The sequence below is a fragment of the Rhipicephalus microplus genome, chromosome 8, assembly GCF_043290135.1.
Source record: "Rhipicephalus microplus isolate Deutch F79 chromosome 8, USDA_Rmic, whole genome shotgun sequence".
NCBI classification, from domain to species: Eukaryota; Metazoa; Arthropoda; class Arachnida; order Ixodida; family Ixodidae; genus Rhipicephalus; species Rhipicephalus microplus.
The window spans coordinates 85,682,794-85,965,318 of NC_134707.1; the positions used below are offsets into that span (position 1 = coordinate 85,682,794).

The 282,525-nt window shown below is 45.8% G+C and overlaps 7 protein-coding genes and 1 non-coding gene across 10 annotated transcripts in view; 2 read left to right on the forward strand and 6 right to left on the reverse strand.

The window, feature by feature from the left end:
- Positions 1 to 4,046: 4,046 nt before the first annotated feature.
- On the reverse strand, positions 4,047 to 4,213 carry LOC119165933 (U1 spliceosomal RNA). Its single transcript, XR_005109078.2, has one exon. It is a non-coding gene; the product is annotated as a U1 spliceosomal RNA (small nuclear RNA).
- Positions 4,214 to 15,308: 11,095 nt separating this feature from the next.
- Positions 15,309 to 50,052, reverse strand: LOC119163888 (L-sorbose 1-dehydrogenase). 2 transcript variants are annotated; one of them, XM_037415962.2, is made up of 12 exons: positions 49,924 to 50,052; positions 42,002 to 42,183; positions 41,095 to 41,297; positions 39,990 to 40,182; positions 33,355 to 33,486; positions 26,237 to 26,361; positions 23,756 to 23,923; positions 23,367 to 23,511; positions 21,280 to 21,443; positions 19,059 to 19,236; positions 18,682 to 18,901; positions 15,309 to 15,542 (listed from the first exon to the last, which is right to left on the reverse strand). In XM_037415962.2, the coding sequence occupies exons 2-12, from the start codon at positions 42,150 to 42,152 to the stop codon at positions 15,341 to 15,343; spliced, it is 1,881 nt and encodes a 626-aa protein (XP_037271859.2). In that variant the 5' UTR covers positions 42,153 to 42,183; positions 49,924 to 50,052; the 3' UTR covers positions 15,309 to 15,340. The 2 variants fall into 2 exon arrangements, with proteins under 2 accessions (XP_037271859.2, XP_075728368.1); XM_075872253.1 differs by lacking the exon at positions 49,924 to 50,052 and adding an exon at positions 49,792 to 49,910.
- Positions 50,053 to 74,328: 24,276 nt separating this feature from the next.
- On the reverse strand, positions 74,329 to 75,174 carry LOC142768306 (glycerophosphodiester phosphodiesterase 1-like). Its single transcript, XM_075870269.1, has one exon. It carries the CDS (start codon positions 75,172 to 75,174, stop codon positions 74,329 to 74,331), a length of 846 nt encoding a protein of 281 aa, XP_075726384.1.
- Positions 75,175 to 107,541: 32,367 nt separating this feature from the next.
- On the reverse strand, positions 107,542 to 190,923 carry LOC119165096 (uncharacterized protein CG43867). Of its 2 annotated transcripts, none has more exons than XM_075872255.1 (28): positions 190,778 to 190,923; positions 177,800 to 178,027; positions 177,444 to 177,584; positions 175,745 to 175,851; positions 175,033 to 175,201; positions 172,415 to 172,478; positions 171,855 to 171,946; positions 170,599 to 170,728; positions 169,400 to 169,527; positions 162,155 to 162,289; positions 159,671 to 159,757; positions 158,855 to 158,924; positions 155,779 to 155,951; positions 154,944 to 155,162; positions 154,709 to 154,814; positions 152,614 to 152,726; positions 148,647 to 148,826; positions 145,997 to 146,265; positions 143,320 to 143,500; positions 141,762 to 141,917; positions 130,699 to 130,749; positions 128,971 to 129,068; positions 128,076 to 128,217; positions 115,905 to 116,011; positions 114,760 to 114,889; positions 112,544 to 112,621; positions 110,680 to 110,814; positions 107,542 to 108,108 (listed from the first exon to the last, which is right to left on the reverse strand). In XM_075872255.1, the coding sequence occupies exons 2-28, from the start codon at positions 177,974 to 177,976 to the stop codon at positions 107,905 to 107,907; spliced, it is 3,642 nt and encodes a 1,213-aa protein (XP_075728370.1). In that variant the 5' UTR covers positions 177,977 to 178,027; positions 190,778 to 190,923; the 3' UTR covers positions 107,542 to 107,904. The 2 variants fall into 2 exon arrangements, with proteins under 2 accessions (XP_075728370.1, XP_075728369.1); XM_075872254.1 differs by having other exon boundaries at positions 145,997 to 146,268.
- A 5,294-nt stretch (positions 190,924 to 196,217) lies between these two features.
- On the forward strand, positions 196,218 to 234,640 carry LOC119165095 (uncharacterized). Its single transcript, XM_075872256.1, has 12 exons — positions 196,218 to 196,356; positions 204,646 to 204,871; positions 206,903 to 207,838; positions 216,098 to 216,223; positions 220,080 to 220,176; positions 221,998 to 222,093; positions 222,796 to 222,873; positions 225,051 to 225,290; positions 227,654 to 227,865; positions 230,158 to 230,260; positions 233,148 to 233,214; positions 234,424 to 234,640. Exons 2-12 carry the CDS (start codon positions 204,744 to 204,746, stop codon positions 234,498 to 234,500), a joined length of 2,160 nt encoding a protein of 719 aa, XP_075728371.1. The 5' UTR covers positions 196,218 to 196,356; positions 204,646 to 204,743; the 3' UTR covers positions 234,501 to 234,640.
- Positions 234,641 to 248,436: 13,796 nt separating this feature from the next.
- Positions 248,437 to 250,713, reverse strand: LOC142768307 (cullin-3-like). The gene has a single exon (XM_075870270.1). It carries the CDS (start codon positions 250,711 to 250,713, stop codon positions 248,437 to 248,439), a length of 2,277 nt encoding a protein of 758 aa, XP_075726385.1.
- A 3,585-nt stretch (positions 250,714 to 254,298) lies between these two features.
- Positions 254,299 to 273,679, forward strand: LOC119165094 (transmembrane protein 45B). The gene is made up of 4 exons (XM_037417283.2): positions 254,299 to 254,384; positions 254,776 to 254,974; positions 268,143 to 268,487; positions 272,631 to 273,679. Exons 2-4 carry the CDS (start codon positions 254,783 to 254,785, stop codon positions 272,904 to 272,906), a joined length of 813 nt encoding a protein of 270 aa, XP_037273180.2. The 5' UTR covers positions 254,299 to 254,384; positions 254,776 to 254,782; the 3' UTR covers positions 272,907 to 273,679.
- Positions 273,680 to 274,307: 628 nt separating this feature from the next.
- The window catches only part of LOC142768308 (uncharacterized), a 25,936-nt gene continuing 17,718 nt past the window's right edge, over positions 274,308 to 282,525 (reverse strand). The window contains exons 6-8 of the mRNA XM_075870272.1: positions 282,185 to 282,525; positions 278,528 to 278,789; positions 274,308 to 275,170 (exon numbers count right to left, since the gene is read on the reverse strand). The exon at positions 282,185 to 282,525 is cut by the window's right edge and continues 190 nt beyond it. Of these exons, the coding sequence (XP_075726387.1) occupies positions 274,473 to 275,170; positions 278,528 to 278,789; positions 282,185 to 282,525 (1,301 nt within the window). The 3' untranslated portion in view covers positions 274,308 to 274,472. The remainder of the gene's footprint in view (positions 275,171 to 278,527; positions 278,790 to 282,184) is intronic.

Here is a 282,525-nt window from a genome sequence, read left to right on the forward strand (position 1 = left end):
GTATATTGAGCTTTAGTGACTAGTCATAACATGAAAAGATCTATACTAAAATTGGTATGGCATAACATGACCGTATATTGAGCTTTAGTGACTAGTCATAACATGAAAATCATGACGTATGTCATCATTTGCATATGCTCGTGCTGCTCCTGCGGTGGTTTTCTTCGTATGACATATTGCATAACTGGTATGGTATGACATGACTGCATGGCGAACATAAGTGATGGGCCCTCACGTGGAAATAACATGTGTGTCATGTGTAAGCACATCAGTACATGCCACGCTCATGATGCGCTCGTGGTCGTTTCGCTAGCTTCACATATGCCAAACTTGGTATTCAGTGACGTGAATGGATGACGAAGGTAAATGACGTGCCCAAACCTGATAACTATGACATGCGTGTCATCCAAAACATTACTTTATGGTACGGTCATAGTGGGCTCGCAGCCATTTTGTTAGTTTTACATTTACCAGTTGGATACGTATTATATGACGCGAACGGACGCGATGGTATACGACTGGTGCCAACATGATAATCTTGGCTTGCGTGTCTTGTAAGAACATGTCTGCATACCATGCTCATGATGCACTCGCGGCCGTTTCGGTAGCTTCACACATATCAATTTGGTATTATGGGAGGTGAATAGACGAAGGTAAATACGACACGTCCAAACATGATACTCGTGACATTCGTGGCATATAAAACATGACTGCATGCTATGCTCATACCGCGATCACGGCCTTTTTTGTTAGCTTCACATATACCGAATTCGGTATTACGCGACTTGAATGGACGACGAACACAAATGCCAGGTCTAAGCATAATAACGATGACACTGAAGTCGTGTACGGCTTAATTTCCGTCCGCCTTGTAACGTTGTGCTGATTTTAATGTGCCGATATTCTCGTCCGTGCTTCGCATATAATAGATTCCCACTGTACGTAGGATCGGTAGGATCTGGCACTTTTATTCCTTCGAGATGCTATTTTGATGATGATGATGATGATGATGATCCTTGTTCTTTTGGCGCACACCTTCAAAGGGGGATCGGCCAAGAACCGGACGGCAGGATCTTTAAGTTATGGTTTTACAAACACAAAGTAACTTGACTTTTGACTGAAATCTGATATATATATATATATATATATATATATATATATATATATATATATATATATATATATATATATATATATATCATGTTGCTTACCGTTGCCTGGAGTTAGTAGACTATTTTTTGTGCTCTCAAATATTGTTTCATTAGATGTGTTTAATTAAACGACACGCATCCCTCGCGCCGGTTCATGACAGCGATAAGCAGTCACAGCAGTTATCGTTCTTGTGGCCGATAGCAACACGTGTTCATCGTAAAGCCACCACCAGCGTTGCGGCCCTGCCGAGACAGCACAATGGGGCAAATGCTATCTATGGTTGTTCGTACGCGTTCGTACGAGCGGGTTTGTCACGTGGTATTTTTTGTATTTCACGGGCATTTGTAATTAGCAGAAAAACACTAATATCTTGCAGATATAAAGTTAAATACTGTCTAATCGAACGTTTTGCAAATCAATCTACAACTTTCTCATTTAAAATTTTTATCTATCTTCGTTCCTTGCAAAGTTAGTTAATTAAGCATACCTAATAAACAATACTTGAGAGTACAAAAAAAATAGTCTGACTAACGCCAGGCGACGGTGAGCAATATGCATTTGGTCGCGTCATAATCGCGTGTGCCGGCATATTTTCAAACTCTGGCTAAAATGACCTGAGACACACTATATAAAGAAAGAAAAGCTAATAAAAGAGTATATCTGAGCAAAGATGCAGGCTATCATATGTGATTTGAGACAGAGGTAGTGGTGGGTCCAAAACAAATGATATAAAAAAGGCACACTAACATGGCAATCGCTTTGTTTCAAATATGTAGTCAAATACCGCAGAGCAGACGTCGCTGTGGTTATAACATAACTTAATGCTGCCAAACGATGAAATTACTGCCACATTTAATTCTAATCCTAATTTTTCAAGGGGAGCTACCAGGTATCTTTCCGCTGGTAAAAATATCGGCGACAGAATTAAAAGAAATGATGTATCGTTCTCACTTCTTCGCAAACCTGACATAAAGGTGACGCCTTTATGTCACGTTTGCGCCAAACTAAATAATAATTTAGTTTGTGAATTCTACTAAGTAATCTGATATAAGTAACTTCCAGTTGCCATGTTGCGCACCACAGTCTATTCCTGTAGCATCTTAGATGTGCGAACTCTCGAAATTTATCCAATGAGTAGGAGTTGATTTCATTATGCAAACAAAAGTTTCTAAACCTTATTGCTGTCGCATTAGCCGTATCAGGCAAAATCGGGATAAGGAGACCGCTAAGATATACTGTGACTAGTGCATCCGCCATCTCATTGAGATATATGCCATGATGGCCTGGTACCGATGGCCTGGCAAGTTTGTCGGTATGAGTTGTCGAAACATATGCATAAGTGTTGACTCCCGAAGACAGATTGGCACATACTGAGAAATAATCTGTATTTAAGACTGCTTATGATTCGCCCAAAAGAAGTTTCCGCAGTGCCAGCACAATAGCAAATAATTCTGCTGTGAATATTGGTGTGTAATCCAGTAGTTACCAGGACACATGGCCATAAATGGCAACAGTATGTTAAGATTAAAGATAAGACACGCTGTGCAACCGCAGTATTTCTTGTTTCTTTTTTCTTTTTTTGTGTGGTATTCGTATGAACCTGTGGTTATGGTGCACAACTGCTGATATGAAACGTGCAGGTTCGATAGCGACCGCGGCGATCGCATTTCAATGGGGGCAAAGTGCCTAACTCCCGTATTCTAGAACGTCCCTTCACTCAACGCTTCACATTCACTTGAGAAAGCCGATGGAAGCGCCCTCTCTTGTCTCCGCAAGTCACTGCATATTGGCGATAACGTGGTGCAATTCTCGAACAGCGGAGCGTCATTTTCAGCCGAGCAGCGGCGCAGTGCTCAACTTTGTCAAGTGAAGGGCGAAAGTGGAGTCGAGGAGCGTTTGTGAATACGGCGGTAAGCACTGCGTAATGTCAGGGCACGCTAAATCCTACAAAATGCTCCGATGGGTTGTGTGAATTTGGGCAGAAGTTTGAGCGGCACTGAATAAATTGCTGTGGTACCATGGCGTCCACAACAAACGCCACTATATTTTTTTTTAGTACTTCCACCTTTCTTATCATTCGCGTAATTGTTGAGTGCTTGCAATGAGCGTGCGTATCTGCAACAGCAACAAAGTACACAATGGCTCTATTTACTTGCCCATTCGGTCAAACCGCCACGGATAAAACCCGACACTACAGCACGCGGAATGCTAAGACTCTCAAAGATAGGACAAAAGTGTTATCAGTGTACATCGTACAGTTTGGCGGCGCGGTAACATAATTAAAGCATGCATTCTCAAAGTTGTGGTTGTCAAGGGGAAAGTACGGCTGTTAACTACGTAAGTCAAGTATAGCAATGCAATTAAAATACTCGCTAATGAAACATTCAATGCGTTTGGCATCATATGGAGGCGAACAATAATTCCGGGTTCCTCTCTAACAGCTTATATTTAATGGCCAGCGCAGGTGTGCACTGGTTTTTTCATTGGGGAAAGGAGCAGCTCACCATTAAGGGATCCTGGGTAGCCATTATTGTCAAAAAGCATTCGTTGCTGTAATCCTGCGCACTAAAAAAATGACAAGATGTCCGCCAGGGTTAATGTATTCCGCAACCTTCTTTTGATGATCAGAAGCCCCCCCCCCCCTTTTTTTTTTTGTCACTCTCGCGCGCAGTGGTATAGCGGTCCCGGATGTCTAGTTACTGAGCAGGGGCGTAGCCAAAAACTTTTTTTATGTTTGGGGAGAGGGGGGGGGGGCACGGGTCTGGTGTGCCATTCTCTGGCTACGCCCCTGTTGGTGAGTTGTTGAATCGGTAGTCCTCGAGTGGTGACTGGTACCAATAAGTGTCAAGTCCTCAAGACAACTTCGCTTCACACCTTTCCTTTGATTTCAATATTAGGAGCTGGCGCGTACACCTATAGCCCCATTACCGGAAATTGCATGCTTTAGCTACCCCGACTTGGGGAAGTGGCGTGCTTATCAGCCAACCGCAGTGCAATAGAACAGCCTCGGCACGGGGCCGTGGCTTCCGTGATCACCACTGACCCAGCACCAGGTAAGTATGCAGATCTCGGGGTCGCAAAAGCAGGCCTTGCGCAGAAATTCGGCACTTGATCCAGGTGAGCGATTCAATGTCAAGTGAATCTGGAAAGACCGCGAAGTCACGAAATACATATTATGCCTATTCTCTGCCTTCAGGTCATTGCGCTAATTAAACGTCTCAGTTAAATTACATTTTAAAAAACCGCTTGGTCACCAAGTCAATTAGAGGCAGTTAAATATAGGGTAGCATGACCAATTAACTATGGTTTTCTTTGACTTCTTTTTCTTCTACCAGTGTACAGTGAGCAGTGTATGCTTGCGAACTTCGTTTTGTTGGTTTTCTGCATGAATCACTCCCCCTTTGCGAAATCAGACATGAATCAGGAAAGATAATTATAGTGAGCTGTTCATTGTAGCACTTTAACACAAAATGTTATCGTTCGACCGGAACAACCATGTAATTTGGAATTTTTTTTCAAGAAAATCCTCCTTATTCAACTAAAGAAGCTGTTGTTGGAACGATGCCAAGTAGGTCAAGTCGCAGCTGCGCTTTGACGTCACTCCCTCCCTCACCTGCAGCAGCTGCCGGCTCCTCCCAACGCACTTAGGTGGTGTTCCTCCACCGCTCGCAGCACACTTTTTTTTTCGCTTCACCCTCTCCACCGCAACGCTCGACCGCGCATCATTCGGAAACACTTTCGGCTCGTTTATATGCGCTAAAACTTACACAAACCCATCCCGCCTTCCGTGTCTTTGCACTTCAAACAAATGTTTACTCGAGGATGACAGTGACGCTGGTGAGTGATGACGATGAAGATGGTGACTATGATGACCACAGACGACTGGCTTGTGCAGTATATGATGTCTCAATATGCTACATGATGCATTTCGTATGACTGGAAACAACCAAAAACCACCAGGGGAACGTGCACAGATCTCGTCTTTGCCATCTTTAGAATAGATCCGATACCACAATGCAGTAATAATGAAGGCAAAACAAAATTCACAACCTAACACAACATGCCACTTAAGACAGATATACATTGCATATAACTGCACACCGCTTTTGCTCATTTACATGCGTGAGTGGTCAATTTCACGGGTGATTTACGATAACACCGAACGGTCCTAGTGTGTGACCAATCATCATCATTCACTTCGTGAATATGCCATGATATTTTTTTTTGGGGGGGGGGAGAGGGGGCACCACTTTGATCTGAAGTTGGGGCCGTGCAGACGAATATGGTAGAGTCATTTTGTGCTCTGTATGCAATGGTAAAAAAATGTGGGTGTTTGGGGGGGGGGGGGGGTGCACCGAGGCTCCTAGTGCTATTCTCTGGCTACCCCAATGCCATATCCGCATGCTCATTCAACGTAAAATTGTAACGAGCGAGAAAATGTGGAGAAGGGAAGAGCCTTATTTTACAGAATGCCTTCCATTCGTACTTCGAGCATATTGTCACGGGGGTGAGAGAATGAATGAAATAATATATTTACAAAATATACAAGAAGAGTCAGAGGCAGCTGCAGCCAAGATGGAGGTACAACAGCAACAACAACACGAGCATGGTCGCATTCGTCGTCTTCATCGTCTACCTGATGCTCTCTCGTTGCCGATGTCATGTAACAATATCATGCAACGACCTTGGTTGCCGCAGCGCTTTGACGCGAGACTCATAGCGAGCCGGAAACGACAGATTCTCCCGGGGACGTCAGGGAACTGCTCAAGCGTGCGTGGAGATATGCCGCGGAAACGACATGCGCATAAAGTCGACGTTCTCGCCAAGCTCCATTGACTACAACGAGTAGTGTCGAACGTTCGGGTTTCTGCGGAGGCCCTCGTGCGGGCCAGTGAGGCGTACAATTTTACGCTGGCAGCGCCTATACAGAGGAGCGCAAGTTGTGGCCATGCAGTAGCACTGTCAGTGATTTCGCGGAGCCACGAAGAAGTTTCCGGTGGATACAGTATAAATGGTTTGCGGTGGCGTTATCGCAAGCAGCGTGATTGCAAGAAAGCGAAAATATTAATTGTGTTGTGCACCTAATGTACTGAAACAGATTGATTGATTGATTGATATGTGGGGTTTAACGTCCCAAAACCACCATATGATTATGAGAGACGCCGTAGTGGAGGGCTTCGGAAATTTGGACCACCTGGGATTCTTTAACGTGCACCCAAATCTCGGCACACGGGCCTACAACATTTCCGCCTCCATCGGAAATGCAGCCACCGCAGCCGGCATTCCATCCAGCGATCTGCGGGTCAGCAACCGAGTACCTTAGCCACTAGACCATCGCGATGGGGCGTAGTGAAACTGAGGCCTTTAGGAAAGCACATATTAGCGCGATAGCTTTGTACATACCGTGTAACAAAATTTCTGCATAGGTGAAGTTTGCGAAAATTGCAATGGCGGCAAATAATAAAAATCAGGAGCTCGAGCCGGAATTCTTAGAGGCAGTCGCGTATTCAACAGATACACGCCAATGCTGCAGCCTGCTCAGGAAAGATAATTGATATGCTATGCGGGGTTTAACGTCTTAAAGCTACCGTATGATTATGAGAGACGCCGTAGTGGAGGACTCCGGAAATTTCGACCATCCGGGGTTTTTTCGACGTGCACCCAAATCTGAGCACAAGGGCGTACAGCATTTTCGCCTCCATCGAAAATGAACTCGCCGCAGCAGGGATTCTATCCCGTGACCTGCAGCTCAGCAGCCGAGTACCTTAGCTATTAGACCACCGCGGCGGGATTGCTTAGGAAGGATACCCTATATACAAGTGTCATGTCGGGTATACGCCAATTGGAATTGCAGTGCTGGCTATTCACACTACTAAAATTCAACAAACATTACATATGTACTCCGATGACTAGGCAATCAGAGTCAAGCATTGCTCAAGATCGGAAGAATGTACCTTTAAATTAAATTCATATGGCTTTGTGACGTACTGCTTCTTCCTATAGTCCAATAGTCTTGAGCCGCGATGGCACACCAAACCTATGCCCCCCTCGCCTCCCCCTAAATTTTTTACGCCATGGCACACGAGCCTCCCCCCCCCCCCCCCTCGCACAGGTGCCCCCTTCACGAAAAACATTCTGCTTGAGTATAAGGTCTTGGTTTGAACGACGGAACAAGAACAGTTTGAACGATATGCATTTGGCCCGAGAACCCGGCAGCCAACAGCTATTCGCAAGTTTCGTCGCCTATAGGTGGTTCACAGGGTGATTCGATATAGAGTTACTGTATATGCTCCCTACGGGAGCATATGCTACCTAGAGGTAGCATATACAGTATCTCTAGTTCAATATGACGCACACAGAGAGCAAATGTAGATGTAGATGTAGATCCTAAACTTGTGGCTCACACCCACCCTGGGAGATCGGCCAAGAATCGGGTAGCTTAACAAAAAAAAAGCGAATGTATATATTTATATACTGGCGAAAGTAAAATTACCAGAAATTTTGCTTTTGTAAATAATTCTTCAGAAAAATTTAGATGAATTTGTTTCTACTGAATGAGCAATGAATGATTGATGTTAAAGAAAAAAAATATTTTTTGTAGCCTACATGGGTTAACTCAGAACCTTTTGGTAATGAGGTTATTCCTACAAATTGAGGTATCACCTACCAAGTAAATCTCTTAGACTGTTCAATGAAATTTTGCGCGACCACACACACTTTCCCGTTGCTGTGCCCAAGGGTATGTGCACCTAGAGATAGTAAATTTGACGTTGTCAAAGCTAAGCCAAGGATTCATAATGGTATTTCTAGTGATACCTTTCTTTATGTTGAAAACTTTCTAGAAGAGATAGAAAAATGCTCCACAGTTTTCTCTCCTTCATAAAAAGAACAAAGTGGGGAGAGATTCAAGTCTGCTCTAAACAAATAAAATTTTAATGGAGGAATACGACAGCGTAATCGAGTGATTAAAACTTCCAGGCATTGCTTATGACATGAGGAAGATTTCCAGGGCGTCATTAGATGGTTGAAATCCAGAGAATTTTTAAAGATGGTGTAGAAAATTCTCGCATCATCATTTGCCTCCGAAATCTAGAAGCTACTACAAAGGCTGTTGTAGGGGTAATATTGATAGCTGGTCCGTCTAACGCTGCTTTCGCTAGTGCATGAGCTGTTTCATTAGGAGTTATGCCTCTGTGTGCCGACACCCATACTAATCGCACCTGGGTTAAATGATTCGGTACTAGGGAGTTGAATTCGCCCAATGCTTTTGAATCACCGGATGCCGTGAGCGCACTGCAGACCGACAAGGAGTCTGTTATTATTACGGCGGAATTCAATGATGTTGGCAGTTTTCGAAGGGCCAATACTACGGCTAAAAATTCTGCAATGAAGATAGGTGTGAAATCTGGAATTCGGAGGGAAGAGGACCAGTCTAGAACAGGGCAGAATAGACCGATGCCTCTCTTTTCATCTCGCTGTGAAGCGTCCGTTCGCAATGATTACATGTGCTTGCATTCCTAGCAGGTATGCTCCAGTAAAGTAGCTCTTAACAAATTGCTCGGCAGTTGTTTAGCACTATTAGAGAAAATATCATCAAAGTATATTTGGAGAGAACTTGTCGAGCTACAAATTGGCAGAACCTCTCTAATTTGCGCGGACAGTGGGTCGAGAACAGACAGTACAAATATACTCTAAGTGTGTGAAATCTAGGCCAATGACAATAAAAAAAATAAACCAGGTTGCGCTATGAAAACCATTTCTTTACGCCTCAAAGGAGATTCAAATGCCCTCAAGTTTGTTTGTACAGTCAATATTCTGAATCTTGTGAAGAGTGAGGGAATTCTAGCTTCTATATACAAAACGTTATTCGCTACAAAATTAGGTAGCCCTAAGCACATGCGCAGTGCCTGCTTCTCCAGAAGAACAAGTGGACGTAGCTAATAGGCAGGTGCCCCGGAGTATGAGACACATCAAATTTCTAGAACCGGCCTCACATACATGCGGTATATTGATAATAACGGGGCTCTGCGCATTCATAATCTCCTGTTACTTATCCTCCGTAATGAGCCAACTGCCCGAACACCCTTTGCAGCGATATATTCGATGTGGTTTCGTCATACTAGAGAGCTGTCGTATATCACTTCTAGATTTTTGATGATTTGCACTTGTGGAATGGTATCAGGGTTGTATGATAGAGATATGTGTACTGGGTCTTTTAACAGAAATACTAATAATGCACACATGTGCACGTTTAGAGATAGATGACTAACGTTGAGCCAGTGCTCTATTTCAGATAAGTACATTTGGAGGTTTTGATAGAGAGCGTGAATGTCATGAGCTGACGAAAAGAACGCGATATCGTCTGCATATACATACGTCTGAACATTCTCATTGCATGGGATCGAGCTTATTGAAATATTGAATAGTACCGGAGACAGAACACCGCCCTGCGGTACTCCTTTTTTCTGTTTATAAGTACTTGACAAAACACCCTCTTGCGAACAGTAAAATGTTATATTTCCTAAAAATTTCGTTATCCGCGCTTCTAAATAATCAGGCAAATTGATTTCTTTCAGATGACTGACTAGTACACTATGCTTGACGCTATCGTACGCTTTTGTTATGTCCAGGGTAACTAGAGCTGCATACTGCCCTTGACGCCGCGCCAGATGTATGCGACTTTCGTGGTCGATACATGCATGCCATATAAAACATCCCTGCCTCAATCCAATTTGACATGGGCGAAGAACCCTTTCTCTATCGACCAATTTCATTATGCGAACATGCACTACTCTGTCTATGACTGACAAAATTGGGCGTTAATGCGATTGGCTTGGTATTGTCTAAAACGTTACCTTCACCTGGTTTTCTTTAGAACAGGTATGATTTTCGCGATTTTCTATTCAGATGGAATCCAAGCTTCTCTTATCAAATAATTTATTACATTAAGTACATCCTCCCGTGACTCATCGAATAAAATTTTCAGCATTGCTTACGCAACTTCATCCGGGCCTGGAGCCACCATCGGAAGTTTTCTCATAACCTCTGACACTTCCTCTATCCATATTTTGGTGAAAATGTCACTTGATCGCGAGATTACCGAAGGGGGATAAACATTAGTCGAAAATCGCTTTTTCAAACTTTGAGCTATGCTTTCCAATGATTGCTTCAATTCCTGGGACGATAAAACTATAAATTCAGGATTTACTGCTTGAGGAATTAGTTATGTCTCATATATCCAAATAGAGTTCTTTTTTATTTGATTTTCAAAGAAATTCAAAATGCTTTTCACCAATTTCTACCTTTGCTTTAGCCACGGTACGTTTAAAAGTACCTGCAACGAATTTGTAATCTGACCAGTTTTTTGGACACTGATTGGGTAATAGCTTCTTCCAGGCAGCGTTTCTACGCCTGAAATCCCGAGTACAGTTACCATTCCACCATCTCAACACAGGTGCTTGTTCAACTGATTGAACCGTATATTCCGCTTTGCTACGCGACTCCTGTATAATTGAACAAATGCTCAATGCTTTTTGCTTCACCGTCGCTTCAGACGGAGACTCCTTGAAGCCTCGCAACATCCTTTTAAAAATACCATAATTTATGCACGTAAGTCTTCTAGCAGGAACAGATATTAGTGGGCATACAATGACAAATGTAACTGTAATGTGATCGCTATTAGCCGCAGTGTCAACAGTCGACCAAGATGAGATGCCAAGGCCTGATCCCGAAAAAGTTAAGCCTAAAGATGAGGATGACATTCCTCTGATAAAAGTGGGGATACCTGAGTTATGACAAGTGAGACTATTACTCTGAGACCAGTCTCATAATTGAGTACCGCAAGAGTCTGTCCTTGAGCATCAAGTGAAGTGATGGAAGTTGAAGTCTCCCGCTAATAGGACATTTTTACCGCTAATATAAATTACACTATCCAAAGGGTTTGTGTCATGAACCCCTGACGGGTGTTATATATTTGCTATGTGAAATGTTCTAAATGAAGGAAGACTCAAAGAAATTACTAAAATTTTGTACTCCGGCGACAGAAGCTGAAGTGTTATTTTTGCCTTGTGACAAAATCTGATAGAGACTCAAGTAAGTAACCCGCCCCCTCTTGACAATCGATGTACAAGGAATGATGTATAACTTTTAATGAAAATTTTGAACTGGAACTAACCAAGTTTTAGTAACAATATAATATCCGTTTTTTTCCCAACATTGAGACAAGATAAATCTGTGGAAGCTGTAAAAGTAGAAAGACAGTTCCACTGTAAGACTTTTAACGGCTCAATGACGGGATATACCAACAGTCGAAACAACCTTCTCTCGTATGCCAGCCTTTACGACCTTGCTAGGCGGAGCCTTATTTGCTTTTGTCTGTGACAATACAGAAGAAGGGTTGAAGGGAGATCGGCTACGTTTCTGGGCACGCGAATCGATTTCAACATCAGGTGTGACACTCAGATCGATAGTAGGAAGGTGACCTTCTCTCTCTGTACGCTTATCAACCAATTGAGTGCCTTTTGGGAGCACCCTATCATCTCTCGTGCTGCGTCCTGCCTCCTGCTGAAATGTCAGTGTAGAACCTGTCTGAGGAGAAGCTATTGAGTTATTCATCAGCTGAGTTAATTGAGCGCTCATTATCTCATACAGACATTCTGAGAGGCTGGTAAATAACCTACCCATTGCTTTTGATGCTGCCTTTTTTAGTGCGGCCTCAATCGTTTGGGCAAAGATGGCATCTGTCATTGCATTTCGTCGATTGGCAATCCCAGCATACCCTTGTGTCCTTTCCTTGATGATTGTCATTGCTTCTCTCCTTGAGCATCATCACCTGTCCATTACTTCCAGAAGTTGCGTCCCTCCAAAGAGAGCGGGACAACTGGAATAATCTGCTTTGTGAGCACCCTCACAGAGGCAGCACTTCTCAGCTTGAACCTTGCAATCAGCGTGCGAGTGAGCCTCACCACAAACGCAATATATCACACCCACCAGCACTATGGCCAAACGCAATTTTTACATTTCAGGGGAAGCTATGCTAATGGTTCCACCCTAAAGATTAGTGGCCAATCTTTTATTTCAGATGGGCACGTTGTTCCGGCGAAAGTTGCGATGACCGACTCGGTGGCTACCTTCACCTTGACTACTACTAGATTGCACCGGTAGATAGCTATTACCCCGGCCTAGGAGAGTTTCTCAAGCGTCTCAGATGGGCTTAGTTGTGAGTCAACTCCACGCACAACGCCTTTGGTGCATGCAAGATGGGGTGGGACATATGCACTCATCTGGATAGAGGCAATTCATGAGCATTTCAGAAGATCTGCTACACAATCTTTCTCTGGTGATCGGCACACGATACCTCCGTGGCCAAATTATCGTACCTCGGTGATACTTTCGTACTCAGAGGTTATCGTCCAAAGCTGCTCCTGAATCGCCTTTGGGTTGTTCAACCGGATTGATTCATTGCCCAAGGGCACCAGTGCAACGGGAATGCTGCTAACGAAGTTGCGCAGAAAGAGATCGAGGGCAATCGCATCTGAGGGAAGAGAGGCTGTCCATGGCGAACTGCCTTGCCCAGGAGAATTCCTGGACATTGCTGCGATCCCTTGATAATCCCTGAAAGTAAACTAACACAAGATAACAGATACAAATTGACTCAAAATATATCAAGCTACCCGATCCTTAACAACCCAAACCACCAGAACAGAGTACCACGCCAGCGATTCTGAGGTGGTGCAAGAGCAGGCAGAACCCTGTCTGCGTCCGTGTCGTTCGCTCTTCATTTTCGACGACCAGGGCAAAAACAGGTTTGAAATATCAGAGTCGTCGTCTTCGTTCTAGCTGCAATCAGAGTCGCTGAGCACACGTGTGGCCTGCCCTTGCTGCAGTGTTTTTTTTTTTCTTTCTTGCTTCGCGATGGCTCTACCCTTTTTGAAGTCACATATTCCACCTAAACGCTTAATGAAACTCGGTTGATTGATATGTGGGGTTTAACGTCCCAAAACCACTATATGATTATGAGAGACGCCTTAATGAAACTCGGATACGATGCTTCGATGAAGGGGAAGAGGTCCTGAATGCCAAACACATAACTTGTTGTGGCGTGCGATGTCGTCCATGCACGTTGTCCTCCACTAAAGGCGTGCCTCACGATCACTAAGGCGTTTGTCACGCGAAACCCCAAATAGTGTCATAACATTCTGTATTTCCTTTCGCGTCCTCGATTTCGAGCGGACACTTACAGATGTAACTTATCGCAATGCCAATATTTTTGACGCATTTTCGAAAAAAAAAAGCCACAGCTTTGCCGCAAAGGCGAAGCGATGAACGTGATAGCAACAAATCGGAAGGTCACGCGCCGAACGGCAAGCAGATCAAAACGTGCCCCGCGTTTTTCATGCGTACCCACAGGTACAGATAAACGCGAATAAGGGTCCCAGTTGTGACTTCGCTGTGTCTGAAGAGTGCCCCCTTTTCGCAAATGGAGACTGTGCAACGATTGCAGTGACCTTTTTGCGTCCGGTAACTACAAAAGAAATGTTCTAGTGAAGGACCAACGCCAGCCAAAACGTACATGCACATGCTATGAGCGCTGCTGCCGCGCTACTCCGATACTCTGAAAAAAATTACGCTGGCGGCCACGGGGCGGCGTGACAGTCTACAATGATAATGATACATGATGACGTTGTCAATTATATTTAACTATAATGAAGATCCATAACCGAACGCATGATGATGACAATAATGTGCGATGAAGAGGGCGTGAATGCCCATACTCAGAGCATGCCACGGCCATTCAATTCTTTGAAACGGCGTGTCAGAAACACTTTGATGTCTCGGTCATGTCAACTGGTATGACGCGGTGACTTTCTGTATGAGTCGGAGATAAAATACTTAGAACGTGACACATAACAGCAGAGTGCTCTTACACGAACGTGCTTTGCCCATTTTAATGCAGAAGTGTATATAGTATTCCCGAAGACGAAAGCGAACAAGCAACTGGATAAAGCATTTTTTAATATCTTAATGAACCGTTTGTTTTACGTTCTCGATGTCCCGTATACAGGACATTCAAAGCCAGGCCGCAGAAAGTGCTCGAGGCATCTGACAGAAACTTTTTTAATGTGTTGGGGACATGGTTATCAGTTTAGCCCACAATCAACTATGGAAATGTTAGTGCGCGCCGCATTATGCTATATAGAATTATTGGTGCTCATCGCATTTCACTACAGCATTATTGATGCACATCACATCACCATGTAGAATCATTGGTGTAGATCGCAATAGACTATATATTTATTGGTACATCCAGCATTACACTACCGAATTATTTAGTGGTACACACCACATTACACTGTAGAACATTGTGGTGCGCATCGCAGTTAGTCCTCTGCTACATCCTCGTATGGAGACGCCACATACTTTTACTAATTCTACGCACTGCTGGCAAGGAAGAGACTTCGAACGCTGATATAAACTAAAGATTATTTTTAACTAAAGTTATTTTACATCAATTACACTTGAACTATTTCGTTACACACGTTCGCTTTTGGTGAAGGTAGTAGCGTGTTTACCAATACGTTGTACGAGGCACATTTCGGCAGTAACCTGAATATATTTTTCAGCCCTTTTATGTATGATCACGGCTAGCAAATAGCCGCATAGCGTGCAGTTTGAGTAGGTCGTTCCATTCGGTTTATGAATAAATATATATCATATGACTGAATATACAGTTATTAGATAGTCATCAACGCTGTAATCACAATTACTGTCTGTAATTCATAATGGAATAATTGGAAGCGCAAACCAACGGGACACAAGAGAAGAGACAAACAAGCGCAGTTTCTTCTCTTGTGTCTTCTCTCTTCTCTTGTCTCTTTTCTTGGGTCCCGTTGGTTAGCGCTTCCAATTATTCCATTATGAATTTGTACCAACTAGCCCGTCTGTCAACCCTACTACTGTCTGTAAAATGCACTACAATTTATTCGGACGCCTCCACTCAGCTTAAACTTGATCTCTTGAACCTTGGCATACGACTATACAAATTTCGCACACTTATATACATTAAATCAGAATGCTTGTCGCAAAGGGCCGTACAACGAACGCTTTTGCGCTAATGCGAGAACAGGTGCATTGCAAGAAAGCCGTGAGTAACAAACTGTTAGTTTAAGGCTTTAATGAAGTGTTCTCGTTACGTTCTCGAGTTCCAGGACAGGATTCTCGAGATAGGACCACGGGAAGGAGACGAATGAGGAGGGGTCCCGTAATCCTCGAGTATGAGATGCGCCGCCCTGTCGGCGATCATGTGCACCGGGACGTTGAGGTTGGCCGTCACGATGGTGGGCATCACGGAAGCGTCGACCACGCGGAGGGACTCCACACCGCCTCGCACCCTGGACGCAAGGAAAAGCGAGCAACCGCGAGACAGTCGGGACGTGAAAGGAGTATTGAGGGAAAAAAAAGTGGCCGCGTATCAACGTGCTTCACTGCGAATGTCGTCGAAATACGATAGTCTTCCTGCCGGCATTCTTTCGTGCATAGCGTCACGTTTTCAGCGCAGCATAAAAAAAACTCTAGGGTTTTTAGAATTACGTATCAATGTATCTTCTAGTAAAGGAACACACCACCTAGTAACTACGTATCGATGTTGCGTTTTGATCGACTTTGTTCACAAGTATCAACGCAGCCACTCAGCCACCGATTCGAGATGGCTGGGTGTTCAGCAAGCGCTTAAAGTTTGGCCGGCTGGTTGGATCGCTTCGTGTGAAGAACAGACCAAAAGTTCCACGTTTGATTATTCCAAGAAAAAAACTATGGTCTTTAAAACACGTACCGTGCTCAATTAAACGTCGAATCAATCGTTAGGTGCGCGCAAATGCTATGTACTGAGGGTATATTGCATAAAACAAAAAAATATGGCGAGCAAGCACAATGAAATTAAAGTATTTTCTCTGCGTTTACTCTCTATTGGCAGCAAGATGTGCTTGTACACTTTATTCGATTTTCACTCATTTATTTAGTTATTTAATTACTTTATGTGTTTACCTTTACATACAGCAGCTCCGTTGCGGCTGTCGCAAAAGTTGGGATTATACATCACACGTCAAGTGCCGATAAAAAGCCACGATACGGCAATTCGCGAACATTTCCTGGTAAACCTTTCTAATGTACAATTATAAGTAAAAATTAATTATTAATTGCGCTGCAAACAATTCAATAAAAATAAATCCTGGGTTCAACGTCCCGAACCACGTTATCATTATGAAAGACGCCGTAGTGGACGGCTCCGGAAATTTTGACCAGCTGGGGTATTTTTGTGCTCCTAAATCCAAGCACATGGGCCTGGTACATTAAATATACGATTGTAGAGGGAGAAAAAGTATATCTCAAAATCTGTCTTGGTTTGCAATGTTCTAATATTTAGTTTGTGATAGTTATAAGTAAAGAAAGTTTGAGCGAACTTAACATATAATGCTAAACTATTGAGGCGTGGCGAATCAAAGAATGCGGGTGCTTTTAAAATGTCTCACAATCACTACAGTATTTATTTATTTATTTTCTTATCATAGTATTGAAAGCACCTAAGGGTATTAAACTAGAAGGCAGAGGGGGAGAATACAAAATTGCGATGCAGAATACAGATTCCAGCACTTTGACATTACAATAAAAAAGTCATAACTTTGCCGCAAAGGCGAAGCACTGAACGCGATAGCAACATATTGGAAGGTCACGCGCAGATTGGCAAGCAGATCAAAACGTGCCCTGCGTTTCTTGCGCGCAAATGACTCCCGAAGCACACTCACCTGGAGGTACAGATGAACACGAACCGGCATCTTAGTTGTTACTTCGCTGTGTCTGAAAAGCGCGTCCTTTTTTTTTTCGCAAACGGAGATTGTGCAACGATTGCAGTGACCTTTGACCGCCCGGTAACTGCAACAAAATCATTCCCGGAAAGCGCAAGGCCAGTCAAGATTTACGATCCCCCCCCCCCTGCGTGATAAGGGCGCACGACTGAGCGGCCACTCCCCTCCTCTCCGCGAGACAAAGTACGCGTCGGGGATGAGAGTGCGCGCCGTCGCGTCACGACGATGTGGCGGCACACGCTCATTGCGCCATGTCGCTGGTAATGCTGAAAATACAACAGTTCCCCCCGAGGTGCCCGTCACCAGCGTTAAGTGGTAGATATAAATAGCGTGCCGTTGGAACGTTCGAGGAGGTGCTTCTTCGTAGCTCAGTGGTTAACGCCTCGCGCTTCAGAGGTACCAAGTTCGAATCCGCATGCCGGAGTCTTTTTCGGGATTATTTTTCTTTCTTGCGTTTATTTTCTTCCGTACACACACACACACACACACACACACACACACACATATATATATATATATATATATATATATATATATATATATATATATATATATATATATATATATATATATATATATATATATATATATATATATATATATACACTCTGAGTGACGCCGACGCCGGCAGGAAAATTCAGTTGAGAGTCTATATAATTGCTATAGGAATGAAACGCAATTCCCTGTCCATTAACGTAGTAGTGCTTGTGACACTTCCATTCAATCAGTGGCGTAGCGAGAGTGGAGGTTAGAACGTAAAACGCATCCCCTTCCACCGAATTTTTTAATATTACTTTAACGCGTTATGCTTTCCTTTGCTTCATTATCTGTCAGCTTCCAAGTTGGGTTGTGTCTAACAAAAATAAACAAACTCGATCTGTTCTGCACCGTTTCGTCTGAAGTCATACTCCGACATATGGGACCCCCGGATTTCTTGAATCTTCAGCCGATGGCTACTCAAACGTCTAAGGTGCAAAAGACGGCTATGCATTCCCGCAACTTATGTCTGAGCACGTATTTTTAACGGGATAGCGATGAACATCTCGTTTAGCAGAAATTGCGGCGTCTGAGTCGGTGTTGGCATGGACGTCGTTGGTTGTGAGCGAAAAATCATCATCTTGCCCGTTACCGAAAAATCGAGCAACGTGCAAAGAAAAAAGATTTAAAAAATTCCATGCCCGAGTAAGGATCAAACCTGGCCCGTTGCTGTGGCAAGCAGGTGTCTGACCACATAGCGGCGATTTTGCTCGGAAAATTAGGAAAATAACATTCTCTGCTTGGAAATTCGGTGAAAAAAGCTTTCATGCTTTACAAACCTACGCATCCTGTGTAAAATCTTCACAATTAAACAGAGAGTATCACACTAATATTACGTGTTAAAAGCGAATATTACCATTGGGCCTCGGAATATGCGACTATCACGGCGGCTCCATGGTTCAAAGCCAGCCACCCATTACAAAAGGCACGTGCGTTACTACGCGTATTCCTTTAAGACCACGTATAAGGTTCATAGGAAGTATATACGAAAACATTGCACGTGCACGATTGCTCGTACTTTAAATCATGCTTCCCATTACATGGAATGGAGCCACATGTGAAAGCCTCACCCCGATTTCGGCTCTCGCGTTGAACTCCGAAAGGCAAAGCTTAAGAGTCCCCCAATCTTTACCTGAGCCTGCTGTCGACGACGGCCCGTTCGTCCTCGCCCATGGGGCACGTGCAGCACGGGTGCCACACGGTCGAGGTGTGGTGCCGCGCCAGGCACTCCAGGTACGGCTTGCTCCACATCTCACCGGCCTCCTCGCATCCCGGGAAAGGCACGTTCCACAGCTTGGTGCCCAGCTTGGCGAACGCCTCGGTCCGCAGGATCTCTACGGCCTTGTGGGCGCCTGTATGGCAGTTACGTCACTGTCATGTTGTGACCAAGTCATGGTGAGTGAGTGAGTGAGTGAGTGAGTGAGTGAGTGAGTGAGTGAGTGAGTGAGTGAGTGAGTGAGTGAGTGAGTGTGCGTGCAACGGGAGAGCAATATGGCGAAATCGACGTGCCTTCCGCGGCCACCTTGATGTCCTCCGGGTGGCTGAAGTACCGGGGGTCAATGATGGGCGGGTCATCCGGGTCGGTGGTGCGAAGCCGGACGTATCCCCGCGACTTCAGTCGGTTCAGGATGGGCGCCAACTGGAAGCCGTGCTGGTGACGCTTGGAGCGGTAGTACTTGTCGTACGCCTGCGAGAGGTGTTGCACGGCCTCCGTCAGTGGTTGCAAGGACTGCGCACGGACCGTCCACAACTGCACATGGCAAAGCTTGAACGTAATACCACGTGTCACAGTTCGTCCAAAGTGATTAAGCAGCGTAACGCGGCACGGTAGTGCTCCGCTGTTTGCGCTTGTTTTCGTCGTATTCGTACCTTCATGGCATTCTTCCTGGTAGGCACAAAACGACCTTATTACCAGTCAGGCTACACCCACCCGAAAAGAATTCCACATGCCACACTGTTCGCGATGCTTTTTATCTTGATACTGTGACAATGGGTCAAGAATAGTGGATAGGTCAATTAGAAGCCACAGTTGTTGCCATTTCGGACATAGAAAAAAAAACGCCAGGCCCGCGTGGAAGGCGCAGCACAGTCACAGCAAAAGCTAGAAGAGCGGCATTTCAGAGCCTTCTCTTAGCACTCATTGGGTAACTGCTGCAAGGACACTTGCTGGGTACCCACTACAGCATTATTAATAATAATTTGTGGGTAGTAGGCCGGCATAAGCCATGCTATTCTTCATCATTTTTTTTTCTGAAAAGCGGGATATCCGCTAAACACTTCCAAGGAATTTCATGCCAAAAGTTCATGCAGTGGCTGACGACGGTGTTGAATTACGCCTGAAGTGGGTATGCGCCAAGTAATTATCTGTTGTGTAACCTATCCCTAGCATATACGAGTAGTATTGCGAGGAAACAAAAAAATCGCCTTACACTCGGCCAATCCCCTGCATTGGGTAAGAACCATGAGGAGAAGAAGAAGAAGAAGAAGAAGAAGAAGAAGAAGAAGAAGAAGAAGAAGAAGAAGAAGAAGAAGAAGAAGAAGAAGAAGAAGAAGAAGAAGAAGAAGAAGAAGAAGAAGAAGAAGAAGAAGAAGAAGAAGAAGAAGAAGAAGAAGAAGAAGAAGAAGAAGAAGAAGAAGAAGAAGAAGAAGAAGAAGAAGAAGAAGAAGAAGAAGAAGAAGAAGAAGAAGAAGAAGAAGAAGAAGAAGAAGAAGAAGAAGAAGAAGAAGAAGAAGAAGAAGAAGAAGAAGAAGAAGAAGAAGAAGAAGAAGAAGAGAAGAAGAAGAAGAAGAAGAAGAAGAAGAAGAAGAAGAAGAAGAAGAAGAAGAAGAAGAAGAAGAAGAAGAAGAAGAAGAAGAAGAAGAAGAAGAAGAAGAAGAAGAAGAAGAAGAAGAAGAAGAAGAAGAAGAAGAAGAAGAAGAAGAAGAAGAAGAAGAAGAAGAAGAAGAAGAAGAAGAAGAAGAAGAAGAAGAAGATATAGGCGACCAAAACAAGATTTTGTAATGGGTTGGAGCATTGGACGACCCACTCGTTATGCTATTCGCATTGTGCGACGCCTGGTTGTTATTTTACTGTTCTAAAACGCTTTATTCCTCATATTAACGCGATTCCTTTCTCGACATCAAGACTGTCTAAGGCAAGTTTGCGAGCAAGACCCAAGCACCAGCGTGGCTCACTGGTAGAATACTGTGCTGGCGCCCAGCGAACCCGGGTTCGAGCCCCACTGAGTCCTTGTTAACTAGGTTTCTTCTTCTTGTGATAGTGGTAACGGGCACCGGCGGCGGACAACTACGGCGCCGCGCGTGACAACAGTTGTGATCTAATAACAGCTTTCACTCTAAAAAAGGACCAGGTCAATTGGGCTCTTTTCAAACCTTCCCTCGTTATTTCTTCGCACGAAATAACCGTAGCTGAGGTTTCTAGTGTAACATGAGCCGACTAGCCCAATAACGTGTACTTCTATAGGTCAAAGGTTACGAAACGAAGGAAAGAGTGGTGGGAGGAAGTGGACAGACCAAGTGTCACAGGGATGCGGAAGGTTTTGTCTTTAGTTCAAATCACGAGAAGAAACTTTAGGGGGCAAATAAAGCTACCTTCCACAACATACGACACACCCTCAAGACAAGAACATCAGATTACTGATGTCTTTTGATGGCCTCGCGGAGGTGGCAGTATGCAAATACTCTAGGGGCTAGAGCAGACGCTAGGTATTTGTAATGCGACATTGAACACCTCTTTTGTAAGACCGGTGTCGATGAGGTAGCGCTCGCCTTCTTCGCTGGCCGGTGACACCGAGAGCAGCACTATTTCAACGTCCGGGAAGTCCAGGCTGGCGTTTACGTAGGAAGTGCTGACGAAGGCCACCGTCTCGATGCCGGCAGGCACGGAGAGTGGACCTGCGGTCATCAGTGTGTACAGTGTAGGCACTTTCAGTAACGTTTGGAAGAGTGCGATGGACAACATTCGTACAACAGACAAAGTAATGATCTGACTGAGTAGTTTTCTAGTGTCCTAACCGAATCTATAGACTGTTCCTGAGCGCTGTTCTGTATTCACTGTATTAGACACAACAGGAATGTTAAGAACTATGTGAAGCCACAAAGACATGCTTCATGTAACGCACTCAGAAAACCTTTCCGCTCGGACTTCGTGCACGTTTTGTTAGATTTTTGTCACAGTGCCAGAAATAAGCGATTGAACCACGACAGTTGCAGTTGTGCAATGTGGCGGCTGCATTTCCGATAGAGGCGGAAATGTTGTAGGCCCATGTGCTCAGATTTTGGTGCACGTTAAAGAATCCCAGGTGGTCGAAATTTCCGGAGCCCTCCACTACGCGTCTCTCATAATCATATGAGATTGGGACGTTAAACCCCACATATCGATCACTCAGCAGTTGTGCAACGTGTTTGTGGAATCTTAAGTGATAATAAAAAAGAGAAAGCCAGTTTGTGTGCTTGTAAAAATTACGACGTAATTGAAGATGATAACCACCCGGGATCCTAGCATTGTATGCTTTAAAGGCTTGTCCGTTGCAAAACTCAAAACAGTCTCGTGAGGATGAGTGGTTAAGATGACTCAGCCAGGGCTGCTTAATATTAGCATGACATCGTTCAGGATTTCTGCGCTTTACTTCTAACACAAAAGAACGACGTTTACGTTGTTACAGTTAAAACACGTAATATATAAACGAGGCTCAAATAGTAACAATGACCCATCTCTTCTTTTCTATGAACACTTCCACTCATCAGTCAAATCCCTACAAGAATGCATCCAGACAATCAAACTTGGAGAGAAGAAGGATTAAGATATTGCTCACAAAGACCACCTTTAAGAACGTCGTCCATCTTTACAAATATCAAACATAACAAGTCCTCGACCCGACTTCTTTTTTGTTACCTATGGGCCTGCACGTGTTGACAAGAAAAGCTTATAAATAACAAACCATTTAAAATTAGCGATACTGAATACGTAAAATCATTCAAAGGTGATGTTACGTGAAATGAAGTGATTATCTCTAGAAGGTGCGCTGCAGCAAAGAAATTTAAATGTGTAACACCTTAGTAGGGATTGTGCCAGCATCGCTCTTGTCCAGTATTCCTATTTGACCTTATTGAAGGCTAAAAGAGTCGCGGCCACACAAATAGATGAAGGTTGTGTGGCCAAAATTGGTGCGACGAGTCATGCGTATAGCAGCTTACATATAAGATTCTCAGGACCACAGTATTCTGGAAAGCGGGCAGCAGCCTTTTGCCGCCGTTCATCACAGACTTGGCGTGACGAAAACACTGCAGGAACGCATGTGACGCTTCGAATCCAACTGATGGATACGTTGCGAGGCTTAAGAGATTTTTTTTAAGATGCGAAGCAGCTATGGTGGAGCTCAATCCGGCCTGTGCGGTGTGACCACCCTCACTGCACATGCGCAAACTATCCCCTTTCTTCGCGTCAGCGTGAAGAGGTGAGAGGAAATGGGGTGGAGGAGGGGGCAGAGCGCTGCTTCCACTTCGTTTCTCATCACCCGTTTTTCTCTCCGCCACAACTGAGCGCTCGTATATAATGCTGTGCGCGCTCGCACAGCAGCACTGGGTGTTCACTTTGCGGCACACGCACGGTAATACACACACAAGGGAGGGGATAACTTAAGCGGTACACAACTCCACTCACAAACTAAACATACACGGAAACATGCAAATTGAAGCAGCATGTGAAAACACGTGAGCACTAGCGCCGCTTCGCATCCCCACGTGGTTCCCTTTAGTGTCAGATGGTGTAATTTTTTTTTCTTGTTGCCAGCACGCTTGCACAGAGCGATCACGTACCTTGCTTGCGGAATGCGTAGTTGATTATAATGGAGGCGCTGTTGAGCCTCAGCTCGGAGGCCTTCTTGGTGGTGGCTGCGATGCCGCCGACGAATATGTGGTCCTGCAGATTCTCCCCAACGGGAAGGTCAGCCACCACGGGGATCTGGGGTGGGACGAAAAGCAAGTGGGTGTGAACTTCGAAAAAAAAAATGAATGTGGCTTAGCTCATCTAGGCCCGGTTATGCGAGCGAAAACTTATTGCACTTTATTATGCTTGTTTACACTCGGAGCTGAAGCACAGTTCGCCAGACGAACGAAATGGCTACTCAAGCGTGCCGTCGAGCACTCAGTACCGCTGTCGGGTTGCAGTAGAGTATTATTCAGTGCGAGACAGTGACGAACAATACCCCCAATTCCTCGAGCTGCTTGCGAGGCCCGATGCCGGAGAGCAGCAGCAACTGTGCAGAGCCGATGGTTCCTGAAGACACGATCACCTCCCGCCTCGCTCGCACGTGCATCTTCTCCGCACTGCGTTCAAACTTCACTCCAACAGCACGGTGGCCTTCGAACAGTATCTGCACAGGAATGTTTTGTACAGTGAACACACACTCGGACACTCGTATTCAGTTTGAAATTACGCGCTGCAGGTGCCCAGCCCGATACGCTGCGTACACAACACCTATCTCTTTACTGCATAAGCGCTTCCCCTTCAGGTGGGGAGAGGGGAGACGAAGGTACTGGCAACCCGCCCTCCTTGTTGCAAATTGTGCAGAAGACGAAGAGCGACGTTATCATCATTGGGGAATTAGATAACTGTTAGCAATAAAGAAGAGTTAGAAGGGTGTGCTTCGCCATGAGGACGGCGGCTTGTCCTTATCTCCACAACACTCTCTATTAAATGTCAGCTCCATACTGTATGAGGCTTCGATGGTGATCGTGGTCAAAGTTCATTTTTGCGCAGTAAAAACCACAGGCCGCTTGTCAGAAATCTCGAAGTGACAGTGGGCTCAAATCGAAGTACGAAGGCCGCCATATTCCCAGTCTGACACGACCGCCCATTTTTACTGGATAAGGAAAATAAATAAATTTCCGAATAACTGACATGCTTGCTCTTTCGGCTCATTTGAAAGGCTTTCGCGATCGAAAGAAAGAAGAAAAAAAACTTGCCACAATATGACCAAAGAAATAGTTGTCCCTCATTTTGTAGAGCTTTTTATATATAATAATACGGTAACTATATTCAATGATATAACGTAGCTTTATTTTTCTAATTTTCTAAATAACGTTGCTTTATTTTTCTAATTTTGTAAACGAGATACCACGTGCATGGTATAAGAGGTAACAGGGCAATAAAAGGCGAGGCACAGGATGAAAAGCCGTATTAAAATCTATTGAAAAAGTGTGGAGTAGTGGCACCATACCACATAGAAAAACGCAACTATACGCATTGCTGGGCGACTTGGTGCATCATCTAAAATTGAAATTAGAACGCAAAAAAAAATACGAGGCACAGAAGATAAGTAGAAACAATCATCCTTTCCTTTCTACTTGTCTCCTTTATTTTTATACAAGTATATTCGTCAGCGGTTCCGCGCGCGACTGCTTTTTGTTACTGGCGGGTATAGTCTTTATTGGTCATTTCGTTAGAAAAATCTCACGACAGCTTCTCGTCAATGGTCAAAAAATGGTTAAAATATTTGCCACCACTACCAAAATACACCATATACTGCTAGAAGGTACCATGAGGCGATGTGAAGCAGTACGGAGGGGTGAGCAGCGCGTTTGTATCGGTGTCTCCGCGCAACGCCGACTAAATTTCAAGGCCGAAAGGCTGCCGCAGTGATGTCAGAGGGTGGGGGCCCAGTTACGCCGCGAACGCGGCGGAAAGCCTGTGTTTCGTTCACGTTTTAGGAGAACCAACGCTCCCGCTCTCGCAGCTGCTGCGGCTTGATTGGGCCGAATAAAAGATGTGGAAAAAAAAGTCTTACTGAGCATGCTCAGTTGGGCAACTGGGCCCCGAACCTCTGACGTCACTGCAGCAGCCTTTCGGCCTTGACATTTAGTCGGCGTTGCTCCGCGCATCTAATGCTGACAAAGTGTAAGGGAGAGAAGCCGCAGCCTAATTAAAGAAAAAAATCACAGCATATTCACGTGGTGAATGATAACGAGTGGGGTGAAGCGGACGCACGGACGAACGCGCGGATGAACGCATGGACATACGCGCGGCAGCATGGACGGACTGATAGACGCTTCGCCCCACTCATCATCATTCACGGTTTTTATTGGCATGTAATGCAATGCAACTGGCCACTACACCGACTACGATGACTACCACGACACGTGTGACATACGACCCACGGTATATAAGAAGCTTCGCCCCTAAAAAAAAGAAATAGAGAGAAAGAGAGAGAGGTCACAGCCTCTTACGCAGCCACGGCATTTACGCATGTCCGAACGCGTTCGCGCCAGCGCGTTCTGACTAGGATACTACGCATTGGTTCGTCGCACGTATGCAGATTCTCGTTCCCCGACTACGTCACGTGATTGCTGAGCGAGAAAAAGGGGGAGATGCCACAGCATCTTGTCCAGCCCTTTACAGCGGCCGGAACGAGCTAGTGCGTTCTAGCAGTGCTTGAGCCAGCTGTTGCGCATGCGCAATAAAGGTGGTCACGCCGCACACCGGGCGCCATAAAATTCTTTGCATCTAAAAAGAAGTGATTATAAAGAAACAAAGAAAATGTTCCACTTCCCTAACTTCTGACGATAACCGGACACATGTTTTGAGACACTCTGTATAGCCTACATCCCTATTACATTTTTTTGCTCACCTTGCGAATTTGAACGCGACGCAACTGATGTACAAGTGGGACATAACGTTGCTTTCTTACCTTGGTGGCATGAGACAAAAGTGATATGTGCAGATTGCGCCGCGCCTGTACCACCGGTTTGATGAAGGACTTGCAAGCACTGTAGCGGGACCCACCCAGGGTGTTCGTCTGCAGTCGCGAGAACCCTGCACAGAAGAAATACCTGCCAAGTCACTCGACTGCTTATATACCACTGTACAATACAACACACTCAGCCAAAATATGAAAAATGAACAGGACAACACACTAAGACAAAGTACTAAAAATGAACAGGACCACACCATAATACAAAGTACGAAAAATGAACAGTACAACACACTAACTCAAAATACGAAAAATGAACAGTACAACACAATAATACAAAGTATGAATATTGAACACTAGCACACACTAAGACAAAATACAAGAAATGAACAGTGCAACACACCAAGACAAAATATGAAAAATGAACGGCACCATACCATAATAAAACTGCGAAAAATTAACACTAGAACACGCTATGCCAAAATACGAAAAATTAACGGTACAACACACTAAGGCTGAAGAAAGTAACGTAGGTCGCTGATTTGAGGAAGCAGTGCCAAGGTAGATTGGGAGGGTTAAACCACCGAAACATTAAAATTTTCCTTCCGCATATTTACACGGCCACATACAAACGCATGCCCAAACACACATGAGGTATAGTTAAACCCCTTCCCCCCACACCCCTGAAAAAATTTCTGGCTATGCCCTTGAAAGGGAGCAACTGCGCTGCCACAACCATTGCTCCCTTTGGTATACAACAGCAAGGTATTACCTCTTAGTCCCTTAACAGTTACTTTTTGAAAGATGAAATGTTGGTAGCACCCCGTTGTTCCCCAAGGATTAAATACTCCCACCAACGCTCCTGAAAAACTGACATAGTCTTTGCAGTTGCTGTCTGGGAAGCAACTGCCTATGCTTCCAGTCCGTGCCACAGGGAGGAGCTGTTTAGCCCTCCATATCTGTAGTACAGCCTCACGGGGTTGAACATTCATCATCTTCGACATCATTTTCAGAAGGTGGCAACAAATCACAGCATATCATATCCACGGAGTGAATGATGATGAGTGGGGTGAAGCGCTGGAGAGTTTCATCGCTAAACCGTGAACCATCCGCGAATATCACCCACTACATCATCACAGTCGAGATAAACACTATATATATATATATATATATATATATATATATATATATATATATATATATATATATATATATATATATATATATATATATATATATATATATATATATATATATATATATATATATATATATATATATACAAACACGTACAAACAAGGAATGGACACGGTGGGACAATCTAAGGTTCTTCAACGCGCACCTGGATACAAATACACGACCATCTTGCATTTAGCATTGGCTACTTCTCAACAATATTTGCTTTATGTTCGGTGAAGGGGTGGGTCGGTGATGGGGCGTTCTGGGATGTTTGCAAGAACGAAGTAGTGGACAGTTGGCAAAGGTGCAGCTATTGGCAGTCACGTACATGTCATAGGGATGGACAGACCCACGCCTTTAGGAGATTCACCCCTAAAAACGCTTTATCCTTCTTACATTGCAGCAGGGGTGTAAACGAAACTAGTAGCAGTTCTGATTTATTCGATAAACACCGCTTTTAACAAGGAATTTCAAACGTTCAAAAGGCATTTTCAAAGCTGAGAATCATTGTTCGAAGGGAGCGCGCCTCTCTCAGCGGCAGCAACATCGTAATGTATGCTTGCGTTTATTACAACATGCTTTAAGGCTGCAATATTAACAAGCGTAGATGTTTTGTATACAAGTACCAATGCTTGTATATTTATGTGTTTGTGTGTTCAAAAGTTTGATACAGCAAAAAACACTTAGTGTTCTCACATACTTTCGTGTTCTAATATCATTATCTTCCCCACCTCGAAAAAAACACTTTGGCGAGTTTACAGCATTGCTAATTAACAGCTTAATTGACAAGATAAATGTATAGGAAATGAGAAGAAATATAAAGAATGGGCAAAAAAAGATCAGCAGCAACAATGAGCGGCACCTTAATTGGAAACAAACGTAATAAGAACACATTGCAAAACATATACTGCAATATTGAAGGCCAAATTTTGGAGACTTGGAGATTTATGAGAAGCAAGCTTCGATAAACGACGAATTTCCTCCAGAAAAATGGACTCCGAAACACACCCACTGAAAATATGGCGCCATCTATAACCATCTATCATTTTACTTTTTTAGTGAGAGGTGGCTTTATTTTATTATGTATGCCGGTGTTAGTACAGTTCATCTGCTTTATTATGTTTGTATCTAATATAAATTTTTGCACCTTCAATGTTTGTCATTTTTGCATGTTTTTGTGGAACGTTGTGTTACTTCTGTGTAATTTTTGTGGAACGTAGCATCCTTGTCTTTTTTTTTCCTCAACTCTTGTAGCGACCTAGTGAGTGTTGACAGTATCAATAAATAAATAAATATAAATAATTGGCAAGCTTCGTCGTTATGGCCACCCGCAGGACTCGCGGGGAAGTGCATCCGAGTAGGCGGCATCCAACACATGCAGCATTTGTTTCTCTGCCGTGACATGATAGGCAAGATTAGTCACCAGTATGCGACGTGCAGACAATGTTGTACTGAGAGTGATAAATAAGCTGCGTAGCTGATTTGCCCTACCCCACTCTCTCTCCCCGAGTGCAGTTATCTGTCCCATAACCGGCGCTTCGGAAGCATCGATTGCCGCTCAGTTTCGCAAAAACGACTGCCCCTGTTACCTTGTCAACGTCCATCGCCGGTTCCGCGCTAATTTTAGAACGGCGGGGCCTTGGTGAAAACACTCGGTGAAGGCCGAAGCAAGCTCTCCCTTATACGCGCGCTTGCGCACAAGCACATAGTCTGACACTTTACCCAAGGGAATTAGGAAGCGAGTACATTGAAGCTCCTGCGCGTTTCAGTGGGCTCTTGAAAACGGTGGTTTTTAGCAGCCAATGCAAAAACAATGTTTGGGACGTGTAACCGAGGAACAAATAAGTGGCTGTTACGCATCTTCTACGATGTCTGTACGAGAGAGAGAATAAAATGAGGGAAAGGCAGAGAGGTTAACCAAAAAATGGAGCATCCGGTTTGCTACCCTGCACTAGAGGAAGGGGGAATAGGGAAGAAAGATGGGAAAGAAAACGAAGAGGGAAATAGACGTGCACAAGAAAGAGGGGGGGGGGGCTGTTGTGCTATAGTCTATACAATATTCCACTGCCACGCAAAAAGTTCAGTAAGGCCTTCAGTGATTTTGATGTCTATACGACCTCCAAGTGTTGTCAACAGGAAATTCGCGCTATAACACTGGTTAAAACTATGCAATATTTTGCTTTATTAGGGTAACAGTACGCGTATGCATCTCTTGAACTTTTTTTAATGGCTAGTCCTCAGGGCAAGCGTATGCAGCTTTCTTTCTTTATTTATTGATTTGATTTATAAGGAAATCAAGGAAGGCTCCGGCTACTTTTTAGCCCTTGAGTGAATATTGAACACAATATGAAAGAAGGACAAACAACAGCAGTGCCTGAAAAGTATGACATGCAAGAACACACACACACACACACACACACAAACAAACGCGCGCGCGCGCATGTCAAACAGCACTATCACAATGTATAAGAAAAAATGTTCCTACTTTACATTCCTGAGTTCGTGACGCCAATAGCGCCAAGATTTCAAGCACCATGCCATGATTAATTTAGCAATGAAAGGTACCTGTAGAGCGGTCCTCTGGATTTATTTTGCCCACGCGGCTCCTCAACGTGCACCCGAAATCCAAGCATAGACATGGGCGTTTTCGGATTTCACATTGTTGTGTCCCAAGCGCACCTCTGTTCCCAATCTAGCCCCCGAATGTCGCGAGTGAAGTGGTTTCCCGTACCTGCTGACGTCCGGCTGTCGACTGCTCCCCTCTTTTTTAGCTCACTTATCATTTCCCCCGGCAGCTCAGTTGCCACCTCCAAGTTGAAACAAACACTTTTGTAACCGTTCCAGACTGTCTATGTGTATTAGATTACCGCGCCCCATGCGTACGCCTGTCGGCCAACCTCAACACCGGACCAAACAGACATCCACCAAACTACAGCCATTGTTATTGAGAGTCGCAGCATGGTAACCAACGCCATGGATACCACTATGGGTCACCCTGTCTTTCACTCACTATGCATTTTTTTTATGGAACGCACCGTTAGTGCCAGTCTGCATTTTTTTTAGATGTGATGCGTCTTAAGGTCGAGTTCAATCCAGTGTGCGGCGGGGCCACCGTTACTGCGCATTCGAGCACCCTTTCCCTCTCCTTTCCTACGCTACCACCCTATCTCACATCGCAACCCCGACGTTCACTCCCCTCTTTCTCTCCTCTAGGCACTCTCCTAGCGGCGTTTACACCTCCAATGTGCATGCGTGTCCCCTACCCCTCTCTCTTCTCTCCTACGCTCCCCCTTTCTCGCCTCGAAACGTAGACGCAGGCAGCGTGTGCAAGCGACTTTCTTGATTGAAAAAAAATTGGCAGCATATACACGGAGTTAATGATGGAGAGTGGGGCGAAGCATTCGTCCGTCCATTCGTTCTTGCTTCCGTCCGTCCATGCGTCTGTCTGTGTGACCGTCCATGCGTCCATCCGCCCGTCCGTGCGTGCGTCTGTTCGTGCGTCCGTTCCTGCGTTCGTCCATGCATCTGCCCCTGCGTCCGTTCATGCGTCCATCCATGCATCTGTTTGTGTGTCCGTTCGTCCATCTATTCAACACTCCAAGTACCACCATCTCGCATCTTTTCATCACATATTCCCCATATAAAAGCACCGCCATCCAGTGGACATTCCAAGGACTAAACGAGAAGTGGCACACGCACACTTTCTTACGGCTTGCGCTTCGGGTCTACTTCCCACATTTAACCACGTCGAATTCATGGTATATACTAGTTCATTGTATTCATGGCACTGTGGCTCAACGCTCGCGAAACCTATCTGAAACTAAGGAGGTTACACCCAGCGAGTATAACGTAGCAACCCTTTCTTGTCAGATAGTGGTCAATGTACATGCCAATGGCTGCTAATAGGGTTCGTAACGTGTGCGTTAATTAAAAGCCGAATGACCCTGTCTCTCATTCCCCATTAGCAGCCATTGGCATGTACATTGAGCACCATTTTTTATTGTACAACAACGCACAGAAGAAATCTCTCACCGGCACCACCTTGGAGGTCAAAATGTTGTACTGGTTACACACTACAATGGCTACGACGGACGAACGGGCGCAGCTATAAAGAGCTTCGCCCCTAAAAACCAACTACTCGCGCCACGCTGCACAACCGTTCTCTGGCCACCCCGCATATATAGGCACCAGATCTTGATCTCCAAGGTAGTGTCGGTGGGAATTGATTTCTGTGCGTTGTTGAGCAATAAGTATTTGCAGTGTTAAACGAAAGCGGACTTCGGGTCTCTGTGCCCAATCGGAGTCATTTATCTCCCATTGCCCATTAGCAGAGATTCGCATGTTCCAGTAGGAAACACCTGTTCATCACTGCGCGCTTTGCGTCTCCCCAGGTTTCTCTCCAGCGCAACGCTGCGATGAGTGTCAGCGTGAACGCCGCCGCCAGGGTAAGCGATAGCACCCGCTGCTCCGCATCTACACACGCTTCCCTTCAGCGGAAGGTGGTTCTATTATGTTTCTACGTACATTATTACGTCATACACACATGCAATGTGATATGTCCTATTGCGCCGATATCTTCCATTTAATGCAGCTGCAATTGAATGGCGAGATCCACCCCTGCCACGAACTAATCTTTCTGGATACGAGAGAACCTAAGGGCTTACATCAGCCGTACTTTGGGTGCGCTATTGTATAGAAGACGTGACGTACACGACACGCCGCAAATTCATATTGGAATTCAGACGCCTCGATTTTCTTGTATTACAGCAAGAAATGGCAGCCAAGAAGTCAGCCGCGTCGATTCGTGTCGATGCGACCGCAAGCTAACCGTGCAGCATGACAATATTCACAGCCTCTACTGGGGCGTAGCACCCAGGAGCCTGATAGGGTTGAAGATTGGCGAGAAAACATTATCAGAAGGAATTCAGCGGCAGGCTGTCGGATCTGGATGCGCCTCATGCGGTACATCACGGCGCCGACAATTTTCTCCCCCGAGTGCGCTAGTGGTATATTGTAACAAACAAACAGACAGACCCATGCCCATTACACTTTGGTTGCCGGCTGTATTCGTATTCAGTCCTCCGCGCTGGAGCAGAAGTTATGGTGCTAGGCAGCTTACCAGAAGGTCGCGGGTTCAATACCGGCCATGACAGTCGCATTCCGATGGAGGGGAAATGCTTGAGGCCTGTGTACTGTGCGATGTCAATGCCCCTTAAAATATACTAGATGGTAGAAATTTCCGACTCCTCCCCTACGGCGTGCCGTATATTGATATATAGATATCATTGTTTTGGGGCATAAAACCCAGATTATTATTACTATTATCATTAGTAGTAGTAGTTGTAGTATAGTAGTAGTAGCAGTAGTAGTAGTAGCAGTAGTAGTAGTATTGTTGTTGTACCGAGGCACATGGCATACTGAGGAAGGGCGGATGGGGAGCGCAAGAGGCTTCCTAGAAATCGAAGTGCTCTGTCATTATGAACTGGGATGGCAGCGTACCGGATGGGGAGCTCCAGGACGCGAAAGGGTTTTTCCCAGCGACTCCACCCAATGCAGCAAGCGTGTTCTCCTACGAACACTTGTCGCTACGCTTGAGAAAGCGTGAGTCGATTCTGGCAGAAACTCGGCAAGCATGGACCACGCGAACGTCAACGTCTGTCACGCTGGCCACCGATGTGCTCCGGTAGATATGTACTATTATTATTATTATTATTATTATTATTATTAGTAGTAGTAGTAGTAGTAGTAGTAGTAGTAGTAGTATTACTGCGGTTGCTAATATACTACATCTACTATTGCTAATACAAGTACTACTACTGCTAGTACAGCAACTATTACCACTAATACTACTACTAGGGCTAATACAACAACTACTACTACCACTTTTAATTAGAAAATCAGCGGCTTAGTAATTGAGACAATGAGATGGCATATACCTGTCTGGCTGGCACCATTGTAGTCTCCAAGGGGGTAGCCTAGTTCTTCGCCAGCCTCCAGGAACACCTCGCTCACAGGTGATTTTGTTTCGGGATAGGCACACGGCAGCTCACCACTTGTACTGTGATAGCCTGCGCAAAAAAGAAGGAAAATAATCAAGAGAGAGAGAGAGAGAGAGATATGCTCTAACTTATTGCAGCCATTGAGGAGTCTGTTTCGTCGATCCAAGATCCGCAACTAGATTAAAGTGCGGAACCAAATTTTGTAATACGCACAGGCGTGATTCGAGGCCCGAACATTTTCTTTGCAGTGTCTTAAAAGAGCTTCACACAATGGTTCGTGGCATCTGAAAAACTCTGAACTTAAATCGACAGTCACACTAATTCGTTTTCGTTTTCATCTCAAGCATGCATCTGCTTTGCCTGGAGCACTCACTTGAAGAAAACGAAAGACTGATAGTGCCGGCAATTTTACGTGTTGATTTGAGGGATATGTGGGGTTTAACGTGATTTTCGCCTCCATCGAAAATGTAGCCGCCGAAGCCTGGATTCAATCCCGCGGCCCACGAATCAACAGCCGAGTAACTTAGCCACTAGACCACCGCGGCGGGGCAATTTTGCGTGTGATACACTGTAATGAGTGCTTAGTTGCAGGTACTAATTTCTTAAGACTTTCTATCAGTGAAGATCCTAGGTGATCGTCCAGGCTTTGTGGAGGCAAGGTTTTTTTTTCTGGTGGGAGTCTGTCACACCATCCGGGACGATTTCATAGATCAGTGGCTCTACGCGACGAACAATTTTGTAGGGGCCAAAATAACGCCGCAGAAGCTTTTCACTGAGGCCTCGTCAGCGAACTGGTGCCCATAGCCAAACTTGTACGCCGGGTGTGTATTCCTGATGGCAGTGTCGCAGGTTGTAGTGTCGGGCATCCGTCGCTTGCTTGGTTGCCGTTCGCAGTCGAGCCAGCTGCCTGGCCTCTTCAGCGCGTTGTTGAAATATCGCTACGTCCGGGTTCGGGTCACCTTCGTTTACATGCGGCAACATTGCGTCCAGAGTCGTTGTCGCTTCCCGTCCGTAAACAAGAGCGAATGGTGTCAGCCCGGTTGTCTCCTGGGCGGCCGTATTATATGCGAAGGTGACATATGGGAGCACTTCATCCCGTGTTTTATGTTCAACATCGACGTACATCGACATCATGTCCGCCAGGGTCTTGTTGAGCCGTTCTGTGAGACCGTTAGTTTGCGGGTGGTATGCGGTAGTTCAGCGATGGGTGGTGTGACTGTACCGCAAAATGGCTTGCATCTATTCGCAACAGAAGGTTATTCCTCTGTCAGTGATAACGACCTGAGGTGCACCATGGCACAGGACAATTTGGTGAACGAAGAATCTCGCGGCTTCCTCAGCAGTGACTCGAGCAAGGGCGCAGGTTTCTGCGTAGCGAGTCAGGTAATCTGTCGCAATAATGATCCACTTATTTCCTGTGGTAGACGTCGGAAAGGGTCCCAAAAAGTCCATTCCGATTTGTTCTAAGGGCCTTGTTGAGGGTTGAAGTGGCTGGAGTAGTCCAGCGGGTTTCGTTGGCGGTCTCTTTCTGCGTTGACAATCTCGGCACGTCCGTACGTAATGCTTGACGTCCTCTAGAATGCGCGGCCAGTAGTAACGCTCACGGATCCGCGAAAGCGTTCGTGTACACCCAAGATACCCGGAGGTTGGTTCGTCATGTGACGCCTGCAAAATTTCCTGACACAATGACGGCAACACGACGAGAAGGTAGGTGCTCTTCCTAGGGTCGAAGTTCTTTTTCACAAGGACACCGTCTTTTAAGCAGAATGAGTGAAGAGCACACCTGAAAGTTTTGGGTATCTCCGTACGTTTTCCTTCAAGATGTTCAATGAGACAGTTCAGTTCAGGGTCGGCCCGTTGTTGGGCGGCTAAGTCGGAAGCGGTGATCATGCCCAGAAAACTGGCGTCGTCGTCTGCACACGGTGGTGGTTGCTCAACCGGGGCTCAAGACAGACAATCTGCGTCGGAATGCTTTCTTCCGTTCTTGTGCACTACCGATATGTAGAACTCCTGGAGCCGCAAGCTCCACCTTGCGAGACGTCCGGATGGATCCTTTAGGTTCGCAAGCCAGCATAAAGCATGGTGGTCGGTAATGACGGTGAAAGGCCTGCCGTACAAATATGGGCGGAATTTGGAAGTTGCCCACACAATTTCCAAGCATTCCTTTTCGGTCGTGGAATAATTATACTCTGTCTTAGACAAAGATCGACTGGCGTAGGCGATGACGTGTTCTCGTCCGTCCCGCCTTTGAACAAGAACGGCACCGAGGCCGACACTGCTGGCGTCGGTGTGGATTTCTGTTGCCGCGTTCTCGTCAAAGTGGGCCAAAATAGGGAGCGCTTGAAGACGTCTTTTGAGCTCCCGAAACGCGTCTTCTTGGGGTGCTTCCCACAAAAACGCGCTGTCTTCTTTCGTTAGACGTGTCAGGGGCTCAGAGACCTGCGAGAAGTCCTTGACAAAGCGCCTATAGTACGTGCAAAGTCCGAGGAAGCTTCGGAGGCTCTTCTTTTCGCGGGGCTGCGGAAAGTCTCGAACTGCAGCTGTCTTCTCTGGGTCTGGTAGAACGCCGACAGAACTGACGACGTGACCAAGGAACTTCAGCTGCTCGTAGGCAAAACGGCATTTTTCGGGCTTTAACGTAAGTCCTGAAGCCTTAAGTGCATCAAGTACCACTTTTAACCTGCTGATGTGTTCCTCGAAAAATGGAGCGAAGACTATGACGTCGTTCAAATACACCAAACAAGTTTGCCATTACCGGCCAGCCAATACGGTGTCCCTTTGGAAAGTTGCAGGGGCAGTGCAAAGTCCCAATGACATGACTTTAAACTGGTATAGTCCATCTGGTGTAATAAACGCCATCTTTTCGCGATCCCTTTCGTCAACTTCCACCTGCCAGTAGCCAGTCCTTAGATCTATAGATGAAAAGTATCTGGCATTGCAGAGACGATCGAGGGCGCCATCAATTCGAGGGAGCGGATAAACGTCCTTTCTCGTTACCTTATTGAGTCGGCGATAGTCGACGCAGAATCTTGGAGTGCCGTCCAGTTTTTTCACGACCACTACAGGGGAAGCCCACGGGCTGTGGGAGGGCTCAATGATGTTGTCATGAAGCATTTCTTGTACCTGTTTCCGGATTGCCTCGCGCTCTTTCATGGACACACGGTGTGGCGATTGGTGACTTGGTTGCACAATTTCATCAGTTATGATGCGATGTTTCACAAGCGTTGTCTGGCGGATCTTGGGTGACGTGGCGAAACAATCCTGGTAGCTATAGAGCAGTTTCCGCAACCTTTCGTGTCTTTCCAGGGGCAACGCCGGATTCACGTTAAAGAACACGTCATGTGTACGAGGATGGAGTGCGTCGTCGATCGTGAGTACATCGCTTATGACCGGGATGGTCTCGATTAGTGCTACAGTGGTGCCCTTTGCAAGGTGACGATATTCCGAGCAGAAAATAGTGATTAGTATACTGACGGTTCCTTCAACGATGGGAATGATTCCTCTGGCGATAGCCAAACCTTTTTCAAAGAGCAAACTCTGGTTGACCTGGAACAAACCTTCCGCGCAGATGCAGCTGTCAGCGCCCACGGGGATGACAGCACTCGAGCGTGGTGGCATCTGATGTGTTCGTCGAGAATCATTAGCGCCGCTGATAATGCAGGACTTGGATTTCGCGTGACGCCCGTATCTGGTGAAAGGGTAATTGTTTGCGCTCGAAGATCTATGATTGCTTTGTTTGCCGAAAGGAAGTCCGCACCGAGAATGACGTTCCGAGAGCACTGGTCCAGGAAGACGAAAACAGTAGGGTACGTATGCCCTTCCACATCCACATGAGCTGTGCATCTTCCTTTTGGTGTTATGACGTGACCACCTGCTGTTCGTACCTGCGGGCCTTCCCACGAAGTCAGCACCTTCTTCAACTGATCGGCGAACACCCCACTCATGACGGAGAAGTCAGCACCGGTATCAACCAACGCAATTACGTCCCGGTTGTCGATTTTCACTGCCAGATCAGTCGATTTTACCTCGGCGTTGCAGGTCTGTCGTGGTGTACTGTTGCGGCTTGGACGGAACTTGGTGCTGATATGTCGCTCGTGTCTCTCACACGCTGCAGGTAGTGTTGCTTCACTGGGACATTCGGGCGGGGGAGGGTCTTCAGGGGTGCGCCGGGCAGCAACCACACCTCCATTGGTTGCCGTCTTTAGTTTCCCACATGAGGGCTAGGGGACCTTCCCCGTGATGCTCCTGTGTTGGCAGGGCGTGGCAATGGGTAACGGTGAAACGAAGGCGATGGTGACCTGCAGCAGCCCGCTGGCAAACTTTGTCGCTGCAAATAGTCTTCAATCTCAGCTGGTCTTTGACCAGGTTGCGGGCGTGAAGCGCCGACGTGAAATCCATGTATTCCGAGGTTCCTATAGAAACAGTTACGGTACAAGTGGCCAGGTTCACCGCAGTGGAAACACAGCGGGCGATGGTCGTCAGTCCTCCACACGTCGGACTTTCTAGGGACGGCTCTTTCGGCAGGAGGTCGGTAGACATTTGGTTGTGGGCGTGGCGGGGGAGAGTACGCCGGTTGGGCGGGGCGCACCGGGTTGCGCCCGGCCGCGGCGTACGACATGATTTGCGGTCCTCGTGGAACCCACTCAGGCTCCTGGCTTGGTGGAACTAATGGCCCGGTCCCCAGCGCCTGCAGAACTTCTTGTCTGACGACATCGCTCAACGTCGCGGCTTGAGGACAAGAACTCGGGAACATCTTCCGTAGTTCCTCTTGCACAACAGCCTTTATGGTGTCGCGAAGGTTGCTGACGGTTACAGCATTAAGCTCGGCCGGCGACGTACCGCCTACAAGAGCAGGGCATCCATACTGTCTCCGCCGCACATAGATAATCTTTTCCATGGCGGCTGCTTCCGTTACTAATTGGGAGACAGTTTGCGGTGGATTGCGCATTAATCCAGCAAAAAGTTCTTCCTTCACTCCTCTGATAAGGAATCCGAGTTTTTTTTTTCCTCTGGCATTTCCGGATCTGCTCGACCAAATAGATGCTTCATTTCTTCGACGAAGACAGCGACGCTCTCGTTAGGGAGCTGGAAGCAGGAATGCAGCTGCCTCTCCACCCGTTCCTTGCGAGCGACGCTTGAAAACGTCCGAAGAAGGCTGCCTTTGAAATCCTCCCACGTCCTAAGCACGGATTCGTGGTTGATAAACCAGGTACGTGCAGACTCTTCCAGTGTAACGTAGACCCACTGTAATTTCGCTTCGTCATTCCACTTGTTGATGGCCGCCACGCGCTCGAACTGTTTCAGCCAGTCCTCGGGGTCGTCACACGGCGTTCCGCGGAGTTTAGGGGGTTCACGGGGTTGCTGCAATGCGATGGCTGTTGGCAACTGGGCTTCACTCATCTTGACAGGCCTGGCTTCTTTCGTGGCGGGTGGTTTTTCTGGAAGGAGGCTGTGCTCCGGGGGAAGTCCTAGCTGTCGGCGGCTTCTTCTCTGGTCGTCTTCCTTTGCTTGGTGAGGACTGGCGTCACGGCTGCACGAGGGGTTACTGAACATACCCAGTACCTCCACCAGATGTGACGTGCGTCGTCGTCACTGGAATCCACAGAAGACGAGGGTGCAGCAGACAAGGTTTGTTAGTAAGGAGGCATACTTGTGCCTCTCGCTTAGGACACAAAAGGAACACTAACAGGATCGGAGTGGCGTGCCCATGCACAGCTGCCGTTCCACCAAAGAACAACCCACAGCTTACGCGCTGCCAGTTATTTAAGCATTCAGAGGACAACACAGAACATGCACACACCTATTATCAGATACTGCACTGTCTGATACAATAAGCCCATCGGAAGTTAATCGCAGTCCGCTCTAGCCTATCTAAATGACGCGACGGCTGTCGCTCTATAGTGGCAGCTGCGCAGAACGGCATGGCACGTGGCATTATCATGATGCACAACACCACAAACATCGTCGTTAGTGCCTCCTTAATCTTTTTTTAAAAATTATACTCCTACTCAACACAACAAAATATAAGAAAAACTACACAGACGTTTTGCCACCCTCATATGTGGCGAAACGTCTGTGTAGTCTTTTTTTATATTTTGTTGTCTTAAGTCGGAGTATAATTTTTGCTCATGAACTCACCCAGATTCGGGAACATTTTTGAACCCATAATACTGTGTCACCCTAAAGTTAATATTACTTCAACACTTGCGTAACCATAAGCCTGCGCAAGGTTACTCACTAGGCAACAAAACAAAGGCTTCTCAGTGAAATCTAAAATGAAAATAAAACACTGACATGCTTCTCACAGCGGCCTGCTTTTCGTCCCAGGATTTCCGGTGGTAAAAATAGGAACAGCCCTTTGGATGCAAATTCAGGTGCCTGCGGTGGTCATTATTGTTAAAAACCGGCATGGTCATAGCCTTGCCTTTACAACATTGACAGGACAAGTGCGATTGAGGAACCTTATTGAGGATTGGGGAGGCGGCGTACTCTCCCCTCTTCCCTCCTCACACGCCTTCCTATTACGCGTAACCCTTATCGTTTGTCCGTTCCACAGTTGTGCGCTTACTTACCGTTGTCCGAGTAGGCCTTGATGTGGCAGTTTTCGATGTTCTTGAAGTGGGGCAGCACCTCGTCGTAGCTCCAGCCCTTGGCGCCGTAGTCTTTCGCCCAGTTGTCGTAGTCGCGCCGGTTGCCCCGCACGTACAGCATGAAGTTGATGACGCTCGAGCCTCCCAGAGCCTTGCCACGGGGCCACGGGCTGCGCTGCGTTACCGTACGCAATGAAGACTCGCCAAAAGATTCGGGACAGCCCCAAGCACGTCCGGCTAGGTGCAACTAGGCTTCCAAGTTGCAGTGAATTTTATGCGTAGTGAACGCCATGCAAATGGCCAGTGTGTAAGTGAACTTTCTTGTAGTGAGTGAGCCCTTGTCAGTCAGAAGTGGCGTAGTCGTGGAACTGGTTTAGGAGATTCAACATCCGCCCGCCCTTTCCCAGAATGTTTGCATTTCGTGAGCACACGTACGCGCTCACACCAATATATTTGAATGGGGCTCAACACCACCGAGAAACGCACTTGTGACATTTTTTTTAAATTCTGTTTTGACATTTGCGCGGGATAAAACAAGGGCTATAGTCATGAACGGCACGAGCTGATTTTAAACTGGTGAGTATAAAATTTTAAACGTAGTGAAGTGGCACGTGCCACTGAACTTTTCCCATAATTACCTGCTTCAAAAGTCGGAAAGCTACAAAGGCCCGAAAGAACGGAGGTTAGGCAGATGTATGTAATGTATTACCCATCGTTCCTACTCTCCATGGCTAAAGCGTCATACATTGTAACTCCCATATATACCATACTCAGATTCCTCTGTTTTGCATATTTATAAAACTAAAAATGGGTGACTAGACCTGTTGAGGTATGCGATACGCAAAGTATAGGCCACAACAAGGGTACCTGGAACGTTTCTGTCTGTCTGTCTGTCTGTTTGTCTGTCTGTCTGTCTGTCTGTCTGTCTGTCTGTCTGTCTGTCTGTCTGTCTGTCTGTCTGTCTGTCTGTGTGCGTGCGTGCGTGCGTGCGTGTGTGTGTGTGTGTGAGAGAGAGAGAGAGAGAGAGAGAGAGAAAGTCCCTTTTGTGCGGGCTATCTGGCTACTGGAACAGCCTGCTCGAGCGTACGTGTTCTTTGAGAGACAGACAAGAGTGCTCCTGCGGCTCGGTGACGTAGTTCCAGTCGTACGGCCCGTGGTAGTGGAGGAGCGCATAGAGCGGTACGTCCGTCGTGGCATCTTCCGGTCCGCCGGCCTCGATCAGGAGGACGCTGACGGACGGATTGGCCGACAGTCGGTTGGCCAGCACACATCCCGCCGAACCACCGCCAACTGCAGAGGGTGCGCGGCAACATTGTACGCTGTGTAGTTCTACCATCTATATTCTCGCACATGTGAATGTGTGCATACGCAGTAAAAAGGATAGCCAAATCAAACACCACGAAATTTACTTCTCATGCTCATAGTTGTTTGAAAAAGCGGAGATATGAAGTAAGTACAAATAACAGGCGAAAGCATAGCCACACGTGAGGGAAGAGTGCACCTTTGTATGACTTTATTTAACCTCTCTGTCATTTCGTTATCTTAATAACCAAGAAAGTTTCTCACTGATGCTTTCGTTGTCTATCATTGTCTGTCGGCTTCATGATGAATGTGAGCAGCATAATTCCCCTTTCTAGGAAGGTGTTTGTGTTCTGCTGTATTATCTTGTATATCCGGGTCTCTCCGCAAACCTCCTGTATCATGAATTCATAGCCATCTTTGAGTCACTCGTCCAACAGACTCCATTTGCAAATCCGCCTTATTCTGGGGGTTCACAGAATTACACAAATAGATTATATGCTAAAATGTCTCTGATAATTGCGGAATTATAAAGTGCACATGTTTGGTCACCAGTGACGCAACATACAGCCTGCTTGCTGATAATTGCGGAATTATAAAGTGCACATGTTTGGTCACCAGTGACGCAACATACAGCCTGCTTGCTGTGCGCAAGTCAATCGATATACAGATGATGAGCGGCGTCACTGCCTGACCGATGACGTAGTCGTACTCCTCGTGCAGCTTCTCGGTGTGGTAGTAGTTGATGCCAGGCGGCTGACTCATCTGCAACAGCGACAGCATCTGCGCCAGCAGGAAGGCGGCCCACTTGGGAATCACGAACGGGATCGTCCCAGAGCTGATCATGGCGGCGTTACACCGCTGGCGAAGTCAGCTCCTGTGGGCAGTGTGTCGGAAGGACATGTTTTACGATTCGGTTTTCTTTCGTTCCACCGCCAAATGTTCTGTTTCTGTTCCACAACGAAAAGCAAAATGTCCCGTAACGGTTCGTAATGGTTTTTATGTCTGTGCAAACATTTGATGTTAAGGTAACGATAAAAATAGCATTTCTGACATAGTCACTTGCGCGCCTCTTAACGGGGCCATGCAAAACTTTTTCAAGTAGCCTCACTAAAGCACTTTATTGTCGCACGAATACACTGCCGCAAAAATACTTAAAATCCACCCAGCACGAGTGGAGTTACAAAGATCTGTCGCACGCTGCTATTGCATTTTATCTCCTCTCGTGCCGACAAAAGCGCTGAAAGATAAGAAGGGTGGCATGGCACGGGCGGCATGGCACGGACGGCATGGCATGGCATGGCATGGCATGGCATGGCAATGGCACGAGTGGCATAGAAATGATGATGATATATGATGTCTCACGAGTAAGGACCACGATGTAACTTTGAGGCACGTCATAGTGTTGGGCCCCGAAAATTCAGACGACCTGGTGTTCTTTAACGCGCGCCGACATCGCAGCATGCACGCGACTTCAGTGTTTCGCCTTCCGAAATGCCACTTTTCGATATGTAATGGAAACGGAGACTTTGGGGGGGGGGGGGTCAACAGCTTTCAACCATCACATGGCTTTAACGATCAGCGGCTTGTGATCCTCAGTTCCTCAGCGGCTTCTGGCCGCCTCGCTCCATGGAGCCTACGGCTTCAAGGTCAAACCTCATAAGCGCGAAAATGCACGCGACAGCGACAAGCGACGCGACGTAGATCGGCTTCGCGCGATCAGTCGCTAGCGCAGGCAAACCTCATTCACGCGACGGCTTCGGCGAGCGAATTCCACTGTTGCTGGCATGAGGCCGTCTACTCGCACCAAGTAAACCGCGTAGCGAGCGGTATGCAATTTAAAAATAAGATATATTGTTGTGTAATGAAACGGAAAGTGTTTATTATTGCCTTGCAGCACTTTTTTATATGCACATGCGTAATAAACATTGCGTTATTTCTTGTTGCGCATACGTGACTCGGGCAGGGTCACGTGCACCTATGTAGTCTATCTTTTCCGGTATTTCGCTATTGGCTGCTTGAGCCCAGCACTTCCGGGCGATGAGCGACGGTTTCCAAATCTGAAGAACCGAGCGATCGCGCGAAAACGAGCACGCGACACGTCGCGCGAACGCCCTGTTTCGTCGCTCATAGCGTCGCTCGTCACTGTCGCGTGCATTTTCGCGCTTATGAGGTTTGGCCCTCATCGAGCGAGGCGGCCAGAAGGGTCTGAAGGACGGCCATCAGGGACGTAACGCGAAGCGTATTGCGGGTAGTGTTGCGCATGCCGATACCGCCGGCACGTGGCCTTATTGTGGTCCAGGATGCACCGCGATTTATGTGCGAAGATTGTGGCCCGCACGTCGACCATTTGTTGATAACGAGATAGCGCCAGATGCTACGGCGACTGTATCTCGGATGGTGAACGCGCCTTGCAATCCAGTAGGACATTATGTACCCCGACGGCTGTCGAACACGCTGTTCGCCACCCACTAAGCCAATGTGTCTATTTTCTTTTAATGGGCGCAAGTCCACCAAATAAACGGATGTCCTTCTATTTCTACGAGCCTCTCGGTCTCCGGTCTTCGGGCTACCCTCGCTCTTACGTGACATCTGGTGGAGGTGCTGGGTATGCACAAGAATGACCTTAAAACAGCCACTGCAGAAAACGAGGACGCTGAAGACACAGATACTCGAAGCAGCCGCCACCTACGAAACCTGCCACCTGAGCTGGGACCGCTACCGGACTCCACGCGACCACGAAAGGACGCTTCCACAGCCATTATGAGCACACCGCAATCACCTACCCCTGTCATGCTGCAGCAGCCGCGGGTGCCCCCAACTTTCCATGGTTATACCGCTGAAGACCCAGAAGAATGGCTCGACCAATTCGAGCGCGTGGCTACCGTAAACAGGTGGGATGAAGAAATGAAGCTGCAATACGTTTACTTTTCCCTGGACGGCCCCGCCAAAACGTGGTATGAAAACCATGAGACCACACTGACCACCTGGGAATTTCTGAAGAATGAGTTGCTCAGGACCTTCACCAGTATCATGCGAAAAGAAAGGGCCCAGCTACTGCAAGAATCGAGGACCCAACAGCCCAATGGGACCCTAAACGTGTACGTCGAAGAAATCAAACGTCTTTTTAGACGTGCGGACCAAGACATGACCGAAGACAAAAAGGTCGGATACCTAATGCGAGGGGTGCCGTCCTCATAAGGAACCCTCCTAAAACAGTCACCGAATTTACTGAAGAAGTGCACACCATAGAAAGGACCCTGGACGCCCGGACTCGGCAATACAACCGCCCGTTTCAGCTCAGCTCGCTCTACTCGGAACCAATTCGAGGTGGGCTAACCACCAACGATCTGCGGGAAGCTATTCGAGAAGTGGTTAAAGAAGAACTACGTCTATTGCTACCTCCTACCCCCCAGCCCCCCAAGCAGCATCTGTCTTGGACAGCAGGCGCTTGGCTCTTCATCAGCGACGACAGTAACAGAGGCCGAAGCAATGACTTACGCCGCTGCAGTGAACACTAGGCCACCCCGACGAAACGAGCACAGTCCTCGACGGTACGCTGCAGCCCCAAGTAGCCATCCACCCTTCCCCGCCCACCCTACATACGAGAGACGCCCGAGCCAAAGAAAGTGTGACACCTGGAGAACTCCCGATGACCGTCCCCTATGCTTTCACTGCGGTGAGGCCAGCCAGATTCTTCGACACTGCCCCTACAGGCGGATGGGACTGCATATGGCTTCTCATCTCGGGCACCACGGCCATGCCCTGGACAACGACCTCCGGCAATTGAAGACTACTTGCGCCATACAGAGTACTTGTCCAGCCGTTCTCTATCACCGCCATCCCAACGCTTCACGTCACCGAACCGCATCAACAATGAACGAAGGAAGGTCCCCAAACCCCCATAGGGGAAACTAAAACCAGCAACCTTTGGAGGTGAGGTTGTTTCAAGAGGAAAAGCTGAAGACCCTCCACCGACGACCATATATGACGACAGCACATCATCTACGACGACGACAACGCACAACAACCCAAGCCGCGAGACGAAGCAAAACGAAGCAAAACGTAGCAACAACCCGAACCCAAAACCAACGCGCAACTCCAGCCCACGTGTCACCGATTTTGAAGTATCTATCGACGGCCACCCGCTAACTGCCTTGATTGACACAGGGGCTGACTACTCGGTCATCAGCGGGCCATTGACAGCACAACTGAAGAAGGTTAAGACGGCTTGGGACGGCCCGCAGATCCGCACAGCGGGAGGCCACCTCCTCACCCCATCGGGGCGATGTACTGCAAGGGTGACATTCGATGGTCACACATACCTTGCGACTTTCTTGGTGCTCCCACAGTGCTCCCGTGACGTCATTCTCGGCATGGACTTCTTGACTCAACATCTCGCGGTTATTGAGCTGGCGTCCAGATCCATCAAACTTTCCTCGAATGAAGCCATAAATTCATACTCGGCACCACATAATCGCGCAGCCCTCCGTGTGCTCGAGAATGACGTGAGCGTCCTACTCCGATCAATGACCCTAATCCCCGTAACCACTGGTACTGCCGAAAATGCTCATGGCGTCGTCGAAGGTAACATACAGCTTTTGCTTGGCCGTGATATCGCAATCGCAAGAGGCATTGCGGACTTCCGGAATGGACAGGGCCCAGTGCTGCTAACAAATTTCAGCCAAGAACACCGTCACCTGGCCAAAGGCACGACCATTGCCTTTCTCGATGAAATCGCGGAAGTCAGCGACACCCTCGCCCTTTCGAATCCAGCGACCATCACCCCACAGACCCACAACTCGCAACTGTCATTCGACATTAACCCTTCCTTGCCTCAATGCAAGCAGCAACTGCTCCAGAACCTTCTTTGACGTTATGACGACTGTTTCGCCACTTCTTCACAGGTCCGACCAACTTCTCTGGCAAAGCATCGAATCATAACACAAGAAGACATCCGCCCTCTCCATCAAAGCCCCCTTATCGTGTGTCGGCACGTGAACGTCAGGCCATCCGAGAGCAAGTTGAGGAAATGTTACACGACGATGTCATTCAGCCATCGAAAAGCCCATGGGCAGCACCAGTCGTCCTTGTCAAAAAGAAAGACGGAAGTCTTCGGTTTTGCGTCGATTACCGACGGTTGAATAGTGTAACCAAGAAGGGCGTGTACCCTTTACCAAGGATCGGCGATACCCTAGATCATCTTAGTGATGCAAGGTACTTCTCGTCCATTGATCTGAAGACAGGGTATTGGCGAATTCGGGTTGATGAAAGAGACCGAGAAAAGACCGCCTTCATCACGCCGGATGGATTGTATGAGTTCAAAGTGATGCCATTTGGACTTTGTTCCGCTCCAGCAACCTTCCAGCGTCTAATGGACACAGTACTGGCAGGCCTCAAGTGGCAAATATGTCTCGTATACCTGGACGATGTGTTCGTCTTCGCCTCCAACTTTAGCGACCACCTGAAAAGGCTCCGGACGGTACTGGACACAATTAAGTCATCAGGGCTGACACTGAAGCAAGAAAAATGCCATTTTACCTATGAAGAACTACAGTTCCTTGGCCATGTTATAAGCAAAGATGGCGTAAGACCAGATCCCGAGAAGACAGCCGCTATCGCACAGTTTCCTCAGCCGCAAGATAAGAGAGCAGTGCGCCGATTCTTAGGACTGTGCGCCTATTACCGGCGGTTCGTCAAGAACTTCTCACACATTGCTGACCCTTTGACGCGGCTCAGCAAGTCGGACGCCCCTTTCAAATGGAAAGCTGCGCAACGTGAGGCATTCAAAGAACTTCAACAACGTTTACAGTAGCCGCTGGTGCTGGGTCACTTTGATGAAAATGCCGAAACTGAGATACATACAGACGCCAGAAGCATCGGCTTAGGTGCCATTCTCGTTCAAAAAGCACAAGGGCTGCGAGCGCGTCATCGCGTATGCAAGCCGCTCACTGTCGAAAGCGAAAGTGAACTATTCCACGTCTGAGAAGGAGTGTCTTGCGATAGTATGGGTCCCCTCGAAATTCCGCCCATACTGGTATCGCAGACCCTTCAAGGTCGTAACAGACCATATGCGTTGTGCTGGTTGGCCAGTTTGAAGGACTTTTCTGGCCGCTTCGCTCGATGGAGCCTACGGCTTCAGGAGTTTGACGTGAAAGTGGTCTACACGTCTGGTCGTAAGCACTCCGGCGCAGAGTGCCTCTCAAGAGCCCCTGTCGGCACACCACCAAGCCATGAAGACGACGATGCCTTTCTTGGGCCTATCAGCAGCAGCACCTTTGCATTACAGCAGCGCTCAGACCCGATTCTACAACAGTTGATCAACTACATCGAAGGAAAGGCCTCCATACCACCTGCACTGTTCAAGCGTGGGATATTCTCCTTCTGTGTGCAAAACGGGGTGGTCGTTAAAAAGAACTTCACACCGAATAAGGCAGCTTACCTTCTTGTCGTCCCAAGCAGCCTCAGAGAAGAAATTTTACAAGCGTTACATGACGAACCCACTGCAGGCCACCTCGGTTTTACACGCACACTCCACAGAATTCAAGAGCGATACTACTGGCCCCGCCTCTCCTCAGATGTTGCCCGGTACGTCAAGAGTTGCCGTGAATGTCAGCGCCGGAAGAGACCTCCAACAAAACCAGCTGGATTTCTCAAGCCAATTGAACCCCCGTCGAGACCATTCCAACAGATTGGTATGGACCTGCTTGGACCTTTCCCCACGTCAACATCCGGTAACAAGTCGATCATAGTGGCCACTGATTACCTTACCCGATACGCTGAAGCTAAGGCCCTTCCGAACGGCACAGCCGTAGAAGTTGCCAAATTTTTTGTCGAATCAATTCTCCTCCGTCATGGCGCACCTGAGGTACTAATAACAGACAGGGGAACGACGTTTACGGCTGATCTTACTCGGGCAATCTTACATTACAGTCATACCGAAGAACAACTGCGTACTCTCCGCAGACAAACGGTCTCACGGAACGCTTCAACAAGACCATTGCCGTGGACACAGAACACAAGACCTGGGACTTAATCCTGCCTTACGTGATCTTCGCCTACAACACCGCGGTGCAGGAGACCACTAAAATGACACCATTTAATCTCGTCCACGGGAGGGATGCTGTTACTACCCTGGACGCCATGCTGCCTAATGTCACTGATGAAAACAACCTAGACGTGGCCGCCTACCTTCAGCGCGCAGAAGAAGCCCGGCAGCTTGCTCGTCTGCGCATAAAAGACCAACAGCGAAACGACGCAAGACGCTACAACCTGCGGAGACGCAATTTAACATACAGGCCAGGTGACAGAGTCTGGGTTTGGACGCCCGTTTGCCGCCGCGGATTAAGCGAAAAACTCGTGCGCCGTTATTTCGACCCATACAAAGTCATCCGTCAAGTGGGTGAAGTGGACTATGAAGTGGTCCCTGATGGGGCTAGCTCATCCCAACGACGCCACGCACGACAAGAAGTGGTACACGTCACCCGTTTGAAGCCCTATCATGCGCGCTAAAGGACGCTCCCTGTTTGCATCTCTTGTTTTGTTTATGTGTGCCTGATTCGTGCTCATTTGACATTTACCTTCGCATAGGCTGTCCCTTTGTTTTGGTTTTATTTTAAACAAAGCATCGGGTCGATGCTTACGTTGAGGAGGGGAGCAATGCCGCGAAGCGTATTGCGGATAGTGTTGCGCATGCCGATACCGCCGGCACGCGGCCTTATCGTGGTCCAGGATGCACCACGATTCATCTGCAAAGATCGTGGCCCGCACGTCGACAATTCGTAGATTACGAGATAGCCCCAGATGCTACGACGACTGTATCTCGGATGGTGAACGCGCCCTGCAATCCAGTGGGACATTCTGTTCCCCGACGGCCGTCGAACACGCTGTTCGCCACCCGCTAAGCCGATGTGTCTGCTTTCCTTTAGTGGGTGCAAGTCCGCCAAGTAAACGGATGTCCTTCTATTTCTACAAGCCTCCCGGTCTCCTGTCTTCGGGCTAGCCCCACTCTTACGTGACAACATGGCTTTAACGATCAGCCGTGCCTGAGACTTCACAAGTATTTCAGCACAAATTTCGAACAGCTCTTCGCTACTGTGACAATATCTATCTACACGACTGTTTCCGATTGCCCTGAACATGAATAATCAAGATTAATTTTACCCGCCGCAAAGTTTTTCAGCAACTGTTTTCCGGACATTTCAGTAAACTCCGTGGCATGGGTTGTTTCCAAAATAGTGGAGTGTTAATGCTGTTTATGTGCTGAGTGTTGCCACTGCTGGTTATGTGGCCAGTCTTTCGATATAACTCATAGATAAATAATTAGGAACTTCTGAAACCTACCCGGTTCTTGGTCAATCCTCCAGAGTAAATGTGTGCTACTGTCTAAGGTTACACTCTTCTCTACTCTAAAGTTAGCCATGCTACTATTACGTGGGATGTGATTTGCTTCCATAGTGCCGTAACAGAGGTGCACTTAACTCACTGTTGTAGGTCGATTTCTTCCTGCCATTGGTAAAATTTGCACGGATTCTCAATAGCAGGTACGACGGCAACGATAGAGACACTGCAGTTCCGCTGTGACTAAGTACAATACCCGCTTGCCCAATACACTTACCGCGTCGAATGTCCAGTCGACTCCCCTGCGTAATCCCGACTCTGTACGGAACCACGGGCCCACGGTCTCGGTGCGTAGACGAGACGTGGCCGGCGAATGCATTGTTGTCTCCACGTCGGCGATGTCCCGTAGCTCCTGCACGAGTCTCGCTCGCCACGGCGTCCATCTTTGTGGCGGGACCAATAACTCGCTTTGTGCAGAGCACAATGGCCGCCTCGCACTGTCCAAGGCTGTAAGGGCATTGTTTTTGACGGTGAGGCCGCAAAAACAGATTTGCAGATGTTACACGTGTCGCAAAAGGCAGTGGTCACCGCTGAATTTCTACCCAGTGATAATTCGGAAAGTCTTGTTCAAGAATTCAGAAAAAGGCACCGCATCGTCTAAGCTGTGTTAGATGTATAATAATAATAATAATGATAATAATAATAATAATAATAATAATAACTAACAGTTTACACACCATTCTAATCTAACCTTGAGGAAGACAAGCTTATACCACGCCTATAAAGTCAAACCATTTTTTTCTCACCTTGAAAAACACCGCGATTGACCTCTTGCGCTAGCAATAGATCAATAGAATTCACTGCCATCTAATGTTTCCGCTGTAAACGATCATCAGTCTTTTCAGTCAGCTATCCACTTGTTTCTCGAGCGTAATAAAACTTTTAAATAAATCACTTGATTGCATTTTTTTAATGCGCATGTCATCTTGGATTATGTTCATTTCAGAAACTGAACAAACCTATAAAAATATCTTGATGTTATTGATATTATGAACTGTTGTTGTTATTGCATTGTATAGTACTTTACTTTTCAGTTGCTGTGTGCCTGAAGTGATTGATTGATTTGATTGATTTGTGGGGTGAGAGACGCATTGATTATGAGAGACGCCGTAGTGGAGGGCTCCGGAAATTTCGACCACCTGGGGTTCTTTAACGTGCACCTAAATCTGAGCACACGGGCCCACAACATTTCCGCCTCCATCGGGAATGCAGCCGCCACAGCCGGGATTCGATCCCACAACCAGCGGGTTAGCAGCTGAGTACCTTAGCCACCAGACCACCGTGGCGGGGCATGTGCCTGAAGTGTGACTGTATATAACTCCTTAGTGATTCCCCCTGTGTAATATTCCCTCCGGGCCCCGTAGGGTATCTATATGAATAAAAAAGTAAATGACAAAATGCATACGATTACTATGAGACATGGCATAATAGATGAAAAAAAAATCCACAAACGGGGGTTCTGTGCTCCAGCCGACAATTTCACTAGCGGACTTGCCGTTCTAATCTAATCTTCAGGAAGACACGTATAGGCTTGTTGAAATGTCTTTACAAGCACACCACTCCTTTTTTTACGAATTTCCTCACCGTAAGCTTGCATCTTTTCTTTCTTGCCGTGTTTACAGCGTGGTGGAGAGAGAGAGAGAACACAAGAAGAAAGGCAGGGAGGTAAACCAGGGCTGAGCCCCGGTAGACTACCCTGGACTAGGGAAAGGGAGAGGGGAACGAAGGTTATAGGAAGGGAGAGAAACGACCACTGACTGGGCCGACGCGTAACAGTTTCACCATCACAAACGGTGAAACAGGCCGTTGTCTTTGAGAAAATGCAACTGTGCTTTCGCTGCGTGGTGGAGTATTTCCGAAAATGTTTGCCATCTGATGTTCTTACACGCGCAGCCAACATTGAACAGCAAAGACTTATAATATCTTGGGTTTCACGTTCCAAAACCACAATATGATTATGAGAGACAACGTGTTGCAGGGCTCCGGACGTTTGGACCACGTGGGGTTGTTTGAGGTGCAACCAAATCTATGCACACGTGGCTTAAAACGTTTTACTCTGCATCGAAAACGCAGCCGCCGCGGCCGGGACTAGATCCCGCGACCTACTGGCCCGCAGTCGAGCGCCATAGACCACAGGGGCGTATTGCGCGCAGCACACGAGATTCTAGCGTACCGCCGTGGCTGGAATCGAACCTGAAACCTTCGGGGATAGAATTACGACCACCGTTGCAACGGTCCTGCGTTACAGGCGATGCGAGTTTAGTTGTGATGACCTCTGTCTGCTACAGCAACTGATTAACACTCTGAGCAAGCCGGTACTGTTTTGAATTGAATTGAATTGAAAGTTTATTTGCCCTGAAAAGAACGTACAGGAGCAGGAGCAGAGACTAAAGGCTATACAGCCTGACAAAGGGCCTCTGCTCCTAAACACAGTTTGGCACGCAGGCCACGGAGCACCTACATATCAAACAAATATTTCGGATCATTGCACAAAAACACAACAAACATTACCACAGTCTTACTAGGCAGTGTGAAATAAACACAAAAGAAATTCATCACGAAGCAACATTTCAGCAGACCTGAAAATACAACAGCACAACAAGAAACAACTGCATAGCATCGAAATACAAGATGAGAGCCTCGTAGCATACTCCAAAATATTATAAATCAAAGATAAAGAAAGACAAGATATTAAAAATCAAACAAATTTTAAATACCGTACTCAACACCATGACGCATCAGTATGGTTTTGATAATGGTGTTAGAAGGACGGTTTTGTACTTCATGGCACTTTACGCATGGCGCCTAAGCAACGCCAACCACTCTAACACAAAAGCCATTTTCGAAGTATACGCTCGCTGCTGACGTTGAAGTAGAACATACTTCGGTATCGAGTATATGGGAATCAAGCTATACCAGCGTGCTGGCCGAGGGTAGCAGCAGTATCAGGCTTTAGGAACTCGCTAACAGTGTGGCAGCGGGGATATGGATTCTGCGTACGCAGTCGCAAACATGTGGCTATGCCCGGAACCGGACCACGACTGCCAAAAACTTCTAGGTCCCAAACTTTTGTGGACGCAAATTGGACTTGCGTTGTAGCTTCGACGTGGGCCTGCAGGTGGTAATGGAAGCAAAAAGACAGAAACCGCCGAAAAAGGATGAATAGTTCAAAAAGGAACTAATTATGCACTCTGCTGAACAGTATATAACATCTATAATCGAAATTCTGGTGAGGCCTGATTGACAACACCACCACAAAAATTAGCAGATCCCACGCACAGTGAAAATCAATGATATGCGAAGCGCGAATGAGAAAGTTTGATATGTTACTTCAAAATCAGCCAACGTTACGAGGTAGAGGCAAATTATGCCCTACATGACTTCCGTGTCATGATTATCATGTTTGGATGTGTCGTTTACCTTCGTCATTTATTCACGTCACGTGATACCATATTTAGTATATGTGGAGCTAGCAAAACACCCGCGAGCACGCTATGAGCGTGGTATGCAGTCATGTTCTTACATGACACGCGTGTCAGGGTTATCTTGTTTGCACCAGTAATATATTTTGTCATCCATTGACGTCACGTAATACCAAATTTGGTATATGTGGAGCTAGCACAACGGCCACGAGCGCATCGTGAAGGGCCCAATATACTCCTATGCAGAGTTGACGCGCGCCTACGATGGGCACAGTGACGCTACGTTAGCAAAACGCGAGCACTCCGTTGATATAGTCTGACGCCAGGCACGACCGGCGCGACCAGCGTCCGTAGAGGCGGCCCGACGGCAACCGGCGAGAAATGTGACATGCTGCATTTCGTGCCGATGCGTTACCCGGACAACACTTAATCTCCTTATTTTCGAGAAGGAGGGACTCCGGACGCGCTGAAACGCACATGCGTCAAAGCAACGCAGCGCGGCGCACGCCTGCGAGTATATGGCTGGACCGGCGCCTGGCGTGGCAACGCCAGCGTGACGCAACGAAAGGAACGCCGGCAAGCACGCGCACCGCGTCACGTCGAAACGTATTGGCGCCTTAACTGTGACATGTAGTCATGTTCTCGCATGACACGCATCTCATGATTATCATGTTTGCACCAGTCACATGCCTTCGTCATCCATTAACGTCACGTAATACCAAATTTAGCATGAGTGAAGCTAGCGAAATGACCGCGAGCGCATCATGAGCGTGGCAAGTAGTCATGCTGTTACATGACACGCATCTCATGATTACTATATTTGCACTAGTCACATACCTTCGTCATCCATTCACGTACCGTAATAACAAATTTGGCATATGTGACGCTTGCGAAACGGCCGGGAGCGCATCATGAACGTGGCATGTAGTCATGTTGTTACATGACACGCATGTCATGATTTTCTTGTTAGGGTCTGTTGCTTGTGTTCGCCATGCAATCATTTCATACCATACAAGTTTTGCAACATGTCGTGCGGACAACCCCACCGCAAGAGCTGCAGGACCATGAAGTGTAAACCATGACATTCATGATGTACATTTCATGATTTTAATTTTATGACTAGTCGAATATGTTTTTCATACAGTCATGTGATGCCATACCAAGTGTCGTATCGATACCATTATCGAAACGGCCAGGAGAGCTAAAAGTCGTAGGCGGCTAGATAGATAGATAGATAGATAGATAGATAGATAGATAGATAGATAGATAGATAGATAGATAGATAGATAGATAGATAGATAGATAGATAGATAGATAGATAGATAGATAGATAGATAGATAGATAGATAGATAGATAGATAGATAGATAGATAGATAGATAGATAGATAGATAGATAGATAGATTAGATAGATAGATAGATAGATAGATAGATAGATAGATAGATAGATAGATAGATAGATAGATAGATAGATAGATAGATAGATAGATAGATAGATAGATAGATAGATAGATAGATAGATAGATAGATAGATAGATAGATAGATAGATAGATAGATAGATAGATAGATAGATAGATAGATAGATAGATAGATAGATAGATACGCTCAATGTCACCGAAGTTCGCTAAGAAATGCTTCGCATTTAAAAGCACGCTGCTTGCACCATTGGCCCAACGCTGGAACTTACAGCGGTGAATGTGTTCGTCATATATCCTTCCAAGTTTTTGCGAGGAGGTGTGAGCATTTTTACAAGACCTGTGTCATACGTATAGTAATGAAAAGGTAACAAATCCCAAGTTTTCGGTGGAGGCGAAAATGCTGTAGACCCATGTGCTGAGATTTGGCTGCACGTTAAATAACATCATGTGGTCGAAATTTCGGAGGCCGTCCACTATACGGCGTCTCTCATAATCATATGGTGGTTTTGGGACGCTAAGCCCCCCAATATCATTCGGAAAGTTTGCTACAATAGTACGAAGTATAGCTTGGCTTGGCTGCTCTTCTCCGGTTTTGTTTAGAGAAATTTATTCTCACAGACAGTGAACATCAATTACAATCCAACAGAACATTGCGACAGAACACAACATCCACAGACACACCAAAAGTTGTTACAAAAAGATATGTGTACATATGTAAACGGAACACAACATACACAACTTACCCAACTAAACGGGAATTGTTACAAAAACAATGTCTACATATGCACAATACATGGTAAACGAAGAACACACAAATTAACTGTAGAGATCAATATGTCAGATATTTACATAGTATTTACAAGGTATTTGTATGAGTACTAAACAAAGATTAACCTACCAATACCAGACAGGCCTGAAAACAAGCCTTACACGTCTCTCACAGATGAACACAAAACGGCAGGACCAGTGTCGAAGGAATTCCGCCTCACCCAAAAAGAAGAGTTCCTCCGACAACACAGATATCATTTCTTTGTACAGTCGCTCCAAAATCGGGAAGAGAACACGGCGGCGACGACCTGCTGCAACAGCTTCACAACGGTTACGCCAAAGACAGTAGGCACCAGCAACAATAAGAAGGCAGGCAAAAACAACGTCCAGAAGAAACAAAGCAGTTTACTCCGAGGCCACGAAATCCTGCATTCACAGCCCTCCAGAAAACACGAGCAACGACACATTGCCTTAACACATGCTGATTTGTTTCCCGTAGGGAGCAGTTCGGACATGTTGATGGCTGGACCATTCTCCACCTTTCCAGGCGGTGAAGGGTAGGAAGACGCCCCACCCAAGCCGCCACATGAAGTCCCGGAGGTGGCCAGGTAAAAATGATGCCGTCAGCGTGCTCCAAGACACACGACTAGAGCGGGTGCGGCGTGCTGGAGGAACTAACGGGAGCAACAACGCGGCTGTTGTGTCAACCATATAATTGTCTAACACATCTAAATCAGGGCAAGTCGACTGAATATGACGAAAAAACGCGACAGCTGTTGCATAAAATGAAGGAAGTACTAATGATTGTGGGCCCTGATTAAGGCGCACATTAGGCAATAAATACCGAAGGTGAGTGCCTAGAAAATAATATGCCAGAGTTCGCGCGGGGGATTCCTCTCCTTGTACGAGGCGCAACAGGAAGCGCAGGGCCAATAGCCGGCAGCGTATTGATACCGAAGGGAAAGCAAAACCTCCCTGGGAACGCTGCTGTCCTAACGCCGCACGAGAAAGCGACTCAGTGCCGCCAGACCAAAAGAAGGAACACAAGGCCGACTGCAATGACCTCACGATGCGTAAAGGCGGCTGTTCCACGTGAGAAAGGTACCAAATGCGACCGCAGAACACAGTCTGCGCAAGATACCTCCGCTCAAGAAGCAAGAAGTTGAATTCCCGGGCGTTCTCAATTTCTTGTTTTACTTCATCGAGGGCGTTTGACCAAACGGAGTTACAAATGCCATAGTGGTTGAATAGAATTCCTAAAATGCGAAGAGACGCAGCCGGCTGAAGAAGAGATGTGGACCTTAGTGAGGAGTAGGGATAGTCAATGAACAAATACCAGGATTTAGAGAGGTTTAGCGCGGCACCTGAAATGTCCCCATACTGGGAGAATAAACGCAGGCTATGAGAAAGACTATCTTCATTTGAAAGGTACAGAGTTATGTCGTCAGCAAAAGCTGTGACTTTTACGGTACTGCTGCCGGGAAGCACAAGACCCGGACATGCGAGTCTGCTTCTAGAGCGCACAAAAATGGCTCAAGGCTGAGGACAAATAGAACAGGAGACAAGGGGCATTTTTGACGGACCCCACGTGTAATAGAAAAGGCAGCACTCTCCCAACCATCTAGAACTAGTGTGCTTTTTATACCAGAGTAGGTATGTCTAATTATTTCAACAAAACTACCGGGAAAACCAAGGGCTGTGAGCACTTTAAAGATATACGTGTGCTCTAGTCGGTCAAATGCTTTCTCTTGGTCTAAAGACACAAGGAGACCACGCGCAGATCGCGACAGAGTATAGGCTATGATATTCCTGGTGGTAAAGGACAAACTGTGTATTTCCCGTCCAGGCATACATGAAGCCTGGTGATGACCCACCAGGGTGTTCAACAGAGCCTTCAAACGTTGAACGATCACCGTCGCGAATATCTTATAGTCAACGTTAAGAAGCGTGATAGGTCTCCAATCTTGAGGATTAACAGAAGAAGCATCACCTTTTGGAATAAGCACAATGCGTCCATCTTGAAAACTTGATGGAAAGACACCATCCTCGAAACATCGCCGGATAACCGCGGTCAATGTAGTACCAAGCTCATTCCAAAATGATAAGTAAAATTCAACTGGAAAACCGTCTGGCCCAGGGGCTGTCCCCCGTTTCATAGATTGTAGTGCTGCCTTTACCTCTTCAACTGATGGAGGGACGTGCAGAGAATAAGCAGCTTGTCGAGGAACGCGAAGCAAACCTCTAAGCATAGGCGGTATTATATCACAGTTTGTCCGCATGGCCGAACATGACATCTCTTCAAAGTGCGCCAGAAAGAGAGATCGATCACGCTTAGGAAGCGGCTGTGTAGGTGGTGTCTGCATGGTCGTAAAAACAGGTGATTGTGACTGCCCAAAACACGATTGCCTCGCATAGCGTAACACCTCGGGGTGGGCACAAGGGTTGTGCCTACAACGCCATGCAGCCGCCGCCAGAGACGAGGTGGCAATCAAACGCTGGAAGCGTTCACGTAATTCATGTTGCCAAGCTCGCATCAAGGGAGACGGCGTTTCGCTTCGCTGCAGTATCGGCCAGCTCCTCAGAAACGCGACGACGAAGGGAACGCCCTTCAACTGAGCAGTGTAGGCGCCACTGCGTTTTAAGCGCATCCCAATCAAATAAATCAGACGCAGCGAGTGACACGCGTATTGCACGGGACAAATTTGAGCGAGAGCGCGCATCCTGGAGGACGCGAACATCAAGACGCCATGGTTTCTCTAAAAAGAAAATGGAATTTTCAGTTCTGATAGAATCGGACGATGGTCAGAGATGTGCACAGGCGAAGGTGGGATGGGCGGAACACGTAGGTCGGAGACAAACGTCTCTAAAGCATGTGAAATATAAGCCTAGTCGAGTCTGCTGGAGGAGTGTCCGCGGCGCCATGTCCAAACATAAGTATTCCCGTGCATGACATTATGCGCATCCAGCAATGAAAAATGCTGGACAAGGCGTCACAGCTCACGTGAATTCCAAGCAGACCGACCCCAGCCAGGACCTTGTACATCGCATCGCGTATTTAGCACACAGTTAAAGTCTCCAATTAGAATTACATGACGACCATCTAGAAAAAAAACGTCCCAATTTCGAAAAAAATCATGAGACTGTCCGGTTTGTGCAGGCGCATACACACATAGTATCCTCATTCGAAAATAAAAGTAGGTACAATCTAGAGCAATAATTCTACCGACGCCGTTGTAAACAACGTGGTGACCTCTCAATAAAGCCCGAATAAATATAATGATGCCTACTCCCGTAAAACGAGTTGTAGCGAAAGAAAAATAGCAATCTAAGTTAAACTTTTGTTTAAAAGCCCTAACGTCGGATAGTGAACAGAAATTAGTTTCCTGCAGACATAAAACATCACAATTTGCAGCACGGGCTACACTAATCACCTCGGCCTGCTTTACCGGACTGCGAAAACCTTTTACGTTGAAGGAAATAATAATCAATGCGGTAGCCATCGTAAACAATAAAGAGAAATTTGGATACTAGACTCACAGTTGTGACAGACGCGGGAGCGGGTGCCCCGCAAGCAGCTCAATCACTTCTTACGACCAGGCAACCCACCGGAAGCGCGGGGCTTCCGGGGCCGCATCGAAGTCCGCAGGGGACTTCTGTCTCTGCTGGGGGCCTCCGAGTCGCTGCTGGATATTCGGTGGCGCTTGGTGCCGAGGCTCTTGAGTGAAGATGGCACAAATTCGTCAAAACTGCCCCGACTGATCTCGCTTGGAGTGCTGTCGGTGTCTATCTGCAGGGCCGTGTCGCTCCTAGTACTGCTCGTGTTCTCGTTGATGGAAACCTCGTCGCCTTGGGACAAAGTCTCTTCAATGATAGGAGGGCTAACAGACGACTGGGCAGCCATGGGGTCAGCATCTGCGACGCGCTCGCCGAGTGGCGCCTCCTCTGGTGGGGGCTCGACCTGTGGTTCTGCGGGAACCACCACTGATCGCGGGCCGCTAGATGGATCATCCGCACCTTTAGGGGCTGCCTGGTCTGGGCTGGCTGGAGACACTGTGGGCGTTTGGTGTGGCGTCTGGTGTGGCATTGTGATGCACCCAACTTCGTCCTGGCAAACATCCGGGCCTAGCGTCAATGATACGACGTTCTTATTCTTGCCTGATTGAAGTGGCGGGTGATTCTTGGAGGCCACCTCGGAATACGACGGCCTGATGGTGCAGGCGACGGTGGCATGCGGGTCACCACAACGGCGACACGGCAGCGAGCAGCCCTTCCCGTCGTGGCCGTAAACGCCGCACCTTCCACAAAACGGAGCTGTGCAATTCATGCGGAAGTGCCCGCTGTCTCCACATCGACGGCACACTCGCTGGATGCCTTTATAGTCACAGGTTACTCGATGGCCCGCGACCTTGAGGTAGTTGGGCACCGGCGACGATGTCTTCATTTCCATCCGGACGAATCGCTTTCCAGTGGTCACGGTTGGGCGCGATCCCATGAATTGCGGCTCTTAAAAACGAGTTTTTTAACGCTGTCGTGTTCATGTAATGTGTTCCTTTGACCACCGGTTCCCCAAACGCGTGTCAGCATTTTTTATTCCTCTGTGAGAAAAAAGTAATGCTGAAGTGAGCGCGGCAACACGGCTGATCATGCGCACGAGACCACCATGCATCGACCTCATTGGTACCTTTCACTTCCTTCATTCGGACCTCTCATGCTTTGCATTTGTTTAAGTGAAGTTTGCTTTTTTTTTCCACTGAAGCCGAAGGGCTGGTGAATAGCGGTCAATGCTGTGGTGAAATACGCGCATCCCCCTCCCCGTGACAACATCCTATTTCTTTACACAAACTTTACAATAAGATACAAATGTATAGGCGGTTATAAACAAGAAATTTACTATCTCATATGCTAATGCCGACCAATTATTTGTTGCGGTCGCAAACATCAAGGAAACGAGGAAGGCAGCTGCTCGGAAAAGTCAACACCATTTGCAGTCTGGCAAACTAGAGTAGGGGGCAACAATGGGGACGCGGGGAACTCGACGAAGATAATCTTGCTCGCCCCGGGTCGCCCGACGCCACCGCCAGGACACGCACGCCCCGCTCGCTCCAAGAGCGGACGAAGTGGCAGCTCACCATGCTCGAGTCGACCACCACGGCCGAAGCCATGGAGACTCGAGTCAGCAGGCCCCACTCGAAGCAGCACGCGTACATCCAGGCGGCGACGATCGCCAACAGGTGCCCGAGGAGCTTTTCGTTGCGTCGTCTCGTGCACTTCGCGTCTTCGTAGGCCACGGAGCATGGTCGCCAGGCCAGCGCCTTCCCGATTCTCTTGTCGATACCCCCTAAAACGAACAGGAACGTGGGGCTGGAAGACACCACCAGGACTCGTCCGAGACTATCGGGCAACCTGCGGAACAGATAGGCGAGGTCCTTAGCGTCGTCGAGGTCGTCGTGCTTCTCGACCACCAACATAACCCTGACGCCATATTGGCTGCTCCCGTATATGTTTTCTTCCAGAGGCCACTCTTCGTCGGGGAGCCTGACCCAGGCAGCGCCTCGGGCGAAGCTCAGATTCAGATAAAGTCGGATACCATGGGCGCCAATCCTTTTCGCTTCCAAAAGGGCAGGCGGTGCATGTAGGGGCGGCTCCCATTTCCCGGCGAAGTCAATGAAGATAGGCGGCAGCCAGCCCTCGTCCTCTCGCCGGTCTCCCAGGATCATTTCGGTGGCCATTGCATCATCAGCGGGCCGCATAAAAAACAGCGCGACGAGCGACAGCGCGGAAAGCTGTTTGTTGTCATAGATTGCCTAGATTCAGAGATGATGTCATAGATTGCCTGTTTGTTGTCATAGATCATGTTGTCATAGATTGCCTGCTCCACGACCGTGGAGCAGGCAATCTATGACAACATGATGGCCTTGAACGGGGCAGGGCGTGATGTGTCCGAGGCTACCTAACCGTACGTCGTCCTTTGTTGGTACTTATTCGGGAGAGGTGCGCCCTGGGAGACTCAGCGGGAGACGAGGGAGGCACTCGTTTGCTTGCTTGCTTGCTTGCTTGCTTGTGGCTATGTTTGGCTCGTACCCCAGTATGGCAGCGAAGTTTGTTCCCCTGGACTGATGACTTACATCCACCCAGGGGGATTGGCCAAGAAAGCGTAGTGCATTTTTTCTGTGAGCATTATAACTATGTGTAAAAATGAATGTGTATTATATTTTATTTTATTTAACAATACTGTCAATCCTGTCAGGGATTTTTATAGTAGTGGGTTGGAAAGAGTCAACAATCGTTCTATATTCGCATACTTATACAATTGTATGGGTACAAAGAAATCATGGTATAAAATGATAACAATTATGGACCTACATTATTAACGAGACACATGTCTTAGTCACATGTGCACACACTGAAAAAAACACGAAAAAGAAAGAAAAGGGTAAGCACGCAACATACAAAGTTGGTACCGACTTCCACCTTTTTAAACCACAAATGTACTGGCAGGGAGGACAATGATCAGTACAATCCTGATAGCGTCGCTATCATGTAGCTGATATTACGAATAATGCAAGGAAAACCACATAAAAAGAGTGTAAACCAAAAAAACAATTAAAAAGTCAACCTGAGAAATTTTGAGATTTCAGGCGTTGTGATTACCACACAGCTGCCTTTACTCCACCTCACCATTTAGATTTTTCAAGATACCAAATAATAACTATTTGAATGAAGATCACAATGGGATACGTTTCGATGCCTGAATATAATCGCAAACGGCATTGAAAGCATCCCTGTGGCAATGTCCCAAAACTGAGGCACCGAAGTTTAGTGCAGTTTTCTCCGTCAATGTAACGCCTACTTTCCGAAATGGGTCACCTAGAAGTCTTTTTTTTTAGGTATAGCATATCAGCGACAATTTAAAAATAATGTTCAACTGATTCCATTTCTTTGTAGAATGCACAGAGGGGTGATATCGTCTGACAAGCTCTGTCTAGGTTTAAGAGGGCAGACACGACATCTAAATTTAGTAATTAAAACTTCGAGCTTTCTGGACTGACACCACTGAGGTCACCCTGGAAACTTGAGGTAGCTATATTCTGTTCATGTAGTTATTTTTTCTATCATATCAGCGCAGACTGCTGATTTTTGATATCTCATTGCTGTAATATATTCAACTTCTGGCAGTACGGATAACATTGGGCCTTCAAGCGCGGCTCGTGCTAAGGAATCGGCCAGTTCATTTATTCTTAATCCACGGTGTCCTGAAACCCACAGTAACCTCAGGAGTGTCAACTGCGGTGGTACCAATGTTCTGAATGTCCTTAGAGTTCGAGAGTTCTCAGAAGCTGTCAGGGCTGCACAAACTGAAAAGAAATCCATCATTGTGACTGAGTTGTTTTGATTTGACGGAAGTTTTCGAAGAGGCAAAATAACCACCACGAGCTCAGCTTCAAAAACTGGAGTAAAATCAGGCAGTCTCACTGAGAAGGACTAGTCAAGTGAATCAGAGGCAATGCCTACACCTGCCTTTTGATTATTTACTGAAGCATCTGAGGCTACTGTGTTTTTTGTTTCTGCATGCTCCAAGTAATCTAATAATATGTTATTTAAAAATTTGAGAGAATGTAGCTTGGCGTTTTGGGGGAAATTATCGTCATATTCAATTATAACATTACAATTCGAGTCATTAGTCTCAATTACATTTCTAATGCTCACATTTATACTTTGTAGTTTCTTTTGTACAAACATTACCTGGGGCGTGTGAAACCATGGCCAATGAGCAAGAAAGAAGGCGTCTGGATTTGAAAGCATATTGAGGTCTTCTTGCCGGTAAGCCATAAAACTTTAAAACTGCTTGTGCTGTCAAAATGCGAAATCGACAAAGTAGTGTAGCCAGACGCGCTACCTAGTACAGTAGATCGATAACCACAAACATGGGGAGTCCCAGACACATTCGCAGTGCTTCTCGCTCCAAGACAACTAGAGGTTTCGTTTTTTAAGCAGGGCCACCCGAGAATAGTACGCATTCGAATTCCATGATGGGGCGCATGTACATCTTGTACAACATCATCAAGGTGTGCCTCCGTGACCCATATTTACGGTTACACAGCTTGTGCAGTGAGCCTGAGGCCCGTTGTGCCTTGGTAGTGTTATATTCGATGTGTGGACTCCAGTTAAGCTTTTCATTATAAATTATTCCCAAATAGTCTGCTTGCTGAATGGGTTCCTGTTTATATAAAATTGAAATTGAAATTGAGTCTGCAAACGGAAACACCAATAGCACACTTTTGTTGACATTTAACGATGATGAAATCGACTGTAATCAAATTTCTAACATATTATTAAATCTTTGTAATTTAAGTTGTAGTTAGTAAATATCATAATCAGAAGCAAATAATGCGAATCATCAGCATAAATGTAGACAGTAACTTCTTTTTATGTCGAAATTGTGCTCATTAAAGCAATAAATAACACTGGAGATAAGACTGCTCCCTGGGGAACTCCACGAGTTTGTTTAAATTTAAATGAGGAACATCCATCCTTGACGCAATAGAATTCTGTTGATTTTAAAAATTATGCCACCCACTGAATAAAATATTGTGGGAAATTCAATCTCTTTAGCTGATTTAGCACAATGAAGTGCTCTACACTGTCATACGCCTTGGCTGTGTCAAGGGTTACTAAAGCAGCGTATTGCCTTTTTTTTTTTCGAGCGAGCTCTACTCGGCTTTCTAAATTAGCATGCACACCAAATAGAGAAATCACTAGGAAAACCGATTTGTTTCGGTTTTAGTACTAAATTGTCTGCCATCCAAATACTTATTCGGCCATGTAGGATACTCTCTACTAGTTTGACCATGCTAGATGTTAGATTATGGGTCTGATATTATCGACTGTAAATCCTACTCCTGGCTTTTTTAGTAAAGGAATGACCATTGCTATCCTCGTATCCTGCGGCACCCGTGAGTTTTTTAAGGAGTACTTTATAACATTAGAGACGTCACAGGGCGATAAATTGAACAGAATTTTAATCATGGGAACTGTGATTCCATCTGGGCCAGGAGCCACAGAGGGTAAATCCTAAATCACGTTGGATACTTCCGTCTGTGTGACTTCGTCACAGTCAGTCTTTGTCGTAGACTTGTGCCAGTTGTTTGGCACGGCTGAGGTAAATCTGCTTTCCAGACCTTTACCGATTGCCTCAAAAGTTGTGGTCATTTCTTGCACCGACAGATTATCATCAGCTGCATTTACTAGTGATGGCAAGATTTTCCGAGCTCTCATATATCGGAACAGTGCTTTCATACGTTTAGGCTTCGACAGGTATTCATAATGTCTTCTATCATACTCTTGTTTAGCTTGAGCTACAGTTCTCTTAAAGGCCGCTGCAATGAATTTATAATCTGCCCCATTTTGGGGGGACTGACTATGTAAGAGCAGCTTCCAAGCTGCCTGAAGTCGTCGGTGCTCTCTTGTACATTCATCATTCCACCAACAGCTAAATGCCCTTTTTGTAGATTCAACTGTTAATTCCGCTCTTTTGTAGGCTATTTTCATGACTGCATTCATCTTAATTGATTTTGTATTATCGCTCTTTTCCTAGAAGCCAACGCTAACTTCAGATCATTCTTAAAATTAGTGTAATTTATAAATACGTACTCGTACATTTGAACATGGCGGAATTGTCGGACAAGAAATGTCAAAACTTACCGGTAAGTGGTCACTGTTGGTGCCACAGTCGAGCGCTTGCCAAGAAGAAGTAGTAATAGCCCAACTGACGAAACTTAAATCTAAGACCAGCCTGGAGTGATTACGAATAAATGTAGGGGTTCTGACGTTGAGGAACGTCAGGTCATTAGCCATTGTGCACTCCCACAAGCTTTTTTCACTCTGATCAGTTCTAAAACCCAAACTCGTGTCATTGGAATTAAAGCCTCCAACTAAAACTTTGTCCGTGCACCACGACCTTGTAGCTATATCCAAACTTTGTGTGTCTTGAACTCCACCCGGAAAATATATATTAACTAGGGTGAAAGGACTGCAGTTTGGGAATGTAATGTCTACTGCCGAAATTTCCCATTCTGGCGACATATATTTGTATGAACGTTTGCCGTTCATACTAATTCTGTTATTAATAAAGAAAGCTAGACCCCCCTCTCTCTCGAGGGACGGTCTAGTCGAAAAGACCGGAAGGTATTTAACTGAAACAAATTATGTACAGATAGCCATGTCTCTTGTAATGCTGTAATATTAGGAGCGAATCTAGAAGTCGAGTATACCAAATCCGCAGATGCAGAATAAATTGATCGGAAATTCCAATGGAGAATCTTAAGTGACCCTATGGTTTTGAAAAAGCTGTTTCCGCTACAGCTTTATCTAGAATAATTTCTTTCAAAACATCTCTCTTTGAAAGGTTTTCTTTTTTCTTCAGATACTTTTTGTTCTTTGTCTGTTTTGATGAGTTTGTTTTCATTGACAGATGGTATCTAGATCGTTTCAATGACCTAGGGTCCAAATCTATGTCATCTGAATCTATTGTATCTGCATCTTTATCCTCACTTTGGCTCTGGGTACCTACTGCAGAAGATCCCGAAGATGGAGAATGCGATGGTGTGGTTTCAGATTCTTTATTTTGCTTCTGGATGCCTACTGCAGAGGGTCCTGCAGACGAATATTACGATGGCGCAGTTTCAGATTCAACGTCATTTATTGGTCGTAAAATCTCAACATCTTGAGATACCAGGCCTGACTCTCCCGGTGTACCAAATATGCGAATCATCTGATTAGCCAGAATTTGAAATATGGAATCACAAAGGTTAGAAGCCAGTCCTTCTATCATCTTTTCTGGAGCCTTTTTTACGACCTCCGCGATATTCAGGGTAATCGACCCAATGACGTGCTGCAACACTGGCATGTCCCTGAATTCTGGCCTGTAATTCCTCTACGGCTTCTCGTCTGGAAGAGCGCCTTCGCCCTATTATTTCAAGGACTTGTACTTCTCAAGCCTTAGCAGAGCAATTAGGACTATCTGCACAGTGTTGTTCGTTGCAAAGACAACATTTGTCTTCTTTACCTTTGCAGTCATTCGCTTTGTGGTTGTCACCACACACCCGGCATCAGATTGCTGGCCTGCATCCTTCAATAGTGTGACCATATCGCCAGCCCTTCGTACACTGGAGTGGTCTCGGTGATAGCGGTTCTACTCTGTATATTAGTGGCCACGCCTTGATTTCACTAGGGAGATTCGCTCCTGCAAAGGTTACAATCACAGACTCAGTCGGGATCTTCTGCTTCTCTACAATTCGTGCACACCTATAAACAGAGATTGCATCAGTCACGGCAAACATCTCTAATACCTCAGATGGGTCAAGTTAACATCGACGCCGCGAACAATACCTTTCACACATGCCAGATGCGGGGAAATAAAGGTGCTCACCGGATTGGTCGCGAACATCGAGCACTTTAGTAGGTCTTGGACACAGAGTTGATCAGATGAAAAGCAAAGAATACCGCCTGTGCCGAACTGGCGGACTTCTGTGATGCTTTAGAAGTGAGACGTAGCAGCTCTAAGCTCCGGACCACTTTCGGATTCTTCATCCGAACGAAGCCATCATTGCTTGGGACAAAAACCACAAGAACTGCAGGGATGCCGTTGCGCAGAAACTGATCCACTGGTATATCCTATGGCGGAAGAGAAACAGACCAGAGGAAAGCCCCTGGTCCAGGTGAAGAAAATGGCATCTGAGTGCTCTTTCTAGGGCTAAATGCGCTTACCTAACAGTAAAAGCACTATAGGAGCACCTAACAAAGACAACGAAACCTAAGCAACTACACAAACTTAGGCCGAAACCCTCGAGCAAGCACGGTCAGCTGAATGAACGGCGCGCTGTCTTCCCAAGCCTTCGTCGCACGTGGACGTTGATACGAGTGGTAGTGAAACATGGAAGTTCAAACTATACGTACTTAAAAAAAACTATAGCGAACAGTGACACCCTGCGACTTTATGCCTTCGACGTTAATTGTTGCTTTCTCTGTTCAGCTACCTCCTAAGTTGCTCCTTGTATAGTTTGGAGTAATCATCAACAATACTCCAAATAAGCACAGTCTGGAAGGTTTTGATATGAGGCTACGACCACACGAGGACGTGAATGGTATATCAGAAAATTTTTCCTGAACTATTTCATTATTATTCTCCGAATTGATCTTGAAACGGTTAAGACGTTTTGTAGAAACGCATTCAGCCGGTTAATAAGTCTTCAGCATCATTTGCAGACCAATTTAAGCTCTCTGCGTCAAGTGTGTAATTTGTTACAAAAGTAATACGTCTCCCTACAGCTCACCACGGCGCAACAGATCATGCTTTGAGTTTATCGCTTCCATTATAGCCAACACTGTTCCCAGTAGCACCGGTGGCCCATCGTATTGGATGTGCCCAGTCCGCGACAATCTGCCTCTGACGCTTACTTATGACACATACATTTGAATGAGTGAAACTTTATCCTAATCCTCGCTTTGACCCGTATTCTCGTATTGACTGATGTGACGTAATGCGAGACCGTCGCAATGCCTGATTGATATGTGGGGTTTAACGTCCCAAAACCACCATATGATTATGAGAGACGCCGCAGTAGAGGGCCCCGGAAATTTCGACCACCTGGGGTTCTTTAGCGTGCACCAAATCTGAGCACACGGGCCTACAACATTTACGCCTCGATCGAAAATGCAGCTGCCGCAGCCGGGATCCGAACCCGCGACCTGTGGGTCAGCAGCCGAGTACCTTAGCCACTAGACCACCGCGGCAGGGCCCGTCGCAATGCCTGCATGCATAACTTGTTCGAATAAACTACAATTACCGCACCTTGTTTTCAGTGATTCTGCCATTCCCTGGCATCAGCCAATCCCTGGCATCAACCAATTCGCTTACCTGCAGCTCAGCCCATCACGGCTGCTAACAGAAGGAGAGACGTCCAAATTTGCAACGCAAAATAACAGCATCAGGACAAAAACATTCTCACTGCCCTCGAAGTGCAGACAACTGGAAAAAGCCTACCTGTCCGGCGTCAATAAACGTCTCAAATTTCTTGATGCACAGTCTCGGAAAGTAATACGTCATACTAAGCAGATTTTAGCCCCAACACAGCTCCCAAAATCTTTTTCACGAAAGTGCTTGCCGCACACGCGATAATGAAGGCTGGGTTGCTTCAGGCTTTATCGAACATGCATCTCGCTGCTTCTTTGTTTTAGGGTTTCCATGAAAACTCACACGAGGGCGAGAAGTAGAGACTACTCATGCGTCCCTTTAACCATACAAGGGCTAAATAGAACGGTTGCTATGATCACAAGCTTCGAGAATCGTTCTTTCCAGCCTGTTGCAACTAAAGGTAATAAATTCCTATGCGTACAGATCTTCCAAGTACACTGTCATACACACCGAACATCTTGACTCAAAGTATGGGCGAAATCCATTCGAGAATGCAGGATCACACACACACAAAAAACGTGGCCGCTGAGTGAGCAGCACGCCTGAGGATGAACGCTGAGTTGTTTGGCCGATTTCACTTTCATCAGTCTAGTATATCGGTGCCTCAACGATTTGGAAGGGCTCATTCACATTTGGCTCGCTCAGTTGTGTCTAGTACTGAGGTATCGAGTGGCAAACAAACCTGTAAGCTAGAAAATGAACTGCCTCGAGGTTGAAAGCAAGCGCGCTGCATGGGCATTGGCATAGGGGAGCCACGTGATGTAGCTTGTTACGTCACAGCGACAACAGCGCCAGCCCCTCCCAGTGGTCGCCTTCGCTGCCACTAACAGTAGAAGAGGAGAATCGCTGAAAGGAGAAAACCTAGCCGCAGTTGTCTCCATCGTGAGGTCGAACGTACACACGACGTGCTCTGAAGCAGCCAACCGGAGTCGCGGTCGGCGAACAGAGTTCTGCACGACCATGCAGACCAGACTATCGTATATACAAGTTGTACATCCTACGTTCACATTTTGATTATCGGCAGCACTGTGATTCTTTGTTAAGCTCGGATATACCTCGGTAATTGCAAACAGAAATTCTTCTGATAAACTAGCACGCGATCTCGTAATCATCTTAGTCACCTTCCCATTCCTTCCCAGAACACCTCCGCCGATTTTTCCGGTGTGGGATGCAATAGATAATGGGTGAGAAAGCTAAAGGAGGATGACAAAGAAAAATAGTGTCCTAGAATAAAGGAAGAGAGAGAGATTGTTCACGAGCGGAGATTCAAACTCACGTAACCACGATTCGAAGGGTGGCGTCGTGACCAGTCGGCTAACCAGGTGTGCTGGCACAAAGAAAATTTACGGGAACCATATCATTGCATCGCAGTGAGCGAGAACGCGAGGCTGGTTCTGTAAAAATTGATCGATTGATTGATTGATTGATTGATTGATTGATTGATTGATTGATTGATTGATTGATTGATATGTGGGGTTTAAAGTCCCAAAACCATCGTGTGATTATGAGAGACACCGTACTTGAGGGCTTCGAAATTTCGACCACCTGGGGTTGTTTAACGTGCACCCAAGCCTGAGCACATGGGCCTACATCACTTTCGTCTGCATCGAAAATGCAGCCGCCGCAGCCGGGATTCGATCCAGTGACCTGCGGGTCAAGCTTCTGTAATAAGAGGTTTTACGCTGGTGTTATGACGATTTATATGAAGGAGGAATCAACCATGTTTCGTTCACTAGATCCCCTATTTTTGCGCCGTGGTAGTGGTCGTGCGCGAACTTAAGCAGCCAAAATAGCAGTTCAACAAACTACTCAGGCATAAACGTGGTTTTTTTTTGTTCGCTATACGAAAATAGATATTTTGTATACAATTGCGCGACTTAGCGGACACGGTTCTGAACTACGTAAAAAAGATAGTCTTTCCTAAGAAGTAACAAACCGGTTGTGATGAAACGCTAGATAGATTGTACGAATTCACTGTGATGCCATTCGGTCTCTGTAACGCGCCCGCCACCTTTCAACGTGTGATGGATGGCATCTTACGCGGCCTGAAGTGGCACACTTGATATTTAGATGATATTGTCAACTTTTCGCCAGATTTCCCGACCAATCTACAACGGTTGCATCAAACTTTTACCTGTAACCAAAATGCCGGTCTCCAGCTTAACTTGAAAAAGTGCCTATTCTCCACTCGAAAATTAACTATACTATGCCACGTCGTCTCCATAGAAGGCGTTCTTCCCGATCCCGCTCAACTTCGCGCCGTATCCGAGTTCCCGAAGCCTACTAACCTGAAAGCACTGCGCACCTTCATGGGCCTATGATCCTATTTTTGGCACTTCGTTCGAAATTTTGCTACTGTCATCGCAATTCTCGATGCACTCCTCCAAGGCGACAACGAACTATCTACCTGGTCAGAAGCTTGTGACGATGCGTTTACGACACTTCGACGCCTGCTTACGTCTGCACCGATTCTGCGTCACTCCGCTCCGAGCGCACGTACAGAAATTCACACTAACGGCAGTGGTCTGGCAATCAGTGTGAAAAACGCCTTCATGCTTGATGGGGCCGTTTATTTCTCTCAGACGTGTTGCAATCACTCCTATTCAAATGCAGAATTATTGACCGCACCGCTACCACGTATCACACACAGCCAAACGGATTAACAGAACGATTAAACAGAACTCTGGGTGACATGTTGTTGATGTACTTTGCGTCAGACCACTGCGATTGGGACCTTGTTCTTCCATTTGTCACATTTGCCTACAACACCGCCTTCCAAGCCACCACCGTATAGTCACCATTCTTCATGCTTTACGGCCGTGAACCCTCCAGCACCATTGATACGACTCTACCATACCATGCACACGTTGACAACTACCATCCCGTGTCTGCGGTGGCTCACCACACCGAGAAATGCCGGCAACTGGCCCGTTCTTTCACCTACGACCAACAGTGTCGCCAAAAACAGCGTCACAACTCCGACATCCCTCCTGACCCTTTCACCATCGACTCTCTCGTGTGGTAAAGAGTGCTTACCAGCGCGAATGACAGTGCAGGAGGGGACATGAGAAGAGACGAGACAGAGCGCTGAACGGCCAACAATTTATTTCTTGTGAAAGTCTTCGCTTTTATACAGTCCAGTCGCAATAGTCATGCGCGAAACACAATGGCAATGCATAAGTGCATCACACCGACAAGCAAAGGAACAACTTTTCCTTATCCGTGAGCTCGACAGAAGGGGTGCTAACACAAGCATCTTTCAATGAGCAAATTTAATCTTTTCTGCCTCTATAATCTCGCGTGTGGTGCGATCTTGCAACAATATGATGATGATGATATGTGGGGTTTAATGTCCCAAAACCACTATATGATTATGAGAGACGCCATAGTGGAGGGCTCCGGAAATTTCGACCACCTGGGATTCTTAAACGTGCACTCAAGTCTGAGCACACGGGCCTACAACATTTCCGCCTCCATCGGAAATGCATACGCCGCAGCCGAGATTCGATCCCGCGACGTGCGGATCTTGCAACAATAGTACACTCTGAAAATATTGGCCGGCAGCCACACGTGCTGCAGTGAACGAACAGCCATCCTTGTTTATAGTTACCCACATTGTACATATGTTCCCTCAGCCTCTCATTTATACGATGACCTGTTTGACCGACGTAATACCTTCCACACGATAACAGTAGCTGATACACCACATCACAGATGCAATCTCTAAATTTATTCGCATGTTTTGTAGTGCAACCGAGGGTGGGTTTAGACGGAGGAACAGACAGCTTGCATAGGTGACTCAATTTTTGAGAGGCCGTGAAGACCACCTTCACATTAACTCGCTGTGCCACTTTCTTAAGATTGTGCGCTATCTTGTGCATGTACGGAACCACAGCGAAAGCCTGTCTAGCTGTGACAGGTGAGACTACACGTTATCGTTCCCTTTGGCCTGAAGTTCACGCTGCAGGCCTTCGGCAATGGAAACTGGCACGTGGTCGGGGTAACCAGCCGACGTCAGCCTTGAAGATTGCTCAACAAAGCTTTCTGTAATCTTGAGCACACAGGATTTTCTCAATGCATTCATGAAGCAAGATTTTGCGATACCTCGCTTATTATAGATTATAGAGGCAGAAAAGATTTGCTCATTGAAAGATGCTTGTGTTAGCACCCCTTCTGTCGCGCTCACCTATAAGGAAAAGTTGTGCCTTTGCTTGTCGGTGTGATGTACTTATGCATTTTCATTGTGTTTCGCGCATGACTATCGCGACTGGTAACTGTATAAAAGCGAAGAACTTCGCAAGAAATAAATTGTTGGCAGTCCAGCGCTCTGTCTCGTCTCTTCTCCTGTCCCCTCCTGCCTTGTCGTTTGCGCTTGTAAGCACTCTTTATCATGTTGCACCAACACGCCCAATCCTACTGTCGCTCTCGTGCGGCTTTGGGTCCCACCAGTTGGTGCTCCCGGCCTTTCGTCTAAGCTTCTTCCGAAGTATCACGGACCCTACCGCGCGGTTGCGCAGACCTCTCCTGTTTATTATGTGGTTGAACCGGTTACGCCATCTTCCAACCTTCATCGTCGGGGGCGAGAAACAGTCCACATTAACCGTCTCAAGCCGTATTATGACCCTCTGACCTCTCTCGAGGTCACCAGGATGACTACCTCTCGATACCACGGGTTATTGTGAGAAAGAAAATAGACACATGCGGAAGCGGATTGCCATCGCCTGGCTCGCTCAGCTGTTTGCTCCCTGGGTATACGCCTGGCTTGCTGTTGCGGGCTGCTATCCTTCCTGTCGCTGTGTGCCTTATTAAACCCCCGTAACAAAATAGATAGATAGATAGATAGATAGATAGATAGATAGATAGATAGATAGATAGATAGATAGATAGATAGATAGATAGATAGATAGATAGATAGATAGATAGATAGATAGATAGATAGATAGATAGATAGATAGATAGATAGATAGATAGATAGATAGATAGATAGATAGATAGATAGATAGATAGATAGATAGACGGACGGACGGACGGACGGACGGACGGACGGACGGACGGACGGACGGACGGACGGACGGACGGACGGACAGACAGACAGACAGACAGACAGACAGACAGACAGACAGACAGACAGACAGACAGACAGACAGACAGACAGACAGACAGACAGACAGACAGACAGACAGACAGATAGATAGATAGATAGATAGATAGATAGATAGATAGATAGATAGATAGATAGATAGATAGATAGATAGATAGATAGATAGATAGATAGATAGATAAACGCACAAGTAAGCAATCGAATGCTTCCCATTAATAAATCAGTGTGCATAGCCGCCCCTGCCATTGTCCTGACGCAGATATCCGCGTCCGTCGCATGCAGGATTATGAGTAAATCATCACCCAAGACATTGTGCATGCAAGAGAACGCAAACGAGCTCCTGTCGGACTCTGATAAGCCCACAGAAGTATGCGTTTACATCCGGTTCTTGACGTTTATTACACTACGAGGCCGATTTGATGGCGCGCTATGGCGCACTATGGTGATAGATTACGTTTTCACTAGATTGTTCAGTCAGCCATTTGGTAGCGAATACATTGCAGACACGAATGCATACATACGTGCCTACTCACTCATAGGCGTGGGCACCAACAACGTTACTCCAATGTAATAGTAACGTTGAACGCAAATGGAGGGAGGGTAAAAACGCGTAGGCGGGGCGCCTCCCTAATCATGGACAGAGTGCACGAAATCTCACGTGGACCTCTCAAGCCCTCTTACGTTTAAGTGTCGGTTAATAGTCAATGTTATTCGATTTTAAACACAAATCAATGTCACTTGGAGGGGGTGGCGGTGCGGTGAAGATGGCGCCCCCTATGCTGAACTTCGCATGTGCCTACATCCGTATACTTTTTCCACATGTTAAAGAGAGATAGAATTGTACGCGTTTATAAGATGCAAATAAATTGCGTCACTAAATGTTTACGAGTGCATAACAAATACCAGAATGTAAGAAACAATCAAAGACGGCCCCGAAAAACTATTGATCATCCACAGCCTGGCTAACTTCTGTATCTGGTAACAATGGGCACTTGGAGGACTCGACGCGATATTCTTGCTCGGTCGGGTCGTCCGACGCAAACACCACGGCACGCATACCCCGGCCTCTCCAATGGCGTACGAAACGGCTGCGAACGTGACTGGCATCGACCACCACGGCCGAAGCCATGGAAACGCGAGTCAGCAGACCGCAGTGGAAGCACCATTGGTAGATCCACTCAGCGGCCAACGCCACCAGGTGCCAGCCGATTTTCTTATGGCGTGGCATGGTGCACTTCAAGTCCACATAGGCTAACGAGCAAGGCCACCATACCAGTGCTTTCACGATGCTCTTGTTGTTTCCTCCCAGCGTGAAAAGAAACAGCGGGCTGGAAGATACTACCATGACTCGTCGGGACATGTCTGGCAACCAACGAAACAGGTAGCTGATGAACTTACCCGCATGGACGTCGTGATCTTTGACCTGCAGCATGAGCTTGACGTCGTGGTGCAGAAGGTTTCGGAAAATTTCTTCTACCACTGCCGGCTTCCTGTCGCGAAGGGTGTCCCAGCCGACGGTAGCCTGGATGCTGAGATTAAGATAAACCCTGACTCCATGGACGCCCATCCGCTTCGTTTTCAAGATGAATTCCAGCATGTCGTGTGGTTGGTCGTGCGTTCCGTCAAAGTCCACGAATACAGGCGGCAGGCTTCCCTCGTCCTCGCGCCAGTCTCCGAGGAGCACCTCAGCGGCCAACGCATCGTCGGCGGGTTGCACGAAATACAGCATGACGAGCGACAGCTCCAAAAGCGCGACAGCGGCAGAGATAACCATCTCGGACACCATGATCGCTTTTGACAGTACGGAGCGTGTGCTGTGTCCGAGGTTAACTCGTCACCAGCGGCCTTACCATCTTGGGTTGTGGAGGAGGAATCAACTCAACACAGGATACATTTGCTGCCGCATTTCTCGTGATCTTGGGTTGTTCTTTCGGAATCGGCCGGGAGATGAGTGAGGAACCAGCTTATTTGTTTGTTTGTTTGTTTGTTTGTTTGTTTGTTTGTTTGTTTGTTTGTCCCTTTTTTTCCTGGCGCAACCCACTATGGGGGATCGGCCATGAAACGAACGGTGTCTTGCTAATTAAAAGAAAATGTTTATAATTTCGAGATGTTAAGTTGTTAATGAATATGCTCGATTTTGATATTTTTTTAACGATGCACTTAGTATTCTATTCTTCTTGTCTCCCGAAGGAAATCGCAAACCGCATCGCAAACGCTCCTGTGGCTAAAACCCAGCACGGTAGCCACACAGGAAAAAAGAACCGGAAGGTATAAATTTAATCCCAACCTTCGAAGCGGTTCATCTAGAAGTATTTTCCTCTGATTGGTGAATAATCTGCACGTTAGAAAGAAATGATCCAGAGATTCACACTCATTGCAACGGAAGCATAAAGGTGACTGTACCAGACCAGACCTGTGTAGGTAAAAATTCAGTGGGGGGACTCGACATCGTATTTTGGTAACTGCGATCTCGGTCATTCTGGAGGAACACCATCGATTCTTCCAACGATTATTGAGGTGAGTGAATTCAGAAACTGAAAACGCAGACCAGCTGTTCACAATGGCGGCGACGCCTTAAGAGATTTCTTCCTCTTCAAGCTTCGGTTGAACGTCCGCAAATATTACGAGTGGCATTGAAACGTTCAAGTTACAGGCAGACACAATAAAAGAAATTACGAACATTTTCGGCCCTTAAATACCCTCTGAGCTTCATACTCTCATGCTTCCTCATTTTTAGGAGCTCCACGTTATTTTGTTTCCTTTTGCCCGACTATTGACCAGACCCGTAAGTCGCCACTTCTCACATAGTTCAGCACCATCGTCAACATCGCATTACAAAGATAAAAAGTTTTAGCGCGGGGCTTCCATAGTATACGCATTTAGGCAACCTAATGCAATTGTCCGCTGCGACCGCTGCATTATAATCCTTCAATGCATTTGGAAGTTCATTACGATTCGTGGCATATGCATATAAAAAAAGTGGGCCCGGGTATTGTGTCACCATAGCCACAGAACAATGTATTTCTAATTACTAACGGTCATCTTTCAGGCTAAAATGTGAGCGAAGTTTTTTACAGCTCATGATCAGTGAAATTTCATGTAAATTTGTGATTTTTACTACATGGCATTTCATTTATTTGGTGGTGGCGGTAATGCATTAACAGTAATGACGTTAGCGGTAACGCATTTTTTTCAGTAACTATGAACGTACTGCGTGCTAGTTTCACGCCCCAGCGGACCTAAGTAAAGCTTTAGGGGCGAAGCTCCTAAAGGCATGGGCTGTGCGTCCCCTGTATGTAGCTACCTCTCGTTTAGTTCTTGCAATGTTCACTAGATGGCGGTACTTGTAGCTCATGATTAGAGAGACTACCTTTAGGTAGCAGAGTTGCGCCAAGGTACGCCATCTTGGGTTCAAATATCTTGCGGGAAAGCCACTCACCACCCGCGTAGGAGCAGCGCTCGCGCTTATGGCGTTGCTTTATTTATTTTTGCTTTCTTATTCTTTCTATTTTTTATCAAGGTACGAGACAAACTCAGTTGCTCTGGTCACGCCTTGAAGCCTTGATTTTATGTTTACGTTTTTCGTAAGTAATAATGAAAAAAACGTGCGTCAGCTCATTGAACCGGTGGTGCATATGTACATTTATAATAGGCCACACATTGACTTCGGATTCTTTAGCAGTTTTACCATTTTTAATTTCCTATTTATTTTTCACTCTTAATCGCCATCGAGCCAGGGATGAAATATTTTTATCGCGTTGGGCTCATTCAGTAACTGTGTGAGTTAACTAGCTAAAGCTTTGTAGTCTTCAACTGAATCGAGCTGGATAGCGATCGAGAGTGGCCGTGCGACGCCCGCGTTAAGCACACATTTCTTATTACGCTGGTATTACAATCGCGGCTCACGACAACTGATGAGAATCCCAACCCTGTCGTGTTCGACAGGGTGTTCAACAACCCTGCCGTGTCCAATATTCTTTTCGCTTATGATTTCAAAGCTGTATTCAATTCGCGCACTAGCAGCAACACCTTGCCCATTCAATAGTTCTAGATTTAAATTCTCCCTTTATCTTTAGCGTTTTAACCACCAGGCGAATTTGGACGTATGCAGCCGACACATGGTGCCCAACTCTGCATGTATAACATATTCACTACTGCATCCGTGGTTAATACAAATAGAGCAAGTTTTGCAGTGCCGTGGACAGATTTTAAAAAAAAAAGCCAAGCGCATGGACGTCAGCAGAAAAATGGAAAAGGGGATTTTGCCCCCCTCAAGCCACAGCAGCACTTGCCCTCACCCAAGCTAGACCAGTGCTCTCGCTCTCCCAAAGCCGCAATGCAGCAATGGTTTGCACCTCCAAGAGAAAATCCTGCCGACGACAACATGGCCAAGCGTTTATTCCTTCCGACTGAACACTTATCTTTCTATAGCAACACCCGCTGTACCCGCGTCTAATCACATGGGTTTGACGTAGTACAATTCTACACAGAATGCATTTGCTGCCGCATTTCCCGTGACCAACAGACATCATGGCTACACTACCGAAGAAACGCGGCGAGAATTACAACTGCGGTTGTCAACCCCGCTTGATCTTCCCGGAATCTGCGTAGCGTTGGCTTTTCCACAGTGCAAATGAACCACCTATGACCACGTGATGGCGCTCGGCGAATAGGGGCGCTGAACTCCTGTAGGCGGAGCGAGCGGCCCCAGAAAAACAGTTGCGCAACTCTGCTACCTAAAGGTAGCATATACAGTAACTCTATCACACGTGAGACATGAGTGCCATCTGGTAGTTATCCTGGAAAATGAAGCGCGCGGCGTGCGCACCCGTCTCTGAGGTGATAAGGTGTAGAACGCAAGGCGACGGGTAGGTGCCACAATTGTGTCACCTTAGCGAAGCGTTGTAAACACTTGCCGTTTCGTGCAAACGTTGCATAGTGAGCGCAGCGTGATAAACGCTACGGTCGTTAGAATTAGTTATGCATGCCTTTTCTAGTAAAAAATATACATACATAATATTGACTTGTTGTTATGGTGCGTCACATATGCGCAATAATTGCTTTTTAATTGACGATCGCACAAATATGCATGAACGCTGAACCTTGAGCAATATTGGTGGGCGCTGCGGATAGGGTCGGCCGTTTGGAGCACCGTTTGGTCACTTTAGTGCCGCCTAGGGTACTGTTAAGGGTGGACAAACAGACCAAAATTTTTGCTTCGAAGGACTTCAAGAAATACTATCGCTTTTAAAAATATCCATTGGCTTAAATGCTTTTCCTTGAGCGAGGGTCTGGTTCTGGCAGGCTTGATGTCTTCAGTAGTATACGAAGGATTATTGGCCAGCTGCCAGCTGGTAATACGTTCACGTGATACGTGACGCCAAACCGGCTTATAAAGAGTGTTCCGCACTCGCAGCCATGGCTACTGGTGGTGCTGACTGACACTTTCACGTTTAATGCACATATATTTTCATAAAGTGAACGGGGGGGGGATAGCCGCCGTGGTAGCTCAGTTTGTAGAACGTCGGACGCGATATTCGGAGGTCGAAGGTTCGGTCGCTGCCCACGGCAAGTTATATTTTGAACCACTTTTCTTTCTTGACATCTACATTCACTTAAAATAGCATCTCTTATACTTTCCTCTCATAAATGTCTGTTATATTTCATTAGTATCGTTTCTAACAAGGAAAACAAACCCTTAATATATACAACTGTTTCGTTCATTTCCAGATGTATGCAATTTAAGAATTCCTTAATGCGACGATGTTTTGACACTTATTGGCTGTAGAATAACGCCGTCACAATTACTGGAAGTTTGTTCAATAATGTTCTCATTTCGGAGAGCGAATCAAGGGGTGTGGGGTAAGGTGGGGTTCAGCAGGCTATGTATGCTGCAAGGCCATGCTTCTCGATGGTGTCCTCAGTTCTTGCCAGGACCCGTGACTGCACGTCTTGGTCTGTGCTGAATAGAAGGACCTGCCACTGCTCCTCAGTGTGGAGCGGCGACACGAGGTCGGTGGGCATCCTGCGGGCAAGCCCAGAGGTTGTGGTTGAGCAACGCAACGCCTCCACACCGATAGCAGCGTGAATGAACAACGTTTAGGGGGGTGTAGGATTGCACAAAGGGGCACGGAGAGGTGCAGGTCTGCAGTAGGAACTCGGCGTTCTGGAACCTTTCAGGAAGGCTATCGTGAGGGGGTGGGTAGGCGTGCCGTTCAAGGCGATAGTGTTGGGCGATGTCATGGTATGTGACCAAGGACTCCGGCGTTAGAGCATCCGACTCGGAGGAGTGCACCGCTCGGTTGCCGAATGTTGGTGAGCCGACTTGTTGCAGGGTTGAGCCGCGTATACGTGGGGATCCAGGCCAGTTCGATGTGGTGTGGTACGTCCCGCAGCAAAAGCGAGCGAAGGAGCCGCAGGGTGGTAGGCGAAACAAGGCCTCCGGTGAAGTTCGAGATGGCGGATTTCGCAAATGACGTCTAAATCAATGGCCACCTTTTCCGACTTGATGGCGTATATAGGTTGTGCGCACGGTACTGGCTATGACTGTCGACTTCCCATGCAGCGGCGGGGAGGGCGAGATGGAGACGATGGCAAAGGCGCCACCGGGCGAGGCGTAACGAGCCGCGTCCACGCGAATGATAGCTGAGTGGTTGGCGTATTTGTTACGAAGCATGGCCACGCGGACTTGGCGGCGGGCGTCATGATGGCCAGCGAGCATATTCTTGGGTAATGGCTTGACGTAGAGCACGCCCTTGGGGTCATCTCCTGCGTACGAGACTGCCCGAAGGGCGTGCTGTAGTGAGACCAGGTCTGGTGGATGAGAAAAGGCATCGTGACCTATGAAAGAGAGGATCCAACGACCAGCTGGCGAAAAAAAAGCGTTGCTCTTGAGCGGTACGGTGGCCTTCAACCAGCCCGTCGATGGTTTTTAACAGCTGATGCACAAAAAGGCAACAACGGACTAAGGGAACAACGAGGACAAGCGTCGATGGTGTTGTGTGCCCTTGGGCAGACAAGGCGCTCTGTTGACGCGTTTGGCGGCAGAAAGAACGGAGGAAACGCCAAAGCAGTGAAGAGTAAACCTAACAAACCAGATGTATGCACTAAGGGACAAGGAAGGCAAGGTAACTACCGATATGAATAGACCAGTTGAAGTAGCGGAGGAGCTTTACCGACATCTGTACAGTAGCCGGGACAACCACGACCATAATGTCAGAACGAGCAGTACCCCAGAAGACACCCCACCAGTAATGACAGAAGAAGTCATGAAAGCCTTGGAGAGAATGCAAAGAGGCAAAGCTGCTGTCATCAAGATCAGGTAACATCAGATCTGCTGAAAGACGAATCGTGTTAGAAAAACTGACCACGCTGTTTTCGACGTGTCTCCTGATGAGGAGGGTATCAGAATTTTTGAAGAATGCTAATATCATCTTAGTCCATAAGAAAGGGGACGACGAGGACTTGAAAAATTACAGGCCGATCAGCTTGCTCTTCGTCGTATACAAGCTATTTATAAATATAATGGCTAATATAATTAAGACATTACGGCGCAATCAAGCAGAATTTCGTGCCGGCTACTCAACAATCGACCACATTTATGCTATCAATCAGGTGACAAAGAAATGCTCAGCCAACCACTATATCTAGCCTTCACAGATTACGAGAAGGCATTTAATTTAATTCAGTAGAGATGTCAGTAGTCATGCACACACTGCAGAATCAGGGCGTCGACGAAGCATATGTAAACATCCTAGAAGCGATCTACCACGGATGAACTGCCACGAAAGCCTCATAATACCAATACAGAAGGATGTAAGACAGGGGAATACAATCTTCCTAATTCTATTTGCCACGTGCTTACAGGGGGTTTTCAGTGGCCTAGAATGCGAAGAGTTAGGCATGCGAGCTAATAGAGAGTGTCTCAGTAACCTGCGCTCCGCCGATGACATTGCATTGCTGAGTAACTCATGGGATAAATCGCTATTCATGATCACTAAATTAGACAAAGAGAGCAGAAAGGTATGTCTTAAAATTAATCGGCAGAAAACAAAAGTAATGTACAAGGTCCTCGGAAAAGAACAGTGCTTCGATATAGGCTGCAGTGAGACTGGAAGCTGGAAAAGAGTACGTCTCCTTAAGACAGGTAGTAAACGCGGAAACCGAACTACGAGGTGGAAGTATACCTATAGTATAAAAATAATGGGATAGCACATTCGGCCAGCATTGTCAAATCATGAATTGCAGATTGCCACTATCCCTCAAGAGAAAGGTAAATAATAACTGCAGCTTACCGGTACTTACGTACGGAGCAGAAACCTGGAGGATTACAAAGAGGGTTCAACTCAAGTTGAGGACGACGCAACGAGCAATGGAAAAAAGATGATAGGCATAGCCTTAAGAGACAAGAAGAGATTGGAATGGGTCAGAGAACAAATCGGGTTTGAAGATATCATACTTGAAATCAAGAAGAAGAAACGGACATGGGCCAGGCACGTAGCGCATATGCAGAATGGCCGCAGGCCATTACGGGTAACTGACTGGATTCTAAGGGACGGCTAGCGCGTGTGAAGGGAAAGCAGAAAGTTAGGTGGGCAGATGAGATCAGGACGTTTGCGGTTAAAGTGGCAGCAAGCACAGGACCGAGTTGACTGGCGGAACACAGAAGAGGCCTTTGTCCTGCTGTGGGCGTAAGTCAGTCTCATGATGCCATGGCGAAAAAGTATTTCAAGGGGGCACGGGCCGGGTGTGCCAGCTCCTGGCTACGCTTCTGTACCAAGGTGTAAAGGCGCAATCTTGTTTGCGTGCGATAGTAGAACGTTCGCTCTTGTCATGTGCAATAAGTTGAGGATTGCTTAAACGTCCCGCACGCAGTGCGTACGCTGCCCCCTCAACCAATCGCTCGGACAAATTTATTATAGAGTTTTAGTGCTGCGTACTTCCAAGTTGCCTGCGTGCGCATGCTCTCGCATTCCTTTGTACTCACCACAACGCCTTTGGAGAATATCATCATCAGCAGCCTCACTACCCCCGCAGGGGCACCTGCGCAAGTAGGCGTTTGGTGTGTAGCGACACCACGGACCCGAGCTAACGGGGAAGTTTCTACTCCCTCCCACGCCTAGCCGTGCGTGGCTTTGCCGTGTCCGGGGAAAAGGGGATCCTGGGGGTTGAGCCGACGCTGGGTGATTGGACCATTAAGGCCCCCCGGCAGAAGCAACACACCCCTTTGGCCCCGGCTTCACGTAGACGGCACCCCTGGGCTGACCCACCCAGGGGATACCGGCAGTCGCCTTTTCCTGTCTCTCCCTCTCTTCATCTTCGTCTTTTCCTCTTACTTTCAATCTTTCCCGTTCTCTCCTCTCTTCAATTTACTTCTGTTTTTCCTGGCGGCAAGGGTTAACCTTGTGTGGCTATCCAAACTAGGGTAAACCATATTGGGTTATAGTAACTGCGTACTGCTGGCGTTGCGCAGACATGCCTACATGATCTGCCACCTCCCCTTGTTGGACTCCGTGGTGGGTGGCAGGCGCCGTTACCGAAAAATACACATTTTCTCATGGGATCCTCGACCCCCTCTTTAACTGATCGTGCTTCAAAAAGGGTACGCACCGACACAACTTTACTACTTTGGCCCTAAAACAGAGAAACTTTCCCAAAATACCATGTCCTCCACTGCGAACAATCATCTACAAAAGCTAGTGCAATCTCACCCTTCCTTGTGGTTAAGTGCTTGAGAGAGACCATTGGAACCGGTTATAAGGCCACGAAGATGGCAAGTGGAGATCTGCTTTTCGAATTAAAAGACAAGGAACAGTACAATATACTCTCGCACCTCGTAGCCTTTGGTAACATCCCCGTCTCTGTGAGCGCACACCGTACCATGAATACAGTGAAGGGTGTGGTATCGGACGAAGATTTATTTACACCGAGTGAAGAAGAGCTCTTTGATGTATGGAAGGACCAAGGTGTAATACATGTCCAGCGCATCAAAATCAGACGTAACAACAATGAAATAGCAACAAAGCACTTGATACTCACCTTCAACTCAACCACTTCACCTGAGACTCTCGAAACTGGCTATGTAAAACTACATGTCCGACCCTTCATTCCAAACCCGAGGCGTTGTTTCAAATGCCAGCGATTTGGTCATGCATCCCAGAGCTGCCGAGGACAGCTAATGTGTGCTAAGTGTGGCACAACCGGCCACAGTGCTGATGAATGTAGTCATGACGAGGTCCTCCGTGCTAACTGCGAAGGTAGTCACCCCGCATACTCCAGAGCGTGCCCAGCCTGGAAAAGAGAAAAAGAAATAATAATTAACTATAAAAGTTGAGGAAAATATCACATTCAGGGAAGCAAGACAACGGGTCTCGTTATCATTAGCACTAAAAACACCTTTTGCCGAAGTGGTGCAACGAGGGGCGGCACCACAAAGGCCCTTGGCAGTTGCCCGGACCGCGCCTAGCGTGCCGAGGCCAATGCCACAAGCCCCTATGGCGGGAGCAACCAGCGCTGCCCTGTCCACATTCAGCCTGTCCACACCAGTGACCTCTACAAGCTCTGGCAGCAGCCAGGGCAAACACGAGGCCAAGGGGGCTTCATCAACCCCCAGCTCGGTGGGGACAAAGACTTCGTCGATCGAGGCAAAGTCTAAGCGACGCACAGATCGCTCTTTAGAGCGGGCGTCCAGTGCCTCGCAAGAGGCTATGGACACCAGTTCAAGCCAAACGGCGCAGGAAGCGCCGAAGGAGCGGCGAGCTTCTCTCGACCGCCCCAAAAAGGACAGAACGCCGATTACAGGGCCTGACAAAGGCCCTGTAAAAAGAGCTAATCTCTGTATTTTCTGCACACAGCACTTTTTCCTTTTTTTTTCTACTATGGACAAAATCATGGAGTGGAACGTAAAGGGAATACTTAGATATTTAGATGACGTCCAAGAGCTTCTGAGTAAGTTTAACGCGAAAGTGCTATGTGTGCAAGAAACGCATTTAACTCCTAAGCACAAGGACTTCCTACGACAATATAATATTTTCCGAAAAGACCGGGAGGATGCTGTCGTACCATCTGGCGGTGTAGCCATTATAGCTGATCGTAGTATAGCATGCCAGCATTTGAAGCTCCAAACTGCCCTTGAGGCAGTGGCCATTCGAGCTGTACTTTTTAACAAACTTGTTACCATATGTTTTGTGTACATACCACCGCATCAACAGCTACACAGACGTGATCTAGAATCATTAATAGATGAACTCCCAGAGCCATTTCTGGTTCCAGGTGATTTTAATGCACACAATGTCCTGTGGGGCGATGCTTACTGTGATGCGCGAGGATGACTCATTGAGCAACTCCTTTTCACTTCTAGTTTATGTCGTTTAAATATAAAGGAGCCTACGTATTTTAGCCTTGCAAACAACACGTACTCCTCCATAGATCTTAGCATTTCATCACCGTCCCTTTTACCTGTTTTTAAGTGGAACGTTCTTAAAAACTCTTATGGTAGTGACCACTTCCCAATAATCCTGAGTGTGCCGAACAAAGATCAACTACCCCCGCAGGTTCCTCGATGGAAGATTGACTCAGCTGATTGGGAAGGGTATAGAACTCTTACACACATGACATAAACTGAGCTGTCTGCCCTGACCATAGATGACGCTGTCACGTATTTTACAGTTTTTATACTTGATGCCGCATCTAAATGTATTGCCAAAACGAGCGGCGTGTCTTCTAAACGGCGAGTCCCATGGTGGAATGACGCATGCAGGAAAGCACGGACCACTTGGAACAAAGCATGGGCGTTGCTTTGCGATTCCCCTACAGCTGAAAACCTGTAAAATTTCAAGCGGGTCGAACCGCAGGCAAGGAGAACGCGTCGACAAGCTAGACGAGAGAGCTGGACAAAGTTTATATCATATGTATCAACTCATACACAAATGAGGGAAAAGTGTGGAATAAGGTAAAGAAAATTAAGGGCCAACGAACGTATTGCCTTCCACTAGTAAATAGCCTCGGGGAAAGCTTGGAGGATCAAGCCAACTTTCTTGGCACACATTTCGAACACATATCGATCTCCTCACACTACTCCGAATCCTTTCAGAATTACAAGGCACGAATAGAAAAACAAAAGTTAGAAAGAAAATCCGCAAGAAATGAGGCATATAATGCACCATTCTGCTTAGCAGAACTGCGAACAGCACTCAGCTGCTGTAATACATCTACCCCAGGTTCTGACAACGTAATGTACGCGATGCTGAAGGAACTACCCTCCGAAACTAAAGAAACCCTCCTCTCTCTTTATAATCGCATATGGTTTTCAGGTGTGATCCCCTCCTCCTGGAAGGAGGCTGTTATAATTCCAATTTTGAAGCAGGGAAAGGATCCCTCTACTGTATCAAGTTACAGACCTATAGCGTTAACAAGCTGCCTCTGCAAACTATTTGAAAAAATGATTAATTGCCGCTTACTCCACTACTTAGAAACAAACAAATTGCTCGACCCATACCAGTGCGGGTTTAGAGAGGGCCGTTCTACCACCGACCATCTTATACGTATCGCGGCACACATACGTGAGGCTTTTGTTCATAATCAGTTTTTCTTATCTGTGTTTCTTGACATGGAGAAGGCCTATGGTACCACGTGGAGGTTTGGAATATTGAGAGACCTCTCACACATAGGTATACATGGTAATATGTTCAGTGTCATTGAAAGCTATCTGTCTGATCGTACCTTCCGCGTTAGAGTGGGCAATGTTCTGTCCCGAACATTTGTACAGGAAACCAGAGTGCCACAGGGTGTGGTGCTCAGCTGTACGCTCTTTATTATAAAAATGAATTCTCCCCGTCTGTATATTCCACGTAATATCTTTTATTCAACATATGTCGACGATGTGCAGATAGGTTTTCAATCGTGTTCTCTTGGGATCTGTGAGCGACAGGCTCAGCTCGCCCTTAACAAGGTATCCAAATGGGCTGATGAAAACGGGTTCAAACTGAACCCACAGAAAAGCACCTGTGTCCTTTTTTCACGAAAAAGAGGCTTGCACCCTGATCCTAAACTGGCCGTTAAGGGTGAGCGTCTACCCGTAAACACAGAACACAAGTTCCTAGGTTTAATTTTAGATGCGAAGCTAACCTTTGTACCGCACATAAAACATCTTAAAAATAAATGCTTGAAAACAATGAATATGCTGAAGGTGCTGTCACCAACAACGTCGGGCAGCGACAAAAAGTGCCTCATGAATCTGTATAGAAGCCTTATACGCTCACGTCTTGAGTATGGGGCAATAGCCTATCACTCTGCCACGCCAAGCGCTCTGAAAATGTTGGACCCTGTTCATCATCAAGGCATCCGCCTGTCCACAGGCGCCTTTAGAACAAGCGCAGTTGAAAGCCTTTATGTAGAATCAGACGAGCGGTCACTCCATCTGCAGAGAACATATTCTTCCTTCATAATTTCCTTAAAGTAAATGCGAACAGTGAGCAACCCGCATATTCCACTATCAACGACCTGTCCAGCTCTCAACTTTTTTACAATCGACCCGCAATGGCACGCCCTTTCTCGCTGTGTGTCAGAGACCTCGCTGAAGAAACAGATGTCCCGCTGCTTGAATACCACCTCAGCCCCCCCGCTCTGCGGCTCCCGCCATGGCAGTAGCAGGTCATAGACTGTGACACATCTTTCGTAGCTGTCACAAAGCATGCCTCCCCCATACACATTCGGATGTATTTCTTAGAGCTACAACATAAATATAACTGTCCAGAATATTATACTGATGCATCCAAGTCCCATACTGGCGTGTCCTACGCGGCGGTCGGCCCATCCTTCTCGGATGCCGGCGTTCTGTCCACCAGCACAAGCATTTTTACAGCCGAGGCTTACGCGTTATTCGTAGCCGTTAAACACATCAAAGAATTGAATACGCCAAGGGTAGTTATATACACAGACTCCCTGAGTGTCGTAAAAGCGTTGAAAAGTCTTTAAAAACACAAAACCCTATAATTATATCCCTCTATTCAATACTCTGCGCGGCCTATACTTCCAAGCAACATATCGTCGTGTGCTGGGTGCCAGGACATCGTGAGATCGAAGGAAATGTGTTGGCCGACCAGCTCGCCAGGTCAATTAACGGAAGCTCTGCCAACTCTTCAGTTGCCGTCCCTATAATGGACCTAAAACCAAACATACGGGAAAAGCTCACGGCTTACTGGCAGAAGTTATGGGATCAACAAACTCATAACAAGTTACACTTGATTAAACCATACCTCGGTAACTGGCCACCCACGTCGAAAACACGCCGTACAGAGGTCAGTCTAAGTCGGCTTAGAATAGGACACACACACAGCACGCACACCTTTTGTCCGGTGGTGTCACAGATGTGGCCGTCCACTTACCGTACTTCACATACTCCTTGAATGCTCTGAGCTAGAGGCTTACAGGAAAAAACATTTTCCACTAGCCTACAAGGAACACATACCCCTTCACCCAGCTATGTTTATTGGTCGCGAACCACTTTTTAAATATAATGCATTGAATGCATTCTTAAAGGAAGTAAATACTTTCCATGTTATCTACTCAAGTGATCGGTAGCACGGCCTCTGAAAGGAGGCTGCTGCTGCGGATGCTACATCCAAAAGAGCACCTGTCTCCCGGCCCTTGGGACCAAGGGCGCTGGCGAGAAATCGGTGCTAATATAACGCTCCTATTTTATAATGTCATGATAACTAAAGACTCATTCTCACCAGGCATGCTTCATTTCACTTTCATTATTTTAATAAATATATGCCTTACGCATCTTTAGAGCGCAGAATTTTAGGCCATTTTACAGCCATTTACCATAACCATTGCTCTCATCTGATATCATTTCCTGGCGCTGTTTGGCCATCAATGGCCCTTGCGCCATTAAACAACATATATCATCATCAGCAGCCTCACTACGCCCACTGCATGATTAAGGCTTCCCCCATGCTCCGCCATTCAACGCGGTCCTGTGCTTGTTGCTGCCTCTTTACACCCACAAATTTCCGAATTCTGTATGCCCACCTAAGTTTCTGCCTCCCTCTCACCCACCCACCTTCTCTTGGAATCCAGTCTGAGATAAATGCCAGTGGTTATCTTGCCTTCGCACTACGTGCCCTGCCCATGACCATTTCTTATTGATTTCCACTACGATGTCCTTAACACCCACTTGTTTTCTGAATTAGATAATTTAAAATAGCACAGCGGCTCACGTTCGCAAGCAGCTTGGGGCCCCATCACTAAAACACCCAATTGTCAAGCCTCATAAGGCAATGCATGTTCGATGAATGTCCATCAATTTCAAAGATATTCCCATGTACTATGAACAGCAAAGTTTTGCGGGACGCGAAATGTTCGACAAAGCTGAATTACCGCTTTGTCTGAGAGTGTAATATTGAAATAACTGTTCCATACTGCACTTGGCATTCCGATTTACACAGTCACCAGCTAGATTACAAGCATTGTGCACTGATGTAGCTGCACTTCGCATTTGTTGTGGATCCCACGTGTTGCTAACTTTTGCTCTTGATAGTACATCAAGTGCACGTACTGAAAGTAACCACTGTATGTTCATCATGTGTCCGAAGGTACGATTCTTCCACCCATCCGACGTTCGACGGATCGCCAATTTTCTTACACATAAGGGTCCGCCAGACCGTAGTATAGCTGGTGCATATCTGTGGATCGTCATCGGACATGCGTATCTTCAAAACTGCCATACCCATGGATGTCTATCGGACTTTCAGTGGAAGTCTATCGGACTTTCAGTGGGATGTCTATCGGACTTTCAGTGCCCATTAGGTCCAAGCCCAGAAGCATGCTCGAACAGATGCTCGCGGCCGTCCTCGACAGTTTATTAGGGGCGAAGCTCCTTATAACGGCACCCGTTCGTCCCTCGTAGCCATTGTAGTGTGTAACAAGTATAACATTTTGACCTTCAATGTTGTGCCGGTGATAGATTTCTTCTGTGTGTTGTCGAACAATAAAAAATAGTGCTCAATGTGCATGCCAATGGCTACTAACCGGGAATGAGAGACAAGAGCATTCGGCTTTTAGTTAACACGCACGCTGTGATCCCCTTCAGCAGCCATTGGCATGTACATTGACCACTATCTGACAAGAAAGGGTTGCTACGTTATACTCGCTGGGTGTAACCTCCTTAGTTTCAGAAAGGTTTGCGAGCGTTGAGCCACAGTGCCATGAATACAATGAACTAGTATATACCATGAATGAACTCGAGGTGGTTAAAGGTGGGAAGTAGATACGAAGCACAAGCTGTAAGAAAGTAAACGCGGAATTCTCCTGTCTCTCATTTCCCATTAGCAGCCATTGGCATGTACATTGAGCACTATCTGACAGAAAAAGGTTGCTACGTCATACTCGCTGGGCGCAACCTCCTTGGTTTTAGAAAAGGTCAGCGAGCGTTGAGCCAGCGAGCGTTGAGCCATGAATACAGTGAACTAGTATATACCATGAACTCGAGGTGGTTAAAGGTGGGAAGTAGACCCGAAGCGCAAGCCGTAAGAAAGTGTGCGTGTGCCATTTCTCATTTAGTCCTTGGAATGTCCACTGGATGGCGGTGCTTCTATATTTATTATTTATTTTATTTACAAATACTGCAGGCCCTGTTCGGTCCCAAGCAGGAGTGGGTAATAAATGTCAGTGACAAAACAGAATATAAAATTATAAGAAAATACAATACTAGGAACGAAAATAAGAAAATTGTTAACATGGAGAATATATGATGAAAAGATGCGGGATGGTGGTACTTGGAGTGTTGAATAGATGGACGAACGGACACACAGACAGATGCATGGATGGACACATGAACGGACGCAGGGGCAGATGCATGGACGAACGCAGGGACAGATGCACGAACAGACGCAGGCACGGATGGACGAATGGACGCATGGATGGTCACACAGACGGACGCATGGACGGACGGAAGCAAAAACGAATGGACGGACGAATGCTTCGCCCCACTCTCCATCATTCACTCCGTGGATAGGCTGCCAATTTTTTCGCTCTTCTCTCATCTACCATCTCCACATCGGACATATGTACACTCTCTTCCCTCATCCGCCACCTCCGCAACGGACATGGACACTGCACCTGCCTATGGATGCATCGGCCAGTGAAAAAGACACACTATGCTTCTTAAGTATCTACACCTTTCTGACGAGATTCAAGCTGCCATCAAAATGGCCAAAGCTGCAGATTTCGAGAAGTGGCTATCTGTCCCCTAGCTACTATCGACGTAGCACGAGGCTTTCAACTCCTTGCTCACAGACTTCGCTGCCTTCCCCTCAACGTCCTTTTGATCGCTTGAGGAGACAGTCGATACTATGCACGCTTTCATGCTTGAAAGCGCCCGCGCAAAGCCACACCCTCACACCCGCGCTCTTAACACCGCCTCCGCTACCCGACACTCGCAATCGCTAGGCCGAGGAGACTTCTGCTAATGCTAATCATGGCTGACTACTCTATTGTAACTATTAAAGGCGTCAGTCTTTTTTGGGGACGTTCGACGCAAAAATTTTGGTCTGCCCGTCTGTCTGTCTTTACATTTCTCTGTTTGTCCACTTTCAACGGCACCGGGTACTTGAAACGGCCGACCCCATCCGCAGCTCCCACCAATGTTGCTCGACATTTAGCGTTCATACTTGTGCAATTGTCAATTAAACAGCAATCATTGCGCATGTTTGGGGCACCATAACAACACGTATATATTCTGCATGTGCGTTTTTTACTAGAAAAGGCATACATAAGTAATTTTAAGGACCTTAGCGCTTATCACGCTGCGCTGACCATGCAACGCTTGCACGAAAAGGCGAGTGTTTCCAACGCTTTGCTAAGACGAGACGGTGGTGGTCCCTACCCGTCGCCTTGCGTTCTACACCTTATCACCTCTGAGACGGGCGTGCACACCCGTCTCAGAGCCACGCCCTTCGTTTTCCAAGAAAACTGCCGGATGGCGGTCATGTCTCACGCATTATGTGACTTGATGCGCTCGTTCGCCTCCACTGCACGCTTGAGGCACTCTAACGCAGCGCCTCCAGAATACTATTCACCAATTTTCTTGCGCAGAACATCAAATAAATGTTTTGTTCACCCTCTCCACACACAAGACTCTCGTCTTTCGACGACGTTTGCTGATTAACATGCAAATACGGGGCCAATATTTTAGCAGTGGAACTGTCCTGGTTCTCGCCCCAAGCGCAGCCGCCTTTTATTACGCCTTCAACAACTTGACCCTTCGGATACACCAGACGTCCTCGTGATCCAGGAAACTAACACGGTTGTTTCCCTGCCGGGCTACGCTGCCCACGATTAAGTGGTTCATCATCCCGCACCCTATTTCATCACGTCCATTCTCACCCGGCGTGCCCTCACGACGAGGTTGACCTCGTCGTGAGGGTACGCCGGGTTGGTTGGTTGGTTGCGAAACTTTATTGAGGTCCTGCAAGGCGCGCGTCAGCGCGCAGCGGGCGACTCCTACGTCGGGACCGTTAGGCCAAGCCTATCGGCCGCTCCGCGGGCCTGCTGGACGGCCCAAAGTTGGTCGGCCAGGAGGGAGCTGCGTAGGGCCGCCTCCCACCTGACCGATGTAGTGTTGGGGTTAGTGTACATTGCCTTGCACTCCCAGAGCATGTGCGCCAGCGTGGATACATCCCCACATGCGGGGCAAGCGTCATTGGGAAACACGTCAGGATAAATAGCGTGAAGGGATCTCAGGTTAGGGTACGTGTCGGTTTGCAGTAGTCTGAGCGTAAGGGCCTGTGGCCTATTAAGATTTGGATGAGGGAGTGGATATGGTTTCCGCGCGAGGTAAAAATATTTTGTTATTTCGTTGTACGTGGCAGGCGCGTCCCTGTTTTCCGCAACCCCGTTGGCCCCGAATCGTTGCCCGGAACCCGCGCGGTCGGTTAGTGCGCGCGCGGCCTCGTGGGCAAACTCGTTGAGGTTGGGGGGAGCGCCTTGAACCTGTCCAACATGTGCAGGAAACTAAATCAGTACGTGGTGCTTGATGCCGTCGCGGCCACCACTTTGGAGCACGCGCAGGGCTTTTTTGGAGATTACACCGCGCTCGAAAGCGTGAATAGCTGACCTAGAGTCACTATAGATGACCTCCCTTTCACCTTCCAGGATGGCCAGGGCGATGGCCACTTGCTCGGCAATCGTCGGATCGTCAGTGTGAACCAATGCGCAGTTGGTGATTTGTTGTTTGGAGTCGACGACGACTGCGGAGAAGGCGCGGCTCCCACGGTACGCTGCCGCGTCGACAAAGCTGACGCCATGCACCTCACTGTGAATCTGCTTGAGAAGAGTGGCAGCTCTAGCCCGTCGCCTACCACGATTGTGCTCGGGATGGACATTCCTCGGTATCGGTGCCACGGTGATGAGGTCACGAATCTCACGGGGCACCTGTCTCATCTTCTCGTCCACTTCAGCCGGAGAGTGACCGAGCTCTCGGAGTATATGTCTGCCGGTCTGGGAGCTCGAAAGGCGCGCGAGCTGGGCCCGCTCCTGCGCTTCGGCAATCTCCTCCAACGTATTGTGTACTCCGAGCTGGAGCAGGCGCTCGGTACGCGTCCTGATCGGGATACCGAGGGCCCGCTTGGTAATCTTTCTGAGCAAGACGTTGATCTTGTCACGCTCGGCACGCTGCCAATTGTGCATGGCTGCGACATATGAAAAATGGCAGAGCACAAATGCATTGACCAGGCGGATTAGGTTGTCTTCCTTGAGGCCTTGGTAACGGTTGGCCACCCGCCGAACCAGCCGAACCGCATTATCCATCTTGGCGGCGAGCTTGAGTATAGTCTTGCCGTTGGAACCATTGGACTCGATGGTCATGCCGAGGACCCGAATGGAGTCGACTCTGGGTATTACGCTGCCATCTCCGGTGTAGAGCTTAATATCACTCTTCGAGATCGGCTGCCAGTTTTTGGGCTTGGGCCCTCGCCTAGTGGGTTGGTAAAGGAGGAGCTCGGACTTGCTTGGGGAACACCTCAGGCCTGTGGGACGGAGGTAATCTTCCGTGGTGTCTATGGCCTCCTGCAGGGAGCGCTCGTCTAGCCCGTCGCTGCCACCTGTGCACCAAATGGTAATATCGTCCGCGTAAATTGTGTGGTTAATGCCTTCGATACATGAGAGCCTCTTGGACAACCCGATCATGACAAGATTGAACAGGGTGGGCGACATCACTGACCCTTGTGGCGTGCCGCTCGATCCCAGCTCTATCTCCTCGGAGACAAGGTCTCCCACACTCGGGGTGGCTCTCCTACGGGTCAAGAAAGATTTGATATATTTGTAGAATCTGACTCCAAGGCCGAGCTCAGCAATCGACCGCAACACGAAAGAGTGAGTAACATTGTCGAAGGCTTTCTCTAAGTCGAGGCCGAGAATGGCCCGCATGTCTCGAGTGTTGCAGTCGATGACTTGGTGCTTGAGCAGCTTCATAGCGTCTTGCGTCGAAAGCTTGGCCCGAAAACCAATCATAGTGTACGGGTAGATCCCATTGTCTTCCAGGTACCGAGTCAACCTATTGAGGACCACATGCTCGGCTACCTTTCCCACGCAGGATGTGAGCGAAATGGGGCGCATGTTGTCCAAGTTGGGTGACCTCCCCGGCTTAGGAATGAGCACGGTGCGTGCGACCTTCCACGGGTCGGGGACCTCGCCGCTCTTCCATGCCTCGTTGATGACCTCGGTGAGGTAGTCGATTGACCGGTCGTCCAGGTTGCGCAGGGTCTTATTAGTTATGCCGTCGGGGCCCGCGGCAAACCTTCCATTGAGCCCGTAAAGCGCCTGCTGAACCTCTTCGTGGCATATCTCGGCGTCCAGTTCAGTGTTGGCTGGTCCTGAGTACTCAGGGTACGTTGTTGTTGCAGGGTTCGAGTCGACAGGGAGGTACTTTTGCACCAGCTGCTTCAAAACCTCCTCTTCTGAAGAGGACTGCTTGGCTTCGTGCATGGCTCGCGCTAGTACGTTCCGCTGGTTAGCTTTGGTGTTAGTCTCGCTGAGCAGGTGCTTGAGCAGGTTCCATGTCTTGCCATTACGCATCTGGCCATCTACCGAGTTGCACACCTCGTCCCACTGCTGCTTGGAGAGGACGCGACAGTGCTCCTCGATGGTCTTGTTTAGGTCGGAGATTTTCTTGCGCAACCTGCGATTAAGGCGCTGGCCTTTCCAGCGGGCGAGAAGTGACTGCTTGGCCTCGAGCAGGTGGGCAAGGCGGCTATCCATTTTTTCAACCGGAAGGTTAGTACTAATATTCTTCGTGGTACTTATGACGTCCTCTCTGAGCTGGCTAATCCACTCCTGTAGGCTTGGCCTGGTTGCGGGTAGGGGTCGGTCGTTGCGGACTTTGCGAAACTGGTCCCAGTTTGTCCAAGAAAACTCCCGTGCCCTCTTTCGAACCACTAAGAACTGCGTCACCAGGACGTAATGGTCGCTACCTAAGTCAATGTTTGAGTTGGCCCACTGTACATCGGGGAGATTCTTGACGAAGGTCAAGTCGGGAGTGGAGTCTCTGCAGGATGAGGTGCCCAACCGAGTTGGAAAGGCCTTGTCGATGATTAGAGTCAGGTCCATGTCCGTCGCGTTCTGCCACAGTTCCGCGCCCTTGCTGGTATTGTACGGGTAGCCCCAAGTGTGGTGCGGAGCATTAAAATCGCCCGCCACAACCAGGGGGTTGGGACCTGCCAAGTTGACGGCCTTCTTTACGAGGGCCCTGAAGCGCTGCCGTCGGTCCTTAGGGCTACTGTACACGTTGAGAAAAAAGATGCTGCTTCGGTCCGAGCTGCGCGGCAGAATCTCGGTCATGACATATTCGGCGCTGCTGGTGGCCATTTTGAGGTCGTGAGAGATGTGTGTGAGCTTGTTACTGACCAAGGTGCAGACGCCCCGGCCATCAGAATAACGCGAGACGGGCTTGTAACCAGTCAGAGTGACGTTTGGAGTTAATGTTTCCTGAAGCAGAATGACGAGGGGTTTTTCGCTAGAGCATCGAATGTACTGCTGCAAGGACGCCTTTTTACTAGGGAAGCCCCTGCAGTTCCATTGCCAAATGAGAAACGTCTCACTTGGCTTGGCCATCTTGGTGCTTTTGTGGGCTGGTGCTGCCCTCAGATTGGCTAAGAATAGCGTGGACAATGGGGCCCGTAGCGCCGGGCTGGGGTTGTACGACGGCGGTTGAGGTCAGAGCTGGTTTCACTACGCTTTCGAGAAACGACTCTACCCTGGATACTCGGTCGTTTTGCGCGGCCAGGGTGATCTGCAGTTGGGCGAAATTCTCCCCGAGCTTATTGATGCTTTCACTGAGCGCGGATAGCGTGTCTCGAAGCTCAGACCTGACTCGAATCGCTACACCTTCCTGTTCGTAGGCGACGGCCCTCTTCTTGGGAGCACTTTGACCCTCACTGCTGCTGTCGCCGGCTTTAGTGCTGTGCACCTCCATGGGTAGGGGCATTGTATCGGCGACGCATGCAGCGGCGGGTTGCGGAGGTGGGTTTCTCGCGTTCTTAATCTCAGCAATTTCGGACATAAGCCTGTTTATAGTTTCCTTCATCGCTGCGTTCTCGCGTTTCAGCTGGGAAATCTCGCGCGCGCTCTCCGCATGCTCTGGGAGTGACCCCGACAGTACCTCAGCTGGCCCTCCTCGGACCGTGTCGGCCCAGGTTATAGAGCCCGACTTTTTGCTTCTCGCTGACACCCCGCTAGGCTGCTGTTGACGCCCGGTAGACCTGGATCGAGACCTGGGGCGGCTCCCAGACTTGTAGCGCCGGGTTCCTCCTCGGGACCGGGAGCGGCTCCTGGACCGGGAACGGCCCCTGGAATGGGACCGAGAACATCGCCTGGAACGGCCCCCGGAACCACGTGACTGCTGGAAGTCTTGCCCATCCGTGGGGGGTGATGGTGGTGCCGTGGCTTGGCCTTGATCGGTGGCGCGAGACTTCTCCCAGCGCCTTCGTCGCACGACATACGGGATCTGGAATCTTTGCCTACAGTCCTTGTCAGCCGTGAGGTGTTGCCCACCACACAGCCTGCACTTGGGGGTACACTTGTGTTGTGCGTCAGGATTTGAAGCCCCACAGCCCCGGCATACGATGTCGCCTGGGCTGGGACACACATCAGCACGGTGACCGAGCCGACCACAAGCGTAGCAAATGTCTATTTTCTTGCGATAAAGCGAACATTGCACAAGGGTGGGGCCGTAGCGTACAAAGTTTGGGACTCTATGACCGTCGAAGGCGACGATTACCGTACCGGTGCTGCCTATGCGCTTGGCTGCCAGGGCGAGCGGATTTCTTTCATTTACGATCTTGTTGTCAATATCATTCGGGCCGTCTACGAGTGGAATACCTCGGATCACGCCCTTGCACGTGGAATGAGGGGCGGCCTCGTAAGCACTGACCTCGTATGTTCAGCCCATGACGACGATCTGCCGAACTTTGACGTAGTGGTTGCCATTTTCCCTTCTAGGTGTGCTGACAACCATAATATTCTGCTGCACGTTGGGGCATAGCGTGTCGCCCCGCAAATCTTCGGCGCAGATGCTTGTGGCTGCCAGGATTGCATCAGCCACCACGGTGCAGCCGGTCTTGACAATATTGAGGCCTCCGCGGGGCCGAATCACGATCTTCGTATCCTCCCTGGGGAGCTGGGGCATCCGGCCAGCGCGGATGATTCTAGCCTTGATGTTATTGCCACTGTTGCGGCCTCGTGGGGCCTCGGCCGTTGTCGACTTCGTCTCGTTGAGAGTAGCACCATTAAGATTAACGCCTGCCGAGCGCGCGCCAGCTCTTCTGGCGCCTGCAGACTGCCCACCTCGGTCTTCTGTCACCTCTTCGGGGGTTATGTCCTCCCCCACCACCTGATATTCCATTCTTTTCTGAAAATAAGCCCTGCGAAGAGCGAAAAGAGCCCCCGGGAACGGCGACGCGGCTGGCGTTGCGCCGGCGTGGGCTTACCTCGTTAGGCTTAGCCCAGGCGGTGGCCGGCTCCGGAAAAAAACGTTCCAAAACGTGAAAATAGTCCACTCACGCAGCAGGTTTTGGCATCAAAATAGTCCTGGCACTTTCACTGATGCGACACAAAGCTGAACGCTCACTTGAAAAATTCACTTGAAGATCATTGTAGGAAGCAGGAGCCACTCGAAGGTCGTATGAACAACACAGACGCCGCGCCGCGTCTCGGTACGCCGGGTGAGAATAAATAAATAGACGGATAAATAGACTAGGTTAACCTCGTCTATTAATCTTTTGCTGAGGTCCACCACGTTTTTATCAAGATTCTATGTCAACTGGAAGATCCTTCGCTTTGTATATTGAATGTCTACAACCGCGCCACCGTGTTACCGAAGATTAATGTCTTCTCGCGCTACTACGTGCCGCGGCAGTAAAAGCCGGTCATTCCCCTTTTCTAATGCTTTGTGACTTCGACATCAGACACTCAGATCATCAGACACGCCAAGGCCGACAGCCCGGGCACGGGACTGTGGCAACTTGATCATGACCCTCACAATGCTCACTAATCCAACACAACCCACGTGCGTGGGCAACAGCGTGTGCCATGACACCACCCCTTATCTCAGCTACTGACGTTACGTACGCGATGAAAGCTGGTTCAACACACACCAATCCCCAGGCAGCGACCCCAATACTGCGAGTCCTCACGTCACCGTGCAAGCCACGTCCACGCGCTATTCATCATACAGACTGGGACGCGCTTCGTGCGCGCCGCCAGAATTCAGTCATTCTCAACATCGAAGACTACGTGGACTGACCATGGCTACTGGCGGACCTCGACGGGGTCACGGCCTCGACCCCACTGCAATGAACCATCCGGTGGTTGACTCCCGCCTCGCTCGCTTGCAGACCACTCATACAAGCCACAAGCCTCACCACCCAGTTGAAGAAACAACGACACACAATCGCCGTATTCGATTTTGAATCGCATAACTCGACTAGGAAATCGAAACGCACACCACCACTTCAGCTCTCCAGCAATGGGAACTGTGCTTGGGACGGGACTTTCAAGTCAGCTGGGCTGTAAGCATTCGTGACATCTCCTACGCCATCTTCTCAATTATGCGGCTGGGAAACGTGTCACCCGGTAGCAACTGCAACGCGTCATTCGGGCTTATCCGGGCGACACGTCATCGCTCATGGAAGACTTGGCTACCAAGTACCTTCAGCTCCTGCCCACTGATGTTCTCTCCGCCCCTCTCGTGTCCTATTCTGGGTCGCCCACCCACAAACTATAGACGCCAACATCATGGAAGCGGTAGTTCACGCGGCGCTTCACAAGCTTTGCGCCCTCTCCACGCCCTGGCCGTGTTCCCAATAAGCTTCTTCGCAATATCGATGGTCCTTCGGTCACCGCACTTACTCCTTTCTTCGGTGACTGCTAGCGCTCCGGCAATACTATCTCCCATTCGTGGAGGCATGCGCACGTAGCTTTCATTTCAAAACCCGGCAAGAATAAGCTCAGGATCGAAAATCTTCGGCCCATCTCTCTTACCTCGTGCATCGGCAAGTTCATGGAACACATCGTTCTTGCGCTCACTTGCAAACGCACGTAGATGCCCACATGCTCCTTCCCCATACTACGCTCGCTTTTCACCCTGGTATCTCAACGCAATACGTTGTCTTGCAGTTCGCCGTGACCTGCTTAACTCATCCGCTTTCTCAGACAAAAAGGCTCTCCTCAGCCTTGACCTTCATTAGGCGTTCGACCAGGTCTGTCATTCGGCTATCCTCACTGAACTTGGAGCCCTAAACCCTGTTGCTCAACTCCTCAATTATGTTCGTTCCTTCCTTACCAATCGCACTGCCGAATTCTTTCGTGGGAGATCTTCCGTCTCCCACGTACGCTCTCGGCTCTCCCGGTACGCCCCAAGGCGCAGTCTTGTCGTCTTTTCTTTTTAACCTCGCCCTCCACTCACTTCCCGAAAAGCTCAACTGGATTCCTGATCCAAAACACACCCTTTATGCGGATGACATGACTTTTTGGGTTACATCAGGTTTAGACAGTGACATTGAGCAGACCTTGCAACGCGCCATCGATGATGAACCTTGTGCACGCAGCTGTTCTCACCTGCTCAGCGGCCTAATCAGCTCTTCTCTTCATACCCTCGCTTTCAGTTCAGCAGACTGCGCACATGCTATCCCGTGTTCGAGTGCGGCGCGAGGGTATGCGCATGCAGACAGGATCTACTAAGCCTAATTGACACTTTCGTTATTACCCGACTCGCCCATGGCCTGCCTTACAGTCACCTCAAATCCGAACGCGGGAAGATTGACGTGCTCACCCGTCAGGCATACAATGCCTCCCACTGCCTTGGTACCAGCCAGGTTTAAAGCTTTAGTAGCATCAACTTGCCTGGCTTAAGGTCCCAAAACTTTTAAAAAGAGATATATGTGCAGTTTTTTCTTTGTGAACATGCTGCCGCAAAAATTTGACGAATACGTGCTACATTGCTGTTGCATTGGTTGCGTCACCGAACAATGCAAGCATCCCGGGATAATGTAAAAATGGCTGTATTAATGAATAAAGCATGAGCAAATGCCACACAAACGGGCGTTTGCCACAGCAGCCGCGGGTCAACCCTGTAAGCGTCAGGTGCAAAGTGTCAACCACAAATGATCAGGTCCCTGACGTAAGTCGCTGGATGGCCGATTCGCTTCAGCCATGCAACGCGCTGGGCCCCACCGTGAGGCACCTGGTGCCGATGTTTCTCCGCTGCCCAGTCACTCGATTTGCTGTCGACGTTAGAGCAGCGCTTTTTATCCCTGTTGCTCACGCCAAGGGCGAAGTACATTCGTACGTGCGCACAGGCGCTGTAGTTGAGCAAGGAGTATACACGTGTATGCGACAACTACGAGGCTGGTTCTTTCACCACAGTGCCAGGAAACAAGGGGCAGTTTCATAGCTGTGGGTGGGAACAGGAAGTGACGTTGACTTCACTACTGTTTTTTCACACCTGATTTAGACCGATAAGCGAGCTGCTTCGGCGAGTTACGTCACATCGCCGATCGCCGAGTTGACGTCACTGCGCGAGCAAGGGGGTCGGTCAGGCGTAGGAAAGATGCGCGAAAATTGTTTTTTGAAATAGAGGCTCTGCACGGCGTGCAGCGCTGCAATATTCAGAAAACGTGATCGCTGCGGTCTAATCTACTAATTTCCGAGCTTGTATGGTGGGTGTAAAAAAAAATGTCGGAGCCTGTTTACTGGCCCTTTAAGGATCCCCCTATCTTGTACCTTCTGTTGTTATGCGGTGCCTCCAAGATCTAAACATTTTTTCAGCAAGGGCATTCGCATGCGATTACTTCACTTCACAAGACTGTTCCTTGTTCCTTCTAAAATTGGTTGCATCACTGCGGTATCGTCCGAAAGGACGATACCGCAGTGATGCAACCAATTTTAGCTCCGAGTGACGTCATGTGGTGACCTCACCGATTTATTTTTATTTTTCATCCCTCCGGTTGACGTGGTTGGCGCAGACGGTCATTGTTTGCGTTTGAGGAGCCATCTAAGGCTTTCGCCTTAAAATACGATATTGAACCGTATTGCACCTCTCATAGCAGGATCTGAAAGTATGACGGCAAACATGAGTAGACGATGAACATGAATGCCACGCTAACCGAACAATGCAAGCATCCCGGGATAATGTAAAAGCGGCTGTATTAATGAATAAAGCATCAGCAGCCAATGCCACACAAAATACGACAGAAGGTGGGCGGACAAGCTGATTGCTGCGGCAGCAATGTAAAGTCAGGTTCTACATGAATGCAATCCAGGTCCCGTAAAACTGCATGCACTAGATTTCGCATTATCAGGTGCAATCTCAGGGCAAATGCCTTCCCCAAAAAGAGGGAAGAAAATCTCTACACAAAAAAAGCAAGTAAGCTACGCATGAATTACGGCAAATAGGTCAGATGTATGCACTGAAACTTGGCCGCAATTTGGCGCTGCTGTGTGCCGGGCCGGGCACCATTTTCGAGGTTTTCTCGCAGCTAGACGACCCATGCTTATTGGTCTTTATTGACTTGCATATCTAGTATCAGCAGCAAGCGGCTGCACAAAGTTTTTAGTTGCATCGCATGGAGTGCCTGTGTGTCCTCCTTCCGCAATACATTCATGATGGCAATATTCGTCAACGGAAGGAAAAAGAATAAAAAATTTGTTTGGAATCATACTGCACGAATTGATGGCGACACAAATCCTCAGTTCATTTATTATAACTGAAAATTCGACAGATCCATAATTATAGATCAATGTTCCACTGTAACAAGTGCTATCATAATCAAGGCCAACTGCTCCTTGGTCTTTGATTTTGAATGCACACAAACACAGTTTGCCCACTGAGACACTGGACATGTGCCTCAGTAAGTAGCATGTTTCAGTTTCTTGTTTCAAGTTTCGAAAAGGCAAACCACAGTTAGCACATTTTTTTGCAGGCAGCGAAAGTGTTTATTTTCTTCTCATACAAGGAACTTCGTACAAATGGCGCATGCATGCTGGAATCATGTGCTAATGTTATCACATATATGCTATGCGCTTGAACACTTTCTTGGCTCACACACTTCAGCAGCTGCTCAAGAGTAGAGTACTCTTTACCTTTGAGAGACACCCAGAAACAATCTGGACTCAAATTTGACATGCACATTGTCGGATGCTTTCCCACAGAAATGAGTGCAATTAATGAACTGACTGCTGTACTCTTAGACTATGAGGAATTGACATTTTCACTGCATTATCCCTGATATTGCTGTTACCATAATGTTGCTTCAACAATATTGGCAACATTGTCGCAGCAAGTCAGTCCTAGGACAAATCTTATTTAAGTAACGTGACAACAACTGCGCTACTAGAATTCATGTTTTTTGTCTGAAGCGAAACAGTGCTGTGCCGTAACTTCACAGTGTCATATCAATGCAACAGGTAACTAACTGTGGATTGCATTAGGAGTGAGTATTGGAGCGAAAAGCAATTGAATCAAATAGGCATGTTGGTTGTTTTGGCTAGCCTTGACATTTTTGTGCCTACTCTTGGCTCCAGAGGCACCATAATTGGATCATGGCTAGAATCGCCACAAATGGTGCAGTCACATTATTGCCAGAAACTCTATCAGGGCCTCTCTGAATAAAGGGTGGCCAGTAACATAAGAAAGATTATCGTATAATACAACACATACATTACTATAAATGAATTACATTAGTATGTTATGGAATGATATAACCCACAAAAAACAATTTTCTTAATGCAGCTTTTACCCAAGAAAATGAACACTCTCAGTATAAAGGCAGTTACCAAATGCACACTACATGCATATTTTTACTTTGGTTGTGCAGTGTTTTTCTTTGCCCATGCACACTGTACCACATATAATAAAAGATGACAAAATGTTGTTAACACATCACTGCCTTTACTAAAGTCATCATTACTGATAGAGTAGCCATGCAACATCGTCTGTATATAATTGTATGTCTATATGCCATTTCACTTCTTTTGTAACTGTGTTACAGGCTAGAGCCATATTTGCTGAGGAGATGTGAATGCATCTGGTACGTATTTTCATACACCATTGCCAGTGTAACTGACTTACACATACAGAATAATTAGTTTACTATCTATACATAAATATATATAAAATAAATAGACAAGCAGTTAGGCTAACACAGGAAGCTAAAAACGATCTCTTCTAAAATGTGCAAATGATTAGTTTATGACTGCAGTTGTTATGTTAATGCTACATTGTTTTAAAGCTTCAGTCCTGCTCAGCCGTCAATAAAAAAAATGAGCTACTTCATTATATAATAATTATATTAATACGTATACATAGAAATCTTCACTTGAGTTCAAGATGGCTAGAATGAAAACTCAGGCACGTGCAGCTGACTGAATTATGCATCAGATGCAAAACAATAGGAATAAAAGACCGCCAAACACTGCCTTTTACATTGCAAGAAGCTCTCCTGATGACTTCACGCATAACTTGAGCCTTTCAGTGACACAGGCACATAAGAACATCACCACTGCAAGCTACTAGATTTGTTCGTTTGAGACCTGTTGCAGTAATTAAAAGCTGGGTGCCATAGGCCACTGATTATCTTGACTCGCCGGGCCTCGCTGAAATGAACGAGACAGCGATTCTGCCAAACGTGTTTCGCACCGGTACGCAAGCAATGCAACAATGCCTGGCATGAGGCTAGAGGAATAGATACGAAATGCAGCAATATATAAAAATAGGTTGTGCGGCGGTATCAGTTCTAGGAGTGGGCTTGTTAAAAAGCTGCCCCTCACATGCTGGCTGACAGACAGTGACAAGCCGACAGCCAAAGAAACCTCTGAGATCTTGGCCATCAATAATCACAAGAAGACGAGATTCGGGAGAGCAAAAAGTTTGTAGAAAAAGCTGTGGCAATTAGAACACAATCATCCTTTCACACAATCACACACAATTTAGAACAGCTTAGAATCTACTCTGGTAACTGAAACTTGCACAGATTTTATCGAGCTGATGGCACACAGAACGTCTCGCAGCTGGCGATGCACATTTGCTACCGATATTTTCATCATGGTGCAAGCAGGTTCCAAAGGTGCTGCTATGATCATCCATGTTTCCGTAAAGGTTTTGCAGGTTGCAGCCCAAATAACACGGAACCCCTTCTACCCCCTCCCCCCCCCCCCCCACTTCCACACAGAAGTAGACGAACTGTAACGCCACTGGTGTTCACTGTATTCAAACACAACCAGCCGGGCTTGCCTGGCATTGTCTCTCCCCAGATGCCGATGCTCTCACAGCCGTATGTCCAGTGATACGGCAAGTCGCACAAGTGAACACAAACAATGCTATTTTGTATGGCCAGATTGAGCATTCTTAGTACAGCAAGTGGTCTTGGTTCCCGAATGCAGTATCCGTACCCACACTGCTGATGATGGTAGATTTTTACGGCACAAGGACATCACAAGACAAGAAGTTGCAAACAAAAGGTGAGCTGGTCAACTCGGTCATAAAGAGCTACTCAAGGTGACAACAGCAAGACCGTGGTTCATAAACCTCGAACTGTAGACAACGCTGCTAGCCATCCATTTCAAGAGTACCGGTTGCTCGCTAAAACATCACCGTGGTACCTTATTCTAATATACTACGCTGCCCCACAACACTAACACCCTTTTGTACTAGCCAAATGGCTTTGTACACCGTAATGGCCACGTTGTGCTATAGCACATTGTACAACAACAGCCCTGCCCGTTTGTTGTAGATTGTGGATTGACGGTTTGATTTTTGTAAAACCTAGCCGAAGTGATAACAATGCTGGAAACTGAAGTAACCGACCTGCATGTTTACACAAGGTGGCTTGCATTATGAGCAAATTTTTCTTCACAAGGGGTTCAACGTAAGAAAGATTTCTACTAGTTTGCCAGGGGACCACAAATGATGCCTGGTTACTCTAAAGAGCCTCTGCCACTAATGTACATAGTTTTTCATGCGAAAAAATGCCTCAGTTCCTCACTGTTATTGTTGCTTTAGGGCCACGGTGTATCAGCGAAAACTTACGCTGCTACATGCATATTTTTCTGCCTGGTATTGGCTCGAACAGTGCTTTCACTATATGGAAAACGAGTACGGCCAACACACTAACAAATCACAACTATGATGACAACTAAGGGCGTGATTTATATCGAAAGCAAAAGACATGATGCCAAGATAGAGGGGCCGGTAAATGTGCATGCCACTTCAAAAAATCCTCTACGAAACAGTTGCTGTGAGGAGAACATTTTTTGCTCTTACCTCTACAGAGTATGCATTGGACTGGCCAATCACTAAACTTGTAAAGCAGTAAGGTTTCTGCTAGACAACACCGCTGCTCATGCATCCACCATGGTTGTCTAGGTGCTTGTCTACAAAGACCTTAAAGATGTGGGATTCAATCCCGGCCGCAATGGCCACTTATTGACGGAGCTGAAAAGCTGGTGGCTTGCGTGCTTACTAGACAGTGGCGCGCATAAAAAAACGCAAGCAATCAAAATTTCCATAACCCTCTACCGTGGCATCTCTGATAACTCATCGTTTTTTCGGGATGTGAGCTGTCAACAATCATTATTACCACTTCAGATGAGAGTTACTCCAGCAATATCACACTGTGGGACCACAAGGGGAAGTGCACGGCTATCTTCGAACATGACTTGGCCAAGAAATGGCCGCATCTGTGCATACTATAATAAAGCTTCCTCAAAAATAGAACATTCATAAAAACAATCATTCTTCATCAGTACACTAGCTAACGCCTTTTTCACACAACTGAACATGTAACTAAAGTAAAGGTGTGATAGCAAGATGTTCCAATTTTTCTTTACTTCAATTGTTTATGTCAGTGTTTACATTTGATGTAAAGAAACAGACCAGTACGGGTGCTTGTAATTTAGAGAAAAATTAGTACTATTGAGCTTAATCACATGGAAAAAGCAGCAGCTTACAAGTGACGTTCGTCGACACTAGAATGCTGCAAGGAATGGAATGCTGTTTGATGGACGCCCCTGGTTTGATGGAGTGTCTTTTTAAAGGTACACTAAAATCAAATAACAATTTATGTGAGAGTGAAAGCTTGATGTATGACATTGTCTAAAACGACAATATCAACGGCAGTGCCCTACTTGCCGAGAAATTAGGGTAAATGCACGTGAAAACATGCGCTACGATAGCACGTTCTCAAAATGATCTCGATGACGTGGGACGAACCGTCTACGAATAATCACTAGTAATCGAACTAGCTGCACTAAATAAAGAACCTTCTGCGCATAAAGAGGCGTAATAAAATGCTGCTTGTTCGTTTCTGTTTGATTCATGGAAAAAAGAACCGCTGAACGTTATTATTGAAAAATGGCACAAATGATTTAAACATTCAATTTTTGCCTGATTAAACTGGACAAGTCGTGCCATCTAGCGGGGCTCAGTTAAACCAAAACACGTTGCCATCTAGGAGTCAATGGCAGAAAATTGATCAATGGCGGTCGTTGCTGCTGCTGTGACTACGCTGCTTTCGTTCTGCTGCTAAATGTGTGGGGGGCCGCGCAGTAAAGACGGACAGCGTAGTCCATGACAATAGTGGCATGAGACGGTCCGGCGGGTAATTTAATGTGCGCTAACCCAATGCGGACCACTAAAACATGATGTTATATCAAAATAAGCAATTCCTTAGCACAAAAGTAACACTACGAGGTTTCTGGACAGCTATTTCAACAATCAACGTCGGCTTAATAGTTGCCTTTAGTGTCCTTTTAAAGGTGTCGTCTACATCCAAAATGACTTCTTTTCGGGCAGGTTGGTGCTTAAGTTGCGGAAATTGACTGTGGCACAAAATACATTCCGTCAAAAAGGGAGGAGCAAGAAAGAAGCAAGCGAAGCGTCCACACTTCGTCTACATCCCCTCTTACCCTTCCCAGCATTCCCATTCTTGTAGCACCACGCACTAGAGCTGCTTTCCTGTACGTGTAATCGCAAGAACTTTTGCTAAGGTATTCCACGAACAGCATCATGTTGTCTGCTCTTTCCATACATGCCTTATTATCCAATGCCACTGAACACTCAAGCTTGGACTACCTACACCAAACATTACCGTTGTTCTCTGACATAACACTGGGGATGGGGGGCAAGGGCAAGTCTCCAGATTTGAACAAAACAAATTAATATCACTCCACCGCAGCAGATTTTTTTCTTATAGCAGTCACTACGATACGAGCAAGCCCTACTGAGCAGCAACACATAGTGCGAACATTTTTGAGCACTTGGCAACAAGTCATGTGGCACATCTTGGCACGATCCTCGAGGTGAGGGATGGTTGACGAGAAAAGCAATGCACGCAGTTGCATTGTCACACAGGCCTGAACCTCTTTGGATACCTGGAGCTGCACTAGTACGTAGACTGTAGGGAGCAGTCTTGGCTAACACCGTAGCACATTGTTTGCCGTGGATTGTGCATGCCCATCAGTTTCGTAGGTGCAGATAACACAGAGCATGGAAGGGGCGATGTCATGTTCTGAATGGCACACGGTCGTGAAACATGGCTCTTATGACTGCTGCTACTCATTGGAACCAGTTAAAAAATCTAGCGGGATGTTGTTGTCAGTATGACTAGTTGTAGAAGATGAGATCGCACGGGAAATCGCACTCGGTGTTGAATATGTCAGATGGCACGTGCGTCTTACAGAATCCCTCTCGCTTAACTTCACTTTGCAGCACGATGCAATTTGGCCACATGTGCAGTTTTCTCTTCAATGTCGAAATGTACGAGCACCAGCTAACAGGCAAGGCTCTTGCACGGGCCTTTGCCTTTTACAAGGGAAAGAGGGCAGTTGCACCACGTCCCTGACTGTTTGGCGATGCTCCTCACTTCCAGGTGGCTCTGCCACTGCGCGGTGAGGCAGTGACGGCGGCGCCACCTGTGCTCGTCGCAGAGGAGTCGGGCCTGTGTCGAGGCGTGGTGGACGGCGACCGTCAGGAGTCGGGGGTCGGCAGCAGGGGTCGTCGCGACGAGGCAGTGGACAGCGCGGGCGAGGAGGTCGCGGAGCACGGGTTCATGTTGAGCCGGCTCCGCGCACTTCCCACCACGAGGCTGCCGCCCGGAGAGGGTGCCACACTAGCACCTGTGGCACCTAGTGCGTTCATGTAGTCGGCTACCAGGAGAGTGACCTCTAGAACCTGACATGAGATGGTGCGAATCGGTGAACAGAAGTGAAATGCAATAATGTAGTACTTCAGAAGGATATTGATAATGCAAGCTTTGAATTCAAACCAAAAGGTGAACAACTACTTTATAGAATGAAAAAATTGGGCTAGTTGGCCATTGAGGCTCGTAGAGCAATGAAGAGACAAAAAAGAACCAAGAGAGGTAATTGCTTGTCCTGGTTTTTCTCTATCTTTGTTCATCATGCTTTTAGACACAATAAAAGGCTAAATAGTAAGATTTATACGGCACAGTGACAAAATGAGAAATTATTAGAGCAAACTGTTTATTACAAAAATAATACCCAGAAGACAGAAAATGGTCCTGTACTTTAAGTACGGCAAGTGCTGGGCACCAACTAAAACATACCCTGGTTCACATAATGCACACCTCGAAGTCAATGCAGAAATAAGTTGTGCTTAGGGTGTCCCCAGCAAAGTGCATACAAAACTGAAAGGCTTTCTCTTAAGCTGCTACAGCAGAACTCAAATATATTGATACTGGAGGGGATAGTTTGATAGACTGGCTCTTATGTTTCAATGCTTGGTGGCCATCTCCCACAGTGCAAGTTTGCATTGCCGAAAGAACTTTTCAACGAAATCAACGAAATCAAGTTATTGAGCACAGGACCATATGCACAATCCATCCATATTTTTAAATATTTGCCTCGCTAATTTTTTTCTGTGATGGGTAACATCTTTCAGACTATGAACATTTGCAACAACTTTCACAAAAACAAGGCGGCATCATTTGCACAATCAATTCAATGATGCTAGAAGCGATTGCGGTACTGTACCAACATCAATATGCCAAAGGTGGCAGTGAACATTTTTATATGCATATAATAAAGCACAATGATTTAACATAGCATTTTCATAGGAGTGCTGGAAGGTTTTACCATGGACAAGACTTTGATACAACCAGGTCCGACTGTCTATTTTCTAAATTTATTTGACACATTGATTCTTATCAAAAAAAGGGGGCTTGTCTTATTTGTTATTCCTAATTACCAATGTTTCTGACATGTTCTTGATATCTTCTTTTAGAAAACAGTCAATAATTTGCACTTTTCTAAAATCTAACTGGCACGTCCTACTATTTCTGGCCAGTGTTAGCACTGGTGTGTACTAGGAATGTTCGAATGTTCAAAATTTTGAATATTTTTCTAATGGTGTTTGCTAACAAAGTCGATTCGTACTGGAATTTCACTATTCGAACTATTCGGACTTCCCGAACTCAAATACCATCAATATCCAATTCACAGTGGCCTCTTGAAATTTTCTATACGTTTCTCCCCATCACAATATCATATTGTGAAAAAGCTGCCATTCATGCTCAGCTATAAGCTTGAGAAAACGCTGGTTCCCACATGAAGACGATAGATGTGGCAGATGTGGGAGCTCAATTAATGCTTTTTTTGAGCCCCAAATATGGGCGGGAAGTCCGAAAAACTGAATGCCGAATATTTTTAGGATCCGCAATTTTAGATGTTCTTGATGAGTACAAGGCAGATTTGGAAGTCCGAACTCGAAGGGACACCCTTGTCCACCTCATCAGTTGGGCACAGAAGTTGAAAGAAGTGAGCCTTTTGGTTGCACCAAATCATGTACATAAATACGATTCAGCCTCTGTGTGGCCTCATTGTTGATAAGTTCACTATTTAACACCACCCCGTCAAAGTTTCATTACCCTATCCATAAAAAACACTTACATGTAGCTATCTTATAAGACTATGCTTAGGAATCCTCTCCAACTTCTTTTTCTGTAACTTCGTTTTGAAGTATTACAAAGATATTCTAGAAATATTTGAGAAAAAATTCTATTCGATTCACACTTACACTACAATATTCAAATTCTTTTCGCGCCCAAAACTTCGCTATTCGCACAGCTCTAGTGCATACCCTTGAAAACAGTGCAAGTATTGTTTGTATTCCCTGTGCTGTGCTGTGCTGAGAGTACGCGGTAAAGTGCAGGCATGGCAAATGCTACATCACACAGCTGTTTGTGAAGGTGGGTGGTTTTAACTGTGCTAATGATATGTGGACCACTAAGACGTGATTTTCTTTCAAACTTCCATTAGCGGGAAAGAAGCACTACAAGGTTTCTGGAATGTCACTTCAACAATCAGTGCAGACTCTGTTGTGCCCTTGGTGCCCCTTCAAGGGCTGAAACAGCTCTTTCAGAATGGAAACGCGACAATACTATGTTCAAGTTCAGTTCTATCTCCCGTTCCATCGAAGACTGAAATTCATTACCTGGTTCTATTCGTTCATGCCCATCACAGAGCTTTGTAGGCGAAGTCTATAACGAAAAAGTGTGAAATATGGTGATCTGTTTGCAAATGGTATTTGTTTGCTCCTTTTTTTTCCATGTTCTGTTATTTTTGCCTTAATGCTCACACAACGTTATGTCACCTGTTTGCGTTATTCTCATTGTTTTTTATTATGTTTTTATATATCCTTGAGTACCCACTCCTTCCATAGCGCTACTAGTGCTGCAATATCTTTAAATAAGTAAGCAATAGGTAAAGCTTTCTGCAACCTCACCTGTGCCTTGGGCATGGCAAAGAGCAGACGCTCCGTGCAGGGCTCCCCGGCCTCCGGGCAGACGACGAGCATGAAGTCCTCCTGGCAGCCGCCAAATGTCATGACGCTCGAGTACGGATGTTGCACCCATGGTTGCTGCAAGTACACGAGCAACGACTGTCAGTGCCTCCCTTTCTGTGCTGCGCTGCAGTGATCTTCGCTCTCATAGCAGCCCTAATGGCATACAACCGCTGAAATGTTCTGCAAGCGTTCCTATAATTCTGTACGTTCTCCACAAGATCGTCACTCAAATTTAAGAAAAGTCATATGGAATCCACAAAAACTGCAAAATCGCGGGGAAATCATACGGACTTTTTGCAATGCATGCATATGGAATGTTCCAATGCAGATGTGTCGAAGCTCCATTTTGGTTACCAAGAAAGTTCACTAGGAAAGGTAGCAGTGTTCGATACGGTGATCTGCCCCGGTGAAGCTAAATAACTTGATTTATGCTTTACCCTAGCGAAATTGGCAACAGAGAAGTCTTACTGGTTCTATAAGAGCTGTTTTGATACCTTATAGGTCTTATTTGAACTCTACTCGCACGAATAAAAACCAATTGCCCACATCGATTTGTCACCAATAAGAACAACAAGGTGCCTATAGATTGTAGCTATTTGTCACTTATAGAACCAATGGACACGTATTGGCACCAGTAAGGTTCAGCAGGAGACACCTCTTTCTCCACTATAGGACCAATAAATATGTATTGGTACCTATAGGCTTTAATAGGTGTCACCGTGAGACGTATTGCTGAAAACACGATAGTTCTCTTCGAGATGCCTATCACCAGCGGTAAGTTAGGTATAAATAGCTTGTCATTTAAATGTTCAAGTAGGTGCTCCTTCATGGCTCAGTGGCTAATGCCTAGCACTCAAGATTCAGAGGTCCCACATTCGATCTTGTGCGCCGGAGTCTTTTTCTGGATTATTTTTCTTTCTTGCGTTTTCATATATATAAATACGTATACATATACTATGAGTGACGACGACTCCCAAGTCGATGTCGACGGCAAAGTCCAGCTGGGAGTGTCCATATAATTGTTATCGCAATAAAAAAAAACAGCATTAAGTGTGACTTCTGACTGTGCATCTATTGTGGACTGCAACAACTAGTGAGAATATATCCATGATGAGGACGAAGAGAAGCTCTTAACAAACTAGACTTTGGAAAAATATGTACCCATCAATAACCTGGTCACCTGCGGCAAGACAAAAAAAAAAAGCAATGACAGCAGACTCGCAGTCGCAACCACAGTTTTTAGCAGAAATGACAGAAACAACCAAAACATGTTGACACATCAGACATGCAACACCACCGACACCAAAGAAAAGAGCAAAGCATTACATTTGCTGTTCAGTGCTTGTGAGCTCTAAACTGACTGTTTGACACTGAGTACAGTGTACTAAGCGTGTGTTACTTTGTAAGTCAAAAAAAAATTGTGAAAGATGACTTGTGCCACGTACATGCCAAAGCACACTGTGAAAATTTCCTCAGTTGCTTGTAATATCTTTTTTTTAGTTTGAAGTGCCATGCACAGCCATTATAGAAAAACAGCGACAAATAAAATTTGGTCCTATGTAATTTTTTAGAGCCCAAAACTCATAATCTGGAGGGCACAGAAAAACACTGCTGGTGCATTTTTTCCCACACAGCCGATTTAATTGGCGTTCAAATAAGTTAAGGCTTATAGACTGCGAAATCCCAGACGAACGGGTCAGTGGATTAAAAAGGTTGAAAACTTGCTACAATCGAAATATAGTAATAATAGTAAGAATAATAACAATATTACAACACGGATGGTTTGACTAGTTCATTCACTCACCAGAGTTACACAGTCCAGCAAGCTGATACCGTCCTCAGACACAGCTAGCCACAGGCTCTGCTGTTCTTTGCTCTTCATCTGCAAGGACGCCATAAATAGAGATGATATCTTCTTACAACAAAGAGCATCTAAAACAAAACAAGCTTTGTTACATGCATTAGTACAGCTGTACTTCATTTTCATTCAAGGAAGTCACATTTGACACCCAAATAGCTCCATTATATCTGGTATTATTAAAAAATGCACATCTGTCAAACAGTTTGAGACCAGTGAGATATTATTTTGCAGTGAAACCTTGATATGAGGAACACGGAGATAAGGCTACAAAGAAGTAATTAAAGAGTAATTCTGCCATTATTAGAGCTGTATATGTACTCAAGCTTCTATATAACGAATTGGATATAACAAATTATCACTTATAACAAAGTGGCCAATAGCTTTCCCAAGATACAGTGTTACAAATAATCGTTTATAACAAATTTTCAGGTTTAACGAAATATTTTCATGGCAAATGTGACTTCATTTATAATGTGCTCTGAATGTATGCATGTGTGAATGAATTCAGATACACCAAAGTGACTTTTGTGCCAGATGTGATTTTTACTAGGTCTGACTGCACTTTGTTGATTAAGATAATACGTTACAGTCACGTTTGTCACGTAAAAGTTAAATACACGCTACCATCAGTAGATCTTGCAAGCAGTTGCAGTGGCTCGAAAGATGTGATTTTCTGGGGCAAAATGACTCAACCATCGTCCTACCCAACCTTTGCCGGCTATATCATAACTCGTAGGGTGCTCCTGCCCTCAGCTCTTGACCTTTGCTGACTAAAGAGCGGTGCATTATTAATGACTGCAAAAAAGGAAACGAATGCTTGCAAAGTGAGATGGTTGAGCAATCACACTTCGGATGTTGAGCATAAAGTCGCACAATTAATTGCTGGCCATGGGAGCCAACTTTTGATGTAGGGGATGTATCCATGCCTGATGTGGGCAATAAGAGGATGTGCGCTGAAGGGGCCCTGCAACACTTTCTCAGGTTACTGTCGAATGGCTTTATAAAAGGAGCTTATCGGCCAGCATGTCAACTGCCGCAAAAGCTTTCAGGATTCATTAGGTACCAGTGAAGTCACAGGAATTTGTCACACGCTCCAGACGCTTTCTCCCTTCTTTCGTACCAGTGAGTGGGCTGAAAGCTACGCAGAAGAGAATGACAAATGGGCAAGAAGCTATGCCTATTTGTTAGCATGCGTGATGACCTTGAGCACTTGACTTTTCTTCTTCGAACGTGTGGTTTACTTTCAGTGTGCTTCATGCTAGGGCTGCGCTCCAAGGTATGAAAATCGAGAAACAACACACGGTGATGCGCAAACTAACAATTTACTTTATTTCGATCATGGACACTTTTATGTACAAGAAAAGAACATAAAAAGAGGGGGGATTCAGTGATAAAGACAAAATAACAAAATATATATCAGGGCATCAAATAATGTCACGAAAACGTGTCAAGAATTAAGTATGCGGTGATACGGTTTCCTTCAAAGAGATAATTTATTTCTGAGAGAGAGTGATCGAGGGAGTGCTAACGCACCCTTCAGTGATAGGCATGTAAAAAAGCTTGCGTAATTTCCCTCTCCGTCTGATTAAAGGATTGCGCCGAATCTTTTGTGCCAGGAAACACCTCTCTACACTTACATTCTGCGCAGTGGGAAGACAAATGGCAGGTATGTGTTAGCAGTGATACAGCATAATTATGCTCTTTCATTCTTTTGTTGGAGCACCTACCAGTCTGGCCTCCATACTTCCTATTGCAGGAGAGGGGGATGCCGTAACTGATGCTTTCTCAGCATTCAACGAATTCCGGTTGACTTAAGGCATGCACGCAGGTTTGTGGCAATGTCCCACGGTGGTCTCGAAAACACTGCAGGTCGTCATGCTCACATCACCCGATGGCCGTGGATTACGGGTCTATGGAGCTGTTACTGGGGTTTTCGACATCATATGTCGAGAGAAGAGGGAGCTATTTCTACCCTGTTTCAAGAATTAAGTGTAAATTCTCGGCTGCTCACTGTGCTATAACTTTTCGCTCACGTGTTCTCTGGAGCCTCGACTGCGGATTGGCAGCATTTTCTGGCTTTGCAGAAAAAGTGTTGCAGGGCCCTTTTGAGGCACTCTGGCAAAGTAGCACACGATAGCCGAAAAGGACGGGGCACCAACCTTAGCTGCGAAAAGCCTGGCGCCGCACAAAGGCCACTTGCGAACGCAGTTGAGGTAGATGCGCACACAGTCCTGTGCGGGCCTGCCCCGGAGGGCTGCCCACCTCTCCCCGAGGCTGTCTTGTTGACTCCTGCATAGACCAAACGAGAATGGAATCGTCGAACTGAGCACTTCTTCACATTGTACAATAGAATCTGAGTGATACAAATTTTCAGTTTGCTACAAATTTGTAAAGTTCCCTGGCCGAATCTTAGTATGTCCAGTGGGCCGTAGTTTCAACGTGTTGACACTTTCCCGCATTCCGACGGGCGATACGAACTTTGATTCTAGAACTCTTGAACCAAAGCCACAAACAGCCTGCTATGAAAGATTCGAAAGTATTCATGGCATGTGCACACAGTCAGAACTGTGGCTACCGTCTCTTGTAACTACTGAAGACGAAGCTGCAGCTGCCACTGATGCGATCATCGACAGGAACTATGCAGCTCTGAAAGTTTATGGCTGATGCAGTGGTAGATTGAAAGCAGTGAAGTCGTAAAAAAGCATGAAATGTTCTGGCTTTCTTGTCATTTATTGACAACTATGGCAGAGCAGACTCTGGCACTTAGTCATCAGCTGTCCACAAATGAAGTTTTGGCGTGCCCGTTCGCGAAAGCCAGCTGGGCCATCCCTTATTGCTCGGTTCGTGTGTGTCACAGAAAGACAAATGCGAGTTTTTTAGACAGAGATAAATGTATTGGTGGACGTATCGTTGTCTGAAAATAGATTTTGGTAGTCTTTTCTGTGATCTGAACATTCTCGCTCCCCCTTGAGGTTTGTATCGCCGAGACTCTGCCGACTGACACACAACAGTCACAAATTCAGGAGCGGCTGCATCCCAATAAAGATCTAACGATGTAGGGGAATCAAAAGTGAGTGGAGGAGTAGGCTACCGCCTATTTGACATTTAAACCACTCTCATGCCATGTAGACATTTCACACTTCACAGATATGCTCTGCAGGCACAACTGCCAGCGAGTGATCTAGCACTGAACTTGTCTGTTTGCAATTCCAAAACGTCACGAGGGGCTCTTCAAGGACTAAGGCCAAATCCGGTCCCCCATATCCTGCACATATGCATATCTGTTACAGGATCATACACCCACTTATTGTCTGGCAGCAGGAACTGCTGGGGCAGGAAACGTTCCAGGGCCTGCTGCAGCAGTTGGGGTCTGGACCGCGCCCGCTCGCCCGAGTGGTCACCATACTCGATCTGCGTACCACGCAAGAACGAACACTGAACATGAAGCTGGCACATGATGTACAGTCAACAGAGCGGCACGTTCAGTAATTATTTTTGTTTGTCCAGTACTTTGGTGCTGACTGTTCCCATGCAAAAGAGAAAAAATGGCTGCAGCTGGGCTCAGCTATGACCAGTTAAGTAAGCAAAAGCTTGTTACACTTGGTTAGCTTGTTTACTTTCCTAGCCGCAGCACAGTTTGCAAACCGAACAAGATGGATAGCTGCACATTGCGTACTGCATGCACTCACAACAGCCGTTTTGACAGTTTCCGCCGTCACAGTCGATGCAAGAAACACCAGGCCCTTAAAGCACCAACACTGACGTTACTCTGATGACAGATGCATGCGCTCCTTGCGTTTTCACCTCAGATGCTGAGGAAGGGCATTTGGGTAGGTAGACAGACGAGCCAATGGACGCGTTGCAGTACGCTTGGGCACAAATTCAATACCACAACTAAATTTTGCGTGGCTTGTTTTACAGGACATCTGTTCTTCGCTTCAAGGCCGCATGGACATACACAGTGAAACTCGCTCAACTAGGCCAGTACAGCTCGCCCTTTAAAAGAATTTTCCTCAAATTGTCACACCCACACAATGCCTAAAAGACCGCTCTTGCTGTGACATTATACATATCTAGTCAACTAGAAAACAGGCAAAAACCAAATGGGAGTGCTTACACCGGCCTATAGTTCTCGTACTAATTTGCTGTCGTGATGTCACACATATTTACGATTTTAATGACAACCAACAGACAATGATAGCAAGTAATGTATAGGGGTTGTTATTATAAGTAAGTGTAGTGTAAATGCAAACAAATAAAAGTGGACGAAAACACAGCTTGCTGCCGGCAGGGACTGAACCTGCGACCTGCGAATAACACGCCCTCTGCTCTACCAACTGAGATAAGGCTGCAGTCATCCCTCCAACCACTTTATAGAAAATATAAATGTATATATATATATACACAGTGAACTCCCGTTAAGGCGAACTCGTTCAAGACGAATTCTCGCTTATGCCGAACAACGTGAGAACGTTTGTTTGGTTTTCCATAGACCCAATGCAAAAAAAAAATCCGCTTAAGACGAACAGCCTTGCACCTGCTCTTCTGTTAAGACAAACACTTTCGCGGAGACTGGGAGACCGAGGCGGTTCTACAGAGGAATTATGGCAATCTTGGGGGGGCATTTCCACGGCCGGAGGGAAAGAAAATACAAAAGCAGCAACGGCGCGAAGCGAATTCGTGCCACGGCAGAGGGAGGGAGGCAGCGACAAAGAAATGGCCCACGGCATCACCCGCACTTCGACCCGCAGAGCGAGCGGCAAAGCAAACAAGAAGAAAATGAGAGAGCGAGAGAGTTTTGAGATCGGCTATCGGCCGCGAAAAAGCAAGCAGGGGGAAAAGTAAAAAAACAGAATGACGACCGAGACTCCCTATTTGCGAAGAGAGCAGCTCTCATGACCAATGCCGTTTTTCAGCGGGAACATGTGAGCTCGCGTCGTACAGCCACAGCTCTCTCCACGTGGATGTTCTCCCTCTCCGACCTCGCCGTCGCTGCCGCCGCCATCGCCAAAGAAACGAGTTTTTTCTCTGCGCCGAGCCTGCGATCGCATGTTTTCTATTCCATGCGCTTTGTTTGCTTCGCTTGTCTCGTTGAAAACGGCCAGCAAGCCAACTGTACAATGAAAGCCAATCGAGCTTTAAAGAAAACCAGAAATTTTGTCCGAAGTGAGAGCTGGCAAGCTCAAGAAGACCGAGATTGCACGCAAGTTCGGGATTGCGAAGAGCACGCTAACGGGGATCGTGAAGGATAGTGAGCGGGTAACCGCGGCATTGAGCGATGGAGACTTCGCGTTCAAGCGAAAGAAGATGCGGATGGCTGCGCACAAGGGCTTAGAGAATGTTCTGCTCGCACGGATCCAACGTGCTCGTAGCGTGAATCTGCCTGTGAATGGCGTAGTTCTGAAGACAAAAGCGGAGGAAATTGCCCTACGAATGAACATCGAGTCTGCCTGCAGCGACCGATGGCTTGATCGCTTCAGAAAAAGACACGGACTTGTGTTCCGATCTATTGCCGGTGAGGCCGCCGCCGTTGACGAAGTGATCCACAACGATTGGACCTGCAACAGACCTGCAAGTGACCTGCAAGTGACCTGCAACAGACGTCCATTATGGACTGGATCAAGCCGAGCAAGAGCACTTGAACGCAGTTGCCTATCAGGTTACTCCCTCAAATAAATTATTTTGTGTCTTTTTCCCTAACTTTAAGTGTACTTGATACTTTGTTTTGAACTAAGATATTTGCATGCACCTAGGTATGTAGCCAATTCTTTTTTCGAGGGTACTTCTGATAAAACGAACAATTCTTCATGGTCCCTTCGAGTTCGTCTTAAAGGGGGAGTTCACTGTGTGTGTGTGTGTGTGTGTATATATATATATATATATATATATATATATATATATATATATATATATATATATATATATATATATATATATATATATATAAATGAATGTAGTGGGTCATGCAAATCTCGGCACACACACTGTCAGTGCTAAGCACGAGACGCTCGGCCCGGACTGTCGCTGATTTTGCTAGCTAGGCCTACGCTCCTACCTGGTCTCGGATAACAGTTTTGACTGTCTCCGTTCTATATTATAATTGGTGGAGTTTGCGGGGTCTCCTTGCAATCCTGGAGTTGCGAAGCCGGACTCTACCTGCTGTCATGACCACTGCATCTGCCACAAGCCCTCCTCCTATGGCTTCCCAGGCCATCGTGTGCTCCGGCGCGGTCCGTCAGCGGGATCCTCCCATATTCAGCGGCACTGACGACCACGACGTCGACGACTGGCTGGCTACTTACGAACTCGTGAGTGTCTTGAACAAATGGGATGAAGCCATGAGACTGGCCACTGTCGGCATTTACCTCAGTGGCATTGCCCACTTATGGCTTTGGAACCATGAGACCGACGTTCCCAGCTGGACAGCATTCAAAGCAAAGTTCAGCGAAGTCTTTGGTCGTCCTTCTGTCCGCAAACTTCGTGCGGAGCAGCGCCTTCAGTCGAGATCTCAACTGCCTGGTGAGAACTTTACAAGTTACATAGAAGACGTCATTGACTTGTGCAAACGCGTCGATGTGAACATGACAGAGGTGGACCGCATCAAGCATATTTTTAAGGGTATTGACGAGGACGCTTTCCAGATGCTCATTTCAAAAAGCCCTGCTACTGTCGCTCAAGTTACCGAGCTCTGCCAAAGCTATGATGAGCTCCGCCGGCAACGTCTCGTCACCCGCCGTGCTGTCCCACATCAGGAATCGATGTCCGGCTTAACTCCCTCGCAAGACCCCGTCCTCCTCTCGCAGATCAAAGATTTCGTGCGCGAAGAAGTTGCCCGCCAACTCTAGCTCATCTCTGGCCTACCGGAGCGCAGTGCACCGCTTAGCCCTACTCTACGGACTATTATATGAGATCAAGTGTCTGAGGTCCTTCCTCCGCAGCTGGTGCCACCAGTCAATGCACCATTGACATACGCCGAAGCAGCAGCACGACCACGACCACAGACGTTCCAAGCGCCGCCTCCACAGCCTGCTCCTGTTTATGCCGCCCAGCCGCCACGACCTCCAGTTCGCCGAGTCCCTAATCCATGGCGCACTGCCGACAACCGACCGATCTGCTTTTCGTGTGGTCTACCTGGGCACGTCGCACGTCTGTGCCGCCGCCGCCCACTCCACTCACGTGAAAACCTACGTCCATATGAGAACGATTACACGTACACTCAATACACCCCTGACCCGAATTGTACGCTCCTCGTCCAAGCCACCGACCAGCTCCTGATCGCCGATCTCCTTCTCCACGTCGACGCTCGCCCTCCCCGATGCGCTGACGCCCCCCTACAATCGACGCCCCCCTAAAACTAAATTATGCAGTTCCCGAGGCAAGAACTGCGTCCTCGTCGCAAAGCACAAGCCCTCTTCGTTCGCCGCCGTATGTAATTAATGCCGTTCTTGAAGGTGTACCCATACTTGCCCTTATTGATACTGGTGCCGCAATTTCTGTCATCGCCGAAAAAGTTTGCCGTTCAATTCAAAAAGTGACAATGCCTTACTTGGGTTCATGTCTTCATACTGCCACTGCACAGCCTGTGCAGCCTGTGGCCGCGTGTACTGCCAGACTTGTAATTCAAGGAGTGCCCTACACAGTGCAGTTCGTAGTACTCCCGCACTGTTCTCATGACATCATTTTAGGTTGGGATTTTCTCTCCCATCACCAAGCCGTCATTGATTGCGCCCGTGCCGAAGTCGCCTTTTGTCCTCCCCTTGGTGATGCGCTACCAGTGCACGATCGCCCTTTCGACGCGAAGTTGGTCATTAGTGACGACACCCAAATCCCTCCACGCGCTACTGTCTTCGCACCTGTGTCGTGTTCCACCGTCGTCGACGCTACCGCATTCTTCACGCCTTCCGCTGCTTTCGTTCATCGCCACCTATCACCGCTCCCAACCGCTCTCGTTACTCTTCAAGGTGGTGCGACCAACGTGCCTGTGGAGAATCCGTTCCCATTCACGATTACGCTACTTCAAGGCGAATGTATTGGTTCGATAGAATCATTCGAAACCATCGCTACACTTGACGTTCCTGATGAATCATCGGAAGTCAGCGCCCTCTCCTGTAGTTCCGTGAATGACCCTTCCACTACCAACATTTTCAACCGTGTCATCGACGAAGGCCTAAACCCAAAACAGAGGTGTGAGCTTTTGAGCCTCCTTGACAAGTTTCGACCATCTCTTGACAGTCACAGCGCTACTTTAGGTCGCACATCTACCGTATGCCACCAGATCGACACAGGCAATCACCCACCACTACGGCAGCGACCATACCGTGTTTCGCCAACTGAACGCCGTATAATCGATGAACAAGCAGGTGACATGCTAAAGCGAGGCGTCGTTCAACTGTCAAACAGTCCTTGGGCGTCGCCGGTTGTTTTAGTTAAAAAGAAGGATGGCAAGATACGCTTTTGCGTAGATTATCGTCGCCTAAACAAAATAACACGAAAGGATGTTTATCCTTTGCCTCGAATTGATGACGCCCTCGACTCTTTACAAGGCGCAGAGTTCTTTTCCTCCCTTGATCTACGCTCTGGGTACTGGCAAGTGCCCATGAATCCGAATGATAGGCCAAAAACTGCATTTGTTACACCAGACGGCTTATACGAATTTAACGTGATGCCATTCGGGCTATGCAATGCGCCGGCAACATTTGAGCGCATGATGGACCCTATCCTACGAGGCCTCAAATAGAACACGTGTTTGTGCTACTTAGACGATGTAGTGGTATTCTCGCCCGATTTTCCCACGCACCTTCATCGCTTGGAACAGGTTCTACGCTGCCTCTCTGCAGCAGGCCTCCAACTCAACTTGAAGAAGTGTCACTTTGGAGCGCGCAAGCTGACCATTCTCGGACACGTCGTGTCAAAGAATGGCGTTCTTCCTGACCCCGCTAAGCTACGTGCTGTTCGCGAGTTCCCGAGGCCCGCGTCTCTCAAGCGGCTGCGTAGTTTCATTGGGCTTTGCTCATACTTCCGCCGCTTCGTCCGAGATTTCGCCTCGATCATGGCGCCTCTGACAGACCTACTTCAGGGAGACCGCAATCTATCTGAGTGGTCTCCAGCTTGCGACAGTGCCTTTGCGAAGCTCCGTGAACTGCTTACAACACCACCCATACTGCGTCATTTCGATTCAAGCGCTCCCACAGAAATCCACACAGATGCTAGCGGTGTCGGTCTTGGCGCTGTACTCGCCCAACGAAAGCCTGGTTACCAAGAATATGTTGTTGCGTACGCGAGCCGCACTCTTACAAGAACAGAAGCAAATTATTCGGTAACTGAGAAAGAATGCCTAGCGATTATCTGGGCCATTACAAAATTTTGGCCTTATCTGTACGGCCGCCCTTTCGATGTTGTTACCGACCACCACGCGCTCTGCTGGTTATCCTCCCTCAAAGATCCCTCAGGACGCTTGGCACGATGGGCTTTACGGCTCCAAGAGTACGACATCCGCGTCATTTATCGCTCAGGCCAGAAGCACGCCAATGCTGACGCTCTTTCACGTTCGCCTGTTTCTACTGATATTGCGAGTGTCTCCATCCAAGACAACTTCCTTCCACTATCAGGACCCATCAACATGGCTGCGGAGCAGCGCAAAGATTCGTGGATTGCGTCTCTGATGAATTACCTATCTGAAACACTCGCCCACCCGCCATCTCGAGCGCTACACCGACAAGCCTCTCACTTCGCCATCCGTGATGGAATACTTTATCGCCGCAACTACCACCCTGACGGTCACAAATGGCTACTCGTCATACCCAGGCATCTCCGCGCCAGCATATGTGCTGCTTTCCATGCCGATCCGCAGTGTGCGCACGCCGGTTTGTTTAAAACCTACGCCAGGCTACGTTTTCGGTTTTATTGGCGCGGCATGTACACATTCGTTCAAAAGTACATTCGATCTTGCACAGAGTGCCAACGCCGCAAGCACGATCCTAGCCATCCTACTGCACCAATGCAGCCGTTACCGTGCCCAGTGCGACCATTCGACTGGGTTGGAATAGACCTTTATGGTCCTCTACCATATACATCAGCTGGGAATCGCTGGATTATTGTAGCGATCAACCATCTCACGAGATATGCAGAAACGGCCGCTCTACCAGCCGCGACGGCACGTGACGTTGCGTCTTTCCTGCTGCAACGTTTTGTTCTGCGTCACGGCGCTCCACGTGAACTTTTGAGCGACCGAGGCCGCGTCTTTCTCGCGGATGTTATTCGAGAACTTCTTGCAGAATGCCATGTAATTCACCGCTGTACTACCGCATATCGCCCACAAACAAATGGCTTGACCGAGCGTTTCAACCGTACTCTTGGCGACATGCTTTCTATGTATGTCGCCTCCAACCACACCAACTGGGATCTTATCCTTCCTTACGTAACGTACGCTTACAACACGGCACCTCAAGCGACGACAGGCTTTTCTCCATTCTTTTTACTTTACGGTCGAGAACCATCATCTCCAATTGACACCATTCTCCCCTACCGACCCGACTCATCCGAAGGCACACCAGTTTCCGAAGCCACGCGGTATGCGGAAGAATGTCGGCAATTAGCTCGCACCCTTACAACACAAGAACAAGGGCTACAGAAATTTCGTCACGACGATGGACGGTCCAACTACCAATTTTCGCCCAACTCTCTTGTTTGGCTGTGGGTGCCCCCCAGTGCGGCTCCTGGTACCTCTACAAAGTTTGTCAGCAGGTACCATGGACCTTATCGCGTCATAGAACAAACTTCCGCTGTTGACTACCTCATCGAACCCCTCACGGCCACTGTGGACCTGCGTCGCCGAGGCCGCGAAATCGTACATGTGAATCGCCTCAAACCATATCACGAACCACTTGTCCTCACGACACCTTAGAACACTTACTTGGCACCATCTTCAGCGAGGGGGAAATATGTAATGATGAATGTAGTGGGTCATGCAAATCTCGGCACACACACTGTCAGTGCTAAGCACGAGACGCTCGGCCCGGACTGTCGCTGATTTTGCTAGCTAGGCCTACGCTCCTACCTGGTCTCGGATAACAGTTTTGACTGTCTCCGTTCTATATTATAACATATATATATATGTAACGCTATGATGAATGGCAGACGTGGCCCGGCTCATACTCCATGTTTATTCTATCTCACTTCTTCTTCATCAGCTTCTACCAACAATCGCTTCATACGTCACTCGATTCCCCCTCCCCCCGAAAGAAGACATGGATTACGAACAAGAAAAAGCAAACAAGGAGAGGTTAAAAAGTCACAAACGTCAAAATTCAGAATTGGTCCTATGCTCCAGGGTAGTTCCGTAAACTTTCAATGACTTCAGGGGAGAGTGCAGCAGTCCGGTTAACGCAAGAGTTCTGGTGTGCGAGGCTGGTGGTTGCGTCCTGGATAATACAAAAATGCTTTGGACGTGGAGATAGGGGTAATCACAGCTGGTATTCTTGTAAAGAACGAATGAGGCTTGAACATCTTGCAGAATCGACAGTTCCGATATTGTAGGCATCGAATTCCTCGTCGTGGGTGATGCACAGGCCATGCAGGCAGTTTGCGTGCGCGTTGATCGAGGTTGATTGGGCGCTGCCTGTGTTCCTGCCGAGTACAAGGGGTGCTTTTGTGGCTTTTGGAAAACTTTCCATAGCGATGTCGCAGATGTTTTGATCGAAGGCCCATTTTTGATCTCTGGTGGAGAATGTATCCACGACGATGGGCCTTTTCGCTATGTTCTTTGAGCTTTAAGAGTGGTTTAGATGAAGTTTTCTTTCGTCGTTGACAATGTTGAAGCGTATGTTGACGTTGTAGTTTCTTGCTTTCGTCGACTTGCTTGGGGTGTGACATTGATCGTGGTGTGCCAGGATTCTTAGCGATTTCACTGCAGGCTTCTACGACACCAACCAATGCAGCTGTTTTTGGTGCGAGACAATGTGGGGGTTTTCGTGCACTTGAATCCTCTGTACTCATAAACTGCTCATTGTTGGTGGTTGCCTGAAGAGTACTTGTGTCATCCGAAATAGCACCTGGGTTTTTGTTTTCATCGTTGGCAGTGAGGTTGTATATTAGATTCACGTCGCTTTGATCTTTTGATTGATGAATATTAGACACTTCTGCAAAAGACTTTTCTTCACAAGATGCTGATTGTGAATAATTCTGTCTTTGTTGAGCTGCTGAGCTGAATACTTTGATCGAATAAGATTTCTGTGAATATTCCTTGTCTGGTTTGGTTTCGCGCGGATTTACTAACTCATCATGCGTAAATGCGACGGCCTTATGAGGTGCTTCCTCAGGTTTATCAGTAATGTTGATGACAGGTGATACCAAGTTAGTTTGCAAGGTACGCATGCCGCACGAAGTATTAAATGTACCTGGGTCACAAATAGTGGATTCAAATCTTTTATGCAGCGAAGAGTTAAGCATTGGCGATAATTGCGCTGATGAGGAACCAGGTGGAAGGTTGTGAAAACGATCGCGTGGTCTTTTCATTAGCACGTGGCTAGCTTCACCTGACGGGAATCGTAAATCCATGATCCGTGGTCGAATGCGTGAAGGCTGCTTCTGACTGCGATGACGGAGTTCGAATGCATTGATAGTGCGTGTTTTAATCGAATCTTCATTATAGTCTTGAAAGCAGATGATCATTTCTTCTTTTATCTTTTGCCAAGACTCGTCGTTGTCGAATATGTGGGTCAGATAAAATTTAAATGCCTCACCGGTGACGTAGTCGCTGAAGTTCGTAACCATTTTCCGTTCCGACCAAGATGCAGCGGAAGCGTGAAACTCGAACAGGTCGAACCAGTCTTGTACGGGTCCATCGTCCGCTGCTCCGGTGTACTTGGGTATAGGAAGGTCAGTAGATGCTTCTGACATGGTGCTGGTCGATCCGTAATGCTAGGCGCTTGTACGGTAGTCCATGTATGCTCAGGGTGTCATGCGGAGGATTGCGTAGATGATGAGCGACTGATGAAAGGGCTGGCAGGTCTTCATCCTGTCGACTCGTGTGACGCTATGATGAATGGCAGACGTGGCCCGGCTCATACTCCATGTTTATTCTATCTCACTTCTTCTTCATCAGCTTCTACCAACAATCGCTTCATACGTCACATATATATATTATAAACCTCGAGAATAGTGCAGTATAGAAAACAAAACAATAAAATATTTATTTAATCCTAACAGTTTCGGCTCAAGTTCCCGTAGCAGAGGGTCACCCTCACAGTTTGAAGACCCTCCAATAAAAAAAAAAAAAAGAGACAAACGGGCGAACGAGGTAGCAACAGACAACAAGAAGCAGAAGAAGGAGAGGAACTAGAAAGGAGCGAGGGAGAGCCACCGGAAACGAGCGGGTAATTCTGGCATTGTTACTGGGTATAGGTAAGACGCGCCGCCAGCGGAGGCGACCAAGAAAACCGGAAAAATGTGGAACATGTTGCCGCTTACTCGCATCCCACACATGGATCGAGTTTAAGTTCACGTGGTTCGGCGGCTGGCCCGGGCATCGGGCCACACACACACACACACACACACACACACACACAAGAAGCATACGACCCGCTCCAGCTTTCGGAAAATAATGGCCACGTTGGAAAGCTAATGTGCCCTCTCCCCCTCCCTCCACCTGCCCTCTCTTGCAGAAAACTGTACAACTAGTCATACTGAAAATAAATGAATGGGTATTCTTGTAAAGGATGAACAAACAAAAATGTAAACAAAAAATATAAAAATTAAATAATACTAAAAAAGTACTCAGAAATGAAAATAAAGTCTAATAATACTAACACACGCCGTTTGGTTCACGTAGCATCGAATTCGTTTAGTTTCTTGCGCTATATTGACCGACTTACGTGTGCGACTTCACGTATGTATAAATAAATTAATTGAGTAATTTAATTTCTGTGTTTCACGAAACGTCGCGGAGGCACGTCAGTCGCCCAGGGCTCTCGTTGATTCCGTGGGTAAGTGATCTGAATTTCTTTATGAAGTATGACTCCCGCTGTTCGCGCTCCGTGTGTTCTGGAAGCCGCATTGTAGGAGTATGACACTTACGCGTTCGAAAGAGTGACCAGGAAGATTGATATGTTTGGAGAACGGCAAATTGGGGAGGCCCTTTACGTGTGCCCTGTGGTTGTTGAAACGCAAACGGAACGCGGTTTCCGTGTGTCCAATATATCCCTGTTTGCACACCTCACAGCGAATTTTGTATACCACATTGGCTGAGTCACAGTTAAGGTCGTCTTTAATTTTGTACACATAGTCTGAACAGGAGGCTTCGGCCGTATCTGTGGTCACCATGTGTGTGCACACCCTGCAGCAAGGTTTCCCGCACGGTCTACAGCCCTGATGGTGGTCGGATTTGTGTGTTTGTGTTTTTTTTTTTTATTGGAGGGTCTTCAAACTGTGAGGGTGACCCTCTGCTACGGGAACTTGTACCATTTCACTTACATCCTCCGAAGAAGGCTGGTCCACCAGCCGAAACTGTTAGGATTAAATAAATATTTTATTGTTTTGTTTCCTATACTGCACTATTCTCGAAGTTTATAACCTTTATTACGGTAGCCGGAAGAAACTCTGATCATCTATTTCATCTATATATATATATATATATATATATATATATATATATATATATATATATATATGTATGAGGCCTTTACTTGATTATTATTGCATATATATATATATATATATATATATATATATATAGATGAAATAGATGATCAGAGTTTCTTCCGGCTACCGTAATAAAAGTTATAAACTTCGAGAATAGTGCAGTATAGGAAACAAAACAATAAAATATTTATTTAATCCTAACAGTTTCGGCTGGTGGACCAGCCTTCTTCGGAGGATGTAAGTGAAATGATACAAGTTCCCGTAGCAGAGGGTCACCCTCACAGTTTAAAGACCCTCCAAAAAAAAGAGAGAGAGAAAAAGACAAGCGGGCGAAGGAGGTAGCAACAGACAACAAGAAGCAGAAGAAGGAGAGGAACTAGAAAGGAGCGACGGAGAGCCGCCGGAAACGAGCGGGTAATTCTGGCATTGTTACTGCGTATAGGTAAGACGCGTATATATATATATATATATTGTGAGCATCATTACTCGTTCCATCTTTTCATCTGTACATACTCATCATCACCACTCCAGTTTAGGTTGGGGGGCACACACTCGAGACAATAAAGAAGAGTCTTGAGGGTACTGGACCCCATCTTACAATATATATATATATATATATATATATATATATATATATATATATATATATATATATATATATATATATATATATATATATATATATATATATATATATATATATGAGGCCCTTACTTCATTATTATTGCATCTAACAAACAAAAATTAGCCCTTAAATTGACGCTGTTTTCCTTCATTCAATGAGTGAATGAACGAACAAATGAATGCACACAGAAGGAAGCACTCCGCAGGAGCCAACCTGCGCCATGAGGGCAGCCATCTCGAGGGCCATCTCATGCGTCAGAGGGAAGCGCCCCTGCATGAGCTCTCTGTGCAGGGCGTAGCAGGTGAGCAGCCGCTCCCGTTCCGTCTCCGCCTTCTGGTGCTGGCGCAGGAACAACCTGCACGAAAGAAACGTCACAACTATCACCATCACCTTTTCCATAAAGCATGGTCAACGAGCCTGCAACCTTATTGTCAGACAATCTGTCAAACACTAAAGAAACCTTCAGCTTAGAGCACAAAGCAAGCACAACCGTGCCAAAACAAACCAAAATACAAAGTGCAACCGCACCCCTCGCATTGATGGAATGACGTGCGCTGCCATCCTATGCTACCTTTTTCTTGACAATCGGTCGGTACGCTACCAACATAGCCGGTGTTATAATTAAAGTTAGTCGAGCATGCGCTGAAGCATGAGAATTGAGCGGCTGGACGATACTTTCAGCGTTGATCCGACCAGGCTGGCCTGCACACACGCTACTCACACAAAAAGATTCGGCACGCATTTTGCGGGCCAAAACAAGCAAAACCATCAGGTGAAATTTTCACTGTTATAACTTCTGTGACTTTTTTCTCCCGTATAATGAACCCTCTCCCAACTTGGCATCTACTTTTCTGAAAAAAGGGGGGTTCATTACGCGAGTAAATAGGGTAATCGTTTAGTGTAGCGAGAGTATAGAGCGGAAGGGAGTGAAATGCAAGCGCAAACACACATTTCAGAGGTAGTGGCTAACCCTACATCAATGTGTGTGTGACTTGTGACCAACAACCACTAAGTTACGATTCACCAAACTGCTCGCTCAACCAGCTGCGAGGCAAGCTTAGAACATTACCTGATGACGACGAGACATGCAACACGGACAGTCAGTTACCTGTTCTTGAAGGTGAGACAGATAACTCGTGTGTTCTCCACTTTGCCCAGATGGCGCTCCCGAAGGGCCTGTTCCCAACGAGAGATCACATCGCACAGCTGCAAGAAAAAGTAGACTCTCATCAAAGGCTGCGTCATTTAAGAGGCCCTGCAATGCCCACTGTATCGTATCTGATACATTGACTATATAATCTCAAAAAAAGATGACAAACTTGTGACAGCTTCATGAAAAAGTAGTGGTTGCATATTTAACATTTTATAATTAAGTAACAGAGCTGAACACTTATTCAAATGATTAAGTATAACTAATTACGACTAATTAGGTTATATGCCACAAATAAAATTTCATCATTCTTTTTCTGAAACGAACTCAACGAGAAGAGTAAACAAATATCATCCTCTCACAATTTTCATCGTGGCACAACTTTTCGTGAACATTAGAGGATTCTAAACAGGTGTGACCTGCAACCCCATTGATAAAAATTGTACAAAATAAAGTTAGACAAAAGTTATTGCAAAGCAACTACGCCAAGGAACCACAATAACATTGATAATAAAAGGCTGCCGCAGTTCTGACTGAAGGAAGCTATTCAAGGGATCTGTATGGGTGCAACACTTCCGCTTGAACCCTTTCAGTGCGCAATTTTTACAAAAGTTTCTCGTCCAAAAGTGACTATTTTTTATTGCTGTTTCGAATCTGAGTGTACTAAAAGGCAGATATTCTAAGTTGAAAAAATATTTGTATCACACACTCAGAAAAATCAGCACAATAAAGTTTACTTCTGAAGCATATATAGGAAACGAGCCACTTGCTGCTAAAAAAGATGTAAGCCTTGTAAATAAAACAGTTAGGGAACCCCACATCTTTATTCCCTTGTGTAGGCTAAGCCACCTTGAGTTGTTTCACTAGGAAAGCATTGCGATCGTGTGGAAAATTTCGAAACACGGAATAAAGCAAAATGACTTCACTGACGAGCACTTGCCATGTTGGTTTCCAAGCCTATGTTAGTCATTAGCGGAGGAGTGGCTCAATTCACTGTCATCGCTGTCTACACTTCCGGATACAAGATAAACTTGTGTATCCAAATCATCATCACTCGAAGAAGATGAGAGAAATTAAAAGCTTCTTATTCTTGTTGAAGGGCCAGCTGTGCTTGGGTCACTGCCTCAGCATACCGTCTTTCCGTACAAAAACCATGCTCCTGCCGCAGGAGAAAGCTAAATTTAGTAAATTCTGCCATCTCGTGGATGACGCACCATCTAAGCAGTAGATGAGCACTTCTAGTCCTGAACACTACAGGGGATAACGTATTCCCCTAAGAGAAGCTCTGCTCGTCCAAAGCAGTTTGGGGACAGTTTGGGCAGGACAAGCGATTCTCTACCAAAGCACTTGTCCGCTGTTTGTCAGTGTACATATACACACACAATGTACATGAACACATACACACATATGAGGGACATACCCCTCCACCGAAAAGCTTGACTCAGCCCCTGATGGATTTTATCAGTTCAGGTTGCCGAGGAGTGAGAGAAAATGATGGAACAGTTGGCAGCAGAGCATTGGGTTCCATAAACCTCAGTGGAAGATATCATGTGCAGTGAACTAATGGTTGCTAATGCAGCTGATCTGTAAGATGGTGTGCCCCTCATAATCGCTTCGTGAGACTCCAAAAATTATCTGTTAATGAAGGCAGTCTACCGCTCTTTGAATGCAGCAGCAAGTGCTCACCTTGAGAGTGCCACATTGGTAACCTTCGTCCGCCAGCAAGGAGTCCCCCTTCTGCGGGAAAACAACAAAGAGAACGGCGAGACGGTGAATGCGAGTTTAATTATACTGTCTGCTCAATACTAACCCACTGCTTAACATGCAGGGTGCAGTGGCCGTCCACATCCCTGCCTCAAAATTTCATGATAATGAGAAAAGTATAAAGTTGGGCGTGTTGGTAATCTATAGCTAATCACGTAGCACAAAAAAATGTGTGACACAGGACAAGAAAAAGGCCCTTCGTCCCTCCCCTTTTCCTGAATCAAATATTTTTTTCGCTACATGATGATTCGTGATAATCCTGTTCATTATTTTCACCTCGGAAGTTGCATGTGGTAGAACACTGCAGTGCATTATAGCGTACTTTACATAGTGTACACAATACACTTTGTAGATTGCCATTTGTTTCAAGGGGGGGACATCTCTTTCCGAAAACAAAAAATGACAAAGACAAAAAAGATTGATGTAGCTGCCAATAACGTGTCTTACGTATGTATGTAGGTGGCCAGGTTCCCATAGATGGTTTAATTGCAGCTTTTTTGCATAGTCAGCATTGCAACCTTGTTGTTGCAGAATAACTTCAAATAATTAGTACTAAGCGCACTCGTATGCATGACAAACTCACTGCAAGAGGTGATTGATGACACTTTTGTGACATCACGAATTTCGTCTGTTTATGATGACACCACAAGACGTCGTGCAACATTTTGCATTTTTTATTATAAATTCATGCTTTTGCCAATTAAGCAATTTTTATACACGTAGAATACATAGGGCTTTCTCCTAAAATAAATTATGGACAATCTCCCCAAAGGAAACCATGATGGTATGCGAAGCAGCAGCGGTGCCCATGCCGTCGACTCGGCTGAAACGGGCGTCGACACGGGTGCTGGAAGAACGGTTTGAAGTGAAACTCGGTGTAGCGTTTACTCGAGTAAACATTTCTTCGAAAAGCAAAAACACGGAAGAAGGGTTGGGTTTCGTTTAAGTTTAATCGCAGATAAACAAGCCGAAACAGTGTTTTCACTCGACCTGTGGTCAAGCGTTGCCGGCAGCGGAGAGAGTGAAACTAGATAGAAGTGTGTTGCGAGTGGGCGGAAGGGCAACACCACCTAGGAGTGTTGGGAGGAGCCGGCAGCTGCTGCGGGTGAGAGAGAGTGTCGTCAACGCACAGCTGCAACTTAACCTACTTGGCATAGTTATTTAGCGCCACGCGAAATTTAGCCAGCTGGCCGCGCCGAAAAAGAAGCGAGCCGCGTGGCTCGGGAAGCGCGAGCCACGAGGAATGCAGAACGGCTGAGCTCCTGGCCTGGCTGGATGCTGCAGCGGCGACTCCGCCTACGCCTGCATCTCAAATAAAAGCTGTGACCTCAGCACGGGCTCGTCGCCACCGTCTTGTCTCTAGTACATCTACAAGTGGTGACCACGTACGAACGGACAAGCCTAACGGCACTGCACCGCGGCCACTGAGCTTCGCAGCCATGTTCCAGCCGGCTCAAGCCTTGCAGCCTCACTTTGACCTGCCTCTACCACTGTTCCCCACCTCCGACACCGAGTCATCGTTCCAGGAGTTCGAGGCTGCCTTGGAGCTCAACATCATCTGGCTCCAAGAATTCATGTTTGAGGTCCTGAAGTATGTTCTTCAACCTGACCTCAAATGACACCTCACCTCATGACTTCTTTGCGCAAACACGTACACGGACACAAGGAAAAGAGGCAAACAACACGGGCGCAAACTCACAACTGGTTTATTTTGAACAACGACCTGTACTTATATCTTCACGTAGCCCACACGCCCCCCCCCATCGGTGGATCCACCGATGGGGGGGCCCCCATCGGTGGCTACGTGAAGATATAAGTACAGGTCGTTGTTCAAAATAAACCAGTTGTGAGTTTGCGCCCGTGTTGTTTGCCTCTTTTCCTTGTGTCCGTGTACGTGTTTGCGCAAAGAAGTCATGAATGAGTACCAACTCGCCCAACTTTCAGTACTGTTGTGACACCTCACCTATTTCTCTTGGAGCCACCGCCTATATGACGAACTACGGGACACCGTCCTACAGTTTTGATGCGCTGAACAGCACCTCCGACAAGGTATGGACCAAACGCAAGGCGCTTCTTCATCAACCAGAATCCAGCCTTCTTCGCAGTTTGAAGTTCCCAAAAGCGACACCACGGCGTCGACTACGCCTCCAACACCATGGTCAGTCCAGACTATCGCCCTGCCGACAACCACCGGCTACACAAGTGACAAAGATCACCCTGTTGCTTCAAGCAGCCCACCGATCGAAAGGCCCGCCACCCCAGTGTTCCGCTTCTTGTTTCCGACGTGTTGGTTCTGCCACCAGGGCCACTTCCACCTCTCTCCTTGGCAGATTCGACACCGGTTACAGCTTCAGATACCGTCGGATTCTTAGCAGAATCCTGTCCTGCCACACAGGCTTTCGAATCACCAATGACAGATGAGCCAGCTGAGACGCCTGGTGGCTTCTCGGACACAACTGCCGAGCCTCCCACTAGGACGATGACGACGGCGTACAACGCACTGGGCCGGCCAAGCTTGGAACCGCCTGCCCATGCTACAACAGACACACAAGCAGTCAATGAGCATGTTCCCCTGCCCGTGTGCTGCTAGTCACCAGACTCTCAACGCAATACCTCGACCAGTGGTTCAAAGTCCAGTCTTACCACGGGGTCCGCACGTCTGTGCAACATCCTCCTGAACGACGCCCGGAAATGCCAGTGGCCAAGCCCCGGAAATGCAAGTGCCCAGGCTCCCAATACACCGACACTCGGCCATGACATCGCACGTCGCCGAGCTATGACTCAAACACGGCGACGGCATCATACCTAAAGCGAAATGCATGGGCGGCTTTCCACCCGCCCTTCCAAGGTACCCAAGGGTGCAGGCATCCATTGAAAGAAGGCGGAAGTACGGCGAAGGAACCCCTGACAAGTCATCAAATGCGTAAGATAGGCTGGTGTCGGTGTTCCACAGATCAGCAGTCCGCAGTGCGCCGACGACGTCGTGTGCAGCACCAGCACTATGAACGCCGCATTTCTAACACCGCCTCGCCATTTAAAAGGGGACGTGCCTTTGACAATGAACTTTCTTGTTTTTAATTGGATGATGATGAAAATTGACACAGACACTAAGAATGGCCTCAACATGCATCCATAAAAATTTCGAGGCGATAGCACAAATACTTAATGAGAGACAAATTATTTTTTAATTGAACCTCGTGGAGAGGCTGGAGGATTTATAAAATGACAAAAATGGTTGGTAATTACTGTATGCACAGCCAAATGTATGTTGAAAGGGGCTGCGATCTCAAAATAATTTTTTTGCAACACTAAAACTTGTGGTTGACGTTTTCTCCAGCGACACTGCAATGAGCACACTTGCACTACAAACAAGAAACCCTATAAAAAATTCTTGAAGGAGTAAAATGAAAAACCAAGATCGCAGCCCCCTGAAGCACAGTTCAAAGAGCATTACAGAATAAACGAAATCAAAATTTATACGTACAGTGGTTGCCCAGATATCTGCTGCACGAGCTGAGTATAATGCCAAAAGAACAGTATTGAAAAAAACGCATTTAAAGTTTTAACTTCTTTTTACGTCTCTAAAACACCATAATATTGTGATCTTAGGTTTGTCTTGTGATATTTGACTTATCAGGTATCTGGTCTCTGACCAGTTGCCCCTTTTTTCCTCCCATAACCTCCTTTTCATGTTTTACAAAGAACAAGTACGGATTTCTAACCAAGTTCTTTCTATGAACGAGTGGTGTGATATGCATGACAAAAAAGATTGTAATTAAATAAGACCATATACTGAAATGATTACACATATTTCTTGTGCTGCACTTGTAATTAGCATAATTAAGTACTTGATTACAAATATTCACCGAAAATTTTCTTTATTTGGAGAGAGGTTTATTGCATCAGAAAAATGGATCAGACCATGACGGCCTATGCCTTCTTTTCAAATAACAAAGTTATGGGCAGAAGACTGGTGGCACAAGAATTTTTACTTTTTTAGCAGTATATTAATGAATTTTTAGCAGTATATTTAATGACGTGAAATGGGCATATAAAAATTCGTGCCCCTGATTCATACATGCTCTTTTGCCACTCTAGCCGTGAAACGCGTCATCATACAACCGATCGTGGAAACGCTAATCTATGAGGCTTTCATTGCCTCAGAACATTCATAGAAGTTCGTGGCGATACCAAGCACGGCTCCAAGCACGTATAAATCGCATCACATGTCTAAATCGCATCACAAACACTTATTGACAGCACTCCATATGACCGTGGAGTGCGCGGCCACGTGGATAGTGCAGCCAGCGCGTAATGCACTTTGCCGGCGGCGTTTGGTGACGATGCGCGAACTGTGTAATTACGATGACAAAAAATCGGCGTGCACTGCACTTGGCATCACAATTTTGAGTGCCGACACGTGAAACTGCTGGCCTCTGTTCCGAGCAATCCTTGGCAGTGAGGGGGGGGGGGGGGTGCCGAGCTTGACTGTATGGTCCACTGCCAATGCCTCGAATGCCCGTACGAGGTTCAGAGGAGCTAGCAAGTGATGTGCTTCATTTCTTGCGAAGAAGCACGTCGCCAGGAGTGCGCTAGCGCGTCGTTCCTGCCCGCAGTCTCGCTGTCAGCGGAGTTACGGCTAAAGACGACTCTGATGATGCGCCGCGCTCGTAGTAATCTGATCGTGCATCCGCTGTTGCGAAGCCACCTCCGAATCCCACAGCTGACCTCCACTGTTGAGAAACGGCGGACCGATCCCGCCGAAGCCACCACTGTTGCGAAAGACGGCGACGCCAACACGGCCCCGGAGGCGCCACTGCTTTCAACTCCGCCGGGAAGGTCACCAGCCGTTTGGTAGCGTATGTTTATCAGCTCGCGACTGCTTCTGCGCAGAGCTGATAAGACGAGCGGACGAGACGACGGTGAGTTAAACAAGGTTTATGTACAGCATATATACAGAGGCGTTACAATTTCGGCACTGGGGCCGACAGAGACTCGAAGAGCCGAGCTCTTCTCTCTAACACATAGTTCAGCCTTTCGCCTAAGACCGCTGACTCACACACATGTCGGCACTCCGACACGGGACGCCTCTCCCATAGGACCGCCGGTCGCGACGCGCCGCAGGGCTTCTTTTATTTACACCGGGCCCAACTAAAATGTCCAATCAGAAGCGCCGCTGGTCTTCCGAGCAGGCTCCTCCAATGGGGTTCGCCGCGCGATGCGTCAGGCCACCAGACATGAGGACGCCGGCTCGCTGTCACGTGCGCAACTGACTCAATGCACGTGGGCCACAGATGCGCCGCGCGTGTTCACGCCGTGGAGTTGTTCGCGCCCGGCGGAGTGCGGGCTGGCCTTGACCCAGATTGCCTGTTTCAGAGGCACGGACGTTTGACGAGGACTCGCTGGCATAACAGCACCCCCGCCGCCAGACAATGCACCGGAAAGACGAGCTGCTTCCACGGGGCTCGGATGTCAGGTGCGCTCGTTCGCCAGGTCCCTCCAGGTGCGCCTCCAGGGCCATGGGGAGAATACAGCTCCAGACTGTTCCGGGAACACATCCCATTTTGACGACGGATCCCAGCTCCACTGGCTTGTCGCCACAACTTGCTGGCCAACTTCGCTCGTCTCTTCTGACCCTCTTCGGTTTCAGCACTTGTCGATGGTTCTGCAACTTGCTAAGAACGGTTCGACAACAGACAACACACGACACAAGCAAGTGCCCTCGGTCACCCAACAGAACACCAGACAAAGTATAGAACAACAAATACCTATCTACGTGTCTATCGGAATTTCGTTCCCTCTACATCAAGAGGCACATGTGGGACAAAAGACTCTTAAAATAACAACTCAATTTTTTTTCCCACGTACAACAACGTAACGAATTAGAATACCACAAAGTTGGCCCCTTGAGATCACTCTGAACGAGAGCGCTCAGCCCAGGTCGTGATGAGGTAAAAATTTTGCCCCGAATCGCCAGCCAGAAACCGAAAGGTTGAGAAGGTACTAACTAAACGCACTGCTCAATGCACCTGCATTAACGTTTACCTTTCCTTTTTTTTTCTTTAGCGAACGTCAAAGTTGCGCTGTGGAGCAACATGCTCCACTTCAGTAACCGGTCACTTTTAGGCGACGATACCTATGCGGCACCAAGAGCGGCTCACACTTTCGACGTTGCACAGGGGAACAACGATACGGCTTGCTACTGATTGACTCCTCACCGCTTAGCTCGATATCGTGTTCGATCACCGTCGTGTCTCCGGGACGGTCCGACAACACATACCCAAACTCGGAAACAATCTTTCTCAGGTCCTCTTTCTCAGGTCCTTCTTCACTTAAGCTAGGCTCTAGGTTTATCTGCTCCCGGATTACTTTCGATCCCCCTTCGATTACCTCACTAGAACTCAAATTTTCTGCTTCCTCTTCCTCTGAAGCCTTCAACAGCTGATTTACGACCACTTGATGTTGAACATTGGGTTTCATCACGTTGTAAATTTTGTTCTGCCGCCTTCCTACTTGCACCTCATAAGTTGTATCGCAAGGCTTCGATAATACTGTGGCGGGCCCTTCCCAATCAACCTCAAGCTTGTTCCTTTTGGGTGGCTGCAGCCGCATTACCTGATTATCAACTTCAAAAGCGCGCTTCTTCACCGATTCCTCGTAGTGCTCCTTCGACAGCACTTTTGCCGCGTTTTTCTGGCTTTCCACTCGCGCTTCAATTTGGCTCTCCACTAGCGCTTCAATCGAGAAATCCTCACGTTGCTCTCCAATGAGCGTCTCTCGATCAACTCTCGGCAGCTCGCTCCAACTTTCCGCTACAGGCGAGAGCGTTGCAACCCTCTCGCTCTGACTCAAAGGTGCCACGTCGTCTCCCCCAGAGCATACCGCGCCGGCCGCTCCCGCGACGGGCCGCTCGCGTGACTGCTCACATGACTCATGCGGAAAATTTCCTTTTTGGGGTTCCGTCGACCCGCCGACAAGGTCACTTGAGAGTTCACCGCATGGAACCAAGTCCAGCTTCCGCGAAAGCTTTCGCGCTTGCGATCGCGTGAGAGCCATGCACGCTAAGTTGGGGAAGAACGATTTGCCCTGCTCTTTGAGAAGCTGCTCTGAGTTGTTGGAGAATAGATAAGGAAAACGATCATTTAGCGCGGCAGACACAGCTGCTTCGGTGCAAAGCTTACCGAACGGGCCTTCAATGACAACCGTGGCGATTGGTAAGCGAACACTCTGCTCCTCGGCGACTTGCCTGATCCACGCGCATTCTCCTGTGAAGTCATCCGGAGACACCAATGAAGGATGGACAACGTCCATGGTTGCCGCTGAGTCTCTAAGTGCTCGGCACGTTTTCTCGTTGACCCTAATTTCTTGGAGATACGGCTCCAACAACCGAATGTTTTTTTCTGATTCTCGGATCGTTGCGAAGGCAAACTTTTCCTGACAGTTTCTCGCGATGTGCCCTTCCTTTTTACAGTTGTAGCAGATTAGCGGCTTCCGTTTGTTTTCCGATTCAAATGCCTGTGTGGTAGAAACCTCACTCGATTTCTCCGCTTCTGCTTGCCCTTCCCCTACACTGTCCTTCGTAAGAGACGGGTCCTTTTTGAAATTACGGTGCGGAACGGGTTTCCGTTGATCAGGTTTCCTTGAAAAGCCCTCTTTCCTTTCATCCTTTTCAACGCGCACTGCCCTGCTATGCAACTTTCGGCGAGTATAATACTCCTCAGCTAACTCAGCTGCCTTATTTAACTGTACTTCCCCAAGTCTGTCCTGCAGCCAAAGTCTGACATTATCCTCGATGCAGCGGTAGAATTGCTCCAATGCAACGCATTCCACCACTTTATCGCGGTCGTCATAAACACCTTCGCCCTTGAGCCATTCAATTAAATCGGCTTTAAGACGAAACGCAAAGTCAACGTGTGACTCATTCCCCTTTTCAGCATACCGGAACCTTTGCCTGAAAGCCTCGGGTGACAACTTATAACGTCTCAAGAGCACTTCCTTAACCTCGTCATAGCTCTCAAACGCTTCCCTCGACAAGCAAGTTATCGCGTCGGACACTTCGCCGGGAAGAAGAGCTAACAGGTTCTGCGCCCAAAGAGACTGCTCCAAAGCATTTCGCTCACAGACGTGTTCAAACTTGACGAGATACTTCGCCATGTCCTCGCCCACTACGAACGGTGGCAGTTGATCCCGAATTCTAATACCGCTGACCTGAATCGTCGGAGAAGCTGCGCTAGGCGCCTGCGAACACTGTAGGATTGCCAATTCTATTCGTTTCATCTCGAGGCGCTCCTGTCTTTCGGCCTCCTCGCGCTCGCGAGCTTCTCGCCTTTCTTCACGTTCGCGAGCTTCGCGCCTTTCAGCCTCCTCACGTTCGCGAGCTTCTACTTCTCGCCTTTCAGCCTCCTCACGGCGTGCTTTGATATCCACCCAGGCCTCATCGACTTCCTCAGCCGACACTCCCTCATCCTTCATGATCTCAAGGATCGCTTGCTTTCGTTTCGCACGGCCCAAAGTAATGCCGAGTTCCTCACAAATTTCGATGAGTTCCTTCACTTTAAGGTTTTCCATCGTTCACACTAGCCTCTTGCTGTTTCCCCTGTTAAGAATCTACTTGCCGTACCCACTATAAGCCTACTAGCAAGACGCGCAAGCAATTTTTCACACTCCCGTGTTTACCCCCTCCGCATTAACTTTGGTTTCAAAGCGCTTCGACTTGGCTTGAAACGATCAAAGCTCACTTCAATGCTTCACACAGCCCTTCTCTAAACTACTACAACCTGAGCTAGAGTAGTCTGGTGAACTGAGGGGAAAACATCAGGCACTCACCGCATCGATGTCGCTGACGCCGGCCGATCCCACCGCTGCCACCACTGTTGCGAAGCCACCTCCGAATCCCACAGCTGACCTCCACTGTTGAGAAACGGCGGACCGATCCCGCCGAAGCCACCACTGTTGCGAAAGACGGCGACGCCAACACGGCCCCGGAGGCGCCACTGCTTTCAACTCCGCCGGGAAGGTCACCAGCCGTTTGGTAGCGTATGTTTATCAGCTCGCGACTGCTTCTGCGCAGAGCTGATAAGACGAGCGGACGAGACGACGGTGAGTTAAACAAGGTTTATGTACAGCATATATACAGAGGCGTTACAATTTCGGCACTGGGGCCGACAGAGACTCGAAGAGCCGAGCTCTTCTCTCTAACACATAGTTCAGCCTTTCGCCTAAGACCGCTGACTCACACACATGTCGGCACTCCGACACGGGACGCCTCTCCCATAGGACCGCCGGTCGCGACGCGCCGCAGGGCTTCTTTTATTTACACCGGGCCCAACTAAAATGTCCAATCAGAAGCGCCGCTGGTCTTCCGAGCAGGCTCCTCCAATGGGGTTCGCCGCGCGATGCGTCAGGCCACCAGACATGAGGACGCCGGCTCGCTGTCACGTGCGCAACTGACTCAATGCACGTGGGCCACAGATGCGCCGCGCGTGTTCACGCCGTGGAGTTGTTCGCGCCCGGCGGAGTGCGGGCTGGCCTTGACCCAGATTGCCTGTTTCAGAGGCACGGACGTTTGACGAGGACTCGCTGGCATAACACCGCTCATAGTAAACTGATCGTGTCGCCACTTACAGCTTCATTGTTTGCGAAGACGCACGTCGCCACGAGTGCGCTAGCGCGTCGTTCCTGCCCGCCGTCTCGCTGTCGGCGGAGTTAGGGCTAAAAACGACTCCGATGACGCGCCGCGCTCATAGACCGGGCGCCCGCTCGTAGTAACCTGATCGCGCATCCGCTTACGGCTCCTAACTAACACGTAATTATATCCTAAGTGATCATTGAGCCGTAAAAACGCAACGAAGTAGCGATTATCGAGAGCCATGTCCACGCGACGCACAAGCATCAGACGACGATCTCCCGGAGCGAGCATCGGGCCAATGGAGAGGCGAGCTTAGGCAATATGGCGGCCACAGCCAATCAAGGGCCTCGAAACAACCTTCAAACATTTACTTTTTGTGTGCTTGTTTTTAAAGGGAGGAGCCAGCTGAGGCAGGAAAGTTAAACACGGAGAAATGCTTTTTCCGATGAGCCCAAAAAGTCGGCTCCCGGCCCCGCCATCGCAAAGCTATAATTTTTCAAAAATCGCTGTTTTCTCGCGATTTCCAGAAATATTTTCGCTACCTAAGTGGGTGAAACGAATTTTCCGAAGCACTTCTGCGCGGTTTTCAGTGTAGATATTTTGGAATCGAATAGAAAAAGGGTTTCAGAAACTGAAAACTTGATTTTCAAAAAATAGATTTTTTTGCCATTTTTTGCGACCCCAAAGCCGCGTTCCCCCTTAAAGTGCAGCCCACGACCTAAGGTACGCGTTGTGGGAACATTACAATGCCACGGTGCAGCAATTGTCGGCCTATGGCGACAGTTCATCACCGAAAGTCACGCCTGCGTCGCAGGCATGTGCCTTGCGTCACCCGCCCATACGGACGACCACCCTTGCTTCCAGCAGTCTCCGTCCCTCCCAACCCTCGCCCGATGCGATTCTCCCAGAGTCACCTGCCGGAGACCCACTGCTTACTGAAGGCCACTCTACGTTGACAACCTGGACATCCCAAAAGACACCTTACGGCGTTCATGTATATAGTATTTGTCGTTCTCTTTTTTTTTTTGTAAATATGTTTTCGATTGCGCAAAGTGCTAGGGGGGGGGGGGGAGCCTACGTTTCCCGTACCCCTACAGTTCCAACAACTGCGGCGGCGGAAGCGCGGTGCGGCGCGTTGGCTTGGAGACACGGATAAACAGCATTACACGGGCCAGTCAAAGGGCTGCTTCGCATCTAATAAGCTCCTTCCTTGCTTTAGAGGTCTCACAACATGATGATCGCATATGATCTCATATAATGATCGCTCTATGATCGCATATAATGAGCACATCCGGCAATACCTCTTTTCATAGATTCCGACAGCACGTACAGAAAAAGCTGAGTAGTGAGCAAACACCTGGGTGGAGAGGTTGAGGCAGTGCTGGACGCCCTTGTCAATGGGGTCATCGCTGTAGAGAGCAAAGCCTGACTGACTCGGGTCACGCATGCCGGCTTCCTGGGTCAATGTCCCGATGAACTCGTCCACCGTGGTGGAGCCGTCGAAGCCAACAACCTAGCAAGGAAGGAAGGACCACTCATCACTTCAACACTAAAAAGAGCACAATTACATACAACTTTATCGCCTGCTAACTAGCAATACAGTGAGTAGGCTGCATAGTTGCCGCTCGGAAACTGTAGATGGTACACAGCATGTCTGCTGAGCAAGTCTGGAACAGTTATATTTTATTTACTGATGTGATCCTCGCACTCGCATAATTCTCGCACCCCTTCCAATTGCCCGACAAAAATTAGTTTTGTTTCTGCGAGTAATCAGTGCACCCCCGAAAATTGCAGCAGTAATGTGCTTTGCTTCTTCTGAACACTGATGATGATGATAACTGATAACACATGAATGCCTAGCGCCATCTCTTAAGCTTCATGCATACTATCTAATCCATTCCAAGTCAAGCCAGAGTGGCAAGCACATGTTGCGGCATGTTCGTGCTAGTTTGTGCAATGTAAGTAGTTGTGATCGTTCTGTCGTTACGCGACGGGTTGATGCGGAAGCTACATGGCTGCTTTCAAGTTCGAAGTGATTGATTGTGCACTAAGCAATGGCAATCGGGCTGCTGGCAGGCACTGCGGAGTCGAGGAATTTTGCATTTGCTACTGGCAACAGTAGCACGAGCAGATAAAAGCCACCAACAAGACGCGTTGATTCTTCCGTGGGTCCAAGACTGGAAAATGGCGACAAGGTGAGGCAGTGCTTCTTGATTGCTTCAGGGGTCTAAACTTGATGACCCTTGAGAAAGTGGCTTTAGTGTCTGCAAATAAACAGTGTCCACAATCTAACAATTTCTTCAATTTTCTTTATCATTTGGTTGTAGGCAATGTATTGCTATTCCTGTATGATGTATGCATTAGTTATTACCATGATCGCATCGCTTGCACGTCATGATGTCATTTCTCTTGTGTTCGTTTCTTATGTACTCTTCTTGTATTGCCACTGCATTGCCTTGCTTGTAAAAAGTTTGTATTGTTTCCACTCCTGTAATAACCCTCAAGAAGGGTTGACAGCATTTTGTAAATAAAAAAAATTAAAAAATCTTGCTTTGTGTTGAACGCGTAGCTTTACTGTTAAGGTAAGTCTTCCTTATTACTTCTTAAAGCTTGCAATTAGTTGCTGGCATGAGAATCCCAATTTGCAGCTGGTTCTTTTTTTTTTTCTCAGTGTGTTATCGCGAAAAATATTCCCGTTTAATTCTCACACCCTTCCAACTTTTCAACAGTTTCCTGCAAAAAAAAAAGTGCAAGGATTATGTGAGTAAATATGGTAGCTATAACTTCAAGGAAGACTATTTAGCTCATTATTTCTGGTTTAACTGCGACAAGAGTGAACATCAATGCTCACATTAGTAGATAATGGTTTCAAGCAGGGCCTCGGTATTAGACACGCCCACCATCCTGTTCCTCACCAGATAGGTGCCGTTGAGGAAGTGGACGGGAATGGAGTGTGGCAGGGAGTGATGAAATGGGTTGCGCTGCAGTATGCTAAGGACTTCCATGCGCGAGGGACGGCACTCCCGGGGGCTGCCAGCCTTCAACGCACGCTCCAGGGCTCGGCCGCAGAACGACGCATACTGGCCTGGCTCACTCCTGCATTGAAGATGTGAGTTATGAAGACTTCCATGCTCATAAGATGGGGCAATGAACCCTCTTTATAATTCGCAAATGTGCTTCCACATACTGCATATTCACCCTACTAATTATAATTACAGCACCTGCCGTACTTATAGTGAGATGAGGCTAGCAGTTAACTCCTTTTGATCCGATCTTGCGTAACTACAAAACGCTGTAGTATATAAGTACGGCAGCTCCAAGGAGAAAAGCTTTTTTCGTGTTATTTCTCACCCCAGTCGCGACAGCATGACGCAAAGAGATCACAGCACGCAGAGTGGCTTGCTAATGAATGCTGAGATAGCGCTAACTTCTGTGTGCGGGGGAACAATCTTCTTGAGGAGCGATTGACAGCAGGCCTTGAATGTGGGGTTACATCGCATCAGCCCTCCATGCGACAGAAACGGCCAGCTTCTTTTATCTCTGCTTCAGCCGTGTTCCTGCCAACACGCAGGAGCTCTCGCGGGTACAAGAAATGGTGCACCATACAATGTTAGCAATTTGGACTTAATAGGGGAAATGATTGGGATGAGAAAAACCTGCACAAAGTGCTAGAATTTGTCTATTATGCGTGTTTGTATCAAGAGAACTGAATACATGCTTTCCGCGTCATACCTGCGCTCAAACACACTGTTCGCAGTATGTGACTCTACGCCATTAGTTAAGCTGACTGTATCTCGTGAAAACTGGCATTGGAACTACAAAAGGGTTTATTGCATTCTGCAGAAGTTCTGAATGTAAAGAAGCTACTCAAAAAATTTCTGCAGGAATGTGTGCAGAATAAGAAAAGCAATGCGGCAGAGCTGATTCATGTTTGCGTTTTTTGCTTGAGCAGCATGAAGCTGCACGGAAATGCAGGTAGCGAGGACTCAGGAAGCAAAAGAATGATGAACACATGAGCTGAGAAAGTGCCAACTTTCTTTTGCTTACTCAGTCCTGCCCTATTTGTGTTTTTGCCATTCTGCACTACTTACTGCTCACCTTCATGAAGAATGTGCACCAACCACATCTGCTATGCATGGCACTATGCTGCTTACCTAAGTTTCTTCTGCTAACTCTATAATACCGTACCTTCTCGCATGTAACCCGTCCCCCAGGCCAGGAGCGGTGCCCTAAGGGCCCAAGCCCCCTCTCCCCTCGAAACCGGATGAAGGGGAATGTTTTACTGAAAATAAGTAATGAAAACAGGCGTTTTCCTAAAGTAATCAAGGCCTTTATTAAGTGGGCCCCTTCCGAAAAACATTTCTGGTTACGGGCCTGCCATCCCTGTACATAACCCGCACCTGCTACTACAATTCATGAAAAACATTTCTAAAGAGAATACCTTCGTATTGTCCTCACATTTTAACCATGCAAACTAATAGAAATTAACCTGCTAACCATGCATGAGCATTGTGAAAAGCTTGTTTTCACTCGGTGTCAGTCACCGATGTCATTTGCACATGCACACCTATGGTCAAGTTTAAAGATGTGTTATGAAGGCTAAGGCCCATATTCACAAACCAATCCTGGCCTTTTCTCACATTTTCCTCAAGTTCCTGTACTCTCTACGTGTGTTATAAGGGCACAGAAATGGTAAAATATAACGAGATTGGTTCATGTATACTAGCCTACCTCGTTCCGCAAGCACAATAACGGCTTAAAACCCATGAGGAAAGCTCGAGGTAAGGTGGAGGTTGGTTTGTGAATACGGGCCTAAGTATGGCATATTTTCAAACATCAACGTATTTTACTGCCTATAACTCACTCCCTACTATCGAAGTTCCACTACTATTTGAATTCACTTCAAGATCATTTGACACTAACTGCAATTTTATTATACTTTGCTTTGAACAAAAAAAATTCACAAAAGCACAAAACTCACAAAATGTGGGCAGTTAGCACAAGAGGTACAAGGCTAACTAAAAGATCTTGAGGCTGAATTAGCAAAGTCTTAATTTGTGATGTCCTAACTAGAAAATTTTCAATTACAGTGATGATAATTAGCCCATGTTTATGAATTGTTGAGCATGGTAACATTTATGACAAACCTATATGCAGCCAACTGAAGGTCAATGAAGACACCTTGGATGTGCTATACTACATTCAATACACCTTAAACTCACTGCTTCTTGCCTTTTTTTGGCCACCAGTTGATATATAAGCTGCCTCCAGCAAGGTGGGTAACACCATTCTCATAATTGTTGGGGCTTTGTGTCCCAAAACCACATTATGGTTGCGAGGAACTTTGTAGCGAGGGGCTCCAGAAAGCATGGCCACTTGGTATCCTTTAGCATGCACCTAAATATAAACACATAGGATTGTAGAATTTCCTCTCCCCCAAAATGTGGCTACCAGACTCTGATTCTGCACCATAACATTCGGATCAGCACTCAAGAACCGCAACCAACTAGACCAATGCAGTAGGTCACAATTGTGGACGCGACACCCAGGGAGGTTAATGATATTTTTTGACAGGGTCAGCGCTTCAATCACCTTGAGTCCGCATGCCGCAGGAGGTGCTTCCTCAAAAGCCACCGGGTCCTGTTGCGAGGCGGGAAGAGCGCCACTGCGAGAGAGAGCAGTTGCCATCCCTGCACGAGAACCCAGTCAGCCGGCTGCTGGGACGGGGGTGGTGGCACCTGATGGCATGGCGGTGCCGGGGCCGGAGGAGGCGGTGTTCCACCAGCCTTGTCAGTTGTCGGCGAGCCCTTCTCAGAGGAAGAGTCACACAGGAACAGCGACTGGGTGGCACACAGCAGCAGCTGCTGCATGGTTTTGAGAAACAGGGATGAAAAATAAAGTGAGAGGAGGCACTCTGCTCAGCAGATGTAGAAAAAATGTGGGCAGTTAGCACTAAAAGTACAAAGCCGGACTTACCAAAGGAGCTTGAGGCTGAACTAGCAAGGTCTTAATTTGACATGTCCTAGCCAGCAAACTTCGATTGATGTGATGTTAATTAACCAACTCTTAATTAAAATGTCCTAATTAACAGGTATAAACATGGTGGATGAGAATTAGCATCATTATAATTAGCATTATATTAGCGAGGAGGTATTTCTGTTCTCGTCTATTTAAACCCTTTTCTTTGTCTATTTCTCACCCTGTTTCTTTCTCTCCTTTCTCTTTTGTTTTCCTCACAAGGCACATGCACTGAAGACAGGCACACATTGCATGTCGATCGTTTCAATGTCAATGGGTGTGATGGCGATTGCAATCCTTATCGGCCAAGTTACTACATGCCTCGGAAAGATGTACTCTAAACATCCTCATTTCTTAAATGTATGTTGCTATGAGCAAACTCCTCAATTATCGTCAATCTTAAGATGAAGAAGAGGACAAAAATAGTATGTGCCGAGTTATTGAGTTGCATCCGTTAGGCATAGCTGTGTCAGCAGGCGATAGTTTTCTCGTCATGCGAAACGGCGGAACAAAGAGCTTAAACAGGCCTGCTATTCAAAGTGAAACCTCATCAAATATTCAATCCAGCAGAGAAATTGTATCCATTATTTTTGAAGCTTATGGAAATTCTATGTGTTCTAATTCTGTTCTACTGGTATCATTAGAGGGCAGCTTTTCGTAGCTCTCTGGGTCAACACAGCTGTAGCAGTATCATGAAGGGTACTCAGTAGATGGTACATATTTCTCTCCCATGGCATAAAAATTTAGGGGAATTCAGTACCGATAAAGAAATGATGAGTGATTTATTGTTATCAGTGATATACTGTACTTGGTCGAATCTAGGTTGGCAGTTATCTTCAAATACCCACATGCCTAATTATATAATCCGCCAAGGTTGCAGGATTAAAAAAAAAAAGCGCCAGTTTACGATCAAAACTGTGATAAACATGGTGCACTGTTAATGCCACCTTGCAAAGACACTATTGTGGTAGCTAGCAACTGCGCCAGTTGGGTTCTGTGTGCTTCTGAGGTCTATTTTTCTAGTGGCGCTTTACCATTATGACTCGGCCGTGCATGGTACCAAAGCAGATGCCAAGCCTTGACCTCGAGAGGGCCTAGCTGTTTGTATATCATGAATCCAAAGCACCAAACAGCTGCACTTAAATTTCATGTTACAGAGCCTTATGACTGTCTCAATTTTTGCAGCGAAGGCTGTTAGAGAACAATGACAACTATTTTGGAGCTGTAGTTGTCCACCGCTGCCAGCGTTTATAACTGGTACCGTGCAAAATGAGAAAAAAAATCCCAGCATATCCACAGAGTGAATGATGATGAGTGGGGCGAACCTTTGGAAGGTTTTATCGGTAAACCGTCAATCGTTTGTCTGTCCGTCCGCCTGTCTATCTGTCTGTCTATTCACCTGTACGTCCGTCTGTCCGTCTATCTAGTGACCACTCCGAGTATCGCCATCTCGCATTTTTTCATCATATACTCATCATACACAAGTACTGCCATCTAGCGGACATTCCAAGAACTAAACGAGAGGTAGCTACCTACTACATACATCGAGGATGCACAACCCACATCTTAAAAAGTTTCGCTCCTAAAGAATACACAAGATCAAACGAGACTTGAACCCAGACCCTCTGCATAGCAGTGAAGCACTCTACTACAGAGCCACACCAGTGCTTCAAACTCTTTCACAAAAAGACCCTTTACAGGTATCATGTCGGGCAAGGAATCGCATTAACAGATGTAATATAGCATAGTAAAGGAGTAAATAACGACCAGGTATCACACAATACGAATTATGTGATGAGTGGGTTGTTGAAAGCTTCCCAACCATTAAAAACACTCAACCGTAATTCTTCGTTGTACACAGCCACAGAACAAGCAAGGTGCACGTAATGCCTCTCAAATCTGTGATGGTTACCTCATTTTTCTGCAAAATGATGAATAATGGCATGGTGGTTGATTCCCTACATCACAAATGTTAAGATCTATGGTGAAGTGAATACCTTGCAAGTGTACTAGTATTACCAGCCTGAAAGGAGCTTAGAATAGATTATCTAAAGAGATTGCTTGGACATGTTGGTACGACACATAGGAGGGAAACGGTGCCAAACACGAGAGATCAGGCAAAGAAGGAGACATACAAGAGCACTGTTCCGCGCGGGACTGGCGGCATCGTTTTCTACTTAAGCTCTGATTAGCCTAGATCTGCTGTTAAGAAAGCGGCACCAACCTGCACTCCGGCAAGCCTGTGTCCCCCTGGCAGCGGTGAGGTCTGCTTGATGAGTTGGCAGAAGAGCTCGTTCTGGAGTGCAGGGCACGAGAGGCATTGGGCCAGAGAATTCTGGGCCAGGGCCACGTGGTAGTCGATGCCAGACGCTTCCAGGGGAACGCCCATGAACAGCTGAACTGACTGGTATAAACATGAATAAGTACATCGTTATAAGCATAAAAGAATTAAGTTCTTCGAAGAAAAAAAGCACATCTTTGAACACATTCATTTAGCTTTGCCCTGTACCAATGAAGTATAATAATAATTGTAACAATTATGAATGACATTACAAAACCATGACATGATTATAGAAGACACTGTAGTGGAGAGCTCCAGCAATTTTGACCATCTGGTGTTCCTTAACGTGCGCTCACACTGAACAGCACATGGGCCTCTAGCGATTCGGCTCCATTGAAAGTCTACTTCCGTGGCCGGGATAAAACTCACAACCTTCGGGTCAGCAGCTGAGCACTTCAATCACTAAACTACCAAGGCAGACTTAACTAAATTTATAGATTAAACAAGTACAGTATTGCTAATACCGCTGTCGATAATTTCAGGCTCGCCACCCCCTGTCCTTTTCGCAGTCATCATTTTTCTCATACACTATCATTCATCTGTACTGCAAGTCAACTACACAGTTTTATTCTTCTTGAAGAGCTGTCACTAAACCTTCTTTAATAAAGTGCGGTGAAACAAAAAGTCTTGCAAAAGACCACGAAATGAGTATTCCAGAAGGTTAATTTTTGTTTCACCTAGAGCAAATGAATGTAAAAAAAAGAATAGAGTATTGAGATGGGCCATACAGTCAAATCTCGTTACAATGAACACTGAATTAACGATTTTTTCAGATTTACGAATATTTTGAAAATCCCCGCCAGATTGCCTATATATTTTCAATGTAAAAATATTTCAGAACAACGAATTTCAGTACAATGTATATTTCAGAATAACGTGCATAATTTATTTGCTCGCCTATACGCAAGGAACATCAGTATTACGAATTTAGTTAAAAGTAGCAGCACCGCAACTCTCACGTAGCGCAGTAGCCGCTGTTTTTTTCCATGCACGGAAGCTATCATCATCACCGTGTTGAGAGCCGACTGCTAGCGCCACCACACAGGTATGGTTTGATGTTTGATGTGTGGCAGCTTAGCAGGCCTAGCCTCGTTGCCTCGTCCTTCGTCGTGCGTCCTTCGTGCCACGCACGTGTGAAGTCTGCTGCGTTTTGTTGTCGTTCTTTTTTTCTTAGCTTTCTGCAAAGTGTTTGGAGACCCGACGATGAATGCACCAGGTGACAGCGCTAAGAAGAGGCGAAAGCAGTTTTCCCTGCAAGAAAAGGTGGATTTGTTGAGAGAACTTGACTCGGGCAAAAAGCAAATCGACCTCTGCAGGGAGCGTGGCATTGCCCCGTCGACTGTCGCGACCATTTGGAAAGACAGAGAAAAGATTCTGAAGCTTCACCGAGAGTCACAACTTGCACCTACGAGGAAACGGTTGCGCCTGGGAAATTTTCAAGATGTCGACCAAGCTGTGCTGACCTGGTTTAACGATGCCCGGCTGCAAAACATCCCAGTGTCTGGCCCAATGCTTCAAGAAAAAGCCCGCGAGTTCGCCGACGCACTTGAAGTAACTGGGTTTGATGCAAGTGCGGGTTGGCTTTTTCGTTTTCGCCAGAGAAACGGCATAACCTGGCAGGTAGTCTCAGGTGAAGAAAAGGCTGCGGACAAAGAGGGTGCAGATTCCTGGCGGCACGATCGTTTCCGAGAGGTGGCAAAGTCGTACTCCGAAGACGACATTTTCAACGCGGACGAGACCGTGTGCTTCTACCAGCTCTTGCCAGATCGGACGATGCACTTCAAAGGTCAGCAGTGTAAAGGAGGCAAGAAGTCGCATCTCCGCGTGACGGTCTTGCTCTGCTGCAATGCGTCGGGCACGAAGAAAATCAAGCCGCTTGTCATTGGAAAATACGCAAAGCCTCGCTGCATGAAGAACGTCGTATCCCTACCGTTCGACTATTGTGCGAACAAGCGTGCCTGGATGACAAGAGAATTGTTTTCGCAGTGGCTCATCAAACTCGACGAACAAGTGAGGAAAGAAAATAGAAAAATTCTTTTGATCGTCGACAACTGTTCAGCCCACATTGTGAATGTTCGCTTGACGCACGTTCGCCTGGAGTTTCTGCCACCGAACAACACGTCGTTGCTGCAACCACTAGATCAAGGCATCATAAAGAGTGTTAAGGCGGAATTTCGCAAGCGCCTTGTGCAGCGTTTTATTGTAAATCTCCGCTTAAAGCAGCCGACATCAGTCAACGTTCGTCAAGCGGCGGAAATGCTGACGGGAGCTTGGTGGAACGTGAAGACGTCAACAATCCGTAACTGTTGGCGAAAAGCAGGCCTAATCAAGGCGCCTGCCCAAGTTGAAGACAACCTGGAAGAGGACCACAGCAACCCAGGAGACCTGTGGACTGAGGTTGAGGAACTGTTGCCCGACGTCTCTTCCTTCGACGACTACGTGGAGAGCGACAGCGCAGCACTAACGTCGGCGGACATGACAACCGAGGAGATTGTCAACAGCGTTCGCGACGTCTCCAGTGACGACGACGACGATGACGACCCGAAGGAAGAGGACTCTGTATCACCGAACACTGAAGAGGATGAGACCATATCGCACTCGGATGTTTTAGTGCACATGAACAAAGTCCGCACCTACATTGGTCGGTGCAGTGATGTGCCCGATGAGGTGCTACGTAAGGTGGAAGGTGTTGAGGCGTACTTAATCAGCCATTTGTGCTCCGCGCGTCAGAAGAAAATCACAGATTTCTTCAAATAAAGAACGTTTGAAGTGTGTGTAATTTTTTTGTGTGTGTGTTTGCTTGTCGGCGCACACGGCAACTGCCAAGGTACGTAATGTTCACTCCTAGGTTTGACCTCTTGCTTACAATCGAAGTTTTTCATTACAACGATATTTCAAAATAACGTACGAGTTGCGGCGGTCCCGTATCTTGCTTCACTGCTAAACACCAAACTATATACACTGGGACCACAAGTGGACACCGTTTGTGGCTCTAGGAGAGTGACCACTGGCTGAAGTCAAAATGACCATTGCAATGGCGATTCAATAATTTAGCCCTTGGGGGTCCGAAGCTTTACACCGCCTTCTGTTCGTTCCAGTCCGAAACTCGAGAAATAAAGGTCAAGTGAAAGAAGTTTGGTTACTCTTTCAGAAAAGGCACGTAGTGCAGTGAGAAAATGAATGCATGTATCAACTACAAGAGAATTTATTGAGTGGTGTCTGACTAAACACCGCTGTGGCTGTGCTGCATAGTCGGATGTGGCCTAACAACGGACCGCACGGGTATGAAAAACAGATATGTTGGCTGCACCAAACCATGCTGACCACAAGGTGCAAACATAGTCTATCTTTTGATTTCAATTTATGCACAAAAATAGTGGTAGATAGGTGACACTAAGGAAATGAAGTCACACAAATGCTTTTCTGGGGGGATTCTCACTCTATTGGTATACGCAGCTACATGGCATTGCACGTGAAACAAAACATATAAAATACTTTCACACAGTGATCATGGAACAATTACAGCTCATGAAAATCGAAAAGTTCGCAAGATACTTTGCTTAATTAAGAAATACATTCATTCATTCATTTGTTTTTGTAAGTGCTCATATACACATCTTTGTCAGAGTTACTGTGCCAATAAAATATGAAACTTCACACCGTATGTACATGCACAGATAACGTAAAACGTTCATTAAACTCATAACGTACAAAAATAACAAGGCAAAAGCAACAATGCTTTGAATTCTCACAGCTAAATCCTGAAAAGTATAGCCTGGTCTATCAAAATATTTAGTGGTCTTCCAGTACTTCTTCAAAATTCGGGGTCAGTGCAGTGCAAGAGACGCACCTTGAACAGCCGCAGGGCCTGCGACTGCAGCTCCTCGGAGGCCAGGCTGGTCAGGGGCTGGCTCAGGGGTTCCTTGCTGTGAAGCAGTAAGGGGTGCCTCCACACCACGCTCCCTGAAATAGTGCACAACAGCCACAACACGTTCAATCACAGGCAGTAGTACACTACAGAGGACTCTTGTTAAGCGGAACCTGAAGGGACTGGGAAAATGTGTTTATTTCACAGGATTTCCATTTATAGAGAGTCGAATGGGAGTACAGCATTCAAGTGTGAAATCGATCACATTACGGGCAGTTCCATTCAAACAGCAGATCCTTTAGAGATTTCAGCTTACTGGGAGTCCACTGTAATTGCACCATGCAACATTACTGAAAAGGTTTCCTGTACGATGAAAAACTGCTACAGTATGAACAAGAGCGCTAGCACAAGAACACTATAATTGGTCACAACCTAAAGAAGAAAAAAAGCGTGAGATTCACTTTCATAATCATGTCATGCCTGTCTTGCATCTGTAAAAGGCAGCCGTGTTGGCTGGTTGTCATTCTAATCTGAAATATTTTTTTGTTAGCTGATGCAAGTGCTACGCATATCAAGAGGTTCATTGTCACTACACTTTCTCCAGCCTCGAACGACTGAATTCGTCACTCTGAGATGCAATGCCGCACTTGAATTGCCCCTCTTTTCGGCCAGTGGGATCGCCCGTTTTTTTAAAGGGACACTAAAGGCAACTATTAAGCCGACGTTGATTGCTAAAATAGCAGTCCAGTAACCTCGTAGTGTTACTTTTGTGCCAAGAAAGGGCCTATTTTGAAATGAAATCACGTTTTAGTGGTCCGAATCAGATTAACGCACTTCAAGTTACCTGCCTCAAGAAGCGGACCGACCGCACCGACTCACATCACTGTTGCCGTGCACAACGTTGGCTGGCTTTACTGTGCTAGTAGCAGCAGACCTAAAGTAGCGCGAGCCACAGCAGCAACAACGGCCATTGATCAATTTCCCGCCATAGGCTCTGAGACTGCAGAAGTGCTTTGGTTCAACTGCGCCCCGCTAGATGCACCACCTGTCCAGTGTAACTACGCGAAAATGGAATTTTTGAACCACTCACGCCAATCCCTATATTAACGTACGGCGGTTCTTTTTTCCATGAATCAAACAGAAATGAACAAACAGCATTTTATTGCGTCTCTTGATGCACAGAAGGTTCTTTATGTGGTGCAGCTAGATCGATTGCTAGTGATTAATTGTAGGCATTGTCGGATGGCATCGAGATCATTTTGAGAATGTCCTACTATGGCGCATGTGTTCTTGTGCATATACCTTAGTTTCGGTAAGTAGGGCACTGTTATTGATAATACTGTCGTTTTAGATGTTGTCATAAATAGAGCTTTCACTCTGGCATAAATTGTTGTTTGATTTTAGTGTCCCTTTAAACGAACGGTTTATTGATTTCGCCTGTTCATTATGACAGACAACGTGGAAGAAAGTGCGATTTGAACACAGGGACAAGCAAACGTGAGGCTTAGAAAGGCGATGTTTTTCCGAAATGACTGTTATTGTCCACGTGTTGCCACTGTGGCTCGCATGGCGCTAGTGGCACAATGCGATCACTGCAGCATACTGTAGTGGCGTGTGCATCCACTGCAATATGCACGAGGTTTCCATACTGAGCGGCGGTGCTTCAAGACGCCAGCCAGGCGTCAGCGCCATAGTGCCTTTCTGCGCACGACCACTGGAGGCACAAGTTTAAATAAAATGTACTAGTATATGGTGCGACGAACCCGGAAAGTTCCTGGAACATGCGGGGCATGTTACAGTCACAGAGATATTAAAGGAAAAAAAAAAACTCGAAAAAATTTCATGCTATTTTGTGTCAGTTTTGTCACGAACCTGAATATAACGCGAGTTGCCTTTGTAACTCGCAAGTTTTTGGGAAAAAACTCGCATTATATCCGTGCAAATATGGTACTTTGTCAAGGGTTGGAGAAAAGTCAAGATGTCAAATGCTTTGTTGAGTTAACTCGAGCATGTGCTAGCCCAAGACAAGAAAACACAAGACAAAGATGCCCGATTGAAGTCGGTTCGCTCTCCTCACCTGGGTCCCCGTCCACTTCGAGCAGCCGGCTGATGAGCTGCTCGTATTGGCTACCCGACGCGTTCTCTCCCGAAGACACGACCGTCAAGTGATAAAGCCAGGCATCCTGCATAAACAATGGAGCACGTTTTGTTTGAAATTGCATTAGATTTCAGCTAATGCATACTAGGTTAAAACAAAACACACAAAGAACGTCTACTGATGCACTGTACAGCACATGTCGACTTTGCCTTACCATTTCTTGCCTGGTAGGGAACAGAAGGTACGTGGGTGACTGGTTCCGTGGAAGCAGGGCTACTGTGAACTGCTGCTGCTGCTGCTGTTGTTGCTGCTGAGTGTTGTGCGTGCCACTTCGCTCACTCTTGTCTGCGGCCGCTTCATCGTCGTCACTATCGGACAGGTGGAGAACTTCCTCCACCCGGGCATCACGCAGCGGAATCTGTCCCAGGGGGTTCTGACAGACAGTGTAAGGAAACAAACGTTGCGAGACTGCGTTGACATCCCGTTTACCAAAACTTGTTTTTAAAAGGAGCATTATCATTAAGTTTTCCGAGTATTGTCACAGTTTCCAGTATTGACTTTTTTAGAAAATGAGACTTGGCTTTCATTCAACAAACAGAAAAGGATAGGAGAAACATGCTGGGTTAGTACTGTATTTACTCGATTGTAACGTGACCGCAATGGTGACGTAAAAAATGGCTTTTCTTTCAGTCCAAAAAGCAAAAAAGAAATGATCAAAATATGACTTGTATGCATCATCCTGTTTTCTTGAGAACTTGAATTTCAGTACTCGATTGTAATGCGAGGGCTGAATTCAGGTCGCAGAAATCTTGAAACGAGTGTTACATTAGAGTAAACACAATCAGTATATATATGCTTTCTAAATTTCAGGGCCGAAACACCAGCCCCACAATGTCAGCATAGCAACATAAGTTTTAAAAATGCACTTATGCTCTTCGTGGAGATAATAGGCTGTTACATTTGGGCCATCCGGACTGGGCTTTTCCAGCAGTCTTCAGTGTTATACAACTACAGCGTAGCACCAAAAAACAGCCAAAAGGTGCTCTCACCGTGTCGTCCGGGGCCCGATAGTAGAAGAAAGTGCGACCAATGAGGGCACCCCAGCAGCGGCGGGCATGGCCGTGCTTGACCTTGGTCACCCAGCCATCCACTGTGGGCCGGCCAGCTTCACCCGCGCCGTGGCTACTGCCCAACTGTCGGTTGCGCAGTACCTGCTGCAGCACTGCAATGAATCCACGAAGAATGCTAGTTTTTGTACAATAGACCTTCTGCAAGAAGAAATCTCATTATTTGGAAATCTCTTTAATAGTACAGGTGTTCAAGTAGAACTGCCTTTAATATGATTGATTTGTTTCATACTTGAAATCTGCATGCCTGTTCATCTCTTTGTATATTTAACTGCAAAATGGAACATATTGGGAGTCTATTATAATCAAAGTGAACGATTGGGCCAGTTGGTGATATCACAATGATAACCTGGTAATGCTACCAGAGATGCATACAGCTCAGCAGCCCGATTGTCCTTAATTCTTTCGTTACCACGCCTATTCAAATCGATCTCCGGTGATCGAGGCTTTTGGATGATCTATTCTGGCATGTTAGATTCATTTATCCTGCACCCAGCACTTTCTAATAGTTGGTCCAGCCACTCACCTTTCAGAATCAATTCGAATTTGGCCATTTTGGCAACATAGTAATTTTTGACAGACCTCAGTGTAAACTAATGTGCGTGTATTGTTGAAAAAGTGCACTAGCCTGGCGAACTTGACAGAAGGGCAGACCCCTCGTGATTATGCTAGAGCAACATCAAAGTTCTGTAATAAAAAGAACCTTTTCAAGCCAAATATCGTATTGAAGTGTCAGCTTCGCAATTTGACTATGCTGAGCAGTAGTAATTGTCAGAAATTTTCGGCAGATATTCAATAGAGAGCTGTTTTTAGGAGTGGGGGAAAATTTGTTCTACAGAAAGTATTTACAAAGGTCCGCCGCAAATTTGCGAGAGTCGAAGTGGCCTTCTCTGACAGTTTCCAGCAGCTTTGATTTTGCTTGCATTATTATCAGATGCAAGGTCGCATCTAGTGTCATTAGTCGCTCCTATGACATCGACGTCACGCACACATGGGTGCACACCAGTGCTGAAAAAAAAAACATGCCCTGCTTGAAACTGTCTTGCAACCCCACCTGAATTGAGTGAGGATGAGCTTAGAGTTCGAGAATGACAGCACCTCAGCTTCAAATTTTATGGAGACAACATTTTGTGTCAGCCTGAGACATCCACATTCTTTCATGGGTTTGTTTTGTTCACGGCCTCAAGTTGTCCCTTCCACTGCAAGTGCGTAGCTGCTGAGCCTTGTGCACAATTTTATAGCTATCCTGGTAACGTGCGTAGTCTATACTTCGCTGGGACGCGATGTGCTGGCGCTGGCTGCAGAGCTTCTCATCAAGACAAGAAGGCCCCTGGAGCACATCTTGATGCTGACTACAAAGCAGCGTGAAACAATTTAGAACTGCGCATGATATTCTCCTTTCTTTCATATGATATGTGCAAAAATGCGAAGAAATATGCCTGGATGCATATATTGGAACAGTAACCTATGCCAAGTGAGGTGGCTCATGGAAATAGATGACGCTAAATGAATTGGCGATGTTCATTGGACGTGCCATTTATAGAGGCATTACTCACAACACGGTTATCCATCTATATTGGAACACCTGGAGACTCTTATCGCAAGAAAACAAAAATTTACTGAAAAACTACTGAACTTCTTGTGACAAGGAACTTCTTGTGACAGATTGCACTACGGATTCTACTAAAGATTGTACTATTGTACTACTAAACTAAGGAACTTCTTGCGACAGATTGTACCTGTCAGAGGCCCGTTTCAGGAGTACCAAACAGGTAATTTCGTGTTCTTATACCACGGCTTCTATTTCTTTTAGATGCGAAGCATCTTATGAGCGAGTTTGACTCGGTGGCGTCCGTACTCCGCTGCGCATGTGCCTACTCTCTCACTCTCTTCCTTTATGCAGGTGTCCAGTTGCCTTCCCTCCTCCTCCCCTGCATTGCAGCCCTGCACTCTCCTCCTCTATGGAAGGGTTCGGTCACCTCCTCTCCTCTCCTTCGCCCACGCTGCAGCCTGTAAACTCACTCCCTCCACACCCTTCCCATTTCACACAGCTCCCATTCAGATGAGTTGTAACGTCAATGTCAGCACCAGACGCAGCAGCACTCCAGCTTCCGCCGAGATCAAGATCATCGCGAAGCAGCCGCAGCGCACGGCTCGCGATGCCGAACGCAAACTCCTGTGCAGGCAAGGTGAGCCCAAACTCAGAGCCAGAGATGCGCAAGTGAAGCGTCGAGCTGCAAACCCCGAGGTCCAGAACACTGACGTCATAGCCAACTGTTGGCGTCAAGCTATTGCTTCCGCTACAGAGAGACAACGTGAGTCTGCGGCGAGAGTAGCCAGGCTTTCGAAACAACTGCAGCTACTGGGAACTGATGAAGCGACCGCACGATTCAAGCGAGACTTCCTCGACATTGCACAAACACAACGTAATGATACCACAAACACTAAATCAAATCGCACATCCTAACGGAAATGCCGAGTGAATATAAACAGAAACTTAGTGAGCACTTCCAATGCTGCTTCATATCCCCTCGTTGTTCCCTTTAGAGGTGAGGGTGTAATTTGTTTTTGTCACTGTTCATTTCAAAATTATGATATAGACTCGAACAAAGTGAGAGTATTACATTCATTCTTATATATATATATAATTTTCACATGTAATATTTTGTGCATTTTTATATGTTATATCACTCCTGATGTTTCACATGCTGCGAATAATGTTCAAGACATATCTCATATTTTTTTTTCCTTTTTTCTCAAGGTGTATTCACAGTTCATTCCTTTTGTCTCTTTTTTGCAACATGTACCTTTTGTACAACCCACTCCCGCTTATGGCTTGCAGCAAGAAATAGATAAATAAAGAAATAAATAAATAAGTAACTAATTATGAAAGCGAAGCCCTCTTTGTGAACCTGTTTGGGTTTCCTCAATGCGGCTGCTGTAATCACACGATGCATAAGCAGTCAAAGTGCAGAACTAACACACGATGTAATCTCACCTCGTACCCACTCTTCCATGGTGGATGTGCAGTCGGCTGTTAGGTAGAAGGACCGCTTGTCTGTCGCTATCTGCAGTACAAAAACAAGCACTGCATACCACACTCATCGATAACATCAATTCAGAACACAATGTAAGTAAACCCCGGCACAACAACGTCACATATCGAAATGCCAGGTACTTGGAAGGGGGCTTCCAGCTAAACAAAAAGGATGCAGAGGCAGAGTCTAATAAAGTGAACATAAACGTAATGATAAAATGAATCTAAGTAGTTTGCCCATGAGATCAGCATGTAACTCATTCCTGTAACAAGAATCTAATGTAAAAAAAAAACCTTTCAGGATGCCTAAATTAAAACATGCTCTTCAGTTTTTGTTTTTGCCATTTTTGCCAATAAACTCAATGTTGCCGTGATTTCACTGCACGCATTTAGTATACATCTCAATCTCCTGCAACTGTGTAATTACTGACACAAGACTGCACTCCTGAATCGTTGCTTCCAGAACCTGTCCCCCTTTGTCCTTTTTCGTTAATGTTACATTTGCCTATGAATGTGCACTCTTGTTGCATATGACTTCCTTATGCACTCAAACCTCAATATAACGAAGCTGTGTTTTACATGAAAATAATTTTGTTATATTCAAAAATTTTTTATAAAGGTATACTTCTAGCACTATGTGCATTGTAAAGTAGTCTTTGGTTACTTCGTTATAACCGATATTTCATTATATCCAGGATTAATATATTGAAGTTGAAGTGTAGTGAGGCTTAAATTTGCCTTTATGAATGTAACGATTGGCCGATCCCTTCTCCTCACCTCAAAAGTGGTGGCGCCGTGAGCCCGAGTGACCCGGCAGACCTCATCCAGGGCAATCTGGCCCCTCGGTTTGCGGCCAACGTCACTCTGCGATTGGACACATGCAATGCGAATGTCTCCTTAACTGCAAGACTTCCAAGAATGATGAGTTCCGGTCGCAAATTAGATATATGACACTGTCCTGAGCCACCAGTATGGGATTATTTAGAACATGCTTTGAAGTTCTGTCAAACTTTTCTCAATTTGTCCAACAAGTAAACTGACCACCGAAATCATCAAAGAACCTCGAAATGTATGTTTGTGCAAATATTCGAATGCTTTGAATATTTGAACAAAAAATACAGTGCTTGAACTCACCTTAGATCCATGTTAAATTATTGAAAAATTTTGAATTATTCGAAAAGAATGAAAAAATGTGCAATTCGCGTGTAACCCCCCTGTAAAAGTGGTTTCACTGCAGTAAAGGAATGCTAAGGCGTGAAAACATGTACCCAGGAAAAATTGCACTGCCACAAAGCCCCATTCCAAAGTTATATTTAGACATTACCCTCACCTCGATTCCTTTTTAAAATTTTAAAAGCTTGTTATATTGACTCATATACTGTAAGTATTGCAAATTGTTTACAGTTCAATGATAGCATCCTACCGAAAGTCAAATCTTGCTACTATTCAAGGTTGTTTCCATTCTCCTTGAAGCAAAAAAAATGGCATTTGCACAGGCTTTGTTTCAATTAAAAAAAATATGGTGCAGGTTAAGTTATGACAAATACACCCATCTTGCTTTATAATATGAGATACATATACAATTCAAATTCGATTCTAAATCATTCGACGAAAATCCCTAGGCTTGTGTAAATACAGTCGAACCCCGCTACAACGAAACTGACGGGGCGCGGAAAAAACTTCGTTGAAGTGAAATCGAATAAAAGCATATCTGAGCTTAGCGAGCAAAACAAAGGAACATTTATTCTCAATATTCAAAAGACGTCCGCTGCTTCTTATTCTTTCCCAGCAGCGTCACAACGTGATTCTCACCCATGCATAGCGAGGCCATGGTGAAAAGCACGATGAAACAACGCCTAAAACCGCTTTCGTGAACCAACCAAACAGTTTCATTAACACGTTAACACCAGCAGCTGTCCGCTGTCAAAAGTATCTGACAACGCCGAGATGGAGGCAGGGTAACGTGGAGCGGCAACTTTTGCATTATCCTATGCCATTCTTATCATTCATCTTTGCGGCTAGCTGATTTTGTTGATAATGCAGACGAACAGCTGCTCTGATTAGTTACCACACTGGTCAAGCACGAACATATTGATAAGCATCGGAAAAGGCATCGTGTCGCGGTTGCACCCAGTAGCTGCGAGAAGGAAACCGTGAACTGAGCGACTGAGCTTCAGCTTCGGATCACCTACGGCTCCGAAGCAAGCCAGCGGCAAAACAAAAGCAGGGCAATCCCATTGCCATCACTATCGAGCAATGGCAGCACCCAGTGCTTGCTGAACAGCAGCGGTTTCTGGTGGTGCCAACGCGTGTTTTAGACTTTGTTGACGAAATTTCAGGCTCTGAAAATGAATCAAAATGTTAAATATTGGGTTTACTGCATAGCAATAAGTATCTGAGCCTGGATTTGCATCATAAAATTTCGTTGAAGTGGTACGATCGAAGAAAAAGTGTTCGTTGTGGTGACAATATTTATGCGTTGACTCCTATAGACTCCTGACGAGAAATCTTGAATTTTTCATTGTAGCGGAAATTTCGTTGAAGCGGTGTTCATTGTAGCGGAGTTTGACTGTAGTGGATTTTAGTTTCGAAGCGAATAGTGATTTTGGTCGAATGATTTCGAATCGAATTCGAACAGTATATATGACATGTAAAGAAAAATGGGCGTATTTATTATGACTTAACTAACATGCACAAAATTTTCTGTTAATTGAAACAAAGTCTCTATGCAAATTTTTTTTTCGTTCAAAGGAAGTCTAAAAACCTTGAGTAGTAGCAGTATTTCACATTCGGTAGAATGCGAGTTATAACCTGTAAAATACATAGCATTTTAAAATTTATTACAATTATTGCATATAAGCCATCATATCAAGCTTCCAACATCACGACACACGGGACAGTGAAAGAGATGCACAAAGCGCTGACTTACAAGGGGTGACTTGTAAGTCAGCGCTTTCTCCGTTTCTTTCTCTGTCCCGCGTTTTGTGCTGTTTTTATTTCTTGCTTTGTTTTAGAACCACTTTTGTTTGTTGTTTTCTTTGCATGGTGGGGTTCGGGCTGTTCTGTGGGAAATATGTGGCCACGTTCACACAAGTAAAAAAATTGTGTAAAATTCGGGAGTCTGCAAGGCGAATTGGGATAGTTTGCAGGTGTGCATTTTATGCCTGCTTTCCAACCATTTTTTATGATTGTGCTGCATGAACTCCTGCGTTGTATCAGTGTCCGCGTTGAGCAATGCCACCTCGGCCATTGGTCCCTCACCTGTGCCTTGTAGTATCGCAGCGTCCCATTGGCCAGAACAAACCAGCGGCGCTTCCAGGTCTTGAGCTTGCCCCCAAGCTTCGTCAGGTAGCCGCTCTTCTCGGCTGGCTCAGGTAGGGCGGGATAAAGGCTCTCCTGCAGGAAAAAAATAAAATAAAAATTACGCCATCTCCCGTTAAAGGGAACCAAATGTGGATGTGAAACAGCTGGGAGATAGTGAACAAAACCCGCAGAAGCTCGTCTACATCGCCTTAAGGGGGGACACAAGTTGTGGAGACTGATAAATCGCGAAAAAACTAGCTTTTTTTATTGCGTTTTTGAAATCTACAGCTACTAGTGCACTTATACCGTGAATTTCATGCCTATAGTATCATTATTTTAGCCACTAAGACCTTTATACGGCGCTTTCTAGCTAAATGTGAGCCGGAATCGACGTTGCAATCGCACACTTTCTGTGACGCGCCCCTGCCCTTTCATGTGTGCCAGCGCGGCCTGCTTGGTCTCATTTGAGAGAGCCGTCTTTCCCCTTCAAATTCCCACCAGAATGGGTCTAATTCAACCATTGGCAGCTTGTAAAATGAGCGGCAAAAAGAAGTATCAGAGCGTTTTCCTATTCGCTACTTCGCGAACGTGACTTGAGCTTGCCTCCCTATTGTTGGAGGCTCCTGGCTTCATCTGCTCCGGGTATTGAGGCGCACGTCCATGCGCGCCATTTTGCCTCAGTGTCAGCGGAGAAGTTTCACGATGTCAAATCCTGAGCACAAGTTCCGCGCGTGGCACAAGTTTGGTGCGAGAAAGGTGCGAAGGACGCTAGTCACGACTTTTAATAAGCGCTTCGTGATGCAGCGAAAGCCCTGAGACGCTACACTCTCCGCGGCCCATGGCGAAAGTCGTCGACGCTACCATGAAACAGAACGACACAGAGACAAGAAGGACACGAGCGCGATAGACAAAAAGGACACGAAGGACACGAGCGCTATAACTATCTCTGTGTCGTCATTTTGTTCTCGCACTATAACTATCATCATGCCATACCAACTAGCTTAAGCAGCCACACTTCTACCACAGAAGACCGCATCAGTTGTCACGGAGCCTGTGCAAAGTCTGTCAGCCGCGGAGCCTTCGAGCAGCAGTCGCAGGCGTCTAGATACTATCTATCGGCAGCAATCTGACTTGGAAGAGGAGCGAGCTAAAGCCGAAAATAAGTTATCGGAGTTGCAGCGACGGAGCGGAAACGCGCACTCGTGGTTGACGGTGCCGACGAAGCAGCTCGGCCACCTGATGGAACCACGTTCACAATTATAGATTTGAACACAGTGAACAGCGCTTTGCTGGCACTTGCAAAGTGCAAGGCATGCAACGGAGAACTGCAGATTGTCCGCAACGACCAGGAATTCGGACTCCCCGTGAAGTTGCGTTTTGTGTGTGGAGCTCGCCGCGCGTACGTAGCGATGAATGTATGAAACCTTTTGCTGTGAACGTTTTGGCCGCGCATGCCATGCAGGCAACGGGGAACAGACAGACCGCGCTGAATGATGTGTTCTCGTTGATGGGCATCAGCCATTGAGGTCCTCAGACGAAAACGTGGCAACACTACGTGAAGACGAAGTTGGCACCCGCGGCCGATCGTGCTGCACGCAATTTGACGAGCGACTGCGCACGATTGGTTCGTGAACTTTGCCCCGAACTTAATATAGGCCACATGGGAAACATCGCGGTGTCGTTTGATGGGTCATGGATTCCTCGCATATTGGTCGCGGCACCGTCATTGAATTGTTCAATGAACTGGTGCTTGACTTCATTGTTTTGAGCAACTTTTGTGCTGGATGCGAGTCGAGCCCAAAGAAAGGTGACCCTTCTTATGCAGCGTGGAAGGAACATCACCAGCGTCAGAAAAACAATGACAAGAAGGCTGGAGAAATGGAGGTTGAGGCTGCCCTCATCCTTTTCAGGAGGTCACTTGAGTGGCACAACCTGCGCCACACCACGGTACTTTGCGACGGGGACAGTCGCAGTTACCTTGTGCTACAAGAAGATAAGGTTTATGGGTATATCCCAGTGGAAAAAGAGGACTGCATTAATTATGTCCAAAAGCATATGGGCACTGCTTTGCACAACTTTGCAAAACACAAACGCCCAGGCCTTGAGAGTCTTGGGGGAAAGGGCCGCTTGACAGGAGACCTGGTCTCCAAGCTCCCAATTATTATGGGTGGGCTCTGAAGACACACAATGGTGACGTTTATGCTATGCACACAGCAGTGATGGCCACTTATCACATCACGTCCAATGATGATGTGGCAAACCACACTCTGTTCCCACCTGGTCCAAATTCCTGGTGCAAACAAAATGCGGCAAAGGCCGAGGGGGAGCCCATTACCAAACATCGTCGAAAGCTGCCTCCACATGTCTGCCAAGCCTTACTTCCCATTTGTAAGCGCTTGTCAGGCAGAAAGCTGTTGTAACGATGCCAGCGAGGCAAAACCCAAAATAACAATAAATTCCTGCATACAATGATCAGGGCGTTGGCACCAAAGGAGCGACATGCTTCGCTATTCACGGTGGAGGCAGCTGTGGCAGAAGCAGTGCTCAAGTTCAATGCAGGCAATAAAATGGCATCAGAGAAAATTATGAAAGAGCTGAGCTTAAACCCCAGATGGCAAAGCCGCAGTCGCATGGCTGAAAAGGATCGACGGAGCACGGCAGCATCAGTCAAGAAGCGACAAGCCACGGAGAACATGCACCAGTCCCTGAAAAAGCGCCACACAGGGACTCATAGTCAAAAGGACAACATGCCGGGTGCATACTGAGCATTTTCAAGTGTAGTTATGTAAATGAATGAGTTTCATTTTTTTTTCTCAGTTTTCTGATAACATGCTTTTTGGTGACTTTACTAGTTTGTCGGGTTGATATCTTGTAATCTAGAACAGCTAGAGCAATTATTTTTCATTAACGTAAAGCCCAATCTGTGTATTACAAAGTGCTGAGAGCAGAACTTCCGTTTGCTGCCCATATAAATTTAGAAGGTATTATATTTTTTTGTATGTAATAGCCATGACATGACCCCTCAACTTTCATCATCTGCAGAATCACTAGTTTTTCTTTAATTTGAAATTTTCTTGCAGCATTGCACTTATTGCTAATTGCACTGTCTAGCTATGCAATAATATTTACTTTTTGATAAGCCCTTTCTTTTATATTGCCTCCAAAACAATACAGTGGCAGCATTGTGTATCTTCTAAATTAATTGACCTACAATGAAAATTCTTACATATTTGAAATCAGCAGGAGACACTACATAAGCCAAGGAGGTTTAAAAAAAAACTTCTGGAGTGGAGGTCCCCTATTTACGCCTACGCAAGCGGGTGAAGCCGGGGAAACCGGTTGGCGGCCATCTTGCTCCAGGCAAGAGAGAGCGCAGACAACGTATCCAGCGCGCTTCCGTGGCGGCTTTTTCGAATGAAACGGGGCACTTAGTGTAATTAATTTCACTCGCATTTTTTTCTTCGTGTTAGATAAACAAGATCTGTACAAAGCCGTCAGTTACGATATTACACGTGAGCCGTACGCGATTACGTATTAGCGAATATGCATTACAACGGTTAGCTGCTGTAAGTGCGGATTCGCTTGCAATTCTCGAAATGAGGCTCACGGTGGAAGCAACACAGGGGTATCTGAGTTTTTATTCATTCAAGGCTTTATACAATTTCCAAAAGCACATACGATCAAACAGAAACAATTCACACGAAAACAGCCTCATTCCCAAAACGCAGGTTATATCAGGCAACTCTATAACAACACACTAAAATTGCAAAAAATATAGAATATACCAGCTGCTCCGCTTTGTTCAACGCTGGTTCTCATTTGTACCTTACAGATTTTTAAATACAATAGTCCTTGTCAGCTGGGTTCGTACCCCACTGCCCGAGTTCTTGCGGTTGATTTCTTTGGAAATGTGGTGAAGCCTGATTGTTATATACAGGTTGGCAATCTTTTTCGCCAAAACGTAGATGTGATTGTCGAGTGGATCGCAGTCCAACAGATGAGGCTCTAACTCAGAAAATAATGCTTGTTCAAACACCTCCGTTAACACCTCTACCATGAGGCGATCACTGTTTGCATGCAACGATTTTAGGTCCTTACATTGAACCTGTAGGGCACGAAGCCCTTTCTCCACAGTGTGGCAGATCTTCAAGACGTCTTTCGATGGCGCCACCAGACCACCGTTTTTTTTCACAGCTGTTAATGGTGGCAGCTCACTAGAGAGCAGTGCAGAGCAGCATTCATCGCAAGATGTGCCACCATAGACTTTCCGTGCCACAAATCCTGCTATATATGGCACTACTGCGCCGACAACAGGCGAAAGGCTTGTGGGGAAGTCCACTCGCTGGGTGCAATCGTTATCATCGTCGGGTGGCTGCAACAGTGATGATCGTCTTAATGACGCCAGTGACGTTGGTGACTCAACAAGGCTTACGTCGCTTGAGGGACAGAGAACAGTCACAATATCCCGAGAACAGTTTCCAGCCTCTGATGATGCGACCTCTGTTCTAATAAGAAGACGCTTGTAGGCAGCTGTAAACTGGCAGGCAGTGGGGTTGTTGTTATAGCCGCCCTTTCCTCTTACGCAACCAAAAAATGTTTCCAGGTGGTCTTGAGACATTTTTGGGTGAGCAAGTACTGCACATACTCATACGCACAGACCGCACATACTCATACGCTGCCGCAGAGTAGTAGTGCAGAGTGAGTGCGAATGCACGTAGCTCTGGGGGGTACATCTTGTTTGTTTTTTCATGGGCTCGGACAAGAAGCTGTTGAATTTCAGGCGAGAAAGTTGCTTCAAAGACCTCAAGGCCTTTTTCTGACAAAAGTTTCCTCTCTTTTAGCTCCTTGATCAAATTTTCTGACGCATCACACCGCTTGCTTAGCCTTCTTTTGGATTGCTGCAGTGTCTTAACTTTCTTCTTTAGTTGGAGAACCTCTTGTGCAGACTCCTCTGCCTTGGAACGGTACCAATCCTTCGCCGGCGAAGAAGGCTCAGATGGCATTTCAACCGCTGCCTCAGCACTGACGACAGGTGACAGCGCAGTCCGACACTTAGGGGCCTCTCGCTTTCTTTTCGCCTGCAAGAAAAAAAAAATCAGTTATGCTCCAAAGTTCAGAAGCCGGGTAAAATGGTCCCACCCACTGCTTAGACTGACTAGAAACGGGATTACTACCTCGGGGATCTTTTTATAGTTTCGGTGCGGAAGTTTAGCGTGCCAGCGTGCCCGTATTTATGCACGCACAGTGAAAAAAAAAAAGTTGGACAAGTAAGTGTACGTGACGTGCGCTTTGTCAGAGAGTGGTGTGATTTTGAACAGCACGTAGGAAACGAGAAACTGTGCCTACACATTCGGAAATGTATAGCCTATTTACCGTAATGAAAATGTACATTCGTGATGGTACTCACTGGTTTCTGGAGATGCGCAGGGAACGCAGGAAAAATGGTAGGAATGCTCCCTGGTCGCAGTCTGGTCGTTTGGCCCGTCCTGTCAAAGCAGTTGGCTTCAAAGTGCTCCGAGCAGAGAACGTCCGCATTCTTAGGCTCCCATCCATTTCTCCGAACAGCACGCTGCCATGCGTCACGCAGCGTCTTGTCTTTCGGAAACCTGCGGTACCACACGCACAAAATAGGTTATTCAACTTCTACTCGCCAGCTTAAAAATGCTAATGAAAGTAAGTTTTCAGCTGAAACCGCGCTTCTCGAATGAGGTAGCGCGCCGAAGGAGACAAGCGATTGAAAGCGCTTTTTCCCACGTACTTACACGTGAAAAGTGATTCCTGGCTTCTGCTTCGCACGATTAGTGCAGCTGAAGGCGACACACGAGCTCACCATAACGTCCGGAATCGTGTCAACTTCCTTTAGAACTGCACAAAATCCGCACAGAACAAAAGAACGAGGGACAAACGCGACAACTGTTGTTAAGTGGCGCGAACGGCGGGGGCCCAAACGACCGACGGCACGTTTTTTGCCTGGAGCAACATGGCGGCCGTCGGCGTCACCAGAGGGCAGGCGCTTCCACTCCAGAAGTTTTTTTTAAACCTCCTTGACATAAGCATATATATTTTCATCATGTTTGGTCCACAAATACAGAAAATATCTCCACACACCATGTCCCCCCTTAAGCAGGTGCACCAACATTCAGAACCTCTACCAGACTAATGCTGCCGGTCACCATTGCTTTAAGCTGGTCACCACTGCCATGAATGCTGCCGGTGACCATGATTATACCATGCGCTAAACATTCGGTACCTCAGCGCATATGCCAGAGACATCGAACAGGCTGCTGTGCTAACTGAAGCAGACGCATTCTGTCTCAGAAAAGTGAAACGCCGCAAGACGGATGATCAACGGCAACAAAGTGATCATGTGTACTGAGGAAGCGTCTCATTGCCTTCGCCGCCGACTCGGAAGAGAATGAGGGGAGCGTAGGAGAGGTGAGAGAGGAGAAGAGGATGCTCTGTGGGTGTGTGGACACCGCAGGAAAGAGGGAGGGACAAAGCCCCTGCCATAAGGAGCTTCGCATATAAAAGAGGACAACATTGCAAACCTCCTTGTCAGTTGAGCAGTTGAGAACAACAGCACAGCACTCCATGCATCAACAAACTAGACTATACCAAGCATTTCAGATCAACTGTGGATTGAGCAAAGCTTAGGAAAGCTGGCTGCACATCTTGATGGGGTATTTCAAAAGATAAAAAAATGAGGCAAGGAAGAAATATGAGAAAGCACTGAGTCACAACTAACATAATTAGAAAACACAGAAATATTTGTTCAGTTTTTTTTACTTTCCTTGGCACAAGTTGCTGCATGGGCAAACTGTACCTACTAGTTTTCCTGCGAGATTACCTGCAAGTGTTCAAGGTGTTGTTGCTGGTGACAGCACATAACAAGGGATGACATTGAGCCCACTTCGGCTTTAAACTCAGCGGAATAGACTCGTAGTCACATTGTGAACGACGTAGTGAATCTCAACAATTGCAGTTTTTACATTGCTCTTATGAAAAATAAGTACTGAATATATCCATTCATCGAGAACATGAAAATGCACTGATTTAATAGACAGTTCCTCGTTCTTTCAATACATAGTTCCTCGTTCTTTCAATACGTTAGACAAATCAGCTTTCGGTTAATTCTGATATTTTTTTTCCAGTCCCCTGAGATTCGAAGTTATGAGCTTTTACAAGTGGTATGACAGGACATACCTGGGTGCCCCTGGAGACCACCGGCGGGTGCGGTTCGAGGGAGTCTAGGCTCAGGGTGTCGGCAGTGGTGGACACTGCATCTGGAGGGACTGCATAATCATCCGACAGCAGTGACTCGGCCGAAGTCTCTGCGTGGGTGAGAGTCGGGATTGCATGTTTGAGATATGTATGTAGCGTACTAGTGAAGGCTACAAGAATCTGACCAGAAGACAACAACAACACACGAAGCACGAGATGGCTGCGTCGTCCTGGTTCGCACCTGCCAAAAATGGCTTCAGACGAAATATATAACTTGTGGTATCACGGCAACGACATCTGTCTCCCTGTTTCCACAAGTGTACTAATATTGTAACTACTAAAAGCTGAGGGCCAACTGCAAAAAAATTTGTCAAACCATGAAAACATCCTAGATGCAAAGAAGTCTCATAGAAAAGCTGTTTGCCATGCAGTGTTTAACCAGTCATACGAGAGAAAGCAAAAAAAAACGAAAAAGGACATTTCTTACAATAAAGCTTCAAAACTTTTAAAAAGATAGTCACTACTATAGTTAACCATGATATAACAAAGTTGACAATGCTGGCAGATTACTGTATCATACTGAAATTTGGTGTATCATGCAAAGTATAGTAAATACATGGCCATAAAGTAGGATCATATGAAAAAAGTCATTCAAATAACAACAGAAAAGTCATTTCATTGAGCTTGCCAGGCGGTGACCATATTTATGGCTTGACGCCATGCTGACAAAGTTCTGTTCTTACTTGACATATGGTGCCCATAAAGCCATGAGAAATGGAAGTCTATTGCACAGTGGCAATGTACCGTAAATGAATCTGTCACACCCATTCTGCTTCCGCAAGCAGCCAAAGGCATTCCAGGTTCTTTACAAGCATTGCAATACAAAATAGCCATCCTATCCATCCTACACTCTGTGATTTTGAATTTGCTTTAAAGTTCAGCTTAATGCAAACGATCTTTCAGTCATTTCTTATTGACTACTCATGGTAATGGCAACCTCTGAAATGTACTCTAATCACACATAATGAGAGGCCCATGCCCTGCACGCATCTGGAGACTTTCCACAAAAAAGATGGCCTACAGCAATCCCCATTATTAGGACTACATTACATTAGTTCGACTAATGTCACGCTGTACTACACCAGTACACCACTAGCACTGGCCTTGGTGTGAAGACGCACCTCTGCGCACGCCAACAGCCTTCGGGGATCGGTCACTGGATCCGCTAAGGGGCGTCCGACTGGTATCCTCGTTGTCCGACGAATCCGATGACTCTCCCGTGAAAGGCATTGACCGAATCTGCGAAGCTCGCTGCGTGGTCGAGAGGAAAGAGAACATGTCAAGTGTCGACATTACAACAGTCGTCCAAGGTGTGCCAAGTAAGGTATGTAAACTTAGGTAACAGTAGCTTTAGTTTACCTCCAGCATAATATTGCTTTTTTTTGCACATTTCTGAGAAAGGTATTCGCATCGGGTTCCATCAACACAAATGTGAGAAAGATTTTTGCCATTGTTCAGATTTTCAACCAAAATATAGAGTGTCCCATACGAAAGACAAGGGCATTATGAAATCTAATGTAACTTTATGTATCATACTTCCTGGTAACAAAATACTATGACGTACGTCACAAGTATTGTACAATTGTAACAAACTTGCATCTTACAAAAAATAAGATTGCTATATTCAAAAATTAATTATCAAGGTGTATTTCTAACCCTGCATTTAGTGCAAGACTACACTCTATTGACTTTGTTATAAACAATATTTCATTATATCCATGTTTGTTATATTTAAGTTTGAGTGTATTTGCTGCCACAGAACGTTACTTTCACTAACAGGTTGCATATTGCTGTCTTGTACTGGAACCAATATGGGTGAACAAACAATGGCGGTGAATAGTAAATGTGAGAAACAAAGCAGTTGTTTCATTAAACGCAATGCAGAGATAAGAAACAACCGTACTGCGAAATTCAGAGAGGCCAGCTCGTAGAACCCCATGACCTGCATGGGGTTCTACAGCACTGTCAATTGGAATGAAACGAAAATCTGAACGGTTTCTAGCATCTGTGCTGTTTTCCCGTCCAATAGCCTGTCGAAAGTCACTGGTCTGAGAAAAAACTGAGAGCACAAAGCGGGCAAGCGAAGTGTCATGGTGGTAGTTTGCACAGCCACATGTAGATGGCGCTACGTGCATTGCGTAACGTGATCGGAGCAACTGTCACATGGGACACAGTGCGAAGCATGATACCCATGGAGACCTTGTCTGCCGAGCCACCATGCAGCTGCGCTAGTCTACATCTCTTCATCTTTTTTATACAGTAGTCACTAATACTATATGCCTGCTCCTTCACTCAACCACGACATGAAGGAAGCAGGGTGCAGTGTTAAGACGGGCCCAACACACATGCAAGTAGTGGATAAAGGAGAAACACTCACCCCTTTGACAGCGGCATAGACAGGCACGCTGAGCTCGGAGAAGGCACTGTGGAGGCGGCTGCCAGGCAGGGTACCTTCCAGGCTCGAGGCACCTGCACGTGCAACGTGCACAGGCTTGAATACCACTTCCAGCCCACTTAGGAAAAACTAATACTACACAAAGTCGAATAAGCACTGAAATCTTGACATAACGAATACTGATACAATGAACTATTGGTTATAACTAAGTCATATTGAGAACAGCTATCCTTAAAGATATAAAAAAGAAATAAAAAGTGGAGAGAGAGAGAGAGAGAATTCATTAGAAGGTAGAGAAGTGGGCCTCAGCTAGTTCGCTCTAGCCAGCTACTCTACACAGGAGATAAGAGAAGGGAGAAAGAAAGAGGGATGAAGGATGGTGATGGGGAATGGAAGAGGTGATGCGCATGTACAGTAGCCACTTAGCATAGCACCCTACAGCCTAGTATCTAGTCCAGTGCTTTTGATGAAGTCTAAAACAGCCTTTGTAGCAGTTCTTGATACTTTTTGGTCACTCATAGAGTAAAATTAAGCTAACTTACCTGAAGTGCCCGAGTGGAGTGACTGGATGATGCCGTTGGCCGCAACCTCATAGATGCGAGATTCCTGCACAAAAAATTATTAAATAAATAAAAATTAAAGGACACAAGAGCATTGCCTTCTCAACTGCTAATCTGCTTTGGTTCTTGGTGCATGCCTCGGCCCTGTCATAAGGAAACCAATGACTGTGCACGTAACAGTGGCCGTTCCAAATTATTATCGAATGCCTATTGCCAGTACCGTTGTCAAGTGCCCACAATGCCATAATTATTCCTTTTGCAAATCAGCATTGGGCAATACGCAAACATACGCACCTGCCCACTCTGTTGGTGGTTCTGGTGCTGATGATGATTAAACATGCCTGAGAACTTTGTAATAAGTGGGCCTTTAAAACACCCCCTCGTTACTCAATTCGCATCTTTTGATGCCTGGCACGGTTCTACGCTTCTGCTACGCAGTGTATGATGCATTAAGGAGACTCGTTCTGCTACATGACATGCATATAGTGTTTTTTCCAAAGCAGTTCCAACAAATATTGTAGCTCAGGAAAGAGCATCTGCTTGCCATGCAGATGGCCCGGGCTCAATTCTCAGTTGAACCCAGAAACTGTTATTGTTGATTTTATTCGCATCTTCCTCAATTTTTCGGTCACAAACAAGATGATTTGTCTCTCACAACAAATGACGCCGATGCTGAGACTAATGCCTGAATTTCTTCAAAACAAGCTCTTTAACGTTATCACGTTGACAGAAAAAAGGCGGCACATTTATACTAGAAAAACCAGATCAGGTGGGTGCAGTACTTATAGTAAAGTGCACATAAAGACACGGCAAAGCTTTACAGTGTATTGCCTATTGAATAATCATGTTGTGGATAGCTAGATAATTGGAAAGGTTTTTTTGAAGCCAGAGTGTGAAAAAAAGCCATTTAGTTTCTTAAACTCCTCAGGACCTCCTAATAAAGTTTTTGACTGACTAACCTCGAAAAATAAACACTCGGAAATAATTTAGGAGTATAATGCTAATTACTAGCCACTTATTTCCATTTGAGGGTAGATGCACCGAACATGATGCAAATTAGCTCACTCTCGTACTTTTGCAGTTTTCCAGCCGAATAAATAGAAATGTTTCAGCTTTCACATTGCAACTACACTCCTTGAGTGTAGGTGAATGATGGCACCAACGTTCATGCTTTCTACGGCAAATGCAGCCTTTCACATTGTTTAGTTCATTACCACCAATATTTTTGAGAAATACACAGACTCATTCACTTGAATGACAAACTTGGCTTTATTTAGGAACAGCTGTGTCACATATTCAAGTATACATGGCGTCACAACTATTACGCTGTAAGATTTACAAAAAGAGGAACAGCCCTATGCAATGCAAATCTAGCAGATATTGTTCCAAACAGACAATGTCACAGCAGATTGGAGTAGCCGCACAATATTTTTTTGTGAATGAGTTTTATTATAAATTAGCCATGATTCTATTTGTAGCCAGACAAGTACTGAACTAATTATCAAAACGTCAGTGAGGCACAAGTAGGCATGTTCGAAGGACAATTTTGCTATTTCCAACAACATACTGACTCTCTGCTCGTTTTTTCCAGCTCCTGAAAAAGCCCTCAAAACTTGAAAAGTAACCTGTGACTATGCTCTCACCACAAAACAAAAAAAAAGCAGTGCCCTAGAATGAGCTTACTGCCAGAAATGGTTTTGCCTTTAGTCCGCTGCAAGAGACAATGTTATCTTTTTTCCTTAGGCAAGGGTACAGGGCGAGCAGTAACAACATGCATCAGGATTTTGCAGAGATTTCTTTTCCTAGATTGTATGCCGCTATCATTATTCATATTCTATGTCCGACTGTCCTTTATGGCATCCCAGCCAGAGCCCTGTTTAGATTACCACGGTCTCCACAAGACAAGCAACATATTTCTTCCGCCTAGGAGGGGCAGACATGGTGACCCATATTTTTTTTTTCTTCCTGCGTCTTTTTCTTGACACCAATCTAGCCTCAAGTGACTTTTAAAACTTCAGTAGCATTCTTTATTAAATTAAAAAAAATAAATGAGCCCACAAGTAGTATGTTGTTGAAGACAGCCTAGATGGATGACTTCTGAATATGCCTACATATGCCTCATTGACATTTAGACTATTAAGTGAGTAGTAGTTGTCAAATTACAAATATAAATATGACTAATTAATTAAACACCACTCATTGTGTTTTAAATCCTGCTGTGTGATAGCTGGGACACCCTGCATATGTAATGCAGACATGCTCTCATTCAACAGCCATTGAATTGTTTCAAATCAAATTTGTTAGACTTAAAAGAGCACGGCGCTACTGATAGCAGGCAGCAGAGCTTCGATAATAGCTTTCAAAAGGCCTTGAGTATTGCTTACATTACCTGAAACACTAATTATCACAGTCAAAATCATTACATTCCATAAGCATTAATTGGAGAATTATCAGATTAATATAGCAGTAACGCCTTTAGCGACTCACTACATACAAACTGCATTTGAAAAGCCTTCTAGCACGTTACTCAGAAATTAAGCTCACTGGATTAGTGCCTGAAAACACTGCAGATTGCACACACACTTATGAGGATGACTCACCCAAGATGGGAAACGGTGTCTTGGGGGTGTAGGGGGCCGCCCGGTGTCACTCCCCGGAACCGCAGGTCCCTCTTCCCGGCTCGGGGTGTATATCTCGGCGTAGTCGTGCAACTCCTCATCCGGAGCTACTACGCCTCGTCGACACCCTTCGAGCGCTGGACTTGGCCACCTGGAAAGTGAGCCAACCATATTATACAAAACGCCACAGTTGCCAGAAGCTAGCCAAAAGCCACTGAAAAAGCTCAACAGCTTTTGAAGGAGCACGGAGTCATTTCCTTTCGCCTGATGAAAAAAAAATTGTCTCAATCGGTAGCAAATGATTAACCTGAACGTTTCCACGAGCTGGCATTCTACTGAACAAGAAAAACTTACAACGTGGAACAAAACAAACAGCAAAGAAAGGCAATACAGACAAGTACTGCTTAGACAACGACAGCATGCAAATCATTACAAAACAGCTCTAGGCTGTCTGTAAAACTATTGCTCTTTACTAATTTACCGGATCCACAAACCACGAGCAGCTACACTGGTGCGTAACCGCCCCTACGTCCTTGCTTCTTCTACGGCACATATTTCTGAGTGCTTCAACGTGCTGCATTCGTCGGGCACAAAACCTTTGTCACTAGTGATGTCATCGGCAACACACTTCTGAAGTTTGTGACTACGAGCATCAAATATACACAGAATTGAAATTCAGAGATTAATCGCGCACCCCTTGTGGGCCGTGCCGTCTTCCTCGGGCGAGGCCATGGAACTGCACGAGGAGAGTGTGGTGACCTCCCGGAAACGCTTGCGCTCCAACCGCACTCCCGGACAACTCTGCGAGGGAGAGAAAACTCAGCAACTCCTAGCACCAACAGCTTTTGTTGATAAGCTAGTTGGTTGACTATTTTAGAGAAAATATGAAAATATAGCATTGACCCTTAGAGGTCACATTTAAAGAACTGCCCATAATTGTGCCAAAGCGGGTGCATCATTTCAAGGGACAAATAGTCTATTGCAAAAAAAAAAGATTTTTTCACAATATCTTTGTAAGAGCCGAGTAACGAATTTCTTCATATTTATTGAGAAAATGCACTTTTTGACAAATGACACTACCTTATCACGCAGAAGAAGTTGATTTAACGTACAACGCTCTGTACGCATACAAACGCATGTGCAATATATTGCACACTCGGACTCAATGAAAAAAAAAAAACTCTATATGTAAGGATTACAAGGAATGCACAAGGAAGCTTTTATTAGCAGCATACAAAGAGTTTCGGCTCTTCACAAAACTGTTTTAAGCAGCTTAATACTATGTATGCATAAGTCAGCAAAAAATTTAGCACTCTGACTCACTTACGAAACATGAAACATGCCTTGCCCTTAGGGCTCCTTGGGCTTTTACTCATCAATTTTTTTCTCATTCGGACTCATTCGATCTCAGACTCCCTAAATTTTCTTCAATAAGCCACACTCAAACTCAGAATCGTCAAAATAATACCCACTTTGATTCGCTAAAACTCACTCATGTGAGTAGCAATGCAGTTCATTCTGAAAGTAATGGGAGTACTGGCAAGGGCGCTGGGATGTTCGATAACGCACATATAAAAGTTGACCGCATTTCACCAAAGATGGGATTATTGAAGAATGATAACCCTCCCTGCTACTATCATTGTCCCACGAGTATTAACCTGTTTGTATGTTCTGTTTCTTTTGCTAGGCACAAGTTTGCACAATACATAACTAAACTACTGCTGGTATGACTAAAAGTTTCTTTGCCATCACAATGACATGACAACATCTCTTACATTACGTCTGCTTCCTTGTTGCGGCCATATTTTGCAAATCGAGCTGCAACTTTATGCCAATTTAATGCATCAGCGTTGTTCACAGTTGCAAGCTGACATTTCTCTCATAATATTCAGCGGTTCACACTTTGTATAGTGACTCCGACCAAACGCTGTCGACCCTATTTTTGGGTCTGCTTTAATATGATAACAATGTGCTTAAAGTTTTAAAAGGACCTGCGTGTGGTGTTCCGATAATGTCAAAATGACATCACGAACTTCGCCCCGCCCTCCCCCAATGCATATGCATCAACACAGTGGTTCTCAGAGCCTTCAAAGCAAGCCACGTATGAAGAAAGTGCCTCTACCTGCTTCCCTACTACACTCAAAGCTCAATATAATGAACACGGAAATAACAAAATATCAGCTATAATAAAGTAAATGAAAAATAGTTTCAATAGCTACAGTGTTAAGAATAACCTTTATAACGAATTGCTGGATATAACAAATATATTTTCTTTTAAGACGCATCTTGGCTATCATGAGGTTTAAGAGTATACTGAGGGTGTAACTGTAGAGACAGGAACATTTGGAAAACATCGATACACAATAAGAAGTGTCATGCGAAGGCGACCCTACCGTGGGGTGCAGGACAGCAGCCGTGTAGGCGGGCGGAGCTTCGTCGTCGTCGGGCGGGGCACTGGCCGCTAGCTGCTCGCTCAGCTGCGCAAGTCGCCGTCTCAGTTCTTCCAGCTGCTCGTTGCACCGCTCATTCTGCTCCTGCAATGTAAAACAAAAATGAATTCTAAATTGGATTGAAATGGGGCTGTACATAAATTACATGGAACCGGAATATCAGGAAATGAGATAGTTGAAGTGGTAAGTGGTGGGTAAGTACTGTAATTTAGTTAATATTGTAACCACCAGAAATGAGGGACGGCAAAGCTGTGATATTTTCAAACATTCGAAGATTTGCATGAAGAGCGGAGCCTTGCCTGCAGTCGGGTGTTGTGCTCCTCGAGCTGCCTGAGGCGCTGGGCGACCCAGAGGCGCACCGCCTGTGCCTGCGTGTGTGCGCGCTGTGCCTGGTGCGCACGCAGCTGCCGCTGCTGGGCCAGCTCCCGCTCCAGCCGCAGCACTTCCTCCGCGAGACGCAGCACCTGCTCACCCATCCACCTCAGCCACTCTGCTGCCTCCGTCGCCGATGGGACAGCCGCCTCCGCCTGCAATGACGTCACGTCATGTTTCGTTGGCTGCTCGAAGACTTTGGTCTAATGACTCATCTGCTGGTAAATAGCAACAAAAAAATTGGCTGCATATCTGCGTTCTTCGCTGCAAATGTCCTCAAAAGACGGTCGTCTTCTATGGAGGCGCTGCATGAAATATGAATGCCATCTGGCAGTAATGTTGGGAAACGAGAGTTTGTGTAGAACGTACAGCCACTGGTAGGTGGCAGCACTGTATCTGTTTACTAAAAAGTGGGAAACACCCGATTTATTGTGCATAGTGTCACATAGTCCACGCAGCGTAAGAAAAACTAGGCTCTTTAGAATTGCGTATCTATGCATTGTCTCATGAAGAAACACCCCACCTATTATGTATTGATGTCGTGCCTCAGGTATACCTAATATTTACTTTTTGATCATCAATGTTCACAAGTATGAACACAGCCACCAGATCAAGATGGTTGGGAGCTTACCAAGGGCTTAAACTTTCACCGAGTGGCTGAATCAAGTGACGAACCGACAGACTGACAGACCAAAATTTATGCGTTGAGGTATCGCAAGAAAAACCATCATCTTTAAAATCTGCAGGGTCCCTTATACATTACCCTAAGACAACAAAAACACAAAATCCATTTGATATGGCCATTTTACCACGCACTTCATATTATGCAAATGCTGCAAAGACTAAGCAAATGCACAGCTCATGCGCCTAGGGTCAAGAGATGTACAGGTGGTGATGTGACTGGTTGTAACCCATGGCAGCTTTTCGCCACATAACACTTCCCACGAGCCATTCAGGCTTCCATCTTTATAACAAGAAATGGCTTCCCAATGACAAGCTGCAAAAGCTAAGAGTCAGTGCAAGTTATACTACAGTGAAGCAGTCATACACTTGCAGCCGGGCTTATCAGAGATTTGACGGCTGTGACTAACAGGAAAATGCATAAGTAAGCACTCACATTTCGATGCACAATTACATATAAGATGTTCATGAAAACATGCTGAAAGCAGTCCATTTGCCATAACGTAACAAATGCAACATTGAAGAATAATGCCAGAGTTAGAGTCAAAACAGGCTTCACACCATAGCCATGGCCACAGGAAGGGCACACAAATAGAGTGGGTGCTCTCATACACAAAATAAACACCCAAATAAAATCACATCTTGTGCCGTACAGGCGTCCTTTTTGTGGAAGTGGTTTTGACACTAAGTATACTAGTATTACTGAAAATGCACCAAGCAACCCAACATTCAAGACTTGCATGCTATTGAGCAAGAAAGAAATGGGTGCTGATTGTGTATTGCAGATGTCGAACTTCCTGCGTGTGATGTACAGCAGTGTCATGAAGTTCAAAATCATCTCACTGGAAATGAATAAGTTGGTTAACAGTACTGACTTTCAATAGAGTTGGCCAGGGATACTTTTTTTCTAATTTGGGGTGCTTCCCATACTCAAGCAAACAACTGTGAGATGCTGGAATGACAAAGAGAAGGACCTCTTTCACAGAATAATAATTTCCAGGGTTCTACATGCCAAAAACCACAATAATGTTATGATGCGTGCCACAGTGGAGCAGCCCAAAGGTTTCGACTAGACAGGGCTTATCGTGCACTTAAATCTAAGTACACAGGCCTTTATCATTTCGCCTGCATCGCAATGCGACTGCCATGGCCGAAGTCCAACCCATTACTTTTGGGTCAGCAGCTCATTACCTAAACACCTCCACAGTAGCTAACGTCTTCTCATGTCCTGATACATGCAGAATCTCAATATTAGAGAAAGGTCTCGTCAGTCATAGTACAGCCACACTGCTTATGCTACCAACGCACTAATCTGTTTTGACTGTTGTCAACCTAGTCAATCATAGCGTATGAGATAGATGTGTTTGTTTGCTTCAACTGCATTCAACCGTAGTAAAACCACAGTGTTAACAAAGTGGATGCATACAGTTAATTACAGTAAACCTACTCGATCATAGTACAACCACACAGCTTACAAGATAAATGCATACATTTGCTTCAAATGATGTTAACCTAGTGAACTGTGATACCATCACACTGTGCATGAGATGTATGCATACATTTACATCAACTATAGTTAACCTTAGCCCCCCCCCTCTCCGTACTCTCTGCCTATGAACCTCATTGTTAAGAAGATGAGTGCATAGATTTGATTCGATCAAAGGTGTTTTACAGATGTGTTAGAAGAGTGTTTTGAGGGCCTCTTCAGCCGACTCCTGTTGCGTGCACAAACTTGGGGACTGTAGCCAACAAAAATGTAGATGAGAAAACTGTAGTGCAGCTTGGACATCAGCCCATCAAAACCAGTGAGCCACAGTTGCTATCAGGACACACTGCTCACAGCTGTCGTTAAGGTCAATAGTCTATTGTATGTCTACAGCAAGACAGAGCCCCTTCAAGCAATCTTAATGCCTTAAGTTCAGTTGCTCCATCTTTTATATTTTCCTGCTTTCGTCATTCTGTTTCACTCCGAATCTCAAGACGCCTACTATGAAAACGACCGCGGCATGCACAAGCGTTCTGTGAACTCAAGCAATTTCCCAACGCTATCGGACGAAAACGAGACAATGGATGCAACGCAGTCTACGTTGTCATCAGAATCGTCTACCGGACCTCATGTCAACGACATGGCAGCGGGCTTTTCTACCGGCACCACCGAACTTCTCGACAACGGGGTACAAAAGAATAACGCCGTGTACTACCGACGCCAAGTGTCACCGAACAGACTGCACGCCGAACGGGTGAGTCGGCCCGGCTATACTGTTTTGATCAGGTCGCTAAACAAAGTGCATGCGACAGACATTCCGAAACAAGCCCTTACAAACGCCATAGAGCAAACCACTCCTTCAACCTTTATTGCAGAAATGTCAATTCTCCGCATTGACATAACCAGTAACTGCGTACGGATTACACTTCGTGACGAAGGTCATTTTCACAAACTATGATGCACACTCGCGCGCTTAGTGGCAACAGTCAATGATCGCGTGTGAGTAATTGATGTCAACACATTGCCTCTTCAGCCACACGCAGTCGGCAGCTCTTGTAGGGTAATAAAGATCAGACACGGCCTAACAATTGAGTACATCAAAGCGCATCTGTGCTGTGAACAGGCAACAATCACCGATGTGCACATGCTCGGTAAAACACAGCTGCTGCTTTTGACATTTGATACAGACGCCATACCGAAACGCTTGGTGTTTGAATATGAAGTCATCCGTGTTGACGAATATCAGCCTCGCCCGGTCGCATGCTACAACTGTCATCGTTTGGGCCATGTTTACAAATACTCTTCCTTCCCCCCAGTATGCCGGGACTGTGGCAAAGCTCCGCATGAAGTCGACCCAAACTGTAAGCAGTTTCCTCATTGCGTGGCTTGTCGAGCGTCCACACACATTTCACTCAGCCCTCATTGTCCTGAACGAAATATATCTGAATCAGCCCTTCCACGCAACACTAATGATTCATCATCTACGACATCTGCCACACAGCCTACCCCTCCGACGCCTCGGAAAGTAACGGCTCAAACAGCCGCTTCTTCCGATCTGACTCAGCTTATCAATAGCCTTCGCCAAAAAGTACAGGAATTATGGTAGGAAAATCGGAGACTTCGCGACCTCACGCTGGACCAAAAGAAATAGAATCAGTCTCTAACGCCAAGTCACAGTCGGTCCCGAAATAAAAGAAAGAGCCATTCTCCGACACGTCGTTCTAAACCGGTTACAGACAAGAACTCCGCCTACTCTCACATTATTGGGCTCCTGCGACAAGAACGGGCTCAAGAATCTAATAAGCTGGAGCATGCGATTCGGTCGGAGATGGTTAACACTAACACAAGCCCTTGATACCATGCAAACTCGGTTTCAAAATATGTTTGATGAACTGCAGCACAGTGTCCTCGCTGATGACAATAATCGCCGCAAACCAATGCGTTCCTCATGAGCTCTTTCGCTCAGGGGATGCAGTAGAATTGCCGTAGTTTTAACCAAACACGCTCCACTATCCGTAATTATGTTCAAAGGCATCGCCCCTTGTTCCTTCTTCTCCAGGAGACGTGCGGCATGTGCTGGCTTCCTGGTTACCGTGCTTTTCAGACACCAACCATCAAACATAAGAGACAGCTTCCCAAAGGCCAGGCAGCGCTTCTGGTGCATAATGACTGCCCGGCCACTCAATTGGACATTCCTGATCTCAGTTCTAATGCTCACAAAATAGTAGCTGTTAAACTTTGTCCTCCTGCCCAAAAGCCCTTCGTGGCCGTGCCTGCGTATTTTCGCCCAGGAAATATTTCAGTTAGACCATACACATGGCTGGAGACACTTAGGCAGGCATCTAAGAACCTCCCTCTGCTCATTGGAGGTGATTTTAATGCTCATCACCCTGCCTGGGGTGCCCGAAAGCGGAATAAACGCGGAAAATATCTTTACGAGGCTATTGAACTCTCTTCTGTAGAAATTGTAACGCTCCCGACACCCCTACAAGAATAGGACTACATAGAGCGCAGAGGGACACGACCCCAGATCTTACCCTCGCCAGCCCCCAATTTGTGCGGCACTGGACAGTCTGCAGCCAGTCATGGGGCAGTGATCATCTCCCAAAATTCGTTGTACTTCATCGAAAATGCCTCCGGATCAAAACAACAACAATGACTAATTGGAATACTTCTCGTACTAATGTTACTGGATCCTTCTCGACAGTTGAGGGCCTTATGGACATTGTTCAACAGGCCCGTGAGCTGGCACGCGAAACAGTGCCATGCGAAGACCATACTCAACCGATAGATAACCATTTAGGCAATTTATGGAAAACAGCAGACTATTTAGTCAGAAGATACCGCTCGCACGGGAAATGACACTCTGACCTCATGAAAATTTAGCGCCAATTTAAGCTTATCAATGAATATCAGCTCCAACTTCAAAGCGAAGCCTGCTAATCCACCTGCGAACGCCTTGGCCAAGTACTAGGCCTCCAAGGTCTATGTCGCATTTTTCCTAGCCTCAGCGAAAAAGGAAAGGGCAACCCTCCTCTGGCCGAGCTGTTCCTCAAAGAAGATTCGTCAGTTGTGGAAGATTAAGTTATTACCACGTTCTTTTCTCACGCTTCACTCACTCCGCCTCTATCTCCGAAAGTCTACACCATAACGCAACCTGATCCGAATCTCTATCGTCCATTTAGCATGGGAGAAATGCTAACCAGCCATCAAACACGAGCGTCCTCGATTGGCGCCTAGCCACGACCGAATTACATGGCAAGAACTCCCCAACCTTGAAGATGAAGCCCAGGATGCACTTTTGGCGGTAATCAATGACCTCTGGGCCTCACGAAATGTTCCGGAGAACCTTAAGCTGTCTCTCATTTATACTATTCTGAAACATGGAAAACAGAAGACCTTCTGCGAAAACCTCCTGCAAATATCTTTAACTCCTACTTTATGTAAGCTCATTGAACGCATGATTCACACACGCATGTCCCATTACATCGAGATAACCCGGCCGGGATACCATCCAGCCCAGGCCGGTTTTCGCCCTAACCTCGGCACCCATGACTGCCTTTGGCTGCTACGGCGTGTTATCAATCGTACCTCAAGAAAGATGTTACCTGACTACTTGCTGGCCGTTGATATGCAGAAAGCGTTCGATAATGTTCACCATAACGTCATTTTTGAAGAACTAGCTAAGCACTACCCAAGTCAACGTGCGCAGACATGGATTCGAAATTTCCTTGGAGCTCGGCTTATTCGCTTAAGCGGTGCATCACCTGGATGGAGTCCGAAAACTTACTACTTGAACAGAGGTGTTCCACAGGGATCTATTTTAGGACCGACGCTGTTTAATCTGGCCATATCTGGCCATGAGCAGGGTAGCAGAAAACCTTGAACGGGACACCACTGCTAGATTCGCCATGTACGCCGATGATGTTACAAGATGGACAGAGGCAGTGGATTATTCTGACAAAGAATCAATGCAGACCGAGCTGTAGACGGCCCTCCTCAGTTTAGAGTCCACTCTTAAGGAATTAGGCCTGCAGCTAGCTCCACATAAGACAGAACTTATAAGCATAGACGGCAAGAATCACACCAACCAGAAAATGTGCACCTCACTCCATATTGGATCACACACTATAATAAAAAAAACGGACAAATTGAAGTTTTAGGTTTACCAATAGCCAGCTGCAACAGCCCACAAAAGTGGGTACGTGGACTGCGGCAGGCATGGCCAGCTACGTTACATAAGATACGTCGTCTCTCCAACAAATATGGAGGTGCGCGACAACAAGCCTGCTGCACTCTCGCAAGAGTTGCGGCCGTTGGAAAGATTTTGTACGGCGCACCCATATACACGTTCTCTCCAACGGACAACCAAAATTCGGAACGCCTTCATCGGGCTACTCTCCGTACAACCACGGGGCTCCCTAAACACACTAAGATATCCGCCTTTGAAACCGATCCGCCTTTGAAACCGCAGGGGGCTTGCCCCCTCTGCAAGACGTCATCCGTGAAGCCAACACTTGACACCACATCTGCCAGGAAAACACACCGCAAGGCCGTTGCCTTCTGGCCTAGGATTGTCAGCAGCATGATGATGCACCTCTTCTTAATCAGTCCTTACTCCTATGGGAAACTCCAATAGCCTCTCGACTGTTCCATCGCCCCATATCTCGTCGCAATAATACTACCCGCCAGTTTGTTGCCACGCGACAACACAGGGAAGCGAGCTTAGATACCATCGACATATACACGGACGCTGCCCTTTCCGATGGCAAAGCTTGTATAGCATGGATCTGCGCGCTGACCACCGAGTACACTGGGGCCTACAGGTGCCATCTACCGAACGGTACCCCTATGCATGCCGAACTACTTGCCATAAAAGGGGAGCGGCTGCAAGCCTCCCACACACCATACACAAACCCCTTCGTGTCTTTACCGACTCGCACGCTGCCTACTCGGAAATATTTCGCCCAGCGTCGGAGGATGCTACAGCGGCTGCTATTCAAAGCATCATTCGTAGGCATGAAAAAGCCGACAGGCAAATATAAATTATCTGGACGCCGGGGCATACGGGTGTGCCCGGGGGCAATACGGCGGCACACGCAGCTGCTGCTTCTGCAGGTGGGTCGACCAATCTTTCTTCGCCCCCACCCCTCAGGGTGAACCCGTATGCGCTCTTAAGTGAAATGGCTCCCTCGGTAGCCACAATGCACTACCTACGCACGTCCCTGCGTCATGCTAGTAAAAAACGCATTGCGCAGGTTACCCCACCAGTCCTATTTTCCAGCAAATGTTCGCTTTCACGCTCCCAAGAAGTCGTCATTAATAAGGTGCACGCAAATTCTGCATACACACCACACTCTTTAGCAAAATGGCGACAACCGGACATTGTGACAGTGACGTGCTACCACTGTGGGCTGTGCTGCCGTGCAGACCTTCACCACTTACTCTGGCAGTGTTTCGCATTTGAAAAAGGGTGAACGGCCTTACAAGCTTTGCAAACCACAAATTATCGTGAAGCCCTCCTTACGAACCCGGACAAGCAGTTATTATTTGCCCAATATGGAAGTCAGAGCGGCCTGATCAGAGTGGTTTAGGGGGTCCGACAAATCACAGTACTGACCCCATACCGCCTCAGTACCAGTGATGGTGAATACAAGTGTAAAACACGTGACACTGTGAACTAGTAGTGTAGTTAGAAAGTCTTGCTTATCCCCACAGAGGTCCTGTGCCTCCCCCTTTTTTTTTTCTTTTTCAATAAAGGACTTTCCATCCATCCCGTCATTGTGTAAAGCAAGAGATAATAAATCTAATCAAGAAAAGCATACAGATGCCATCTGGTGTTTTACAGTGAAGACATCTTTGCCTTGTGCCATCACCGTCATGGTAATAGTAGTAACAGTAGCAGTGATAGTAACAGTAGTTCAAACTGTTGTAATAGTAGTAGTTGTACCAGCAGTAGTAGTAGTAGTAATAGTAGTAACAGAATTAGTGATAGTGGTAGTATTAGTAGTAGTAACAGTAGTAGCGAAAGTATTAACAAGAGTAGAAACAGCTGTAGCAGCAGTAGCAGTAATGGTAATAGTAGTATTAGTAGTATTAGTAGTAGTAGTAGTAGTAGTAGTAGTAGTAGTAGTAGTAGTAGTAGTAGTAGTAGTAGTAGTAGTAGTAGGTAGTCACGCAGGTCGTGTGACCTGGTGGGTGGGAGTGAAGGAGTGGAAAATAAATAAAATGAAATTATGGTGCCACGATTATGGTGCCACGAAACACGATTACGATGCTCAGGATGATGATGATGCAAGTGATCTTGCTATCAAACTGCACAGACTCACGTGCTAGCAGCTTCCCTGTACAATCGTTTTCATGGTGTGGAACTGTCTTATATTTCGTTCATCTGAAGCGTGGTAAGGGTAAATGAACGTGCATGAGAATATATAACTGTAGATGTTGATTTTACTAGCCATCGTACAGACACATATTGTCCGATGACCCCTGTCAACATAACCAGAGCCACGACAGTGATCCTTGAAGCACGAGACGGCTCTGGCCAGGTGGTGGATCTGAACTGTGCCATAAGCCCAGGGGCCCTGGTTGGTACGTTTCCAACGAATCAATCACCCTTAGTGTTTTAAGTTTGGAACCGCTAGCCGGTGGGATAACGGACACATCGTCTCGGGTCAGAGCTGCTTAGCAGCTCGGCTTCGTGCCAGCCCAACTCGTCCGACCTACAGCGGTTGAGCATGCATGGGGTTGGTGTCCCATTGAGATGTGGAAGAGACACTGAAGCATGGCAAGCATGACTTTTTTAGTATCACGAAAAAGTACTTTAAAATAAAGATGTTTACTGTCCATTTAAAGAGGTACTAATACCGATTATTAAAGTTGGGTTCACTCTGCCATCTCCTGTATGCAGAGACATCTCTGAGCGAGTGTGAAGCAGAGAGAATGCCGAGATCTCTTTTTCAATATTAAGGCTAATTGTTGCATAGAGCGCCTAGTGACGTCCACACTAGGGTGTCCTCACGCTACAGTACCAATCCTAGTGACTTCACCATTAGTATGGCTAGCAGTGATGACCACAGCTACAAATACGAAATAGGCCACTTGTGCGTCATCAACACAGCCACAGAGCGGAGCAGTCATAGAAACCATACAGGTTCCTAAAGTTAACTAGGGAGGCTCTGGCGCTAAAATAATTCAGCGACCATAGGAGCAATGGGTAGAGCACAACTTTCTCTAGTCTTCATGCTTGCAGGCTTCAAACACACTTGTGGCTTTGTTTATTGTTGTGTTTTGGATTTGTTTCAAAAAAGAAACGGATCGTTATGAACTTTGCTAGTTGATTTGAGCTGTTAAGCCAAGAAAGTTAAGGTGGTGAAGTGCGACAGCTGAACGTTTGCTGATTATCGTGTCATGACAAACCTGCTCCAAGCCACGTGAAGCCAAAAGGAGCCGAAAGTGCGATGATTATACAAGTTTGTGTACTAACCATCATTGCCACGCTGGCTGAAGTGCAGTGCATTGCAGCTCCCATAGACATTAGTGCGAGAGTTCCCTCTAGCATAATAATGGGAAACTGTATGGCTGCAATGACCTCAGGTAAAAATACGAAATCGCCACTTGTGCATCACCAACACAGCCATGGAGCGGAGAGGCCGTGGAAATGTCACGATATCTTGTGCAGGCACATGACGAAGAGCTCATACCGTGTCTTCGTGTCAGGACACTCTAGGAGTCAGCAGGAACGCTTATTAGCATGTCTTCTAGGACACTGAGCGATTTTTGTATTGAACCCCTTTCACACAAAAGTGTATCTTGGCTAAGATGACGAAAGCACATACCGAGCTGATGTCTGCGAAATTCTTTTATCAGCATTAGCATTAATCAGTCTGTGCCTGTATAACCATCATGTGATGACAATAATGATGCGCCTGCGATGATTGCCTCCTATTAACTCAAGATGTATACAAGCGCACATAATATACTGCTTGGTTTAATTTGTGGTGTCACTTCCTACAGTATGTGTGATGCGACCTCATCTACATAAAGCTTTCAACTGTCGTGACACCAAAAACTATCACCATCTTGAACGTGCCATAACTGGTATGTGCCATAACTGAGCTGAGACTATTCCAAATACACTACTCACCATAGGACGGCAAAAAATGCGGAACTCACTCACGAAATACATTTTGTCCTGAGGGCTCACGCGGGCTCAGCCTCACCAAATTTTTCTTTAATCGGACTTACTCCGACTTGCTGAAATTTTTCTTAGCCAGGCTCACTCAGACTCACCCATCGCTCAATCTGAGTTTGACTAAGTCTGAGTGAGTGAACTGAGGAGTGAGTTTGCCGGCCTGCGCTACTCACGCTTCCAGAACAGGTGCACTAATTTTTTCAACGTGAAGGGCCTTGATGGGGGAGGGAAAGAGTACAGAGCGAGAGAAGGAAAGCAAGAAAGAGGGAATTTCTTGCCCAGAAATTCCTAACGAGGCAGGATTCTAACCCGCATACCGTCGACCATAAGGCGAGCGTCCTAACAGTTCGGCTATCCAGGCATGCTAACAAGGCATATCATAGCCTTAAATACTCTATTGTAGTGGGAAAAGAAGGTGAGCATGAGGAGGAAAGATGTGAGGATGAGGAGGAGGGAAAGAAGGAGTGGAGTGAGAAAAGTATAACACAGAAAGAATGAGAAAGAGTGAAAAAGAAATGTCGAGAGAAAATGAGAGAATCAAAGAATTAGGAAATATAAAGTGAAAAATAGAGATAGAGTGGGACAGAAAGCCAGAGGAAGCAAAGAGAGAGGGGGAAATAAAAATGAAAGGCAGGAAGAAAAATAGGAAGAGCAGGAAATAGAGATATTTTACACAAAAGTTAACAGCTGGTGGCAGCTTTTACCAATACAATTAATATTCATCTTATACATCCACTATCGATTGCATAAGAAATTGATCGAAAGCACCTACTTGACCAATACAACTGCCTATTTGCCCAATAAAAAAACAATATGCGACTGGCTATTGGCCCTTGTTGGTGACAAATACAAGTCCTATTTGCGCAAGGAAAACCAAAATATGTGCGTCTATTGTTCCCTATTTGTACTAATGGAATTCTTATACACCCAATACACCTCTAATAGACTTTCTATGAGACCGATAGCAATTTCTTATTGGACCAACACAAACTTATATATATATGAGAATTCTTGATAAGGAGAGCAAGAGATATTGACAAATAAAAAAAATAAATGAAGAAAAAAGGACCGAAAAATAACTAGAATAGGCAAGAAAAAAACAGAAGAACAGATAAAGAGAAAATTCGCAAAACTTGGCCAAACAGCAAAAAAACCAGGAATACATAGGCGCTAGCTCCGCCAATTCATCAGCATTGTGCCTACAGTGCAATTTATGTTATTTTTGTTATTATTTTCATCGTTTATAACGTAAAGTCGAAAAGTTATGCATAAAAGCTAACAAATTGTGCTCAGCGGCACAGAGGTGAATGAGAACATCAATAACCAAGCTTTTTAACGCAGTTGCTTTTTAATGCATACAAAATTATGGCAGGTAAAAAAATAAAAACAAGTTCCTGATCTGACGCTATATGCTACCACTGTAAATAAGTAAGCGCGCTGTGAAAAACGCAAGCTAACTTTTCCAACCCGTTATTTTCAGGGGAAACCACTTTTTCCAAATATGTCAGAGAATTTATCACCATGAATACTGCCCACGCGCAATTAGCGCGCTAAGTTTTACGAAAAAAGCGAAATTATTTCACGCGCCCTGTTGCCACAATATTTCTCGAATAACCACCGTAATAAACAACTAAAAAGAATTGGACACTACAAAAATGCTGGCGCACTGCGAGTTTACAATTGGCTCTGACTCGTGGCACGACTGCCTTGCAGTGAAGCAGCCTTCTGTGGCCATGACCGCTTTTATTTCGCACAACCCACGTAGCGCGGCATATCTACCTCCTCACAGATGGCTCGCGTTTCGTCAAAACGAAAGCCTAAGAACGGTACCCGGCGACATTCTTTGCACACTCCGGGTTTTTCCGAAGTCAAATCACGCACCATTTATTCGACGACAGTGCGGCGCCTTTCAATTAAGGCATTGCGATACACGGAGAAGATGCGTATGCCAAGGTCGGGCAGAAAACAATTGCGGGGGCTAAAAATATGCCTGGAATCCTCCGATGCAAACGGACCGGAGCGGTTGACAGCTTCTGGCGCCGGCTGTCTCCATCAACGAGACAACAATAAAAAGAACGGTGGATGCATTGGCACACAACGTACGTCGCTCCCAATGCCAAAAGTGAGTAATCACACTAGTTTCAGTTACATAAGCGTCAATACAAGACAAATATGTACAATACTAGTTATTTTTGAAGAGTTAGAGCCCTAAATACCGCAGCGATCTCAACCGTATCACTACATTTTTTTTTTTCGTCTAAACAATGAACAGTAGAGATGCGTTGCTTCCGATGACAATGAAGCGGCTGAGGACTTTTTCTGTGTGACAATTGCGAAAACGAATGTTCATTTTAGCTTTGAATGGGCGTGCCAATCACGAGGTTTCAGTTTATGAACAGTGCAAGAGCAGCTCCGACATCAGAGTCGGACAGATGCGGCTTCGTACCGTGGGAAAGTGATCCACAAGTCAAAATATACCGTCTCGCGCTTCAAACTTAATGCGTGCGCTAGAGAAGAAAGAGAGCAACCGTCACGAGCCCTTACCGCAAGTGCTCGGGACTACCCATGGGATCGGCAGGAAGAGCACGGGAGAGGCGAGGCGGGGCAACAATGCTCATCACACAGCACTGGCAGCGGGATCACTCGGTTAGGCTTAGCGCGACAGCGGCGGACTGCTCATTTGCTTCGGAGAGCGCTTCTCGAAGAGGCCGACATCGCGATCGTTCATGATTGTGGCCGTCGACATAGGCTAGCGCAACTACAGCATTTATGTCGACGGCAAACGCACAAGCAAGTTTCAGTTTCAGAACATAGCGCACGTTTGGCAGCCTCTGTCAAGCTGTATGAAACTCTATCGCCTGCACTTTTCCGCCTGAAGTGAAATGACAACTTTATTGGCTACGCAGCTAAACATGACAACTAGCAATGCTCAAGACCAGCGCAAAAGAAACTAGCGAAGCTTAAGTTAGTATAAATGAATTGAACAACTAACAACCAATCCAATGCTTCATACTTCTAAGACAAAAAAAATCGTGAAAACGTTGTGTTAGTTCCTCAGGCTTCATGGTAATGAAGCGGCATTATTAAGCGCAGTATTGTCAACTTCCTCAAGAGCAGCTGCCCATGCATTACACAATGGCAGCGTCGGCTCAATATTTAGTGAGAAATTTAGAATTTTGCACCAGGCCCTAGGCGATTTTTCGTTCAAGTTTACCGAAGTACAAATTTCAAAGATATATATAGTTAGCTCCAAATATTGTAAATTCTCTGGATCAAAGCCGAAGTAGAAGTAGACAGAGCAACGTTTTTTCATCCGAAAACGCTGAAAAAGAAAGTAGGACAGTGTTTGTAGTTCATTATAAATTCATTAATAAACACAGTTGTAATGATCATATAAAAATTCACCCCGTATCTACGTGTTTGACTGCAAATGTCGTCGAAAGGTGATAGTCTTCTGTCTGTGAGAGTTTAAAAAATATTTATCCGTTGATGTTTTGCGCGAGAAAATCGATAAATGGGAATCTGAAGGCGCTGCGTCAGACATGAGCGTCACCTGGCGGTGGTTTTAGAAAGAAAAGAATAGCTAGCCTATATATTCTAGGCACTATAATTGTGCACATAAATCTTGAAGGCCATATTTTGCAACTATCAAGATAGGTGGCAGCATCGTATTGCTTTCGTATTGTCAACGCAAACCAAGAGATATGGCGGATGAGTAGAGAGAAAGGCTTTGAGGTGGTAAAAATAAACAGAGAGGTGCATAGGTGGGGGTGGTTTTCAACAAGACAGAATTCACTTCGATGGGCGGCTAGGTCATGAGGTGGGTTGGCGACTTGCAGGACGCGCAGTAGCTTTTTTAGGGGCAAGCGAATCCTTCGGGGTGCAGGATAGCTAGTAACGAGGAAAACAACCAGGGAGACTCTTCGACAGGTGGTATGGACAGATACGATTCCGAAGTGGCACCAATATCTAAGATAGGTAGAGTCCGGGGCATAAATAGACGTAGCCACGAGCGCCGAGCCAATTCAGACATAGGGTATATTAACATGCAGGGTGGTAGGAACAGGCTGAAGTGGGAAGAGATAAAAGAACAGCTAAGGGAAGAGAGGCCGACGGTATACGGTTTTGTAGAAACACAACTCAGGGACATGGAACAACCTGCGAACAATCCGGACTACGCATGGGAATATTGTAATAGAACAGAAGGCAGAAGAAAGGGGGGTGGTGTTGGGACATTCATTCATAAAAGTACAGACTGGCAAAGGGTCAAGCAGGAGTGCAAGGAACATTTATGGCTAAAAGGGAAAGTGGCAGGTCAAATGACACTCCTTGGTTTCGTGTACTTGTGGACGGGAGCAAATGGCAGAGAGGAAAACCAGGCAATGGTAGAGTGTATATCAAAGGACATTCAGGAGTTAGGAAGAGAGTGCGAGATAATTATACTAGGAGACATGAATGCGCACATAGAAGATATAGATGGGTATACCGACCCGACAGGCAAAATGATCATGGATATGTGTGAAAGGCTTGATTTGATCATTTGCAAGAGTACCGAGAAGTGTGAAGGGCAAATAACATGGGAGGCAGGAAGGCTGCAGTCGACGATAGATACTGCACTGATGTCACATAGGATTTATGATAAGCTCAGGGGAATGCACATAGATGAAGGTGGCTCCAGAAGGCTGAGTAGTGATCACAAACGTATCAAGCTAAGTTTTGGAAGAGCAGTGAAAGTGGGAAGGAGACAAGATGAGCAACTACAGGAAAATTTTTATCCAGGAAGGCAAATTGAAATAGCCACTAAACAAATTGAGAAAGTAATCACGGAGGATAATAAGACAGTGTGGACATACACAAATCTAGTTAGACTCTTTGAGCTAGAGCTTGCTAAGACGCGTGACAAGTCACCCCAGAAAAGAAGACACAAACCGAAAAGTGGGTGGGATGAGGAAGTTAAGAGAGCCATAGCAAAACGTCAGGAAGCCTTTAGGGAACACAGACATGCTAAGCAGCGGGGTGAACCGACAGATGATGTGGAAAGAAAATGGGAAACCTTTCTAAACTGTAGAAGGGATGCATCCCTTCTGATCAATGAAAAAAATTAGAAGAAAGGGAGCTCAGTGGCTGGCAGAAGTACATAAAGAAGATAAAAACGCAGCTGCGAAATTTCGGAACCATCTAAACTCCCTAAGAAATGAGACGAGCCTAGAGCAGAGTTTTATAACTACAGCCCAAGGTGCTAGGCTAGAAGAAGACGAAGCTATTGAATATATAAAAACAAGGGTGACAGAAAAAGTTCAACAAAGTACTTTATGCACCACAATAGACAAGGTCGAATCAAGTGGTGCAATGGCTCCATTTTCACAACGAGAGTGGGAAAGGGCTGAGAAAAGGGTTCCTAGTAGTACATCAACAGGCCCAGATGGCATTCCAATTATGCTGATAAAGACATTAGGTCCGAAGTCTAAGCAGGCTTTGAGAGAGGCAGTGAGCAAAATAATAATCGATGGTGAAGTTCGATGAATGGAAACTTAACAGGATGAGCATGATCTATAAAGGAAAGGGGGACAAAGCTGACAAAAACAACTACCGTCTTATAACAGTGACATCAGTGGTCTACAGGCTGGCGATGCAGATTATAAAGGAAAGACTGCAGGCATGGATAGAGGATGAGGAGGTGCTGGGGGAACTGCAGAATGGGTTTCGGAAACACGGGAGGTTGGAAGACAATCTGTTCTCACTGACGCAGTGCATCGAAATAACAGAAAAAAAAACACAGGCCCCTGTGGCTAGCATTTTTGGATATCAAGGGAGCGTACGAGCGTGGTTCAAGAGGAATTGTGGGGAATACTGGACACACTGGGCGTGGAACATGTAGTCACTAATCTTTTAAAGGATATCTATAAAGGTAACAAGGTAGTTATAAAGTGGGAAAACAGGTATCCAAGCCTTCAGAGGTAAAACGGGGGCTTAGGCAGGGGTGTCCCCTGTTACCCTTATTATTCATGATGTACCTACAAGGATTAGATGCCGAATTAGAGGGAAGTGGAGTGGGCTTCAACCTCTCTTTATTCAAACAAGGAAAACTCATTGATCAGGCACTACCAGCATTAATGTACGCAGATGATATAGTGTTAATGGCCAACAACAAGGAAGATTTGCAGAGATTGATGGACATCTGCGGTAATGAGGGAGATAGGTTAGATTTTATTTCAGTAAGGAAAAATCAGCAGTCATGATTTTCAATGACACAGAAGGTAGTGAGCTAAGAATACAGGAGGTCACGCTAGAGGTAACAGATAAATACAAATATCTGGGCGTATGGATAAACAATGGGACCGAGTACCTGAGGGAACACGAAATATACGTGACGACTAAAGGTAACAGGAATGCAGCAACGATGAAAAATAGGGCACTGTGGAATTACAATAGGTATGATGTTGTGAGAGGAATATGGAAAGGGGTCATGGTTTCTGGTTTGACGTTCGGCAATGCGGTCTTGTGCATGAGATCAGAAGTTCAAACAAGATTAGAAATTAAGCAACGTGGAATAGGTAGGCTTGCTTTAGGAGCTCACGGGAATACACCAAATCAGGGAGTACAAGGTGATATGGGATGGACATCATTTGAGGGCAGGGAAGCTAGCAGCAAGATAAAATTTTCAGAAGCGATTGAGAGAAATAGGGGAGGAGCGTTGGGCTAGGAAGGTTTCCAGCTACTTGTACATGAAGAATGTCGATACAAAATGGAAGAAGCGAACCAGAAAATTGACTGGTAAATACTTGGAAAACAGCAGGGGCCAAACCAAAAAGAATTATCGGTTAAGAAGGTGAAGGAAGCTGAGACCGACATGTGAAGAATCGGCATGATTAAGAAGTCCGCACTAGAGACCTATCGAACTTTTAAGCAGGAAATTGCCAAGGAAAAGATCTATGATAATACTCGGGGTAGTTCTCTACTGTTTGAGGCCAGGACGGGAGTACTGCGAACCAAGACATACCGGGCCAAATACGAAGGGGTAGACACAGTATGCAGTGCGTGTGGAGAGGAAGAAGAAACTGCCGAACACTTGATAATGTACTGTAAAGGGCTTCACCCTATAGTTCAGGATGATGGCGCAGAGTTTTTCAAAGCACTGGGATTTATGAACCGGGAGGGCAAAATAGACTTTAAGCGGGTAGACTTAACTAGAAGGAGGTTATCTGATTGGTGGCTAAAGTCAAGGCAAGAGTGAAAATTAAACCCTTCACTGCAAAGTACGAATCCTAAAGCTCACTTTTTAAAGAAAAAAAAAATAAATCTAATTTTCATTAAGTAATACGGCTTAGTGGCGCTAGCCACCGCCCAATCTAAAGGGTACAGCCGTATTCATTCATCTATTCATCCATCCAGCAAAGCGTAAAAAAGCACGCCTTTTCGTGCATAGCGCGCATTGTCAGCGCAGTGTAATAAAGGCTACAGTTCCTAAAATAATCGTGTATGCCTTTTTTTTGGTATAAAAAACACACCACATAAGATTGATGCGTTGATATTGTATCTCAAATATGCGCAATAATTGCTTTGTAATCTACAATTGCACAAGTATGAACTTAGAAGCCAGAGCAATATTGGTGAAGGCTGCGGAAGTGGGTGTACTTTGACCGTTTTATTTGACAAGCAGAAATGCAGGCAGACAAACGTTTTTGCGTTGAACTATGCTAAAACTATCATCTTTACAAGCACGCTACGCCTTCTTTGCCTATTTTTCAGAGTGGGTATGAGCATTACTGTGAGCCCCAGCAATGCATTTGCCACATTTTAAAGAAAATAAACAAACAAGGCAGCGCAAATTGTGGTACATAGCGCCGCTTGGTAGGTGTTCTGTAGCGCCACAAGAAGGGGCAAACATTCATTTGTCCAGGCATTTCCACGCATGCGCCGTGAGGTCTTTTTTTTGTCGCCAGCGCCTGCTGTAGCTTCGCGTCCCCAGGGGGGAGTAGCCCGTCGGACGGCCATGCATGGGGCCGACAATCGCGCAGAGCGGCCAGCAGCCAGCGTAGTGCTACGATTCTCCGGCGTCAACCCGCAGTTCGTCCCGCGCCTGGCTAGCGCCAACTGGCCACACGATCATCGGGCCTTAGTCGGTGAGTAGCGCTGTTCGACTTCTCGGTTCACGATCGTCAGCTGTGGCACGCGAAAGGAAAATAAAAAAAGGGGGTCGTGCAATGCCCTCACGTAGTGGTGACAGGACACGGACGATTGCCGCTTTGCAGGGTTGAATGGTCGCTCGTATTGCGCACCCCTGCCGGCTAGCAGAATATACGCGCTCATGTCCCGTGATCATATTATATGATGATACCGTGTGATAAGGCCGAAGCGGCGCTTATGTGTTTTGGTATTTGGGTGCTTGTGAATTTTGTGCCAAATTTTCCCGATCGTGACGCGCCTAGCAGCCCTGCCGCTGTCGTGTTTGAGCCGCGGTGCCGCAGTACTAACACCCTTCCGGGGCTGCAGCAGCGTCGCGCGCTGTCCCTTTAATTGATTTGAACTTCGTCGGACCTTGAAGGCCGCGCATACCAGGCGAGTGTCCGGTGCGCGCAAAAAAAGCCCCCCTCCCCCCCTCCAAGGCGCTCGTGTTTTGCGGTTATCGCGGCGTAGTTCTCGGTACCCTTGTGTAAAACTATCCCCGGTGAAGCAGCAAGGTACTACGCCGCAATCAACCGGCAGCAAATTATTCGCGGTTTACCGCAGGAATGTTGATCGTTGTACGCACGCTCCTTTACATCTACCGTGCGCTTTCGAAAGCGGAAGCTAGCTAGGAATGTATGCACGATTGTGAATTAACAGTCGCATAATGTAGAAAGCGCGATTTTCGCCGCTCTCTACAGATCGTAGAGTGTTTTCTAGTCGGCTGCGCAACCACACATCATATGGCAAAAAAAAAAAGATTGCGCTTTGCTGCGCAATCGGCGACTCATTTCTTCGCCGCGTCACACGCTGCGGCGATTGTTCTCTAGGTTGAGACATTAAAGTTTTTTAATCAGAGGTGTGACGTACTCGCAGTGTCTACAGCCTGACAGCTGTCTTTTGCGCAACAAGCAAGAGCTCGCAGATGCCTGCACTCATGGCGTGCGTGTTTGTTTATTTGCTTATGCACAGCTGATCGCTAGCGCTCCTTCGGGAATGTGCGCGCGCGTCACGTCTTCGCCGTCGGTTCTTGTCAAAAAGAAAGCGCACTGCGCGCCTCGTTTCTAGGAATTACCGCGCGCGTTTTTCTTTGCACAGCTAACCTTGACGTGTCTAACCCTGCTGCAACGCAACGATTCGTAGCATCGCCTCCGAACATAAAAACACACACAAAAAAAGACGCGACCCCCAAATGCGTGTCAGCTTCCTTGCGCGTTATTACATCGGCGCGGGAGGTTTGTTCTGCCGCATTTGGCGCGTAGCCAGCGTTGATGTGAACGTCTAGCGCGCGATGTCTTTCGCAATTTCGCGACGGCGCGCTTACGATCGCTTTCGCCCGAGAAAGGGTTTCGCGAAGCCCGAGCGAATGCGAGGCAACCCCCCCGTAAACAGGATTCCACGAAAACGATCCGAAACCGCGCCTCCGCACCCTCGGGGCTTCCGCAAGGGTACGGTGCCAACAGGTACGGTGTATGTGCCGCTCGTCTGTGTACATATGAGGTGGTCGCGACGTCCATACCGATTGCCACACCAGATATCTCGCCCAGATTGCAGCTACAGACGTCCAGCGAAGCCCGTGACCGCGCTGGCTGTTCCGGCGATCTTCCCGCTGCTTCACTCGAACATCAAAATGTACGAAAACATGGGAGCGTACTTCGGGGAAATATGAGGCGCACGTCGCGGCTACGTATGAGAAAAACGGGTTTTCCCCTTTCATTTTGCCAAAAGGTGTAGGTAATATTAGAGTTGAGATTAAAAAGGAGCAAGGGTTATATATTCGTCTATATATAGGTGGCTCATTGGAAACACATGTTTGCGTGTTTGCCTTCTCCATACACGTAAGAGCGGTGCAAAAACAAATTAGTTCTTTTTTTCCTCATTTTGTTTTTGCAGAATGTTACCCCACCTGTAGAAAACACGAGCAGGGAATGTTCGAGTTCAGTGCAATGTTGGTTGCGAAGTGTGCAATAAACTGTTGCACAGTTGTTTTGAAAGTTTAATTGGAGTGCATGCACACTTCGATTGGTGACTTTACGATTGCTGAGAAGCACAGCCAATGAGGTTATGCCGAAGAGGCAATTATTTCTTGCAGATATCTGAGGTTATGCGAAAAAGTCGTGGCTTGTGATTTCGGGAATGTACCGTTTTGGTGCAGCATCTCTCTTATATGCAAGTTGTCTACGTGGAAAACGGTTTACATAAACAATGTAATTTCACATATTTCTTCAGATTCCATCAATGGCAGTATAGGTACAAAGTATATGACCTCAAAGAGGAAATGTTCATGTGTAAACATTGAACAGAGAATTTATTGTGTCCCATTCTGAGTTTATCAACCCATTAAAATCACTTAACATATACCCTGAAACCCCTATAATGGTTTTTCCACTGGACTGCAAAAACCAAAGTTGCTAGGAAATGTAAAGCACAAACAGGTGGTTAAAACAAGGAAGAAGCGCTGCTAAATAATAAAACGAGTGTATCGCACACAGCTCTAGCTCGGAAGAATTTGTCCATCAGATTACAGCTCAACCCTCTCAGATACCCCCATGAATAACGGTTTGTAAATGAGTGAGATTGTCATAGCATAATTGTAATACACCCAGTATTCTACTTTAGCATCAATAACTTCTTATATTGATCTAGGTGTGTTATAGTTACTAATCTAATTAAATTAGAATTAAATATTTATTTATCCTGAAGTCATTCATGCTCTGCTATTACATACAGCTTAGTTTCAGGTTCGAAATGTAGTGGAAATTCGTTTTCAGTTATGCTCATCTTGAGCAAATAAAAATTATGCTTCTTCTTTGGCTTGTGGGAAGTGGCATGGCAGACTATTCATCGAACTTGGAAATGCCTTCAGCCACGTGACTACCGTAAAATGCTAAGCAAGCACCCTTCTCCGAAATCTGGTCAGACTATTCTTCACAATAAGGGGGGATTTCGCTCAGCATTTTCACAATATATTCTATAGTACACTGTAAAAGTAAATTAAAGGATGACACATTTATACCATGCAGGAGTCTCAACTCCCTATAGCGTCAACGTACCTCGCGCTTTCCTAGCCACTAGTGGACTCAACTAGCAAAAGCAACTGGTGTACGCAATTGTGTACGAAGCATCTGAAAAGGTTACAGAAGTTGTTGATAGAAAGTTGGTGTCTTTTTCGTACCTCTTCTGGAAGCAGCCCATTTTCGAGTACTCGGATGGCGTAGTGTCAGTCCACACACCAGAAGCCGTTGACATACCTACTAAGCATACTTGTCGCAGTCCAGTATGTATCCAGCAGGAACATTGTGATGAGAATGTGCGAGAAGGGCATTGTAGTTCTTGGGTTTCTCTAGAAATTTTGTTGGGGGAACACATTAGGGGCGGTATTTTGTAAGCGTTCTAGCTTGGAAACTCGGGAGGGATCGAACAAAAAGGCAAGAGGGGGCAAACAGTAAATAGACGAGCTAAGGGCCTTCATAAATGCTTTCAATGCATAAAGAACTGTAAAATAATACAGCTTAACATCACTGTTGACAGGCATTGTTCTTCAAAGCTTGAGATTGCAGAGGGGGATGACTAACAATTTGCGTTAATCTCTTGATTGGACGCTTGGTGGTGTTGGAATTTGATGAGTCGTTTGGTGGGGATTTTCGGTATGGGAGCGGGGTAAGCCAGGCCCAAAACAGGGTTAAACGGTGCCCGAGTTCGTTCCGGCGCCTCCTTGCCCGTTCTGTGCATATTTCATAACTATTTTCACTTCTTGACTGTTTGAATAGCCTTGATGAATTCCACATGGCTCCCTCTCTCGTCCTTTTTTTCGATACCTGCCCCCCCCCCCCCAGTTCCAAGCTGGAACGCTTACAAAATGCCACGCGAGAAACATTACATCTGGCAAAGTGTACAAATGATGTTCTACTGCACATAGCAAATAAGTGTCTCTGTTTAATACATTCCACTGAATTTCCGGGCTCCCGGATAAAGCATGAAAATAGGGGGAGGTTCGCCAAGAGGTTTTCCTGTAAGATCACATAACGGTAGCTCAAAGAATGAGCTATATCTGTAGATTAGGTGAGAGTGCCTGGGCTGTATTACATCGGCATGTCTGGCATTTACAATTACCATTGTCAGCTTGGACACAGGGCATTTTCTCTTTTTCCTTGGCTAAGGAAGAAAGACCCATTGATGCTTGTTATATTAAAAAAAATATATGCTGTCTTGTTTAGGAACATCTGCACCCGTGGCACCAACAAATCAAGCGTTTTTGCGATTTCATGATGCTGTTATCTTTCTTTCTGGGCACTGCAATACATGGTGGACACACAACATGGAAACGCGAGAAAAAGGCTGAGACCACACAGGGTGGTTGGAGTTGAAAAACTAAATTCAGCTCGCAAGCAAAACATGGAATGCGCTCACGCAGGACAGGTTGGGTTGTAGATCATTCAGGGAGGCTCTCGTGCTGCAGAGAACTTCAAATAGTCTGGTGATGACGATGGTGATGAGCATAAGAGAATGCAATTTTGAGACAGATGTGCGTGGTTTCAGAATTTTGACGTCTACTTGCTGCATTTTGTTTAGTTACCCATGGTTGTAGAATTTTTGCAGCAGGTGAAAAGTCTGGGGCTTGATTGCCACCTGTGCCAGCCACGTTCCATCTGGGGCAGGTCAAGGCAATTTGAGAGCTTGTGCTGAGGCAAAGCTTCGCTTTTGGACTGCCTCACGGCATTTAGTTTTTCTGTTTAACCTTTTTTAAAAAATTCTTTATGTGGAATGTTTCATCTGTTGAAAAACCCTTTGGAAAAAAATGCTTTCATCATTGAAAAATCTTTAGAATGGAATGATTCTATTTATCAACAACCCTTGTGAAGGAATGCTTTCATCATTAAAAATTCTGGATATGTCGTGCTTCCACTTGTCGAAAATTCTTTAGATCGATTGCTTCCATCATTTAGAAATTCTTAAGATTATGCTTTCAAAATTAAAAATCTTCACGATGAAATGCTTCTGTTTAAGAATCCTTGAATCTATTTATCCTTGAAAAACCCTCAAGATAGAATGCTCGCAATCTGTCTCATTAGCGTAAGCTACAATAGAGTAATAGAATAGAAAAAGCAGTACGTTTTCAAAATAAAGAGCTTTCTAAATAAAATGCAAGTGGAAACAAAGCTCAATACGTTCATGCACTGGAGAAAATATTGGAGCACAAACTGCTATCACATATGGCTATCTAAGCAGGTGGTTCAGAGCTCTTGATGATTCGTTGTAGAGTCTGTCTGTGCAGCCAGTTAAAACCAGGAAGTAAAATTACGACTCTTGGTCAAGCTGTCTGCCACACCGCATAGCAGGAACATAGTTTTTATGCCTGTTTCATTTTTAAATGCATCGAGCGAATCTCCCCTTTCTTTTTTTTAGATCGCAGTCATCCTGGCGTTCCCAAATAGCTGACGTGTCTAGGCGGGTTTCAATTTCCTGCGTGAATCACAGTTCAACCATGAAATACCCTTTGCGAAATTTATTTCCAAATTGTCTTTGCAACCTTTTTTAGATGATAGTACATCGCGCCTATACATAATTTTTTTGGGCTGCTACAAGAGCGTCGTATGAGCGCATTGGAATTCCGGAATGCTGTTTCAGTTCTCAGTTGCTGTGCATATTTTTTTTACTCGTCTTGTTATGAAATCACGCGAAGCAGGTATGGGTGCACTGTTGCGTGCAAGTTGATGGACAACTTTATGTGTACAGTTAGCGGAATTCCCCCTATACTCATCCATCTAGAGCTTGTAGAAAAAAGGGGGGGGGGGGGAGGCTTAATTGTACTACAACTCTGAATCGTGTTAGCTTTCATATATTACAGAAAGCTAGGCGCTCCTTGTTGCAGTCAGTTGCTTGTTCTTTAAGCCATTTTGCGTGACAAGTATTCATTCATCTTCCTTTTGTGGTTTCAAAAGCACAGCATTCTATACTCAAATGTGACAATCTTTTAAGCTAGTTAATGTTCAAAATTCCCACTTCTGCTAACAAGTTTTCAACACTGGATGAGAATGCATGTTCTTTGTGTTGTCAAATTTTTGTATCTCTAGTCGGTGTTCATCAACACTATCTTTTCAAGCACAACACTAATAATTGGCACATCTATGTCGTGAAAGCTGAAAGGCAGGTTAAAAAAAATGTCTAGATTAATCACTTCAATCACTTCATTTTTTTGTTAACAGATTGATCGGTGTGGGTGTTTTTTAAACTCCTTGACAAATATACCACAACTTTACTTTTCGGTACAGTATCACTGCTGTTGACACTAAAACGTCTCTCATAAAGGCACATGTTTTTGTGGGTTCGTAGTAAAAAGAACTGATGCAGAAGTAGTCACCAAGCTTCTAATGAGTAGCATGATGATATAATGTTCCCAATGATGAAAGTATAAGTAGAATTACCGCTGTTAAACATTTCGGCCATTCATTTTGTTCTAGGCATGTTTGTAGACCGACAGTCAAGTTAGAATCGTTCAGTGAAGTCCGATTTCAGGATTGAAATACATGATGGATACCTTGCCTGGTAATGTGCAAGGGTGCTGCTGGTCTCAACCAGACTCGGGTTCGTCACATTGTAGCGTAGAAAGGAGAATGGGAACTTAATTTTGTATGAGAACCGTGCTAGTTATAGTAAGTCATGGGTTACTACTATCCTTGAAAGGAAGCGTGAGTGGGTAGGGGATTACGAGTTTTTGCGCATGTTGGTATTTGTTGCGTCGAGGTATGTGAACAGTGGACCCCCCACAGTTTATCTTACATTCATTGTTTTTAGTGAGCACGCAGTTGTTGCTAAATGTTGAGCTGTGTGGTTTCCATTGTCCTTATTATAATTATACATGTTGTCTCTCCTCATTCTCTCTGAATGCCAATGCACAGACTGCATAGCAAATAGAAACAGGAACAAAAAAAAAAAAACAGTGACGAACGCTGCCCGTTCATCTTTTTTTTTCTTCATTTTGTGCATTCATATAATTCATGAAGATTATACTGCGGTGTATGAAACGTGAATTCTCTCAACAATGTGCACTGTGAAACTGCTGTGAACATTTGAGCTTAATGAATCAAACTCGGCATTGCATTACTTCATTTTAGTGTAACAGGCACAAACTATGTTTCACAGCGCGGGACTTATTACACGCAAAGAACAGTCCTACGTGCAAAGCATTTACTTTCCATGCACAGTGGACCCAGCATAATGAACATGAGTGAAACAAATTATTTAGAATTTACTTACCAGAGTAAATGTTTAACCCCTTGGGGTGTATGATGGAGTGTCTGCAGGTGGGTCAAATTTGCAAAATGTAATTCCAAGGCAATCGATATTACATACTAAAAAAAGGAGAGGATGTAGTGTGCTGTTTTGTGCATGCTTCAGTAATTATTCCTAATTGGCTTGTAACTTAATTATACTGCAGTCAGTCATCGCCTGTTTTTGCCTAGGACGTTTCACTCATAGCCTCAAAATGCATCCACAATTTTTTTGGTAGTATTCAACTCAAACAAACAAAAATGGCACTTTTTGTGGGTCTTGAACGTAGCATGTTGAACAACTCGTCAAGCATTGTAGTGCTTTTGCAGTGTTATCGGCACCAGTCATACACGGCAGATTGCAGTGATGTCAAGACACAATCACTGAGCAGAATGTTCAGTTTCTCCTGTGCGAAATTTTCTTTGCTCTTACTTTGCCACTAGGTGAAAAAAAAACTCACAAGAATAAGCTGTTTCAAAGTATCATGCCTGAAGGGCTCAATATAGTATATTTTTAGCAGATGTCAAATATATCTCGAAGTTACCTCGTGCAATACATAATTTTTGGGCTGTAACGTCCCAAAACCACGATATAATTGTGAGGGATGCTACAGTGGAGAGCTCCGAACATTTTGGCCACCTGGGGTTCCTTAACACGCACCTAAGTCTAAGTACACTAGTCTGAAGCATTTTTGCTTCCATTCAAAATGTGGCTGTGATTTGATCCCATGACCTTCAAGTCAGCAGTTGAATATCATAACCACTGAGCTGGGGTAAATGAGACTTTCGCCCCATCCTGTGTCCAGGAGGTGGTACTTCTTAGGATGCTTTTGAGGAAGTTCTCCGTACTGTACTGTACCGCAACGAAAGCTCTACATCTGTACGTTTTCCCTATATGTTGGATATAACGAAGGTGTAATACGATTTCGCTTGGACGAGGTGTAGCTGCATAAAAGTGCCTGCACTTCCATCCAGGCTGTTAGGTGGTAGGCGGACAGCAGCGGTTGCGGGAGGCTTCCACCTGCAGAAGCCGCCACCTCCGTGTGAGCTGTTGCAGCTTTGCCCCCTTCACCATGGCAACGGACAACGGAGTCTCCTCCATCGGACTTACGTTGCATCCGTTGGCGGAGCCACTGCACAGCCCGTCTGGTAGCAGGAAAGGCAGCGGGGAAGATGCTGTGACCACTTCGGACAGTGCAGGGTGAGGTGTTACTATAGCAGTCGGGAACAAGTTTGCAAGGCAGAGGACAGTTTCGCCTCAAATGTAAATGCACATCATCCCGCACCAACGAGCTGGGGCTGTAACAGGTGTCACCAGGCAGATGGTTGGGAGCCCTGCCTTTTGAGAACATCACTGAGTACATGAGCAGAGACTATAGCAGACTTTTGTTAAACTAAACTGAAAGGGAACTGAAAAATGTGCTGCGTTTAACAGAAGTTTGCCGAGAGAAGGGTGCAGAATCCAAGTATGCAACCAATCATACTAGGGGCAGCTGTTCCGTTTATCGTACTCTTTGCTTGTTTCCCCTTCTTTTTTATTGCATTGTTTTGTTTGCCATAGCGTATATTTTCCTGTTGTGTGTGATTCAACTTCTTTGCAAGTGTGTGATTAAACTTCGTTGTGAGGAAGAATCAATCAACAATTTGAACACTAAGGAAATGCTGTAAACCCCCAGTATATGAAAATATATTAAATGAAACTGCTCTGTAAACTGAACATAATGTAGAACAGCTCTCCTGTTTTCTTTGCTCCTCTGCGCTGTTCTATGTCAAGTTCCGTTTAAGGATCAGTTGTGTTTTCGTTCACTGAGGATCATAAGTCTTTTGAGTTATTGATTGAATCATCCTCGTGTTTCCAATCGATAGCTTCCTGGTCAGTTCAGTTAGTGGAGCATCCACACCAGGAAGGCGCTGGTCCTTGGTTCAATCCCCAGACCAGGACCAACTTTTCGGCTGCTAATCTGTGTGGGTTTTCTCGTGGTGGTGTGCTAAAAATGGGCGGTTGGAAATCTTTTTTCCGCCTTAGTCACGGCGGAAAATGCGTGCTGTGCTTCAGTCATCTGGTAGGGGCCCATCCAGCCTTCTTAAGTTTTATTCGACTGAAGTGATGAGGAAGCTTCAAGGCCTTGATATTCTTTGAGATGCCGAGTTCGACCGTTAGTCGCATTGACTGGGTTTCAATTAGCGAGAGCAGAATGCAAGGCAATGTTTGCGTTTTCAGATTCAGTTAAGTGTCTGAGTGTATAATAGCCTTTTCGGTTGTTTCTTTGTTCAAAGTATTCGTGTCTCATTGATTTATCTATTTTTTTAGTTGCTTTATAATGTAAAAGCACATGTTGGATTTCCAGGCACTGAAGTTTCATGTGCACATGCATTGAAAAGAGGACACTTGGCGAAAATCGCCACACGTAAGAATAACTAGGTTATAGTAGATAAAAAAATCACAATATTAGAATAATGAAATAACACATTTAACAAATTTCAGTCACAATGGCAAAGTCGAAAACGTGCAAAGTGAATAATTGCTACTATCAAAATGGTTAATTAATTGTCCCAAAAGTGTTAGAATAATAGATCGTTCAGTACACTGGAAACAAAAACATTAAGGTGACAAATATTATAAGGAAAAAAGTAACAAATCGTAGAACCAAAATACTTGGGGACTGGCTGTCTTGTGATCACCGATCTTTGAAATGAAGAGGGTATGGTTAGCTTTTGTTTGATATAGCTGCCTAGCTATATGAACTAGCTCGCAGCGGTGGTCTAGTGGCCAAGGTACTCGGCTGCTAACCCGCAGGTCGTGGATTCGAACCCCGGCTGCGGCGAATGCATTTCCGATGGAGGCGGAAATGTTGTAAGCCTCTGTGCTCAGATTTGGGTGCACGTTGAAGAACCCCAGGTGGTCGAAATTTCCGGAACCCTCCACTACGGCGTCTCATAATCGTATGGTGGTTTTGGGAGGTTAAACCCCAGATATCAATCAATCAATTAGCTATACAAACTCTCCTATAGCATCAAATGATGCTTGTAAACATGAACACTTCTTCAGTTAATTCACATTTGTGGGAATCGGGCATTAAATGCAGAACTATTTGTGGATTGATCAAGCTATTGTAATGTACACATTTTGAACTGTATTTGAAAAGTAAATGCCATCTTTTTTTTTTCTGCTATAATTGTTTTGCCACTGTAGCATCTGTGTCACTCGTCTCACACAAACCTTTCACTGCAGGTCACCTTGCAGACCTTCGATTATTCCAGTAGCCTGCCAGAGCTCTAGTCCGACCTGTGACTCGCAGGACTACGGAAGCACCACCACCAAGTTTGCGGACGATGGCAAGATTGTGTTGGTTCCGAGCTGTGAAGACTCGCACGGGTCGGGAGCTTCAGGCATTCCATGCAAGTCGGTAGAGTCCAGTCCAGTCAAGCAGTCTCCTAACAGCGCAACACCTGATGCGAGTCCAGGCATGCCCACTTCGTCAATTCTTCAGGAACTTGGTTCCAGTTTACACGATCCAGAAGGCTCTGCTACGGCAACACTTAAATCACCAAAACGGGAGGAGGGGAGAGTTGCAGTTGATGTGGTGGACTCTGCCTCGAGGCCGACCCAGGAGAGGCCCGCGAACTCACCAGTGACATCATCGTTGAGCAATGGCTTTCTTCACCACGCCGAGGCCACTGCCGTCCTGGAAGTCGAGAGGGCTGCTGGTCCTCAAACTCCATATAGGGACAGCATTTTCGAACCGCTTCAAAATGGGAAGTTGCCTGAACAGCCGGCACGTGCGGGCTTCTTTACTCACTCCAGTGACGCGAAACTTTCATCAGAGTCGCCCGCCGTGAGGCCGGCTACTACTCCTCCAGAGTCACCGAGAGAAAACGGAAAACCATGCTGCAACGGGAGACAGGAAATACGGACGCTAGTCGCTAGCCCAGCCGTCGTCGGGAGTAGTCCGGCAGCTCGGTCTAGTGTGGCGTCACCCGATACAGTGTTGGGGACAGCTGGTAGGAAGCACTGTGTTCCCAATGGGGACGTGGGCTCGAGATGTGTCAGAGACAGTGCCGGTGTTGGCGGTGACAAAACTGTGCTTTCGACCCCGCCTGCGCATCCGATAGGAAGGAGGCGCAGCGCTTCGGACGGTGCGGTCCAGGAGAATGGCTGGGCACGAAGGTAAGAGCTTGGTCGACTTCTCACTTACTCTAATTCTTTCTATTCTAAGCTATAGTCAATTCCGTAGTCAGTTCAGTAGTTTTCATTGATTTTTTTATGCTTTGATAAACGAGTCGTCTGGTGCGGCTCTCACTAGAAGCAATAATCTATGCTTCATCGAGCTACTGCTATTTGATGCTTTAGTTTCTAAAAATTTGTTTACTGAGATTTGTTCTTTATGGTATTGGTGTAAACTGACGTGATATGGGCAGTGTCAGCTTCGAATTTATATAAAAGTGACATGGTAGAGGCTCGCGTACTGTGCGGTGTCGGTGCACGTTAAAGAGCACCAGATAGTCAAAATCTTGGGAGCCCTCCACTATGGCACGTACCATAATGATATCGTGGTTTGGGGACGTGAAATCTCTGATATTATTATGGCAAGACTGCAGTGATATCGCGGGCTCAACGCCTATTATTCAGCAGAGCTGCCTGACTCATGTTGCAAAAGTTTTTAAATGTGAAGCATTTGTTTGCATACTGTAGGCACTCTGAGCGCCTATCTGCGTGTCTGTTTGTTCATCCGCCCGTCTGTCCATCCATCCATTCATGCATCCATCCATCTGTCCGCCTACGTTTGGGTGCTCTTGTGATCACCTCCTTAACTTAATTAATTTGGGAGGGTAAAATGGCTGGACAAATATGACTCGCCGGTCACGACAAGAATAACGTCGCAATCCAGTCGCATACGTTATCGAACCTTTCCGATAAACAGTGGCACATACCCAGGGGCAGGTATGGGCCGCTGGCATGCGGGTATGTGCCACAGGTGTTTGACAGTTTATATCTACTCAGGAATGGCGAGACCAACCATGGGTAGTTTTAATGCTTCGTCATTAAGGAAACGCAGACATTGGCAGCATTGATCGGAAGAATGGAAAGAATAAATTTCATTGTCCCAGCAGAAAGCAAACCCTATCATTCTATGTGGCAGTCGAGTATTCTTCCAAAGAGCCCCACCAAGTCTCGGAAATACCCTTCAAATAGACCCTAATCTTCATGAAATGCCAATCGTGGTTTCAGTGCTGGCTTTCCATTTTCATAAACAATACATATGCACTCCTACGATACAGCCGTTACGTGGGGTTAACATCAAATGTAGTCAAGTGTTATTCGCTTGAGTGTATTTATGTAGTAGTGTCCAGGGCCACAATCCTCGCTAGCAGCAGTGCTTTATATCAGCCTACTGCTTTTGGTGTTGCTGTTGAAGTCGCTACGCAACTGTAAACAACTCGTGATGCAAAACGTATGTAGCTGTTTGTCTTATGTTTGTGCGTGCATTTCTACATATCTTCAATGCAGCTTGGTGGCGTTTCGCTCACTAAAAAAATTATAACACAGTCGGCTTGAATGCGTGCGCTTCACATAACATCGATATCCAAGGTAGTGGTATGTGCCGAATTTTTTTCCTTGTCATTCTCGTGCTTGGGAATTCACCAGTAACTCGAGTGCAGGCCTACGCTGGAAAGATATTCGACTCCTTGAATTATTATTATTCCACTTTGAAGTTAATTGGAATGATGTTGGAAGCATTAGAAAGTAATAGACCGACGCCAACGTTGCGCAACAAAAAGTACAATTTACTAAGAAGTTTTCTTTGGCATGGCATGTTGCTCTGGAAAGTCCAGCCTTTGTTAATCTCAGCAAAGTATACTAGCGTGCAGCCATGCACTTAAAACAACAATGGCAACTGAGCTTATAAACTGCATTTGTCAGGGCATGGTTGGCCTCTGCACAGAGGGGGGTAAACAAATAAACGCTTGCTAAACAAACCTTTACTGTTCACTTGCGAGGCACGTTCAGTACTTGCCCTCCATATGCGCACGGCTTGTTGATAACTGCTACCCGAGCCTGTGCAAAACTGACCGCCTGGCACATTTCCAGTGAAACTGCCACAGAGGTAAACACAGGCGCGGTTGTTGTTGGGGCATTATAAACTGATGACCGCCGGTAAAGCCACTGCGCAATAAAGCACACAAATAAAGGGGGAACAAGTCGCTTGCGGAGGGCCGTAAAAATAAACGTATTCGGTAGGAAGCGAAGTAGGCATCTTTCTTGGCATGCGGGTCTTGTATCCAAGTGAGCTTCTCTGCCTGTGCCGCACTGTGTGTTGAATATTGCATGTGCCGTTTAAAAAGTCGGAGTTTTCATCTTTCCTGTTATTTCAAATGTTTATACCTTATTGAAGTCTATGGTGATATATCTGTGAGGTGTTGTACCCCTTGACACATAGTTGTGCTAAATATATGCAAGCTGAGCAAAACTTAAGCTAAGCTTTGCGAAATTCTTCTTCGCAGCTAAATGTATAGGTGTAGTGTATGCGTATAGATATAGGTGTGCGGTTGCTGGTTTGTAGTTGCGGTATGCTTGTCAGTAACATCTGCGAGCTTGTTCAGCTTAGCATTTTCTGACACATAGCGCCTATGCTATGGATTTATAAATGTATTTTATGTGTGTGCATATTGATCGAGACTGTCATACATTCCCCTAGATGCGTGCTTAGTTATGGGAGGTAATTTAAAGAGGTTACAGTTACAACATTTAAAAGATTGGATTATTAAAATTATCTACAATGTTTATTTGAAAACTTCAAGAGCCCCTTTGCTGGGGTGTTGCTTGCTTTCATTATTATTTTTGTGGTTGCAATAGAGTCGCCAGGTCAGTGATGTATGTGAGGAGATGCGGTTACTTTGATCTGGCATTGAGATAAACTCTCTTTACTTGCAGTCGCAGTTTTGCTGTTTTCCTCATAAAGCCTAATAGTGAGTGCTGTTGTTGTTTTTTGCCCTTGGTCTACTATGCCAGCTGTAATGCTGTAGCTTACTTGATGCTAATATTTCTATATTTTGTTTAATGTTACTTGGTTGCTGAGAAATTTTCATTTTGACAAAACTGCATAGTATATCATCGTTAAGTACTGCATTAACGCAATGTGCTTGTGATTAGTAGCAGAACTGTTTTGTAAATTTTTTCAGATTGAGCAGTCCATAAAGGGCGTAGTTATTACTAAAATCAGTCTCGTTGAGGTTTCTTACTTCTCATGCAGTGTACAAAATGGTTTGAATGTAATTTCTGTTCTATTTCATATGCCAGGTTAGCACTGACCAAAAAAAAATGACAATAGAATTTTGTTATGCTTGCCGTAAGCATGTTGGCCATATTACTGACTAATATGAGCAAGAAATATTTTAGATGTTTGTTGTATCAGTGCTTTTCTGATTGAGATTTCACCTACTGTAAAAAGCAGTGTACAGTATTTGTTCCTGTCGCCATGAACAAAATTATCGAACTGTTACTAAACATCCTCATTTATATTTGCATTTTGTCACATGTTCTTGGAGCCATGTACATAACTTGCAAATTAGAAAGCAGCATTAAATATTTAAGTCTGATGACTAGTATACGTTATTGTACGAGATAGCCACGTCATTTCGTGACGAATCTGCTGTTTAAAAATTATGTCAGTTCCGAGCTACCCATCAGAGTCAAAATTACGTTAATAGGATGAAAACTGAAGACTTTAGATGAAACTGTGTGCGATACTTAGCCCTAAATTGTCGTATTTCAATTTACGAGAACACATATATGTATAATTGGAAGCTGTAAGAAAGGGAAAAGCTGTTGATTCGAAGCAAATTTACGTCAGCAGAACTAAAATGTTGTTAGAAACGGGGATCATTAGAGGAGTGGATTCTATCGGCATTTGATAGTTAAATGCAGTGGGTATAGGGGCTAATCGTGCTCCCTGACTGTCGCAACGACTCTTATGTGCAGGACCCATTAACAACGAATCTAAAGATCATGAGAACAGTCTTCGAAGTAGCTGCATCTGCTTTAACACATGAGCAGTTTCTTATCAGGACTTTCGCAAAAGTGAAAGTTTGATAACATTGAATTGTTCTTGATTGATCGATAAGAGTAACAATGCACTCCTTTGTCTACTACAAAGGGGAGTCAGTACATTCCTGATAGTCACATATAGTATGTGTCACGTGGATGTGCTGTATGTGCCGTATTGTAACGCGACCGCAGATGTAAGGTCAGGTGTAACTTTTCATTGCAAAAGAACTTGTTGTTGGGCTAGATGGTAGAGCATTTCGAAAAGTTAATTCGAGCGCGAAAACTTTACACGATTGCTCACACATGCACACACCCATGCATCAAACACACACAGCACTCACTTCCAACTGATTTATTCATAGCTCGAATGCTTGAATATATACAGGACACATTGTGCGCACACACACCATAGAAGGCCAACAGCATACATTATCAAACGTACAGTTAATCAATGTCATAGCCTCAGAGCGATAAACTGAAGTTCGCTTGGTAACAACGAAATTGAAGGGGCGCTTACACAGTTATCTTTATTTTTTTCAGTGAAAAAGGCCTCTAACACTTCACGTGCAGTTTACTTGCGCTTCTGCCTAGAATCTTCGTCTCAAAAAATCGTGCGTCACAACCACACGAGATGACATGCGCAACCAGGTGCGCATACTTGTCATCTCTTTTTGTTAATTTTTGGGCGTGTTCCCTTAATCGGTCATTAATGCACCGTTTGGTTTGGCCAATGTTCACTTTTCCGCAGGATAAGGGTATGGAGTACACAACCCCCATGGAACACTTAACAAAGGCCAGAAGAAACATGAGAGTTGAACATGATTAAGAGTTGAACATGATAGCGATATTCTATTCCTAGTGTGTACATCAAACACTTAGTGTATGAAGCCTTTTCGAACTTGTATGCACCCACTATGTGGCCTTCCTTAAAGGTGCCCTGCAACACTTTTTGAGCATGGTCAGAAAACACTGCCGATCGGTAATAGAGGCTCCCGAAAACACGCGAGCCAAATGTTATAGCGCTGCACGCGGCCTGGACTTCACAATAAGTTATCAAAGTCAGCTGAAATTGCTTTCTCTTTCCTCAATAAACGACTGAATATGCAGAAAAATCACTTATAGAATGCTCATCTATCAGCCATTGGCTGATTTGAACATGGCACGCTCGGCCGTCACTTGTCCACACGCCCGCGCGCGATCATACTGGAAAAGTTGCGTATTCGAAGGAAAAAAAAAAGAAAAAAGTGCTCAAGGCCACAAGGCGTGCGTGTCGCTTTTTTTTCCCCTCCTATCCCTTCCTGTTTAGCTTCCAGAATTTTCATCGGGAGGAGAGAAGAGAGAATGCGATTGCGGTGTGTGACAAATATTTGTAACTCCGCTCGTACTGGAAAGACTCTTAGAATTTTCGCGCTGCCCGACAGCAGTGGTCTAGTGGCTAAGGTACACGGCTGCTGACCCGCAGGTAGCGGGATCGAATCCCGGCTGCGGCGGCTGCATTTCCGATGGAGGCGGAAATGTTGTAGGCTCGTGTGCTCAGATTTGAACGAAATTTCCGGAGTCCTTCACTACGGCATCTCTCATATTCATATGGTATTTTTAAGACGTTAAACTCCACATATCAATCAACCAGAATTTTCGCGGCATTGAATTTGTGAGTTCCAGTGAATTAATTTCATGGTTACTCAAAGAAGTGTTTCAGGGCCCCTTTAAGGCTACAGTAGCTTGTGTGTTTTTTGTAGAGGGTGACTGGCTTTAAACTAAGAAATTATGGTAATCCCATCTTCTGATGCGCGATGGCAATGTACGCTTGTGCCATGCATTATTACGGCAATATTTCATGTTGTATTGTGAAGCATTTATACAGGACGCAAGTGTTTGTTAAGCATGAATGTTACTTTCACTGCATTTCCAAGCAGAGGAAGGTATTTTCACTGTATTCCCAAGCGGGGGGGGGGGGGGGGGAGGCGTGGCCACCCGCTTGCCACGCAAACGACTTGGGTTCAATCCCCCACTCAGACCCAGGATTTTTCAGAATTTATTTTATTTGCATCTTTCCCGATTTTTTGGTCACGCAAAGATGATTTTTCACTCACAACCAACGACGCCGACGCTGGAATTTCTGCGAAACGAGCTCTTTACCACAATTGCATTAATAATAATAATAATAATCATTATTGCTCATTTCACAAGAAAATAGTACACATGTTAGATTCGCCAAAGCCACATGGGGCTTAAGCAGCAGTGCCTGGCAGCAGCGGAAAACGACAAGCGTTAAAGTTGTACATTGGCTTGAATACCAAAATGCAAAAAAAAAGTAACCAATGCCGCTTAAAAGACAATAACAACTTCACCTAAAACGAAAAATAAATCATCTGCCTAAGCATTTTTTTTAACTATATTCAGCCCTGGTGCGCAGTACACAGGTGGCCGATTGATTTCAATTTTATGAACATATTTGAATACAACGAAAGAAAATTCAGTATTTCAAGTCCAATTTAGTGTAGTTTGGCTCTAGTGATGTGGAGGATGCAGAGAATGCGTAAAAATATAAATCTGAGCGTGAGGAATCAATACACATTTAGTGCAAACCACTTCACAGTGAACAGCCGGTGCACGGAATAGCGCATTTTGATGTCATGTGCTTCTTTTTTTTTTGTGGCTGCAACAAAGGCATGTGTGGTCAATGGAGATACGGGACACTCTGGCATATTCTTAAAAACAACAGACGATAGGGATGTCCCACTCCTGATAGGCGACTGGTGCCGATAACATTGTCTTGAAAAGGTACGCCTACGAGGCATTGACTGTCCCCACGTGTGTAAAGCAAGGTTTTGGTGACCTGTAGCAGCGAAGCATTTTCTTTTTTTTTTTTTTCACACTAAATGATTTTTGATGAGTAAAAGCAGGCAGCTCAAGTCGTGAAATTCAGCTAATTTTATTCTAATAAATATCTAGGATGAGATTCAAGTTCAGTTTCAGTGTTGACTAATTTTTATTCTCGCAAGAACTGAGGAAGGTCTGAAGGTATCGTGATAATTCCTGGTTTATGAAGGTTTGGGCCCGCTCACGTACACTTGTAAGACTTTCACACGAAATTAGACAAATTAGGGATGTGCGTGTGGTAGTCGTACAGTACTTTTTGAGCCCTGCAAAGTAGAAATACGGTTTTGAAAGATTAGTATGAGATAGTACTTTTTGAGCCCTGCAAAGTAGAAATACGGTTTTGAAAGATTAGTATGAGATAGTACTGTGAGCATGATGAAGAGCTAAGATACAACTTTTGAAATGGAACAGTGTGTAGCGATATATTTCATAGCAGTCAAATCTGTTTAGTAATCTTACATCAGTTTGTAATTAGGTATTCAACATCATTTTAGAATTATAAACCGAACTGCATATGTGTTTTCCTGAAGTAATACTTAAACTGGCAATACTGGAGTTAGTTCGCTACTTGCATACAGCTCTACATAAGGTGGTGGGGCAGGAGGAAAAAAAAAAAGAGCATTTGAACGGATTCACTTATCCAACATTCCTGGTTCCTGGGGGCAGAAAGACAACGAAACAAATTATTTTTGTGCAGGGAAAGATGTGTAGGTGGATAAAAAGGGGTGCTACTCTAAAAACACAATCTTTTTGGTTTATATAAATTATCTGTTTTTACTTGCTTTGTTAAGTTCGGTAGCTCTAGCTTCACAACAATAAAAATTAGTTTCATTTAAACAGGAAATGGGTTAGAATCATTTTCTAGGGGTGAATATGGAACCAGGAAAAAAAAAAGCTTTTTTTTTATTGAGGAGGCTTCAAAAGTTCATGTATATATATGTGCTGATTTCAAATATGTAACCTTTTTTTTTTGCATAATATGTATGAAACATTGTGTGTGATGTTTTGTGAGAAAGAGTTATTAAGCTGGACAAACCAGCACATAACACTATTGTGCAATTAGAACTCTATGCAAGACAGCAATAGATCTTCTAAACCCGTTTAAGCACAAGCGTAGGTTGAACCTTCGTGAGGGACACCCCAGCGTGACATCAACTCACTTCTACAGCTTTGCATTGGGAGACACTCAATATATTGAAATGTTATTTTATTTCTTTGTGTTGTACATTCAAACCTCTGTATAATGAACTCAGATATAACAAAATATCGGTTATACTAAAGTAAATAAAGAATAGTCTTGCAGTAGCTGTAGTGTTAGGAGCATACCTTTATTACAAATTTTCGGAAATAATCAACTTTATTAGATGCAACTTTGTTACAGTGAGGTTTGAGTGTATAAATAAAGAACTTCTGTAGCTGTATTTTCTAGCCTCTGTGCTGTTTGGTCAGTCGGTTCGAATTTAGCGGTCTCACTGGTTTCTTGTGATGAACGTGCAGGGGTCGCTCTAGCCACTCCGAATGCAATGGTCTCGACCGTCGCACCATCGTGCTGAGCAGCAGCAGCGGAAGCAGCAGTGGCTCCACCGAGGGGCCCGACAGTCCCCTACCCGGAGAGGTCCTCGGGTGAGTGCGCCATTCGCTGTGAATCAGTGCCTGGCAGATTGAAAAATTCGTGAACCTGGTGTGTCGCCCCAGGCAACGCTTTGACAAGTGGACCTATTGTCTTCAAGGGTGTGATGCCTGTCTTGGTGCGCATATGTAACACTCGCACTCATCATAACGAACCCATATTATAACAAAATATTGGTTACAGAAAAGTAAATCAATAGTCTTGCAGTATAGTGTTGGGCATAAACTTTTATAATGAATTTTGGTATATAGAGAACTTATTTTTGTGTATGATGCAACTTTTGAAAATGAGCTTTGGGTGTCTATGCTCTGTAACCTTCTACTCCAATCCTAAGAGGAGAAAAGGGTACAAAGAATATGTGCACATGCTAAGGTAGGCCTTGCAGCCTCGAAGATGACATGTCTGCTTGTCGAAGTTGTGGCTGTAGTGACAGCCAGTGCTCACAAATTATTCATATCATTAGGCTTCCTTCTTTGACCTTCTGCCTTTTTTTAATACCTGGCATATTGACATTTCTGTTGACTGCCTATTATGTATGAATTATTCATGCAGTATTGAGAATGACTGTCATTCAAGTCTTTATGACAGAAAGAAAGCTTTTGAGAATCGCAGTAATGTTGCACGTCTAAGTTTAACTGAAGTGGGGCCTAAATGGGTGCCAAAGTCTAAGTACTTGAGCATTTTCTCATTCAGCTCGTCAGAATGCTGCCACCTTGGCAGTTATTCAAACTTACAATCTTGTTCTCTGGAATGAAATGCTGTAATTACTGTTTCTGTGCATAGCATTAAATTTTCTTATGTATAACTCGTCCGTTCACATAACCCACACCCCCAACATCAGAACAATGGAAGAAGAAAAAAAAAAACTATCCAGGTATTGTTGTGAAGTTCTCTTTCTTGTATTATAATAAAGCAGTGCCGTGATGCCAACTTGGGCACCGCAACACTCATCTAATTTCTTTGACTGCAGCTCCAAACCTTGCTGATATTCTGTGCGGGTTATGTATGAGAAAATACAGTAATTGCTGACCTGCAACTTCACTGCCTACTCTGCTAGTGTCAGCTGGAAAAGAAATGGTCCTCTAAAAATGTACAAAGAGAGAGAGCGGTGCTCAGTCTGTCTTCCTCGACTGCATCCAATATCTTGCACTTGAGAATCTGCTCGCATGCCGCTGTTTTTTCTTCCTTCTTGAGAACAAAAAAAACTTGCTACATGTCGTGTGCGCAAAGATGCTGAAGCACGTGTTAGATCCCTTGTTTTCTGAAGAAAGATAAAGACCACTTAAAAGGGCCGCATACCTTGCAGACGTCTCTCGTGACTCGTAGCTGATGTTTGAATTGACATCTACTCACTGTGTGCATACAAATGTCATGGATCGTGGCTCTGTTGTGAGTAGGACGCCTTTACTTTGCACCCCTAATGTCAAAAAATTTTACTCATATTCTAATACTGTGAGAAAATTTTTAGTTGCAGAATATGTCGGTGCATGTGCTGTTGATTGTGCATTTTTTGTACTGTTAAGAGAAGACCGTGATTCAAGTCTCAAATTTATTTTGCCGGTATGGTTTCGCAGGCAAGATGGCAACAATGTGCAACTGCTGCACTCATTTCAGTGTAACTTTGGCTAATTTTATAAGTTAGAAAATTGTGTTTCAGTGTGTGAAGTCTTTGCTAATTGGATTCGTAGAAAATAACATTAGACTACCAAAAAAATGTAGCAAAATATTCAAATTTGAATGGTAGGAGTCGTTAAACTTGTAGTTTTCGGCATGCAATTTAAGAAAAAAAAATGGTTGACTGTGCTTTAGCTTTGTTTGTTTGGGTTCACCCAAATGTAACGTTATTTTTTGCCTTGGTGGGGGAATAACATCATTTTTTGCCTTGGTGGGGGGAAATGAACATGTTTTTCTTTCCTGCTCATAACAGTTACAACTGGCAATGCCATTTTTATGTGGAACAGTCAAGCAACAATGCATATTTACTTGTAAAGATAGCATACACCTTCTGTGCCAACACATTTATGGTACAACAATACGGCCTGCCGAATGCTATGCCTGAATAATGTTCGAGTGTCCATGATGACAGTTTAGCCACGAAATATTACGTTCTCCGAGTGGTAAAGTTTATTTCTGTGTTCATGCTGGTGTGGGGTTTCTGTAAAAGTTTTCAAAACGTTTCTGCCACAACAAGGCGCTAATGTGGTATCCCCGATCTCTGATGCTTCTAACTGCCAAAACTTCCATAGTTCTAAAAATGCGTCTTTGTCATTCATGCAGCTATTCATCTGAAGTACACATTAGCTGCTTAGCATGCAGTGGTTTGTAATCTTGTTATCACATTCATAGCTCTGTTTCATCTTTTATGAGGTATAGTGACAACATGAACGTTTCATAAGTTACTTGAGCTTTCAAATTGTTAATACTACCGAAACGGTGTCGCAGGGTCAGATGAATGCCTGAAAAATGGAACATTAAACACAAGCGTTGTGTTTTTTGTACATTTGTCTTACCTTGTAGTGCCGTTTCAGTAGTATGAATTCGTACCAACTTGCCTAGTTTTCAGTCTTTCAAATGATGCCTGTTTGCTATAGAGAAGAAGCTATTCAAATGGGGTCAAATAGTGTGTACTTGATTCGGGGATTGAGATATTCAAATAGGATCATATCCTCCACTGCTTACTTTTAATTTTTAATGTATATTCACTGCCCCAGGCATATTTCTTAGAATGCATTGTCATCTTGTCAGGGCATAATTATTAACGTGCCTGTTAATAAATTGATCACAAAAATGTCGGCTAGATTGAATGCTGTAACAAATCTTCTCAGATGTCTCTTGCTAAGCACACTGGTGCCAAAAAATTACTCACTGATAAAAACAACATTAAGCACAAGATGGCTGCTACATAATTAGAGAGAGGGAGCTGTCAGCCGGTTTTGATATTAAAGGGGCCCTGCAAAACTTTTTGAACCTAGTGTGAAAATACTTTCAATAAGTGGTCAAGGCTCCTGTAAAACAGTGAGCCAAACACTCTAGCATGGCACGTGGCATGGAATTTGCAATATTTTGGAGTCTGCTACAAGTTGCTCGTTCTCTTGACAAAGGGTGGGATTAGCCAAAATGACTGCATCATAGGCACGAAGCACATTGGCTGATTTAAGGATTGCGAGTTACATGGTTACTGCAGCTGCCGCAGGATGCCGAAGCATGTCCGAGCTGCACTGTCTAGCATTATGAAAAAAGGAATTACATTAGTGTTCTCGCTGTCACACTGAAAGTAAGCTGCACATTCAAATTAAAGTCTTAAAATGTTTAAAAAGTGTTCAAGGTGACGATGTGCCCTGATGAGCAGATGTAGCTTCACGCCCTCTTGTCCACTGCCATCGCCAGGAGATAGGTTAGGGGGGTTTGAACTCCTCTATCCCCCAAAGTTTTTCAGTTTGGCGTGTGTATACTTATAGACATACAGGCACAAATGCATGTTTGAACATACACAAAGGTTGAAATTAATGAACCCCTTTACCACCCCCCCCCCCCCCTCCAAAAATTTCTGGCTATGCTGCTAGTCCGTTTCATCCCCCCCTATATAGCATGCAGTGTGCTCACTGGTATAAAAAAATAGAGAATATGCTTAAGGTATGTGATAAATCCCTCTATCATTGCTCCTACTCGAGATTTTAAAATTCTTTGTGGCAGTTCGATTCATGAGGCAACAAATTTCTTTGGTGCTGCTACTCGACAATTACTCGGAAAAGTTTCGCAGTGCCTCTTTAACATCAAGAGGAAGTACTCAATGTTCAACATGTGCCAGCTATCCGGACAGCGAGTGGAACTTGGGTTTTTTTTCTGCAGCTCTGGGGTCCGTTGGAGTGGCGGGGGCCGCAGCGTGTCCGAGGTCAAGGAGCTGGCTTATGCACGCCTGCAGGCGGAGCTGTCACGAGCGCAGCAGGTATCCAAATACCTCCGTGCCACTTTTGCTCGTTTCACGTCATGACGAAAGCCGACGTCACGGCTACTGCATCTTTTAGATGCAAAGGAGCTCGTCGACTAGCCTGTGTAACACTGTCTGTCCATGTCTCTCTTTACCAAGAACAATATATACCAGGAAAACACAAGGAGTTTCAAGATACAAGAGTGTAAATTCCGTGATGAAGTGTCGTCCGGTAACGAGATTTCGCAATCTAAAAGCGGTATAGATGGTGAGCTGACACAACTATCAATATTCTTTCTTTATGAAAAAAGGCTTCCGCGATCTCCCTAGTTTTTGTGTTGCGAATGCGGACGTGCACGAAAATGCATTGCAAACTTGCATGGCAAGTTTTACATGCAAGTTTCACCTTCTTCCACACCACTGTCTAGGTACCATTTATAGCTGTTAGTGCGTGCATGTTTAACTTCAGAATGAAATTCACCCCTTTTAGGGTTTGATGAGACCCACACGAAACCTGCGTATTAGGGCTGGCAGAAAACTCTTGTAACTGCTGTGTTATTTTACAGCTGCCATTGTAATTAAAAACATTTCTTGCTGATTGTTCTTTGGTTTTTCATTCCATTTGCTGAATGAGCAGTAGTGCAACCGCATGTGCACTGCATGCTCATTCTGTGGTGCAGTGAAGCGTACTACCTGCAACATTTCATTACCAAAGCAGCACACTAATTCAGTACTGCAAAAAGCCTTCAGGTCTCATGAATTCTGTCAGAAGACCTAGATTAAAAATGAATAAGAAAAAAAATTATTTCAATGCAGCGTAAGAGCAAGGCGTGCTCTGTTTTAAATTAATGATACATAAGACTAATTCCCAATCCCCGTGAAAGTTAACATGTCTTGGTTTTTCTATGCAGATCACAAGTATCTCATTAGCTTCATACATGCAAAGTGTTGTACTTTTGCATTCAAGAAATATTTAATGGAGATTATACTTTAAAATTGTGTATTAGCTCACCTTCAATCACATGCATCTGCAGTGAAAGGCAGACTAAGAACTAATTACAACAAGGACATTCTTTTCTTTGTCATTCTCTTCTGTTAAAATAGTTTAGTACTATAAAAAATGAAATAACATTGACCACAGAAGGAATAAGAAAGACTTTCTGTCTCTCTCGATGGCAGTTTTGTTCACATAAAAGTAATAATAATAATAGCTGAGGTTTTTTGTCTTAAAACAACGATATCATTATGAGAGTCGTCATTGTGGAGGGCTGTGGAAATTTTGACCATCTGGTGTCCTTTAACATGCGCCCACATGGCCCAGCTCACCGGCCTCAACCGTATTGCCTCCACCAAAGTGCGACCTCCGCAGTTGGGATCGAACCTGCGAAGTTTGAATCGGAAGAAGGCTCCCATAAAGGAAGCTGAAAAGTCTGCTTAGGAGCGCAGTTCTTTAGGCTGGCACCCCGTTATTGCCATCGCCAGGTGAAGCTCTCTAAAACATCGATGCAACGCCGAGGCAAAAAGACAGTGAAACGATCCATGAGTGTCAAACTCCTGAACCGGCTGAGTGTGCGCTCGCAACTCTCCCCTTTCTGTCTCGCTCTCCTTCTTTCTTTGTCTCTGCCCTCTCGTTTATTTAAGGAGCTTTGCTCATCCGTTTTATTGGTACACCGAACTGCTGGTTTTTGTCAATCTCTTTGTGTTCCGTGTTTTTTTACTCTGTATGGTGCTACTTTGCGACCAGATGAGGTGCTTTTAAAACCTCTAATTCAATGTTTGAACGTGTGATTGGTGAGTACAGCTGTGTGCGATGCCAATGGCAACTTTGTACACACGCAGGAGCTGCGCCTTCGCGACGAGGAAGTTGCCCGTCTGAGCCAGATTCGAGACCAGGTGGGCGCCGAGCTCGAGGAGCTCACTGCCAGCCTGTTCGAGGTGGGTGTCTTAGAGTTGCAGCACGCGGTTGCCATTTCGTGTTGGTTTTTGTGTGCCCTTGTCGGTAAGGTTGCCACTGAATTTGACTCGGCAGCAGTAGCAGCTAGAAGATCGGAAGACGACACTCAAGTGCCGGAAACTTCTAAAGAATAAAATTTGAAAGCTAGGTGCGTTACTTGCTGCATTTTACCTGCATTATTTTCTCTTCAGCTCTTGTGCGCAGATAATAAACAGGTACCTATATATGTGAATTTGGGTTTGGCAAGGTTGTTGCCATGGGATCGGTGTGGAGTCAGCGAACGACCGAATAAGTAAAGGTATATCTGTTCGAAATCTTTTAAGTGCTTTTGTTGAACACAATATTCTATCGGGAGTATATTTATAGGCATCGCAAAAAGTGATCATATTTTACATGGCCGATTTCTGCCCATAAAACCTAGCAATGAGGCACATGCCAAGGTTTAATGAAGCTTGGCTCAGCGAAACAAAGAAATCGACTCCCCATGAAGAGAAGGGCAAAAATAAATGAATATTTCAGTGTCAATTGCACCAACCTACAAAGGTGTAATCGAAGAATGGATTAAACTTAGATGGAAATAGGCCAAGTAGACTTCACTTAACTGAAGTTTTGGAAAGATCAGCGTAAAATCATTTTCTTAAACCGTTGAATCAAGTTGCCTGTGTTACGCTGCTCTTTGTCAGGAAGCAAACAACATGGTCCGGGAGGCCAACATGAAGCAAGCAGCAGCTGAGAAGCGTCTCCAGGAAGCTACTCTGAAGGTGAGTGGGAGTGTTTGTACGGCGCCACTGCATTTGTTAGTCAACTTCCAGTAATTCTTGGAACGAGTAACCAGCGGGATTGCGTAGTCACTGCCCACTATTGCTGACATCTGCTTTTACTGTCGGAGTGACACGTGATGCGTGCTGCATTTTGCCACAATAGTTGAAAATGTGGCATCGCCGTTTGTTGAAATGAGATACCGTATTTACTCATGTAATGAATGCACTCGCATAATAAATACACCAACTTCTGTTGTCAAATTTTGGATTTTTTTTCTCTCGCGTAATAAATGCACCCCCTACATTCATCTGCTGCAGTCCCCCAAACACACCCGGCGCTTCTTTGCTTGCTGTATCTTTTCTGTGTTCTTTTTTAAGCCAACCCCCTCGGCATTGCCTTGAATTGCCCCCCCCCCCCCCCCCCTTCACCTGCTGCCACGGGCCATTTTGTTTTCTTTTAATCTGTGCGTGGCAGGTATGAGTGTAGGAACAATGCAGCAGACAAACACCCAGCGAGTCAAGGTCACGAAACTGCCCGCGCCAAGTATTGCCAAGTAAGTAAATATGAAACTTTAAGGCCCAATCACATGCACGCAATTTTCGAGCGACGGCGACAGGATTTGTTGTGGTTATGGCTGTCCCGAAGGGCCGTTCGTCACCGTTGCATCACAGGCTTATGGAAAACCAGAAAAAAGTCGCTTGTCGCCCAGAAAAGAGCGAGACGATTCCCGTAAAAAAACAGCACCCCTTATTCTTGCTTCAGTTTCTATTAGCTTTTCATGCTTGTTATCTGCGTGTACGTCAAGGAACGCAAGATATAGGCTACCTCTTCTACAGCCACTTCTCATGCAGACATTTGTCGATTGTTATCGATTATCGATTATTGATTTTGTCTATCTTGTTATCGATTGTTTGTTTCGATGCTTTTGTGGTAGCTTGCTGCAATGTCAATGGCTGTGTCAGAGTTGTTGTGCGAGGTTGCCGGGGAATGAGCAAAGTGCATCGTAGCACGCGCTTTTGGGCACTCCTCGAGATCACAGCAGATGCCACTGTTGTGGTTAAATGTTTGCGAGAAGAGCAAGCTGCAAAATGCTTTTATGGAGCGCGTGGGCAGCGCGGGGACAGCTTGCAGAAGGTAGCACCGTCAACGTTGATGAGTGAAGTGCTACAAAGAAGCTGTGTCCAAACAGTGTACGCATATGTAAAGTTGTGAAAGGCTAAGAGGCCTAACTTTCTTTTGCATTACCGCATTTATTGCTCATCCCAAAGAGTTTTCATAAAGTTTGCCCCCACATAATAAACCCACCCCTAACTTTGCTTCGATTTTGAGGGAAAAAAAAGTGCGTTCATTATATGAGTATATGCGGCAATGCTTTTTGAAGGTGGCAGGGATGAACGACTTTAATTTTCCGCCATGGGGGTTCAGTCGTTATGGTGGTTGGCTGCTGACAGGAATTTGGTGGGTTCGATCCGGCTGGAAGTGTTCACATTTCGATAGAGGTGAAATGGTAAAGGCACGTGTACTATGCAATGTCAGTGCGCATTGAAAAACACCTGATATTCAAAATTTCCAGAGCCAACCACTATGGCAGCTTTCATAATTATATCATGATTTTCGGGTGTAAGACATCAGAAATCATTGTAATCATTTAAGCCACTTTAATAGTAGCATGCCTCTCCCTTCCCCCAAATCATACCTGCGATGAAAATCGACCATTGTCTCATAATGGGTATCAATTACACTTGGTTGTTTTACATTGGCAGATTAGAATGTACATTTATTCAAAAATCGTTTCTATTTGTGCATAACTGTAGCGCCAGACAGATGAAAATCTGTCAAGATAACAAATTTGTCTCGGTCTGATTGAACTCGGGACCAACGCCTTTTTGGCCGAGTGATTGCTCTATGAGGTGAGCTATACAAAATGGTAGCACGTGGCAGGGCATGGGCGAATTATTACAAAGCTCAAAGCCCATGGACACCGATTATTGCAAATCATTCATGCAGACTCTTTGGAATAAATATGTGCCACAATAGTAGTTGTAAATCTTCCCTTTCAAAAGCAGTTATTCATTGAACTCATCAGTAAATTGACAACAGGATTTTGCGTACGTTCAGAGAAGGCGTTACGGCTTTTATAAAAACGCCGTACTTTTACGTCCTTCTACGGTTGCAGGTCGAAGTGTTGCAAGCGGAGGTGAGCGCCCTCAAGGCTCTCGTGCTCACGTCAACACCCAGCCGGCCCAACGCACACCTGCACCCACAGCTCAGTCGGCACCGGCATCGGCGCTCACCCTCCAACTACGAGCTGGCCACATGTCGACCACCGTCCCCTCCCAGTCAGCAGGTGTCCCAACAGCAGCAGTCCCAGTCTGGACAGCCAGGCAGCGACGGAGCGAGCCCCGACCTCTTGGAGGTGACTGTGTGTAATTGCCTCATGCGTTTTGCATAGGCCTGTGCGAATAGTGAATATTAGGTTCGAAGCGAATGGTGATTTTGATCGATTAATTTCGAATCGAATTCGGATGGTATGTATTGCATATAAAAAAAGGGAATATTTATCACGGCCTAACTAACCTGCACAATATTTCTTTTGAATGGAAATAAGGGCTCTATGGAAATGCCATTTCTTTTTGGTTCAAAGAAAGTCAGTTTGGGTAGGATGCAAGTGATAACCTGTAAGATACTTAACATTTGAAAGATGTTTTATACTTGGAGCATATAAGCCATCATAACAAGCTTAATAAAATGAATTGATTTGAGGGTAACATGTTCCTTTAAAGGAGCCCTGCAACACTTTTTCAAGTAGCCATGGAGCCAGTAAACATGCTTGTTCCCTCACAAATTTACCGCCGCGAAGTTTCTAGAATCAGTCCAGTAGGAGCAAAGTTCCAAAATTTGTCGCACGCTGCAATTGCATTCTCTCTTCTCGTGCCAACGAAATAGCTGGAAGCTAAGCAGGGAGGAATGGCACGGCGAAAGAAAATATGCCACACGCACCTCGTGACCTTGAGCACCTCTTTTTTTATTTTTATTATTATTTTTTTGAATATGCGGCTTTTCAGTGCGATTGCGCGCATACTCGTGGACAAGGGCGCGGTGGCCCCGGTAACGACGAGCGCGCCATGCTCAATTCAGCCAATGGCTGTGACCAGAGCCGTATATTCCTTCTTGGTTGTGACAAGTAGTTTTTGAGCTTGTAGTGTCATTTGCGGAGGGAAGAAAGTAATCTTTAGCTTTGAAAATTTATTGTGAATTACAGGCCGCGTGCTGCGCTATAATATTTGCCTTGCGTGTTTTCGGTAGCCCCAACCGGCAGAGTTTCTGACCATGAGACGCAAGTGTTGCAGGGCCCCTTTAAATTTGAAGGGTGGCTTTGTGGCGAAGCGAATTTTCTTTGGATAGGTGCTTTTACAGCTTAGCATACTTATGATGCAGTGAAACCATCTTTACAAGCGGTTACCTGCGGATTATTATACATCTATTTCTTCATTGCGAATACTTCAAAAATATTCGATAATTTAAATTCGAATCAAAGCAAATTTGAATACTCAACTATTCTTTCGAATATTCGAAGAATTCGAATGTTCGCACAAGACTAGTTTTGCAGCATATTTCTTTTGTGTTATACACAAATTTTTATTTATTTCGGTGGAGCTTACTTTCCACTTGTTCGTTTCGTGTGGACAGTGTTATTATCATGTACATCTTATATGGCATCTTGCGTCACCCATAACCTGCCACAGATGCATCTAGCATGTGTGGCGTTGAGCATGTTAAGGCCTAATTAAGACCAAGGCATGCTTATTTAAGTCAGTCAAGTTAAACAGGGCGAAGTTAAGCTTAGTTTAGTGAATTTGTGGGGCCTAGCCTAATTAAGTTAGGAATAATTAAGGCAGATTAACTAAAACTAATTATAAACCAGGCCTGCTAATCCAGCCCGGCTAATCTGGATTGAGCTGTTAATACACTAGTTGATTGTTTATGTTACATTGATGTATGAGAGATTGCATAACATTCGTTGGTTTGTGGCACACATAGCTCCCACGTCGATACCTAGCAGCACATCTGGGACTAACGCAAAAAAATCAGCATTTAACCCTTGTAGAAGCTGAAGTAGTCAAGATACACATGAACACAGCATAAGCTGAATCCTTCACAAATAAAGCACCAACATGCACTCCACTTATTGGTACTTCACAAGCACTCATTCAAGGCGCCATCACTTCAGGAGAAAAATGCCAGTGTGTGTGCTCCAGAGTAATTGGGTAACCTACGCCTGTACTCATGCGTACACCACACAGCACTCCAGTAACACGAGAGGCATAGTCTGTAGCTTGAGCCGTAAACGTGGGAAGGCATTCAGTTTCCTACTGGCATGTCTGTCACTGCACCGAAAGCTGTAACTACCAGCACCAACTTTCAGCACTCGTTAGTGTCATGACGCAGTAGTTCACTTCACTGATCCCAGACAGCAACACCATTGTCCCCTGCCAACCAAGGTTGCTGTAAAAGAGTGATGTGAGACATATAAAACGTGCTTATGAAGTCCCATTCATGAGCATTAGTAACACAGTTGCCCAGCGCATTTTGTTGCGGACCAAGAGGTTGTGGGTTTGACCCCCAGGCCATTTAAATTAACACAACTTTTGCTTTTGCTTTGTCATCTTTTCATGTGTACTTCATCGATTTTATCGGTATGAAACACCTTAGTTCCACTATATACAGGAGTGTGTGTTCAGGTAAGAAAGTCTGTGCATGACCCTTGAACAAACGCAGGTCGATCCGGTTTGCCACCGGGAGTTCCTCCGGTGGCAGGAGAAGCCTTGCATAACGGATCGGGAAGACATGTTTGTGTCGCGGCTGTACCGGGAGGACGTGCTGCCGTGCCTGCACTTCCCGAACTGCCAGCTGGCTGCGCAGGTGCTGCGTGCCATTGAGGAGAACAGCATCACCATCGAGGCAGTCAATGCGGCGAACCCTTTTCCCCGGTAAGCAGCCAATGCAAAGAGTGGAAGAATTTTCAGCAGATCCGTCCGTTTTACTGCCTTGAAAGCAAAGCTGTTAAAGCTGGCAGTGAGACGTCCGTTAACTAAAAACCTCTCTCCTGCACCGTTTCTGTAGCAACGGCCACAGCTGCATGCCACCTTTGCTGAAAACAGCCAAGCCACCGCCAAGCCGTTGCCATAAAAATCGCCCCTGTTTCTTACGCCGGATATCAAGGATAGTGATTTGAACTCATTCTGAATGCAAGATGGCAAGATTTGTTTCTATTCCGGATTCGCCCGCCACCGTTTCATGGCTGCTGCACCTTCAGCTAAGAACAGTGTATCCAATTGCTGCCAGTGTAGTGATAGCCGTGCTGCAGCCTAACAAACTGAACGTCAACCTCATTCTCTGTGCCAAGCTTTGCTTAACCTAATGGGAACTTCACACATTTTTTTTCTGCACATCAAGAAATGGCTAAAGTAAAATGAAGTTGGGCTAGTTAGGGTTTGGTGCATGGTGGAGGGTATAAAAACAGTACCAGCACAGGAACTAAAAAAATAGAAATGAATCACACCCATTTATTTCTCTTCTTGTGTTCCCAGGTTTGTGCTATTTGAGACCTTCAACCTTCAAAAAATGGCTCATGTAACATACTATATCCAGAACAAATGTTGCAAGTTGGTTATCCAGTTTACAGTTTTGATTTTCCAGTCTAGCTTCGAGGTACCCTGTAGTAGAGGGTGTTAGCCTACTGGTAAATTTTCAATGGGTTGGTTTCGGACATATTGAAAGCGAGCGGTGCCCTTTCAACATGGGCAGCCTACAGAGACGCCTAAGGGTGTTGAAGATACGAGTGCAGTGCATTAGTGGCAGCTTGCATGTGGTTTCGTAAGGGTTTGCATTGGTTTTTGAGCACCAGTGCATACTCCTGTATATTTTGCTGTATAAATTGTCACCAAAAATAGTTGTGTAAAAAATCTCAAGCAACTATTTTATATAATTTTCTGACCTCTCCCTAAATGCACAGAGGCATAAGTGCTGAAAGCCCATGTATGTAAATTTAGCTGCACATTAACGAATCCCAAGTGGTTGTAATTTCCGGAGCTCTTCAGTGCAGTGTCTCTACTATCATGTCTGGATTTTGGGATGTTAAACCCCAACTCTTATTATTATTAGAAATTGCTAGATGCACAAACCGAGAAACAAGACCATGCAAGAAGAGGTGCCCACAGAATTCTTTCATGTTTCTTCTTGTGTGGTGCTTGCTGCCTTTCCACATTCACGTCCAACAGATCACAAGAATACAGAGAATCAGTGAATCATTTAATGAAGCGTCTACATGATAAATCATAGCCAATGTAAAATTTTTGTTAACAGTGCATAGACAGAAAATAATTTATGTATAAAAAGTCGCCGAACCAAATCTGAATAATTGTTGGTCCCAAAAGCATGACATGACTGTGACAAGTGGCATATAGTGGGTGAATATTCAAATTTCTACTACCCGGGGTGCTTTAGTGTGGTCCTAATAAGCCCACAGGTCTATAGCATTCTATCGAAGTGTAGCTGTCATGGCTGGCATTCAAACCTTCGGTCTTTGAATCTGCTGTCGGGTGCCATCTCTGCTAGACCAACACTGCAGATGCTTATCAAAAGAAGTGGTCTTGTAGGGTTCATGCTGCGTGCATTGGAATATCTGGCTAGTGAGACTAGGGCAGAGTTGTTGACAGATGGCGTTTTTATACCATTTTGAGTGAAATGTTTGGGTTCTTTAAGGCCTTCCATGCCATGAGAGAAATTAGTTCATTCCCACATTTGTTGTAAAAGTAATTCAAGCTCGGTCTGTCAGTGGTAGTTTATTTTCGAGCCCTGCCTCGGTAGGGTTGCATTTATTTGCATACGTTGTCAATCTTTTGCTAGTTGGCAGCACAGAGTTAGTTTGGCTTGGGCAAGCAGGAATGATTTTATTCTTGTAGAGGAAGTGAAACATTTTGGCAACAATAGCCTTAAAAATGATCTCGCCATTTCTAGTGATAACTTGGGACAGCAGCATGGCACGGTAAAGGTTGGCCGTACTCACTCGGTTATAGCGCAAACACAAATATAACACAATTTGTGACTTCTCATCTCATTCAGGAAGATGTATAGTATTTCAATGTTCGATTGTAATGCGGGGCTATACTTCAGGTAGTAAAAAAATTAAAAAAAAACACTTGCTACATTTCATTAAACACAGTGGGACTGCTCTTTTGTGTTTCCTTGAATGGCACCTGAGTGATGACGATTGTGCGCAGGCGCTGCTCTCTGCTGGAGGCGTCACGTGTTTGCCAGTACCGCATGCGACTGGGCGACTCTGGCTCGGCCTGGTACCATATCTCGCAGCTGTGCCGAAATCGGGTGATGTCCCAACTCTTGCACGTCGTACTGATTTTTGTGGCTTTGCTTGTGCACTGAGTGCATAGCAGAAAGCGACCCATGTCACATCTGCATGACTGTCACGTCGAGGCAGTAATTCATGCTCATTATATCCAAAGATTTGCTGTATAGGTATATTTCTAACACTATGTCTATTGCAAAACTGTTCTTCATTTGCTTCGTTATAACCAATATTTTGTTATATCCTGCTTCATTATATCGAAGTACAGGTGTATCTGGGGCTGCATAACTCCGTGCAGCACCTACTGTTTGGCGTTGACTTGTGAGATGAAAAAAAAAAAAAATTGCCTTGCAGTGAAGCCTAGAAAATAATGAAGTCTAGGAACGTATAAGGGACATTAATTAGTTTGTTTCAAGTGTATCGTAGTCATTGTGATGTCTATGAGAAAAAAAGCGAAGTGGGAGAAAAGACAGTTTGCTTGGCGCCGACCGGGACTGAATTTGTAACCGTTGGATTATGTGCCCAGTAGGCACTGGGGGCAGTTGCTGCGAGCTGGAATTTATATGGAGCGATAAGCTGACCTTATGCCTTCACGTACTACGTGACGAGATATGGTCTATTATGCGCTACTTGATATTGCGGATGTAGCTCAATTGATAAGGGCATCGTGTGCGTAATCCGGAGTTTGCAGGTTCGGTCGATGCCTGCGGAAAGTTGCAATTTCGTCCATATTACTTTTTGTTTTACATCTATATCACAAATCCTACAATACGATTAAAATAAAAGGTAGTCTATATCTTTCCTGGCTTCATTATCTGCTGGTTTTCATTAATGGTATACTGACACGATTTTAAGAAATACCAAAGGCACATTGTTTGTTTCCCTGGTACGCAGTGTTAACCCTGTCCAACACAACGGAGATGGCCAATGCACATAAAATATTTTCTTTAAATTCAAAGTTTTCGTTGCTGACCATTAGCAGCCAACCCCACTGTAGTGGAGATTATCTCAACGAGTCAACGCAGTACCACTGTCCTGCATCCAGCCTAAATTGCATAAATCGCTGTGAGGGTCGCTGGAGATAAGGCACTCTTCGCTGTTTCTTGTACCACGAGCAGATTGCAGATCTGCTGCGAGTACGTCACGAACGGCTGTCTTCCTTCGATGTCACACTGTCATAACACGTCACAGAGAAGTCGGCACCTTGGTATTGAAACCGATACTGTCTTTTAAGGTAGCGGTGAAAAATACATGCGTCGCATTCCCAGGAAACAGCACTCTCTTTATGGTTCTCGAAACCTGTTTAAATAAATTTAGAGCAACAATCCCAAAATATTTTGAATTGATGTCAGTACTCCTTCAAGGTTGTTTCAGAAAAAACAAGCTTTCAAAATTGTTTGTCTCGATTCTTGCAATGAAGCGCGTTACTGCGCCCTTTTTCTCTTTTGTGGAATTGCCTGTATCCCACACTCTTGAAGTGTTTTGTGCACCTCTTTAGATAAATATTCGGGTTCAACTCTAGAGTCGTCAGCATAATTCGCGTTTCCTTACGCAACAAAAAAGAAAACTTGTGTTAAGCGCTGCTTGAGCCCCCTCTTGGGCTTGTCGAAACAACACATCCTACTAACAGCTAATACTGCTGTGAACCGTTCCGCCAAATTTTGTAGTCGAGCACGGCTCGCAGAGTTCAAAAGGCAATGTTCCTACTTTCTCTAGCATTCTATTTTTACTCAGAGGGCGCATTCTCACTAACTTTGTTGAGCACTAGATGTACAGACGAGTGCATTGTTAAAGGGAACACTTATGTACAAGGCTTAACCGAACGTCACTCTCTCACAAAAGCCTCAAGGCTTAGCTTTCCCTAGGACTACTGGTGTTCGACAGTTCTGGCTCCTTTTGACAAACTAGGGCTGCGTCTGAACAACATCTACTCAGCCGTTGGCTGTTAAGGGACCAACAATATGGAAAGTGCTCATTCCGGTGTTCCCTTTAACAGTGGGCTATACTGTACATCGTCAAACAGCAGATAACCACTACAGGTTGTTACGGGACACAAATCGGGAGCAGCATTTGTACCAGATGCACTCCTTGCCATAATGCGTTGCCACATGGCTGAGCCGCGGTCTAGGTGCAAAAATTGCACAACAGCTACACTAGTGTGCAGAGAACTCTCAACAGGAATGGGCAGTCGTGTTACATGATGTGCGCTGATGTAACTTCTTTCCCCCACACTTAGTCTTCCCTGCGTAGGTTCCTGGTCAGGGTGAAAGAAGAAAGTGCTTAAAGCGCATTTCAAATCTCTCCAACTCTGCTCATTTCTGATCGAGTCGAGAAACTTCTAATGCAATCAGTTCATGAGGCAATAAACTTCAATACTTATTTAATTTGATGATTACTCGGAAAAGTGGTTCAGAACCATTTGATAAAGCTCCTTCGTGGACCTCAATCTGGACAGAATTGAGGCTGCACAAGCTGGTAAGGATTTGTGGTGAATATAAGCAAAAGAGTACAAAGTGAACGAGGACAAAGAAACAGGGGACACATGAGCGCTCGTGTTGCGTTCACCGTTTCTTTAGTCCTCGTCGATTTTTTGTGTTCTTGCTTATATTCACTATCGATCTAAATAGTTGTCCAAAGTCTCCTTCCTCTATCAAGGAGTGGTTGTCCAGTTTGTTAGCAGCAGCCAGTGCTTAGAAGTTAGTGGCTCTATATTTCCTGCTCATGCAGTGTTCATCTGCCTATGTAAATGCAGGTACAGCTCATTGCATTTGTCTAGCAGTGTGCCTTTGCATTATGGATGTTGCATTGTGGTGGCCAAGCCACTTGGCCAGTGCCATATGTGTGGTCAACACGGTGCCAATACATCTGAGCGCACTCTGAATATAAAATTCATCGAATCTCTTGCAGATAACGTCGGTATGCGACCTCTTCTGCTATTTGCGTTACATACAGCAGGGCCTCGTACGCAGCAGCTGTAAGTCTCGTATTTTTCCATTCCTCGACCCAGATTTTTTTTGGTTTGTGTTGAAAATACTTCTGATAATTTGATTGCTCTTAATTAGTAGGCTGTTTCACCATGACCCCCCTAAAAGCTCTACCCACTTGCTGTATTATCTTCATATGTACCCGCTACTGTTGATCATAAAGCCTGCCGTTTGTTAATAATTTGAAGTTGACTACCTATTCTGTCATAGGTTTAATGGGGGTAGTATTCATCTTGTTGACGTCAAGGGGGGAGGTGAAAACCTACTAAATAATGTATTGTCTTCCACTGAAAATGACAATTAATTGCCCACTGTAAACTGTAGTGATATAGGAGCTCGGATTGAATGACCGCCATATTTGTCCAGTAATAATGAGCACATTTGTTTTCTCAGAAAAGTTTGATAATTGTCCTTGCCTAAATATTCTACACAAAGCCAAATTTTTGTTTACGCTTTTGGCAACGTTCGCCATTACATAGTGAGTGACCAGAGTGGAAGCTTGGGCTAGTTGGTGCGTAGTCATATTGGCAAGATGTTTCAGCGCGCGAACAAAAAAAAAAAAGACAGGGTAGACAGAAAGAGCGCTGAACCAGCTTACCCGAGAAATTATCGAAGCCGAAAAAATACACGTGCTAGGAGATAAATGCGTAAGCACTTCATCGGTTGCTTTATCACAGGCTGAACGTGATTACCTGGCTGGGCTTTGAGGCAATAGAGGACCCGTCACAAAAAAAAAAGCGCTCTTTCTGTCTACCCTGTCCTTTTTTTCTTTGTTCGCGCGCTGAAACATCTTGCATACATAGCGAGCTAATGTCTTGGAGTACCCAGGGATTGAGATGCAAAATAACATTTTTAATGCAGTGACTGCTATGTGCGATTGCTTGCGATGCCTGCAAATGTTGCTGAGAACGATAATGTTGGAACTGAGGCAAGTGTTGAATCCGATTCGGAATAGCATCGATATGACATGATGTAGGCGCTGAAACCGAAAGCATGTGTACTACTTAGTCGTCAATTTTCGCTTTTCGATTCAAGAGTGAGTACTATTCGTTGTAGTACTACCTCTCTCTTCTCTTTCTTGTAATTTTGTTCCTCCGTAATATTTTATCCAATTCACTCGTGGCTGTTTACTCCTTTGTGTGTGAAATTTTAATTGATTGGTAAGTCTTTTTTTTATTTCCATTTTTTTGGAACCTCAGCCCAAGAGATGTATTGGGAGGTAATGCGGCGAAGGCGCTCCATCGCACTGGCGCGCCTGGGTCTACCACCTTGCTGAAGCCGCAGCCCGGCTGCGCGTCTGAGTGCTGTACATAGGACCAGTTTTAGAGACTCCTGCAAACACCTCCACAGCGTGCGGGCTTGTCCCGCACGTTGCTCGTGGCGGACAGGCCCGGCGTGTTCCTCCTGGAATTGCCTGTGCACGCACTCAGTGCGTGTCTATTTACGTGTACATATATGTATGTATGTGTCTCAAGTACGTGAATCTATTGTGTATATCTGGAGTGCATGTATCGTGCAGATGCGTCATGTATTTAGCGGGATTACGAGAGCTTTAGATGCAGGTGTACACGTGTAAACGTGCTGCTAATAGAATATGCTTAATCACGGTCATTTTTAATTGAAAACCACATTGATGTTATGGCAGTGTATTGTCGCAGCCGTAGACTAGCTGTGTAAAAGAAACGATAGATGAAAGCACGAAGTATATAAGACTTGACGAAAAAGGTATCCGGTGTTTATACAATCCGATACGCTTATTTTAACTAATTTAATTCTGTATACTGTTTCGGTGAATAGATTTCTACGCATGCACACGATGTGTAACCGTTTGGCGAAAGTGTAGTTTATTGTGCGAATTTCAAGTGATGACCACGATCAGTGTTACATCTCGCCTATGCTGCTTTGTAATAGTGTTTACGTGTTTGAATAGCTGATGTATGTGAAGGACTGGAGATTCAAGAAAGGCCACACAGCCCCAACATGGAACTCTTTGTGATGAACGTGAAAATTAGAATTCACTGCATCTAGTAGTATTTATTCAACGGATTAAACTATGGAAAGACTGTCACTCCAGCTTTCTAGTACATTCAGATTTTCGAAGCAAAAGTGCAAATTTCGTTGCGGACAGTGAGCTAGGCATTATGCATTTCATCCCGCAGAAGTGTCCCCGAGGCGATGCGTCGAGCATGTACGTCTAGTATTCGCACCTTGATAGAGATATTACTTCAGCAGCAATTTTTTACCTTTTTGTTCACCTTCTCTTCTGACCATGATCTTAATCTAAGGGTATGCATTGCGCTGGGAGGCAAAGTTTGAGAACATTGTGTTGTGATATGTCGGTGGTAGCAGTAATGATTAAAAAAATATTTTTAAGAGTAATTATTTACAATGTTTTAAAAGAGCATTAATTAGACATTTTAGAGATTTATTATTTACATAATTTTACACCGTGTTTCTTCAAAATGAAGAAACTGCTCACTTTTATTATTTTTACCCCGCTTTTGTTCTGGTGCTGTACATTCAAACGCTACATTTGGAGCACATTTTATTCTGATGTTTGTTTATTTGCCTTTGAGCGAGGCTCCTTTTATGTGTGACTTTTTTCACATGACACGTATTTCACGTCACGCTCATTACACTCAACGATTGCACGCTGTTGCCCATGTCGAACGTTCCCATGTCTGCTTTTGTTGGTATTTGTAAGTGAGAAAGCACTACTGTTAGTCACACTGTGCAGATTGAATTTTTCGCATTAATAGCTACAAATTAATGTTCAAGTGCACTCTACAATGCCTATTCAGTCATCTCATTGCTGGATTGCATGTATCTGTTGCTTGCAAGAGTTGCTATTGCATTTAAAAAGAGCAATGTTACCTGAAATTACTACAAAATTCAGATGACGGATGTCAGAATCATAGTAATTGGCAGTGATAGCACTGCTGCTGTGTACAGCCACTGGAAGAAGCTGAGGGCTACACCAAAATGAGAGAAGGGAAGCAGCATGAAGATGGAAATGAGTAATAATGAGAGGCGTCAGAGCGGAGAGCTCCAGAAATCTTCACCAGCTAAGATTCTTTAAGGTGCATCTAAATCTAAGTATTATATGAGCCTCGAGCATTTTTCGGCACCTCCACTGAAAATGCAGCCGCCGCGGCAGAGATTCGATGCAGTGACCAGCGGGGCGGCTGTCTTGCACCATAACCACTTGATCACTGCGTCGAGTTGTGGCGAAAATTGCCCCAGTTATAAGCTAAGCTCCCTCTATTGGTTGAAAATGGTCTATAGAAATGTCGCCAGTATTTATTTCATCACTGGTAATATTTTATATCAAGGTTTGAGTGAATACTCAAGCCTCAATGTAACAAAGTTGCATCTAGCAAGAAAATGAGTTTGCTATAGTCACAAATTTGTTATAAAGGCTATTCCTAACACTTTAACTATTATAAGACTATTGTTCATTTACTTCGTTATAACTGATATTTCCTTATATCCATGTTCATTATATGGAAGTTTGAGTGTATCTAGAGTTGGTCTAGAATGATATGTAGTTCAACCTGGATATAACGAAATTGATGAATTCCTAGAAAAATTCGTTATGAAGAGGATTTTTTTATACGCAGGCTCGGTACGAAAATTTGGAAAATAAATGCGCAAATTAAGCAAAAGAGGGACTGAAGGCAGAGCTAATCCAAAACACTCTTTTTACAGTAAAAAATATCTTATTATTGCGATAACAATTATATGGACACTCTCGGCGGGTTTTTTGCCATCGCCGCAATGTTCCGTAACAAGTACAAATTGATAACATGCTTCCGCGCATATTAATTTTCAGGAGCGGGTAAAACCGCACAAGCGGTGTTGAAGCAAAGATCAAATGAGGTGGCCCACCCCTACTGACTGGAAAGCGCACAAGATAACATCTCTCGCGTGTCAGAACTGCCGTCAAATGCTCAAACAGAAAGTAGACGACCTGTCTTGAACGAGCATGAAACAACGCGGGGAGCGGGGGTGGCTAGAGTAGCAACAATGAACTTGTATTTTAAAGGCAGTTGCGATCACTTGCACGCTTGTTATCTCGGCGAGTATCAGTGAGGTTTTAATGCGAAGGGACTGTATAAAAAGAGCACTTCTCTCTGAAGCGGCCATATTTGCTCACACCAGCGTTTTGTAGGAGTTCCACGATATCGGATTCAAAAAGATTCATTGATATGTGGGGTTTAACGTCCCAAAACCACCATATGATTATGAGAAACGCAGTAGTGAAGGGCTTCGCGAATTTCGACCACCTGGGGTTCTTTAACGTGCAACCCAATGTGAGCACACAGGCCTACATTTCCACCTCCGTCGAAAATGCAGCCGCTCAGCAGCCGAGTACCTTAGCCACTAGACCACTGCGGTGGGGTGGATTCAAAAATGTTGGCTGCCAGCCTTACTTTTTATAACATTTTGATTTTTTGCTATCAGGTTCATTGCATTACATTGAACGCGCCGCCGTGTTGCCTGAACTAATCGGATAATCATGATAGCTGCCAGCCTGCGAACTCGCGCGCGGCGCAAGACGGAAACGTGTGACGGGTCCGCCTCTTAAAGACCTGTCGTCACTGTGGTCTCTGACAGTTTTCATCAGCGTCTAATCTGACATCCCCTCGGTGGTGGTGACACGATTGTCCGAAACTAAGAAAAGTGACGGTTTTGCCGCAAGGACGAAGCAATGATTGCAATAGCAACAACTTGGAATGTAACGCTGAGAGTGGCAAGCAGATCGAAATGTGCAGCGCCATTCTCAAGCACAAATGACGCATGCAAACAACATACAGAGGACGAGAGGGAACTAACAACGTTTACCGCTCGACACTTAACGCGCTGTTTAAACAAAAATGAGGCACGAAATGCAATTACAAGTACAGATATCAGTGCAAACTAACAAATGCCCCAGTTGTTACATCACTGTGTTTGAAAAGTGCACTCTTTTCACAAACGGCGCCTGTCCAGCAAGTGAAGTGATCTTTGTGTGCCCGGCAACTGGACGCAATCGTTCCGATCAAAGTTGAAGGCGCGCGGTTCTCCCCACCGAAGGATAAGCGGGCGCGCACAAGCATCTACTCTCCCCCCATTCCATTCGTGGGACAAAGTACGCGTGGGAGATCAGCGCACGTCGGCGAATCGTGATGAACTGGGCGCCAATTGCGGGCGGCTTTTTTTTTCTTGCTTGAGTTTTCATATATATATATATATATATATATATATATATATATATATATATATATGAAAAAAAAAAATATATATATATATACACATACGTATACACATGCTGTGAATGATGGCAGCAGCCGCAAAAAACCAGCCAGGACTTCATATAATTGCTAGCACAATAACAAAAAAGCAAAGTGGAACGTCGTCGGGCACCACGCCATGCGCGCATAGTGAAACTATGCACACGCACACGGAGTCAAAGACTAAGAGCGAACGACAGGGACACACCCACAAATACCGTGAAAAACTATTTAATAAAGCACCCCCCATATGAAGCGCGGCCCCACATATGTCACGCTAACTAAGAGCGTGGCACTCCCAACACGCGAAAGTAGTATTTTTTATTTTTTTTTTTCGGTGTATAGTAGGAGGGTTGTTAGGGCACACCCGCTCATGCACCTGCGGTGGCGAGAACAGCGGCAGCGCCGGCTCGTGGGGTGCAGGCCTGCCAGTGCCTGTCCACCTGTGCGAACGTGGCCCGCGTGCCTGCCGCCTCCGCTTCGCACTTCGTCGGCAGTGGGGCAGCTGCAGAAGATGCATGCTCGTACAAAAATGCCAAAATGTGGAGCAAAATTTCTAGATTGCCCATGGGGAAAGTTCATTATATCAAGCTTCTTTCTAGCTGTTACTTTGTTACATAAAGGTCGCAAATACATGTGCTACAGGGAGAAACGACGGGGAATAGAAAAACTACGTTATATCGAGGAACTCGTTATATGGAGGTTCGTTACAAGCAGGATTACCTGTAGTAGATCTAACTGGTAGGGATACTTAATTTTTTTTACTTACAAAGTGTTTTATCATACGTACAAAACTGCACGAGTTTTATTTTGTACATTAGCATCTCCTTTAGCGAGCACTTCTTTCCAAGTGTAATCAACCACTGATATTCACCGGAGGCGTTCACCTCATGGCGACCAGAGGCAAATCAACTCCTCAGTGGTGCAGATGAGGAGATTAGATAAGCAAGTAAAAGTAGCATACTTGGGTGGGGGGGGGGGGAGAGCAAGGAAGATATCCGTAAAATCATAGTAGTCGGTGCCCGTGTAGGTGACATTATGCTTTATAGAAACGGAGGCTCGTTTGGAGAAAGACACTGTGTGCTCTAACGTAGCCTGTGGAACACGCAGCTTAAAAATCTCTCGTAGTGGCAAACTTGTTGCCCCCATGTTTCATATCAAATGTGGATAAAGCTAGCCATCATCAGCCTCTCCACATCTTTGATTCTTTTATGTTCTTGTTAGTGTTCTATTGTACAATACTCCCACTAAACTGAAATCTGCTGAAATTAAACAGCTGCCTTCAGCACGATAGGTTTCACGCTTAGATTCTCCTCCCTCGTTCATCTCTCAGTGAAGGGAACTCCTGTTAAGCTGCTGTCTCAGTTAAACGGAACACATTTTTCTGGTTCCGTTTAACTAGGGTCTGCTGCATTGGGCAATTCTGTTACGAGGCCATTGCTCGGTATCGTATCGGAAAGCACTTATTTTGTGCACATGTTTATATATAAAGGGATGGTATATTGGTGCCATTATAGTGCTACTAATTATAGAGAATGCAGTGCTTGTACATATGTATTTGTATGTGTCAATCTCCTGCAAAAGTGTACTGTCTCTGCAAACGTCAAGTTGCTATGAATATTCACTTTTGTGTACATCGTTATCAGTCAAAGCTGAGTCCTTGGTGGACTTGTCTGTGCAGTAATATTTAGTTGGTGCTTGCCAGAAAAGCTTTATTGTATTTGTGACAACAACGTTGTCTTGTTTATGTGTTCTACTCTTCGTGTGGTGCCTGTAATTTATGTTTAACGTGGAACATGCTCAGGTTAGGCAGTAAGTTCTGTTCTAAAAGGACTACGATTGATTCTGTATGCGAGCGTCGTATGAGCTTCTTAACATCTTGTGCCTCCATAGACTGTATTATGCTAAGATGCACCCTTGGCAATGCCTTCTTTTTCAATATTTCTGCACAAGGTCACTCTGTAATTGTTCACTGTTATGTTTTGTATACTTGTTAAGTAATGGTCATATAAAGTAACTTTGCAGAGCGATAACAACATACTGAATTTTTGACACTACCAACACCAACAGTATTTACATGTCATCCATACAATTAAGGAACTTTGTGTGATCTTTCAGGGGCAGATAAAAAAACAAACAAAAAACACTTTACTAGATCCAAAATGCAAATCTCATCATAGTAGACTGATATAAATCGGCAGTGCAAGGATTGGCAGCTGTTCAATGGTATGGGTTGAATTCTTGACACTGTGCTCACACTTCAATGGGGTTGAAATGCAGCAATATGGCTGCACTTCCATTTAGGTGCATGTTAAATAACCCTAGTTAGACAAAATCTCAAATTATTGTACAATAGTTTTTGGGAACAATACTAGCACACATTTCTAGAGTATGTTGCAACATTTCATCAACAATTGGTGCTGCTAAAAAGCTGCATCTGATAAGTGTGGAACATTAATGGAAGACTGGGACAAGGATTGTCGATTCCAAATAAAACAGTCTCTTTTTTCTTCTCTTGTCATATGGGGAAGGTTCTCGTTAGGTAACCAGTTGAGATCGCATTCAATTTTTCCTTTGCACCTCGCATTGCTGCTCGGATACTTCATCTACTGGCTTATACTATTTTGCACGTTGCAAGAGTCGTTGGGTTTGATATGCCGCATGTATTGAAGTGAAGAGCTCAGTGATGCGTGATGTTAGAGTGGATCACATTGCCAAGCCAACAGCTTGAACTGCAATGGTAACCTTCACTGGATCCTTTTCCTCAGTGAATGATTTAGAGGAGTGGGCATAACATTAAGGGCCCGTGTGGTCAGCGAGTTACACAGAATGGACGGGATTGTGGTCGATTTGTTTGTAAATGCTTCTATTCTTGAGAGAAAATGTAATCTTTTTAGCAATTGCACCTATGCATCTAGGCCTAACTATACACGGAGTGGCACTTGTACCCCCGAAACATGTATATTTGGAGCTACAATGATTTTAGCGCAGGAGGAGCTAACTGCCATCAATTTCATGGAGGCAAGATGTCCTCTGTGTGTTTTTTAATTTTGTGAGTGTACCTAGGATGGAACTGCTGGTATTCGACGATTACCTACATTACTTGTAGACTGTGTATAACCTGAAGGGTAACTTGTACATACTTAGAAACTTTTGGAGGGACCCAATGCATCTTTACAAAGTGTTAATTGTTGAAGTTGTGACTGTTGTATTTGGGTTTACTTTCTGTGTGCAATGTGCAAAATGCACATATCTTTAGCCGTATCTTTATATATATATATATATATATATATATATATATATATATATATATATATATATATATATATGAGATCTCACAGACAGTAATGCCAAGGAATGTATAAGGGAAGTTATTAGAACAAATGTAATGTAAATAAGAAGAAAGAGAAGTGGGTGAAAAAACACCGCGTTATTCGAAGGTCGTAGGTTCGATTCCTGCTCACGGCTGGTTGTTTTTTCACCCACTTTTCTTTCTTCTTATTTACATTACATTTGTTCTAATAACTTCCCCTATACATTCCTTGGCATTATTGTCTGTTAGATCTCATTATTATTGTGTCAAAACACAGAAAAATGAGCCCTTAGGTATATACCTCTTTCCCTTATATATATATATATATATATATATATATATATATATATATATATATATATATATATATATATATATATATATATATATATATATATATATATATATAATAAGAAGGGCTATGCAGAGTAACTTTGTCGTGTGGGAGAGATGCAAGTTAGGGAGTTACGCAGTGATTTGTGTAATGTATATGGCAGTTAAGGCTGCTTTTCCTGAGTTTCGGTATTTATGGTACTGATGTGCACTCGTGATCTTGTTAATCGTCGTCTGCATATCCACACGTGAGCAATGGTATGCATGTGTGTTGGGCCACATTTGTGACTGTGCAGTTCTTGTCAAGAATATACTGCATCACACCTGTAGACGAAATCGCGTATTTTGTGTGCTGGAAGAGATTTTGTGTGGTGGCCGAGATGTGATTTAGCGAGAATAAATGACAAAAGTATTTGTCTCCAGAAGCATAGTGTGTGCTGATTTTTGATGTCCTCTTCATCCTAGCGTAAAAGCTGTTGGAAAGAAATTCATGCGTATTGTGCAAGCATACTTCGTGTTTCTGCAATATTTGCAGAACACGATCGCCATTTTGTAGATTTCAAAAGGAGCTTTAATTCAAGCTAGAAGTATAGCGTGCTAGATACACAAGTAGCCCTGCCACCTAAATATATCGACAGATTTGTAGCCAACTAAAAAGCAGTTTTGTGACTGAAATTCTTATTGTGATACACTACATATACGATTTTAAATAAGCAAAAGCATAGAAGCAACAGCATAATTTTTCTCTTTTTTTGTTTTCAAGCCACAGGCGAGTTCCAAGGAATGATTTATTTCATTTATGCCTCTTAAAGGGCATTCATAGGAGAGTTTATAAATACCAGAAAATTAACAAAGTGCACTTAGCATAAAAGAGCAATCAGCAGTCTTCCAAATGTCTAGTACTTGTGCAATGGTGCATACATAACGAAAGCCAATAAGGGATAGGGATCCCTAAGCTTAGCCTACCATTGTTAAGTGTTACTTCTTCTGACAATCATAATTAAGTGAAACGTCCAATACCCCCACCTCCCACACCTTTTCTATAGGAGGAGAGTTTTTTTGATCCCGGAGAGGGCGGATTGAAGGTACTACCAAGATAATAAAGACATGTCTTTTACATAAAGAAACTTTCACTTGCTTGATGCGCATGTGTACTTTCTGAACTTGTTGTGCACTACATCCACGCAAATGCCACAGTTTTCGTCATCCTGTCACTTCTTTCTCATTGCGACCATGGTGCCAGGCTCCCTACTTCTCACTGCGTTATCATGCGACTTTTGAATGCCTCAAAGGAAAAATTAGGGGCATAAACAGTCCTTTGTGAAATAGCCATAAGGCAGGATATCCAACAGTCCGCTGGCGGTGGATGAGACCCTTGGGCAAGGTCCTAAAAAATATCACAATGAAGTGCCGAAGTGCCGGGGGGGGGGGGGATCTGCCCTGAGTGATTCAGCGGGAATGGTGCCCGCATCCCCCCCAGCTTACCTGTACTCTCCGACTATGCCCCCCCCCCTTTTTTTAATTAAATTTAAGCAATGATTCTTTGACTCGCACAATTTGCCATGGCAACTTGTCCCCCATTTGCAGCCCCGCTTCTACAGTTGGCCTCTCTTCCTTTGTTTGGATGGGAGGAAAGGGTACGAAGCAGGCAATCATTTTCGACCTTGAAGAAGACTATTCCACTTGTCGCAACATCGGCTCGAGCGCACAAGGCTTGTTGGTTTGGCATGATACAGCGTGAAAGCGCATAAGACGGGGACAGCGAAGAGGCTCGACACACACGAGCGGTCATACCGTGCGAGGGTTGTTATCCTCGAAAGCACAATGGCGCTGCATTTCAGCTTAGCGCTTCTGGTGTTTGTTAACACCCGTGTTGCTTTTGGCATCGTTACACAACTAACTGTAAACAAATTGTTATATAAAACATATGCTGCACTGTTAAACAAACATGTCCGTGCGTATAATAGTTGCGCATATGTCTCGTGTCATTTCGCAACGATCGTGCCAACGAAAAAAGTTGTGCCAAGCACAGTCACCTTCTCTCCGCTTGCTTTGCATGACAGCGATTCTCATGGTTCGTGGGATGCGACGAATCAGAATCAACGCCAGCAGAGAACGCGAGCCGAGGCTTCATATGCCACTGACAATTTCTTAGGTCTTCGATGAGGATGTGTACGCCTCAGTATTGTACCCTGACCTCTAGGTCGTGGTCGCTCGTGCTCATACGTGCGCTTATCTTTTAAACAGGAATTTAGTACGTCTCGTGATGTAACTTGAAACTTTGCGTTCAAGCTATAGACCGCATCAAGGCTGGTTTGTTCACCACAGCGACCGCATTTGTGAAAGGAGTGCATTCCTTTCCAGAAGGTCGAAAGTGTTAATTGAATTAACAATTGTGACAGTTCGTGCCTGTACTGTAGATGCATTCTCTTCGTGCGTCCTTGTATTGGAGCAGCAAGTTTGTATCGATACTTACCGTTCTTCTTGCGGCATCCCAATTTCATGCTATCGCAATTAGGCGCTCCGGGTTGACGACGACGTTACACGTTCAAGTAGGACGCTGCGTGACGTAGTCCGTGGCAGAGAGGCTAGGCCTATCTGTCGCGACGTGGGACAGACCTAAACAGTTTTAAATAAGAAGCATTTCTTTGCGTACTGCGAGCACTTTTGGCGTCTACGTATCTACCTGTCCATCTAACTGCTAACGCCTCGGTGCTCTGTCGACACCCCCTTACCATGACATAAAGTAAACTAAGTGTGAGAGTGTAAAAGTATGAAAGTGTCACGTACGTCGTCAAACACTTTCCACCAGACAGTGGCACTATACTCGCGGGCTCATATGTGCGAAAAGTGGGGGAAAAAAAAACGGCAAGAAAAACAAGGGAGCAGACAAAGGAGGACACACATACAGAGTGCCGACTTACAACAAAAACTTTATTCTTCAAACCACCTATGTAGTGGAACAAAAAAAGAATAAAAAAGTGATAGTCAAAGAAAAATGAAAAAAAAATGAACGTCGTAAAAACATTTTTAGTACTCGTGCGATCATCCATGATAAAAATACAACTTCCTTTTCTGAGATGGCAACCTCTCTGGTATATCTGGTTGATTGCACGAGCTATAAGAATGATTTTATTATGTTAAATTTTTTCATTTTTCTTCGAGTATCACTTTTGTTTTTTTTTTTCGTTCCACCGCGTAGGTATATATGCGTGCTTTGAAGAATAAAGTGTTTGCACATCGAGAGCGCTGGATAAAGTCAGCGCTCTGTATGTGCCCTTCTTTGTCTGGTCTCTCGTTTTCCCCGCTGTTTCTTTTTCACTATGTCGTACCAACAAGCCCATGCAACCACTTTAGCTCGTATATGTGCCATTGGTTTGCAAGTATGTACCACGGGTGATTGAAACTTAATATGAAGCCCAGGAACGGCGACATCACAAGGGTAATTTTAAAGCGTGAGCGTTAAGATAGAGCTGACGCCCGCAGCGTTGACCCTACAAATGCAGAGAATAAATATCAGGGTCCCATCAGGTATCAAACCCCAGCTAGCATTCGGCGCGGCAATCAAGTATTCTACCACAGAGCCATGCCTGCAGGTCTCGGAACTACTACATGTTTTGATAAACCCTATAATGTTCATGAAACGTAAATTGTGACTGCAGTGCTTGCTATTCTAATTTTATAAACATGAAATATACGTATTTCTATGATACAGCTAGTCATTACGTCGGGTTCACTTATGTTGTCGTTAGGTGTCATCCGCTGAAAAACACTATTGTAGCACGAGCCAGGGCTGCCATCGTCGCGAGCAGCAGCGCTTCACATCAGCTTATATAGCTTCTAATCTTTTTAACTTATGTTTTTGTTGACATCGTTGCGGACTCAGTGCAAAGAACTGGTTATATAAACATGTGCGACTGTTCAGTATATATATGTATATATATATATTATCTTCGTGCAACATTACATGTGTTTAGCGTAATTGGATAACGTGTCACTGAATAAAATAATTACAACACGGTCATCTTTCCTCCGCCTGCTTTGCGTAACGTCGATTGCCAAGCTACATGGGATCTGCTAAATTTTTACAGCGAAAGCTGTTATGAGATCACTTTTCGGGTCACGCGCAGTTGCATGTTGTCCGCTGCCGCCGCGCCACCGGTGTCCGTAAGCACATCGCGCGAAAATAGAAAACTTTCATCAATGACAAAGTCGAGCTTGAACCCGGGTCCGCTGGGTGCCAGCCACTAAGCAACACCGCTAAGCAACACTGCTGATCGTGACTGGTTGCCAAACTTGCCTAGGCAGGCTTGATGTCAGGAAAGCAACCTCGTTAATGCGACTTATAAAGCGTTTCACAACAGCGAAAGATCAACCAGTCGTCGCACGATGCGAAGCGTAATGAGTGGGCCGTCCTATGCTCCAACCCATTACGAAAGATTGTTCTTGTTCCCCTATTAACTGTGGCGCATACCCACTTCAGCCATAATTCCTCATCGTCGTAAGCCACTGCATGGACAACTGGCACAAAATTCCAAGCAAGAGTTTAGCGGGTAGCACGCTTCTCAGACGAATGACGAAAAATAGCATAGCGAATGCCGGCCTACTACCCAAGAGTTCATTATTAATGCCCTAGTGGCTACCAAGCAATTGATTGATTGATATGGGGGGTTTAACGTCCCAAAACCACCATTTGATTATGAGAGATGCCGTAGTGGAGGGCTCGGGAAATTTCGATCACCTGGGGTTTTTTAACGTGCACCCAAACCTGAGCATACGAGCCTACATTTCCGTCTCCATCGGAAATGCAGCTGTGGCTACCAAGCAAGTGTGCTTGCAATAGTTACCCAATGAGTGTGTTGAAAAGGCTCTGAAAGGCCCTTTCGCGGTGACTGCGCTGTGCCTACCGCGCAGGCCTGGCGTTTTTTTTTTTTCGCCTTACATTAACGTGAGGTGGAACTGACTTTTTGACGTCATTCAGGAACTTAGAGATAGCACTCCATAGGTGAGTCTACAGTTGATTAAGTTAGGAACGCGCGCTTTCATATAGAGAATTTCGCGTTTAGTTGGTGCTAATTTGATTTGGCTGAAGTTAATTCTATCTGTCGTATGCCGTTATGGACAGTATCAGCGCAGAAACTCACATGACGAAGAAAAAAAACTGAAATGCTAAAGCGCCAGCGTTGTGTGGTTGTAGTAAGTCTGTGCAGTATGTGTGGTGCGTGGTCTCCGGTGACAGTGATGTGTGGGTGGGCAAATACCATTACCACGATCGGCCGACTTTCAATTCTACTGACTGCTGTCAAAATATTTTAAAATCTCGCCGCACATGCTAGAATGACAATCGCAATAATGCCCACAGTTGCCCCGCCGCGGTGGTCTAGTGGCTAAGGTACCCGGCTGCTCAACCGCAGGTCGCGGGATCGAATCCCGGCTGCGGTGGCATGCATTTCCGATGGAGGTGGAAATGTTGGGTCCGTTCGATTCGCCTGCACCACGAGAACCAGTTCACGAGGTGCTGCACCTTGCCATTCGTTTCAACGGTGTAGCAATGTCGGCCTCTAAACCCTGCCATTCGTTTCGAAAGGTACAGAAGAGGTGTAGCACTGGTTCACGATTTTCTTGCACCTCCTACGCTGACGGTGCCGGTTTGGTGCAGCCGCTCGTGCAGCTGAGCAGACGACGCAGCACTTCACTTAGGCGTAGGCGCCGTACCTGCCTCTACTAACTCGGTGTGCTTTGCCAAGATGTTTGCGCCGCATAAACTGTCCACATGTGCGGTTTACCATCGTTCAGTGTTAGCTGAACGATGTAAATTAAGCGAAAAGAAATAAGGCCTGCCCCTTGTCGGCACATCGTCATTCGTTTCGGGTGTCGTGCTGTGCCTGCACCGCTGAACTCACGCTGCACAATTTCTGAACTTCACGTGCACAGCCGTGAACTGGTTCTGACTGGTGCAGGTGAATCGAACGGACCTGTTCTAGGCCCGTGTGCTCATATTTGGGTGCACGTTAAAGAACCCCAGGTGGTCGAAATTTCCGGAGTCCTCCACTACGGCGTCTCTCATAATCATATCGTGATTTTGGTACGTTAAACCCACAAATCAATCGATTAATGTCCACAGTTACGTTGACTGGTTTAATAACTTTAATTTTGCTTTATCTGAGGTGCGAAGTATTTCTTTGCAATCATGGCACAGGGGCAACAATTCTGCTTTGCTCTTCGCTTGCGATCAAATCTGTTTTTGTTGAGCAGTCGTAATTACGTTGAGTGAGAGCGCCGCCGTCGCTTTTTCAAGGCACATAGCGGTACAAGTGCGGGTTGTTAGCATCTTTTTCCATGTACTCTTTTTCAATAAGCTTATCGACTCGTTCTTGGAACGCATCTGGGCTGGGCGTAAACCTGGCGCGAAGGAGCTTAGTCACCTCGACCAGGAGATTCTCGTGCGACAGCACTTGGCGTGACTTCATCACCCTGACGATGGCAGCGTCCATCGCGCTCTTTCGTGTTTCCTCAATGTACGCCATCTCGTAGTCGCTGCTGGTTGGCGGAGATCCTTTTTGACCACACACCGACTGAACCTCGACCTTCTGCACAGCGGTTGTGAAGGCGTCGTTGACGGCGAAAACGTGGTTGTCTTCAATCTGCTCCGTGCCCGGCGTCTTTGTAAGAAGTGGCCCGGAGGTCTTGCCCGAGCACAACAAGTGCAAAGCCTTCGCCAGGTCCTTCTCCGGTATGTTGGTCTCGGAGGCGATGTCCGCGTACGTAAGCTTGTCGTGGCTGTTGAACAGCGTCAGCACGCACATCTGGAACGTCGTCACCTGTATGGTGTATGTGCGCGGCTTGCTAGCGGACGCGTTTGTCGCTCGTGACGAAGAAGGTTGTTCTTCCCACGGCCCGTAGAACACGGCACTCATGACGGCACTGCCGAGTTGTGGTTGCAGGGTCAGTTGCCGGCCTTTGTACTTGGCCAGGTAGAACCGTCGGAACGTCTCAAAAGCATTTCCTGGGACTTCTGGGATTTTACTTGGCTGCAAGGCCCAAGGCAGGGGCCAGAATCCCGTCGTCAGCACGCGTACATTCAGGCGAACTTTGCTCAAGTCCATTCTTGAAGAGAACACAGCTTCATTAAATTCCTGAGTGATGGCATCGGAGTTGTGCAAATCCTTGAATAGCGTTTCCAACCTATGTGTGAATCGACATCCGCACTCGGACTTGAGCTTGGCGACCACGCGTTTTTCGGCGTCGTACGAAGTGTTCCGGCAGGCAAGCAGCCTCTTGGCCAAGTGCTCGGTGTAGCAGCTCACGAAGAGATCCTTGTCCGGCAAGAACGAAAATATCGCAGCCACTTCTTTCACCACACTGTCAATGTCCTGCTCCGTCATACGCAGGATCCCGCGTCGTAACGCATCGTCCACAGATGCAGATAGGAGCTCTGAAGACTTTTCAGTCAGACTCAGTATGTATTCGAAGTCTTCGGCAATCGCCTGCTCGGCCGAGTAGTTTTCGTTTAAGGAGTGCCGCAGCATGTGGTCGGCGTCGGATTTAAGGTCTACCAGTCTCGCGATTAGGCTTACAGAGTTTCCCTCCTCTCTCACTATCGAGCTTCCTATATTGCGCAGCTCTTTGCTAACGCTGTCGAGGAAGGTTTTCAGGCCACCCTCCACTCGATTGACGAGGCAAAAGGTGCGCGCCAGGTCCTCAGTCATCAAGTTCTTGAGCATGTGCCCGACGCCAGAGCCCTCCTTCTCCAGGATGGCTTCCATGCACTCCCCAATAAGCTCTCCTTCAAGGACACGGGTGACGGGAGCCATGGTGAACTCGTTCAGGCACTGCCTCGCCCGCTCGGACTCTTCGTCGATGCATTGTTTCACCTTAGCGACGTACGCGAAAGAGTCCATCGCTTGGAGATAATTCTGGCGCCGTGCCTTGTAGAATCGTGCCGTGTCGGCCAGGAAGGGACGTTCGAAGTCTTCCTCGTAGACTGACCTCGAACCTTGTCCCAAACTCTCGAGCATGTCGCACGCCTGCTTGATCTGATGCCTGTCGACGGATCCGCCTTCGCGCTCTTTATGGACGAGGCTTAGAAGGGTCGCACACAGACGGTCCCGTACGTCAGCGTACCGCGCCACCTCGTCCCGAAAGAGAGACACGCCCATCTTGTGCACGCCGTCGACGTTGTTCAGAGACGCGTACGCGATATCCAGGTACCTCACGATGTCACCAATCATTACCATGCTCTTCTGGTGGTTCTTCCACGCCTGATTCAGTGTCCGCAGGAAATCGTCACCTGTTTTAGCCATGACTAGGGGGCGAACGTTGTTGGCGAGGTACTTCGCGACGGCTGTGCGAAGTCCATTGTAGAGGCGCTCGCTCGCGTTGCGTCGTACCAGAGTGTACGCGCAACGGTATAGCTCGTCAAAACCTTGACTGTAGATTTGCTTCTCCTGTATCTCGTGAAACGCTTTTTCCAACGCCAGCCAGAGGTCTTCGGTGGGGTTGTCCGTCTGCTGGGAAGGCATCTTGACCCGCACGACCTTGGCATTTTTCTTGCTGGAGAGCGGGGCCATGACGTCCAGCGGCTGTTCCGTCAGCGCTTATAATGACGATGATTGTGATGACGTGTTTTGCATGCCTCGCACGCACACGCGATTAGGTGTTGGTCGTGAATAGGGTGATCGAACACAAATTTGACAACGCAAATGAACTTCAGAAGGTAACTGATGTGTCGTACTGATGGTAGAATGAAAAGTGCTAAAGTTTTGAAGATCCTGCTAAACGAGTAAGAATATTCGTCGTCTTCCTTCGCTCTCCAGGTGGACCCGTCGTGCTAATTTATAGACAAAAAAGAAGAGAGAGAGAGAGAGAGAGAGAGAGAGAGAGAGAGAGAGAGAGAGAAAAGTTTGGGTAGATCCCCCAAAAATAATTTAAGCGCAAACGACACATTCCGCACACACACACCCAGGCATCCAGCACGTACAGCGCTCTTTCCATTACCACGCTCTCCTGGTGGTTATATATACGCAAGTGTATATTGTATATACGCAATACCAAATGCAGAATCTAATTGCTCAGGACTGTGAAAAACAAAAAAAAGAACAGTGATATATATTATCTATGAAGAATATTTTATCAAAATCTGGTACATAGCATGCGGCGCTGGGCATTTCTTGCAGCCGTGGTCATCACATGTGGAACACTATGCCTGGAACGATGTCCTCTTTGGGAATATATGTTGGCGCGGAGATTTTATCACGGAACGAAATCGTTTGTCATAAATTTTCGTCACGGCGGAATATGCCTCCGTGAGTGAAGTATGTGGTGTGCCGAGATACCAATGTGGTTTTAATTCCTGGTCTTTATATCGTTCCACCCCGGTCTGTTTTTCAGGATATATCAATGATTAATTCAGTAAGAAAAACAGTACTTGTGGTCAAAATGCAGATGCTATAAAAGTAAGTTTAACGAGAAAATTTGACGTACATAATTTTACTAGTATATACCAACAATAGGTTAATTATATCGACCAGCATTGGGTAACGTAGCGTGTAGTTTAATAAAATATAAATTTTTTTTCTGGCGTCAAACTGACATATCTCGGTGGGACTGGCGGGCCGGCTCATTAACATGACTGCCTATTTGAGGACAGTTTCATACAACAATACCTAGATGGGAATCTGGTGATAGCGTCTGCGTGGGCTTCTTCAGCGGCGCTTGTACCCTCATGAGAAATATGGGAAGTACAGGCTTCGGATCTGTTTCGGATGGATCACGTTCTTGAGATTCGCGACGCTTGTTTGCCGAGTGTAAAACAAAGTGATATGAAGTTGTGTCTAATTGAAACTTGCTTCATTTTTTTTGTACGTAAACTTTATTGCAAAAGGGTTTTGTGACTAGGCGGTAGACGCGAAACCTGGAGAATTTTAAGCCCCAGGGTATGCATTGCTCGGCCATTGCGTTCACGACTTGGAATCAAGACGCAATGAATTATTCTTACAACATTTGAAAAGAAACATTCTTGTTTTGCTATCGAAAGTATATACGCAATTTCTATTTATAGAAATAACAGCACAGTATCAAGTGATAAACACTTAACGTTTCGTCTGCTGCGATGCAAAGTGCGTCTGTTCAAGTGGTCTGCCCCCAACGCACCTCTCGTTTTGTTGCGAAGTCGAGTCAGAAGAGCGTGGAGGTGCATCTACTTCGCGTCACCGTCATTTTGCAGTTGATTTCAACGAGTTTTGGCAAGACGCACTAACAACAAACGTGAACTCGATGTAATATCCGGCACTCTAATATCCTGTACCGTCCCATGCCATGGCATGGGACGCTACATTTATGCGCAGCGGTGAGTGGATGAGGCTTCGCTTAAGATATCAAACACGACTTATACAGCTCCAGCGTTGCAGTTAATTGAGAGGCCTAGCAGTTTCAGTTTCTTTGAACAACAAAGCAGCAGCGAAGAACGAAGCTGAAACTGTAGAATAAGATCCGTAAGACAGTTCACTGGCTAACGCGATCCAATCTGAAGCTTGCACTTACCATAATTCTCATGAGGGTACACGATTGCAGTGCCAGATTCCTCTCTAGGTATTATTGTATGAAACTCTATGCTGAGGACCTTTCGACCACGTTAAACGAAACTACATCTGACTACAGACTGAGTAGGAGGAAATTCTCTCCACCCACCCCAGATTAGCCAGTATTCAACTCTCTATGTCGTAATTTTGCAGACACGCACTTACCTCACTCCCACAGCCTGCATTGGTGAAATTCTGATTTTCATCAGTTGTGTTGTAAAGGAAGCCACGAAACCTGCTCCTTCAACCATATTCTCTGAATGTGTACATTAAACGTGTGCTCGACTTTGCGTGAAGAGGTCAGCTGGTATAAACGACCGCGAAGCGCGGATACAACGCATCAACTCTAAGATGCCTAGAGCCTATAGAGTTTCCTCTAAATGGACTAGAGAAAACTCTAGCCCTATTGTCCACGGGAGCTCCAACGCACGGTGCTTCAATGAACATGAGAATAATGGGTAGCACACTAACTTGTCTAATTTTCGTACTGTCGGCTCCTTTTGGCTCCGCGTGGCTTGAAGCTACTTTGTCACGAGACGACAATGGGCTAATGTCCAGCAGTTGCACTTCGCCCACTTATTTTTTAGGCTCACCAATTCAAATCGGCTCACGAAGTTCACAATGGCCCGTCCTTTTATTCGAAACAAAACCAAAACACAGCATTAAACAAAGCCACGATAACGTTCGAAGCCCGCAAGCACGAAGAATAGGCAAATTTGTGTACTACCCATCATTCCCATGGTCGCTAAACGATCGCGGTGCCAGAGTCCCCTCTCGTTAGTTTTAGGAAACTCTGTCGTCTAGAAGGCTCGTGTCGTCACCAAGAGTCATAGTCACCGATATAAAGGGGAAGGTGACCTAGCCTTTCGTACTCTTGTTATTCAGCACTGTGGTAAGGTGCCTTGTATGTCTGCATAGGTGGTGGGAGCAACATGGTAGTAAGCAGCGTGTCTGAAGTAGCTTCCTGAAGAACAGCGAAAAGCTGCACTTTGGGAATGCGGGCAAGGTCACCGCCGCATCGCCAGCAGCAACTAATCTCCATCGACTTTCCGTAAGATGCTACAGCAAATCGTGACGTCAGTGAAGCGTCAATGAAAGATGCCACTCGAAATCAGTCTTTCAATGAGCACACTCTCGGTTGTGTTTTGAAACCATCAATGGACGTTATCTTTAAACAATAAACAAGCACGTTAGATTCTATACTGCGTGCCACGCTTTTCCTATGTGTTGAAAGAATGACCGAGCTTTTTGAAAAAGTGACGCGAGAGATAGATGTGGACACCAACCATTTTTGAAGTATAAAAAAAGAAGCTTGGTGGGCATTCGTTTTTTTTTACAAAGCAGCGGGGAAACATGATTGGGTGACCTCTTGGTTTTTTTATCATGATTTGAAATTCTTGAACAAGGAATGTATTTTTATATTTGCGTAGACACGCTGCAGTCTGAAATAATAAAATAAAAAATATAACTGCACATTAAAAAAAAAAACAGGAGGGCTTTATGGAAGCTCGTGTTTGATCAGCAGATGAAATAAATACGTCTGTCGGGTACTTCTTTCCGCCATGCGCAAGAATGATTCTGCATACGCTGAGCAGCGTTTGTCGAGTCACCTGCTAGAGGATAGCCTGAATATTCATCGCGCGCCTTGCGGAAAAGAACAGGTATCGCGTTGTTTTCAGCCATTTGAAACGACAGCTTAAATTACTTGCGTCATAATAACGGCAGCATATAAAGCACTCCGCGTTCTTCACATCCTAAATGATAACACCTTTTTATAGTTGAAAATATTGTGAAGCTTTCCATTACAACTTTCAAAGATAAAACATAAGATCTGCCTTCGTATTGGCATAATGAACATTTGGTGCTGAGAAACTTTGCTTGGTGACACAGTTTTAGGAGTCAGAGTGTCGATATATTTGTGTTTAGTGATGCTGGGAGAGTGCCATGCTTTTGATTCACACAAACACCCTGCATATCAACGTGAGTGTTCCGCATCACATGGAGGTTACGCTCTCTAAACAACTGTGCCCTATGTTGTGTTTACATTTGCAGGTGAACCATGGGCACCTTCTACGGTCACGTTCTGCCGGGCGTCATTATGTTTGCCTTCGGCACGTGGTGGTCGCTGCGTACGTGGCGACAGCATGCCAGATGCCGTGCCTCCGGGGAGCGCTTTTTGGCAAGTGCATCCGCGGGACGGGCCGAAGGAGTGGTCAAGATAGCAGCGGCGACATTGGGCTTGGCTACCGAGGTATCTCACAAGCATTGACGTTCTTTCGGGCACCAGGTATCGATACGGCCATGACTCATTCGTTACACATACTCAGGCTTTACGATGCACAGTTTGCAATAACCTGCGAGGCGGCTGTCCTGTGAGGTTTGTTTTTCAAACAAAAACTCTCGTTCACAAAATGCTTTTCTCACTCAACTCCACTTTTGCCTCTCCAAATTCTAGCAAAGGCACGCAAGTACAACAAAACGTCTTTTTCCTCAAAAACTACTATGGGGCTGTCCCGCTTCGTGCCCACCCTCAGCCATCGTATGGTGGACGACATGGAACTTGTCGTTCGTGAGGAAAAGGGGGAAAGGCAAAAACACAATAAGCGAGAAAAGCAGTTTTTGAAAGAGAATTTTTGTTCGGAAAACAAACCTTACAGGAAAGTCACCTCGCAGATTAATGCAAATTGTCTATTCAGGTATTGCTTGCTGTAACAATATTATTTCAGCGACGCTTAAATTTATTTATTTACAGTACCTTACAGAGCCCTCGAGGGGCATTGTGTAAGGGGGGCGGTACAGATAATATGTTAGCAAAATATATATACATGATATCTACACATACATAAGAAAATAATGAATATAATAGAAAATGCAGTTCAACTTATGAACATGTAAGCAAAATACATACTAGAAAAGTGAGTTACAGTATGTGAAGGTGAAATACAAAAAAACTATTATGACAGTAACTACAATAGTGCAAAAACATCGGCAACAGTTCGGTAAATACTGATGGTTACGAAGATGCGATAGAGCAGTTTTGGTGCATAAGTATTTTTTAAGAGTATGATAGAACTTTGTGTGGTCTTGTTTTGACGCAAGATCATCTGGCAAATCATTCCACAAACGAATAGCTCGTGGAAGAGCCGACTGGTTGAAAGCGTTAGTATTGCCGTACATGCGTGATAAGCTAAAGGTGTTATGTAGTCTGCTCGAAGTTCGATGTGCTAGATTAGGGTGAACAGATGGCATCATGCTGGTGTGGATGAGTTTGTGAAATAGGGATGTCGTGGCGAATTTTCAGTGGCTCGAGTGCAAGGCTATGTTTAATCTGTGTTACGCTGGACGGGTAGCTGTGATTACGCGCTATGAACCGACTAGCTCTGTTCTGTATACATTCTAACTTATCTATGAGGTATTATTGTTGATATGGTGACCAAATGGAGGATGCGAACTCCAGTTGAGGACGGATTAAAGCAAGATAAGCTAGTTTGCGCACATCGGAGTGAGCACTGTATAGATTTCGGCTCAGAAAACGTAATGATCTTGATGTGTTGGCATAGATAGAAGTGATATGTGTGGACTACGAAAGTGTAGAAGTTAAGTTTTTGCCTAGGTATTTGTAATGATCAGTGCGTTCTACAATGCTATTATCAATTATGTATTGGCTATTAAAGTTATCACGTTTGCGACTAAAGGTGATTAGTTTGCATTTGGAAACATTAAGTGTCATTTGACATGTTTTGCACCACTCAATTATATGCTCGAGTTCTTTTTGAAGAGTTAGATGATCGCTATTGTTGCGGATGGGACGATAGATAATGCTGTCATCGGCAAATATACGCATACATGAGGATAAGTTGTCAGGCAGGTCGTTAATGTAGATGAGGAAAAGTAAGGGACTAAGAACACTGCCCTGTGGTACACCAGAAGAAACGTAACAGAGTGATGAAGAGTGATTGTTGGCGATAGTGAATTGTTGGCGGTTAGTTAGAAAGTTTCTGAGCCATGTTAGCGTGAGTGAATCAAGTTTTAGTGATGACAGTTGTAATATCAAGTGACAATGAGCAACACGATTGAATGCCTTTGCAAAATCAAGAAATAAACAATCTGTCTGTAGATTACTGTTCGTGTTAGAATGTAGGTCGGTGGTGAACTCAAAGAGTTGAGTCTCGCAAGAACAGACCTTTCGGAACCCGTGCTGGTTTGAGAAAAAGAAATTGTTAGATTCTAGATGCGCATAAATGTTAGAAGCTATGATATGCTCAAGCATCTTGCAACATATGCACGTCAAGGAAACGGGGCGATAATTTCCAGGTGAACTTTTACTACCACTTTTATGAACTGGCACTACCTTCGCTATCTTCCAGTCAGAAGGCAACATTCCTGTAGCGAGCGACTGCCGAAAAATGTGAAACAGGATATTGCCAGACGCATAAACAGTGTTATTTAATATTTTTGAATTGATATCGTCAATACCAGAAGATGATGACATCTTCAGATTTTCAATAACTTTAACTATGCCTTCAATTGTGATATCTATAGGTGTCATGAATGAGTAATCGCGTTCAACAATTTCTGGAAGGTGAGCATGCTCGCTAGTAAACACGGATGAAAAGAATGAATTAAAGACATGAGGATAATCAGTGTCGGCAAAAGGAGTGTTATTTGCATCTTGTAATGAAATGAAGTTATCGTCCCGATCAGGACTTATAACTTTCCAGAATTTTTTCAGATTAGATTTTAGGAGTGAAGGCAAATCCTGGGAATAGTATTTATTTTTCGCAGTTGTACTTTCGTGGCAATATTTCTTTAGGCATTCCCCAAGACGTGTGTGAACGCGAATTTTTCGCAGACCGATAAAGCCGCTTCTTTTTGTTTCTAAGTCTGCGCAAAGACTTGGTGAACCATGGATTAGTTTTATCATTCGTAATCGTTATCAACGGCACGTGTTTTTCTATTAGGGCTGAAATCGCATTCTTGAAAAAAACCCAGTTTTCCTCAACTGAGCGACTGTAAAAGGAAGTGTTACGACCGGCCCTGGGGAGCCAAGCAAGAAGAATGTGGGGGAGAACCGGTTCTTGACCGACAGTGGCGGCCACCCCCACCTCCCCATTCGGGTTCCTCCTCTCGCTGGGAGAGCTCCGGGGTCTGCAATGCGTTCGTGACCATATTTGGTAACATTTTGGGGCACCGGGACCATATATGGACATCGTGTTGGGTTGTGCCACTCCTTGTGTTGTGAGAGGTGTTTTCCCCTCCCTCGTGGCTGAGGTGCCGGCGACACCGTATTGGCTGACGATGCGGACAAGGCGCCCAGTGTCAACAACGTGGCGCTATAAAATGCCGAAGACGTTTTGTATCACGCGCACTCTTCTCTCTTTGGGTCAGTTGACCACTTCTCCACATGTAAATAAATCTCTGTTGTTCGTTCGGGCGCTTCTTCTCGCTGAGTTGTTGGGACTCCGGGTCCTGCCGGTCTCGTTTTCGGTAACTGGCCCCGTCGCAGGATCCATCGTCCAACAATTCAGCGAGAAGAAGCGCCCGAACGAACAACAGAGATTTATTTACATGTGGAGAAGTGGTCAACTGACCCAAAGAGAGAAGAGTGCGCGTGATACAAAACGTCTTCGGCATTTTATAGCGCCACGTTGTTGACACTGGGCGCCTTGTCCGCATCGTCAGCCAATACAGTGTCGCCGGCACCTCGGCCACGAGGGAGGGGAAAACACCTCTCACAACACAAGGAGTGGCACAACCCAACACGATGTCCATATATGGTCCCGGCGCCCCAAAATGTTACCAAATATGGTCACGAACGCATAGCAGACCCCGGAGCTCTCCCAGCGAGAGGAGGAACCCGAATGGGGAGGTGGGGGTGGCCGCCACTGTCGGTCAAGAACCGGTTCTCCCCCACATTCTTCTTGCTTGGCTCCCCAGGGCCGGTCGTAACAGTCGACTGTTACGACCGGCCCTGGGGAGCCAAGCAAGAAGAATGTGGGGGAGAACCGGTTCTTGACCGACAGTGGCGGCCACCCCCACCTCCCCACTGTTACGACCGGCGGCCACCCCCACCTCCCCACTGTTACGACATGTAAATAAATCTCTGTTGTTTGTTCGGGCGCTTCTTCTCGCTGAATTGTTGGACGATGGATCCTGCGACGGGGCCAGCTACCGAAAACGAGACCGGCAGGACCCGGAGTCCCAACAACTGGATGGCAGCGGCGGGATGCCAATAACCCCGAAAGCGACCACTGGACGGAGTGAGCCCGAAGTTCAACAACGGGACGACAGGAGAAGGAGGACACGAGCTCATCGACTTCCAGAGGGAATCGAACGGCACTTCTGAGAGGCACGACGCCGGAGACATGACTGCGAACTTGGTGAGTGCCGGCTTTCTCTGTTAAATTTTACCAGGCATTTACTCTATGTGTTAAGTAAAAGCTGGTAGAGAGGGGCTGTCTTGGTCATTGGGTTAACAGGTAACTTGCGTCAGGCAGAAATTGTGTGATAGCTTGGTTAAGCTCTTTCTGTCAGTGGCATCAAGGTTAACAGTGACATGGCAGGATTCCGTGTAAGAGCTTTTGAAGCTTTATTTGTAGACTAAGTTAACGGAAAACTTGAGGCAAGGCAGGAACCTAGAGCTGTCGTTGCCGTCAAGGTTAATTAGTTGCAGGACAGGAATCTTTGTGGAACAGAGACAGCGGTACTGGAGGCAGCCATGAATCTGAAATCCCTGCGAAAGTCCATGTTGTGGCTACTTGCAAGGGAGTTGAATCTGGAGGTGTCGGACTCTCAAAGAAAGCCAGAGCTGATAGAGGCGATTCTCGCATTGTGGGCGGAGGATGACGAGCTGTCAGAATGTGTCGAGGAGATTCAGGAGAGGCAAGCGGCAGAGGCCGAAAGAAAGGCGGCCGAGGCAGACAAAATGCGAAAGCACGAGCTTGAAATGAAGCGTCTCGAGCTAGAGATTAGCCATAATAGTAGAGCAGGAGGCAGCGAGGCATCCGGTACAGCAGAGCGGGTCAGGTTCAAAATGACGGACCTAATGAGATCGTACAAGCTAGGGGAGGACATTGGGCTGTTCCTCGTCAACTTTGAGAGAACTTGTGAAAGGCAAGGTTTCAGCCAGGATACATGGTCTCAACGCTTGTTGTCCTTACTTCCGGGGGAGGCCTCAGAAGTAATCGCGCGCCTCACGAAAGAGGAGGCTGACGAGTACAGTGAGGTAAAGTCGAGCCTTCTCAAGAAATACAGGTTGTCAGCGGAAGGTTTCAGACAAAAATTTCGCAACGCCGTAAAAGAGAGCAATGATTCATACCCGGAGTTTGCTTACAAGTTAATGGCCAACATGGGGGAGTGGCTGAAAGAGGCAAAAGCGTATGGGAATCATGACAAGGTGCTCGAGTGTATCGGTCTGGAACAATTCTATCAAAGGTTACCAGAAAAGGTGAGGTTTTGGGTGCAGGATAGACCAGACGTGAACACCGTAACAAAAGCCGCAGAGCTCGCTGAAGAATTCGTTACGCGCCGCGCCCTCGGGGCAAACAGCGAGCCTAAAAGGGAAAAATTCCTACGACCGAATAAGGCGCCGTTTAGAAAACAACCGACAAGTCTCGCACAAAAGGGTGAGGAAAACAATTCATCTAACCATGGGGCGTCGGCAGAGGCAAGCAACAGGAAATTTGAGGCAAAAAAACCAGCGGCTTGTTTCAATTGCCACGAAACAGGGCACTTCGCGAAAGACTGCCCGAAAGAAAAGGTGGCCTTTTTATCTATAAATGAAGCCGACGAGAACATGAAGTTGTTAGAGCCCTATATGTACGACCTTACCGTGAACGGCAAGCAGTGTCGGGTTCTTAGAGACTCCGCAGCCACTATGGACGTAGTTCATCCGTCCTTTGTTCAGTCCGGACAGTATTCAGGAGACTGTGCCTGGATTAGACAAGCCATAGAAGCAAACAGTCAGTGCCTTCCCGTAGCTAAAGTTGTCCTTAAAGGCGCATTTGGAACATTGGAAACAGAAGCCGCGGTATCGCCATATCTACCCCCTCAGTATCCTTACTTATTTTCAAATAAGTCAGATCAAATGCTGAAGGAGAAAGGTCTAACGTTGGGAGAAGGCATAGTGCAGGCACTGACTAGATCGAAGGCACGTGCGCTGGCTGCGAGAGCAACATTCACTGAGGCAAACAAGCCTCAAATCGACAACGGGCCTGGTTGCGAGTTGGACACCACGGTAACAAATCGACTTGTGCGAGAACAGGCTGCAGAAGCCGTAGTCGCGGAGGCAACCCTTCCTAAAGGCGACGTTGAACCTCCTCCCGAATTGGAAGGGGTCAATTACGCCTCGTTGACCGAGCAAATAGAAAATGCCGTTGCTCCCAAGCCGATCCCTGGTAGTACAGAGGATAGCACAGAGGGTGACACATTCCAGGTACTAGAAAATACAAAAGAGTTGTGTGTCATGCCAACTTCGGATAATTTCAGTCGGCTGCTGCAGGTGAGCCCCGCTTCATTAATAACCGAACAAAAGGGGGACCCGACGCTTAAGCAATTCCAGGACAGTTCGAAAGAGGGAATCGCCAAACGAAATGTGAGATTCCAAGAGAGGAGCGGCATACTCTATCGAAAATATCTAGATAGGCGAGGAGTAGAGTTTGACCAGGTAGTCGTACCTCAGGCGTATCGTCAGGATTTGCTTAGTTTGGTGCATGGAGAATCATGGTCAGGCCACTTAGGCGTAAAGAAGACGAAAAATCGTCTTTTACAGGAATACTACTGGCCTGGATGCTTTAAAGATGTAGAGAGGTTTGTAAAATCTTGCGATGTGTGTCAGCGAGTGGGTAAGCCGGGAGATAAGGCGAAATTTCCAATGAAGCTGGTACCCGTAATCACGGAGCCCTTTCGTCGGTTGGTAATTGACACAGTAGGTCCTTTGCCCAAAACAACTTCAGGCTACCGTCACATCCTGACCTTAATCTGCCCAGCTACTAAATTTCCAGAGGCGGTCCCGCTAAAAGAGCTAAGTTCCGTCGAAGTAGTGAACGCACTTCTGTCCGTGTTTGCCCGGGTAGGCTTTCCTGCCGAGATACAATCAGACCAGGGCACCATTTTCACGAGTGCCTTAACGACAACCTTTCTAGAGCGGTGTGGCGTGAAATTATTGCATAGTTCAGTGTACCATCCGCAGTCGAACTCGATAGAAAAGCTTCACTCCGTGATGAAGCGAGTGTTAAGAGCCTTATGTTTTGAACGAAAAACTGACCGGGAAATGTGCTTACCTGCAACGATGTTTGCACTAAGAACTGCACCACATGAGACAACAGGGTTTACGCCAGCGGAACTTGTTTACGGCCGCAGACTGCGGTCTCCTCTTCGTATGCTGAGAGAGTCGTGGGAAGGTCAGGGTGATGATCCTGTAGTAGTGGAATATGTCCTCACCTTATTGGATCGTTTAACAAAAGCCCAAGAACTGACCGAGAGTGCGATGACCAAAGCACAGCAGAAGGCTAAGCTTTACTACGATCGGACAGCTAAAGCGCGACACTTTGCTGTAGGAGACAGGGTCATGTTGTTGAGGCCCTCCCAAAAGAATAAGCTTGAAGCGCAGTGGGTAGGCCCGGCCGAGATTACTCGAAAATTGTCTGACACCATGTGGTAAAATTACCAGGAAGTCGTAAGGTACACCAGGTGTATCATAGCAACTTACTCAAACCCTACAAAGAGAGGGAAGCCATCGTGAACATGACTTTAAATGTTCCGGACGAGGTTCCGGCAGAAATCCCTGAATTAGCTCCCTAATCGGACGAAGTCCCGATCGAGAAAAGAGTTGAGGATTTAGTATCAAAGTCACAACTGACAACGAAGCAGAAGCAGGAATTGCGTGGTCTTTTGACCGAGTTTCAGGACAGATTTGTAAGCGAGTCAGGCCGGACGTCCGTCCTCACTCATGACATAGAGCTTACCTCGTCGGAACCGGTAAGATCTAAGACGTATCGGGTGTCACCTCGTCGGCTTGAGCTAATAAAAGCAGAGGTTAACAGGATGCTGGATTTGGGCGTGATTGAGCCGTGTGAAAGTGATTACACTTCCCCGTTAATTCTTGTGGAGGTACCCGGCAAAGATCCGCGTCCTTGCGTAGACTATCGTAAGTTAAACCTCATCACCAAGGATCAGACATACCCAATTCCCCACATTGAGGAACGCGTCGAGAGGGTAAGCAGCGCGCAATTTATCTCAACGCTAGACCTAGTGAGAGGTTACTGGCAGGTGCCGCTCACCGAGAGGGCGAGCCGGTATGCTGCATTTATTTCACCATTGGGGACATTCCGCCCTAAAGTGTTGAGTTTCGGCCTAAAGAACGCGCCTTACTGTTTTTCAAACTTAATGGATAAGGTTTTGCGGGGTCAAGAGGACTTCGCATTGCCTTACTTGGACGACGTCGCCGTGTTTTCCTCGTCCTGGCCAGAACACTTGGCGCATTTGAGAGCAGTACTGACACGCCTACGCGAAGCAAGTTTAACGGTAAAGGCGCCCAAGTGTCAGCTAGCACAAGCAGAGGTACTCTATCTCGGGCATGTTATCGGTCGAGGGCATCGCCGTCCCTCTGAAATGAAAGTGGCAGCTATCCGAGACTTTCCCCAGCCCCGAACGAAAACCGATATTCGGGCTTTTTTTGGAATAGCTGGTTACTATCGTAAGTACATCCCTAGATATTCCGACATTGCCAGCACTCTTACTGACGCGTTGCGCAAGACCGAGCCTCAAATGGTCGACTGGGATGAGGAGAAAGAAAAGGCTTTCCGCGTTTTGAAAGCGGCCTTGTCGAGCCAACCTTTGCTTAGTTCACCGGACTACTCGAGGCCTTTCATAGTCCAATGCGACGCTAGTGATAGAGGCATGGGGGCAGTTCTTAGTCAAAGGGATGAAGGGGATCAAGAGCATCCCGTCCTCTATGTTAGCCGGAAACTCACCCTTCGCGAGCAGGTTTACAGCGCTAGCGAAAAGGAATGTGCGTGCTTGGTTTGGGCAGTCCAGAAACTGGCTTGTTATATTGCCGGAAGCAAGTTCATTGTGGAAGTGGACCACTGTCCTCTCACCTGGCTACAGACCATGTCCTCTAAGAACGGCCGCCTGCTGCGTTGGAGCCTCGTTTTGCAACAATATACGTTTGAAATACGCTACAAAAAGGGTGTACTCCATGGCAACGCTGATGGCTTAAGTCGATGCCCCTGACGCGAGAGGATGTCTCGAGAACTCTGGCATTTTTTTTCCTGACCTAGACAAGAGCTAGTGATTGTTTTTTTACTCTTTTAGGTGTACTTGTTTGAAAACGTTGAAGACACGGCTAGCCAGGGTTTCGGGTTCGGTGTGCTTCCAGTGTTGTTGTTTTGTGTCACCTTAAAGTGTGAGTAACATGTTGAATAAATTGTGTATTTCCTTTAATATCAGTTAAAGGGGAAAATTGCCTGGTGGAGTTTGGCGGAATTGTCCGGCGCTCACCGGCGGAGTAGTTGTCTTTTCATGTGCGTATGTGATGTCTGTTGAGCCCTCAATGAAGCAGGTGTTGCCCTCTACTTCATCAAAGACGGTCGTCACCAAACCGACTGCCGGCGCTGATCTCTCCGGACAGTGGCTGCAAACCTCAGCCCATCGAGATCTTCACCCCCCCCCCCCCCGCGCGAGAGACTGTTACGACCGGCCCTGGGGAGCCAAGCAAGAAGAATGTGGGGGAGAACCGGTTCTTGACCGACAGTGGCGGCCACCCCCACCTTCCCATTCGGGTTCCTCCTCTCGCTGGGAGAGCTCCGGGGTCTGCTATGCGTTCGTGACCATATTTGGTAACATTTTGGGGCGCCGGGACCATATATGGACATCGTGTTGGGTTGTGCCACTCCTTGTGTTGTGAGAGGTGTTTTCCCCTCCCTCGTGGCCGAGGTGCCGGCGACACCGTATTGGCTGACGATGCGGACAAGGCGCCCAGTGTCAACAACGTGGCGCTATAAAATGCCGAAGACGTTTTGTATCACGCGCACTCTTCTCTCTTTGGGTCAGTTGACCACTTCTCCACATGTAAATAAATCTCTGTTGTTCGTTCGGGCGCTTCTTCTCGCTGAATTGTTGGACGATGGATCCTGCGACGGGGCCAGCTACCGAAAACGAGACCGGCAGGACCCGGAGTCCCAACAGAAGGCAGCGGCACATTGTCAAGGAAAGACTCAAGTTTCCTGTTAATGGCGTCGTAATCGGCTTTATTATAATCTCCAATTTTCTTTGATTTGGTTCCTGCAAAAGGTGGCAAGATAGAAAGATCAACTTGCAGCAGTTTGTAGTCACTAAAGCCATTCAAATAGTTTATGTTGATTTATTTGTGGGGTTTAACGTCCCAAAACCACCATATGATTATGAGAGACGCCGTAGTGGAGGGCTTCGAAAATTTTGACCACCTAGGGTTCTTTAACGTGCACCCAAATCTGAGTACACGGGCCTACAACATAATAGTTTATGTGGTCTATTGCTTCAGGTGCAGTTGTAAGAACGAGGTCAAGTGTATTTGAACCGCAAGTTGAGTGAGTGACAACCTGAGCCAAATGAAAGTCTAAAGTTAAGTTAATGAAGTCAGTTGAGTACTTACAAGAAGATGACAGCTGCTCCCAGTCAATAAATGGTAGATTGAAATCACCGAATAAATAAACGATGCGAGCCTCACAGATTTCGATGGCAGAATTAATGCTGCTGCGCAACTCTTCTAAGAAAGAATGATGACAATCGGGAGGATGATAACAGCTGCCGAGCAATATCCTTGTGGAATGAATTGTGCAAACTACCCATATAATTTCAATCTTATAATGGGAAGCGACGACATAAGACGTGATGGTTTTTTTAACAGCTATAAGAACACCACCACCCCTTCTGTCTGGACGATCGCTTCGATAGACGTTGTATCTGTTAGCATGCGTAAAAAATCTCATTGTCATTGATGTCAGCGTTAAGCCATGTCTCAGTGAAGACAAGAATATCAGAAAGGCTATCATCGATATAAGATGACACTATTTCACGTTTGGATAAGATGCTTCTAATATTAGTGAATGATACTGTTAGTGATAGAGGAGTGCAAGGTTTATGCAGCTCCGGCTTCCTAAACGTTTGTACGTTTCCTTCTATCTATCTGCTTGAGCGTATAACTGACTTAGAGACGGCGTCATAGACGTAAGTAGCGTTTTCGATGCACAGCTTGTCAACTACAAGCCTAAATGGCTTATTTTGAGTTCTGGCAAATTCTATTAGCTTTCTGCGGGTCTGTCGCATTGCCAATGAAAAATCTTCGCGTATTGAAAACGTAGTGCCCTTTAGATTTCGGGCACGCGACAAAGTTTGGTCCTTATCTTTAAAAAAGGTAAGTTTGGCAATGATTGGTCGACACTTTTCTTTATCATGTTTTACCCAATCTATGAACCCTTTCAAACTGAGTACCAGTGAGTGTAAGCTGCAATCTTTCAGAACAAAACTTAATAATTTTTTGTTCAGAAGCTGCTCAATCCTCATTAGCATTGTCTTGCAAACCGAATAAGAGTAGGTTGGATCGACGCATCCTATTTTCCGCTTCATTACATCGTGAAAATATTGATGTAAGCTGATCCGTAAATCCTCGCAGTGTGTCTGCAGGTGTGGCCTTAGAACTCATACCTGCCGAAGACTGTGCCTCTTCAAGTGATACCACTTTTGTACTTAGGCGCTTAATCTCATGTACAGTTGACTTCCGCTTTTCAGACATGGACGATGGACGAACTCTCACAATCTTTGCGTCAATAGAACTGAATCTTCTTATCATAAGGTGCTGAGGCTTTTAATTCAGCGGCCCTAGCGCAGAGAATGTGCGCCTTTTGCCGGTACGGTTTTTCCCGCCTGATTGCTGTCAATTTTGTTAACTGGACGCAGCCCGCTCAGCCCATGAAGAAACCCGTGTAGTCCCGATTCCTCTATCAAGGAATGATGCAGCAAGACAACTTTACCTGCTGGCTCGAGATCTCACACGCACGTTCTGGTCGTCTACCAGCTTCCAAAGGTGTCAATTTTATGAACTGGATCCTTCGCTAAAGCTAAAGCTACCATCACAACTTTCCCGCTCCGATGCGACACTGTTATGCCGCCTTTGGTTGGGTGTTGCATTCACAAAGGTGTACTCCTTTCGCATTGGTATGGCAGACACTCCTACATGCGACTACTGCGGAGATGAAGAAACCATCGAACACGTCCTCTGCAGCTGCGCTTGCTACGACACACAGCGATGCCAGCTACGGATGGTTTTGAATCGACTTGACCCCGGACCATTTTGTGTGCAGAAGATACTAGGACCTTGGGCATCTGCCTCAGTTGCGCAGAAAGCAACTAAAGCACTGCTTCTTTACCTTAAGTCAACAAACCTGAGCGACCTCCTGTGAACTGTGTGTGCTCACCGAGTGTGCTCGTGATTGTGTGTACCTTCTCATCTCTCTGCAACCTCTTTTCTAACCTTTATCCCTTCCCCAGTGCAGGGTAGCGAACCGGATGTGCGTCTGGTTAACCTCCCTGCCTTTCCTTGTATCTTTATCTCTCTCTCTCTCTCTTGTTAACTGGACAGTGTTCAGTTGGTCGTCGTGCACAAAACATGTATATTGGTCTAATCCACTATAAACGAGGTATAACCCATACCGGTATTGTTGCGGAATTTCAAACTAAGTAGACCTAAACATCAGAAGGCAAACTTGCAAACAAATGAAATACAATCATATGTGGGGTTTCACAAGCCATAACCATTCCCGCCATTGTGGTCTAGTGCTAAAGCACCCGGCTGCTGACCCGCAGGTCGCGGGATCAAATCTCGGTCATGACGACCGTATTTTTGATGAGACGGAAATGTTTGAGGCCGGTGTACTTGGATTTAGGTGCATATCAAGGAAACCCAGGTGGTTAAAATTTCTGGACCTCTATGGAGTCTCTCATAATCATATCTCAGTTTTTGGGACGTTAAACCCGAACAATTATTATAACGTGCCGTAACAACAATATGCCTTTGAGGCATGCCGTTGTAAATTTAGACCAACTGGTGCTCTACAGCGTGTACTTAACTTACATCACACATTACTTGGGGCGCCATCCCTCCGCCTCCATCGATGTGTGACCGCCGCGGCTAGGACTGAACACGCGGAACGTCGCATGATCTAAACAATTCTTTGTTACAGCTCGTACCATGGCAGCTCTCACGTTTTCCGTTTCCTCACAGAAATAATAAATGTGCCTAAAATGAAGCACGATAAACGAAAGTTTCTACTTAGTTCGGTACAACCGGCAGTTCATAATGTCAGTGCTCATAGTAACGAGAGTCGGCGGCAAACGCAGGCAGGCCTGAACGTAGTACATTACACGTTCCCGACTCGCAGATTCGTAAATGCATATCCAAGGGCGAGTGGGCTCCCAGAAACTGGCATCACATGGCCACATACATGTTCTGCGGTCTGAGCGGACCCGTGGATCTCTTCTCTTCGTCACCACGGGGACACGGTCTTCTGCCACCTGACTCTGACTACGCCGCGCTGCTTCTCTCCTTCGTGGGTGAAGGGCTCGTGTTCCACGTGCACTCGCACGGCAGGGCGCCTCTCGATGTGTTGGTGCACGAGCTGCTCGTCTACGCCATCATCGCGCAGGCAGCCTGCCTCGCCGTCGAGATGGCCCGGCGATCGAGCGTGGTGGTGGCGCTCGCGCGGGGAATCTGCGCAGTTTTGCAGGTAAGTGCGTGTGGCGGCAGCAGCAACACAACACAGCTGCACCAGAACACTTGCGCAATGACGTCATCTGATATCTAGCCTGGTTTGGCCACGGCCGGACTAGAAAAAAGGCACGTGCCGCTCCTCTAGTCCACCCGTGGTTTGATTTGACATCTCAGATAATAGTAAGCCACTTAAAGTTTACGGTTGACAAATTATGAAACGTTTGAAACAAGTTGCGTGTGACATCGTCGAAGAAAAAAAAATTACCACGCGGTTCTTTACGCCTCAGCCTCAGACGGCTTTATGTTAAAGCCATCGTATTCGTTTTGCTCGGTGAAGTGGCAGTCATGGCTAAACCACGTGATAAGAATGAAGGGGATATTACTGAAGCGTATTTTATTAGGCAGTTAAATGCATTAAGCATGCCACCACTCTTACTTTCGGACAGAGAAATAGTCTTCCTGCACGGTCATTTTTAATCTTGTGGGTTTACACCTTGCACGGTTTTCTTTTCCTTTGTTTTTGTTCACATATTGATTAGTGTGCACTCGTTTATTCTATTTTATTTTTCATGCGATGCTCAGCAACGTTTTCATAAGTTTTTATGTTTTTTTACTCTCTCGGCGTCGTGCTTTATCGTTTTCGCTCATTTGTAGCAGGTGTTGAATGATTAGAAAATTATTGTTTATTGTTTTAGTCAGTGTCAAACGCTATTTAAAAATTTTCGAACAGTTCTACAGTACCTTTTGGATGTGTTCCCGTTACCGTAGATGCTTGATGCCATAAGACGACACAAAAAAGTAATGAGATAAAATAGAAGTGTACACCTTGCGAATACGTAGTTTACATTTTGGTGCTTGCTACATTTAAACTCTTTTTCACCGCTCTGTTTGCAATATCTCTGCAATATAATCTTAGTTTTATGTGCATCGGAGCAGCGTAGTGCGGCATGATTGATTGATTGATTGATATGTGGGGTTTAACGTCCCAAAACCACCATATGATTATGAGAGACGCCGTAGTGGAGGGCTCCGGAAATTTCGACCACCTGGGGTTCTTTAACGTGCACCCAAATCTGAGCACACGGGCCTACAACATTTCCGCCTCCATCGGAAATTCAGCCGCCGCAGCCGGGATTCAAACCCACGACCTGCGGGTCAGCATCCGAGTACCTTAGTCACTAGACCACCGCGGCGGGGCTACGGCATGCCTATATATTGGTTTAGTGAAGTGATAATAAAGCCCCGCCGCGGTGGTTTAGTGGCTAAGGTACTCGGCTACTGACTCGCAGGTCGCGGGTTCGAATCCCGGCTGCGGCGGCTGCATTTCCGATGGAGGCGGAAATGTTGTAGGCCCGTGTGCTCAGACTTGGGTGCATGTTAAAGAACCCCAGGTGGTCGAAATTTCCGGAGCCCTCCACTACGGCGTCTCTCATAATCATATGGTGGTTTTGGGACGTTAATCCCCACATATCAATCAATGAAGTGATAATAAATATGGTCTGTGCTCTTTCCTGTCTCTCTTCTCGTTTTCCTCCAGCTTGCGCAGCAAGTCGCGTTCAAGTATTTAGTCGATTGCATTGATTCTTTCCGCACGCGCTGTTCTGCACCTAACGTTGTTTTATACTGCCTTAAGAATCGAATCAGTGGCGAGCTTCTTGTAGCTCACATTGATTCGGAGTGCCTCCAAGATCTGCTCAGGGTTCACCCAGCACGTGAAGTCGTGATGATGTCATAGATTTCAGTGACCTGCTCCGTGATGAATACTTTATCATGAGACATCATAACACAGCAGATGGCGTTCATGGTCCGATTTCGTGACTTAGAGAAAGTCACGCGGCTTTCTGGACGGAGTCTTGCGAAACCTTTCAAGACCGTTGGGAAAATTTGCGGGAACGGGAGCGCCTATATATCAATTCAGTGCTTCTGCTTTAAATGCAAAATTTACTCCTAGTGTGTGGTGCACATCCGTTCGCTGAAACGGAAAACAGCTCCCATACGTACCGAACAGATGTCTCCATAGTATGTTACAATATAATGCGCAAATGAAGTCGCGTACGGAAACGTGAACTGGGCTATGCATGTACATAAAAACCAAGAAGGAGTACGCAAAAAAAAGCCCCTACCTTATTTCCGTGCAAGTTATTTTACCCACTCTCGCAAGTCAGCACATTTCATTTACTACAATAGACGTGAAGTCAGTGCACTAAATTCTGCATCGGTTATACCTAAAGCCATAACTCAAGGCTGATTCTACTGTGACGCCATACTTTTCTTTGTTCTGAAAGGCCTATGATGTCCGGTTGACAGAAAATAATACCTGTGTGATTGCAAGGATCTGCATAAACATAGAAAGGGTTGTGAGATCTATAGAATGTTATGCCGCAATCAATGACACAAACGATAAGAATGCGCTCTGAGCTGCACAAGTTCATTTCAATTCTTCTGTCTAATAGCTGCTTCTGTATGCATTCGAAAATGAAGAGCCGACTTGAAAATTTCTGATCTTTTTATATTGTAACAAATGTACCTGCGTTATAAAAATATAGCGTTGCTATAAAATACACACGCTGCGATTTTGACTACATTCTCAGTGTTGAAACTCAGTGCACGTAAGTTATACAGCACTATGTGTTATGAATAGTAAATTTAAATTTCGATTGACCGCAAGCCTAATGGCGACAAAAGCGGAGTTTTCCGAGTTCTGATATCTGCGGCTTGCAGGCTACACAACAATGCCCCGTCTGGACCAAAAAAAAAAAAAAAAAAAAACTCGCGCCTATGAATAGATCTTTCCACGACACCTACTGCCTCCTACAGTTGCTTATGAGACAAAGCATGAACGTACCACCCCCTTTTGGTGGCCTCTGTAGAAAATATTGCTTGATTTTTTAGGGAAACAATATGATGCGCCTCAAGGAATTTCAGCAAACTAAATTATAGAACGAACACGCTCAAAAAGTGTTTAGGCAAGGTTTCAACAGCTGGCATGGTAACACCTCCTGCCACAGTGAACTGTACGCATTAGAAACTAACTTCCAGTCAGGCTTTTCATTTAACAGGGTTATACATACACTGGCTGTAGGAGGAGGCCGCTGCTGTAGTTACCAGCGCATGCAAATAATAGGCCAACTAGCAGAAGTACAGGAAGTGACCATTCAACTTATTAGGCACTTTTAGTGCTGCAGTCCCAGACCAATAATTTTACTCTCGTCTATGAGACTACAAGAACTAATACGCTATTGATTAGCGAAGCTTTCCGTGCAGATGTCATTTATAACCAGATTGTGCGGTACTTTTTTGAGCAAGGCATTTCCAATTTCCACGCTGCGTCCATGTCATCACACCTTTTAGCTGTGACTCCTTCCCGTATGTTTAGCTGGAGTAGAAGGCGTCTTGTGCCGCCATAAGTGGTTTAGAGTTGCCAGGTACAACTCGGGCAACAAGCATCAGAAAAACCGTGCAGAAATGCGATGAGACTTTCGCGAAGATGTCTAAAAGAACATGAAGTTCCATCAATATTCACCTTGTTGAAAATATTTTCAATTCTGATAAATATATCATTGAAATACAAAATATAGTCTTAAAATCACTTTAATTCTATTGTACTTCAAAAGAAAGCGCGGTTATGACGAAAAGCACCTATTTGCTTGTCAACATTACCTACAAGACAGTCTCCCTTGGGTTGAACGCATGTTTGCCAGTGCATAGTTAACGTTATCTCCTGGTTCCACCTACGTACGCTTTACTACAACACGCAACTATTTTCAATGCCATTGACAAACGCGCTATTAGAGTAGGACAAACGGCCTATGAATGAATGTTAAGACTGCTACAGGATAACTAAGTTTGCTGGCATCATGCAAATAAGCGACAAAAAACGACAAGCAGCTGAAAAATTCTACGAGAGACTCGGAAAAAAAAAGCCCAAGTTCACTTATAATCAGCGGAAATGGCAACCCTTGGCTGTTTTCGCCTCTCTGGAAGTTTCTGGTTCATAGTTCGGCTGCTGTCACCTAGCGATGCCATCGGCCGAACGATCGACAGCAAACTTCTAATGGTCCCAGCCAAGGCCTTCGGAGGCTTTTCGACCACGTCCGTCAGCATCCCGTATGTCGAAGTAAAGGAGCATGACCTGTTTTCTTGTTGCCTGATTGTGCAGGGCACATGGCTCATCCAGATCGCTTTCCTGCTGTTTGACCCCCGCGAAGGGAAGCGCTGGGACCCTCGGAGTGATCGTGACGCCATGCTGGCGGCCGCCATTTTCCCGGTCCACGTGGCGGCCGCGCTGGTTTACGTGTGCCTGCTGGGAACAGTGTTCTCCCGCCGAGCCGAAGTCGCCTACTCCCGCCTTGCGCAGGAGGCGGACAAGGAGAAGGAGCACTGCTTGAGCGCGGCATCGGTGCGACCTGGCATTCTTGCTGCCTTGATTCCCTGATGCTCAGGCGTCCACTAAGGGACGCCTGCGAGAATCGACATCCACTGGCGATAGCATACATATAGTAGAAAACTGAAGCCGGTACTTAGGTGCATAGAGTGCCCTAAAGTATCGACGGAACCATGGCGCTGCAAACGTTCAAACACCGTGGCAATTACGGGCAGTACATGGACTTGCCTAGTCTTCGTACTTATGACTTTAGATACATTTGTGGCTATCAGAACGGCTAATTCTGAACCTCATGAGCTAATTTGTATTGGAGAACATGCAATTATCAAGGTAAAGTCCCTATATTTCTCTACTAAATTCTTATAACAAAATTGTAGGAACTATTATACTATTAAGAAACCCCATGCTTGGGCACATAATGTGCAACACGCAGGAACTAACTTATTATCGGTGTTGTTCTTGTACTTACGAATTATGGCGCCATGCACTCACGGTACTAAAGAATATGCCATGCCGGTGCCTCCTGAAAACGGCATTCTAAGGTAGGTCACAGCTTGAAGAAAGCTATAGGCTTAATATGCATGAGTAGGCGATATTTTGCTTACCTCATGTGATTTCATGTGTCAGCTCCACTGACCATCTCTGCCTTAACCAAGTGGAGGGGTCTCGGGACCTTTAATAAGCCTCGTTATTTTAACTGATGATTACAAAATTGCACATATGTGCTAAATTATCTGACAAACTTCAAGAGACTCATTTTGTAACAGACAATAATTATTGAAACAAACCAATTTACTTGTGATACTAAAAAAGTGGTCACATGATCGCTGTTCGTGTCTGTTTCACTTAAGAATTTCAACCCGCGGCAGTGGTGTAGTGGCTAAGGTACTCGGCTGCTGACCCACAGGTCATGGGATCGAGTCCCGGCTGCGGAGGCTGCATTTATGATGGAGGCGAAAATGCTGTAGGCCCGTGTGCTCAAATTTGAGTGCACGTACGTTAAAGAACCCCAGGCGGTCAAACTTTCCGGAGCCTTCCACTACGGCGTCTCTTATAAGCATATGGTGGTTTTGGGACGTTAAACGCCTCATATCAATCAATCAATTGATTAATCAATAAATCACTTATAAATTTAGATCACCAAATCTGTTCGTTTGCATATTCATGCCTTCTTGCATACGTTGTGACGCCTTAACAGCTTGGTACTTTCCACGCATGCCGGTACTAGAGTTACTATTCGTACCTGATCATAATTTTCTCATTATACTGCTGATTGAAATATTCTTCCCAAGCATATCACATTAATTTATAACTACGATATTTCATCTACAACTCTCTATACTCTCTTTCATAATCTCGCGTAATGATAATGCAAAATACAGATAGTAGCTTCTTTCTTTTCATTTTTGGCATATGTAATGACGACGTCAAATAGGACATGAAATTAAGGTTTAACGCAAATCGACAAAGAAGCAAAAATTATCAGTTGACAGAGTTTAGAAAAGTGAAATTGCGCCTATATCATATCACTTAATTTCGCATTGCGAACTTAATAGGAGCCGCCACAAAGATAAAGTTCAGCTTCAGCGACAGCAGCTGTCGGCCGCCTTTGGCATCTCAGGCCCAGCAATGGGGCGGGACGAACTCGCGACACTCAAAGGCGTCCCGAAAACCTCCCGCTAGATGAACCGCGAATTCACAGGCGTCCCTGCCGACAACGTCTCCGCAGTGGGTCTGGCAGAACCTCCAGAAGAAGACGCGGTCTCGGAGCACGTCGGCTGCGAGGCGCTCGCGCGATCGGGAAGCCTGGAACGCGATGCGGAGGGCCCATTCTGTGGAGGCGACCTCTCGCACGACCTGATCGGGGTTGTCCTCATCTAGAGGCGTCTCGAACTCATGCCCGGGACACTCTGCGGTGCTTTTGAGGTTTTCCAAGACTTGCGGTCTCCCGGCCAACTGCGCTCGAATCCAGACGGCGAGGAGACGCACGCCGAGAGCCGCGACGTCTAGGACCGGAAAGGAACCATCGCGAACGAACATGAGGTCCGACAGCCAGACCGCGGGGACGAGCAGTTGCCTGGTGTGGGCGTCGTACGATATCGTCCCTTCAATCTGCAATGCTGCTAGCGTGCCTGCGTCCATGTCCGTGTTACCTTCGCTTCCGGTAGACGTGGAGCTCTCGCGTTGAAAGACGGTGGGAAAGACGTTGTCCTTGCTGGCGCGAGCCACGTTCAGTAGGAAGCGGTCGCCGTACAAAGTGGGGGCTGCTGCTGGCGATGACGTTGAGAACCCCGTGTTGAGGGAGCCTTCCGAGCCTGGAATGAGGGCATGGCAGGGCTGTGCATCACACCAGTACCGCGTAAGTAGAGAGCGACTTTGCAGATGAGTGTGCTGCTGTGATACGTATACTTAAAGGGTCCCTGAACGGTTTTTCCACATTCCGTTTGTGATTAGACCACCACTGGAGCAAATCATTGGCACCAGAGTTTGATTGAAACACCCATCATTAACGGAGCTACGGGTACTAAACAAGTACCCTCCTCCTCCGCTCCACCTTTCACCCTCAACTGCCCTCAACTCTCTCCCTTCAAGCGTCACGATGTGGGGTGACACTGCATACGCGTAAATCCCGCCACCGATCCGATATCGGCAGTCTGTGCTGCGCGTTCCACAGCCAATCAAATCAGTTGCAAACGATGACGTCAATAGGGCAGAGCGTGTCACTTGGCGTATGGGTGGTTGAAAACGGGTTTAGCCGAGTCGCAACAATCTGGAGCAATTCGCAGCTTTAAAGCGTTGTAAAAAATTACACAGTTTACGAAGAGAGCCCAAAATGGTCTCTGAATCACCCTTGGGACTTGGTCTACCAGCCCAATGTTTTTGTGAAAAATCGTCAAAACCGTTTCAGGGTCCCTTTAAGTGCACACCTGACCAGAACACGAAGTTCGTGCTCCGAAACAAGGTAGTGATAGTCTTCGAATAAATTAAGTACGCGCTTTTGTGTCTTAATGCGTGACTGCCTTTTTTGGCAGATTGAGAATAATTCGTGGAAATGTAAGTTAGCAACAGGTGTATGTTTCGGGTACAATGAAATGAGATGCATTATGCCCTTTCTCCAAAAAAAGTATGATGTCGAGCTTTTTGCATTGAGCATACAAGGCATATCTTACTTTCATGTGCGCATGGCGATACTTTGAGGAGAGCCGGGAGGATTGGGACACTTTTCGCGATTGAATTTTTTGGTTTTATAAACTTCAACTCAGAAAGATACTTGATTGATTATATTACATGTCTAAAAGCGACGCTAAACGTGTGAGACGCACTGATTCCTAAGGCTCCTGGTTGAGCAGTACAAAAATAGTTCTTGATGACAAAATCTGTACCATTCCATCAGCATCTTCTGGGTCGAGTGGGACATCACTTGGGGGAGTGGGACGTGTGTAACAAAATGCCCCAAGATTATTCAGCGGCAATTAAAAGTGCACAGTTCAACACGAAACGATAAACAAGGGTGCACAAACATCACTGCATCGATACTTTTTAACACTAGCAGCTGTCATCCCAATACCGGTAATTGCTGAAATCCCCATATCTTTCTTAAGAAGAAAGCAGAACAGAGAGCTTGTGGCTTCGTTCTGAAAGAACTGCCCACTGACGCTGACATGCTGTTACTGCTCTTGACTCTAGCTATGTAATGAACGCAGTTTTTTGCTATAACAAGAAATACATGACAATTTGTACTTGAATATAATAATTAGGCCAATCGATTTCACAGATGTCATAGCAGTCATCATCAAAACCTGATATATCATTGTCAGAGTCTAGAACAACGACAGTGAGTCTTCACTTGAATGAAATAAATCTTTCAGCAAACGCCCCTTAAAAATGTTATTAGCGTCCACAAAGCGCTTGAAATATGAGTGTTACAATTATATTATATTATTATATACATATAGTTATCTTATATATAGTGCACGTATTTATAATATATTGCGATATATTATTCTTTCAAAAAATAATAGTAGCGTCCACAAAACGGTTCAAATATAAGTGTAACAATTCAGATAATAGAAACTTGCTTTGGCACGCGAAAAAGGCGACTTCCAGTTACAGAAGACTTCATTCGCTGAAGACGCCCGCCATTACATCCATGCAAATGGTTTGTCAGCACCATTTAATGAATTGTTGGCTAACGTCTTTGAAGTAACTGGAGAAGAGATAGACGCGCTGCTCCATTCCTCCAACTGTCCCAAACCTCCCGGCAGTACCCTAATCATAGGAAGTTTTTTCTTATTGGAATTCGTTTTTTTTGCCCCGGAGAATGTTGGAAACGTTTCTAAAAGCTAAACTGCATAGGCTATCGGCAATCAGTGCTCCATCATAAAAAAAAAAACTTTACAGGTGAGGTACACTCGCAACACGAATTAAGCAAGTCTCGCTGCCGAGTACAGCAGATGCGAGTGTTTAACGAAAAGTGTGCGCAGTAAAGTGCAGCGCACAAAAGACGTGAGAGAGAGAGGAAAATAAACAGATAAAAACACTAAAATTATAGAAATAGAAATCGACAAACAGTGAGAGAAATAGACACAGAAAGGAAGTGATAGAGAACACAGAGAAAGAGAAAAACAAAGAGATAGTGAGAGACAAAAGGAATCAAGACGTAAAAAACATAGAAAGGCAGAGAAGGACACATAAAAGGACAAAATGACATTAAAAGAAAAGAGACACATAAAAAATAGAAAAGGCAGAGAGCAAAGCATTAAGGGAAAGAGAGAAAATTGAGCTACAAGAAACACTAAGAAAGAAAGGAAGTGGTAAACGTAAATTGATAGAGAATAAGAAAAGAGGACAAAGTAAGCTAGAAATAGAAAAAAAATGTAGCGAGAGAAAGAAAAAAATACAAATGAACATATACAAAAATCTACACAAGCAACATATAGAAACGCAAGGAAGAAAAAAGAAAGTGAAGAAAAACAATGGTAGGCTATCCAGCTCTTCTCTCGCTCCAGGCTTGCCAGCACAAGCTGCTATCACATTTTTAATTATTCTAATAACCTGTGCGTAAACGAATATAGAAACCGACGGAGATGTATGAAATTGGACACCCCTATTTTAGGAGGACCCAGTGAGTGGAAGAGCAGTAAACTATAAAGCCAAAGAAAACTCCCAGATTTAGCAATACCACTACGGATTCAATATGGGACGTTGTGTTTTACTTTGTCTATTTTTACTGAGATGTTCTTTTACTTCCTTGTCACTTTAATGTAATCACTTCTGTTTGGCGCTCTTTGCCCTTAGTCGGCCTTGCGCCATTAAACTCTAAACATCATCATCATTCAATATGGGCAAACCTTTAACGGCTTCTGACGCGGTTGACGACGAATGGGCTTCAGGTTTGTGTGGCGTAACGAGCCCAAAGTTGTAGAAAAATGTTCTGACGTACTTCGTAAGGTTGAGTTAGCGAGCTGATCTGCCCCTCTCTGTGTTCTGCCGCGTGCGTTCTGCTGAATGCGAGCCATATATGGTGCTCGCATTCCGCCCCTACTTGTATGCTGCTGGAATCGGACCCGCTACCTTCCGCTCTTCAGCGCAGCACCAAAACCACTGAGCTACCGTAGTGCGAGTGTGTGCTGCAATAGGGTAAAAAAGACAATATACATAACGGGACCCACCAATGACGTAGACGGTCCACTTGGTGGCTTCACTTGCGCTTATGTTTAGCTCTGGCAGCGTGTCGGGTTCGCGAACCATGGCCTCTCTAAGGCCTTCCATCATGCGACCAAGATCTTGAATGGCATCTGGGGCGACCAGCGTCTTCGTCACCCAAGTTGGAAAGAACGTACTCGACAGGACTGCCGTCTCGTGAAGGCACCAGGCATGGTCCTTTAACGTGCGTTCTAGGGGGCGCTCCAAAAGGTAGCGGTACTTCATGACCTGGTTTACCACGAGATAAATGAAATTAGTAATGTTCGTTGAAAACTTTCGTTGCGTTTTTAACCAAAGTCTAATGAACTTGGGTATATGCTATGGACAATTTACAGCCCCGTTTACGTATGTGTAGAGCATGGGAGTAACAGGCTGGATTTATGAATGGATGGATGGATGTGGCTGTACCCTTTAGATCGGGCTGTGGCTAACGCCACCTAGCGGTAACATTTAGTGAACTAACCACTAGGTTTATCTTTGTTTTTTCCTTTAAAGAGTAAAGTTGAGGACTGGTACTTTGCAGTGAAGGGTTTAATTTTTACTCGTGCCTTCACTTAAGCCACCAATCAGACAACCTTCTCCTAGTTAATTTTACCCGCTTAAAGTCTATTTTGCCCTCCCTGCCCCTAAACCCCAGTGCTTTGAAAAACTTTGCGCCATCATCCTGAACTATAGGGTGAAGCCCTTTACAGAACATTATCAAGTGTTCGGCAATTTCTTGTTCCTCTCCACACGTTCCATAATTCAACGTGTTCCATAAGGCGACGCTTTGCGGCAGTTTGGGGCTTTCACGTGGCGTGTCAGGAGCACGCGTGGTCTGATAGTCATGTTAACTACGACAGAGCCCACAATGGCCACAAGGCGTGGGCACAGGGAGCAGAAACTTACTGCTCGCGTGCTCTAGACTGAAGTGGACACGACTGTACATAGACGTGAATAATTTTAGAAAGTTGACGAAATAAGCTATGCCTGATGGCAGTGCTCAAAGCACCCAACAGTTGCAAGTTTTCAGTCGCGCACTCCTCAAACGTCCACAAGGTGTCTGCATCAGGACCAGCAAAAAATTGGGTGCTTTATTTATCACTCGGTATTGTCTTATACAGGGTGTCCCAGGTAACTTTAGTTAGAGTTTAAAAGTAGGCCGGCACACGCGATTACGACGCGACCGAATGCATGTTGCTCACCAGTTGCCTGGAGTTACTCAGACTATTTTTTTGTTCTCAAATATTGTTTAATTAGATATGTTTATTTACCTAACTTTTCAAGAAACAAAAATAGATAAAACGTTTAATGAGAAAGTTGTAGATAGGTTTGCAAAACGTCCGATTAGACAGTTCTGAACTTTATATCTGTCAAATATGAGTATTTTTCTGTTAATTACAAACGCCCGTGAAATACAAAAAAATACCACGTGACAAACCGGCTCGTGCGCCAGTGCGCACAATGATTCTAGTGCTCCATAACGTTCCGCGTACGAACGACCATAGCATTTACCCCATTTTGCTGTCTCGGCATAGCCGCAAAGATGGTGGTGGCTTTACGACGAACACGTTTTGCTCTCGACCACAAAAACGATAACCGCTGTGACTGCTTGCCGCTGTCAATAACCGTTGCGAGGGAAACATGTCGTTCATACGCGAAACGTTAGGAAGCACTAGAATAATCGTGCGCACTGACGCGTGAGCGAGTTTATCAAGCGGTATTTTTGTGTTTATTGGGCATTTCTAATAAGCAGAAAACACTAACACTAAACAGATATAAAGTTCAAAACTATCTATTAGGACGTTTTGCAAACCGATCTACAACTTTCTCATTGAAATGTTTTATCCATCTTTGTTCCTTCAAAAGTTAGTTAAACAGATCTAATTAAACAATATTTGAGAACACCGAGAATAGTCTAACTCCAGGCAACGGTGAGCAACATGCACTTGGTCGTCTCGTAATTACATGTCCCGGCACATTTTTAAGCTCTGCCTAAAGTTAGTGGGACACCCTGTAGAAAGGCCTTTGTTTTTGATTCAACGCGTTTTGTTCTCTATGGAATGGCGAGATACTTATCATATATAAATCGCAGCACCATTGACACCATGAATAATATGACACTCCCGAAGCACTATCGAAAAGAGTACAGTATGTAAGAAATGTGGTAACCATACGATGACCATTTAGAGACGCCGGCTCATGTGGAGAAGAGATGAGGGACAGTTATGTAGTTTGTCCACATAAGAAAGAACGGGATATGAAATATCGCGATTAAAGTTAACGGAGATCAGATTAGACAGTTTAGAATTGTAAGAAAAAAGCAAATGAAATCATGAGTGATTGAACAGTGAAGCTATAGACTGTTCTGTAAAATGCAGAAACGGTTGGCCAGAGATAAAAATACAGAAAGCGGTATTTCGGAATCTTTTAGCAGTGAATCTGACTTCTGCAAGAAGCGTTGTATATTTGGAACCTGTCAATAACGTGTACTTCCTGTATAAAACGAGTGACATGCATCAGGGGTACAGCCAGAAATTTTCGCGGGAGGGATCAACCATACTTGATGTATGTTCGCGTGTGCATTTATATCAGTTGGGAATGTGTTCACCAGTAAGGTTAAAAACTTTCAGGGTTGAGAGGGGGGTAGAATTTCTCCATCTGGCTACGCCCATGACATGCATATATGTCGGTTTAAGGAAATGTTCTTGCCTACCAGCGATCGCAAAATCCTCGTTTTACCTCAAATCAAATTTGTACTTCGCATTTCACTTTACCAATTGGTATACGATGTTTAACGTGTCAAAGTGACTCAGACTTTGAGGGACGCGTCACCTTACAGAGAGGCCAGGTAAAACTAAGCTTAAGGGTAGTGTTACTGCCCAGTCTTATTAGGTAGCTTCGAGTACATTTAAAGGAAACACATACATTTAACGATATGACCACTTTGTTTTTGCGACAAGAAATACTTTCGTGGCCGTTCGTGAAAAAAGAGTCGTCGCCGCATTCTACATATAGTGCAACCTCACGCATGAATATTGACCGATCCAGACAAACTAGACCTAACAAAAGTTACATTTTTTCACCATGTTTTTGACGATTCAAGGTAAATGTGTCGATTGCCTTAAAAGAGGGAAAACACATAAGCTGTCTTTGGTCTATTCGGAAGAAAGCATGCAATGCTATACGATCGCTCTCAGGATTGCAACTCAGTGAGGGTCTCACTAAAGGCAACGTTTGCGCTATGTCACAAAATGCAACCTAAAATGACGCATAAAGACAGTTGCTTGAGACGGTATTTTGCGTGGGCCGAGTAACACAAAATACTTCTTAAAAGCTCATGTAGTAGGGGAAATTATAGTCGGCTACAACTTAAAAAAGACCACATATATTCCACCCAGACAACCAATGCGCCACGGCCGATCGCATCCGCGACTAAATAAGAAAAATTCTGCTTATGCAGTCGGCAATGTTCCCCGAAGCAAAGGTTATCAGTCGTCCGGTTGATGACATCAGAGTGGAGTGTGTGCCCATCGGTGCAGACTTGTGTGCATCCGCCATACAAGATAGAATGCCACGTACTTATAAAGTTTTACCTGACCATACTTCAAGGGTGCTAATACCGCGCTTAATAAAGTTCTCACCTGCGCCAGAAAAAGTAACACGACGTAGAACCGTACGTGTTGGATGCTCTCGCGGCCTAACAGCAGGACAGTCAGAGCACCGTGTATCATTTCTCGAGCCCTGATCTTCGCTGTATCGTTGGCCGTGAACTGCGGTGTAGTGTTCCCTCTCGGGAGGCCCGTGTTTAGGGCTTCGGTCCAGCTCGCGCCGACCACGACTTCTCCGAGCTGTCCGAGTCGCACAATGGCGAATGCTTCCGACCTATCTGCCTGAACTCGCCACGTCTCGACGGCCTCGTCGATCTTGGTCGCAGCTTCGATGACCCCCGCGCCGTCCGGAACTTGAAGGTCCCCGATGGCCT

Excerpts from the sequence above, each read along its gene's own strand:
- LOC119165094 (XM_037417283.2), top strand. The coding sequence starts at position 254,783 with ATGGGCACCTTCTACGGTCACGTTCTGCCGGGCGTCATTATGTTTGCC. Across the intron at positions 254,975-268,142 it reads CATTGGGCTTGGCTACCGAG|ATTCGTAAATGCATATCCAA; the intron begins GTATCTCACAAG and ends CCCGACTCGCAG. Across the intron at positions 268,488-272,630 it reads GAATCTGCGCAGTTTTGCAG|GGCACATGGCTCATCCAGAT; the intron begins GTAAGTGCGTGT and ends CTGATTGTGCAG.
- LOC119165096 (XM_075872254.1), bottom strand. The coding sequence starts at position 177,976 with ATGGGTGAGCAGGTGCTGCGTCTCGCGGAGGAAGTGCTGCGGCTGGAG. Across the intron at positions 155,952-158,854 it reads CATGGAAGAGTGGGTACGAG|TGCTGCAGCAGGTACTGCGC; the intron begins GTGAGATTACAT and ends GATTCATTGCAG. Across the intron at positions 130,750-141,761 it reads GCCTCAACCTCTCCACCCAG|AAGGGGGACTCCTTGCTGGC; the intron begins GTGTTTGCTCAC and ends GTTTTCCCGCAG.
- LOC142768307 (XM_075870270.1), bottom strand. The coding sequence starts at position 250,713 with ATGGCCCCGCTCTCCAGCAAGAAAAATGCCAAGGTCGTGCGGGTCAAG.
- LOC119165095 (XM_075872256.1), top strand. The coding sequence starts at position 204,744 with ATGGCAACGGACAACGGAGTCTCCTCCATCGGACTTACGTTGCATCCG. Across the intron at positions 207,839-216,097 it reads GAGAATGGCTGGGCACGAAG|GGGTCGCTCTAGCCACTCCG; the intron begins GTAAGAGCTTGG and ends ATGAACGTGCAG. Across the intron at positions 222,094-222,795 it reads TCACTGCCAGCCTGTTCGAG|GAAGCAAACAACATGGTCCG; the intron begins GTGGGTGTCTTA and ends GCTCTTTGTCAG.
- LOC119163888 (XM_037415962.2), bottom strand. The coding sequence starts at position 42,152 with ATGATCAGCTCTGGGACGATCCCGTTCGTGATTCCCAAGTGGGCCGCC. Across the intron at positions 19,237-21,279 it reads ACACCGGTCTTACAAAAGAG|GCGTACGACAAGTACTACCG; the intron begins GTGTTCAATGTC and ends CACCTCTCGCAG. Across the intron at positions 18,902-19,058 it reads CATCAAGGTGGCCGCGGAAG|GCGCCCACAAGGCCGTAGAG; the intron begins GCACGTCGATTT and ends ACTGCCATACAG.
- LOC142768306 (XM_075870269.1), bottom strand. The coding sequence starts at position 75,174 with ATGGTGTCCGAGATGGTTATCTCTGCCGCTGTCGCGCTTTTGGAGCTG.